Here is a 288,358-nt window from a genome sequence, read left to right on the forward strand (position 1 = left end):
CATTAAGGATCATCTTCGTATTAGTCATTATAACCATTTCAATATTTGCTGTTCTGATTGAATATGAGTTTCCAACAATGAAAGAAACACTGTGCTGATTCCAGCTTGCAAGTAAGTTTTAACTAACACTTCACTACAAGTGTCACAGAATATCTGCAATATTGTTTCACTGAAAGACCTCTGTGGTGAAAGCATCTTGAAGCTATTATTAGGAACATTTGTATTTGAGACATTTCTCACATTTCAGTATATGCCATAATGAATGGGTATCATTTTCCTACAATGAAAGAACACTGTGCTAAATAGAGCTCACAGATCGCTATCTAGGAACGTTTTTACATAAGACTTATCAAACATTTTACAATAGTCGTGACAGACTATACATAACATTCAGTCACTGAAAGAAAACTGTGGAGAAACAATCTCGCTTGTATATATTTAGAAACTTCTTCATGTTCACCATTTCAAGCATTTCCATATAAGACATACTGAATGAATATCACTTTGAGACAATGATATAATGTGCTGAAGCCAGATTGCAGGCAGCTGTTTAGGAACCTTTTCATAAGAGACTTATCATACATTTCACTACAAAGTATCTATTACATCCATTCAGTGAAAGAACACTATTGTGAAGCCAGATTGCTGGTAGCTAATTAGGAACATCTTGATATAAGGCTTTTCTAATATTTCAGTTTATGCCAAACAGAATGACTATCATTTTCTTAAAATGAAATAACACTGTGTTGAACTCATCTTGCAGGAAGCCATTTAGGGTTTCTTCATACAAAACACCAAACATGTCACTACTGCTCTGACAGAATCTCTGTAAGATTCCTTCACTGAGGAACACACTCTGGTGAAACCAGATTGCTCATAAGTTTTTAGGAATATCTTTATATGAGGCTATTCAAACACATCATATGCTGTACAGAATGATTATCACTTCCATTAAATTAAACAACATTGTGATGCAACCAGCTGGCACATGCTATTTATGAACATTTTGTGTGTGTCTTATCAAACGTTTCTCTGCAGCCACAATGTGATAATTATTACATTCATTCAATGAAATACTGTGTTGAAAAAGCCTGCTTGTGGCTGTTTAGAAACATCTTCATGTAAGTGTTCATGCAAGCCTTAGCAAACATTTCACTACAGGCATGACAGAATATCTATAACATTCAATGTCTGTAAGAACACTGTTGGGAAACCATTTTGCTTGTAGCTACTTAGGGACATCTTCATAAAACTTATCCAGCATTTCACTACGGGTGTGATAGACTATCTATAACATCCATTCACTGAAAGAACATTGTCTGGAAAACACCTAGCAAGTAGCTCTTAAGGAACATCTTCACATATGACATTTCAAACATTTCAGTATATGCCACAAGAAACGGCTATCACTTTCTTACAATGAAAGAGCATTGTGCTTAATCAAGCCAACAGGTAGCTGTTTAGGGATATTTTCACATAAATCATATCAAACATTTGACTACAGATGTGACAATGTCTATAACATTTGTTATCTGAAAGAAAATTATGCAAAAACCATCTTCTTTTCACTGTTTAGGAACATCTGCACATAGTACACTTCAAATACTTAAGTATATTCCACACAGAGCGACTATCATTTTCACAAAATGAAAGAACACATGCTGAATCCAGTTTATGGGTAGCTGTTTAGGAACATCATATATCAAATATTTCACCACAGATGTGACAATATCTAGAACATTCATTCACTGAAAGGACACTGTGAAGAAACCATCTTGCTTGTTAGCTGTTTAAGAATATAAATAAAAGGCTCTTCAAACATGTCACTTTATGCCATACAGAATGGCTATCATCTCCATAGCCAGAAAAGAATACTGTGATGAACCCAGCTTGCAAGTAATTGTTTATTAATATTTTGCTCAAGTCTTATCAGACATTTGCCTACAGTCATGACAGGATATCTTTAATGTCTATTCAATGTAATAACACTGTATTTAAAAGAATTTCCTTGTAGCTGTTTAGAAACATCTTCATGTAAGACTTATTAAGCATTCCTTTGCAGGAATGACAGAATCTCTAAACATTCACTCATTGAATGAACACAGGGATGAAAGCAGTTTTCTTGTAACTGTTGAGGAACATCTTCATATAAAGCTTTTCAAGCATTTCAGTATATGGCATACAGCATGGCCATACCCTTCTTACAAGGAAAGAAGGTTGTGTTTAATAGCTTTCAGGTAGATTATTAGGAGTATTTTTATGTAAGACCTATTGAACATTTAACTACAGGCATGACAGAATATCTATTACATCCATTCAATGAAAGAACACTATGGTGAAAGTGGCTTGGTTTGACTGTTAAGGAAGATCTTCATTTAAGTCCTTTTCAGCATTTCTGTATATGCCATACTAAACGGCTGTCACTATCTTATGATGAAATTATTCTGTCCTGAACACATCTTGTTGGATTCTATTTAGGAACATCTTCATATAAGACCTCTCTAACATTTAAGCATATGCCATACAGAATGGCTCTCACTTACTTACAGTTAAAGGACACTGTGCTAAACCCGGCTTGCTGGCGGCTGTTTGAAACCTCTTCATATAAGACTTATTAAACATTTCACTACAGGCATGACAGACTAGCTATAACACTCGTTCACTGAAAGAACACTGTGGTGAAGCCAGATTACTTCTGGCGCCTTGGGAATGTCTTCGTATAAGGCTCTTCAAACACTTCATTATGCCTACAGAATGGCTATCGCTTCCATATCCAGAAAGAACGTTCTGATGAAACCAGTGGCTCTTTATGAGCATTTCATTTATGTCTTATCAAACGTTTCTCTACAGCCGCAACATGATATCCATAACATTCATTCAAGGAAACCACACTATGTTGAAAAAGCTTGCTTGTAGCTGTTCAGGAACACTCTCACCTAAGACATCAAATAGTTCTCTTGAGGCATGACAGAATACGTATAACATTCATTTTCTGAATGAACACTGTGGTGAAAACACCTTGCTTGCAGCTGTTTAGGGGAATCTTCAAATAAGTCCTATCAAACATTTCACTACGGGCATGATGGAATATCTATAACATTCACTCATTGAAAGAATGCTGTGGTGAAACCAACTTCCTTGTAGCTTTTAAGGAACATCTTCATGTAAGTCTTTTCTAGCATTTCAGTATGAGCCATAGAGAACAGCTATACTTTCTGAAAATGAAAAAACATTGTACCTAACTCAGCTTTCAGGTAGACTTATAGTAACATTTTCATGTAAGATTTATTGAAAATTTCACAACATGTGCGACAGGATATCTATTACATTAATTCAATGAAAGATCACTATTGTGAAACCAGCTTGCTTGTATCTCTTTAGAAATACACTCATATAAGTCTTTTCTGACATTTCAGTGTATGCCATACAAAGTAACTATCACTCTATTACAATGAAAAGTCAGTGTGCTGATCCCAGCTTGCAGGTAGCTGTAGGAACATTTTCATATATGATATAAAACATTTCACTACAGCTATAGGAGACTATATATAAAGTTTATTAAATGAAAGAACACTGTGGTGTAACCAGATTGCTTGTAGCTATTTAGGAGTATCTTCATACAAGTCTTTTCAAACATTTCAGTGTATTCCATCCAGAATGGTTATCACTTCCATAAAATGAAAGAACGATGTTAAGAACCCAGCTGGAAAGTTGTCTTTTAGAAATATCTTTTTATAAGTCTTAACAAATATTGCGCTATGGTCATGACAGAATGATTTTAATATTCACTCAAGGAAAGAAGGATGAGCTGAACCCTTGTTTCCTAGTATCTGTTTAGGAAGAACTTCTTAAAATACTTAAAAAATTACACTACAGACTTGAAAAATATCCATAAGATTCAGACACTAAAGGAACTCTGGTGAAACAAATGTGCTTACAGCTGTTTAGGGGCATATTCACCTAAGACAGTTCAAACATTTCAGCATATGCCCTACAGATGACCTATCAATTACTAACAATGTGAGAAGACTGTTCTAAGCCCAGTTTGCGGGTAGCTGTTTAGGAACATGTTCATATAAGACTTAACAAACATTTCATTGCATGTGGGACAGAATATATATAGCATTTGTTCACTGAGAGAAAACTGTGGAGAAACCATCTTACTTGCAGCCATTAAGGATCATCTTCGTATTAGTCATTATAACCATTTCAATATTTGCTGTTCTGATTGAATATGAGTTTCCAACAATGAAAGAAACACTGTGCTGATTCCAGCTTGCAAGTAAGTTTTAACTAACACTTCACTACAAGTGTCACAGAATATCTGCAATATTGTTTCACTGAAAGACCTCTGTGGTGAAAGCATCTTGAAGCTATTATTAGGAACATTTGTATTTGAGACATTTCTCACATTTCAGTATATGCCATAATGAATGGGTATCATTTTCCTACAATGAAAGAACACTGTGCTAAATAGAGCTCACAGATCGCTATCTAGGAACGTTTTTACATAAGACTTATCAAACATTTTACAATAGTCGTGACAGACTATACATAACATTCAGTCACTGAAAGAAAACTGTGGAGAAACAATCTTGCTTGTATATATTTAGAAACTTCTTCATGTTCACCATTTCAAGCATTTCCATATAAGACATACTGAATGAATATCACTTTGAGACAATGATATAATGTGCTGAAGCCAGATTGCAGGCAGCTGTTTAGGAACCTTTTCCTAAGAGACTTATCATACATTTCACTACAAAGTATCTATTACATCCATTCAGTGAAAGAACACTATTGTGAAGCCAGATTGCTGGTAGCTAATTAGGAACATCTTGATATAAGGCTTTTCTAATATTTCAGTTTATGCCAAACAGAATGACTATCATTTTCTTAAAATGAAATAACACTGTGTTGAACTCATCTTGCAGGAAGCCATTTAGGGTTTCTTCATACAAAACACCAAACATGTCACTACTGCTCTGACAGAATCTCTGTAAGATTCCTTCACTGAGGAACACACTCTGGTGAAACCAGATTGCTCATAAGTTTTTAGGAATATCTTTATATGAGGCTATTCAAACACATCATATGCTGTACAGAATGATTATCACTTCCATTAAATTAAACAACATTGTGATGCAACCAGCTGGCACATGCTATTTATGAACATTTTGTGTGTGTCTTATCAAACGTTTCTCTGCAGCCACAATGTGATAATTATTACATTCATTCAATGAAATACTGTGTTGAAAAAGCCTGCTTGTGGCTGTTTAGAAACATCTTCATGTAAGTGTTCATGCAAGCCTTAGCAAACATTTCACTACAGGCATGACAGAATATCTATAACATTCAATGTCTGTAAGAACACTGTTGGGAAACCATTTTGCTTGTAGCTACTTAGGGACATCTTCATAAAACTTATCCAGCATTTCACTACGGGTGTGATAGACTATCTATAACATCCATTCACTGAAAGAACATTGTCTGGAAAACACCTAGCAAGTAGCTCTTAAGGAACATCTTCACATATGACATTTCAAACATTTCAGTATATGCCACAAGAAACGGCTATCACTTTCTTACAATGAAAGAGCATTGTGCTTAATCAAGCCAACAGGTAGCTGTTTAGGGATATTTTCACATAAATCATATCAAACATTTGACTACAGATGTGACAATGTCTATAACATTTGTTATCTGAAAGAAAATTATGCAAAAACCATCTTCTTTTCACTGTTTAGGAACATCTGCACATAGTACACTTCAAATACTTAAGTATATTCCACACAGAGCGACTATCATTTTCACAAAATGAAAGAACACATGCTGAATCCAGTTTATGGGTAGCTGTTTAGGAACATCATATATCAAATATTTCACCACAGATGTGACAATATCTAGAACATTCATTCACTGAAAGGACACTGTGAAGAAACCATCTTGCTTGTTAGCTGTTTAAGAATATAAATAAAAGGCTCTTCAAACATATCACTTTATGCCATACAGAATGGCTATCATCTCCATAGCCAGAAAAGAATACTGTGATGAACCCAGCTTGCAAGTAATTGTTTATTAATATTTTGCTCAAGTCTTATCAGACATTTGCCTACAGTCATGACAGGATATCTTTAATGTCTATTCAATGTAATAACACTGTATTTAAAAGAATTTCCTTGTAGCTGTTTAGAAACATCTTCATGTAAGACTTATTAAACATTCCTTTGCAGGAATGACAGAATCTCTAAACATTCACTCATTGAATGACCACAGGGATGAAAGCAGTTTTCTTGTAACTGTTGAGGAACATCTTCATATAAAGCTTTTCAAGCATTTCAGTATATGGCATACAGCATGGCCATACCCTTCTTACAAGGAAAGAAGGTTGTGTTTAATAGCTTTCAGGTAGATTATTAGGAGTATTTTTATGTAAGACCTATTGAACATTTAACTACAGGCATGACAGAATATCTATTACATCCATTCAATGAAAGAACACTATGGTGAAAGTGGCTTGGTTTGACTGTTAAGGAAGATCTTCATTTAAGTCCTTTTCAGCATTTCTGTATATGCCATACTAAACGGCTGTCACTATCTTATGATGAAATTATTCTGTCCTGAACACATCTTGTTGGATTCTATTTAGGAACATCTTCATATAAGACCTCTCTAACATTTAAGCATATGCCATACAGAATGGCTCTCACTTACTTACAGTTAAAGGACACTGTGCTAAACCCGGCTTGCTGGCGGCTGTTTGAAACCTCTTCATATAAGACTTATTAAACATTTCACTACAGGCATGACAGACTAGCTATAACACTCGTTCACTGAAAGAACACTGTGGTGAAGCCAGATTACTTCTGGCGCCTTGGGAATGTCTTCGTATGAGGCTCTTCAAACACTTCATTATGCCTACAGAATGGCTATCGCTTCCATATCCAGAAAGAACGTTCTGATGAAACCAGTGGCTCTTTATGAGCATTTCATTTATGTCTTATCAAACGTTTCTCTACAGCCGCAACATGATATCCATAACATTCATTCAAGGAAACCACACTATGTTGAAAAAGCTTGCTTGTAGCTGTTCAGGAACACTCTCACATAAGACATCAAATAGTTCTCTTGAGGCATGACAGAATACGTATAACATTCATTTTCTGAATGAACACTGTGGTGAAAACACCTTGCTTGCAGCTGTTTAGGGGAATCTTCAAATAAGTCCTATCAAACATTTCACTACAGGCATGATGGAATATCTATAACATTCACTCATTGAAAGAATGCTGTGGTGAAACCAACTTCCTTGTAGCTTTTAAGGAACATCTTCATGTAAGTCTTTTCTAGCATTTCAGTATGAGCCATAGAGAACAGCTATACTTTCTTAAAATGAAAAAACATTGTACCTAACTCAGCTTTCAGGTAGACTTATAGTAACATTTTCATGTAAGATTTATTGAAAATTTCACAACATGTGCGACAGGATATCTATTACATTAATTCAATGAAAGATCACTATTGTGAAACCAGCTTGCTTGTATCTCTTTAGAAATACACTCATATAAGTCTTTTCTGACATTTCAGTGTATGCCATACAAAGTAACTATCACTTAATTACAATGAAAAGTCAGTGTGCTGATCCCAGCTTGCAGGTAGCTGTAGGAACCTTTTCATATATGATATAAAACATTTCACTACAGCTATAGGAGACTATATATAAAGTTTATTAAATGAAAGAACACTGTGGTGTAACCAGATTGCTTGTAGCTATTTAGGAGTATCTTCATACAAGTCTTTTCAAACATTTCAGTGTATTCCATCCAGAATGGTTATCACTTCCATAAAATGAAAGAACGATGTTAAGAACCCAGCTGGAAAGTTGTCTTTTAGAAATATCTTTTTATAAGTCTTAACAAATATTGCGCTATGGTCATGACAGAATGATTTTAATATTCACTCAAGGAAAGAAGGATGAGCTGAACCCTTGTTTCCTAGTATCTGTTTAGGAAGAACTTCATAAAATACTTAAAAAATTACACTACAGACTTGAAAAATATCCATAAGATTCAGACACTAAAGGAACTCTGGTGAAACAAATGTGCTTACAGCTGTTTAGGGGCATATTCACCTAAGACAGTTCAAACATTTCAGCATATGCCCTACAGATGACCTATCAATTACTAACAATGTGAGAAGACTGTTCTAAGCCCAGTTTGCGGGTAGCTGTTTAGGAACATGTTCATATAAGACTTAACAAACATTTCATTGCATGTGGGACAGAATATATATAGCATTTGTTCACTGAGAGAAAACTGTGGTGAAACCATCTTACTTGCAGCCATTAAGGATCATCTTCGTATTAGTCATTATAACCATTTCAATATTTGCTGTTCTGATTGAATATGAGTTTCCAACAATGAAAGAAACACTGTGCTGAATCCAGCTTGCAAGTAAGTTTTAACTAACACTTCACTACAAGTGTCACAGAATATCTGCAATATTGTTTCACTGAAAGACCTCTGTGGTGAAAGCATCTTGAAGCTATTATTAGGAACATTTGTATTTGAGACATTTCTCACATTTCAGTATATGCCATAATGAATGGGTATCATTTTCCTACAATGAAAGAACACTGTGCTAAATAGAGCTCACAGATCGCTATCTAGGAACGTTTTTACATAAGACTTATCAAACATTTTACAATAGTCGTGACAGACTATACATAACATTCAGTCACTGAAAGAAAACTGTGGAGAAACAATCTTGCTTGTATATATTTAGAAACTTCTTCATGTTCACCATTTCAAGCATTTCCATATAAGACATACTGAAAGAATATCACTTTGAGACAATGATATAATGTGCTGAAGCCAGATTGCAGGCAGCTGTTTAGGAACCTTTTCATAAGAGACTTATCATACATTTCACTACAAAGTATCTATTACATCCATTCAGTGAAAGAACACTATTGTGAAGCCAGATTGCTGGTAGCTAATTAGGAACATCTTGATATAAGGCTTTTCTAATATTTCAGTTTATGCCAAACAGAATGACTATCATTTTCTTAAAATGAAATAACACTGTGTTGAACTCATCTTGCAGGAAGCCATTTAGGGTTTCTTCATACAAAACACCAAACATGTCACTACTGCTCTGACAGAATCTCTGTAAGATTCCTTCACTGAGGAACACACTCTGGTGAAACCAGATTGCTCATAAGTTTTTAGGAATATCTTTATATGAGGCTATTCAAACACATCATATGCTGTACAGAATGATTATCACTTCCATTAAATTAAACAACATTGTGATGCAACCAGCTGGCACATGCTATTTATGAACATTTTGTGTGTGTCTTATCAAACGTTTCTCTGCAGCCACAATGTGATAATTATTACATTCATTCAATGAAATACTGTGTTGAAAAAGCCTGCTTGTGGCTGTTTAGAAACATCTTCATGTAAGTGTTCATGCAAGCCTTAGCAAACATTTCACTACAGGCATGACAGAATATCTATAACATTCAATGTCTGTAAGAACACTGTTGTGAAACCATTTTGCTTGTAGCTACTTAGGGACATCTTCATAAAACTTATCCAGCATTTCACTACGGGTGTGATAGACTATCTATAACATCCATTCACTGAAAGAACATTGTCTGGAAAACACCTAGCAAGTAGCTCTTAAGGAACATCTTCACATATGACATTTCAAACATTTCAGTATATGCCACAAGAAACGGCTATCACTTTCTTACAATGAAAGAGCATTGTGCTTAATCAAGCCAACAGGTAGCTGTTTAGGGATATTTTCACATAAATCATATCAAACATTTGACTACAGATGTGACAATGTCTATAACATTTGTTATCTGAAAGAAAATTATGCAAAAACCATCTTCTTTTCACTGTTTAGGAACATCTGCACATAGTACACTTCAAATACTTAAGTATATTCCACACAGAGCGACTATCATTTTCACAAAATGAAAGAACACATGCTGAATCCAGTTTATGGGTAGCTGTTTAGGAACATCATATATCAAATATTTCACCACAGATGTGACAATATCTAGAACATTCATTCACTGAAAGGACACTGTGAAGAAACCATCTTGCTTGTTAGCTGTTTAAGAATATAAATAAAAGGCTCTTCAAACATATCACTTTATGCCATACAGAATGGCTATCATCTCCATAGCCAGAAAAGAATACTGTGATGAACCCAGCTTGCAAGTAATTGTTTATTAATATTTTGCTCAAGTCTTATCAGACATTTGCCTACAGTCATGACAGGATATCTTTAATGTTTATTCAATGTAATAACACTATATTTAAAAAAATTTCCTTGTAGCTGTTTAGAAACATCTTCATGTAAGACTTATTAAACATTCCTTTGCAGGAATGACAGAATCTCTAAACATTCACTCATTGAATGAACACAGGGATGAAAGCAGTTTTCTTGTAACTGTTGAGGAGCATCTTCATATAAAGCTTTTCAAGCATTTCAGTATATGGCATACAGCATGGCCATACCCTTCTTACAAGGAAAGAAGGTTGTGTTTAATAGCTTTCAGGTAGATTATTAGGAGTATTTTTATATAAGACCTATTGAACATTTAACTACAGGCATGACAGAATATCCATTACATCCATCCAATGAAAGAACACTATGGTGAAAGTGGCTTGGTTTTACTGTTAAGGAAGATCTTCATTGAAGTCCTTTTCAGCATTTCTGTATATGCCATACTAAACGGCTGTCACTATCTTATGATGAAATTATTCTGTCCTGAACACATCTTGTTGGATTCTATTTAGGAACATCTTCATATAAGACCTCTCTAACATTTAAGTATATGCCATACAGAATGGCTCTCACTTACTTACAGTTAAAGGACACTGTGCTAAACCCGGCTTGCTGGCGGCTGTTTGAAACCTCTTCATATAAGACTTATTAAACATTTCACTACAGGCATGACAGACTAGCTATAACACTCGTTCACTGAAAGAACACTGTGGTGAAGCCAGATTACTTCTGGCGCCTTGGGAATGTCTTCGTATAAGGCTCTTCAAACACTTCATTATGCCTACAGAATGGCTATCACTTCCATATCCAGAAAGAACGTTCTGATGAAACCAGTGGCTCTTTATGAGCATTTCATTTATGTCTTATCAAACGTTTCTCTACAGCCGCAACATGATATCCATAACATTCATTCAAGGAAACCACACTATGTTGAAAAAGCTTGCTTGTAGCTGTTCAGGAACACTCTCACATAAGACATCAAATAGTTCTCTTGAGGCATGACAGAATACGTATAACATTCATTTTCTGAATGAACACTGTGGTGAAAACACCTTGCTTGCAGCTGTTTAGGGGAATCTTCAAATAAGTCCTATCAAACATTTCACTACGGGCATGATGGAATATCTATAACATTCACACATTGAAAGAATGCTGTGGTGAAACCAACTTCCTTGTAGCCTTTAAGGAACATCTTCATGTAAGTCTTTTCTAGCATTTCAGTATGAGCCATAGAGAACAGCTATACTTTCTTAAAATGAAAAAACATTGTACTTAACTCAGCTTTCAGGTAGACTTATAGTAACATTCTCATGTAAGATTTATTGAAAATTTCACAACATGTGCGACAGAATATCTATTACATTAATTCAATGAAAGATCACTATTGTGAAACCAGCTTGCTTGTATCTCTTTAGAAATACACTCATATAAGTCTTTTCTGACATTTCAGTGTATGCCATACAAAGTAACTATCACTTTATTACAATGAAAAGTCAGTGTGCTGATCCCAGCTTGCAGGTAGCTGTAGGAACATTTTCATATGTGATATAAAACATTTCACTACAGCTATAGGAGAATATATATAAAGTTTATTAAATGAAAGAACACTGTGGTGTAACCAGATTGCTTGTAGCTATTTAGGAGTATCTTCATACAAGTCTTTTCAAACATTTCGGTGTATTCCATCCAGAATGGTTATCACTTCCATAAAATGAAAGAACGATGTTAAGAACCCAGCTGGAAAGTTGTTTTTTAGAAATATCTTTTTATAAGTCTTAACAAATATTGCGCTATGGTCATGACAGAATAATTTTAATATTCACTCAAGGAAAGAAGGATGAGCTGAACCCTTGTTTCCTAGTATCTGTTTAGGAAGAACTTCATAAAATACTTAAAAAATTACACTACAGACTTGAAAAATATCCATAAGATTCAGACACTAAAGGAACTCTGGTGAAACAAATGTGCTTACAGCTGTTTAGGGGCATATTCACCTAAGACAGTTCAAACATTTCAGCATATGCCCTACAGATGACCTATCAATTACTAACAATGTGAGAACACTGTTCTAAGCCCAGTTTGCGGGTAGCTGTTTAGGAACATGTTCATATAAGACTTAACAAACATTTCATTGCATGTGGGACAGAATATATATAGCATTTGTTCACTGAGAGAAAACTGTGGTGAAACCATCTTACTTGCAGCCATTAAGGATCATCTTCATATTAGTCATTATAACCATTTCAATATTTGCTGTTCTGATTGAATATGAGTTTCCAACAATGAAAGAAACACTGTGCTGAATCCAGCTTGCAAGTAAGTTTTAACTAACACTTCACTACAAGTGTCACAGAATATCTGCAATATTGTTTCACTGAAAGAACTCTGTGGTGAAAGCATCTTGAAGCTATTATTAGGAACATTTGTATTTGAGACATTTCTCACATTTCAGTATATGCCATAATGAATGGGTATCATTTTCCTACAATGAAAGAACACTGTGCTAAATAGAGCTCACAGATCGCTATCTAGGAACGTTTTTACATAAGACTTATCAAACATTTTACAATAGTCGTGACAGACTATACATAACATTCAGTCACTGAAAGAAAACTGTGGAGAAACAATCTTGCTTGTATATATTTAGAAACTTCTTCATGTTCACCATTTCAAGCATTTCCATATAAGACATACTGAATGAATATCACTTTGAGACAATGATATAATGTGCTGAAGCCAGATTGCAGGCAGCTGTTTAGGAACCTTTTCCTAAGAGACTTATCATACATTTCACTACAAAGTATCTATTACATCCATTCAATGAAAGAACACTATTGTGAAGCCAGATTGCTGGTAGCTAATTAGGAACATCTTGATATAAGGCTTTTCTAATATTTCAGTTTATGCCAAACAGAATGACTATCATTTTCTTAAAATGAAATAACACTGTGTTGAACTCATCTTGCAGGAAGCCATTTAGGATTTCTTCATACAAAACACCAAACATGTCACTACTGCTCTGACAGAATCTCTGTAAGATTCCTTCACTGAGGAACACACTCTGGTGAAACCAGATTGCTCATAAGTTTTTAGGAATATCTTTATATAAGGCTATTCAAACACATCATATGCTATACAGAATGATTATCACTTCCATTAAATTAAACAACATTGTGATGCAACCAGCTGGCACATGCTATTTATGAACATTTTGTGTGTGTCTTATCAAACGTTTCTCTGCAGCCACAATGTGATAATTATTACATTCATTCAATGAAATACTGTGTTGAAAAAGCTTGCTTGTGGCTGTTGAGAAACATCTTCATGTAAGTGTTCATGCAAGTCTTATCAAACATTTCACTACAGGCATGACAGAATATCTATAGCATGCAATGTCTGTAAGAACACTGTTGTGAAACCATTTTGCTTGTAGCTACTTAGGGACATCTTCATAAAACTTATCCAGCATTTCACTACGGGTGTGATAGACTATCTATAACATCCATTCACTGAAAGAACATTGTCTGGAAAACACCTAGCAAGTAGCTCTTAAGGAACATCTTCACATATGACATTTCAAACATTTCAGTATATGCCACATGGAACGGCTATCACTTTCTTACAATGAAAGAGCATTGTGCTTAATCAAGCCAACAGGTAGCTGTTTAGGGATATTTTTCACATAAATCATATCAAACATTTGACTACAGGTGTGACAATGTCTATAACATTTGTTATCTGAAAGAAAATTATGCAAAAACCATCTTCTTTTCACTGTTTAGGAACATCTGCACATAGTACACTTCAAATACTTAAGTATATTCCACACAGAGCGACTATCATTTTCACAAAATGAAAGAACACATGCTGAATCCAGTTTATAGGTAGCTGTTTAGGAACATCATATATCAAATATTTCACCACAGATGTGACAATATCTAGAACATTCATTCACTGAAAGAACACTGTGAAGAAACCATCTTGCTTGTTAGCTGTTTAAGAATATAAATAAAAGGCTCTTCAAACATATCACTTTATGCCATACAGAATGGCTATCATCTCCATAGCCAGAAAAGAATACTGTGATGAACCCAGCTTGCAAGTAATTGTTTATTAATATTTTGCTCAAGTCTTATCAGACATTTGCCTACAGTCATGACAGGATATCTTTAATGTTTATTCAATGTAATAACACTATATTTAAAAAAATTTCCTTGTAGCTGTTTAGAAACATCTTCATGTAAGACTTATTAAACATTCCTTTGCAGGAATGACAGAATCTCTAAACATTCACTCATTGAATGAACACAGGGATGAAAGCAGTTTTCTTGTAACTGTTGAGGAGCATCTTCATATAAAGCTTTTCAAGCATTTCAGTATATGGCATACAGCATGGCCATACCCTTCTTACAAGGAAAGAAGGTTGTGTTTAATAGCTTTCAGGTAGATTATTAGGAGTATTTTTATATAAGACCTATTGAACATTTAACTACAGGCATGACAGAATATCCATTACATCCATTCAATGAAAGAACACTATGGTGAAAGTGGCTTGGTTTTACTGTTAAGGAAGATCTTCATTGAAGTCCTTTTCAGCATTTCTGTATATGCCATACTAAACGGCTGTCACTATCTTATGATGAAATTATTCTGTCCTGAACACATCTTGTTGGATTCTATTTAGGAACATCTTCATATAAGACCTCTCTAACATTTAAGTATATGCCATACAGAATGGCTCTCACTTACTTACAGTTAAAGGACACTGTGCTAAACCCGGCTTGCTGGCGGCTGTTTGAAACCTCTTCATATAAGACTTATTAAACATTTCACTACAGGCATGACAGACTAGCTATAACACTCGTTCACTGAAAGAACACTGTGGTGAAGCCAGATTACTTCTGGCGCCTTGGGAATGTCTTCGTATAAGGCTCTTCAAACACTTCATTATGCCTACAGAATGGCTATCACTTCCATATCCAGAAAGAACGTTCTGATGAAACCAGTGGCTCTTTATGAGCATTTCATTTATGTCTTATCAAACGTTTCTCTGCAGCCGCAACATGATATCCATAACATTCATTCAAGGAAACCACACTATGTTGAAAAAGCTTGCTTGTAGCTGTTCAGGAACACTCTCACATAAGACATCAAATAGTTCTCTTGAGGCATGACAGAATACGTATAACATTCATTTTCTGAATGAACACTGTGGTGAAAACACCTTGCTTGCAGCTGTTTAGGGGAATCTTCAAATAAGTCCTATCAAACATTTCACTACGGGCATGATGGAATATCTATAACATTCACACATTGAAAGAATGCTGTGGTGAAACCAACTTCCTTGTAGCCTTTAAGGAACATCTTCATGTAAGTCTTTTCTAGCATTTCAGTATGAGCCATAGAGAACAGCTATACTTTCTTAAAATGAAAAAACATTGTACTTAACTCAGCTTTCAGGTAGACTTATAGTAACATTCTCATGTAAGATTTATTGAAAATTTCACAACATGTGCGACAGGATATCTATTACATTAATTCAATGAAAGATCACTATTGTGAAACCAGCTTGCTTGTATCTCTTTAGAAATACACTCATATAAGTCTTTTCTGACATTTCAGTGTATGCCATACAAAGTAACTATCACTTTATTACAATGAAAAGTCAGTGTGCTGATCCCAGCTTGCAGGTAGCTGTAGGAACCTTTTCATATATGATATAAAACATTTCACTACAGCTATAGGAGACTATATATAAAGTTTATTAAATGAAAGAACACTGTGGTGTAACCAGATTGCTTGTAGCTATTTAGGAGTATCTTCATACAAGTCTTTTCAAACATTTCGGTGTATTCCATCCAGAATGGTTATCACTTCCATAAAATGAAAGAACGATGTTAAGAACCCAGCTGGAAAGTTGTTTTTTAGAAATATCTTTTTATAAGTCTTAACAAATATTGCGCTATGGTCATGACAGAATAATTTTAATATTCACTCAAGGAAAGAAGGATGAGCTGAACCCTTGTTTCCTAGTATCTGTTTAGGAAGAACTTCATAAAATACTTAAAAAATTACACTACAGACTTGAAAAATATCCATAAGATTCAGACACTAAAGGAACTCTGGTGAAACAAATGTGCTTACAGCTGTTTAGGGGCATATTCACCTAAGACAGTTCAAACATTTCAGCATATGCCCTACAGATGACCTATCAATTACTAACAATGTGAGAACACTGTTCTAAGCCCAGTTTGCGGGTAGCTGTTTAGGAACATGTTCATATAAACTTAACAAACATTTCATTGCATGTGGGACAGAATATATATAGCATTTGTTCACTGAGAGAAAACTGTGGTGAAACCATCTTACTTGCAGCCATTAAGGATCATCTTCATATTAGTCATTATAACCATTTCAATATTTGCTGTTCTGATTGAATATGAGTTTCCAACAATGAAAGAAACACTGTGCTGAATCCAGCTTGCAAGTAAGTTTTAACTAACACTTCACTACAAGTGTCACAGAATATCTGCAATATTGTTTCACTGAAAGAACTCTGTGGTGAAAGCATCTTGAAGCTATTATTAGGAACATTTGTATTTGAGACATTTCTCACATTTCAGTATATGCCATAATGAATGGGTATCATTTTCCTACAATGAAAGAACACTGTGCTAAATAGAGCTCACAGATCGCTATCTAGGAACGTTTTTACATAAGACTTATCAAACATTTTACAATAGTCGTGACAGACTATACATAACATTCAGTCACTGAAAGAAAACTGTGGAGAAACAATCTTGCTTGTATATATTTAGAAACTTCTTCATGTTCACCATTTCAAGCATTTCCATATAAGACATACTGAATGAATATCACTTTGAGACAATGATATAATGTGCTGAAGCCAGATTGCAGGCAGCTGTTTAGGAACCTTTTCCTAAGAGACTTATCATACATTTCACTACAAAGTATCTATTACATCCATTCAGTGAAAGAACACTATTGTGAAGCCAGATTGCTGGTAGCTAATTAGGAACATCTTGATATAAGGCTTTTCTAATATTTCAGTTTATGCCAAACAGAATGACTATCATTTTCTTAAAATGAAATAACACTGTGTTGAACTCATCTTGCAGGAAGCCATTTAGGGTTTCTTCATACAAAACACCAAACATGTCACTACTGCTCTGACAGAATCTCTGTAAGATTCCTTCACTGAGGAACACACTCTGGTGAAACCAGATTGCTCATAAGTTTTTAGGAATATCTTTATATAAGGCTATTCAAACACATCATATGCTATACAGAATGACTATCACTTTCATTAAATTAAACAACATTGTGATGCAACCAGCTGGCACATGCTATTTATGAACATTTTGTGTGTGTCTTATCAAACGTTTCTCTGCAGCCACAATGTGATAATTATTACATTCATTCAATGAAATACTGTGTTCAAAAAGCTTGCTTGTGGCTGTTGAGAAACATCTTCATGTAAGTGTTCATGCAAGTCTTATCAAACATTTCACTACAGGCATGACAGAATATCTATAGCATGCAATGTCTGTAAGAACACTGTTGTGAAACCATTTTGCTTGTAGCTACTTAGGGACATCTTCATAAAACTTATCCAGCATTTCACTACGGGTGTGATAGACTATCTATAACATCCATTCACTGAAAGAACATTGTCTGGAAAACACCTAGCAAGTAGCTCTTAAGGAACATCTTCACATATGACATTTCAAACATTTCAGTATATGCCACATGGAACGGCTATCACTTTCTTACAATGAAAGAGCATTGTGCTTAATCAAGCCAACAGGTAGCTGTTTAGGGATATTTTTCACATAAATCATATCAAACATTTGACTACAGGTGTGACAATGTCTATAACATTTGTTATCTGAAAGAAAATTATGCAAAAACCATCTTCTTTTCACTGTTTAGGAACATCTGCACATAGTACACTTCAAATACTTAAGTATATTCCACACAGAGCGACTATCATTTTCACAAAATGAAAGAACACATGCTGAATCCAGTTTATAGGTAGCTGTTTAGGAACATCATATATCAAATATTTCACCACAGATGTGACAATATCTAGAACATTCATTCACTGAAAGAACACTGTGAAGAAACCATCTTGCTTGTTAGCTGTTTAAGAATATAAATAAAAGGCTCTTCAAACATATCACTTTATGCCATACAGAATGGCTATCATCTCCATAGCCAGAAAAGAATACTGTGATGAACCCAGCTTGCAAGTAATTGTTTATTAATATTTTGCTCAAGTCTTATCAGACATTTGCCTACAGTCATGACAGGATATCTTTAATGTTTATTCAATGTAATAACACTATATTTAAAAAAATTTCCTTGTAGCTGTTTAGAAACATCTTCATGTAAGACTTATTAAACATTCCTTTGCAGGAATGACAGAATCTCTAAACATTCACTCATTGAATGAACACAGGGATGAAAGCAGTTTTCTTGTAACTGTTGAGGAGCATCTTCATATAAAGCTTTTCAAGCATTTCAGTATATGGCATACAGCATGGCCATACCCTTCTTACAAGGAAAGAAGGTTGTGTTTAATAGCTTTCAGGTAGATTATTAGGAGTATTTTTATGTAAGACCTATTGAACATTTAACTACAGGCATGACAGAATATCCATTACATCCATTCAATGAAAGAACACTATGGTGAAAGTGGCTTGGTTTTACTGTTAAGGAAGATCTTCATTGAAGTCCTTTTCAGCATTTCTGTATATGCCATACTAAACGGCTGTCACTATCTTATGATGAAATTATTCTGTCCTGAACACATCTTGTTGGATTCTATTTAGGAACATCTTCATATAAGACCTCTCTAACATTTAAGTATATGCCATACAGAATGGCTCTCACTTACTTACAGTTAAAGGACACTGTGCTAAACCCGGCTTGCTGGCGGCTGTTTGAAACCTCTTCATATAAGACTTATTAAACATTTCACTACAGGCATGACAGACTAGCTATAACACTCGTTCACTGAAAGAACACTGTGGTGAAGCCAGATTACTTCTGGCGCCTTGGGAATGTCTTCGTATAAGGCTCTTCAAACACTTCATTATGCCTACAGAATGGCTATCACTTCCATATCCAGAAAGAACGTTCTGATGAAACCAGTGGCTCTTTATGAGCATTTCATTTATGTCTTATCAAACGTTTCTCTGCAGCCGCAACATGATATCCATAACATTCATTCAAGGAAACCACACTATGTTGAAAAAGCTTGCTTGTAGCTGTTCAGGAACACTCTCACATAAGACATCAAATAGTTCTCTTGAGGCATGACAGAATACGTATAACATTCATTTTCTGAATGAACACTGTGGTGAAAACACCTTGCTTGCAGCTGTTTAGGGGAATCTTCAAATAAGTCCTATCAAACATTTCACTACGGGCATGATGGAATATCTATAACATTCACACATTGAAAGAATGCTGTGGTGAAACCAACTTCCTTGTAGCCTTTAAGGAACATCTTCATGTAAGTCTTTTCTAGCATTTCAGTATGAGCCATAGAGAACAGCTATACTTTCTTAAAATGAAAAAACATTGTACTTAACTCAGCTTTCAGGTAGACTTATAGTAACATTCTCATGTAAGATTTATTGAAAATTTCACAACATGTGCGACAGAATATCTATTACATTAATTCAATGAAAGATCACTATTGTGAAACCAGCTTGCTTGTATCTCTTTAGAAATACACTCATATAAGTCTTTTCTGACATTTCAGTGTATGCCATACAAAGTAACTATCACTTTATTACAATGAAAAGTCAGTGTGCTGATCCCAGCTTGCAGGTAGCTGTAGGAACATTTTCATATGTGATATAAAACATTTCACTACAGCTATAGGAGAATATATATAAAGTTTATTAAATGAAAGAACACTGTGGTGTAACCAGATTGCTTGTAGCTATTTAGGAGTATCTTCATACAAGTCTTTTCAAACATTTCGGTGTATTCCATCCAGAATGGTTATCACTTCCATAAAATGAAAGAACGATGTTAAGAACCCAGCTGGAAAGTTGTTTTTTAGAAATATCTTTTTATAAGTCTTAACAAATATTGCGCTATGGTCATGACAGAATAATTTTAATATTCACTCAAGGAAAGAAGGATGAGCTGAACCCTTGTTTCCTAGTATCTGTTTAGGAAGAACTTCATAAAATACTTAAAAAATTACACTACAGACTTGAAAAATATCCATAAGATTCAGACACTAAAGGAACTCTGGTGAAACAAATGTGCTTACAGCTGTTTAGGGGCATATTCACCTAAGACAGTTCAAACATTTCAGCATATGCCCTACAGATGACCTATCAATTACTAACAATGTGAGAACACTGTTCTAAGCCCAGTTTGCGGGTAGCTGTTTAGGAACATGTTCATATAAGACTTAACAAACATTTCATTGCATGCGGGACAGAATATATATAGCATTTGTTCACTGAGAGAAAACTGTGGTGAAACCATCTTACTTGCAGCCATTAAGGATCATCTTCATATTAGTCATTATAACCATTTCAATATTTGCTGTTCTGATTGAATATGAGTTTCCAACAATGAAAGAAACACTGTGCTGAATCCAGCTTGCAAGTAAGTTTTAACTAACACTTCACTACAAGTGTCACAGAATATCTGCAATATTGTTTCACTGAAAGAACTCTGTGGTGAAAGCATCTTGAAGCTATTATTAGGAACATTTGTATTTGAGACATTTCTCACATTTCAGTATATGCCATAATGAATGGGTATCATTTTCCTACAATGAAAGAACACTGTGCTAAATAGAGCTCACAGATCGCTATCTAGGAACGTTTTTACATAAGACTTATCAAACATTTTACAATAGTCGTGACAGACTATACATAACATTCAGTCACTGAAAGAAAACTGTGGAGAAACAATCTTGCTTGTATATATTTAGAAACTTCTTCATGTTCACCATTTCAAGCATTTCCATATAAGACATACTGAATGAATATCACTTTGAGACAATGATATAATGTGCTGAAGCCAGATTGCAGGCAGCTGTTTAGGAACCTTTTCCTAAGAGACTTATCATACATTTCACTACAAAGTATCTATTACATCCATTCAATGAAAGAACACTATTGTGAAGCCAGATTGCTGGTAGCTAATTAGGAACATCTTGATATAAGGCTTTTCTAATATTTCAGTTTATGCCAAACAGAATGACTATCATTTTCTTAAAATGAAATAACACTGTGTTGAACTCATCTTGCAGGAAGCCATTTAGGATTTCTTCATACAAAACACCAAACATGTCACTACTGCTCTGACAGAATCTCTGTAAGATTCCTTCACTGAGGAACACACTCTGGTGAAACCAGATTGCTCATAAGTTTTTAGGAATATCTTTATATAAGGCTATTCAAACACATCATATGCTATACAGAATGATTATCACTTCCATTAAATTAAACAACATTGTGATGCAACCAGCTGGCACATGCTATTTATGAACATTTTGTGTGTGTCTTATCAAACGTTTCTCTGCAGCCACAATGTGATAATTATTACATTCATTCAATGAAATACTGTGTTGAAAAAGCTTGCTTGTGGCTGTTGAGAAACATCTTCATGTAAGTGTTCATGCAAGTCTTATCAAACATTTCACTACAGGCATGACAGAATATCTATAGCATGCAATGTCTGTAAGAACACTGTTGTGAAACCATTTTGCTTGTAGCTACTTAGGGACATCTTCATAAAACTTATCCAGCATTTCACTACGGGTGTGATAGACTATCTATAACATCCATTCACTGAAAGAACATTGTCTGGAAAACACCTAGCAAGTAGCTCTTAAGGAACATCTTCACATATGACATTTCAAACATTTCAGTATATGCCACATGGAACGGCTATCACTTTCTTACAATGAAAGAGCATTGTGCTTAATCAAGCCAACAGGTAGCTGTTTAGGGATATTTTTCACATAAATCATATCAAACATTTGACTACAGGTGTGACAATGTCTATAACATTTGTTATCTGAAAGAAAATTATGCAAAAACCATCTTCTTTTCACTGTTTAGGAACATCTGCACATAGTACACTTCAAATACTTAAGTATATTCCACACAGAGCGACTATCATTTTCACAAAATGAAAGAACACATGCTGAATCCAGTTTATAGGTAGCTGTTTAGGAACATCATATATCAAATATTTCACCACAGATGTGACAATATCTAGAACATTCATTCACTGAAAGAACACTGTGAAGAAACCATCTTGCTTGTTAGCTGTTTAAGAATATAAATAAAAGGCTCTTCAAACATATCACTTTATGCCATACAGAATGGCTATCATCTCCATAGCCAGAAAAGAATACTGTGATGAACCCAGCTTGCAAGTAATTGTTTATTAATATTTTGCTCAAGTCTTATCAGACATTTGCCTACAGTCATGACAGGATATCTTTAATGTTTATTCAATGTAATAACACTATATTTAAAAAAATTTCCTTGTAGCTGTTTAGAAACATCTTCATGTAAGACTTATTAAACATTCCTTTGCAGGAATGACAGAATCTCTAAACATTCACTCATTGAATGAACACAGGGATGAAAGCAGTTTTCTTGTAACTGTTGAGGAGCATCTTCATATAAAGCTTTTCAAGCATTTCAGTATATGGCATACAGCATGGCCATACCCTTCTTACAAGGAAAGAAGGTTGTGTTTAATAGCTTTCAGGTAGATTATTAGGAGTATTTTTATATAAGACCTATTGAACATTTAACTACAGGCATGACAGAATATCCATTACATCCATTCAATGAAAGAACACTATGGTGAAAGTGGCTTGGTTTTACTGTTAAGGAAGATCTTCATTGAAGTCCTTTTCAGCATTTCTGTATATGCCATACTAAACGGCTGTCACTATCTTATGATGAAATTATTCTGTCCTGAACACATCTTGTTGGATTCTATTTAGGAACATCTTCATATAAGACCTCTCTAACATTTAAGTATATGCCATACAGAATGGCTCTCACTTACTTACAGTTAAAGGACACTGTGCTAAACCCGGCTTGCTGGCGGCTGTTTGAAACCTCTTCATATAAGACTTATTAAACATTTCACTACAGGCATGACAGACTAGCTATAACACTCGTTCACTGAAAGAACACTGTGGTGAAGCCAGATTACTTCTGGCGCCTTGGGAATGTCTTCGTATAAGGCTCTTCAAACACTTCATTATGCCTACAGAATGGCTATCACTTCCATATCCAGAAAGAACGTTCTGATGAAACCAGTGGCTCTTTATGAGCATTTCATTTATGTCTTATCAAACGTTTCTCTGCAGCCGCAACATGATATCCATAACATTCATTCAAGGAAACCACACTATGTTGAAAAAGCTTGCTTGTAGCTGTTCAGGAACACTCTCACATAAGACATCAAATAGTTCTCTTGAGGCATGACAGAATACGTATAACATTCATTTTCTGAATGAACACTGTGGTGAAAACACCTTGCTTGCAGCTGTTTAGGGGAATCTTCAAATAAGTCCTATCAAACATTTCACTACGGGCATGATGGAATATCTATAACATTCACACATTGAAAGAATGCTGTGGTGAAACCAACTTCCTTGTAGCCTTTAAGGAACATCTTCATGTAAGTCTTTTCTAGCATTTCAGTATGAGCCATAGAGAACAGCTATACTTTCTTAAAATGAAAAAACATTGTACTTAACTCAGCTTTCAGGTAGACTTATAGTAACATTCTCATGTAAGATTTATTGAAAATTTCACAACATGTGCGACAGAATATCTATTACATTAATTCAATGAAAGATCACTATTGTGAAACCAGCTTGCTTGTATCTCTTTAGAAATACACTCATATAAGTCTTTTCTGACATTTCAGTGTATGCCATACAAAGTAACTATCACTTTATTACAATGAAAAGTCAGTGTGCTGATCCCAGCTTGCAGGTAGCTGTAGGAACATTTTCATATATGATATAAAACATTTCACTACAGCTATAGGAGAATATATATAAAGTTTATTAAATGAAAGAACACTGTGGTGTAACCAGATTGCTTGTAGCTATTTAGGAGTATCTTCATACAAGTCTTTTCAAACATTTCGGTGTATTCCATCCAGAATGGTTATCACTTCCATAAAATGAAAGAACGATGTTAAGAACCCAGCTGGAAAGTTGTCTTTTAGAAATATCTTTTTATAAGTCTTAACAAATATTGCGCTATGGTCATGACAGAATGATTTTAATATTCACTCAAGGAAAGAAGGATGAGCTGAACCCTTGTTTCCTAGTATCTGTTTAGGAAGAACTTCATAAAATACTTAAAAAATTACACTACAGACTTGAAAAATATCCATAAGATTCAGACACTAAAGGAACTCTGGTGAAACAAATGTGCTTACAGCTGTTTAGGGGCATATTCACCTAAGACATTTCAAACATTTCAGTATATGCCCTACAGATGACCTATCAATTACTAACAATGTGAGAACACTGTTCTAAGCCCAGTTTGCGGGTAGCTGTTTAGGAACATGTTCATATAAGACTTAACAAACATTTCATTGCATGTGGGACAGAATATATATAGCATTTGTTCACTGAGAGAAAACTGTGGTGAAACCATCTTACTTGCAGCCATTAAGGATCATCTTCATATTAGTCATTATAACCATTTCAATATTTGCTGTTCTGATTGAATATGAGTTTCAAACAATGAAAGAAGCACTGTGTTGAATCCAGCTTGCAAGTAAGTTTTAACTAACACTTCACTACAAGTGTCACAGAATATCTGCAATATTGTTTCACTGAAAGACCTCTGTGGTGAAAGCATCTTGAAGCTATTATTAGGAACATTTGTATTTGAGACATTTCTCACATTTCAGTATATGCCATAATGAATGGGTATCATTTTCCTACAATGAAAGAACACTGTGCTAAATAGAGCTCACAGATAGCTATCTAGGAACGTTTTTACATAAGACTTATCAAACATTTTACAATAGTCGTGACAGACTATACATAACATTCAGTCACTGAAAGAAAACTGTGGAGAAACAATCTTGCTTGTATATATTTAGAAACTTCTTCATGTTCACCATTTCAAGCATTTCCATATAAGACATACTGAATGAATATCACTTTGAGACAATGATATAATGTGCTGAAGCCAGATTGCAGGCAGCTGTTTAGGAACCTTTTCCTAAGAGACTTATCATACATTTCACTACAAAGTATCTATTACATCCATTCAATGAAAGAACACTATTGTGAAGCCAGATTGCTGGTAGCTAATTAGGAACATCTTGATATAAGGCTTTTCTAATATTTCAGTTTATGCCAAACAGAATGACTATCATTTTCTTAAAATGAAATAACACTGTGTTGAACTCATCTTGCAGGAAGCCATTTAGGGTTTCTTCATACAAAACACCAAACATGTCACTACTGCTCTGACAGAATCTCTGTAAGATTCCTTCACTGAGGAACACACTCTGGTGAAACCAGATTGCTCATAAGTTTTTAGGAATATCTTTATATGAGGCTATTCAAACACATCATATGCTGTACAGAATGATTATCACTTCCATTAAATTAAACAACATTGTGATGCAACCAGCTGGCACATGCTATTTATGAACATTTTGTGTGTGTCTTATCAAACGTTTCTCTGCAGCCACAATGTGATAATTATTACATTCATTCAATGAAATACTGTGTTGAAAAAGCTTGCTTGTGGCTGTTGAGAAACATCTTCATGTAAGTGTTCATGCAAGTCTTATCAAACATTTCACTACAGGCATGACAGAATATCTATAACATGCAATGTCTGTAAGAACACTGTTGTGAAACCATTTTGCTTGTAGCTACTTAGGGACATCTTCATAAAACTTATCCAGCATTTCACTACGGGTGTGATAGACTATCTATAACATTCATTCACTGAAAGAACATTGTCTTGAAAACACCTAGCAAGTAGCTCTTAAGGAACATCTTCACATATGACATTTCAAACATTTCAGTATATGCCACATGGAACGGCTATCACTTTCTTACAATGAAAGAGCATTGTGCTTAATCAAGCCAACAGGTAGCTGTTTAGGGATATTTTTCACATAAATCATATCAAACATTTGACTACAGGTGTGACAATGTCTATAACATTTGTTATCTGAAAGAAAATTATGCAAAAACCATCTTCTTTTCACTGTTTAGGAACATCTGCACATAGTACACTTCAAATACTTAAGTATATTCCACACAGAGCGACTATCATTTTCACAAAATGAAAGAACACATGCTGAATCCAGTTTATAGGTAGCTGTTTAGGAACATCATATATCAAATATTTCACCACAGATGTGACAATATCTAGAACATTCATTCACTGAAAGAACACTGTGAAGAAACCATCTTGCTTGTTAGCTGTTTAAGAATATAAATAAAAGGCTCTTCAAACATATCACTTTATGCCATACAGAATGGCTATCATCTCCATAGCCAGAAAAGAATACTGTGATGAACCCAGCTTGCAAGTAATTGTTTATTAATATTTTGCTCAAGTCTTATCAGACATTTGCCTACAGTCATGACAGGATATCTTTAATGTTTATTCAATGTAATAACACTATATTTAAAAAAATTTCCTTGTAGCTGTTTAGAAACATCTTCATGTAAGACTTATTAAACATTCCTTTGCAGGAATGACAGAATCTCTAAACATTCACTCATTGAATGAACACAGGGATGAAAGCAGTTTTCTTGTAACTGGTGAGGAACACCTTCATATAAAGCTATCTGAAGGGCTATCACTTTATTAAAATGAAAGAGCACTGTGCTTGACCCAGCTTATGGGTAGCTGTTTAGGGACATCTTCATAAAAGACTTATCAAGCACTTCACTACAAACGTGACAGAATATCTATAACATTCATTCATTGAAAGAACACAGTGGCTTTAACACTTGTCCCAAAACAGCAGAATACACATTCTTCTCAAGTGCACATAGAACATTGTCAAGGATAGACCATATGTGGGAAAATAAAGCAAATCTCAAGAAATTTAAGAAGACTGAAATCATATCAAGCATCTTTTCCAACCACAATGCTATGAAACTAGAAATCACCTACAAGAAAAAGGCTGGGACAGTCACAAGTAAGTGGAGACTAAACAACATGCTATTTAACCATTGGATCAATGAAGAAATCAAAAGAGAAATTAAAAAATACCAATAGACAAATGAAAATGAAAATAAAACATACCAACTCTAATGGGATGAAGGAAGAGCAGTTCTAAAAGGGACATATATAGCAATACAGGCCTACCTCAAGAAATTTTAAACAACTCAAATAAGTAACCTTCAACCACATCTAGAAGAACTAGGAGAAGAAGGACAAACAAAGCTCAAGAAAGCAGGAGATAAATAATAAAAATTAGACCAGAAATAAGTGAAATAAATAAACAGTAGAAAGTATAAATGAAACTGAGTTGGTTCTTTGAGAAGATAAACAAAATAGACAAACTTTAGTCAGACTCACTAAGGAAAAAATAAATAAGGGTCAAATAACATTAGAAACGAAAAAGGAGAAGTTACAATGGCTACCACAGAAATACAAGGAATTATAAGAGTATGCTATGAAAAAACTAGTGTGCCAGCAAATTGGACAACCTAGATGAAATGGATAAATTCTTAGACTCATACCACCTCCCAGAACAAAATCAAGAAGAAATAGAGAATCTGAATAGACCAATCACAAGGAAAGGGATTGAAACAGTAATAAAAAAAAAAAAACCTCCCAGGGCCAGCCCCATGGCCTAGTGGTTAAGTTTGGCCCAGCTTTGGTTCCAGGGTGCAGACCTACACCACTAAACCACTCATTGGCAGCCATACTCTCGTGGTGAACCACATGCAAAATAAAGGAAGATTGGCACTAATGTTAGTTCAGGGCAATTCTTCCTCATGAAAACAAGTCCTCCCATAAAACAAAAGGCCAAGGCCAGATGGCTTCTTTGGAGAATTTGACTAGACAATCAAGTAAGGTTTAATACCTATCCATAGCAAGCTTTTCCAAAAAGTTAAAGAAGACAGAACACTCCCTAACTCATTCTATGAGGTCAACATTACCATGATACCAAAACCAGAAAAGGACAACACAAATAAGGAAAATTACAGGCCAATATCACTCATTAACGTTGAGGCAAAAATCCTCAACAAAATATTGATGAACTGAATATAGCAATACATTAAAAGGACCATACATCATGATCAGGTGGGACTTATATCAGGGATGCAGGGATGGTTCAACATCCTCAAATCAATCAGTGTGATACATCATATTAACAAAATAAGGAATAAAAATTACATGATCACCTCAACAGATGCAAAATAGCATTTGACAAGACCCAACTTCCATTTACAACAAAAACTCTCAAGAAAATGCGCATAGAAGGAAAGCACCTCAACATAATAAAGGCCATATATGACAAACCTACAGCCAACATCATACTCAATGGGGAAAAAACTGAAAGCCATCCCTCTGAGAAGAGGAACAAGACACAGATGCCCATTCTTCCCACTTCTATTCGAGATAGTACTAGAGGTTTTGGCCAGAGCAATTAGGAAAGAAAAAGAAATAAAAGGTATCCAAATTGGAAAGGAAGAAGTGAAACTCTCATTGTTTGTGGATGACAAGTTTCTATATATAGAAAACCCTAAAGAATCATTCAGAAAACTATTAGAACTAATCAATAACTACAGCAAAGTTGCAGGGTACAAAACCAACTTTCAAAAATCAGTTACATTTCTATACTCTAACAACTAACTGGCAGAGAGAAGTAAAGAATAAAATCCTATTTACAATCACAACGAAAAGAAAAAGTATCTAGGAATAAATTTAACTAAAGAGATGAAAGATCTATACACTGAAAACTATATGGCATTATTCAAAAACATCAAAGAGGACTTAAAGAAATGGAAAGAAATTCCATGCTTATGGATTGGAAGAGTAAACATAATTAAAATGTCCATATTACTTAAAGCAATTACAGATTCAATGCAATCCTAATCAGAACTGCAATGACATTCTTCATGGAAACAGAACAGAGGATCCTAAAATTTATATGTAAAAACAAAAGACCCTGAATAGACAAAGGAATCCTGAGAAAAAGGTCAAAGATGGAGGCATCACAATCGCCGACCTCAATGCTATAGTAATCAAAGCAACATGGTACTGGCACACAAGCAGACACAGAGATCAAAGGAACAGAATTGGAAGCCCAGAAGCAAAACTACATATCAACACAAAGCTAATATTCAACAAAGGAGCCAAGAACATACAATGGAGAAAGCAAAGTCTCTTCAATAAATGGTCTTGGTAAAACTGGACAGCCACATGCAAAAGAATGAAATTAGACCACTGTCTTGCACCATACTGAAAAATTAACTCCAAGTGGATTAAAGACTTGAATGTTAGACCTGAAACCGTACAACTGCTGGAAGAAAATGTAGGCTGTACACTCTTTGACATCAGTCTTAGCAGCATTTTCTTGAATTTCATGTCTACTCAGACAAGGGAAACAAAAGGAAAAACTAACAAATGGAACAACATCAGACTAAAATACTTCTGTAAGGCAAAGGAAATTATGAACAAAATTAAAAGACAGCCCACCAAAAGGGAGGAAATATTTGTAAATCATATATCCAACATGGTACTAATTTCCAAAATATATAAAGAACTCATTCAACTCAACAACAGAAAGATCAAACAATCCTATCAAAAAATGGGCAGAGGATATGAACAGATATTTTTCCAAAGAAGATATACAGATAGCCAACAGGCACATGAAAAGATGTTCAACATCACTAATTATCAGGGAAATGCAAATCAAGACTACAATAAGATACTGCCTTACACCAGTCAGAATGGCTAAAATTACCAAGACAAAGCATAACAAATGTTAGAGAGGATGTGGAGAAAAGGGAACTCTCATACACTGCTGGTGGCAATGCAAACTGGCTCAGCCACTAAGGAAAAGAGTGTAGAGATTTCTCAAACAATTAAAAATACGAATGCCATACAATCCAGATATCCCATTGCTGGGTACTTATCAAACAACTTTAAATCAACAACTCATAGAGATTTGTGTATCCCTATATATTCATTGCAGCATTATTCACAATATCCAAGACAAGGAAGCAATCCATATGCCCACCAACTGGTGAATGGATAAAGAGGACATGGAGTACATATATAAAATGGAATACTGCTCATCCATAAAAAAATCAATATCATTTCATTTGCAACAACATGTATGGTCCTAGATGGTATTACATTAAGCAAAATAAGCCAGACAGAGAAGGCAAAAACCATATGATTTCTCTCATTTGTGGAAGATAAACAAACATATGGATAAAGAGAACAGAGTAGCGGTTACCAGAGACAAAAGGCACTGTGGGGAGGGTGAAAGGGATAAAGGGCCACATATGTATGGTGATGGATAAAAATAAGACTTTGGTGGTGAACACGATGCAGTCTACAGAAACTGATCAACGATAATATACACCCAAAATTACACAATGTTATAAACCATTATAACCCAAATATAATAATTTTAAAAAATACTATTTGTTAAACTAAAACGCAATAAATTTACCTTATTTCAAAAAAAAAGAGAACACTATGATGAAACAAGCTTTTGTAGCTCTTTATGAACATTTGCATATAAGACATCAAAAATTTCCCTACTGATCTGACAGAATATAACACTCATTCAGTGAAAGAACACTGTGGTGAACCATCTCATTTGCAGCTGTTTAGGAACATCTTCAAATAAGTCATTTCAAACTTTTCAGGCTGTGCCATACATAAAAGCTATCACTTTTTCTTTAAAATGAAAGAACACTGTTCTGAACCTAGCTTGCCAGTACCTATTCACAAACTTCTTTAAAAACTTATTAAACATTTCACTACAAGAATGACAGAATTACATATAACATTCATTAAATGAAAGAACACTATTGTGAAGCCAGCTTGCTTGTACCTCTTTAGGAACGTCTTCATATAACACTTAAACATTTCCCTACAGACATGACAGAATATCAGTAACATTCATTCACTCACAGAACACGGTGGTGATACTGGCTGGTTTGTACCTGTTAAGGAAAATCTTCATTTAAGTCTTTCAAGCTTTTCAGTATATGTTGTACAGAATGACTATCATTCTCTTGCAATGAAAGAACACCGTGCTGACACCAGAATATCTACAACATTCATTCACTGAAACAACATTGTAGTGAAACTTTCTTATAGTTGTTTATGAACATGTTCATACAAGACATTTCAAACAAATGTATATGCTGTACAGAACGGCTATCAAATTCTTACTGTGGAAGAACACTATTCTGAACCAAGGTAGCAGGTAGCTATTTATGATCATCTTTATATGACTTAGCAAACATTTCACTAGAGACATAACAGATGATCTATAACCTTCTTTCACTGAGAGAACACTATAGTGAAACCATCTTGCCTGTAGCTGTTTAGGAATATCTTCCTATAAAACATTTCAGACTTTTCAGTATAAGCCTCACAGAAAGACTATCGCATTCTTACAGTGTAAGTACACTGTGGTTAAGCCAGTTTGCTTGCTGCTCTTCAGGAACATCTTAATAAAACACAACAAATAATTGACTACAGGCATGAAAGAATATCTAACATCCATTCACTGAAATGACACTGGTCAAATCATGTTGATTGTAGCTGTTTAGAAACATCTTCTTATAAGACATTTCAAACATTTCTGCATATGCCTTACAAAATAGTTATCATTTTCTTCCAATGAAAAAACACATTGGTGAACCATCTTGCTTGGAGCTGTACAAGAAGTTCTTCATAGAAGATAGCTCACACATTTCAGTATATTCCCTGCAGAATAGATGTTACTTTCTTACCTTGATTGTACACTCTGGCTGACAAATCTTAAGTAGATGTGTAAGAAAATCTTCATATAAGATGTATGAAACATTTCACATAGGCAGCACAGAATATTTACAACATTCATTCATTGAAAGAGCATGCTGTTTAACTGTCTTTGTTGTAGCTATTTCAGAATATCTTCATATAAGACTTACCAACATTTCACTAAAGGTGTGAGAGAATTTCTATAACATTTATTCAATGAAATAACACTGTGGTTAAACCATCCTACTCATGGCTGTTTAGGAACATCTTCTTAGGAGACAATTCAAATATTTCAGTATAAGCCTTACAGAATGCCTATCACTTTGTAGGAATGAAAGAACACTGCAGTGAAAACATCTTGCTAGAGGCTGCTTAGGGTCATCTTCATATAAGAAGTTTCATACATTTCAATAGCTGCCTTTCAGAACGGTTATCATTTTCTTAGAATGAAAGATCATTGTGGTGAAACCATCATGCTCATAGCTGTTTACGTACGTTTTCATATAAGACTTATCAAACATTTCAATCTATGCATGAATGAATATCTGTAACATTCATTCACTAAAATAATACTTTGATGAAACCATCCTGCTTGTAGCTGTGTAGGAAGGAACACTTTATTGTGAGGCAATTCGAATATTTCAGTATATGCCTTATAGAATGACTATCATTTTCTTACAATGAAAGAACAGTCGTGAAAATATCTTGCTTGAAGTTGCTTAGGAACATTTTCATACAAGACATTTCAGTACATTCCTTACACATCAGCTATCACTTTCTTACAATGAAAGAACACTACAATTAAACCACCTTGCTTTTATCTGGTCGGAACATCTTCATACAAGATCTGTCAAACATTTCACTATAGGTGGGACAGAATATCTATTACATTGATTCATTGAAAGAATACTCTGGTTAAACTGTATAGCTTGTAGCTGTTTAGGAACATATTCCTATAAGACATTTAAATCATTTCAGTATATGCTTTAAAAAATGGCTATTACTTTCTTAAACTGAAAAAACACTGTGTGAAACCATTTTGCTTGTAGTTGTTTAGAAACATCTTCATAAAAGACACTTCAAACAGTTATTATTGCCTTACAGAATGGCTATCACTTTCTTACACTGAAAGAACACTCTGGTTAAACCATCTTGCTTGTGACTGTTTAGGAACATTTTCATATGAAATCACTACAGACATGAGGGAATATCTATAACATTCATTCACTGAAAGAATATTGTGATTAAATGATCTTGTTTGGAGCCGTTTATGAACATGTTCATATGACATAAAACATTTCATTACAGAACTGAGAAAATATCTACAGCATACATTCACTGAAAGTACACATTTTAAACCATCTTCCTTGTAGGTCTTTAGGAAAATCTTCATACAAGACATCAAACATTTTACTACAGGCATGAGAGAATATCAATAACATTCATTCACTGAAAGAACACTGTGGTTAAACTATTCTCGTAGCTGTTTGGGAACATCTTCTCATAAGACAGTTCAAACAATTCCATATATGCCTACAGAACAACTATCACTCTCTTACAGTAAAGCAACACTGTGGCAAAACAATATAGCTTGTAACTGTTTAAGGAAATCTTAATATAAGACATTTTGAACCCATCAGTAAATGCCTTACATACAGGTATCATTTTTTTTTACAATGAAATAACTTCTCAGTTAAACAGTCTTGTTTATGGCTGTTCAGGAAAAAAATCATATGACTTATCAAACATGTCACTACAATTATGAGAGAATATCTGTAACATTCATTCACTGAAAGATCATTGTGGCTAAACAATATTGCTTGTAGCTGTTTAGGAACATCTTAAGAGAAATTTCAAATATTTCAGTATATGACTACAGAACAGCTATTACTTTTGTAAATGAAAGGATGCTGTGATGAAACCAATTTCTGGTAGCTTCTTAGAAACATCTTTATAGAGGACAGCGTCAAGATGGTGACATAGGAGGACTCTGAATTCACCTCCTCCCATGGACAGAATAAATTTACAACTACTCTTGGAACAATTATTATTAAGAGAGAACAGAAAACTGGCTAAAAAGAATCCTGACAATAAGGGACAGTTCTGATTGAGGTGGAAGATACAGAAATCCACTTCTGGAGAGAAAAAAGCAACCTTTGAGCTGCAATGCTTCATGGCAGGCTGGGAGTAACCTTAAACTATGAAGGCTTCTCTGGAGGAGTCAGGGATCTGAGTGGGAGAGCATTACCAAAATAAGCAACTTTTGGTCTCAGTACAACCGAGACAAGTCTTATAATACTTGCCTTTCTGGCTATTAACTACAACAGGGAATACCCTGAGAAAAGTTATTGGATATAAGGGTAAAAAAAAGCCCGCTCTTAAAGGGCCCACACATAAATTCATCCATTTCAGAAAGCAATCTAAAATCATGAGAAAGAAAGGTACACAGTCCTTTGGTGAAAAGATACAAAGAGACTCAACTGATATGCTCTAGGTGCATCTCAATGAGAGGCAAGACCTTTCCAGGGACTTAAGATTGGTGGCAGCCATTATTGTGACCTAGTGCAGGCATGCTTACACAGATGCTGTCAGACAATATTGGAGTACCTTCCCTGGCCTGTTAGACCATGGGAATGCCACACCCACTAGAGTACTAATTTAATCCAGCTCAGCCAGGGTGGGCAGCCCACCCTAGGGACTGGCCCCAGCCAACAGCAAGCCCTTGGGCAACTTGTGGGCCAATATAGGTGGAGTGCCTGAAACCTATGTAACTGGGCAAGTGGGTCTGCCTCAGTAGGGTAGGGTGTACATGAGTGGTGGGCCTGCATTGGTGGAGTGTGTGGCACCTCTGCAGTGGGTGACTGGGTCCAATTCAGTTTTTCAGGTCACATACATGGGGCAAGAAGGTGTTCATGGAGCGTGTAGCCCTGAAGGGGGTGGAGCCTGACAGCTGCAGCAGACTTGTGCTTGTCAAAAAACCACATAGGGGACTTGCCCCACTTCTCAATCTTGAAACAATTAGGTACTCCCATGCCTGGGGCTGGGCCCACTCAGCAGTAACAATGAGAGAGCTGACAACAGCCTCCTAGGCCAGAGGCCTACAACAAGTGTAATCCCCTGAGTCTAGCAACCAATAATGCTGGAGGTCTACTCACTTAACAGAAAAACTGCAACAGGAATGTGCTATTAGAACTTGCATCCAACTATGCTGGGGCTCCCCATGCCTGATAAAGTGGCTGAAAGGATGATAGCAGCCACACACAGCTGAGCATAACAACCAGCAAGCTATGGGGACAGCCTAGCCTCCTTGGGTACCTGCAGCAAGAGCAACACTGCCATAAAATAAGGACACGTAAACCACAAAGGGAAAAACCCTGGAACATCGGGAACTGGTGATTAAAGGAAAGCACACTACTGGACCTCATAGGGAATCTTGTACACAAGGCCACGTCTCCAAACTGGGAGATGTAGCTGATGTAACTAATACATAGATATAAGCACAGAGAAGGAGGAAAATGAGGAGACAAAGGAATATGTTCCAAGTAAAGGAACAGAACAAAACCCCAGAAAAAGAACTAAATTGAACAGAAATAAACAATCTACCTGACAAAGAGTTCAAAAAAATAGTCATAAAGATGCTCATTGGTCTCAGGAGAAGAATGGATGAACTCAGTGAGAACTTCAACAAAGAAGTGGAAAATACAAAAAAGAACAAATCAGAAATTAAGAATACAATACTGGAAATGAAAAATTCTCTACAGGGTCTCAATAGCAAAGTATATGATATGAAGAATGGATTAGCAAGCTGGATGAAAGACTAGAGGAAATAACCCAGCCTGAACAAACAAAAGAAAAAAGAATTTAAAAGAATGAAGACAGTATAAGAGACAACTGGGACAACATCAAGAACAGTAATATCTGTGTTATAGGAGTCCCAGTGAGAAGAGAGAGAAAAAAGGGCAGAGAATCTATTTGAAGAAATAATGGCTGAAAACTTTTCTAACCTAAGGAAGGAAGCAGACATCCAGGTACAGGAATCACAGACAGCACAAAACAAGATAAATCCAAAGAGGCCCACACCAAGACACATTATAATTAAAATGTATACTATTAAAGATACAGAGAGAATTTTAAAAGTCACAAGAGAAAGACAACAAGTTACATACAAAGGAAACTCCATACTTCTATCAGCTGGCTTCTCAGCAGAAAACTTACAGGCTACAAAGGAGCAGCACGGTATATTTAAAATGCTGAAAGGAAAACACCTACGGCCAAGAATACTCTCCCTAGCAAGGTTATCATTCAGAATAGAAGGAGAGATAAAGACTTCCCCAAACAAGCAAAAGCAAATAATTTAACTCCAAGAAACCAGCTTTACAAGAAATGCAAAAGGGACTTATTTAAGTGAGAAAGAGAAGAACACAAATAAGAATAAGAAAATTATCAAAAAAGAAGACAATAAAATCACCAGTAAAGGCAACTATATGGTAAATGTAGCAGATAACCACCTATGAAGATAATACGAAGGTCAAAATACAACAGTACAAAAGTTATCTATTTCCATGACAAGAGGGTAATGGATACACATACATACAAAAAGAGGTTAGATAAAGGGGTGGAGTAAAAGAGTAGAGCTTTTAGCAAATGTCAAACTAAAGAGATCATCAACTTAATATAAACTGATATATACATAGGTTATTATCTATGAACCTCATGGCAATCACAAACCAGAAACCTATAACAAATATAGAAAAAATTAAGAGAAAGGAACCCAAACATAATACTAAACAAAGCCATCAAACCACAAGGGAAGAAGAAAGGGACGGAGAAGAACTACTAAAACACCCATAAAAATAACAAAATGGCAATAAGTACATTCTTATCAATAGATACAATAAATGTCAATGAGCTAAATGCTACAATCAAAGACATAGGGTGGCTGATTGGATAAAAAAACAAGACCTATATATATGCTGCACACAAGAGACACACTTCAGACCTAAAGACACTCACAAACTGAAAGTGAGGGATGGAAAAAGATACTCCATGCAAATTGCAATGAAAAGAAAGCTGGGGTAGCAATACTTATCTCAGACAAAAGAGACTTTAAAACAAAAACTGTAACAAGATACAAAGAAGGGCACTACATGATAATAAGGGGAACAATCCAACAAGAAGATACAGTACTTGTAAATATCTATGCACCTAATATAGGAGGACCTAAATATAAAAGTGATTATTAACAGACCTAAAAGGAGAAATAGACAGCAACACAATAATAATAGGAGACTTTAACACTCCACTTTCACCAATGGATAGATCATCCAAACAGTAAATCAATAAGGAAATATTGGCCTTCAATAATAAATTAGACCAGCTGGACATAGTAGATATATACCAAACATTGCATCCAACAACCTCAGAATACACATTTTTTTCAAGAGGACATGGAACATTCTCCAGGATAGATGGCATATGAGGCCACAAAAAAGTCTCTATAAATTTAAGAACATTGAAATAAACCAAGCATATTTTCTGACTACAATGGTATGAAACTAGAAGTCAACTATAAGAAGAAAATTGGAAAAACCACAAATATGTGGAGATCAAACAAAATGCTACTAAACAACGATTGGGTCAATGGATAAATCAACGGAGAAATTAAAAAAATACCTGGAGACAAAGGAAAATGAAAATACAACATGCCAAAATTTATGGAACATAGCAAAAGTGATTCTAAGAGTAAAGTTTGTAGCAATATAGGCCTACCTCAACAAACAAGAAAAATCTCAAATAAACAATCTAACAGTGCACCCAATGGAACTGGAAAAAGAGGAACAAACAGGGCCCGAAATCAGTAGAAAGAAGGATATAATGAAAAGAGCAAAAATAATTGAAATAGAGTCTAAAAAAATAGAAAAAATCAATGAAATCAGGAGCCATTCTTTCAAAAGATAAATAAATTTGATAAAACTTTAGCTAGGCTTACCAAGAAAATAAGAGAGAGTGCGCAAATAAATCAGAAATGAAAGTAAAATCAGAAACGAAAGAAGAGAAATTGCAACAGACCTAAAAAATACAAAAGATTATAAGAGAATACTATGAAAAGCTGTATATCAACAAATCGAATAAGCTAGAAAAAAATAAATTCTTAGAATCATGAAAGCTTCCAAAACTGAATCAAGAATAAATAGAGAAATTGAATAGACCAGTCACAAGTAAGGAAATTGAAACAGTAATGAAAAACATACCCCAAAATAAAAATCCAGGACCAGATGGCTTCCATGGTGAATGCCAGCAAACATTCAGATAAGAAATGGTGCCTATCCAGATCAAACTCTTACAAAAAATTGAAGAGGAGGCAAAGCTTCCTAACTCATTCCACAAAATCAACCTTACCTTGAAACCAAAGCCAAACAAGGAAGACACAAAACAGAAAATTACAGGCCAATATCACTGATGAGCATCAATGCAAAAATCCTTAACAAAATACTAGCAAATCAAATACAAAAATATGAAAAATATCATGCACCATGACAATTGGAAGTAATTCCAGTGATGCAGGGATGGTTTAACATCTGTAAATCAGAGTGATACACCACATTAACAAAATGAAGAAGAAAAATCACATAGTCATCTTAACAGATGTAGAGAAATCCCTTGACAAGATAGAGCATACATTTATGATTTTAAAAAACTCTGAATAAAATGGGTATAGAAAGAAAGTAGTTCAACATCATAAAGGCCATATATGACAAACCCACAGCTAATAATCTCAATGATGAAAAACTGAAATCTATCCATCTAAAACAGGAACCAGACAAGGGTGTCTTATTCCATCACTCTTATTTAACGCAGTATTGGAAGTCCTACCAGATCAATGGCAAGACAAAAAATAAATGGGATCAAAATTGGAAAGTAAGAAGTGAAACCGCCACTTTTTGCAGATGACATGATTTTATATATAGAAAACCCCAAAGGATCCACAAAAGATTTTAGAAATAGTAAATGAATATGGTAAAGTTACAGGATACAAAATCAACCTACAAAAATGAATTGCTTTTCTATACACTAAGAATTGATTAGTAGAAACAGAAATTAAGAATATAATCCCATTTACAATTGCAACAGAAAGAGTACAATACCTAGGAATAAACTTAACCAAAAAGGTGAAAGACCTACACTGAAACCTGTAAAACATTATTAAAAGAAATAGAAGAAGACACAAAGACATAGAAAGATATTTCATGTTCTTGGATTGGAATAATTTATATAGTTAAAATGTCCAGACTTTCTAAAGCAATCTACAGATTCACTGCAATCCTTATCAAACTTCCAATGACATTTTTCACAAAGCAAAGAATCTTAAAATTTATATGGAATAATAAAAGACCCCAAATAGCCAAAGGAATCCTGAGAAAAAAGAACAAAGCTGGAGGTATCATACTCTCTGACTTCAAGATATACTCCAAACCTACAGTAATCAAAACAGCATGGTACTGGCACAAAACCAGACTCACAGATCAATGTAACAGAATTGAAAGCCCCAAGTAAAACCACACATCTATGGACAGCTAATTTTCAACGAGGGAGCCAAGAATGTAAAATGGAGAAAGGAAAGTCTCTTCAATAAGTGGTGTTGGGAAAACTGGACAGCAACATGGAAAAGAATGGAAGTAGACCATTATCTTACACCACACGCAAAAATTAACTCAAAATGGATTATAGACTTGAACATAAGACCTGAAACTACAAAACTTCTAGAAGAAAACCTAAGCAGTTCACTATTAGATGTTGGTCTTAGCAGCATATTTTCAAGTACCAGATCTGACTGGGCAAGGGAAACAATAGAAAAAATAAATGCATGGGACTACATCAAGCTAAAAAGCTTCTGCACAGAAAAGAAAATCAACAAAAATAAGACAACCTAACAATTGGGAGAAGATATTTGCAAACCGTATATCTGATAAAGGGTTAATATCCAAAATATATAGAGTACTCCTACATCTCAACAACGAAAAACTAACAACCCAATTAAAAAATGGTCAGGGGCCAGCCCTGTGGCACAGTGGTTGAGTTCACACATTCCACTTCTGTGTCACTAATTATGAGGGAAATGCAAATCAAAATTCCAGTGAGATACTACCTCACACCCATCAGAATGGCTATAATTAACAAGTCTTGGAGAGGATGTGGGGAAAATGGAACTCTCATACACTACTGGTGGGAATACAAACCAGTGCAGTCACTATGAAGAACAGTATGGACATTCCTCAGAAACTTAAGAATAGAACTTCCGTACAATCCAGCTATTCCACTGATGGGTATTTATCCAAAGGACATAAAAACATGAATGAATAAAGATATATGCACCCTATGTTCACTTCAGCATTATTCACAATAGCCAAGACTCGAAAAAACACTTAGTGACCATCAAGGGATGAATAGATAAAGAAGATGTGGTCTACGTACACAATGGAATACTACCCAGCCATAAAAAAGGGTGAAATATGGTGATTTGTGACAACATGGATGTGCCTTGAGGGTATTATACTAAGTGAAATAAGTCAGAGGGAGAAAGTGAAATACCATATGATCTCACTCATTAATAGAAGATAAAAACAACAACAAAGTAACATAGAGACAGAGATTGCATTGATGGTTACCAGAGGGTGAAGGGAGGGAGGAAGGTGAAAGGGATGATTAGGCACACGTGTATCATGGTGGATTGTAGGCAGTCTTTGGGTTATGAGCATGATGTAATCTACACAGAAATTCAAATATAGGGTTGCACAACCGAAGTTTATATAATGTTATAGACCAATGTTACCACAGTAAAAAACAAAGATAAACCAAAATTGAATAAATAAATAAAAAGAAACTTCTTTATATGAGAATTATCAACATTTCACTACAGCAGTGAGAGAATATAACATTCATTCACTGAAACAACACGGGTTAAACCATGTTGCTTGCATTTGTTTTAAAAATATCTTCTTAAAACACATTTTTAAAACTTCAATATATGCTTTGTGGAATGGCTATCATGTTTTCACAATGAAGGAACACTATGGTGAAACCACGTTGCTCAAAGTTGTTTAAGAACAACTTCACATAAGTAATTTCAAACATTTCTTTACAGGCCTGAGGGAATATCTGTAATATTCATTCACTGAAAGAACAATGTGATTAATCCATCCTCCTTGTAGCTGTTCAGGAGCAACTTCTTATGAGACAATTCAAACACGTCAGTGTAGTCTGGAAAAAAGGCTATCAGCTTCTTACAATAAAAGAACACTGTGGTGGAATCATCTTGCTTGAAGCTGTTTACCAACATGTTCATATAAGATACTTCAAAATTTCAGTATACGCCTTTCAGAACAGCCTTCATTTTCTTAGATTGAAAGGAAACTTTGGTGAAACCTTGTTGCTTGTAGCTCTTTAGGAACATTTTCATATAAGACTTATCACACATTTCAACATATGCATGAGAGAATATCTATAACATTCATTAACTGAAAAAACACTGTGGCTAAGACTTCCTGTTTGTAGTCATTTGGGAACATTTTCTTAGAGACAACTCAAACATTGCATTACATGCCTTATAGAATGACTGTTACTTTCGTACAATGAAAGATCACTGTCATGAAAACATCTTGCTTTAAGTTGCTTAGTAACATTTTTATTTAAGACATTTCAAATATTTCAGTGTAGACCTTACAGAGTGGTTGTCACTTTCTCAAAATGAAAGAACACTGTGGAGAAACCATCTTGCTTGTAGCCGTTTAAACACATCTTTATATGACTTATCAAACTTTTCACTACAGATGTGAGAGAGTGTAACATTCATTCACCCAAAAAATACTGTGATTAAACAACATTGCTGGGAGCTGTTTAGGAACATATTCTAATAAAACATTTCAAATATTTCCGTGTATGTGGTACAGAATGGCTGTCACTTTCTTACAATGAAAGAACACTGTGATGAATCTGTCTTGATTGTTGCTGTTTAGGAATATCTTCACTTAAGGCATTTAAAACACTGAGTAAACGCCTTACAGAGCAGGTTTCCATTTCTTACAATGAAAGAACACTGTGGTTAAACCATCTTGCACATAGCTGTTTAGGAACATCTTCATATAGGACTTATCAAACACTTCACTATAGGCAGGGTGGAATATCTGTAAAATTCCTTCACTGAAAGATAAAACTTTGGTTAAACCATCTTGCTTGCAGCTGTTTAGGAACAGCTCCCTATAAGACCTATCAAACTTTTCATTACAGGTATTAGAGAATATATATAACACTCATTTACATAAAGAGCCTTGTGTTTAAAAAACATCTTCTTGTAGCTTTTTAGGAAGCTCTTTGTGTAAGCATTATGAAATATTTCAGTGCATTTGTGAGAAAATGTCATAACACTCTCACTGAAAGAACACTATGGTTAAACCATCTTGCTTGGAGCTGTTTAGGAACATCTTCATATAAGAGTTGCAAAACATTTCAATACAGGATTGAGAGAATATCTGTAACATTCTTTCACCGAAAGTACATGTGTTTAAACAATTTTCATTGTAGGTGTTTAGGAACATCTTTGTACAAGACTTTTAAAACATTTTACTACATGCATGATAGAATATCAATAACATTCATTCAATGCTAGAACACGGTGGTTAAACCATGCTACTTGTAGTTTTAGGAACATCTCATAAAACATTTCAAACATTTCTGTATGTGCCTTATAGAACACCTAACACTTTCTTACATTGAAGAAACACTGTGGTTAAACCAGGTTTATTTTAGCCGTTTGGGAACATCTTCTTATAAGACATTTTTTAAATTTCAGAATATATCTACTGAATGGATCTTTCTTTCATGAATGTTAGAACACTGTGGTGAAACCATCTTACTTGTAACTGCTGAAAAACATCTTCATATAAGACATCAAACATTTCACTACAGATGTGAGAGAATGTAACATTCATTCACTAAGAGAACACTGTGGTTAAACAATGTTGCCGGTACTGTTTAGGAACATATTCTAATAAGACATTTCAAATATTTCAGGATATGCCTTACAGAACGGATATCACTTTCTTACAATGAAGGAACAGTGTGGTGGCTCAATATTGCTTGTAAGTGTTTAGGGACATCATAATATAAGATATTTCAAACATTTCAGTAAATGCTTTACAAAGCCCCTGTCAGTTTCTTACAATGAAAGAACGCCAAGGTTAAACCATCTTGCTTGTAGCTGTTTAGGAATATTTCCATTGTAAGACTTATCAAACATTGCACTATAGGCATGAGACCATATCTATAACATCCATTCACTGACATAGTACTTTGATTAAACCATCATGCTTGTAGCTGTTTAGAAACATCTTCTTATAAGACAATTCAAACACAGCAATTTATGCCTTATTGAACGACTATCACCTTCTTACAAAGAAGGAACACTGTTGTGAAAACATCTTGCTGGAAGCTGCTGAGGAAAGTCTTCATATGAGACATTTCAAACATTTAAGTATATGCCTTGCAGAGTGGCTGCCACTTTCTTACAATGAAAGAACACTGTGGCAAACCACCTTGCTTGTAGCTGTTTAGGAACATCTTCTGATAAGACATTTTTATCATTTCAGTATCTGACTTACAAAAAGGTATAACTTTTCTTTTGCTTTTACTGTACTTTTTAAAACTGAGGTTATATTAGTTTATAACATTTAAATTTCAGGTGTACATCTGTATATTTTGATTTTGTGTATATTACTTCATGTTCACCACTCAAAGATGAATTACTATCCATCAGCATACACACATGCCCAGTGATCTCTTCCTCCCTCCACCCTTCCCCTCTGATAACCAACAATCTAATCTCTGTATCTGTGTTTGGTTGATGTTGCTATTGTTGTTTTTATCTTCTATTTATAAGCAAGGTCATATGGTGTTGGACTTTCTCCCTGTGACTTATTTCACTTAGCATAATACCTTAAAGGTCCATCCATGTTGTCACAAATGGCCACATTTTATCATTTTTTATGGCTCCATAGTATTCTACTGTGTATCTATACCACATCTTCTATATCCATACGTCCCTTGATGGGCACTTAGGGTGTTTCCAAGTCTTGGATATTGTGAATAATGCTGCAATGAACATAGGGTGCATCTATCTTTACACATTCATGTTTTCCTATTCTTTGGATAAATATCCAGCAGTGGAATAGCTGGATCATATGGTACTTCTATTCTTAATTTTTTGAGGAATCTCCATACTGTTTTCCATAGTCACTACACCAGCTTGCATTTCCATCAGCAATGTAGGATACTTCCCTTTACCTACATCTTCTCCAAGACTTGTCATTTCTTCTCTTGTTAATTATAGCCATTCTGATGGACATGAAGTGATATTTCATTGTAGTTTTGATTTGCATTTCCCTAATAATTACTAATGTTGAACAACTTTTCATGTTCCTGTTGGCCATCTGGATATCTTCTTTGGAAAACTGTCTTTTCAGATTTTCTCCCATTTTTTAATTGGGATGTTAGTTTTTTTGTTGTTGAGATGTATGAGTTCATTGGATATTTTGGATATTAACCCCTTATCAGATATATGGTTTATAAATGTCTTCTCCCAGTTGTTAGGTTGTGTTTTTGTTTTGTTGATGGTTTCCATTGCTGTGGAGAAGCTTTTTAGTTTTATTTGGTCCCATTTGTTTATTGTTTCTAGTGTTTCCCTTGCCTTGTCATACATGGTTCTTGAAATTTACTGATAAGACCAAAGTCTAAGAGCATACTGCTTATGTTTTCTTCTAGAAGTCTTATGATTCCAGTCTTACAGTCAAGTCTTTAATCCACTTTGAGTTAATTTTTGTGTATGGGGTAAGATAATGGTCTAGTTTTATTCTTTTCATGTGGCTGCCCAGTTTTCCCAACACCATTTATTGAAGAAACTTTCCTTTCTCCATGGTGTGTTCTCTGCTCCGTTGTCAAAAATTCACTGTTCATAGATGAGCGGTTTTATTTCTGGGCTTTCAATTCTGTTCCATTGATCTGTGTGTCTGTTTTTGTGACAGTGCCATGCAGTTTTGATTACTAAGGCTTTGTAGTGTATTCTTAAATCAGGGAGTGTGATGTATCAAGCTTTGTTGTTTTTCTTAGGATTCCCTTGGCTATTCAGGGCCTTTTGTTGTTCCATTTAAATTTTATGACTCTTTGCTCTATTTCTGTGAAAAATGTCATTGTAACTTTGATAAGGATTGCATTGAATCTGTAGATTGCTTTAGGAAGTACGGACATTTTAACTATGTTAATTTTTCCAGTTCAAGAGTGTGAAATATCTTTCCATGTCTTTGTGCTTTCTATTTCTTTTGACAAAATTTTACAATTTTCAGTGTACTGGTCTTTCACCTTTTTGGTCAAGTTTATTCCTACGTATTGCATTCTTTCTGTTGCAATTGTAAATAATATTGTATGCTTAATTTCTCTTTCTACTACTTTGTTGTCACTGTATAGAAATGCAACTGATTTTTGTATGTTGATATTGTATCCTGCAAATTGACTGTATTCATTTACTATTTCTGGAAATTTTTGTTGAATTCTTTAGAGTTTTCTATATATAAAATGATGTCATCTGCAAATAGTCATAGTTTCACTTCTTTTCCAATTTGGATTCTTTTTCTTTCTTTTTCTTGACTGATTGCTCCACGTAGGACTGCCAAGGCTATATTAAATAAGAGTGGTGAAAGTGGGCATCCTTATCTGGTTCCTGTTCTTAGATGGATAGTTTTCAGTTTTTCTCCATTGAGAATGATATTAGCCGTGGGTTTGCCATTTATGGCCTTTTTATGTTGACTTGCTTTCCTTCTATACCTATTTTATTCTGAGTTTTTATCATAAATGGATGCTGTATCTTGTTAAATGCTCCCTCTGCATCTATTGAGATGATCATGTGATTTTTGTCTTCCTTTTGTTAATGTGGTGTTTCACTTTGATTGATTTGCAAATGTTGAACCATTTCTGCATTCCTGGAATAAATCCCACTTGATCATTGTGTATGACCTTTTTAATGTATTGTTACATTCAATTTGCTAGTATTTTGTTGAGGATTTTTGCATCAATGTTCATCAGTGATATTGGCCTGTAATTTTCTTTTTTTGTGTTGTTCTTGTCTGGTTTTGGTAGTAAGGTAACGTTGGCCTTGTAGAATGAGTTAAGAAGATTCTCGTCCTCTTATTTTTTGAAAGAGCTGGAAATTGATAGGTATTATGTCTTCTTTTAATGTTTGGTAGAATTCACCAGGGAAGCCATGTATTCCTGGACTTTCATTTTCTGGGAGGTTTTTGATTACAGTTTCCATCCCTTACAGGTGGTTGGTCTATTCAAATTTTCCATTTCTGCTTGATTCAGTTTTGAAACGTTGTATGATTTTAAGAAGTTATCTATTATTTCTAGTTTATCCAATTTATTGGTGTATAGCTTTTCATATACTCATAATCTTTTATATTTCTGAGGTTTTCATTGTAATTTTCTCCTCTTTCATGTCTGATTTTATTTATTTGAGCATTCTCTCTTATTTTTATGATGATTCTGACTAAGGATTTGTCCATTTTGTTTACCTTTTCAAAGAACCAGCTCTTATTTTCATTGATTCTTTTCTATTGTTCTTTAGCCTTTATTTTATTTGTTTCTGCTCTTATTTTTATTATTTACTTCCTTCTACTGCTTTTGGGCTTTACTTGTTCTTCTTTTTCCAGTCCTGTTATGTGCACTGTTAGATTTTTTGAGATTTTTCTTGTTTGTTTAGGTAGGCTTGCATTGCTATAAACTTCCCTCTTAGAACCACTTTTGCTGTATCCCATAAATTTTGGCAAGTTGTATTTTCATTTTTATTTGTCTCCAGGTATTTTTCTATTTCTCCTTTGATCATATCATTATTCAGTAGCATTTTGGTTAATCTCCACATTTTTGTGGTTTTTCCAATTTTCTTCCTGTAGTTGATTTCTAGGTTCATACCATTGTGGTCAGAAAGGATGCTTGGTATTATTTCAATCTTCTTAAATTTATTCAAACATTTTATGGCCTAAGATGTGATCTATACTGGAGAAAGTTCTATGTCCATTTGAAAAGAATGTGGGTTCTGTGGGTTTTGGATAGAATGTTCCATATATACCTACTAAGTCCATCTGGTTTAATGTTTCATTTAAGGCCAAAGTTTCATGATTGATTTTCTGTTTGGATGATCTATCCTTTGATGTAGGCGGAGTATTAAAGTCCTTTAAAATTATTTCGTTGTTGTCTATTTCTCCTTATTTATGCTAATAATTACTTTATATATTTAGGTGCTCTTATGTTGGATGCATAGACATTTACCTGTGTTGTATCCTCTTGTTGGATTGTTCCCTTTATCATTACATAGTGCCCTTCTTTGTCTCTTGTTACAGTTTTTGTTTTAAAGTCTCTTTTGTCTGAGATAAGTATTGCTACCCCAGCTTTCTTTTCATTGCAATTTGCATGGAGTATCTTTTTCCATCCCTCACTTTCAGTTTATGAGTGTCTTTAGGTCTGAAGTGTGTCTCTTGTGTGCAGCATATATATAGGTCTTGTTTTTTATCCAATCAGCCACCCTATGTCTTTGATGGTAGCATTTAGTCTATTGACATTTAAAGTACCTATTTATAAGTATGTACTTATTGCCATTGTGTTACTTTTTTTCTGGGTGTTTTAGTTATTCTCTGTTCCGCTCTTCTTCTCTTGCTCTCTTCCCTTATGGTTTGATGGATTTATTTAGTATTATGTTGGCTTCCTTTCTCTAAATTTTTTGTGTATTTATTATAGGTTTCTGGTTTGTGATTACCATGAGGTTCATATATAATAATATATGTATATATAGCCATCTATATAATGTTGATGGTCTCTTAAGTTTGACCTCTTGCTAAAAGCTCTACTTTTTACTCCCTTTCTCCCACATTCTATATTTTTGCTATCATATTTAACCCCTTTTTTGTGCATGTGTATCTGTTATCCTCTTATCATGGAAATAATTTTAGCAATCTTGTCTTTTGACCTTCATGTTCACTTCATAGGTGGTTGATCTGCTACCTGTATTGTATATATGCCTTTAACAATGATTTTCTTGTTTGGTTTTGTTGATAAATTTTTTATTCCTATCTGTGGTTTTTGTCTTTTCCACTTAAATAAGTCCCTTTAGCATTTCTTGTAAGACTGGCTTATTGATATTAAACTCGTTTAGTTTTGGCTTGTCTGGAAAACTGTTTATCTCTCCCTCCATTCTGAATGATAACCTTGTCAGGTAGAGTATTCTTGTGTAGGCTTTTTCCTTTAAGCACTTTAAATAAATCACATCACTCCCTTCTAGCCTGTAAGGTTTCTACTGAGAAGTCAGTGGATAGACTTACGGGATTTCCTTTCTATGTAACTTATTGCCTTTCTCTTGCAGCTTTTAGGATTTTCTCTTTGTCTTTAGTTCTTGTCATTTTGATTATCATTTGTCTTGGTGTGGTCCTCTTTGGGTTCTTCTTGTTTGGTGCTCTCTGTGTTTCCTGTCTCTGGATGTCTGTTTCCTTCCTTAGGTAGGAGGGTTCAGCAATTATTTCTTTGAATGGCTTCTCTACCTCTTTGTCTCTCTTCTTCTCCTTCTGAGACACCTAATAAAGAAGTTATTGCACTTGATGTTGTCCCAGATGTCCCTTAGACTGTCCTCATTCTTTTTATTTTTTCTGTTCAGCTTGGGTGATTTCCTCTGGTCTTTCACCCAGCTCACTGATCTGTTCTTTTGTATCATCTATTCTGCTATTGATATCCTCTAGTGAATTTTTCCTTTCCTTTATTTTATTCTTTAGTTCTAGTTGGTTCTTTCTTATATTTTCCAATACTTTGTTCAATTTTTCACTATGTTCATCTATTCCTCTTCCAAGATTAGTGAGCATCCTTATCATGATTAGTTTGTACTTTTTATCAAGTAAGTTATTTGTCTCTGTTTCATTTAGTTCTTTTTCAGAGGATTTGCCCTGTTCCATATTTGGAAGATATTCTTTTGTCTCCTTATTTTGCCTATTTCTCTGTGCTTATATCTATGTTTTAGGTATATCTGCTATGTCTCCCAATCTTAGAGAATGGGCTTTATGTAAGAGATTCCTTATGAAACCAAGAAACATGCTTCCCTGTCATTACCTATTCCAGTGTTCCAAATGTGTCCCCTGTGTGGGCTGTGTGTGTCCTGTTGTGGCAGGGTGGCTCTTACTGCAGGTGTATGGGAAGGCTACTCTGTCCATGGCTAGCTGGTTGTAAGGCTCAGCTGCATGTGACTTCTATGGTCCCTTCAGTCACTTTATTGGGCAGGGGATACCAGCATTGTTGGCTGAAAAGTCTAATATGACAATCCTCCTGCAGTTTTTCTGTTAAATAAGGAGGTATCCAGCATGGCTGGTTGCTAGGCTTAGGGACTCACACTTGCTGTAGGCATCTACCCTGCAAGGCTGTTGTCAGCTCTCTCAGGAGAGTAGCTGGGTGGCACTGGTCCCTGGTGTGGCAGCAAACAATTGTTTCAGGCATTGGAGGTGGGGCAGATCCCCTATGTGGTTATTTGAAAAGCACAAGTTTGCTGCAGCTGACAAGCCCCACCACCCTTGGGCCCATCCAACCCATCCACACAGTCCTGCCCTGAGTGCACACCCACCACACTGATGTGGACCCACTTACCCTGCTGCAGAGTCCCCACACACTCAGACACCCCAGGCCCACCCCTCATGCACTCTCTGTCCCATGAAGGCAGACCCATCCTCCCCACTGCAGTGAGACCACACATCCCACATATGCAGGCCCACAAGGGCTTGCTGGTCATGGGGCTCACCCCTAGGGAGGGCTACCTGCCCTGAGTGAGCTGGATTAAAACAGTGCTCTAGTGGTCAGGGAAAACTCCTAACATGCCAGTAACTCCAATGATGTCTGCCAGTATCTGTGTTAGTATGCCTATTATAGGTCACAATCATGGCTGCTGCCAATGTCTCAGTTCCTGTGGAGGTGGTCCCAGCTGCCTCCTTCTTCCTTGAGATGCACCCAGGGCCTATCATGTGAGTCTCTTTGCACCAAAGAGCTGAGCATCTTTCTTTCTGGTGATTTTGTGTTACTTTATGAAATGAGTAAATTTTTCATGGGCTTGTTAGGAGCAGGATTTTCTTTCTCTTATGTTCCATAGCTCTTCAAGGGGTATTCATCATTGTTTTTAAGAGACAGCAAAGCCAGATACTATGACTTTCATCTCGGTGGTGCTGAGTTCAAAAGCTACTTATTGTGGCTTAGCTCTCTGTGCTCAGATACCCTCTCCTCAAGGGAAAGCTTTGGACCTTAAGATTGCAATTGACTGTGAAGCACCATGGCCAGAATGTGTTGTTTTCTTCCCCAGAAAGATATTTCTTGATCGTTCACCTTAGTTAGCACTGTCCCTTGTTGTAGGGGTTCTTTTTATCCAGTTTCCAGTCGTCAAGTGTACTTGTGCCAAGGGTAACTGTAAATTTATTTGGCTCATGGGAGGAGGTGAATTCAGAGTCCTGCTATGCCACCATTGTCTCAGCATTCCCCTGATAAGTCATATATGAAGATTTTTCTAAATATTTACCTTCGAGCTGGGTTCAGCACAGAGTAATTTCATTGTAAGAAAGTGTGTTCTGTAAGGCATAACATGAAATGTTTGAAAAGTCTTATAAGAAGGTGTTCCTAAACAGCTACAAGCAAGAAGGTTTAACCACAGTGTTCTCTCAGTGAATGAAAGATATAGATAACCATCACACCTGTAGTAAAATCGTTGCTAGCTCTTATATGAAGATGTTCTTAAACACCTAGAAGCAAGATGGTTTAACCAGTGTTCTTTCAGTGAATGAGTGTTACAGTTATTCAGTCACACCTGTAGTGAAATGTTTATCATCTTATATGAAGATGTTCCTAAACAGCTACCACGATATGTTCTGCAGCGTTCTTTCCTTGTAAGAAGGTGACAGCCATTCTCCACAACATATACAGAAATACTTGAAAAGTCATCCAAGATGTTCCTAAAGAGCCACAATCAAGATGGTTTAACCACAGTGTTATTTCAGTTAATGAATGTTATAGACATTCTATCCTGCCTGTGGTGAAATTTTTGATGGCTTACACGAAGGTGTTTCTAAACAGATACCTTCAAGCTGGGGTCAGTCAGTGTTCTTTCATTGTAAGAAATGATAGCCATTCTGTAAGATCTAACCAGAAATGTTTGAAATGTCTCATAATAACATGTTCCTAAGAATCTATAAGCAACGTGCTTTAACCACAGTATTGCATCAGTGAAAAATGTTATATATATATTGTCATACCTGTAGTGAAATGTTTGATAAACCTTATGCAAGGATCTTCCTAAACTGCTAACTAGCAAGATCGTTTAACCAATGGATATTTTCAGTGAATAAACATTCTAGGTATTCTGTAATTCCTATGGAGAAATACTTGATAAGTTGTATATGAGGATTTTCCTCAATAGCTATCTACAAGTTGGATTCAACACAGTGTTAATTCCATGTAAGAAATTGATAGCCTTTCCTTAAGACCTAATCTGAAATGTTTCTAACATCTTCTATGAAGGTTCTCCTAAACAGCTACAAGCAAGATGGTTAACCTCTGTGATTTTTCAGTTAATGAATATTATAGATAATCTATCCCACCAGTAGTAAAAAGTATGTTATGTTCTATGAAGATATTTCTAAAGAGCTACCTTTTAGCTTCATTCAGCACAGTGTTCTTTCATTCTAAGAAAGTGATAGGCATTCTCTAAGGCCTAACCTGAAATATTTGAAAAGTCTTTCAAGAATATATTCCTCAGCATCTACAAGTAAGATCATTTAGGCACAATATTCTTGCAGTGATTGAATGTTATAGATATTCCCTCATTCCTGTAGTGAAATGTTTTATGTGAAGATGTTTCAAAACAGTTACAAGTAAGAATGTTTAACTACTGTGTTCTTTCAGTGAAAGAATGTTACTTATCTTATGTATTATCTTATGCTTGATGTGAAATATTTGATAAGTCTTATAAGAAGATGTTCCTAAACAGCTACCTGCAAGCCGGCATTCAGTGCAGTTTATTTGCCTGTAAGAAAGATCATTCTGTATGCCCCATGTAACAAAAGCTTGAAATTTCTTGTAAGAAAATGTACCTAAAGAACTACAAACAAGATGGTTCTGCACAGTGTTATTTCAGTGAATGAAAGTTATAGATATTCCTTCATGCTTGTAGTGAAGTTTACTATGTCTTATATGAACATTGCCTAAATAGCTACCAGCAAGATGGTATCATCAGAGTGTTCATTCATTGAAAGAAAGTGAAGCCATTCTGTTTAGCATATACTGAAATGTTTGAAAAGCCCATATGAAGATGTTCCAAAAGCACCAAGGAAAATGGTTTAAACAAGGTGTCTTTTCAGTGAATGAATGTTATAGATATTTTTTCACATGTACTGAAATGTCTGATAGGTCTTATAGGAAGATGTTCCTAAATACCTACAAGAAAGATGGTTTAACCACAGTCTTCTTTCACTGAATGAATGATATAGATACTCTATCCTGCCAATAGTGAAATGTTTGTTAAGTCTTATATAAAGATTTTTTTTTTGAGGAAGATTAGCAGTGAACTAACTACTGCCAACCCTCCTCTTTTTGCTGAGGAAGACAGGCCCTAAGCTAACATCTGTGCCCATATTCCTCCACCTTATGTGTGGGACACCTACCACAGCATGGTTTTCCAAGTGGTGCCGTGTCCACAATTGAGATCCAAACCTGTGAACCCCAGGCTGCTGAGATGTGGAACGTGTGCATTTAACCACTGCACCACCGGGCCGGCCCCTATGAAGATGTTTCTAAACAGCTACAAGTAAGATGGTTTAACAGATTTCTTTCCCTGAATGAAAGTTAAAATATTCTCTCCTGCCAGTAGTGAAATCTTTGATAAGTCATAAATTAAGACATTCCTAAGCAGCTACATGCAAGATGGTTGAAGTACAGTGTTCTTACAGTGAATGAATATTATATTCTGTCATGCGTGTAATGAAATTTTTGATAAGTCTTAAACGAAGATATTCTTAAACAACTACCTGAAAGCGGAATTCAGCACAGTGTGTTTCCCTGTAAGAAAGTGATAACTGTCCTGTACAGCATTTACTGAATGTTGGAAATGTCTTGTAAGAAAATGTACTTAAAAGGGCTACAAGCAAGATGGTGTAACCAACATATTATTTCTGTGAATGAATGTTATAAGTATTCTGATCTGCCTATAGTGGAATGTTTGATAAGCCTTATAAGAAGATGATTCTGGACAACTTACCTTCAACCTGGGTCAGCACAGTGTTCATTCATTGTAAGAAATTGATAGCTGTTCTCTAAGGCGTAAACTTAAATGTTTGAAATGTCTTATAAGAAGATGATCCTAAAGAGCTACAAGCAAGATGTTTAAACAGTGTTCTTTCAGTGAATGAAAGTTATAGATATTCCCTCACATTTGTAGTAAAATGTTTGATAAGTTTTATGTGAAGAAGTTCCTAAATAGATACCAGCAAGCTGGGTTCATCACAGAGTTCTTTCATTGTAAGAAAGTGATAGCCTTTAAGGCCTAACCTGAAAAGTTTGAAATGTCTTATAAGATGTTCCTAAACAGGTATAAGGAATATGGTCTCACCATAGTGTTCTTTCAGTGAGTGAATGTAATAGTCTGTCACATCTGTAGTGAAATATTTGATAAGTTTTATAAGATGTCCCTAAATGTCTACATGCAAACTGGGTTCAGCAGAATGTAGTTCCTATAAAGAAAGTAATAGCATCATGAATGGCATATGCTGAAATGTGTAAAATGTCTTGTAAGAAAATGTACCTAAAGAGCTCCAAGCAAGATGGTTTAACCACAGTGTTATTTCAGTGAATGAATGTTATAGATATTCTGTCCTACCTGCAGTGAAATGTATGATGAGTCTTATGTGAAGACGTTTCTAAACAGCTACATTCAAGCTGGGATCAGCACCTTGTTCTTTAACGTAAGAAAGTGATCAGTTTTCCCAAAGCCCTAACCTAAAACTCTTGAAAAGCCTTATAAGAAGATGTTCCTAAACAGCTACAAGTAAGATGCTCTAACCACAGTGTTCTTTCAGTGAATGGAAGGTGCAGATATTTCCTCACAGCTGTAGTAAAATATTTGATAAATCCCCTATAAAAGTGTTCTTAAACAGCTATGTGCAAGCTGGTTCAGCAAGCTGTTCTTTGCTCATAAGAAAATAATGGCCATTCTGTTCAGCATATACACAAATGATTGAAAAATCTTGTATGAAAATGTTCCTTAAGAGCTACAACATAGAGAGTTGGACTACAGTGTTATTTCAGTGCTTGAATATTATAGATATTCTATCACGGTTGTGGTGAAATATTTGAAAATCTTACATGAAGATTTTTCTAAACAACTACCTTCAAGCTGGATTTTCATAGTGTACTTTCATTGTACAAAAGTGATAGGCATTATCTAAGGCATAACCTGATATTTTTGAAAGGTCTTACAGGAAGATGTTCCTAAGCAGCAACAAGCAAGATGGTTTCAACACGTCTTCTTTCAGTGAATGATAGTTACAAATATTCCCTCAGGCCTGTGGTGAAATGTGTTTGATAAGCCTCACATGAAGCTGTTCCTAAAGAGCTACAAACTGGATGGTTATCTACAGTGTTCTGTCAGTGAATGATGTTACAGAAACTCAGTGACACTTGTAGTGAAATGTTTCTTATGTCTTACATGAAGATGTTCCTAAGCAGCCACCTGCAAGCTTGGTTCAGCACATGCTCTTTCCTTGTAAGAATATGATAGCCATTCTGTACAGCATATACTGAAATCTTTGAAAATCTTATAGGAGGATGTTTCTACAGCTACAAGTAAGATTGTTTAACTACAGTGTTCCTTTAGAAAGTAAATTTATAGACATTCTCTCCAGCCTGCAGTGAAAAGTTTGATAAATGTTGTATGAGGCTGTTTCTAAATGACTACCATCAAGCTAGGTTCAGCACAGTGATCATTTATTGTAAGAGTGTGATAGGTGTTCCATAAAGCATAACTTGAAATGTTTGAAAGGTCTTAAAAGATGTTCCTAAATAGCTACAATCAAGACAGTTTAACAGCAGTGTTATTGCAGTGAATGTATGTTATAGATATTCTGTTACAACTGTAGTGAATTCTTTGATTAAGTCTTATATGAAGGTGTTTCTAAGTAGCTAGCTTCAGGTGGGTTCAGAACAGTGTTCTTTCATTGTAATGAAGTCATAGTCATTTTATAAGGTATAATCTGAAATAATTCAAAAATCTTATAAGAAGATGTCTTATAGAGCTGTAAGCAAGAAGGTTTAACCAAAGTATTCTTTCAGTGAATGAAAGTTATAGATATTCACTCATGCAATAGTGAACTTTTTGATGTCTTATATGAAGATTTACTAAACAGATGCAAGAAAAATGCTTTAAGCACCATGCTCTTTCAGTGAATGAAAGTTATACATATTCTGACATGCCCATAGTGAAAAGTTTGATAAGTCTCACATGAAGATGTTCCTAAACAACTATGTGCACTCTGGGTCAGCACAGTGTTTTCCTTGCAATAAAGTGAAAGTCATTCTATAAGGCATATGCTGAAATATTTGAAATATCTTCTAATAAAATGTACCTAAACTGCTACAAGCACATTGGTTTAGCCACAGTGTTGTTTCAGTCAAAGATTATTATAGATATTCTCTCACACCAATAGTGAAATGTTTGATAATTCTCATATGGTGTTCCTAAAGAGCTACAATCAAGATCGTTTAACACAGTGTACTTTCACTGTAAGAAAGTGACAGATGTCTTTAGGGCATATAAGGAAATGTTTGAAATGTTTTGTATTAAAATGTTCCTAAACATCTACAAGCAAGATGGTTCACCACAGTGTTCTTTCACTGTAAGAAAATTACAGTCATTATGTAAGACATATACTGAAATGTTTGAAATGTCTTACATGAAAATGTTCCTAAATAGCTTCAAACAACATGGTTTAACCACAGTGTTCTTTCTCTGAATGAATGTTATACACATTATGTCAAACATTTCAGGTTAGGCCTTACAGAACAGCTATCAATTTCTTACAATGAAAGAGCATTGTGCTGAAAGCAGCTTGAAGGTAGCTGTTTACAAATGGTTACGCATAAGAGTTAGCAAACATTTCACAACAAGCAGGACAGAATATATTTAAAGTTCATTTAATGAAACAATAATATGGTTGAAATATCTTTTTTTAGATCTTTAGGAACATCTTATATTAAGACTTTTCAAACTTTTCAGTAGATGCCATACAGAATGGCTATCACTTTCTTACAACAAAAGAACACTTGGGTGAAACTATGTTGCTTGTAGGTGTTTAGGAACGTCATCAGAGAAGGCTTACATACAGTTCAGTACACCCCTTACAGAATGAATGTCACTTTCTCACAATTAAAGGATGCTGTGAATAAATGACCTTGTAGCTGTTTAGTAACATCATGATGTAACACTTAAACAGTTCACTATTGGTGTGAAGGAATATCTATAACTTTCATTCACTTAAAGAACACTGGAGTTAAAAAATTTTGTAACTGCTTAGGAAAATCTTATAAGAATTCTGAAAGATTTCGGTTATGCTTTGCAGAACCCTATCAATTTCTTGCAATGAAAGAACACCATTCTGAATCCATTTTAAACGTAGCTATTTAGAATCATCTTCATATAAGACTGTTCAACATTTCATTACAGGGGTAACACAGTTTCTATAAAATTAATTCATTGAAATAACAGCATAATTAAACCATCTTGCTTGTAGCTGTTTATGGATGTTTTCTTACAAGACCTCTCAAACATTTCACTACAGGCATCAGGGAATATCTATAACATTCATTCTCTGAAATAACACTGTGGGTAAACCATCTTGCTTGTGCTGTTTAGGAACATCTTACAAGATATTTCAAACATTTCAGCTTAGACCTTACAAAATGCTGATCACTTTTATACATTGAAAGAATACTGTGCTTAAGCCATCTTGAATTTAGCTGTTTAGGAACATCTTCACATAAGACTTATCAACAACTCACTGCATGTGTGAAAGAATATTTATTACATTCATACACTGAACCAAGACTGTGGTTAAACCATCTTGCTTGTAGTACTCTGGGATGATCTTTTTATGACTTTGTAAACATTCCAGTATATGCCATACAAACAGCTATCACTGTCTCACAGGGAAAGTACGCTATTGTGAGCCCAGTCTGCACATAACTTTTTAGGAATATACAAATGCAAGTTAAAAAACATGTCACTACAGGCATGACAGAACACTTACAATGTTCATTCACTGAAAGAACATTGTGTTTAAATTGTCTTGCTTGTATTTGTTTAGGAATATTTTCTTATAAGACTTTTCAAACATTTCAGCTTATACCTTACAGAATGCCTCTCTTTCTTACAATGAAAGAACACTGTACTGAACCAGGCTTGAAGACAGCTGTTTAGAAACATCTTCATATAACTCTTAATGAACATTTCACTACAGGCAGGACAGACTATCTTAACATTCAATGATGAAATAACACTCTGGTTAAGCCATTTTGCTTGGAGCTCTTTAGGAACATCTTCATATATGACTTTTCAAACTTTTGACTATATGCCAAACAGAATGGCTAACAAGTCCTGACAAGGAAAGAACACTGTGCTGAACCAAGCTTTCAGGTAGCTGTTTAGAAATATCTTGATATAATACTAACAAACATATCAATAAAGCTGTGGAAGAATATTTATAGTGTTCATTCACTGGAAGAACACTGTAGTTAAGCCATCTTGCTTGTAGCTTTCTGGGAAAATCTTTGTATAAAACATTTCAGACATTTTAGCTTAGGCCTGACAGACTGCCTATAACTCCCTTATAATCAAAGAACACTGTTATGAACCCAGCTTGCAGATACCTGTAAAGGAACATTCACATATAAGAGCTAACAAACAAGTCACTCCCTGCATGACAGAATATCCATAACATTCTTTCACTGAAAGAACACTGTAGTAAACCATCTTACTTCTAGCTCTTCTGAAACATCTTCTAATATGAGTTTCAAACATCTCAGTATATTCTGAACACAATGGCTATCACTTTCTTACAAGGAAAGAAACACTGTGTTGAACCTAGCTTGCACATAGCTGTTTAGGAACATTATCAAAGATTTCATTACAGGTGGGACAGATATCTATAACGTTCATTCTGTGAAATCACACTGTGGTTAAACCAACTTGTTTGCAGCTGTTTAGAAACATCTTCCTCTATGGGTTTCCAAACAATTTAGAATATGCTGCACAGGATGGTATCACATTCTTACAATGAAAGAACACTGTGGTGAACCCAGCTTGCAGGTAGCTATTCAGGAACATGTTCATATCAGGCTTAACAAACATATCAGTACAGGTATGACAGAGTGTCTATAACATTCATTCACTGGAAGAACACTGCAGTTAAACCATCTTGCCTGTAGATCACTAGGAACAGCTTCTTATAAGATTTTCAGACATTTCAGTATATGTTATGCAGAATGACTATTACTTTATCACAAGGAAAGATCACTTTTCTAAACCCAGCTTGCAAGTAATTGTTTAGGAAAATCTTCATATAAGACAACAAACATCACAACCAGTGTGACAGAATATCTATAATGTTCATTCAGGGTAATAAGCCAGTGGTTAATCCATCTCGGTTGTAGCTGTTTAGGAACATCTTCTTACAAGACTTTTCAAGCATTTTAGCTAAGGCCTCACAGAACACTGATCATCTTCTTACAAAGAAAGAATATTGTGCTGTACCTAACTTTCAGGAACATCTTCTGATAAAGGTTTTCAAAGATTTTATTATATGGTTTAAAGAATGGTGATGACGTCCTTATAATGAAATAACACTGTGGTGAACTAAGCTTTCAGGTAGCTATTTAAGAACATCCTCATATAAGCCTTACAAAACATACCACTCCAGTTGTGACGTAATGTCTATAACGTTCAATCAAGGAAAGAAAACTGTGGTTAATCTGTCTTGCTTACAGCCATTTAGGAACGTCTTCATATAAGACAGATCAAACATTTCACTAAAAGCATGAGGGAATATCTATGAATTTCATTCACTTAAAGAACACAGGGGATAAAGAATCTTGCTTGTAGTTCTTTAGGAACATCTTCTATAAGACTTTTCAGCAGATGGCGTCAAGATGGTGGCATGGGCAGACTCTGAACTCACCTCCTCCCATGGACAGAATGAATTTACAACTACTCTTTGAACAACTACCCCTAAGAAAGAACTGAAAACTGGATAAAAAGAACCACCACAACAAGGGATGGTGCTGATGGCAGTGGAAGAGGCAGAAATTCCTTTCTAGAGAGGAAAAAAGCCATCTTATAGCCACGATTATTCGTGGCTAGCTGGACACAACCTTAAGGTACAAAGCCTTCCATACAGGAGTGGTGGATCTGAGCAAGGGAGCATTACCACAATAAACAGCTTTTGTACTCGGCACAACTGAGGCAAGTGTCCTAATACCTGGAATACTTTTGTTGGCTATTAACTAAAATGAGGAGTATCCCCAGAAACACTATCAGACACAAGGGGAGAAAAAGAGCCCATGCACCAATTCACCCTCTTCAGAAAGCTACCTAAAATCAGCAGAAGGAAGGTACACTATCCTTTGGTGAAAAGAGACTCACCTGATAGACTCTGGGAGCATCTCAATGAGAGGCAAGACCCCTGCAGGGACTTAGACATTGGTGGTAACCATTATTCTGGTCTACTTCAGGTGTGTTGAGACAGACACTGGCAGATACCATTGGAGTTCTTCCTCTGGCCTGTTAGTGCAGGAGTCTGCCCCCCCTACCCCCACCAGACCACCAATTTAGTCCAGCTTAACCAGGGCAGGCAGCCTGCAAAGAGCAAGAACTTAGACAACTTGTGGGTCCACATAGGTGGGGTGACTGATACAGATGCTACCAGGTGAGTGGATCTGCCTCTGTGGGGCAGGATGTGTATGAGGGGAAGGCCTGCATTTGTGGAGCATGTGGGGATTCTGCAGTGGGGCAATTGAGTCCACTTGAGTGAATCTGGACACACACTTAGGGCAGGACTCTGTTGACACGGTGTGTGGCCCTGTGGGTGGTGAGGACTGTCAGCTGCAGCAGACTTGTGCTTCTCAAACAGCCACATAGGGGATTGGCCCCATCTTCCAAGGCCTGAAAAACTGGGCGCTCCAATACCTGTGCTAGGCCCACTCACCTACAACCCTGAGACAGCTGACAACAGCCTTGCCGGCAGCAGGCCTGCAGCAATTGTAAGGTATTGAGCCTAGCAACCAGCCATACTCACTTAGAAAAACTGAAACAGGAATGTGCTATTAGTCCTTGCAGCCAACTATGCTGGAGCTTCCCATGCCTGATAAAGCGACTGAAAGGACCATAACAGCTAAATGCAGCTAAGCATTACAACCAGCATGCCAGGGGGACAGCCTACACTCCCTGGGCACCTGTAGCAAGAGCAACCCTGCTATAACAGAAGGACATATGTAGCCCACACAGAGACATCCAGAAAGAGTTGGAACTGGTGATGAGAGGGAAGCAAACTGCTGGGCCTCATAGGGAATCTTGTACATAAGTCCATCTCTCCAAGATTGGGAGGTGTAGCTGACATACCTAATACATAGATATAAGCACAGAGAAATAGGCAAAATGAGGAGACAAAGGAATATGTTCCATGTAAGGGAACAGGACAAAACCTCAGAAAAAGAACTAAATGAAACAGAGAAAAACAATCTAAGTGAAAAAGAGTTCAAGCAAAGAGTAATAAGATGTTCAGATGCTCACTGAGCTTGGGAGAACAATGGATGGATTTAGTGAGAACTTCAACAAGAATTGGCAAATATGAAAAAGAAGAAATCATAAATTAAAAATGCAACACTGGAAATGAAAAATTCACTTGTGGGACTCAAAAGCAGAGTAAATAATACAGAAGAATGGATCAGCTGGATGAAAGACTAGAAGAAATCACCCAAGCAGAACAGATAAAAGAAAAAAGAATTAAAAATAATAAGCACATTATAAGGGACCTCTGGAACAAGACCAAGTGCTCTTACATCTGTGCTACAGGTGTCCCAGAAGAAGAATATGGAGACAAAGGGGAAGAGAATCTATTTGAAGAAATAATACCTGAAAACTTTCCTAACCTAAGGAAGGAAGCAGACATCCAGGTACAGAGAGCACCAAACAAGATAAACCCAAAGAGGCCCACACCAAGACACATTATACTTAAAATGTCCTCTAATTAAACATAACGAGAGAATCCTAAAAGCCACAAGAGAAAGGCAACAAGTTATGTACAAAGGAAACCACATAAGGTTGCCTGCTGACTATTCACCAGAAGCTTTGCAGGCTAGAAGGGAATAGAGTGATATATTTAAAGTGCTGTAAGGAAAACACCTACAGCCAAGACTACTCTCCCTAGCAAGGTTATCATTAGGATGGAAGGAGAGATAAAGTGTTCCCCAGACAATCAAAAATTAAGGGAGTTTATCACCAAGAAACCAGATTTACAAGAAATGCTAATGGAACTTAAGTGGAAAACAAAAGACCATAAGTAGGAATAGGAAAATTATCCAAAAAAGCAGTAAAATCACTGGTAAAGGCAAATATACAAGAAAGATCAACCACCTATGAAGCTAATATGGTCAAAAGACAAAAATACTAAAATTATCTATTTCCACGATAAGAGGGCAATGGATATACAGGAACAAAAAAGAGGTTAGATATGATATCAAAAACATAAAATGTGGAAGGAGAGGAGTAAAGGAGTAGAGCTTAGCAACAGATCAAACTTAAAAGACTATCAACTTAATATAGGTTGTTACATACATAGGTTATTTTATATGAACCACATGGTAATCACAAAACAGAAACTAATAATAAATACAAAAAAAATAAGAGAAAGGAACCCCAACATAATAAAAAAAAAAAGAAAGCCATCAAACCACAGAGAACAGAGCAAGAGAAGAAGAAAGGAACAGATTAGAACTACTAAAACACCCGGGAAAAATTAACAAAATGGCAATAAACACATTCTTACCAAGAGCTACTATAAATGTCAATGGAGTAAATGCTCCACTCAAAAAGCATAGGGTGGCCAATTGGATAAAAAACAAGACCCATATATATGCTGCATACAACAGACATACTTCAGACCTAAAGACACTCACAAACTGAAAGTGAAGGGATGGAAAAAGATACTCCATGCAAATGGCAAATGAAACAAAGCTGGGGTAGCAATAGTTATCTCAGAAAAAAGAAACTAAAACAAAAACTGTAACAGGAGACAAAGAAAGGCACTACATGATGATAAAGGGAACAATGCAACAAGAGGATATAACACATAAATATATCTGCAACCAACATGGGAGAACCTCCATATATAAAGCAGTTAATAAAAGACATAAAATGAGAAATAGCAACACAATAATAATAGGGGACTTGAACACACTACTTACACCAATGGATAGATCACCCAAACAGAAGATCAATAAGGAAACAGTGATCTTAAATGACACATTAGACCAATGGATTTAGTAGATATATACAGAACATTCCATCCAAAAACTGCAGAATACACATTCTTTTCAAATGCACATTGGACATTCTCCATAATATATCACATATTAGGCCACAAAACAAGTTTCAATAAACTTAAGAAGATTGAAATAATACCAAGCATCTCTTCTGACTACAACAGTATGAAACTAGAAATCAACTAAAGGGAGAAAATTGGAAAAGCCACAAAAATGTGGAGATTAAACAAAATGCTACTGAATAACGATTGAGTCCATGAAGAAATCAAAGGAGAAATCAAAAAGTACTTGACAAATGAAAATGAAAATACGACATGTCAAAATTTATGGGATACATCAAAAGTGGTTCTAAGAGGGAAGTTTATAGCAATATAGGCTTACCTCAACAAACAAGAAAATCTCAAATAAACAATCTAACAGTGCATCTAACAGCCCTGGAAAGAGAAGAACAAAGATCAAAATCAGTAGAAGGAAAGATATAACAAAAATAAGAGGAGAAATAAATGAAATAGAGTCTTAAAAATGGGGGGGGAATCAATGAAACTAAGATCTAGTTTTTTGAAAACAAAATTGACAAACCTTTAGCTAGACTCACCAAGAAAAAAAGAGAGAAAACTTAAACTCAGAAATGAAAGAGGAGAAATTACAATGGATACATCACAAATACAAGATTGTAAGAGAATACTACAGAAAGCTATATGCCAACAAATTGAATGTTCTAGAAAAAATGGATAAATTCTTAGAATCGTGAAACCTTACAAAACTTAATCAAGAAGAAATAGAGAATTCGAATAGACCAATCACCAATAAGGAGATGGAAACAAATCAAAAAAGTCCCCCAAAATGAATTCCAGGACTAGGCATCTTCCCTGGTGAATTCTACCAAACATTCAAAGAGACACAATACCTATCCTTCTCAAACTCTTCCAAAAAATTGAAGAGGAGGGGAGGCTTCCTAATTCATTCTATGAAGCCAACATTACCCCGATACCAAAACCAGGCAAGGACAACACAAAAAAAGAAAATGATAGGGCAATATCACTGATGAACATCAATGCAAAAATTCTTAACAAAATACTTTCAAATCGAATACAACAATACATTAAAAATATACACTGTGATCAAGTGGGACTTATTTCAGGGATGCAGGGATGGTTCAACATCGGCAAATGCATCAACGTGATACACCACATTAACAGAATGAAGAATAAACTCTCATGATTATCTCAATAGATGAGGAGAAAATATTTGAAAGATACAGCATCCATTTACAATAAAAACCTTGAATAAAATGGGTATAGAAAGAACCTCAATATAATAAAGGCCATATATGACAAACCCACAGCTAATATCATTCCCAATGGTGAATAACTGAAAGCTATCCCTCTAAGAACAGGAGTTAGACAAGGATGCCCACTTTCACCACTCTTACTTAACATAATTTGGAAGTTCTAGCCAGAGCAATCAAGCAAGAAAAGGAAATAAAAGTGATCCATATTGGAAAGGAAGAAGTAAAACTGTCACTATTTGCAGATGATATGATTTTATATAAAGAAAACCCTAAAGAATCCACCAAAACGCTTTAGAAATAATAAATGGGAAAATAGTAAAGTTGAAGGGTAAAAAATCAACATAAAAATCAGTTGTGTTTCTATACACTAACAATGAAGTAGCAGAAAGAGAAATTAAGAAAACAATCCCATTTACAATTCCAACAAAAAGAATAAACTACCTAGGAATAAATTTAACTAAACAAATGAAAGACCTATACACTGAAAATTGTAAAACATTGTCAAAAGAAATAGAAGAAGACACTAAGAAATGGAAAGATATTCCGTGCTCTTGGAATGGGAAAATTTAACATAGATAAAATATCTATACTCCCTAAAGCAATCTACAGATACAATGTAATCTCTATCAAAGTTCCAAAGACATTTTTCACTGAAATAGAAACAAGAATCCTAAAATATATATGGAACAACAAAAGACATCGAATAGCCAAAGGATTCCTGAGAAAAAAGAACAAAGCTGGAGGTGTCACACTCCCTGATTTCAAATTATACTACAAAGCCATAGTAACCAAAACAGTATGGTACTGGCACAAAAACAGACACACGGATCAATGGAACAGAATTGAGAGCCCAGAAGTAAACCCACACATTTATGCACAGCTAGTACTCCATGCACAAAAATCAACTCAAAATGGATTAAAGTCTTGAATGTAAGACCCAAAACCATGAAGCTTCTAGAAGAAAACATGGGCAGTACGCTCTTTGACATCGGTCTGAGCAGCATATTTTCAAGTCCCATGCCTGACCGGGCAAGGGGAACAAAAGAAAAAATGAACAAATGGGACTACATCAAACTAAAAAGCTTCTGCACAGCAAAGGAAACCATCAACAAAACGAAAAGACAACCTAACAATTGGGAGAAGATATTTGCAAACCATATATCAGATAAGGGGTTAATATCCAAAATATACAAAGAACTCATACAGCTCAACAAAAAAAAACCCCCAACAATCCAATTAGAAAATGGGCAAAAGATCTGAACAGAGATTTCTCCAAAGAAGATATACCAATGGCCAACAGGCATATGAAAAGATGCTCAACATCATAAGCTATCAGGGAAATGCAAATCAAAACTACAATGAGGTATCACCTCACTCCAGTCAGAATGGCTATAATTAACAAGACAGGAAACAACAAATGTTGGAGAGGATGTGGAGAGAAGGGAACACTTGTTCACTGCTGGTGGCAGTGCAAACTGGTGCAGCCACTATGGAAAGCAGTATGGAGTATCCTCAGAAAATTAAGGATAGATCTCCCATATGATCCAGCTATTCCACTGCTGGGTATTTATCCAAAGAACTTGAAAACACAGAAGCATAAAGATACTTGCACCCCTATGTTCACTGCGGCATTGTACACAATCTCCAAGACTTGGAAGCAACCTAGGTGCCCATCAAGGGATGAATGGATAAAGAAGGTGTGGTATATATACACGATGGACTACTACTCAGCCATAAGAAATGACGAAATCCAGCCATTTGTGACAACATGGATGGGCCTTGAGGGTATTATGCTGAGTGAAATAAGTCAGAGGGAGAAAGTCAAATACCATATGATCTCACTAAGTAGAAGATAAAAACGACAAAAAAAAAAAAAAACATCGCATTGGAGATTGGACTGGTGGTTACCATTTGGGAAAGGGGGGAGGGCAAAAGGGGTGATTAGGGTCACATGTGAGGGGATGCACTATAATTAGTGTTCGGGTGGTGAACATGATGTAATGTATACAGAATTCGAAAAATGATGTACATCTGAAAAAATAAAAATTAAAAAAAATTAAAAATTAAAAAAACAAAAATAAATTTAAAAAAAAATTTAATTGTTAAAATGGTAAATTTTATATTATGTATTCCTTACCACAATTAAAAGTTTTAAAAAAATAACCAAATAAGCAAAGATGCAACCTTTATACTTCCAAGTGGTTTATGTTCCTTCTTGCCCCCAAACATGATGTGTCTCTCATTCATCCACCTTAAATCACACTGATTCTGCATCAAAGGAAAGGAGGCATGGATCAAGATTGTGAGAATGATGCTTTCCTCCTACTAAAGCAGAGGCCCTGATGAGCTTTGCAGCATGTGGAGCAGAGCTTGAAAATCTTCACTGAGAGGTTGTTCAGGTCACAAATGGTCCTCTGCTGATAGATATGGATTCAGAAAGATTGTCTTTTCCTGAAAATGTGGTTGACAAGAGTTGATGTAAAATGCTTGAGGTTTCTACAGAGAGCTAGTGTGGTTGGTCAAATGGACAAGATGGCTCTTCAGGTAGCTGGCCCTGCTGCTTCAGAAAAGTGTCTCAGTGTGTCCAGGCAGCTGAAGCATCCCATCATAGGTTTCCCATTCAGCAATCACAGACTGGAATGACTCATTCCAACGCTGCATAAAGAGAGATATGTCTCACGGACCCAGATCATGCAACTGTCACTGAGGACTGTCAGGGTCATGCTGAGGGGAGTCTTGGAAGGACAGAGCTGCCATGCCAGTGTGCTCATGCTCCCAATATTTTCCTTGATATGGGGGCTAGAGAGGAGGGTGAGTAGGTGAAGGATGCCCCTCACTGTTGGTCCTGTTGACAAGTCACTCATAAGTGTCTGAGGAAGGTGAGAGTTCCATCCTCCCTTCACAGCCTGAGAGGGCTGGACCACCATGGCCTCCAGTTACTGGCCCACATGGCCCCCAGAAAAAATCCAAGGAACAAAAGATGTGTGAAGTGGATAAAGAGTCAGTACAGGTGATTGTTTGCTGATGAAATATTTGAGCATAGGAAAGTGATGAGAGCTGCCTGGGGCAGTGTGCAGGTTGCTTTGTTCCAGCTGAACAGCCAGATAAGGTCTCCTACTTGGGGTCTTTCTGCCAGGAAATTCACAGCTTCACTTCTACTCTGCCCTGGGTGCTGAGCTCTTTGGTTCTGAAACCATATCTAGGACGGATAAAGGGAGATACGGATATCAGAGCATTCAGCTCTATCTTTCCTGAATACAGGAGAGGTAGAGGGCCATGCATGTTGGCCTAATCTCAGGGGGGATTCTATCTATACCTTTCTTCTGCTCTTTGAAAACTAGGTACAAATTCAGGGTAACTACTGAGACCTGTGTAGGAGTGGATCCCACATTTATTGGCTGGAATTATGGGCCTTTCACACTCTGCCCAGGAACTCTCTTTCTCTTCATTTCCTGGAAATCTATACCTTAATATCAATCACCTTATGAGTTCTAGGGCAAATATTTAGATATGCACCTCTTCTTTCCTACCCAGAATACTCCAAGTCCTCAAGTATATATGCATTCCTCGGAACCTTTCGTCTGTTTGCTAATGGCTGCAACCCAAATGGAAATCACCTAATCTGGCTCAGAGGTTATCCCTGGTTCAGTCATGGGTTGAAATTCATGCCTCTAGTCCATGTGTATAGTTGATGTGTATACAAGCACATCTATTATGGATGGAGGTCATGACAAAGGTAGCCACTGAATACAGATGGAAAAGAAAAATGGATCTAGAATCAGCCCAGGCTGGATCAGGAAAGGAGCTCTCCTGACCAGCTTGAGTTTCATAGATAAGAACACAGGGCTTCTGAATGCATGTTCAATTAGAATCCTAGGTTCTTTGATCCAAATGAGAGTTTCCATCTTGATTTACCCAAGCACCTGCTTCATAATTCACAAACATTTAACATACATGAAACCACTATCCTCATGACTTATGTAGAACAGTAGTTGTCCAGTAGGGGTCATTGTGCACCCATCCCCACCCCAGGTCATTGGCAATGACCCTAGATGCTTACAATTAGGAGAGGGGTGGGGTCAGGGCCTCTACTGGTGTCTAGTGCCTAGGGATCCAGGATGCTGATGAACATCCTCCCACACACAGGAAAGCCCTCACAACAGAGAACTAATTAGCCAAACATGATACTACTGCCGGGGTTTGGAAGCCCTGCCACAGAGTATGTTCTCAAAATAAGTATCAACTTTCACTTTTTTCCACTTTTTGTCCTACTATTGGTTCTAAATGCATATGCTCCTGCCAATTTGATTTGAAAATATGTCCTTTTTCCAGACTCAAACTCACAATGTCAGGTGTTTCCCATTATATATTTTTACGCTAGATCACTGGGATAACCCCAAATAGCCCTCATTTCTTCATCAACATCTCAGGGGGCATACCACTTCCAGAGAGGACAAAATTGTGTGCCACAGACAACTTATCCGAATTCTGGGTTCTGGAATGTCTGTTTGTCTAGCTAGTTCTTCCCTGGTGCTGATACCAGGAAATCAATTCCTCTCAAAGGCTTGAACAAGTTGGTGATCCAGTGATGGATGTCTCCTTTTGTCTGGCTTCTTTTGGTAAGCATTGTAAAGGAAAACTCGAGAAGAAAAAAGGGTTTTTAGGCGATCTTTCACATTTAACCTCAAAACAGAGATTTCTAAATATCATTCTGACAACCTTCACTCCCTCTTATTTCCCCGAGGAATTCATCAACAACTCTTGGCCCTTGGATAAAACCCCTGAGGTGACAGAAGAGCAGGACACTGCACTGCTTAGCAACAGCAGAAACAAAGTCCAAAGGCTTTCTTGCTAAGAACCTGCCTTTCCCAGCAAACAGTGGGATGATGTTTATATCTTTGACACTAGGATGCCCCAACCATACTATTATTTTTTCCTGTTCTGTGCAGTTGTTTGCAGAAAATTTGGGCACAACATGCAGAGTTGTTTATCCTCTCAAGGAGATCTATTACTGAACTGTATTTGGACTGCTGACTTCTTACCATGAGTCCTAAGATGAGGCTTATCCCATCCTTGGGTTTGATAGTCTCCTAAGGAGCATTCAGATCTCAGCCATCTCTATCTAAGCTGTGGTTTTCAAACCAAATCTAAGTGGGAAAAAGAAGGTGTGAGTCATGTAACTCAGTCTATATCACTCCAAACATTGATCCAATTGAACAACGCTGGTTTGGCATCTGCTGGTGGAGTATTATCCATAAGAGAAAGGCAACGTATTATTCTAGGAATGTTATTATCTCAAATATTAGCAAGAAGTTCAGGACAGCACTTGATCCACACTCAAATTAGCATGTCTTCTATGACCATTCTCATAGTATCCAAAGTAAATTTCCCTCGTTCAAAACACTGCTATGTCTCCTCAAAGAAATCCCTCTCGCTGTCTCTGTCTATCTCTCTCTCTCTCTCTCTGACAGCCAAATCTCTCTGACAGGTGTTTCCACATGAATCACTTTCATTACCAGAGTTTGAGTAAATACTGTCTTCCCTATCCAGAACAGATACATAGAGAGATAAGAAAAATTTCTTCTTTTCAGCATCCTCCAAGACTGAGGTCATTCTAGCCAATTGTTAACCTGAGACTACATAATGCATACAAAACCCTGAACTCATTTATCTCTAAAAAGACATTTTTACTTATCTTCATCAGTTTAAATACTGCTTCACCTGGTATAATTATATACATCTATCTCTTTAATGATTAGGAGAAATTCATCACAACAGCAGTTGTTTCATTTTTACATCAACAATTTTATTCAAAATAATTCAATACAGAACTTTACTTCCAACACTCTTTTGTGTATGAATCACACTTCAGACATTAACTAAAGATTAGCCTATGAATTGGCAATTTCCATGAATTCTTACTCCACAGTTTTCTCTAAATTATATGTTATTGTTTTGCTGTATTTAATCCAATAACTAAAGGCACCATATCATTATCATACTCATCCAATTCTGTACTATATTCTGTAAATCTCAAAATTTGCTTTCATTATCTCCTATGCAGAAAGCCTGAGCCAGTACATCATCCTTCCCCCATCAGTGAATACACACAACCAATATTTCCACTGTTAGTAAAAGTTATAAACAGAATTCTGTATTTGTGTTATTTTTCCATTATACAACAGGAAAAATTTCTTGGCAAAATACCTGATATAAGAGAATTGCTCAAAAACGTTTAGCCTAGCTTTTCTTGTTACTTTGATTCTGAGAGAGAATGAAATAGAAATTAATGCCAACCGTTATTCTAGGTTCTAGAATGTCAATTTCTTTGGTCAGTTGTTCCCTGGTAGCTATTCCAGGATAAGCGTTCTGTTCAAACCATGATTGGAGGATATCCTTTTCACTGTGGTTCAAAACAATCCTCCTTTGCTGGGCTCTCTTTGTAGTGAGCCTGATGAAAACAAAAAAGGGATAGGGAGCATGAAGGATTGTGGTGGGAGCACATAGTTTTTGTTTATTCCAGGTTGAAAGTCTGTACATTCAATGATGACTATATATTTTTACTTTAGGGACACAGATTAAGCCATGCTACTATGGACACAAATAGGTATAAATATATATTTTAGAAAGGATGATAATCAATGATCGAAGTATACAAAGCAAGAGTTTACAGAACATCCATGACATTACATGCAAAGAAAATAGGAAGGAACAGAACCTAGGAAAATTCCTGAAACTAAATGAAACAATATCATGAAAAAATTAAAAGTTTGAATAAAATCATAGAAGTTGGTACAGTGGAATAAATGACATATTTTGATAAAATTAAATATATAATGTCAGGAATTCCTTGTGTTTTGTCCAACTAAAATGTTAACTTTAACACTTCAGGTAAACAACTCATGTGTGGTACCCCTGGTTGCCATCTTAAACTTGAAATTACAGTAACACTTTTCAAAAGACACCGTCCTTGGATCCAGTTTATCACTGGGTCTCCTCCAAAAACATATCCCTCCAATCATGGTGATAATTTAAACTTTCATAAACTCTGGAAAATAAATTAGGCTTTTGTTATTATAAAAGAAAACAGTGAAGAGGTTGATGGGAACTTATCACTTGAAATGCTGATCAAATCCATATTGGGAGAGTCACCTAGCTTTCACAGAGACTGCTGGCCAATTTAGCAAATCCCAGAGACACAGGATTTATCAAGACCTAGGGTGGCCCACCTATTTCTTAAATATCTTTCTATTTAATCATTTCATTAAATATTTAATGCCTTTACAAAGGATTTCAAAGCAATCAGATTAAGAGGATGTGAAAGTAAAGATTACAGTAGGTAATTTTGCATCTATCATAATGCCTTTCCAAATATGACTTTGGTTCTGTGCTCTCTAGTTTATACATATATAAACATGTTGTTCTTTACTATGTTCAAGTTCTCTTGTTTCTTAATTATCTTGGCTTGGCCATTTTATTTTATGTTGGATAGGCTTTTTTTTTGTGAGGAAGATTGGCCGTGAGCTAACATCTGTTGCCAACCTTCCTCTTTTTGCTTGAGGAAGATTATCCCTGAACTAAGGTCTGTGCCAATCTCCCTCTATTTTGTATGTTGGATGCCACCACAGCATGGCTTGATGAGCAGTGTATAGGTCCGTGCCTGCAATCCAAAACTGCGAACCGCAGACTGCTAAAGCAGAGCACGTGAACTTAACTGCTACACCACCAGGCCAGGCCCTGGAGAGGCCTTGTAATTTGTGCAGCGTTCATGCATTCTCCACAGATTTTTTTGATCAGATCTTTTCTATTGAAAGCAGGTGTGTCATTTTTCAGCTGAGAACATTTTCAGTGAGAGACAGACAATGCCCCAAAGAGGTCAGGGTGTGGTTCTGAGAGGCAACTTTATCCACCATTCAAGAACTTTACAATGCTTTTTGCTAAATATTTTCAATGAGAAAGAAGTATTTGCTTATTTTGCAACTGCAATTCAAATATTTATTATAGAGTATAATGTAGAAAGAAATGAATAAACCTTTGTGCAAATGTTTGCTCCCCAATTCTTTCTTTCCATCTATCTGTCTTTGTCTAGGCGATTATAAAACTCAGTTTGACTTTCAAAAATTGCAGAATGGACATACTGATAGGCAGACAATCTTCATGGGACTTTTCCTTGGGGTGTACCTCAAAAACTGTGTTGGTTTCTCCTATTCTTGAGGAAATGAAAGGAATATTCTGTTCATTCTGTAACTATCTCCCATCTCTTACTACAATAGTAATTGCCACTCAGTGTAGTTTCTGCCATGTCAACCACTGTTGTGATGGGCTACCAAGGACTTGAAGTGAATTAAGATATAGGATCCAGATGAAGCACTTGTAAGGAGATAAAAATACCTGTGGTATTTCCTATAGGAATTCATTTTGACCACATCTTATCTGAGACAAGTAATAACACACTTTAAGAGGTTTAATACTCTTTTCACCCAAAAACTTTGCATACAGCTACCAGCCATCTGACCTCCACCCATGCCCCAGCCAAGAGAGGTATCAAAGGTACAGTTTGGCTCCTGCCTGCCTGGAACACATAAAGGCTTTTAAGGAGAGGCCCCTCAGTGACTGGGGACTATCTGAATCCCCACAGCAGTCTCCCCTCTGTAGCTGGCCAGTTGCCTGACACTCTTTTCTTCTTCAACCTTGGTTCTCCACTGGAGCTGGTTGGGGAGCAACAGGACTGCACCTGACTCCCTGGGAAACTCTTCAGGGGTACAAAGTCCTTTGTTTAGGGCCAGCCACAAATTCCTGACTCCTGACTTGCACAAAGTACAAACTGGCCAGGCCAAGGAATGAGTCCCAACTCTCCAGCAAGAAACAGCACTTGGACCTTCTTCAGAGCCTAAGATCTGACCTAGACTGCTAGTGAGTGAATCCCAACTCCCATTTCCAGGTGCTAAATCCTGCTCCAGAGGCAAAGGGGAGGCTTTTTGCACCTGAGGATTCCTCTCCGCTTTAACAGATGTTCCCCTGGAGGAGACTGTCAACTGATGGGAATGGACCAGACCTGACAGAGGCCTTCATGGGCAAGGTGACAAGATGTAATCCACTGCACAGGTCTGCATCCTGAGGCTTCTCTGGGCTGGCCTGGCCGGGTCTTTCCAAACCTCTGCCAAAGAAAGAAAGAATAAAAAGTACAAATATAAATTGTAAAATGCAATATACATTACTACATATGCTCCAGGCACATCAGTTAAGAGGATATTTCCAATGACTTTATAGCAATAAATTTGAGAACAGAGATGAAATGGACATATTCTTGGAAAAGTTCAACTTGGCAAAAATGACTCAAGGAGAAATGGTTGTCCTATGATCATTTAAAATATGGAATTAGTAGTCAAAAATCTTCCCATAAAGAAAACATCAGACTCAGACGGATTGACTAGAAAATTCATTTAATGAAGGAATAAGTTTTTACACAAGATTTTAGAGAATAGTGAGAGAGGTAGCAAACCTAATTCATTCCAAGGCTGGTTTAACATGATCCAGACCCCTAAAGATAGTGCTAGTAAAGAAAATGATTAGAGGCCCACTCCTTTGTGAACATAGATGCTATGATTGTAATCAAAATATTGGAAACTACAACCCAAAAATACATAAGAAGGATACATCATGACGTAGTTGGGTTATTCCAAAAACACGACATTCTTTGATATAAGAAAAATCTATTTAAATCACCACAGGAACAAGTTACAAGAGAAAAAAAATTATATAATTGCAATTAATGAAAAAACATTTAAGTGCTTCAAAATCCATAGAGAGGGAAGAAATAAAGAAACTGAACAAATTAGAAATAAGTGGACTCCTTTTGCAGAAATTGATAATATGCAGTATAGTAAATGCCACATACTAAATATGAAACTGGGAAATACTGACAACGATGTCACCTCTCACTCTGCTGATTCAATGTATTACTGCAGTTTTCAGCCAACACAGTAAAAGGAAAATAGAATAAGGATTGTATAGAAATACAGGTGCCATTACTGGCAGATGAGGTAATTGTGTACATATGAAATAATGTAGCATTCAGATGCTCAACTGGGTACTCTCAGATCTTGTGACATCTGCTTTATGCACATCCACAGGAGACTTGGTCACAACACTCTGGGTTCCCAGGCAGCAGCTCTCAGGTAAGGGGGATGGTGGGGGCTGCACACCTGACCCAGCACAGGATCCTCCTGGGGCTCTTCAAAGGGCAACAGCTGGGCCTGCATCTCCACTGAAGTTCTTGCCTTAAGTGGGGAAAACTTGGGTGGCCTCAACAAAGGGACTGCCTTTTAGATGTATGGAGACCTGGCTGACGTTTGGATGTCTCTCACAGTAGGGCTTCAGTGAGGCTGCTGCAGGACATATGGCTACTGCGGTGGCTCCATGGTGTAGGAACATTGCAGTAGCAGCCTCATAGGCCTCTCATCCAAAGGCTGCTGCAGTGGGGTCCTTCGGATTCTTGTTGGCTATCTCCCCTCTGAGGGGCAGACAATATCTGAAACAGGTACTGTGCAAGGGCCTCTTTCTTCTGAAGCACAAATTGCTTTGAATTTGGCAACTGCTGTTTGCTGGTTGTCTTGCTATGTTTGTGTTTGTTGGTTTTGTGCTCCATCCTCTAGCCCAGCCCTAGAGGGCACTATAAGCTGTATGATCAGGGGCTAAAACACTGGTGGACACTGCTGCCCAACCAGAAGGGATCAACAGCTCATGGAGCTTTCCTCAAGACAGTGTTTATGTTCAGGCTCTGGAGAGGTGTTCGCCTTGATCTGCTGTGTGGATTACTATTGAATGTTATATGGTTATTATTTCCTGTGGCCACAATCTCGATCCCAGCAGTGGACCTTTGCAGACCCCTCATCCCAAAGATGCTGCATTTCAGAATGGGATTCCTCGGCAGCTCCTTGACGCATACCTTGCCCAAGAGGCATTGGCCGAGACTTGACCACCATTTGTAGAGGTGTATGCTGCAGCTGAGAACACAGGGGCTCTCCATTAGTTTGAGAAAACCCCCTCTGCTCTTGTGATGGAAGGGAAGGCACCTGCTGCCCTAAATCCCCACAACTCAGGTGCATTAGATACTGAGCCTGGAAGAGCAGATTCTCTTGATAATCCTGAAGCTGTTGAGGCTGCTGTAAAGGACATCTGCAACCATTAGCCTGCTGTCCTTGAAATAGTGAGTGATGACAATGGGCCTTCTTCTCCTGTTGCTGTTGCCTCTCTCCCTGCACAGTAGAAATATGGTGCAGAATGAAGGGCCTTGCATGCTGGCTTTCTTCTTTCTCAGGCCCATCCCTCTAAAAATACTGCACAGAAGATGTAGGAGGATGAAAAAAGAGTGCTGATTTGTAGCTGGAAAATGGATAGGCAGGACAAAGTTTACTTCTCGTATCACCTTGATACTCCAAAGTACAGCTTGGTTCCTTTACAATGCCTGGGACCATAGTGTCGCCTGGGCCATCCTGTTGACTGGGAATTTCCTGTGTCTCTAGAGAAGAATAGCCAGCTCTCCCCAGTACAGCCTCCTCAGTAGAAGAGAAGTTGTGCTCAGTGGTGTAGTTGGGAGATTCTGCCTGAGTATCCTGGAGGCTTAAACATGAACGACCTTGAACAGGGAATTCATGTAGTTTCCAAATAGCAAACATTCTGTGTCTCTCTCTGGGTGGCAGTCGGGCTCTTTTATTCTGGAACCAGTTCTAAAGAGAAAAAAAGAGTAGTGTTTTATCAAATTGACTTATCTGGTTATATTCCTCAGTATATTTCCATAATGTAGGAGAGAATTTTGTAGTTAAGCCTAGTCTCAGCATTATCACTGACTTTCCTCCTGACCTTGTACTCAAAAATAAAGGCAATCTTCCCTGGGGCTACACGTGTGATTATGGAAGTCATACTGTACACAATTCCAAAACTCCAACCACCTTCAAAGTCTTCACTGGCCCTTCTGTACATTCAAACCTACATTAAACCATTACTCAAGCTGCTGCATAAGAATGAATTCATGGCTCAATGTATTCTAAATCATGTTCTTAAATTCATTGTTTTCAAACGTTATACATAAGCAAGAGTTTAAGTCATAACTTTACTGTATTGTATATGTGTCTCTAAGCATTTCATTTTAACACCTCTAGTCTCCATTGTTCATCCTCCCTAAAATGAGGATAATTATACATGCCAACCCATAATCCCCAGGACATTGGGTGAGCTGGAAATGATAAAATGCTTTTGTAGACAATCCATCCTAATAAGCCAGGGTTGCTGTAGACAGTTAGAGTCATGCAGCCTAAGCAACAGTACCTGGGGGCCTTTTGCCATCTGCTCACTCCTGGAACTGCCCTCTGGCTCCCAGTTCAGAATAGCTTTAGGCCATTAGTATTACTAAAGCTAAACGGATCTCTGATCCCCTCATGATGATTGTTTAAAGCAAAATTCTGACTGCGCACAGTGACCCTGACACCTCCAAACACACTTTCTCATTTTTTCCTCACAACTCCACAACATAGATAATTTTACAGAAAGCTGAGTTACAAGAGTCAATTTGTCAGAGATTATAGGGCCAGTTCGAATGTTGATTTCACGAAGACCCAACCAGAAAACAAGTGCTCACTTTCCCTAGTCTAACAGCCTGCCCTGATCCTCCCCCAACTGTGTTTGCTTCCTGATCACATCATGGACACTCTCTCTAAGCACATGCAGCTCAATTCAGTGCAAGGCAATTTGAATGGCCATATCTGTGAACTTCATGTTATAAAACTATCCCTGTGACATGTTTGGAGGATTAAAAAAAAAAGACTAAAAAACAGTTTGAACTTGAGAAACCCAGTGGTCATGAATCCAGAAATGTAAAGAAAATACAGTATAAAAATGTTTTAAGTATTTGACCAGTCTCTATTGTTTCCTGGCTGTTACCTTTTTTAGAGTTTCTACTTAGTTATATGAAATCATTAACTTGTATTTTTCTTGAAATGTTTCCAACTCATGAAACTCTTATAATATGATGACATAATTACTTACATAGTATTTGCCTATACTTTTATCCTCCAAAGCTACTCTTGCATTCCCTTTCTTATTTCCACCAAGATAATTTCCTCCTATTGTCAAACAAACAACCAATAAATTCAAAGATCTATGGAAATTACAGGACAAAGAGAAATAAGAAAATCTTCCTAATTGTGTGTATGGCACAAAAAGTACAGCTCTAATAAAATTTCATGGAGCTATTATCAATCATTTCTAAAAACAATCATATGAGAGATTCCCTGGACAAAATTTGGTTCACACAGCAAATGGTTATGAAGCACCTGCTATAGCTGTGATGTATTGTGCCAAGTGATGGGACACTATTGAGCCAAGTCCTTTCTCTTGCACTTCAGACTTGGATATTCAACTATTTACTTACTATTTCCACTTGGAGGTTTAATTGGCATACTGAACTTATTATGTCCAAAGTAAAGCTCCTAATGCCTCTAGCATAAAACCACTCTATTCCAGGCCTCCCTATCTTAAAGGCAACTCTAATCTTCCACTTGCTTAGGCCAAAATTTTGGATCCCTCTTTATTGGATATACAGTGAGAAGATGCAAAGACCTCTCAGCAAACTATTGGCTCTACCTTCAAAATAATAGTTCTCTAGGTGCCAGCCCAGTGGTGCAGCAGTTAAATCCACACATTCTGCTTTGTTGGCCTGGGATCCACTGGTTCAGATCCTGGGTGTGGACCTATGCACTGCTTGTCAAGCCATGCTGTGGCAGGCGTCCCACATATAAAGTAGAGGAAGATGGGCACCGATGTTAGCTCAGGGTCAATCTTCCTCAGCAAAAAGAGGAGGATTGGTGGCAGATGTTAGCTCAAGGCTAATCTTCCTCAAAAGTAATAATAATAATAATAGTTCTTTATACTTCTACAGTCAGCAACCTAATCCAAACCATCATTGTCCTTATCCTAGATAATTACAACAGAATCTTAACTGGTCTCTGCTTCCAAACTTGATCCACAATAGTCTATTTTCCATAAAACACATACATAACATATTCATGCCCACACTGACATAAATAAGAAAAGTGACCAGATGTCAACACTTTGTTCTGTGTGATGAAATACTATGAAACTTTTTCAGAATTCTTTACATTTTATATTTGTCAATAAAAGATATATGAATGCAAAGCTTTGAATATTTCATTTACATCAATTATATATACTTGACAACGCAGTTGTTTGGCCAGTTCTTTTCGAGTGGTAAAATCAGGGTAAGGAGTCTCTTCAAATGTCTGATTAAGAATATACAATTCATCTGTAGTAAATTTATGTTGTTGTTTTCCCTTTCCTCCTCTCCATTTTGTTCCTTTAACTTCCTTATGACCATCTTCTTCGACTGGAGATCCTGAAAAATATATAAATGGAAAGGGAAATGCATTGAGGAATAATGATAGTATCTAGAAAAAGAAAAGACTGTTCACTGACTAACCATTCATAAAAGATTTTTAAAAAGTGGAACCCCACCTCACACCTATTTACAATAATAAGATTACTAATAGGTTAAAGGCCTATCTTTAAAATTATGAGGAGAAAATGAGATTTATGACCTCTAAGGTAGGGAATCAACTCAACAGCACTAGCAACAAGGGTAGGGAAGGATTTCTTTAGTTTAATAAGAAGTCACACATTATAAAAGAAAAGGCTGATGAAAAAATGCTCAGCCTCATTAGTAATTGAAGAAATACAAATAAACCAGCTCACACCCATCTGGTAACCAACTTAAATGTATGGGACTAGAGTAGGGAAGAACGATAAAGAAAATAGGAAATCAGAAGCAGGGTTGGTATAAGTATAAGTTCTTAGAACCACCTTGGAAGTAATTTTATTATATACAATCAAATTGAAAATGCACATATCCTTCAACACAGCAATCAAAGGACACTTGAAAACAGTAGGAAGGTTTTGTAGTGAGGTTACAAGAATGGTAAAAACAAGAACAAAACAAAAAAACAAGGTTTAACTATACACTGTCTATGAGAGACTCATTTTGGACCTAAGGACACATATAGGCCAAAGAGTGAAAAGATGGAAGAAGACATCCCATGCAAATAGTAACCAAAAGAAAGCACAGGTGGCTATACTAACATCAGGCAAAATATACTTCAAGTCACAACTGTTATGAGACTAAGACATTATATAATGACAAAAGGATCAATTTACCAAAGAGATACAATAATTTTAAGTATGACAGACCAAACCTCAGACCTCTCAAATATATGAAGCCAACATTGACAAAATTGAAGGTAGAAATAGTGAACAACATAATAATAGTAGGAACATCAATGCCCCACTTTCTATGATGGATAAAACAACCAAACAGAAGATCAATAAGGAAATAGAGGACTTGAACAAAAGTATAGACTAATTAGACATACCAGACATATACAGAACACCCCACCTAAATGAAGAATATACATTCTTCTCAAGTGCACATGAAACATTTTCTAGAAGAGACCATACATTAGGCCACAAAAGCAGTCTTAAAAAATTCAATATTGAAATCACACAAAGTATATTTCCAATTACAGTGGAATGAAATTAGAAATTAATAGCCAAAAGGAAGCTGAAAATCTACCCATCTGTAGAAATCAATCAACATACCCTAGAACAATCAATGGGTCAAACAAGTCACCATGGAAATTAGAAAATACCTTATGACAAGTGAAAATAAAAAACATAACACCAAAACTTATGGGATGCAGTGAAAGCAGTGCTAAGAGAGAATTTTTTAGCTGTAAGTGAGTACGTTAAAAAATATATCAAATCAACAACCTAACCTTAGACCTCAAGTGATTAGAAAAAGAACAAACTAAATCCAAATAGAAGACAGAAGGATATAATAAAGATTAAAGATTTTTAAAAATGGAGAATAAAGGGGCCGGCCCCATGTCCCAAGTGGTTAAGTTTGAGTGCTCTGCTTTGGCAGCCAAGGGTTTTGCCAGTTCAGATCCTGGGGGTGGACATGGCACCACTTGTCAGGCCATGCTGAGGTGGCATCCCACATGCCACAACTAGAAGGACCCACAACTAAAAATACACAACTATGTACTGGGGGGCTTTGGGGAGAAAAAGGAAAAATAAAATTTTTTTAAAAAGTAGAGAATAGAAAAAAACTGAAAAGATCAACAAAACTAGCAGTTGGTTTTTCTAAAGGATCAACAAAATAGATAGATCCTTGTCTACATTAACTAAGAAAGATTCAAATAAAAATCAGAAATGGGAGCATCACACCTAATACCATGGAAATAAAAATGAGTACAAGAGAATACTACGAACAATTGTGAAACCAAGAATGAAAAAGTTAAAAAATCTCCCCTAGAGCAGAAAACTTTGAGATAAGCTTTGCTAACTCCAGCTTTGCATAATCAACTATTGTTTAAAACTAACCAGATTTTGATGTCCCTCCTTAGTAAAGGAAGGAGCTGTCTTTCCCAGGAACTCAAGACCCAGATGTCAAGATTCAGCTTCATAAGGCCAAATGTAGGCTGAAGATGAAAACTAAACAGAAAAGTCCAGTCAAGGGAAAAGAAATTCAGTCTTCAAGGCCAAATGCAGGCTGATGAGAAGGTACCAACCAGCAATGCATTATGCTCCCGCTACCCCTACTTAACACTCCAGCACATGCTCTCCCTTTCCTACCTAAAACCCCAGATAAAAACCCCTCCCTTTTTCCCTTTAAGGAGGTGAATCTGAGTTCTAACTCCCATGTCCTTGTCTGACTGCCTTTCAATAGTAAACCTCTTTCCTTGCCACAAGCCTGACATTTCGCTTATTGTGCCTACAATGCATCAGGTAAATGAACCTGCATTTGTGTTTCATAACAACTGTATACCAACATATTTGATAACCTAGAAGAAATGGAAAAATTTCTGGAAACACTCAATCTACCAAGACTAAATCATGCAGAAAAAGAAAATCTGAACAGACTAATAACAAGACTGACTCAGTAATCAAAAACCTCCCAGTAAAGAAAAGCCTAGGACAAGATGGCTTCACTGGAGAATTCTACCAAACATTTTGAGAAAAATTAATGCCAATCCTTCTCAAATACTTCCAAAACATTGAAGAGAAGAGAATACTTCCAAACTCATTTTATGAGTTTTACCCTCCATTATCCTGATAACAAAGGTAGACAAAAATATCATAAGAAAACTACAGAACAATATCTCTGATAAATATTGATGCAAAAATCCTTAACAAAATACTAGCAAACCAAATTCAACAGCACATTAAAGTGTTTATACATCATGACCAAGTGGGATTTATACCTGAAATGCAAGGATGGTTTAACATACAAAAATTTCAATGTAACATACCATATTAACAAAAAGCACAAAAACCATATTATCATCTTAATTGATGCAGAAAAAGCACTTGACAATTTTCAACACCCATTCAGGATAAAAACACTCAACAAACTAGGAACAGAAAGAAAGTACCTCAACATAATAAAAGCCATTTTTGAAAGACCCACAGCAAATATAATACTCAGTGGTGAAAGACTGAAAGCCATTCCCAAAGCACTTGCTTGGAGGACTTCACATCCTACAGGCACTGTGATTGAGCCATCATTGCTTTGGAGTCTCTCTGTTGAAGATTTTTGCCTCGAGACAGAGATGGTGATGGGAGCAGTGGACTCCTGGGTCCACCATACATAGTTCAGGAGCCTCTGACAAATGAGTCACATATTATTCATTGAGCACAACACCAAAAGATATAAGACACAGTTGGAGCAGACCACAGAGCCTTCTCTCCTCAGTTAAGGTTCTTCTAAAAAAAAAAATCAAAGCCAGAACACTGATATTTTGTGATATTTACCTTCTCAAAGAACAAGATTGTCAAGTCTCTTTCATACCCCAAGCTTGGAAAGTTCCAAGTTATTTTGAATTGCACAGAATATCAAATCATTTGGGAACCAGGGGGGAAAAAATCCCAGGACCACTTCAGCAATTCTTCCAGGATAGCTCTTTAGGTTTGGGAAGGTTTTTTTTTAACTTTTTACCCTGTTAACTTTTAAACATGCATGAAAAGTAAGAGAGAAGAGAGGAATGAACCTGATGATCCTATCACTGACTCAAATAAATGGCACTACATAGCCAGTCTTATTTCATCCACTCACCTCCTTGACACCCCTTCCCATTACTCTGAAGTGAATCCCAGACATACTGTTTCACCCAAAACTACTTCAATATATATCTCTAAAATATAAGAAATATTTTTTATAATGAGTTCCATATTGTTGGATATTTATTTAGGTTTGTTCTCATTTCTCTTTTTTATTCCAGTTTTATTGAGATACAATTGACAAGATATCCCTTTTAATGTAATCAAAACTTCATTTTCAAATACCTGAGCCTCTCAGAAAGTCCTAGCACCCAATTCCACTGTTCGGCAACCACAAACAATTACATCAGTGACATGAGCTGTCCTCAGCCTACAAACCTGCACTTTTAAAAAATGAAAGCTCAATCCCTCGGAAAGCACTAGTACATAAGGTAGGTTGCCTCTCACCAAAGAAACTCACCGTTGGAAGACATGTTGAATCTCTAGTCCAGGGTCTTTTGGAGTGACAAAGTGATGAGCTCTGGAGCAGCAATAATATACCCCTGAGGTGCCCACCCTAGACACACCTTAGACACAGCCCTAGACATGGCTCCACCCTAGGTGGGGCTCCACCCCAGATACACCCTTGGATCACCTTACCTAATCCACCTCTTCAAAACCTGGCTTCCATTCATTGAGCACCAACTGAATCCAATTTTCTTATTTATCTTTGTAATACCCTGACAAAGTAGGTACTATTTTACCCCCACTTAGACTTAGAGGACACCAGGGACAGAGAGATTTAGACCATAGAGGAAGCCTCTGACCCAGACAGTCTGATCTCTGACCTCATGCTTGTCACTACCATCCTATTATGTTATAGACTGCAGGATGTGTGAGTATGGAAGGCTTGTCAGGCTCACAGAGGATCCACATTGCTTGATATATCATTCGACTAAGGAATACTGAGATTGGGAGCAGAAGAGACCAGAGACTAATATTGAATAAGGATTATAGACATTAGATCATTTGCTAATTCATCTTATCCTTGAAACAGTCCTTGAGATAACCAAACCCTCCATTTTACAGATGAGGAAATTGCAGGCCATTGGAGTTTTCTTCACAATTCTAGGACTTTTTACCTTCCCAAATGTGTGGGAGAAGGTTTTTATATACTCCAGATCTGAAAAACATAACACATGCTTGACAGTTCTTTCATATTAATTCATCTGAATTCAGAGGGATCCACATGTGCCCCTTTCTATTTAAAAAAATTGCTACAAATTTATGTGACAAACCCAACGAATTGATCTCTCACACATTATATTACTTAAGTCTTGCAATAGCCCTACGTGGATATATATTACTCATACCTGTGATACATATGAGGACACTGAAGCCCAGAGAGATGAGCTAAATTGCCTGAGGTCAAACTCTAAGAAGAGGAAAATGCCTAGAGGAACATAAAGCAGGTGGAAGTAAGGTTTAATTAGGCATGTTAATGGCAGAGGTGCAGGCAGAGGGAAAGCCCGTGTTTCTGACTTGATTTCAACAGAGATCACACCTTACCAACAAATGAAGATAAAGCACAAGGAAGAGACTTGGTGGGCAGATGAAATCATGGGAGGTCATGTTAATGAGTTATGACTGTAGATTGGTCCTCTGCTGTCTGCTTGGGGTCAGAGGCACTGATAGCCAAGCCAGTGCATTTGGGCAGTACCAGGTGCTCTGAGGTAGTTGAGGGGAATATTTTGGGAGCTGGAAGTGTTGGAGGAGTTTGGAGGCTAAGAGAGCAGAGCAAACCAAGATAAGGTTGGACCTAAACTGATTTCTCTGCTTTTTTTTTTCTTCCCAGTAATTCAAAGTTCAAATCAGCTATTCTTGGCTTTATTTTTTCTCTCAGTACCTTGAATTCACACTAGGTGGTGACCTTTCCTGTGCCTCCTCCATCAAGCTGCTTCCAAAATACATTCTGCCAGACACGTTCACTTCCTTGCTTCAGGTTCTTTCCCTAACTCCAGTCAGTCTTGCCTCTGGTCCCATTCCATCATTTAGATGTCACTGACAAAGGTCAACAAATCAGCCTCTAAATTGCCTAATCGTATAGTTAAACTTCCTCCCTAAGGCATCAAACATCGTTGGCCAATCCTTTTTTTCTTGAAAACTCTCTTACTTCAGATTCTTTATATTGATAAATAAATGGCAAGCAATAGGATATTGGAGTATATGAGGAAGCCATTTGGTGCAAAACTAATTTGGCCTAACCTTGTTTTTTCCCAAAAGGGCCTGAGGTGGCCATTGAGCATACATTGTATATCTGCTTTAAGCATCGGCTATGTCCCAAAGACAAGAAAAAATGCCCTTGAGATAAAGATGCACCTCCTGGTGCATTGGCATTTCCTTAAGGATAAGCATCTCTCCCTAGACTAGGAATTGATTGCTGCACCCACTTGTCACCACCCAGCTCAAGACAACACACCTGCTACTTTCTGTGTCCACCAGTCATGACAGGGCAATCTCATCACTATTGTAAAAGGGGCATTTCAATCATATTGATGTGGATTAAGGCTGCCCCAGCTAGAGAAGCCCAAGGTGACCTGGCCTACATGCCAAACTATACGACCCAGTGGACTTTTTTTATGGTATGAATTAGGACCGCCCCAGGGAGCGAAGCCCAGGGCATCCTCACCTACATGCCGATCTGTATGGCCAGATTCGTATCTAAAGTTATATGACCGCACAATAACCAGACCCCATCTGCACTGAAATCATTTAATGACTTTTTACATCATCTTTTCTTTTCTCCAGTAAAAATAAGTCCCGTACCCATGCCTTAGAAAATTAGCCCTAACCCTCAACTCGGGGCAGCAGCAGGAGCTCTGACCGCCCATGGGTCCTGTCCCCACGCACCAGCTCTGCCTGCCCATGGGTCCTGTCCCCATGCCAGCGGGGGCAGCAGCAGCTGCTCTGCCTGCCCATGGGCCCTGTCCCCATGCCAGCGGGGGCAGCAGAAGCGGTGGCAGCAGAAGCTCTGACTGCCCATGGGTCCTGTCCCCATGCTATTCCACACTATTCTCTAAATAAAAGAGCACTACTGCCAGATCTTGAGAGTCTAAGAAATCTTTCTTTCGACTCCTCAGCTCACCGACCCCGCATCAATATTGATGAGGATTTTTAGGCTGCTTAATTTTAAAACAGTTTATGATGAGGATTTTTAGGCTGGTTACTTTTAAAACTACAGATAAGAAGCAGGCTCCGAGGAGTGGAATTTGTTTGCCCTTTGATCAGAGACAATTGCATTTGTGAAGGAAATCTCCATGCCTCCCTCTCTGCGCCAGGAGGAAGGGGGGATGGCTTTATCTCTGGAAACCCTTAATGGGGAAGGCAAGAACTTAAGTTGTTTACTGTCTGGCAACCTCATGTAACTAACCCCCCACCCCAAAATCCTCCTTTGTCTTTAGCTGAAGATAATATTTGAGCGGTGACTTCTGCCATTTACTCAATCCGGTTTGATTCTTATCTAAAAGTTGTGGGGCCGCCCCATGGCCGGACCCTACCGGCACTGGTACCATTTTAACTTTTTTTTCCTTTGTCTTGTAAAGAGATGACTCACATACCTATGCCTTAAATTTAGCCCTAACCCTCAACTCGGGGCAGCAGCAGCAGCAGGAGCTCTGACTGCCCGTGGGTCCTGTCCCCACGCACCAGCTCTGCCTGCCCATGGGCTCTGTCCCCATGCCAGCAGGGGCAGCAGAAGCGGCAGCAGCAGGAGCTCTGACTGCCCATGGGTCCTGTCCCCATGCTATTCCACACTATTCTCTAAATAAAAGAGCACTACTGCCAGATCTTGAGAGTCTAAGAAATCTTTCTTTCGACTCCTCGGCTCACCGACCCCGCATCAAATATGACACATATTTTCTGGTGGTACACAACCACTCTGTGCACCCCTACTTCTGTGGAGTGCGCCATTCCTTTGTGGAAGGACTCTCCTGGGCTATATGGCCCTCAAATTCTGGCTCATAATAAACTCACCCCAATTTTGATTTATAGATTGGTTACGGATTATTTGCATCAACAATATTAAGCTTGGCTTCAAGGAATATCCACTTGAGTCCTTTATGCTTTTTAAAAATACCTCATAACGTGAGAGCCCAACATAGACCAGGTCCTGTGTATTGAGCCCTGTGACACAGCTGTGCAAAAGCACAAATGCAGTCTCTGCTCTCAGAGAAGCAACATTAGAGTGAACTTTTAGAAGTACTTAACTCCCAATTGTCACCTGCAAGGAAAAGCCAGAACTTACTAGAATGCCTAATAAGGAGTTTCATGACCTGGCCACTACTTCCCTTTCAGCCTCGCCTTTGAGACTCTGTGACTTCCTGCAAACTCTTAGCTCCAACAGGCTAGGCCACTTCCAGGTACTGAGATACTCTCCGCCCTCCTGGCCTGTACATCTTGACAAATAAAAATGGCAAGTAATAGGATATATTGGAGTATATGAGGAAGCCATTTGGTATAAACCTAATTCACCCTGATTTCTTTTTTTTCCTCCAAAAGGGCCTGACTGGCTATTGAGCACGCATTGCATATCTGCTTAGACATTTCCTATGGCCAGAACAAAGGCCCTTGAGATAAAGATGCAACTTCCCCCCACATTAGCATTTTTCCTTAGGCTAGGAACTGATTGCTGCACTCACCTCCCAGCTCACCTGTGACCACCCAGCTGGAGACAACAGACTGCCACCTGCTGTGTTCACCGAGACAGAAGACCTACCTGCTATTTCCATCAATCGCTGTGCCAACAGAGCAGTCTCGCGACTATTGTAAAAGGGACATTCCAATCATATGTGAAACATTCTCTTTGAGGGTATATAATGACCCTGTATACCCCCCCCCAACTCTTTGGAGTGATCTGTTCCTTTGTGGAAAGACTCTCCCGGGTTATAATCCTCAGATTTAAGCTCAGAATAAACTCACCCAAATTTTCATCTATAGATTGGTTATGGATTATTTTCGTCGACAATCTGCTTCAGGTGCTGCAAAGAAAAGTCCCAGGTGACATTAGAAGAAAATACTTTAACCAAAAGCAAGTTGATCAACATGGCAATTTGATTAAAATAATCATCTGGTTAAAAAGAAAAAGGCAGCAATAACAACAAGTGATTTAAGAATTTGGTGCTCTGTAGAGTAATTTTGTTTTCCTTAAGTGTTTTCCTATGGGTTTTTCCCTGCCTGCAGAATTTGGGGATGTTTCCTCTACTTTTTGCATCCAGTGAATTTTTAATTCATTTTCCCCATTGTTTTTGTGATGTTAAAATTTAAACCATAAATGCACAAAAATGTGGTTAGTCCTCAGTTTGCCTACTGCAAAAATATAACATTTGCCTTCTACACAGATGTTGGAAACAGAATATTTCGTTCATTCACTTATTAAATAAATATTTCTGAGCCCCTCCTGTGTGCCACAATTGTTCTATTTAGCGATTAGCAATAATGTGTTTGTTATACCAAAGTTTGGGTCATTTTTTCATTGTTTTTATTTAAACAAAGCCTTTGGCTTCACCTTTAAGTGATACTTTTCTTTTTGTTTTTCAATGTACATGCTCAAAGGGAAATTATTCAGCATTGTGGACAGATTTTTGGGACCTCTCTCCGTAGTATAATAGGTAAATCTAGCAAGAAAATTTCATGGGCTTTAAGTCAGTACAATAACGTCTGTGCTGCACTGTGAAACAGCTGTGCAGGCCATCTTCAGCCTGTGTTAAAATGACCTTGCAACCCCACACCTCATGACTGAAGATGCCAGCTGGACAGATCCACATCAGGAAAAGAGAAAGGGGTACCTCACTCTCACATCTCCCAGCTGCATCTTAGAGATTGAGGGAATAATTAATGACCCTGGTCCTTGCCTCCCTCCCCACATAGATAATGTCAGTATCTCTGAACTTGTTTGATATATAATCAAGAAATTCTTGTTTATGTTACCTTTATTATATAATCTAGAGAAAAGCCGCGATGTGCTCTATCCCTTTTGTTAAGATATGTGAACTCTAGCTGTAAGGGGTTTTTTTCCTCTTCCCTGCATGTACACTGTTTGTGAAAGAGACATAAACTGCACTTAATCTCATACCCCTCAGAGCAGTTCCATCAGAGCACTCTCTTGAACAGTTTTCCTGGGGTCTGAACTCCTCATGCTGATTATTGAATAAACTCCTTCTCTAATATCACCTAGACTCTTTATTTCAGGCAACAGTAGTTTCACTTCCTTCCATCCCTTACCCTATGCTGAAATGTTGGTTATTCATGAGGAGAAGTTGATCTCTGTCAAACTGTATGCAATGTGCTACAGTATTCCAAGAGGAAGAGTAAAATTATTCACACAGGCTTAAGGATGCCTGGGAGGGTTAACCACAAGGCCACAAGCCTAGTGGAAGTAAACTGAGAACAGGCCAAATGTCCTGATGGGGTTCAAAGCAGGCTGCCCCAGCATATGCCACTCTGTTATGCAGATTATTTTGAGCTGAAGACAATAAAGATTCAGAAGACTCAGGAAGAACATTTCACCTTCCCCCAAACTGCCTAAAAGGATTTAACATAGAAGGCCTGATCCAGGAAGCAGCTAATACCATGAGATAACTATAGTATAAGGGAAAATAGGTGTGATAAGAAAGGCACCAATAAGCTCATCTTATCAAAATTCTGTCTCTTGGGCCACATTCTCTATAGGGGGCCCAGCAAACAGATGTCTAACAAACATTTGCTTTCCATTTCCATGTGAATTGTCTTCCTCCCCTTTGAAGTCCCAAACGGATACCCCCAACATCCTCCTTTGCCTTTAGCTGAAGATGATATTTAAGGTGACACCTTTGGCCATTCTGGCAAGTTGTTCAGTTTTCCTGGGTTTCTCCCATGTACACGTTATTAAACTTTGTTTTACTTCCTCCTGCTAACCTGCCTTTTTAATGTTTTTTAAAAGATTTTATTTTTCCTTTTTCTCCCCAAAGCCCCCTGGTACATAGTTGTATACTTCTAGCTGTGGGTCTTTCTAGTTGTGGCATGTGGGACGCCACCTCAGCATGGCTTTATGAGCAGTGCCACGTCCACATCTAGGATCTGAACCAGAAAACCCTGGACCACCCCAACAGAGCACGCAAACTTAACCACTTGGACAGGGGGCCGGCCCCCTGCCTTTTAAATTTTTTGACCAGCCATAAGAACCAGAGGGAAATGGGTATGGGGGAATTCTCCCTAACCCCCTACAGGCTCTATGGGGACCCCCAAACTGTTACTGGCTACAAACATAGGTTCTTTACCCGCCACACAAGAGGGGACAAATAAAAACTGGAATGCCAGGCTTATGGCAAGGAAAGGATTCTATTTTGGGTGACGTCAAGCTGGGAGTTGAGACTGAGCCCTCAAATTCATCTTGTTTCATCTCATCGCCCCAAAAGATCAGAGGCAAGGGGTTTTTAAAGGTTGCAAGGAATGTGTCTGCTTGTGGGTGGGGGGAGTCAGTGGCCTTGCTGGTTGGAGCTTTCTCACCAGCCTGCATTCAGCCTCAGGAAGCTGTTTGCAGGGAGGAGAAAGAGATGATAAGGAATGCAGGTGGCTGTCCTTGGTTGTCTGCCTCAATCAGTGATGGCGGATTCTGGTGCCAGGAAGCCAGGGAGTAAGCAGGGAATAAGTGCTTTGCTTTTAACCCCATATATGCTTGGTTTAATGTAGGGAAACTGATATCAGGGCCAGTATCAAAACTAGCCCTAGAAGTCAACACCTGGATTTGTGGGAGGAAAATAAAAGTCTAAAGCCATATGTAATCCTAACTAGTACAATACGCTATCTGAAAACTTGGCTCAGAAATCCTTAAAAATTCCAAAGTTCAACAAAACAGGAAATGACATGTTAAAAGATTCACAAAATATCAATATAAACAGAAAAGTTACTCCATGACCAAAAGTAAACATGCCTGACAAAGCTATATAACATACCTATTGAAGTATTAAAGCTACACTCCACAAATCTGGTGAATTTGGCAAACTGACAATTCAAATTCGCTTTGAGCACTTTGGGTTTTGTTGAGATGATTTTATGTAAATTGCCCATTCAATGAATTGTATTTTCTCAAACTGAATTTTATCCATTTGCTTGCCTCCTCCTCCCATATCACAGCACTCAGTTCATGGAAGTATAAACAATAGTAAGAACAACAGCTAACATTTATTGAAGATTTACTTTATGCCACTTCTAAACTAACCATTTCCCAAATACACATAATAAATCAGTGTCCTATAGGCCAAAATCCTGCACAAAATCTGATTATCATCATCATCATCAACCATCATCATTATTTGAATTTGAAGATTTTTAGGCAGGACAAACCCACCTTGGTTTCCCCAGAGTTTCACCACACCAAATTGGATCATCCCTATCCCTTTCATTCATTTGTTAATTTAATGCCCTGAGGACATTTCTGTTTGCAACCCATGAATGTAGGATCTCATACCTTAAGGTCAAATGGTCAGTTGTATTAAAATATTAAGTTATGCTGCCTCTAGTAAATCCCTATTGATTTGCCTGTCATCAGAACTACACTGTACCCAACCTGAAGCCTGGACTGTATTTGTCTTATTCACAGCTGTATCTCCAGGACCTAGCACTGCACCTGACACTAAATGAGTCCTCAGAAGGACTGACTGAATATTTGAGTGAATGACATAACCTTTTCTCCATTCACATTATACTTTGTCAACCTTTCATCTTTCCTAGTTTCCCTGATTCCAATTTAACTCCATCCAACGTACACCAGACATTTTCCCCTCACTGATTAAAAAAATAAAATTGGGGGGCCAGCCCCATGGCGTAGTGATTAAGTTCACTATGCTACACTTCTGCATGCCAGGTTCGCAGGATCCCCAGTGCAGACCTACACCACTTGTCAGGCATGCTGTGGCGGCAACCCACGTACAAAATAGAGGAAGGCCGGCACAGATGTTAACTCAGGGCTAATCTTCCTTGAGCAAAAAAAAAGAAAAAAAAAGTTTTTACTGACTTACCTTGGCTAAGGGATCAAATCAAAACTACTTAGTTTGATACCTAACGACATTCATGATCAGGACCCTACCCACCTTGTGAGCCTCAACTCCCTTCACTCAACTTCACAATGTTCCCACATTGTTCCTTCTTGCAACAACAAATTGCTCTTAATTCTCTGGACACAATGCTGTATCCAAATTCCCATAAATTTGTTTAGATTGCTCTCCCTTCCTCACTCCCCCATGATCCTGGAAAACTGGGTTGCTATATTAGCACATGCCCATCCTACACTACAGCCATCTCATCAGAAATCCCCTAGGGGTACTATTATCTCTGGACGTCATGATACTGCATTATTGGTATACTTGTGTTGGGGGAGGGTAGAGTTTAAAATATTTTTTCCCAAATAGATAACGAATCATCATAAAATAATTTAATGAATAGTTCATTCTTTCTTCCTTAATTTGAAATGCTACCTTTATCATAAATGCTTGTGTATATGTCAGATCTCTGGAGTATCATTTTCCACTGATTTATTTGATTTACATATCAAATATCAAATGTTTTTAATTATTATAGCTCTTTATAGTGTGTCTCAATACCTGGTAGACCAAGCTTATAGGAAAAAACTATCTTTTTTTGCTTTATTTTGCACATCCCAAATTATCATTAAGGTTGAACGTCTTTTCATGTTTCTTGGCCATTCAAGTCTTCTCTTTAACAGATGTCCAATTCATATCCTTCACTCATTTGCCTATTATATACATTGAAGAATTTCTTCTTCCAGGTCCTTCAATGTTACTTATGGTGCCTTTCATAAGAACAAAGTTTTTAATTTAGATGCAGTTAAATTTTTTTCTTGCCCTCTATGGCTTTTCATTTTCATATCTTGCTAAATAGTTTCTTTCCCCTCTCTCAAAGGTTGTAAAACTCTTCTCCCATATTTTCTTCATTGTTTTCAATGTTTAGGTCATTAATCCATCCAGAGGGGAAAGAAAGAGATAAAGTGTAAAAGGGTAAGAGATTTCTTTGCCAACCCAGAGGGGATGGCAATATAGGATACAGAATTTAGTTGGGGGGCCAGCCCCATGGCTGAGTGGTTAAGTTCATGTGCTCCACTTCGATGGCCCAGGGTTTCAACAGTTCAGATCCTGGGCATGGACCTAGCACCACTCATCAAGCCATGCTGAGGCAGCATCCCACACAGCAGAACCAGAAGCACCCACAACAAGAATATACAACTATGTACTGGGAGGACTTTGGGGAGGAAAAAAAGAAGACGCAACAGATGTTAGCTCAGGTGCCAATCTTTAAAAAGAAAACAAAAGAATTTAGCCACCTCTGGCATGTGTGGAGAGGGTAACTTAGGTAGAAGAGAGGAAACCCCTCCGAATTTCCAGTTGATTGTGAGTTCCTTGTGGATTGACATAAACTACTCATATCTGAGTAAAGATCTTCTGGTACCTTCTGAATTCCTTATATGTGCATGACAGCCTAACCATAAAAGAGAAATACTGAAAAATAGTCTAAAATTAGAGAAATTCTTGAAAAGTTCTGTTAAAGGCTTAATCAGCAGTGTACTTGAGGAGAGTTACCCTGTCATTTGTAGGACAAATTCGATAAACGGATTGCATGTGGGTTGTTGAAGTGGTAGAACATAGGAAGGAATGACCCAGGGAGGCAACAGAAATTAAACCACAGTTTAATTCAGAGGATGAGATATCATGTTAATCAATAGAACACTTGACAGCAGACTAGATATGAGGGCAGCCCAAGGGGGGAATCTGGGTACCTGGAAGAAGGAAGATGCTATTAAAATAAATAGGGGAGCCTTGGTGAGGACTGACTTGGTGGATAACAACAGTGGACTTGTCTTTGAGGTGTGGTGCCATACTTAGTGAAAGTTACCAGCAGGAAACTGAGAGAGGCTAAGGCTGGAGAGATTGTTTTAAAGTTATCCAGATGGAGGTGAAATTGAATCTCAAAGATACTATAAACACAGAGAGAAGACAATAGGGAAAACCTGTATCTAGGGGACAGGTAAAAGGAAAGCTGAGAAAACAGGTATTCAGAGAGGGAGAACCAAGAGGGTGATATGATGAAGAAAGATTACGACTAAGACAAGCTGTTTAGCACTGGTAACCCTGATAGTGACAGGCACTGTGGTTTACCTGGGAAAGGATTTTGTCACATATTCTGGAATTCATTAAGACATAACCGAATACACTCATGTAAAAAACAAGGAAACAGAACCTTAGCTGTTTCCATGTCAACTGAAGAAGTTCTGGAAATGTGCCACACCTCATATAGCATGGTCCTTAAGAGGACCAGAGCATTCGGCTACCACTGGCTTCCAATATTCCTACCCACTTGCAGGACTTTAGGCACCTCTCTGTGCTGTCTCCTCTTCTTTCAAATGAAGGACAATAGTCTACTGCATAGAGTTGTTTAACAGTACTTTAAACAATGTCTTGAACGTAGTAAGCACTCAATAAATATGAGCTATTGTTTTCACTCACTTTTAAGGTCCCAGCGAAATGGTCTTCCTCTCATGAAGTCTGAGAACACGCTTCTGTCTGATATGTCTCCCACTGCGCACTGATGACACAGTGCTTAGCACAGGCTCGGCACACACGTCGAAGGCTCAGTAATATTAATAATAACCAAAACTTATAAAGCACTAGGGGCCAAACACTTTTGTGAGTGTAATACACGCATAACTCATTTAATCGACCCAAAGCCCCGGGGTAGAGAAATCAAGGCACAGACAAAAAGTTAATGGCAGAGCCAGGACTTAACCCGGGTGTCTATCCCACAGCCCCTGTTCATAACTGCTGTGCCCTAGGGTTCGATACTTCACTAATGAAGAAGCATGGCATGATTTCTCACCGAGCATGGCAGAGCTGAAGTTCAAAAATTAGACTCATGGTTATTAGAGGCGGAAAGCACCATCTATTCCAACATCTTTTTCTTAAACCCAGGAAAGTGACACTGAGAGAGGGGTCTCCCCTGCAAGATGACCAGGGCACCAGACCAGAGCTCTGCAAGATTCGCTCCCCAAGGTTCCGAATCCTTAGACCTTCACCCTCCCGGAGGTCCTGCCTCCAACCTCCAGCGGAGCAGTGTGCCCCGGCAGCGCCTTCCGGGGATGTGCTGCAACGATGGGGAAGGCCGCCGGCGACGAGGCGTACTTCCAGAGGAGCAGTCTGTTCTGGCTCACCGTCATCACCCTCTCCTTTGGCTATTACACCGTAAGGGCAACGGCCTAGCGTAAGATCCGCGCCTGCGGGCGAGGAGAGTCTGCGCAGGCACATTCCGGCTCTCAGGCGCTTTGAGCCAAGTGAAAGGGGTGCAGGCCGACAAGAAGACGCAGGCGCACTCCTCTGCCCCTGCCCGTCGCCGGGGCTCGAGGTCCTGAGAAACCGGCTATTCAGGCTTTCCCTCTATGGGGGCGGGGACGGCTTCCCACCCCATGACTCAGCGTCTAGCTCTTTCAAGATGGTGGTGGCGAAGTCAGAGGGCAGCAGAGCTGCTACGGCCTATTTCCGTACGTGCAGAGCCTTGCCCTCGCTGGTCACGGTCGTGGGGCTGGGATATTTTGCGGTGAGGTATAGGGCGGGACGGGGCATCTATTTTGGCCTGCCAGGCCCTCGTACAGCGGGGGGGAGGGGGACGGGGAAGTTGTGGAAGGGAGGTCTTGCGCTTGCCTGCCCGGTGGTTGCCTAGGTTACTGGCGTAAGCGGAAGTTAGGTTGGCTCTTTGGACGGTTTCTGCTTTAAGAGTGTTCATGCCTTTGCGTCCTCGCACATCCACGGTTGCTAGACTAAACTGAGTGTGAGGAGAGCTGACGGAGGGGGAATCCAAGTTGGCAGACTCCCGTAGGCCTGCCAAGTCAGGATAGGGCTTCCGACGCAGAATGCTTGAGGCAGTTAGAATTGCTTGGAAAATGGGAATAGACCTAAGGGATGGGTAGGATAGTTGTTAAGAAGGGATAGAAAGGATAAAAATGTATGGCATAGATATGGAATCAAGAAGACTGAGGATCTCTACTAGAAGAGGAGGGACTTTTGTCTTGAGTTCCTTTAAAGGATAATGGGATAGATGCCTGGAAAAGTAGGTTGTGGACTAAGTTGGTATAATTTTGAAGGAAGGCAAAGCTATTTGGATATTGCTCAGGAGATTGTGGTGATTGGGGATTAGAAGTGTGTTTGTCCATGTGTGTGGTGATGAATTGAAATTAGTCTTTGGGTGGTGAACATGATGTAAGCTACACAGAAATCGAAATATATGACGATGTACGCTTGAAATTTATATAATGTTATAAATCAGTGTTACTGCAATAAAAAAAGAAAAGGAAAAAAGTAAAAGAAGTGTGTTTGTCGTGTCCACAGTGTTGATTATTGACGAATCTGACCACCTTTGTCCTGATTTCCCCATACGTAAAATGGAGGTATTGAACTGAAAACTCTTGAAGGTGCATTTCTGTTCTGTGATTCTGCATCTCTGACTAGTTAGAATACAGATGGAGGAAAGCTTTGGGGACTTCAAATTGGGATATTTTGGAACTGGCAGGTGCTGCTCCTTCTAGTCCCCTTGCTTTTGGAGGATGCAGTGATTTTTCATGCTTTATTTATATTTTGGATGTGTAACAACATGATAGGAGAGGCAGTACTGCTCCTGGCTGAGATCTGAATGGGACAATAAATTTTGGGCCTGTTGGCACATAATTGTTCTCAGAAAAGCCTAAGCTGGCAGAGATTACAACACAGAGACTGAGGGAAAGCTGATGAGATTACAAAAAGCTTATGTGATTAAGTAGTTGCTATTAGCACTTCACAAACCTGATCTCACTTATTTTCCAACTTTGTGCAGGATCATTCCCAATTTTAGAGATAGAAAAAGTGAAAGAAGAGAAAGGGATTTTAAATTAAACTGGGGTTTCGGGGGCCGGCCCGGTGGCATAGTGGTTAAGTTAGTGCCCTCCACTTGGCAGCCTAGAAGTTCTCTGGCCCAGATCCCAGGCGAGGACCTACACACCACTCATCAGCGATGCTGTGGCAGCATACCATATACAAAGTAGAGGACGATTGGCATGGATGTTAGCTCAGTGCCAGTCTTCCTCAAGCACAAAGGAAGATTGACGACAGATTTGAACTCAGGGCCAATCTTCCTCACCAAAAAAACCCACAGGCGTTTGGCTCAAGGCATGGTTTCTGCAGTAAAAAAGCTAGCCAGGGCACATAAACTCTTAAAATGTGTTAATAAACTGTATAAAATAATGTTTTTGGTGGAGTTCATTAAGAAGTCATCCAACTTGGACATTGAGTCTGATAACCATATAGTTTCCTGAGCATAAATCTCCCACTAGAATAGTGTTTAGAAAATATAAGTAGAGAGTGGAAGCCCAGGTGACTTAATTCAGAGTTTCTTTGGTCTATAGTTGTTCTTGTGGAATCAGAATTATTTCCTAGCCTCTCTCAAAAGGGAACATTTGCTGATTTAAGTGACCTAATAGGTATTGTGTGCCTCTGGTTCTTTTTCAGTGGGTTGTCTTCTGGCCTCAGAGTATTCCTTATCAGAACCTAGGGCCCCTGGGCCCCTTCACTCAGTACTTGGTGGACCATCATCACGCCCTCCTGCGTAATGGGTAAGGACAGCTGCGGAAATGGGGTGTGGACACTGCAGCTCCGGTCTCACTGTACGCCAGGAAGGCCTGCAGTTGCCTTTAGATATTTAAGAGTAGTGCTAGTTCACGTTAAAGCACCTTTCTTTTTGAGGTTTCTGTGATAACCATCACCTTAAACTAGGCTGACTTTTGTTTCAGGTATTGGCTTGCCTGGCTGATTCACGTGGGAGAGTCCTTGTGTGCCGTGGTATTATGCAAGTAAGTGTTTTTAATAGGTCTTTGTCGCTTTTCTCTTGGTATCTAAGTTGAGAGTAGCCACATTTAAATAATTCATGCATTTGTAGGCTGAGAGCACTCTCAGGGTAGAGTTGAATCCCCACACCTAATACTGAGCCTAGCTTAGAGGGAGTATTCAGTAAACATTTAATTAATGAATTCATTTCATTTGTGTTAGCTAATCAATTATTTCATTACTTAATTTGATGATTTTTGTATTTTTTTTAAAATTCTCTGTATAGCCCCAACTAGAACAAAAGATTAGGAGGCTACCTTCTAGTTTGAAGAGGGGCTAAATTATTGACTTAGGCTGATGATGCCCCATTCTAGTTTCACAACAGAATCACCTGACGAGCTTTTTCAAAATGCTTATGTCTACATATCTGGTTTCCAGACCCAGAGATCCTAACCTGGTAGGCCTGACTTCGGGCATGAGAATTTGTTATTTTTTCAAGCTTCGCAGATAATTCTGGGTTGCAATGCAAGTTAAAAGCCCCTTGACTAAACCCTACTCAACAGATGTCAGTGTAAGTCAATACTATGTGACAGTAATAGAAAAGATTCTCTTTACATTTGTACTTATGTAAGCATATACAGAAAGTATAATGTAATGAAAGAGATGGCTATAGTAATGCCAGACTGCTTTGCAGTTAACTTTGTTTCTGGTCAAGATTAACTGCCACCTGTGTTATTGTTGTATTACCTCTAAAAGTGGAAAATAAGATACTTTATTACCACTACTTTTTAATAATAGAAATAATATTTATTGGGTGCACCCTATGCCAGACACCACTAAGTGCTTTAAATAGATTATCTTCTGGTTTATTAAACAAGCTGGAGTTTTTGGGAGAGGAGCAGAAAGAGACTTTATTTTTTCTCACTCCTCTCCAAGTAAACTCATTCTGTGGATTATTTTCTGCCTCCCTCCCAGCCCTGCATGAAATCAGAAGCAGCACTATAGATTTTCCAGTCACTATCTGATATTATCCAGTGTAGTACAGTCTATTTATTAAAACTATAAACTTTTATCTAATTCAAAATAGCTCTTCTCATCCAGCTGGGGATCAAGAGCCTGTTGTGGGGAAAACAGTGTAGTTAGTGCCTTCTCTTATTCCACCTTTTTGCCATATTCACTAGCAACAGCTGCTTGTGCCCCTTGGGCTGGTAGGAGCAGTTAGGGGAAACAGGGCACAGTGTGCCTTGTGATCAGCAGTGAGGTGCTGTGGATGTTGCATACCCAGTGTTGGCTCTTTCTCTCCAGAGGGTCCCTGGTGGATCTTTGAAAAACCACCCATCACTGGGGATCTCCTTTGTGCAGTTCCCACGACGATTCCTTCAGGTGCCTCCTCCAGCATGCCAGTCACAGTTTCCTCTCAGGAACTATGATTAGGGGGGAATTTCCCTTTTATTGAGAATTTTTCTGCCGTTCAGTTAGGTCTTTAGGCCCACCCGTTGCCAGCGCCCTTCCACAAGATCTGTATGGCTCACGATAATAGCTTCCTTATCCCTCCAGTGGGATAAAATCTGCAAGTGCATGCGGTTCCCAGTGCATGCACTTTAATTGCCTACCAGCCTTTAATCTTTTGAATCAAATATAAATCCCTTCCCCCAAATTGCAGGGGACTTGTGTCAAGCTCTCCAGTTGGTTCTATTGAAGCTGTTCTTTGGGCTTGATTTGTGATAGGAAATGCCACAGCACTAGCACCTCTTTCCACTGGCCTCTTCAGCCTCTCGGTGAAACCTCAGCTTGGAGGTGTGTGGTCCAGCCACACTGACACTGTCCACTGACAGTGTTGGAGTACTTGACACCTATTTTGTCGTTGGCATTTGAAACCTGTAATGAAAACAGAAAGAATCAAATTTAACATCCTGCCATGCCGTTCTTTGAAAGGTGGAGGGAGAACAGGCATAGAGAGGTTAGGTCACCACTATTTTGTTCATGAAATCATTTGTTTATGGTCTAACATGTTGCAGTGTATCATTGGTCACTATAAATCAGAATAAATATTCCTTCTGAATAATGAATTAATGAGCAAGTGTAAGTGAATGAATCAATATATGAAGACATGCAGGACATTTGTGTAGGACAGTTGGTGAATTCCTTTTAACCAGAGATAAGATTGGACTCTATGTTCTACTTTATAGACACCATAATATGTGTACATATAAATATAAACTCTTCCATAACTTTTTTCTTGTGTCGTACATGCCTATTTTTCCATGTCTAGACCTATAAATTTACTTTATTCATTTTATTAGTGCATAGTATTCTATTCTATGTATATGCCTTAATGTATTTAACAAATCTCCCTCATGATGGACTTTTAAGTCTCTGGTTTTTTTACTGTTATAAATAGTACTGCATAAACATAAATGTCTCATACATCCCGGCCCACTTTGGTATATCATTTTTTTATTGTTTGGTGGTAGAATGTATGAATATAGTCGATTTTTATCTGTTGACCTTACACCCAGTGACCTTGCTAAATTCGCTTATTAATTATAATAGTTCATCTATAGATTCTTTTTAATTTTCTAGGTACACAATTGTGTCCAGAAGTAAAGACAGTTTTATTTCTTCTTTTCAATTTTATATACCTTTTATTCCTGTTTCTTCCCTTATTGCCCTGCCCACTACCTCCAGCACAGTGTTGACCAGAAGTGGTGATAGTAGGCATCCTTGCCTTGTTCCTGATCAAAGGGAAAGCTTTCAACATTTTGCATCATGTTTTTTCTAGAATTATGTAGATTTCTTCTATCAGAATGAAGACGTTCTATTCCATTTCTATGTTTGCTGAGAACTTGTGTTAAGAATGGATGTGGAAATTTATCAAATGCTTCTTCTGCTTTTATTAAGATGATCATGTGATTTTTCCCCTTTAATCTGTTAGTGTGGAAAATTATATCATTTTTACATAGATTGTTTTTAAATTTTGTTTTAAATTAAAATTCATCCACATGAGACTTAATTATATACAAATGAGACTGTAGCAAGCCATTTACTTCTTTTGGGATATTTTCTTTTAAGCTTTGTTTTAAGCCGTTTGGTTTGAATGACTGTATAAACAGGTGTTTATTATTACTATGTGCCAGGCCCTTTACTAAGCACTTTGTGTATATTATCTTATAAATCATCTCAAAACTTTGGTGAGATAAATACATTATTCCTGTTTTTCAGACAAGGAAACTGATTCTGAGAGAGAGTGAGTGACTTGCCCAAGGTCACAGCTGGTAATTGGCCAGTTACATCTGGTCTATCTTCAAAACACTTGCTCTGAAGCCATATCAGTGCTTTTTGACCCTATCCCCTCATCAGAATCACGTGGGAAGCAGTTCTATAACACCATGCCCTAGGCAGTAGCCAGACTGCTTCTCAGGGAAGAGTGAGTGTACCCTCCTAAATGCACAAGAAAAATGAAAATAAATGAACTAAGTATTCAAGTTAAGAAGCTGGAGGAAAATGGCAAAATAAACCCAGTGAAAGTCGGTAGAAGGAATAAGTTTTTTAAAAAATAGAAGATAATAACTCCTATGAAACCACAACATTAAAATTCTGGTGGTTAAACTTTTCTTTTTCTTTTTTTAGGTCTAAAGGCATCACAGATGGTCGAGCTCAACTACTCTGGTTCTTACAGACGTTCCTCTTTGGGATAGCATCTCTCTCCATCTTGATTGCTTACAGACCAAAACACCAAAAACAAACTTAAAGAAGATATCCAAAAGCTTTCTCTTCCCTTTGATATTCAACCCCACCTTTTTTAAGGGGTGCTGTGTTTTTCTCAAACTTTCTACTTTCTAGAAAGTTAAGACCCTCTAGTTATTCATTATTCTTTCATACATTCTGGTTGAGCTTGAGCAGATAATAGGAAAAGACTTTAACTTTCCAATTCTGCAGACTGACCTGTTTGGCAGAGGACTTCTAGCTACCTTCTTGAGGTCCTTGGCTGTGTTGGTGCTCTCCCTATCGTCTGGTTTAAGCCAGGCACTAAATTTGCCTGTTGGCATACCTTTGCTCCCACCTTCTGATTAAAACACCTTACCCTTACCAGCACCATCTTTGTTCTCCTTTTGCACAATCTTTTCCACCTTTCTGGAACAAGATAGAGTGATACTTCCACAACACATCAATTCCACATGCTTTACTAGGCACCTGTGAATCAAGATCTTATTCTTGCAAACTTCTATTTCTCACACAACCAAGAAAGATAAGGAAAATAAACAAGTGCCTGGAATGGGGCAGGCTGAGCGATTACATAGAGGCAAAGAGGACCTGCTGAGAACCAGGAGGAGAGGACTGGGGAATGCCTTCCTGATCCTTCCAGCCAGAAGTGATCCTGGCCGCCACATGGCCCCACGGAGACAGTGCTCTGTAGTGTGCAGGGGTCTAATGGCCACCACTAGATTGCTCCTTCAAGTCAGGACCACATCTTAGACAGCTTTATTTTTCTTTTAGCACCTGTCCCGTTGCCTTGCACACAGGTATTCTGTCAGTGTTTATTGAACAAAGGAGGGAAACTCTGATTTCACTTTCCACTTGTTGAGTATCATTCCAATTTGTGTGTGAAAAGTTTAGAACCCATTCAGTGCACCCTCAAAGAAAAGCACAGGACTGCTTTTGACTGTAGTCTCACCATTCTGTGGGTCCCCTGATAGGAAACCTGTGTCTTTCGCACTTTCCTATTCTGGGTCACTTTCTCCAGGCTCTCTAGATGTCTCCCTCCAGCTCTGGCTTACTCAAATACAAACATTCCTTTTCTAAAGATTCTAGCCCATGGCTTATCCAGCTAGTTACTACTACTCCTATTCACCTGGTTGTACCTTATGACTGACTGGTAGGGGCAGGAGGGTCATTGACTGTGTCCCCTGACCCTGGTAGAATGACTCTGTCACCTCTAGAAGCCATTAGGGCTTCTTTCCTGGAGGACTACCTTCTTGTTCTCTAGGCACTAGACCTTATTTTCCTTCCATGATACAGTAGGGCATATTATTTGTTTTAAGCAAGCATTTGTCAGAAACAGCCCTTTCCTCCAAAGAAAGGCCCCAAGTAAAAGCACAACAACAAAAGATTACGGACTAATGAATTGTTTCTGGTGGAGATCAATTTCTGCAAATTAATGTCGGTCTTTCCCTCTGTTTCTCTTATGATTAAGGCGTTGCTTTTTGGTAAAGAAAAAGATTTTTGATCATAGAGTTAAACATCATGGAACTCCAACCCAGATTTTTTAGAAGCAATGGTCCTCTTCAAAGAGAAATAATGAGGATAATATTAATGGTGCCAGAAACAATATGGCAGATTAGTGAGCGAAATGGACTAACTTGAATAAAATGCTGTGAATTTCTTCAGAAATGTTTCTCCAATCAAATGCTTTTTTTGTATGTCAGGTTTGATAGATTGTCACATGCTTGATTGTACTTTTTCTCAAATAGGCTCTATTATGGAACTGTTTGTACAGTTCAGGGATTTTTTTTCACTGGTAAGAAATACAGATGCCCTAGTTGTAGGGCATATGTTCCTCATTATGTTTACAGAGACGCCCATAGCGCATTTGACTCCTCCATGCACTGAGTCATGGGTGGACGTGAGTGTCTCCTTTCATTGTAGGATTGTCCTCTTGTTTTATGTTTCACTCAGCATTTGATACAGTCTACACACCAAGTGAGAGTAGTATTCTTTTTTTAAGTGCCAAAAGTATAAAATCCTCTAATCCTGTTTGGAGTATTATGGCTTAGAGCAAAAAAGGATCTTAGTGAGCAAATGGTGCAGGTCATTCATTTTATAGACCCATAAACTGCATCCCATCAAGGTGAGGTAACAACACCACACAAAAATAATTGAGTGTCCTGTTCTCCCCTGCCTCAGCAGAGGAGCTTAGAAGTAAGTCTGTGAAGCAAAAAATAAACAGAAAAATGGTGACATCTTGGCTTTGTGTTGCAGTCATAGTAGTGACATGGGAGAAACATCTTTATGTTGAATTTGGATGAGAAAAGGCCAGAGGCTCTTGGTGGAAGCAACTATGGAGGGCAAACAAACTAAACTTTTCTTACCCACCCCCTACCCCGACCCCGAAATATCAAAAGCATGTATAGTTTTGGTAGGACAAAAAAGAAAGAACCAATTAGGAAAAAAAAAAAAAGAGAGAATGACCTCACAACCTAGTAACAGGATAGATTTATAAACTATTTCCTGCATTCAACATGTTATGACTTCATGCAATCCAATATAAACATTTTATAAGTCATGGTTTTAAAACAAGTCTTGAGTTTAAGAGGTTATACTCCAGATGTGTAAAGAGGTTCTTTGGCAAAACAACTTGCTATCTGAGAGCCCTTATGTGTTTACATATAGGCTCTGAAAACAGAGAAGTTAGAGAACCTGCCATTGAGGTTAGAGAACAGAGTGCAATCTCATTGTTATCTTTGCATGGGCCCTTGCTGGAGCCTTGTTAATTAAAGCTCTTAGTTTAGCAACCTGGCTTGTAAATATTTATCCTTCCCTTTCTTATCAGCACAGACCAAAAAATGCTAGTAGGACAGCTGAGTAACATATTGTTAAGTCTTTGAGACCCTTCTCTCTACAAGACTCCTTGACCACATCAAATTGGAAATCTTGGTTTCCCTTTCATCAAGGTTGGACAATGAGAGTGTATAATTATCATTTCACATTTCTCTTTATGAAGAGGAGATCTATACTGATTTCACAGTGGACATTTGAAAGTCCTATTTTAAATACTGTGTTTGCAATTTCTATCAACAAACATTTAAGATGGCTCCTAACCTTTTGTAATAGGTTTGAGTATACCCATTGCCTCATTTCTGTTTGTAGTAAGTCATAAAGTTGGATTAGGGAAAATACCTTTGGCATACTAATACTGTTCAGGGAAATAATCGTGAAAGAACTTTTACTTTTCTCTTGTACCAACACGTTGCACAGGATGTTGCTAGTAAATAAAAATTACTCAATAAAAATTGCCACTCTTGACATTGCTGTAAATGAAAGAGAAATGGCATCTATAGTATAAAGCAGTGAAGTGTTCCTTAAACCTCAAGCATGTAGGGCCCACTCATAACTTTAGTCATGTCTACACTGCACCTGAATTCACTTTTTAAAAAACCTTCCTAAGCAAGAATAACTGAAATGCCAGGCTTGGTTTGTTCGTTATATATTCCTCTAATACATATGAGAAGAGAATAAAGCATAATTATTACCTAAAATCACCATGCATACTAATGATATGTTCAGCACGCTACTAGTAATTAGAAAGTATCACAGTACTCACTGAGACTGAAGTGCGGAGTTTAACCTGGCTCTAACTACAGGATTTTTGTCACCGTCCTGGACCTCAGTTTAAACTCATCATTAAAAAGAATATAAGTAATTTTACATTGTGGCTGGGGTAAAAATAGAATGGTAAATTTAAATGAAATCATCTAGGTAAAGCAACTTTTTACACTATAACGCATTAAACAAGAGTATAGTTTTATTGGAAGGCTGGCTGAGGATGCATCCTGCACTTCTTAAACTTGACCATGCAAATGCATCACGTGAGATCTTGTGAAAGTGCAGATTCTGATTCAGTGAGTGTAGAGCATGTCCAAGTTTTCACATGTCTAGTAGGCTCCCTGGTCGTGTTAAAGCTGCTGATCTGCAGATCACTTTGAATAGCAAGATTTTTAGAGAAAATTTAGAACTAGAAATAAAACAATTCAACTCTGATTTCATGAGGCTTTGGGTTGATTTCTATGCATGCCAACATGTTTTTGTAAGAAAAACAGCTAAACACCCTCACTGGGAGCTCAGCACTTGGAGTCCTGACATAATCAGCAAAGAGCACTGTTGCAGTGCTAAAAATGCTGATGAAATTAGCCAATTGGCATGTCTGCATACTCCCCCTCCTTGAGGATAAAAGTTTGGAATTGAGGCCTTTTGAAAATAAAAAACCCAATACTTTTCAAACATTTTGTTCTAGACACTGACATAAAATATGCAAAACCCACAACAATTCTGTGAGGTAACAGTTATGCCCATTTTATAGTTGAAGACCCTGAGGGGATCTCTGCTCAGATGGCTCACTAGCTCAGGCCACTGACTGCGTCTTCCAAGATCAACCCTGAAAAAACAGTCAACGCACAAGAGAAGCATGGATTCCTAAAACCGAGGAAAAATTAGGGAATCTCCCCTAGACAAGACTACTAGAATTGGTGTGGAGTGGGGAGGGGTGGCCATGGCCTTGGGCAGCAGGGAGAACTAGCTTGGAGGAGAACTTTTTACCTTCCGTTTCTGTCTCTCCCTCAAGTTGCCTTAAGACAGACAGTCATCTCTCTCCAACCCTTCAGCACAGAAGTAGGTAATAACAGTGCCCATGGCAGTGTCTGTCAATATTAGCAACACAAAACCCTCACTGGGAGACAGGGGAAAGTTCATGAAAATAGACACAGGCATTCACTCCACCATGCTCCCAACCAAATCACCAGGATTGTGGATTATGTTGTTATTTCTTCCTAAAGGTTTAAAAGAGAAAATCTCAGGCAGAAGACTGGTGGAATGGCGTCAGTTTTCATGAAGGGTTCTGTGGTTCCTGGATTCTCATCTTTAAATCTCTGATTCCAATATATAGTTAAGGCCAATTCTAATTGGCTTTAACCCTCCCCCAATGCATAGTAGCAGGCATGCTAGTTGATGCCTGAAGGGAAAATGAGCTCACAAACCAAATAACCAGATAGCTAAGGATGACACATATACACCGAGCCACACATACCATCTGAAACAAAAGCTCTGGAACAGAAAGACCTGGAATCTAAAGATGTTCTTTAAGTAGGAGACAAGGCATTATTAAAAGAAGATATTAGCAACATGAAATAAGAACAAGAAATCATAAAAAAGAAGTAAGTGAAAATATTAGACATGAAAAATAAAATAGTTGAAATAAAAACATCTAATAAGTGAAAACAGAGTAAGTGAAATAGAATGAATATAGTTGAAGAAAGAATTTGTGGACACAAGATTGTGGAAGTCTCACAGTAGGAAAACACAAAAAATATAAAATATGAAAGAAAAGCTTAGAAATGTGGATGATAAATATAGAAATACCAATGCCTGGGCAATAGTTCCAAATGTAGAGAAAAGTAAAAATGCAGCAGAGAAGATATTTGAGGAAATAGTGGAGATAAATTTCCCCTAAATAACCTTATTCGAAAGGGCTCATAAAGGGGCAGAGAACAGAGATCAGGAAAAATCCATTCCTAGGAATAACAATAAAATTTGAGAATAATGACAAAGAGAAAAGTCTAAAAGCTTCCAGAGAGAAAGAGCAGATCACCTCCAAAGAAATGACAATGAGATGGATATCAAACAGCTACATTGGATGCTAGAAGACAGTGGAATAGTAGTTTAAAAATATTGAGGAAAAATAACTTTGTAGAATTTTATATTCAGCCAAATTATCGTTCAAATAGGAGAAAGTCATAGAAAATTCCCTGTATCCAAGGGCACAGAATGTTTGCCACACAAAGACCCACATTGAAAGCACCTTTGAATGAAGTCCTTAAATAATGAAAAAAGTCAGGCAGTGCTGCAAGAGATATGGGGGAGGAAAGGGGAGAGAGTCATGAAAGAAAAATAAAAGGAGATAATGTTTTCAAAATAACCCCAAATTTAAATTATATATGTTCTAGAAAATTTCCATGATAGCATGTGTGTGTGCATGTGTGTATGGGGGAGGGAGGCAGTAGGATGAGTTAACTGGGCATGAGGGTAAGTTGAAACTGACAAGTAGAAATGGCAAGCAATAGGATATATTGGAATATATGAGGAAGTCATTTGGTGTAAACCTAATTCGGCCTGACTTTGAGTTTCCAAAAAGGCCTGACATGGCGATTGAGCATGCATCGTATATCTGCTTTAAACATTTCCTATGGCAAGAACAAACGGCCTTAAGATAAAGGTGCAACTTCCCCCCACATTGGCATTTCCTTAAGGACAAGCATCTTTCCTTAGGCTAGGAACTGACTGCTGCGCCTGCCTGTGACCATCCAGCTTATCTGTGACCACCCAGCTCGAGACAACAGACCTGCCACCCTGCTGTGTCCATCAATCACTGTGCTGACTGAGCAGTCTCACAACTATTGTAAAAGGGACATTTCAGTCATATGTGAAACATCCTCTTTGGGGGTATATAACCACTCTGCACACCCCACTTCACGGTCCTCACATTTTAGCTCAGAATAAACTCTCTCCCAAATTTTCATTTATAGATTGGTTATGGATTATTTTCATCCACTAAACAGTTGCCACCTTAGGAGGAAATATAGATACTAATAAATTTTAAAAAGCAATCAGGATGAACAAACATGAAGTGATGAATTAGGTGTGTGAAAGATGACGTGAGTGGAGCCATATTAAAACAGAGCCAGAGCAGCCATTGCAGAGGAATTGCCTTGCAACACTTGTTTTCTTTATCTTCCAAACTGGACCAAACCACCAACATTCCAAGAAGTGAGTAAGGACAAGAATATCCTGTTTGTAAGGACTGATGAAACTGGATTTTGCTGATCACCAATCATTAACCAAACAAGTCTGGCCTTTTGCCTGATGATCATACCGCAAGCCAATCTCTGAAGTACAAAGCTAGCCTTACCTTATCTAGCACAAATGAACTCTTCTTTAATACAGCTCCTCTCATCCTCCCTTTTCCCCATAAAAACCCTAAGCCCCTCTCCTGTAATTAGGACAGTATTTGGGTTTCTACCCGAATCTGTGCTCCTTGAATTGCAATTCTTTGATCCCAAAATAAACATCTCACTGCCTCTCATTTCGGCTCTTTATTTTTAGGTTAACAGGCGCAACTGCCAAAAGAACAAAAATAGGATGTGTAATTGTTTTTATTTGAAAATTTTCAAACATTCAGAAAAGTCACAGAGAAGAGGTTAGAGGACATCCACATACCCTTCACCTCCCAGGTTCACCAGTTAACATTTTGCCACATTTGCCTTATCACTCTCTTTTTCTCTCTCCCTATATAACTTTTTCTTTTTTCCCCCAAATCATTTGAGAGCAGTTGCTGGCACCATGACACTTCATCTTCAGTGTGCATCTCCTAAGAACACAGGTGTTGTGTTACACAACCCCCACATAAGTATTACACTCAGGACATTTAACATTATCTTATACAGTTCAGATTCAAATTTCTCCCATTGTGCTGATAATGTCTTTAGAAGCCTTTGGACTGCAGTAGTGGGGAAGTCCAGGATCCCATCCAGGATCACACACAGCATTTAGTGATCAAGTCTCTTTGGTTTCCTTTAATCTAGAAGGGTTCCCTTGCCTTTTTTGTTTTGGTTTTTACCTTTAATTACTGACATTTTTTAAAAGCCCAGGCCATTTATGTTGCAGAATGGCCCTCAATTTTGTCTGCTTCCTCATGATCAGACTGAAGTTAAACACACTAGTAGGAGTAGAGCCAGATGACGCTATGTCCTTTTCAGTGCATCACATCAAGAGCCACGATGTTTGTCCCATTATTAATGATCCTAAATTTCATCACTTGGTAAGCTGGTGTTCAACAGTTTTCTCCACTTTAAAGGTATCTCCTGAGGCCGGCCCCGGGGCCCAGTGGTTAAGTTCGCGAGCTCCGCTGCAGGCAGCCCAGTGTTTCGTCAGTTCGAATCCTGGGCGCAGACATGGCGCCGCTCCTCGAGCCACTCTGAGGCAGCGTCCCACGTGCCACAAACTAGAAGGACCCACAACTAAGAAGATACAACTATATACCGGGGAGCTTTGGGGAGAAAAAGGAAAAAAAAAGGATATTAAAAAAAATATTACAGATATCTCCCCTCCCTTTGAATTAATAAGAGATCCGAGGAGTTATACTACAATACCACATGACCACATGTTCCCCACCAATTGTTGAAGCATCCATTGATGATTCTTGTCTCAAACAATTTTTACCACGATGTTTGTAAACTGGTGATTTTCCTATTTCTATCACTTCTTCTACATTTATCAGTTGGCATTTTTCTGCATAGAAGAGTTTTCTTCCTTCTCCTATTTTCATTTATTGGTTTGTTTAGTATTGGAGGTATCATTATGAACTTATGAATTCTTTTTTATTCAATGTGTTATAAATTGTTTCTAAGTTCATTTATTTTGCTGCTAAAATTTGGCCAGTGGGAGCCCCTTCAAGGTGATTTCTGCGTTCTTTTGAAATGCTCTCATCAGTTTTTTAGTATTTTCAACAAGCTGTCATTTTTCTATGCTAGGCCTAGAATCAGCCTATTCTCCAAGCAGTTTGGCTTTCTTGCATTGAAGAAAGGTGTTTAGAAACCAAGATCTGGTTTGTTTCTTGCTGCCAAGGGTGTCCTTGCTTTAGAACCATTCAGTGGACAGAGCTAAGGACATAGATTTTTTTTTTTTAATCATGAATTCATACTGATACCTTGTAATTCCAATTCTTTGCAACAGGGTTTTTCCTTTCCTTGTGTCTCCTCCCACAAGGAGAACTCTAGTTCAAATATCAATGTATTTACTTAATCACTCAGTCCTACAACACACACAAAATAGTTTTAGAATAGCTGACTTGTCAGCCAATATTCCTACGAAGAACAAACTTTCTTGGCAGTCCTTTTGATCCGTACAATGTATGTCATAGGAGTTATATTTTTGCCTCCTTGTGAATATGCCATAGTTGCTGTTCAGTTAGGTTTTAAGTTCATTTGCTAATTTGTATTCAATTTTCGGGTTTCCTTTTTCCCCATCCTTGTTAATGTTCTTATGTTCTTTAATATATAAGACATCAATAGGGTTCAAAAGGCAAAACTATATAAGAAGTATAATTGAAGAAGTCTCATTCCCTCCTCTATCTCTTCCAGCCCAATCCTACCCACTCTCTATAGGTAACTGTAGGAGGAAAAGCTAAAAATAAAATCTCTTGCCAACCCAGAAATCCTTTCCACAAATGGAGAAAAGAAAGAAAGCAGTTTTATTTAATAAGCACTAAACCAGACTATGATGTGCCTCCCAGACAATCTTCTAACAAGATTGCAAAGACAGAAAGAAATCTCACCCTTCTAGATAGGCAAGCAGATAAGATCCATTACATACATGTTCTCAAGATAAACGATAACTAGTTTTCACGTAAGGGGACATGACAGCACCAGTTGCTGTACATTTTTTCATAGTTCTTCCTAAATTCACCTAGTAAGTAGGGTGACCATCTGTATTACCTTCATCCTAAGGAAGGATAAAATTTCTCTCTCTAATGACAAGCAGGTAGCTACAGCTTGGTGCAAGGCAGTAGGCTCAATTCTCACGGTGTCAAGGTGATAGGGCCACTGTCTCCCTGGATATTTACATTTCTAAGCAATAGCTCCCAAGCCTTTAAGAAAACATTCCTGGGTGGTAACATCATCAAGAGGCTTATTTAGCTTTTACATAAGGTTTATATACATATCAAAGAGATGGGGAAAGGACTCATAAATATAGTTTACTCATAAATACAGTCATAAATACAATTACATTGTTATATATTATATATTTATTATATTATACATTCATAAATGCAATTACATGTTATATATATAGTTACATATTGTATATTTACTATATTAATTATACACTCATAAATACAGTTTCTCAAGGAAATGCTCCAAGAAAAGAGAAAGAGGAAAAGATCTCCTTCCCTTTGGGCAAGAGGGAAAATTCAATCTTATTTTTATTTACGCTTATGTAACAAATATCATTAATTCCCAGTTTATCATTTCTGTGTGTAATTTTTCGAATAAAAGTAAAGACATATAAATATTATTATTTCACTCTTTTCCTAGGTGTCAAGTCTTGTAATAGATGCCCACCATGGAGTACATTCCCCAGACAAAATGGGCAAAAGTTCTTTCACAACACACCTGCTGTGCTATTTCAGGTGCCTTGGGGCCAGCCCCATGACCAAGTGATTAAGTTTGTGTGCCCCACTTCAGCTGCCCCAGGTTTTACTGGTTCGGATCCTGGGCACAGACATGGCACTGCTTATCAAGCCATGCTGAGGTGGCGTCCCACCTAGCAGAGCCAGAAGGACCTACAACTAGAATATACAACAATGTACTTGGGGGCTCTAGGGCAAAGAAGAAGAAAAAAAGAAGATTGGCACCAGATGTTAGCTCAGGTGCCAATCTTCAAAAAAAAATAAAAAATATATATTTCAGGTGCCCATCTCTGGGATAGTGGTATATCACGTTAAGAACAAAAGTTTGAAGAACTTCCCACTTTCTAACTCTCTAGAGGCCTCTAAAAATCTCTGTGAACTGGAATTATTCACCCTGATACAACCTCAGAAACCCTGAGTTGAATTAATTTACCTTACCTTTCCTGTTACTGGAAGATGAAATCACCCAAAAAAGACAAGATCTGATAAAGACAAAGCTCCCTAAGAGGGAATCTTGCAAGAAGTTTACTTCCAGAGGGAAAAGTAACAGCATAGCAACCCTCTGAGAGAACTGATAAATAACAAGCCGCAATTCAATCTTTTGTTGTTATTGTCGTAGTTTCCATTTAAGAGCAAAAAGGCAGCAGGATGTAGTAGAACAAGGTCCTGGCCTTTTGAGTGACACTGTGTTCAAATTGTTACCCACTGCTTACTAGCTCCATCACCTTGGGTAAATGTCATCATCTCTTTGAGTCTCAGCAACTACTCTCCTCTTGTTTTGTTTGCTTCCTTTTATCCCCCTTCCACTACAGTCCCCCCTCCCAGGCAACAATTCCAATGTGTTTGCTGTGCATGTATTCTTGCACAATGTACATTGTTGTTTTTGTGAGCATGTATTTTTAATTTACATGAATAATATTTTGATATATATGACTTAAAGACCCAATCATGTTGCAATATGTCAATTGCTACTAAACTTTGGCATCTTGAAAAGGATTCCAAGGACAGTGTGAGTTTGGTAACTTAATCTGATTTTCATTTAATTCTTGACAATTTGCCAACAAGAGCTGAGTTGTCCACATTCCATGCTGCTCCCTTGGAGGGGGAAAAACATCTGTCTCTAAGACAGCATGAGAGCCAACTGGAACCCACGAGGTTTATGAACAAGACAGATAACAATAGAAAAAGAAAGTCCAGGCTGGCCAACTAGCATAGCTAATCTTGGACACCTCCACAAATCTATCTTAATTTTGCTCTACTTAGCCAGAATTGCATCAAACTACACAGGATATGAGATGAAACCATGTTCGTGGTTCACTTGTAATCAGAATGCTGGAAGGGACTGCAGAAATCTTAAGATAAACACCCCACACACATACACACCTCTTTACACTGGGAGAAACTGAGCACCTACAAATGAACGTAACCACCAATGTCACACAGCCAGTGTGGTGGCAGACCTAGGTCCCCACCTCCTCAATATTTCACCAAGCTCCCTCTCAGTAGTGTTGCACAAAACATCCAAAGTAATGTTCTCCACAGCATGCTTCACCTCCCAAATATCTTGTAAATATTATCCAAGAATGATGCATTAAGAGTAAGAATAGTTTCCATCGTTGTTAGCTGCCATAAGCCCCTACATCCAGTTCATGTTGCTGGCACCTGCCTTTGACACTGTATCCATAGCAATGCACAAATATTGTAAACACTCTGCAGACTAGGGGTTTTTTTGCCAGGGTTAATCGTGAAGCAATAATACGTTGCACATGTACACAGAATTGGGGTATTTACAGCATTTATGAAGCTTTAACATCTGCACAGCCAGTTTGCCAGGCTTATGTTGTGGGTATTACAAAGTATTTCCTAGGAAACTGAAAATAAATATATTATGAAATTTCAATTTTCAACATGTCAGTAGTGTTGTACTGGCATCCTGTCACACCTGTTGCAAAACACACTGTTGGCCAGAGGCAGGAACTCCTTATGAAATCCCATTACATCCTCTGAATCTGCAGGAATCCCACAGAATGACTTCTATGTTAATGAAAAGAACAAACCTTAACTGAATACTCACTGTGTGCCAGGCATTATGATTAGAGCCTTGCTTGCATCTTTTCATTTAATCCTCACCTTAACCCCTAGGAGGTGGGCACTGCCATTCTATTTTCCCAATTTAAAAATTGAGGCCTAATGAAATTAAGTAGCTTGTTAACAATCAGAGCTAGTGAGTGGTAGAACCAGGAATCAAACCTGTATCCCTGTGACTCTAAAGCCTGTGTTTGTAACGTGTATTCATGGCCTATTGGTTGTAAATTACAGATGTGACCATAGTATAAAATCATTCCCTGGATTCAATATATTCACAGTGAAATACATTGCTCTGTGAAATAGGTATTTAAAACAGACTCCACCATCTAATTCCCTTTATAGAAATTATTCCATTTCTACTTCAAGCAAGGGATTCATTTGAAATGCCTCTTTGAAATGGCATCTATTAAGAAAAGACATTTCCATTTGAACACGAGTCTGAGCAAGGACTGTCCAGAGCAGCCCCCTCTGAAGCCACTGAGGAACTGTGCAGCAGAGACTCAGGCCAGGAAAAGATCCCAGTGATGCCTTCTGATTTCTCACCACAACTAGTTAATTCAAGAGCCATTTGCAACAATATGGATGGACCTTGAGGGTATTATGTTAAGCAAAATAAGCCAGACAGAGAAAGACGAATACTGCATGAATTCACTCACATGTGGAAGATAAACACACACACGGACAAGGAGAACAGATTAGTGGTTACCAGACAGGAAGGGAGTGGGTGGAGGGTGAAGGGGTACGGGGGCTCATATGTATGGTGATGGATAAAACCCAGACTATCCGTGGTAAACACAGTGCAATCTATACAGAAACTGACATACAATAATGTATACCTGAAATTTGCATAATGTTATAAGCCAATATGACCTCAATAAAATAACTTTTTTCAAAAAAGGAGGAGGGGCCAGCTCAGGAACACAGAGCTGGCCATGCTGCCCTCTCTGTGAGGCATCATCCAAGGTCGTGTCAGCAGCACAGAGGGCTTCTGGGGGTGGGCAGGGCCAGGCCCCTCTCCTGAGCATGTACATATGCCATTCTTCCATAGTCACTGTGGGGAAGAGAGTTCCAAGCAATTCAGCTGTAACTCTTTCTCCAGACTAGGTGGAGCGGGTTAGTAAACGGATATCAGCCTTCAGGGGGCCTGTGAGCCTGAGACCAGGCATCTTCAAGCGGGGTCAAGGTGGAGGTTAAGGGGCCACTGGGATTAGAGAAGGCTGGGCTGAGCCCAGGAGCAGAGTAGAGTTGAATCAGCCCTGTGACTGTGGGGTGGAGGAGGAGGATTGTCTTACAGAATGTAGCAAGGAGAATTTGGCCTTCATCACTTAGAAGTTCTAAAATGGAGGTTCTCATCATGGGTTCCACGGATGGGTCAGTGAACCTTCAATATTGTCTGGGATTAGGACTGGCCAGGTGGCATAGTGGTTAAGTTTGGCACTCCACTTTGGTAGCCCGTGGTTCGCAGGTTTGGATCCTGGGTGTGGACCTACACACCACTCATCAAACCATGCTGTGGCCATGTCCCACATACAAAATAGAGGAAGATGGACGCAGATGTTAGCTCAGGGACCATCTTCCTCACCAAAAAAAAAAAAAAGTGTGTGTGTGTGTGTGTGTGTATATATATATATATATATTTTTATATATATATATATATTTTTATATATATATAATCTGTGATCCAAAGAGGCCCCGCAAACAGACAGCCTGGGGCCTCCAGGAACTGTTCTTTGGGGAGTGTGGGGGGCGTTGGTGGATGCAGTACCAAGGCTCTCAGATGCATTAAGGAAAATGGACTTAGTGAGCAAGAGCAGAAGGCAAAAGAGGGTAGCAGCTGCCACTTAACTAGCCATGCAATCTTGAGCAAATCATTCCACCTCTTGAACTTGGGTTTCCTCATGAGGCAGTTACACTTGATGATTTATAAGTTTCCAGCTTTAAAATTCCAAAAAATTCCAGAAGCACTATCTACTAGTGATAGACAATTTACTGGGAGAAGTAGTGAGTTCCCTGTCACTGGAAGTGGGACGCCTGCCACAGCATGGCTTGCCAAGTGGTGCCATATCTGCACCCGGGATCCGAACTGGTGAACCCCGGGCCACTGAGAAGCGGAACGTACGCACTTCACCGCTGTGCCACCGGGCCAGCCCCTACAAACTACATTTATACCTGTGTCAGAAACACGCAAACCCACTCCCCCATTTAAGCTTTACAACATACAAATTTCTCAATATATTTTAAGTTTTTAAGAAATAAAATCTGCAGACTGGTAGGAACACTTTAGAATTCTCCATTCATCTACCCTGTAGTCCTAGGGAATTAAGTTAAAAGCAAAATTGTTCCAGGGCAAAGATACTTGCATAGGCCTTTTTTTTCTTTGTTTCTTTGTTCCTTCTTAGTCAAGTTCAGTGGTTTTCAAATTTGTGCTGCAACATGCTCAATTTAATTGTGATTTGAACGGTGTCCAAGGACTATGTAACTTTAGGCCATACTCAGGGCTCAAGGCACAGTCTGGAGCATGTTCACACTTAAGAGCAAGCTTTGGAGTCCAGGGTGACCTCGGGCAGGTTTCTTATCCATTCTCAAACCCTTTTCTAAAATGGAAGTGATGACAGGGGCTCCTTCACAGAAAACGTTTGAAAGGGGAATTCGTGACCCCTGGGCCTCTCCACCCTGCTCTCTGGCACCCACTACACTTCTCACTTCACCCTCAGCTGTAGTTAGAACTAGTCATCAGCATCATCTCCCATTGGCATCGTGGTCACCTTCACATTCAGGGACTGTGCCTTGTGCTGCAAAGCTGAGTCCCAAAGCCCTGTTCACTTTCTCACTGGACCAGGGACACTCAGAGTTTAGGAGGCAGTGCCAAGCCCCTCCTGCTCCTTATGATCAGTACATTTTCTATGCGTCTCCCCAGCTGGGCCTCCTCTGCTCACCTATTCTCCCTCTAAGTCCTGCTTCCTCATCGGCTCCCCTCTCCACTTCATTGCTGCTAACCTACTGCCTAAACCTGGGCAAGGCCCTTTCTGTGGGCCTCAATTTCCTTTTCTGGACAAAGATGAGCTTGGCTGCAACAAGAATTACTGTTACTGCTATCACAAATGTATCCTGTGCTTGCTGTGAAACACCAAATAGTTCAACAATGAGAAATGTCTAACATGAAGTTCCCCATTATCCCAGTACCCTCACTCTCAACCTAACCCTTGTGTAGAAAAGCAATTACACTTTAGCAGTTGAATGTGCACTTTTCTAGATATCGGCTATATATATAAAAATAGGTATGAATGAAAGAGTGTATAATATACATGCATACATACTCATAGACATACTTTTGTTTATGAATGGGATTGTATTACACTCTTCTGCAACTTGCTTCCTTTATTCAATGATAAGTCTAGCAAGTAATTTCCTGCTGGTATACATAGATATAGTTCATTCATTTTAACATCTGCTTAGTATACCACATACCATTTTTATACACTTGTTTCATTATGTATGGAGTAGATTCTTGGAAGGGAAATTGCAAAGTCAAAGGGCATCACATTGAAAATTATTGTAGACATTGGCAAATGGCCCTCCACAAAGGCTGTACAAACTTACATTCCTACCAACAGTATATGAGACTTAGATCATGGAAAGGTGGAGCAGTCAGGAGAACCAAATTTGAGGTGATAGGTCAGTAGTAGAGCCTGAAAGGAGGAACCTCAGCCCAGAGGACTGGGAGAAAGTCTACTTCTGCAGGCTGAGGATGGGCAGAATAGAGAGCACCCCAGGGTCGCTCACAGTGACATAGTATTGGTTACTTAAGAACCCAAGGTGGGAGGACGCTTCATGCTATTGGGAAGAGAGAACCAGGACCTTTACCTCAATTCTATCACAGGAGGATCACAGCCCTTTGGTTCTTAATCTCTTTGGGATTATGGACCTCTTTTAGGATTTGATAATCCTAAATCCCTGAGTGTGCACACATACTCACACAAATGCACCTGCAATTTTGCGTATAATTTTGAAGAGCTAACTGAAAATCTCAGAGTATTAGACATCATGTACAAAGCCTGGACTAGCCTTCTGAAGGATGAGATACCATGTAGTCATTCTATTCCTCCCAAACAAGGCCATCAAAAGGCTACTAGTCCTAGCTATCCCATCAGCCGATCAGGTTCATAAGTGAGTCCACCTGAGATCAGAGGAGACCAACAGAAAAACCACCCAGCTGAGCCCAGCACAAACTGATAACTTGCAGAATCATGCACTAAATAATAGCTTGTGGTTTAAAACCTTTAGGGGCAGGGCCGGCCAGAGGAGGCAAGCTGTCCCAGGCCACAGTCACCCGCCCCTCTGCTCGCTGCAGCCCTGCGCTCCCACCATGCCCTCCTGGTGCTGCAAGGCGCTGATGGGGAGTCATCTCCATCTGCTCAGGGGGCTGGTTTGGCAGGCAGTGGGCACTGCGGCATCAGGGATGGAGAACGGCACATCACCATCTTTGGGGAAGTCAGCAATTGCTCCTGTGAATCGGATCCAAGTAACGACTTCTGATAATTGTGTGGTAATTTTCTCAAAAATATCTCATTCTTACTGTACAATGGCAAAAAAACTTTTCCATTACACAAATGTTAATTATAAAGTGGTAGAATTGGACATACTTGAATATGGAAGCCAGTTTCAAGATGTTCTTTACAAAATGACTGGTGAAAGAACTGTGCCAAGAATATTTGTCAATGTAACTTTTATTGGAGTTGCAACTGACACTGATAAGCTCCGCAAAGAAGGGAAATTGTGTCCACTAGTTCATCAGTGTTCTTTCTTTTAAAAAAGTAAGAAGAATTTTAGTGTTGTAGATTCTCATAACTTTGCTAGTAAAATGTCAGTTATTTAAAGTGATAATGTCTTTTAAATGTTTGAGGATGTTTTCAATATGTGAATTATCTTCATGAAAAAGTTGTAGAAATAATGAACAATAAATCACTGTAGAAACCTCAAAAAAAAAAAAGCATTAAGTTTGGGGACGGTTTATTATACAGGAAAAGCTAACTGATACAATCTCCATGAAGAAAACTTGGAAATGCTATTGGGGGACACCAAAGAAGACTTGAACAAGTGGAAAGACATACCATGCTCTTGGACAAGAAGAATCAAGATCATGGAGATAGCAATTTTCTCTAAGTTATTTTATAAATTAAATAAGCTACAAATGAAATACTTTTATAATCAAATGAGCTGATTCTAAAGTTCATATAGATAAATAAAGTCAAGAAGAACCAGGAAAAAAATCAAAAACAGAAGAAGAGGAACTATACCAATCAGATATTACAGCATATTATAAAGCTTCAGTAATGAAAAGAGGATAGAACTGGTCATGAATAACCAACATAACAAATAAACAGAATAGATAGTCCAGAAAAAGACCTAAATATATGGAGGAATTTTGTATGGTTCCTAAGCAAATTTTAAAATCAGTATAGGAAAAAAAAGTTGTGTAATTAATGTTTCTGGGGAAACTAGATAGTCATCTGGAAAAATATAGAATTGGTATGAGTCACATTTACCTCAAGATTCAAATGTAGCCCTTTAGGCTCTCTGAGTAGCACCATGGCAATCAGCAAGAACAAGCACTTTAAGAAAGGTACCAAAAAGGGAGCCAAGAAGAAAGTGGTTGATCCAATTTTTAAGAAAGATTTGTATGATGTGAAAGCACCAGCTATGTTCATATGAGAAATAGTGGGGGCCCAGCCTGAGGGTGCAACCATTCACATGTGCCACTTCAGTGGCCCAGGGTTTGCCAGTTTGGATCCCAGGTGCACACCTAGCACTGCTTGGCAAGCCATGCTGTGGCAGGCGGCCCACATATAAAGTAGAGGAAGATGGCCACAGATGTTAGCTCAGGGCCAGTCTTCCTCAGCAAAAAGAGGAGGATTGGTGGCAGATGTTAGCTCAGGGCTAATAGTCCTTTAAAAATATACATAAAATATATATATATAAAATAAAATATATATAAATAAATAATAAACAAATATAAAAATATATTTTAAAATATATATATAAGAAATATTAGGAAAACTAGTCATGAGAACTCAAGGGACCAAAATCACACCTGACGGCCTCAAGGGTTGTGTGTTTGAAGTGAGCCCTGTTGATCTGCAGAATGATCAAGTTGCACTTAGAAAATTCAAGCTAATAACTGAGGATGTTCAGGGCAAAAACTGTCTATCTAATTTCCATGGTGTGGATCTTACTTATGACAGAATGTGCTCTATGGTCAAAAAACGGCAGACCATGATTGAAGCTCTCTTGTTGATATCAAGACTACCAATGGTTATTTGCCTCGTCTTCTCTGTGTTGGTTTTACTAAAAAACACAACAATCAGATTCAGTAGACCTCTTATGCTCAGCACCAACAGGCGTGCCAAATCTGGAAGAAGATGATGGAAGTCATGACCCAAGAGGTACAGACAGATGACTTGAAAGAAGTAGTCAGTAAACTGATTCCAGACAGCATTGGAAAGACACAGAAAAGGCTTGCCAATCTATTTATCCACTCCATGATGTCTTAGTTGGAAAAGTAAAAATGCTGAAGAAGCCCAAGTTTGAACTGGGAAAAGTCATGGAGTTTCATGGAGAAGGTTGTGGAAAAGCTAGTGGGGATGAGACAGGTGCTAAAGATGAATGCAAGCCACCAGCCCAAGAATCTGTTTAAAATTCAGACTTTTAATGGTGATAAATAAAAAATCCTATTTGTGGAGAAAAAAAGATTCAAATGTTAAAAACCCTGAAAACATGAAGTATTAGAAAAAAATGGGTATATATACTTTTAAACCTTGTAGTAGGAAAGGTTTGTCTACAACATAAAACACAAATGTCATTAAAAAAGTATTAACAGAAATGCTGGTAAATTTTACTACAAAAAATTTAAAATTTATGTTAATAAAAAAATTTATGTTAAAACAATTGTAAGAAGACTGAAAAGACAATCATGAAACTGGAATAAATATATGCAACTCATATCGCAGACAAAAGTGAAGTTCTCTAATATATAAAGAACTTCCACAATTCAATAAGAAAAAGCCTAATAACACAATAGAAAAAAGAGTAAATGATATGAACATCTAGGTCGCAGAAAAGGAAATATAAATAGTTTTTGATATTTTAAAAGATATTAAACCTCACTCATATTAAAAGAAATGCAAATTAAAACAGTACTCAGAGAACAATTTTCCACCTATCATGTTGAGAAAAATATTCAACTTTTCTAACACACTTGGAGCTTGTGTGAGGAAAAAGGCATTTTTATACACTGCTGATGAGTGTATATTAAACCACCTCTATAAGGCAACTTGTCATTATCAATCAAAATGTAAATGCACATAACCTTTGACCTAGGAATAAAGATATATTCTGATGCATGGAAGTAATGTATGGACAAGATTTTTCATTGCAGCATTATTTGCCATAGCATATAATAAAATTTTATGCAGCTTTAAAAGAAACTGCATGAGGAAGTTCTTTTATGTACTGATATGGAAAGATCTCTAAAATACAAGTAGAAACAAATGAGGAGTACAAATGCTAATATTTGTGATAGAACAGGAGGTGTATGTGTGTGTATATATATCCACATTTATTTGCTTATATGTGAATAAAATAACTCTTGAAACTTGCACATTAATTATTTGTATGATAGGAGTATACATTTTAATTCTACTTTGGTATGCTTTTTCCTAAACTTATGCATGTTTACTGATCAAATAGGCTAGCAGTACTTTTACATATTGTTTAAATTTATAAATGCAAATTTGTTTTAACAAAGTTGAACTGTTATGCTGATGAATTTTATTTCAAAAGTTAATACATTTTGTCGTTTATCAGCTTGAAGATATTTTCCAGGATCTTTAAGTAACTTAAGAGCTTGGACTGATTAATTTAATTGATGGATATTCACTGGGTACTTAATTTTTTTTTTTTGAGATTAGCACCTGAGCTAACAACTGTTGCCAGTCTTCTGGGGTTTTTCTTCTTCTTCTTCTTCTTCTCCCCAAAGCCCCCCAGTACATAGTTGTTATTCTAGTGGTAGGTCCTTGTGGTTGTATTATGTGGGACGCCACCTCAGCATGGCCTGTTGAGCTATGCCATGTCTGCACCTAGGATCTGACTGGCAAAACCCTGGGCTGCCAAAGTGGACCGTGCAAACTTAAACACTCAGCCACAGCACCAGCCCCTGGATAATTTCTAAGCAAAGTGGAATACTGAAACATGCATACCGAGCATAATTTAACTTTATATACTTTTGCTCCTTTTTTTACGTCTACAGAGAGCCTATATCTCTGGGTCTGTTAATGAACATGTTCATTTTTGTCAAAGAAGTTTTACTATACAGGACACATATAGCTGCAGAAATTTGTGAACTCTGCTAGTCTGCTAAAATGCTAATGGGTGGACAGTTCACAGTCACAAGCATCCATCCTCTGGTTTCTCTGTGAAATAGAGAATTAAATCATGTTTATTTTATAATCACTATTTATAAATCACTTAACACATGTTTATTTTATATCTGTTTGACAGTCATGATTTTATCTTTTTTTTAATGTACCTTTTAATAGCACACAGGACAGAAGCCCTATTCATTATAATTCTTCACAAAAATGGAAGCCTTAGAGTTAATTCTTGCCCTTAATCTTAGATGAGAAAACCTGGAAGGCAGTAACTGGAAGATCAGAGATGGTGTTAACCTTCAACAACCCTAATCTTATCCCTCCTACTCACCCTTCTAGTCGAGTGGGCCTAAATAATCTTTTCCCACCCTACACCACCAGGTGGGGCTGGATCAAGGGTCCTAGCCCTGGAAGGCTAATACCAAACACGCATAGTCTGGAAGGAACCAGGAGGGTGAGGGGGCCAGATTAGATTATTGAAGGTTAATACCAGTTTACATGATCTTTCAATTAGGATTAAGGGAAAGAATTAAATTCTAATGCCTAAGGTTTAGTGGTGGGTCCTGTTGTATTCAGTTAATGGGTTGCTGCAGCCGCTGAGGGGAAATGAAGATAACATGAAGTTTAGAGCTAGGAGATAGAGATTTTTTTTAAACTTTTTATTGAAGTATAACATGTATACATCTTAAGAATTGAGCACACCTGTGTAACCAGCGCCCAGATCAAATTGCAGAACATTACCAGCATCTGAGAAGCCCCCTCATTTTTCTCAGTCACCACCCACCCGCAGCACACACAAAAGTCACTCAATACTGAGTTCTCACAACATGGATTAATTTTGCCTGTGTTTGTACTTCATATAAATTGAATCACACAGATTTTTTTTGCGAAAATTTCTTTCATTAATTGTATTTTTCCAAGATTCATCCATATTGTTGCATCTAGTGGTAGATCCATTCATTATCTAGTCTGCTGTCAATACGAATTTGGGTAGTTTCCATTTTAGGACTATTATGATAGTACAGCTGTGAACATTCCTGTCCATATCTTCTTATGCCATGCATTTCTCTTAAGTATATACCTGGGAGTGGAATTGCTAGGTCATATTTATTTCTATATCTATCAGTTTGTATATATATATAAAAAACGATGAATTCATGCTGATACCGCTGATTCCAATCTAAGACAACAGGGCTCATTTTACCCTCTCCCCTTTCCTCATTTGCAATTCCTTTCTTCAACAGTGAGAAATGTAGCTCCCATTAAATATAATATATTTTCTTATTTGCACAATCCTAGAATGCCCATAAAAAGAACTGCTAACCCATATTCCCCAGCTCTGTCTGCTGACAGGGCTTAGAAGCAATGACGCCTCAGTGCAATGAACACACTCAGCACCCAGATCTTCATTTCTAGATGTCATTCTCCAAGAAAAGGAACCAGGGTTCCTTGGAGAAATGACTGAGTCTAGGGAGGGGGCAATGAAAATACAAGATGAGCCTGAAACATCTTGTGGTGTCAGAAAGTAAGGAAGTGCTCAAAATAGAATGGGAGTATTTCAAAAGGACGCAGGAGCCAACTTGAAGATGCTCCTAATGACTATATGTGGGACAATTTGAGCAACAAAACAAAAAATGTTAGTAATGGATTATAATCTGTAGAATAAAATAAATATCAATGAGTTAATACTGGAATAAATAACTGAATAAATAAATAGGGAAGGTACAGCTCATCCTTACAACTGAATTTCAATTAATAAATGGAGAAGGAATTATGCAAATAGAAATCACCTTTGGAAAATCAAAGGTAATACATATTGCAGACAAGAATCATCAGTGAATGCTAGAATTAGGTAGTTGAAAGTAATGATAAAAAGATTTGTATAGTCTCAAAGTATCTCCCCAAACAATACTTATTAATTACAAAAAGGAAAGCAGTAATTTTATAGCGGAGAACCCTAGCAGACATCATCTTTACCACATCATCTTTCAAAGTGAACATCACCAGTAATGAGACACAGCAATATCACATGTGCCTTCTGATATGATGCACTGGGAACGACACAACATCACTTTTGTGGGATGCTCACCAAAAATGGATAACTTCAACCTCATCATGAGAAAACATCAGACAAATACAAGTTGAGGGACACTCTACAAAAATAATTGGCCAGTACTCTTCAAAACTGTCAAGGTCACGAAAGACAAAAATAATTGGCCTGGACTCTTAAAAACTGTCAAAGTTATGAGAGAAAAAAAAAAGACTGAGGAGTTGTTCTACATTAAAGAGTCCTTAAAGAGACATGACAATTGAACGCAGTGTGGGATCCTGGATTACATCCTGGACCAGAAAAAGAACATTAGTGGGAGAACTGGCCATATCTGAATAAAGTCTGTAGATTCTTTAACAGTAGTATATTAATGCTAATTTCCTGACTTCGATAATTCTCCTGTAGTTATGTAAGATGTTATACTTGGGGAAGCTGGTAAAGAGTATTCAAGAACTTGCTGTATTATTTTTGTAAGTCTAAAATTACTTCAAAGAAAAAAGATTTTTAAAAAAGAAGAAGGGGGTGGGGCATGATTGTGTCGTGCTTCAGCCAAAAACCCTGCAAGCACCTCTGCCTACGGCTTAAAGACTGACTCTCCTGAGAGTGGCCTTCAAGGCCCTCAATAACCTGGCCAAACATTCCCCCAGAGCTATTGCCCTTCACTCTCCTATCACCCGCCCACACCCCACCAATCTCCACAGCACGCAGTACACACTGCTTAGAAAAACCCTACTCACGTTCAAAGACCTCCTGCACAGGACCTTGACTCTGCACCCGCTTCAGGAAGCAGAGGGAGCTTCTGGCTCTTCCTGGGTCAGCAGCTGACTTTCCTGACTCCCTGGAAATCTTGAACTCCCTCTAAGGGCCTCTGCAGGCCAGTCAGGCATTGCTGACACCCTTTCTACCCTCAGGAAACTCGCAACCTGCAAATGAATAAGAAAGGAAACAATAGTGACAGGCTCAGGAAAGCTCAAGGAGGCAGGTCAGAGAAAGGCAAGGGAATTCACATCTTCTGCTGTGAAGTAGGTGTTCTTCTTACTCCCTCTTTGCTAGTGAGGGAACTGAAGCTCAGAGAGGTGACCCGCCTAAGGCTACACAACCAGTAAGGTAGAGCCAGGTTTGAACTCAATTTCCTGCTCCCCCCGCTGAGGAATTCAACTCTCAAATGCTTTGAATAGTCAGCCAAGCAGGGTCCTCAGACAGCTTACATTTTACCCCAACTCCAACCTCAAGGAGCAAAATGAGATCTTCCTAGAGAACACTGCAGACAAAGTTCTCAAAGAGCTGAGGGACATGCCAACTGACTCCCTACCCACCAAGCCCACAGAGGATCCTGGAATCACGGATGAACTTGTTCTCAGGAAATGTCAATGGCTTTTACAATGAACTAAATTGACATGAGCTATGTGAATCTGTGCAAAAATATCCCAAAGCTGAGCAGGTGGGATACCTTGCTAGACACCATTTGGCCGGCTTCCTCCACATTTAAATGTGGATTCATCACTTCAAAAGACACTGGTTGGGAAACTGCTATTGCAAAGCTCTGGGTGAACCAGCAAACCCACCTGGTAGAGCGGCAGCGGCGATTAACTGAGCGACAGAGCGTGCTTGACACCAAGTCAGAAGCAACGAATATTGGCTATTAGGACTACAATTATTGATATTATAATTGTTCATATCAAACCTCTACCCTCCCCACACACTTCACTTCTCCCTGTACCCAGCAGGTTTTCCCATCTTCCTATATCTCCCTCCCTACCGGGGAGAATTCGGGACTGCATGCAAGACAGGGAGTATATTTTATTTTTTTAAAAGAAAGCACTTCTTAAATTTCAACTTGTCAAGACCCCTGCCCCACTCAGCTTTCCATCTCCCAACAGAGACCTCCATACCCACACCCCACTGCTTCACTTTCTCTTACCATAACTTACGTGGCCCGGGGCTAGTGGTCCCCCTCCATCTCTGTGGAGAGGAGGTGACCCGGCCCACCCAGCATGGTCTTGCCTGTGCCAAGACAAGAAGAAAAGGAGGCTTTGTGTGGCTCTGACCCCTCTGGCTACTGAGGCCCTTCCAGTTAGGCTGTCACTCTTCCCTGATCTCTACCCCTAAAGAGACGGCCAGCCCCTATTTCTTGTTTCCCTTGGCCCCTTGCCTTAGGCCTGGGCTAGGAAAGCAAGACTCCCCACCATTTGTCCCCTCAGCACAGCTAGGGTGGGAGGCCGGTGTGCATCCTGTAGCATTGCCTGTGGAGGCACAGGCACTCTGGAGGCAAATCTCCACATTTCTGAATGGCATCTGTGTGACCTTGGATCACCTCCTAACTTCACCGAGCCTCACACTGTGTTCACTGTGGATCTTGATGTTACCTGCCAGAGCATTAGATGAAAGAGAAGCTCTGCACATTTCGGTGCTTCATTTATGAGGTGGTTATGGGTGGTCTCCCCCTAGCCGCTCTGAGGACTTGCCACTCTGAGCCCCCAAATACCCCCTTTGCCCTCTTCTCACCTTCACCTCCCTCCAGATTCCCTCACCATCTAGTTACACCTCTGGGGCCTGAGAGTCAAGAGGTCTGATAATGCAAGAGTACGGATTTCAGAAGAACATCTACCTGGTTTTCAAGCTGAGATTCGCCACCCTCTGACCTTGATCAAATACATCTTATTTGACAAATGAGATAAGGATACCTACCAGATAGGTTTATTGACGCAAGGATTAAATGAACAACACGTATATGGCCTTAGCACAATACCAGTTTCAAAGAAGTGTAGCAGTAATAATACATAACAGTGTTTATTGTCATTAGTCCCAGCTGGCTGCCAACTTGCTTAGAGGCCTGGCATATGGTTGGCATATTTCCTAGTTCCTGACAATGACACCAGTTTCTCTTATTTTTAATTTCATGGGTCATTTTTAGAGAATGTTGAAAGGAGGACATTAGCAAACTGGGTCCTTATTAACATCTGGAAGTTTTCCTTTACCTGTTTGGGCTGGCTTCTATTGGTATGAGGAAATAAATTGATTTCCAAACACTTATCCTAAATCCAGCCAATTTATGGAGTAATTCAAGTAGTTCTTCTAGTTCTAAGATTTCCTAAGAAAGCAATTTAATCTTCTACTGATAACCATAATTTGTCTCCTTCCCCATAACTCTTCATTTGTGCTTTATTGCATTGATCAGATCATGGATAATGAACAATTGTGATGGTATCATCTTTACTTCATTCCTGGCTTAATGAAGAATGCCTCTCTCTTTTCTCCTGTATGTACATGTGAACTATTTGTTTAAGATAAAGGTAATTATATTGTTAAGGAAACCTCCCTTTATTTCCTTTATTTCTAACTCTTAGAGTTTGTTGTTTTTAAGCAGGTACGGCTGCTTAATTTCATCAGTATTTATTCAAATAAGGTTATTTTATTTTTGTTCTTTGACCTTATGACAGACATGATGGCTAAAGACTTTTCTGGAACTCCACTTGGGAATGAATAGCTAACCAATAATTTATTTTATGTTCAAATTACTGGATAAAGAATGGACTATGCAACAAGGAGCATTAGAATATTTAGACGTCCACTGGGGGAAAAATTTTGTTTGAACTTTTCCTCTCAATCCCATAAAAAATTCTAGATGGATTAGAGATTATACCATTAAAAAAACTTAAAACTATTTGAAGAAAATATTGGAAAATATTTTTATGGCCTTGATGTGAGAAATCATAAGCAGTGTGTAAAATCTAGAAGCCATAAAAGAAGACATTGAGAGATTTTGCTACCCAAACATCCAAAACTTTTGTACGATGAAAGACACCACAAAGAAAATTAAAGACAATGGAAAAATGAAAGAAAACATTGCCAACATATACAACAAGCATTGGATTACTAATCAGAATATGTAAAGAAAAGAGGAAAAAATATTTGAGTAAAGCTCAACTTCACTCATAATAAATAGCGTGTAAATAAAAACAAGAAAGTAACATTTTTCCTCATCAAATTGTCAAAATTTTAAAAGATAAACACCCAGTGTTGGGGAATGTACATGGCTGCTAGATCTACAACTTCAGGTCTCCCACTCCAGAAGCATTTTATGTAAATAGCACCCCTGCAGGACAACATGGACTACAATGTGATGGGTGTGTCTTGGAGCAGTGCTCTGAGTGCCAGGCCCCTCCTAGGGATTTAGTGAGGTTTTTGTCTACCCAGCAAAACATAAAAGGCTCTCTGACTCAATGATTCCTCTTCCAGGAATCTAGTCTTTCAGAAATACATGAGTATGTAATATGTATATAAAGATATATGCAAAAGGATGTTCATTAAAGCATGCTTTATATTGGAGAAGACAGGAAACAAACTATATGTCCATCAATAGGGGATTGTCTGGACAAATAATGGTGCACACATTCATGAGATATTTTGGAACTCTTAAAAAGAACCAGATGGATTTAAGTGTATTAGCATAGAATGATCTTGGAGATTTGATGTTATGACTGTGATAAGCATTAATGTGAAAGCAAATCCCAAAAATATCTATTATTCAATCCCAGGTATATACAATTGTGTCTGAATACGTATTAGATAGATAGGGCATGCATAGACAAGGAACTGGAAGAGTCCACCAAGCTGAGGGGACTAGACTGGAATCACTGGGCAGGAGGAGTTAGTGATAGGGAGGAGTTTCATGTTTTACTCTGTTTGCTGTATTACTTTGTGACTCTACCACAATATGAAAGTATTGCATATGTGTTGTGTTTATTGCAAATTCAAAATATTAGGTGGCCTGCTCATTCTGAGCTTCAAGAATCCCTGTGGGTCTGGCTATTCTTTGACAACTTCCCACCTGGGTAAACTACCAAGGACTGTCCTACTACCCAGTGTGAGAAATTCTTTTTTTATTATTATTTTATAGAGGTCGCATTGGCTTATAACATTGTGTAAATTTCAAGAGTACATAACTATATTTCAGTTTCTGTATAGACTGCATTATATTCACCACCAATAGTCTAGTTTTTATCCATCATCACACATGTGTACCCCTTTATCCCTTTCGCCCTCCCCCCTCCTCCTTCCCCTCTGGTAACCACTAATCTGTTCTCCTTATCTATGCGTTTGTTTATCTTCCACATATGAGTGAAATCATTTGGTATTTGTCTTTCTCTGTCTGGCTTATTTTGCTTAGCATAATACCCTCAAGGTCCACCCATGTTGTTGCAAATGGCACAATTTTGTCTTATTTATGGCTGAGTACTACTCCATTGTGTATATATACCACATCTTATTTATCCATTCGTCCATTGATGGGCACTTGGGTTGCTACCACATCTTGGCTATTGTGAAAAATGCTGTGATGAACATAGGGATGCTTGGCATTCCTGAAATAAACACTTTTTCTGAGCTAGCTCATCTGGGCATCCTAATCTCAATGAGAGCTTTTTAAAAATTTAGATCCAACTTTCTGCCCAAGATCTGCTGACTCAGAACCGGAATTTCTGTGCCCAAGGCTATTACCTGGAGGAGGAAGTGAGAATTTAGGATTACTGGATAGTGTGGTGACTGTACTGGACAATTGCATAGTCACAGTGAGGAACAGAGAAGGCAGAGGGGCAGCCTTAATCTGCCAGGACTCCAGTTAACCTAATGGGGACCCTTGATGGATAAAGACATGCTCGTGGGTTTGCTGGTGAAGACGCTCTGCTTACAGCCAGGTGAGGCACTCAGGCTCTGCAGCACAGACGTCGGGGCTGCAGCTCTTGCTTTTTCTTTTCACTAAAACTTAACTTTTTTTACACTTGTTGGGTGGGGTGTCCCATGGGTGAGGATTCGACTATTGTATTCTAAACTGGAAGGAGGTGGGGACGATTTGAAGTTCACTGAAAAACCCACCCAGCTCTTCTTCTGATCTTGCTTAGAATGGAAAATACAACCTGGCTCTCAGGGACCTAGTATATATTATTATCTAAGGGCTGGTCTGCAGAGACAGCAAAACTGGATTCAAATCCTGACTCCACATTATACCAGCTGTGTGACTATTGGCAACGTTCTTAACATCCCTGAGCCTCAATTTCTTGATCTGCAAAATGGATGTAATGATGTGCCCCTCATGGAGTTGCAGTGAAGATCAGAGAAGTGGTGTATGTAGAAGTAAGTCCATCACAGCTTAGCTACTGTTTATTAATATTATGGTGGCTAATAGACTGTGAGCTCCTGGAGGGCAGACATATGTGAACATGAGAATTATTTCCTTTCCTCCCACCTGCAGAGGTTACCTAACAACTATCTAGTACAGAGATTAAGTATTTGCTGAACACTCTGATTCTGATTCTGATTTAGTTAGGGCCTGGGCCTTTCATTGCCTTTGAGCCATTTTAGAAGTCGGCAAACTGTAATAGCAATGCAACATAATTCTTGTCTATAGATATGCAGATAATTCCTGTTATAGGTTCAATTAATTCTCCTCCCTCCCTGTGTGGAAGAAGCCAGTTTTACCTCCTTTTGCACATTCGTGTCAATATTCCAGCTCTGTCTGTTTGTAGGACTGGTTGTCACCTCTTACTGATTCCCTCATTAATGGTGAGTTAAAATCTTCAGCACATGCTCGTTTTATATCTGAATGAAAGTCATGATTTTACCTTTTTTTTGTAAAGTATCTTTTAACATTACTATTACTCCTTTAGCAAAATAATAAGTTTCTATAGAAGGCAGACACCACTTTTGAGTCTACTGCTCAGGGCCAGGCGCTGTCACAGGCGGACAGAGAGAAAAGCTTCCATGCTCCAAGCAGTCAGTGTTCAGATCCTGTGCCACAGCTGTCGGTGACACAGAGGAAGGCGCTTCTCTCTAAGCTTCAGTCTGCCCATCTATGAAACGGGCTCACAACCAGTACCTGGGCCCCGGGACCCATCGCCTAGAACCCACTCCCTCACCCCTCTCTCTCCCCTTCTGCGCCCCCATCCCGGGAGGCGCGGGGAACTCAGAGGGCGGCTCCCTCCTGTGCAGGCGCCCAGGCTAACACGTTGGCCCCTCCGCCTGCGGGGTGTTTAGGCTCGGCGCTGCCCGCACGTTGCGGAGGGGGCCTCTGGAGGGGGCGGGTTCGCTCAAGCCAGAAAGCCGGGAGCCGCCCAGGAATTTTGGCTAGGACTGAGAGCATTTCCTCCTGGGCGGGCCCGGCGCGATCCTGGGGAGAGCAGCTGGGGGCAGACGCTGCGCTGCGCTCGGCTGGGCCGGCACCATGCGGTCCCTGCTCTGCGCGCTGGCCGGGCTCGCCCTGCTCCGCGCCGCGGGCGCCTTTGTCGGTGAGTGGGACCCGGGTGCCGGGTGAGGGCGAGGGCGAGGGCGAGGGCGAGGGTAGGGGAGAGCTGCGCCGAGCGAGGTAGGATGAGCAAGAGAGATGAAGGGAGGGAGGGTGGAGAGGGGAGAAGATGGAAACAGAGCCAGATGGAGAGAAAGCTGGAGAAAGGGATGCAGAGAGGGGGAGAGAGAGAGAGAGAGAAAGAGAAAACAGAAAAAGAAAGAGAAAAAGGCAGATGGGCAGAGAGAGTTAGAGAGAAAGGAGAAAGAGAAGAATAAAGAGAGAAAGGGAGAGGCTGAGAGAAAGAGACTTTGGAAGTAAACAGATGGGTATGAACTATGAAGGAGGAAAGATAGAAAAAGGAGTTTGAGAAGCAAAAGGTACAACCAGGAAAGAAATAGAGGAACTAACCTGGCAAGAAAAAGAAGGGAAGGTGAGGAGAGAGAAGGAGGATATTGAGGAAAAGAGAAAGATTTGAGAGAGACTTAAAGAGAGAGAGTGGAGAAACCCGATGCCCAAGGAGAGAGAGGAAGGGACAAGGATCACAGGGTGGGAGGTCAAGTCTACAGGGTGGGGCAGCCCCCCAGGCCAGCTTCATCCAGAAGGCCTGCAGAGGCGTCCAGGCCTGGTTTTACTGGGCATTGCCAGGGAAGCTACCCAGGCCTGGCCTAGCACAGCCAGCCAGTCAGGAACCAGGCAGGCGGGCCCAGGAGAAAGGCCACTGGGTCACCTGCCAGGAGGCCTAGGGGGGTTCTGCTGTCTGGGGGAGGAGGCAAGTCTCCAGGCTTCCGGAGAGCTTCCCTGAGCCCCTGAGTTGCCTTGGGTGGGTGCGTGGGAACAGGGTACAGGAGAGAGAGGTCCTCTGGGTGCTCCCCTGGCTGGGATCCTTGCCTTGCACTCTCTTCCCTCCCTTCTGCTGACAGCAGTCTTAGTGCTGCCCCTTCACAGGTGAGGCTCAGACAGGATGGCTGCAGATGTACTTACGGTACACACAAGTGCTCATTCCACCCCCACCCCCAAGACTCTGCACAGCACTTTAGAGTTTACAAGCCACATTCCCATTTACCCAGCATCTCGTGCAGGCCCCAGCCAGAGACCACTGGTGCTCATCCCAACTGTGCAGGCGAGAGGAAGGCTGAGGTCTCCCCAAGCATCCAGGCCTTCTGCCCTCTCAGTCAGCTCCTTGCCCCCAGCCAGGCTGCCCCCCATCAACCTGGAGTCACCCAGCTGAAGTGTCTATGTTAAGATGGAGCCCCCCTCACCTGTGCCCAGTCCCTTTTGGGGCACAGTGAACTGTGGGAGTAAGCTCTCAGGGAAAGGATTGAGGCCAGTGCTGAGCGACCTTGGATGTCACTTCACTTCTCTGAGGCTGTTTCGTCCTCTGTAAGTTGGGGAGAATAATACTCACCCCACAGGGCTGACTTCAAGGATTGGATGAGAAGGAAAGGGCCCAGCATGGAACACGTCTCAACACATAGCCTCCTTCTCTTGTCCCCTCAGACAGCTCCACTGATCTCTCTGACTCTCAGTTTCTCCACGTGTTAGGGAGGACCAACAACCACTTCCTCACAGCCTGTGAAGAGTAGCTGGGATGATGCCCAGCACAGATCCAGGCCCATAGAGCATGAGCTTCCCTTTTGCTCCCTCTCCCTTACCCTCCTCCTAGAGTCCCCAGCTCCAGGAGCTGAGGGGACAAAGCTTCATCTGTGCTCCCCTAGAGGGAGGAGCTGGCTGCTACCCACAAGTGGCTCTTCGTGGCCCCGTGGCCACAGATGGTATATACACTTTAATTTAAAACTGTTTTTAAACATTTTCTTTCTGATTATGCTTGCTCATTGCTACACATTAAGAAAAAAAAGAGGAAGTATAAACATACTAATGTAATTTCACATTGAGGTCACAGATTTTTGTGTATAACCTTTCAGACTTCAGATAATATACCGTTGTTTTTCTTAAATTTTGATTATGAAATCTTTTGGATAGAAGAGCAGAATAGTATAATGAAGCCCCATGTACCTATCACCCCTCTTCAAAAAGGGTCTATTCATCTACAATTCCCACCCTCCCTCCTCTCCCTCAGATTGTTTTAGAGGAAATTCCAGGCATCATATATTTTCATCTATAAATATTTCCTTATGTATCTCTAAAAGATAAATAATCTTTTAATAAGCATAACTGCAGTACCATTATCACACCCTAAAAATGAACAATAATTCCTTAGCATTATCAAATGTGCAATCAGAGTTCAAGTATCCCTGATTGTGTCATATGTTTTTATATTTGGTTTGTTTGATCCAAATAAGGTGCGTGCATTGCTTTTGTTTGATATGTCTAAGTTTCTTTTAATATGTAAGTTCTCTTTTCCCCTTTTTTAAAAAAAATTTATTTGTTGAAGAAACTGGGTAATTTGTCCTGTAAAGTTTTCCACAATTAGATTTGAGCTGATTACATCCCCTAGGTGACATTTAAATGTTCTTCTCTCCCCTGTATTGCTTATAGATCTAGAAGCTTGATCTAATTCCAGTTAGATTTTTTTTTTTGCAAGAATGGTCTTTATTGCTTTAATTCGCATTTCTTTGATTATTCCTTAAGTTAGACTTTTCCTTCAAATGCATATTGGTCATTTCTACTAATCTGTGCAAATTGTCTTAGACATTTTAATTTTGGTATTGGGATTTTTCATATTGATTTGCAAAAGCTCTTTATGTATTGCATGAAGCAAACTGTTTTGTGTTACTTGTACAGACTTTTTTTTAAGTTAAGGCTTCAGCTAAGTCCCTTTCCTATTTTGCTGTCAGAGGGATCTGAAGGCCTAGAGCCTTGTCCTTTTAACCAGTGTAACCATTCTCACCCATGCCTTGGGGCCCATCAGGGAAGCTCTCACTGTCCACTGCTGCTGCAAGTCCCCGTGGACGTCTGTCCTGTATTGGAATTCTGTTTTTTTGCTTTGGGTGAAAGGGGAAGATGCTGAAGGGCTGTGATGAGGATCACAGCATTTCTGTTTACAAAAATGGATGTTGTGGGGAATGAACCACCCAAAGATAATTTGACCCAAGGCACACTATTTGGGTTCTTATAGGGCCTCCAGACAGCTGCAAAGGTGTCATGTGTGCAGGTCCCCTTTGCCCATACCTGTCCAGATCCTTATTTACAGAGCAGGCAGCTGAGACCCCAAGATGGGAAGCCCTTAACTTATACAAGTTCACATGATTGCCAGGACACAGTATAGACAGTGTCTAGCAGGTATATTTAAATTCTGTCCCCACCACCTCCTACCTGTGAAATCTTGGGCATGTTACTCAATCTCTTTGATCTTTGGTTTTCTAATCTGTAAAAAAGGAGGTACTGAGCTCACGGATCAAATTAAATGAGATCATGTCAGCACGCAACAAAAAGCCTAGCATGTAATTAGTGATCACAAATCAAAAGTAACTTTGAATATAGAGTATGGTTGTGCCTATTCTCAAGGTGAAGAAACCAAGGATCCAGCAAGTGGGATTGGCTTGTAACAGAGCCCAGAAAGCCAGGTCAGCACTCAGCCCTTTGTGCACTTGTTGCAGGAGCCCCTGCCAAGCGTCCCTTGGATCCCTGCACGGGATTAGTCCTAGAGCAGACACTTCCCCATCTTGGGGAGACCTGATCACAGTGATCTAGCAAGGAGCACTGGCTCCATGTGGAGAGTCGGCGCCCTGGGGGCTTTCACTGCCTTGCTCAGTCTTCAGCTCACCTGGTAAATGCTTTCCATGGTGTTTGCACATCACTTGGCAATTCCAAGGCATCTTCAAGGGTAGGATCCCCTTTGATCAGCACAGCAGTCCCTCAAGGTAGACAGGGCAGAGCAGGTCCCTCACAGACGAGGAAGCTGAGTGAGAGGCAGAGAGCACAGTCAGTAAGCAGTGGAGTTGGGACTGCGTCTCCCACTCCCAGTCTTGTGTTCTTTCACAGCACGTGGAGAGAGGTTTATCCTGGATGGCTGTTTAGACCTTCTCAGTATTGTGGAATTTTGGAGTGTTCTAGTAGTACATTTTAACCCAGTGGATTAAAAAAACAGTATTCCAAGATAGAAGGAATCTGGATTCTATACAGACTCAAGGAGCTGCCTGCCAGCCCTGACCACCAGCCAGTCTACCTCTGAACCAATACATGAGAAAGAAATAAAAAACGTCTGTAATCGAGGGGAGTTCTTTGTACAACTGTCTGGTTTGTATCCTAAGCAAAATACTAACTTAACCAGATACTGAATGTATTGGAAGGACATTGGTAAGCTCTCAGACTGGTCAGCTGGGCTCAAATCCACATCTGGAAAATGACGCGAGACTGAGGGAGATAGGACTTGTCTCTAACAGAATGGAACAAAACGAAACAAAAATGTGCCTCAGAATCTGAGCTCTCTCTTTGGGGGCTCGAGGGTCTCTCTCCTGTTTCAGCCAGAGCATTTCCACAGATTGGAGTTCTTCATATAATTGTTTAAAAATAGTATTCTTCTAGTTAAAAAAACAAAAAACAAAAAAAAAACCACTGATAGTTTTGAATAAATCATAAATTTTAATACAAATATTGAATGTGGTAAAGTTTATTATTCTCTTATATTGAATGTGGTCAAATATAATTAACCCCAAAGTGACAATTGTTCCTGGTGGAATAGATTATATCTTTGATGATTCAGGAGGCACAGCAGCATGCCTCAGGGTCACCACCGAGAAAGTATTTGTCATCATCCAGCATGGCAGAAATCATTTGAGTTGTAGGCACCTTCTTAGTGTTTGAGTCCCAAATACAAAAGGTCTTCTATGCCTATGAGTGGGAGGGGGCCGTACTTCCCACCTCTGAGGACCAGGACGCAGTGGCCATGTCTCTTTAACTAGAGAAGTTATCCCAGCACCTCCACCTGGGCCTCTGGGCTCTAGCACCTCTACCTGGGCCTCTGGCTTCCACCAGTAGCCTGCTCTCCCTAGTGCACAATGTTCCACCCATGGCTGCCATCCAGGGTGCACACAGGCCCTGAACGGGAGGCAGGCCAGGGAAAACAACCCAGCATCCAAGAAAGTCCATTTCCCAACTGGCCAGGGCACGGAGGGTGGGAGCAAAGGAAGGAAGGAACACAGAAACCACAGCTTTGGCTGCTCAAGGTTGGTCATGGTAATCCTTCAGCTTTCCCCACTCCTACTATTGTTTGAGCTTTCCAAAAGTCCCATAAAGCAGGCATTAGTGTGTGTGTGTGTGTGTGTGTGTGTGTGTGACACCCAGGTCTTGCCTTGCTGGAGCTTCTGCCCTAAGAAGAAACTTGTCTTTGACTCATCCCAGTTCTGTCCTTGCAGCTAATTTTTGAGGCCTCTCAGTAGGCTTTGAAAGATAGCAGAATCGTGAACTACATGTGGGTGGCAGTGTCTCGAGCCTACCCCACCCTGTATTACAGAGGAGGCAGCAGAGCCTCAGGGAGAAGGAAGTTTCCACAGGCCTCCACCAATTAGTGGCCAAGCCAGGCTGAGAACAGTGTCTCCAGTGTATTTTCTGCCGTCATGAGTTGAGGTCAATGCCATGAGGATATGTGTAGGGGAGGGAGCAGCAGTGCAGGATGGTTGTGGGGTCCCTGGTCCTGCCCCCAGCTTTCTCTCTCAGATGAGCTTGTCAGGAGGACTGGATGAGCTCATGGACAGTTGTGCAGTGGAGCGCAGGGCACAGTTCTGTCCAGATGTAAAGGATTAGTGCTGTGTGATGTGGAGCGCAACCTCAGCCCAGACTTTTCCCTGGAGGGGTTTTGGAGCCAAGTTAGACCTCATCGAAGAATGTAGAGAACATGATGTTTTGGGCCAATGGAGAGGAGCAGATTCATGTCATTCGTGACTTACAAAGCTGGCAGATCCCCACTTGGCCGGCAAGGTCACATTGCTTGCTCTTGGCCTAAGCTGGGGGAGCTTTGAGGGGAAAAGCGTAGTTTAGAGAGGGTAGTGAGGCTCAGGGGAAAAGTTTGGCCAAAGGCCCCTGGGCGGAGCCTGCAAAGGGTATGTGTGAACACAGATCCATGTTGAGACAGACCCCCATCTTCTCAGACAGCCCTCCCTGTGAGTGAGAACAACTCTTCCTGCCTTCTCCATCTTTCCTCTCCAGGCTGAGCACCCCTGTTCTTTCAGCTGAGAGAAATGAGTCAAAATTTGGAGTCCCTTCACCATGGCACCTCTACACCTGCTCCTGTCTGTCAAAGGCCTTCTCACAATGTATGGCCCAGAATGGAGCACAGCCCTCCAAGTGGGGTCTCTCAGATCACCACCCTCCCTTGTCCTGAACATTTTATATCAATGCATGCAGCCCATGATGACTTCCGCTTTTTGCTAACAATCCTATCAGACAACTGGCTTTTGTTATAGATATTTCAAACCATATATACAAAGATAGAGAGAATAATGATTCCATGTCCCCCATTACCCAATTTTAACAATTACCAATCTTGGCCAATCTTATTTGCTCTATGTACCTACCCATGCCTCCTCCCACTCCCAGGCCTGGATTATTTTGAAGTAAATCCAGGACATCATAGCGTTTCATCTGTAAATATTTTAGTATAGATCTCTAAAAGACTCCCTTTTAAAAAAAAAACCAAAGTGCCATTATAATGTCCCCTTCCTTCCCCAAAGTCAACAAGAAGCCCATTGTCTTTTGAAGAGGCTTTTCTAAGTTCAGTGGAGGGAAATAATGAAAAGGAGAATGTAAAAAAACAAATTGTTCTCCACAAAAGATGCTTAGAGTGGAAGGAAGTTTTGTCCCTGCTCTTGGTTCTCACCCCTGAGTGGAAGAGCTAGGATCTAGAGAATTGCAGGCCAGGGGGACTCTGGCAGAGTTCCAGAAGGCCAGATTGCTCAAGTGAAGTCAGGAGAAGGCCAGGGTGCTTGGGGTCCAGTCATTTACTGATTGTGTGACCTTGGGCAAGTTACTCAACCTCTCAGAGTGACACATCATCACCAGCAAAATGGATCACCATCTCTGTCCTTACCTTAAGACCTGCCACCCTTCTGGGCAACTTTATATGTCACTTTGAGCAAACCAACCAATACCAAGGCCTTACAGTTACAAGAATTTTGCATCTAGAAAGATTGAACCCAATAAGTCTTACCTCCATTCTGCTTCAGATGTCCGCATCCATGGCTACAATCTTGATACTGTCACTATGAGGTTGCTCCATCTCGAAAAGCTAAAACTGCAGTATCCATTACCACTGTTCCTTCTGTTACCTCCATCATCTCATCACTTCTCCCAACTTAGTGGCCCTCCAATTGGCCTCCTTTCCTTCCTTATCCAAGCTAAGCTCCAGAGCTCATCCCCTTAAACCATTGCTGGTCAAATCAATGCTTTTGTGCTCTTACCCTCCACCACACTCATCCTGCAGACTCTCAGGTTTTAGCTCCATCCAGCCATCTGTCTTTGCTGCTCTACACCCAGCCTGCGAAGCTGCTAGGGGAGGAATAGCACTTCCAAAGTTCCTCACTGATGTCAGGTCATCCCGCACAGTCCTATACTGCCTCCTGTTCCCTTCATCCCCTTTTGGAGCCATCTTTTTATTCAAGCCCCCAACCCAGTGGTGTGCTGATAAACTGGCTCTAAAAAAAAAGAAAAAGACACTTGCCAGTTTTTATGGTGTAAATGCTCTCACCAAGACTCCCATTTTAGTGGCTGTATTTAACAACCCACGCACAGAATTTCTGAAAATTTAACAACTAGCTCTCCTCCTTCCTAACTCTCCATGAATTTTCAGCAGATGAAGCCCCTCTTACTTTACAGAGTGAATAGAGGCCATCAGGTGGGAAGTCACTCAACTTTTTGGACCTTAGAGATCTTGGAGCAGAACTTTTTTACCCATTTTTGCTGCATTCTCTCTCTCTTCCTTCCATGTTTTTCCTATACCCCCACCATCATTTCTGGATTCCTTGGCCTCTCATCCCTTCAGGAAATGCATTCCTTCAGTTCTCCAGTCTTCTTCCTGTTCCTCAGGCTATAAGCATGGTTGTGTTTCTTCACTGCTTAAAAAACCAGAAATGACAACAATAAACACTTGTGTGGACCTTGTGATGTGAGCTCCCTTGTTTCACAGCCAAGCTTCATGAAAACATTTTCCTTCTCATCCCACTGCAGTCTAAACTTTGCTTTCTTCCACAACTCCACTAAAAGTGCTGGGGTAGAATTTAGCAGTGACTTTGCTGTTGCTATGTTTTTTGGTCCTTATCTTTCTAGACCTCCCTGCTGCTTTAGGCCGCGTTGGCTGCTTCATCCTCTGTAAAGCTCTTTGCTTCTCTTTGTTTCTGAGACAGCATCCTCCTTCCAAGATTCTTGGAGGTTCTTCAAGGTTCCAGCCAACTCTGATGCCCTGCCAGCATCTCAGAGCCACCAACTCTGAAACCTGAGTTCGGGACCAGGGCTCTAAGACTTCTGGTATGAGGGTTGGTGGTGCCAGGAAGAACCAGGGAAGAACCAACGTAGGGAGAAAAATGATGAGTCAAGAGTTGAACAGGTTGAACTTCAGATTCTCTGCTTACCAGCTGTGTGACTTTGGACATATCATTTCATCCCTCTGTGAATCGATTTCCTTACATGTAAATTGGGGATAATAATAGGCTGTTGTAGAGGTTGACTGAGTTAACACATTTGTTTAGCCCACTATGTGGTACATAGTAAGCACTCATCAAATGTCGATAGTACTAACTGGTCACCAATGTCAATGCTTCTACTAGAATATTTCCTTACTCTCTATTCCTCCTGCTACTGCTTCCTTTCGTCACTTCTTACTTTATTACTGCAGTAACTTTCCTTCTTCAAAGACAAATCCCTCCAATTCACTCCCTGTATTTTAAAAACTCATATATGACTATGTCATTCTTCTGTTAAAATAACCCCCAAAACCAGCATCATGATTGGTTTATTAGGGCCTTTGGCTTCATTTCTAAGACCCACCTCTCCAGTCTCATCTCCCACCCACCCTGTACTTTGCAGCCACTCCAAACTCCCTGAGGGTTTATACACTGAGCCATGCTATTTCATGCCTCCCTATCTTTGCACATGCCATTCTCCCTGGCTGAGACCTTTCCTCCCTTCCTTACCTTACCCAGTTCAGGCAGCAGCTCCTTGAGGAAGCCCACCTGGGTCTCCAGGTGACCATGGCCATAGAGATAAGGGAGTGATTAGGGGAGCCCCACACTCACACCCTGACCCACACTGAGCCTTCCTTTGCTTCTCTTTGTGATGTTTTCAGGACCCACCTCACTTGAGCCCAGTGCTTTACAGGAGTCTCCAGTGTTACAGGGAAACTGAGGGCCCCACAGTGACAAGACTTGTTTTCCCACAGCTGCGGAACCCCTCATCCCCTCCCACGGAGACCTAGCTTGGAGCCCCAGGTGTGACAGACACCTGGCTGTCCACAGCCGTTTACACGTCATAGAGGAGGTAATAAGGGTGACCGGGGAGGACATGCAGCTTTAGGACCACCTGCCAGGCTTCAGGCTTTATAGGGCTGAGGCCAACCTTCCTTTGGAAAATCGGGGAAATCTAGGCCAATCCTGCTTTCTGGCCACCATGTTAACCATCTCCCTGCCCTACCTCGGTTGTTAAGCTGACCAGCCACCAACAGAGCTGCCTCTTCTGGGGCTCTTGCTCATACCAAGCCAGAGATCTCCACACAATTACTGGAGAAGTGGAAATTCATTCCCTTAGTGTTGTTATATCGCCACGGTTTGTAACCTGTGGTCCCCAAACTTGTGCGGGTGAAAATTCCAGTTTATTTCATAAAACTTTAACTGAAATTTAGCATTCCCATTCATTCTAAATGCAGACAACAAACCGTAGTAGTAATTACAGCACCGTGACTTTGTCATTGATAGAAATCAGGTAATTTCTTCCAATTATAGTTTTTATGAATATCTCAACATATCATTCATTCTCATAAGTATGTCAAAATTATGGTGGCTGTTAGATCTGATGCTAGATCATGTTATGTAGTGAGTTAAATTTTTTACCTCAAAAATTTAATTTTGGGATAAAAACTAGACTACTGGTGGTGAACACGATAGTCTATACAGAAACTGAAATATCATAATGTACACCTGAAAGTTACACAATTACAAGCCACTATGACCTCAATAAAATAACTTTTAAATATTTTAACTTTTAATATTTGAATAATACTTTGATGCAATGGCTGTTCTTATAAATCCTATATTTTATTTTTTCAGTTAAAGCATTTTCTGAGAAGGGGTCTGTAGGTTTCATCAGACTGCTAATGGGGTTCATTCACAAAAAAAGTTAAGAACCCCGAATAAAGAAAATTTCCAAATCCCAAACCTGTCATTTGGCAGGGTTGCTACCTGGGGGCAGGGCAACAAAAGGAATGTTAGCTCGCAGTGACAAAGTCCTGAAAGGGAAAAGGGGATCTCAGACTCGCTCCAGGCCAAACCTCTAAAACTGCAGAGTGCCAGAGTGACCTTAGAGAGAGAGCTCCTAGGATTTTTGTCATCGGGGGAACTGGAAGGTAGGTAGGGGCAAAACCTGAATGAGGAGGTCCCAGGTTGCCTGTCACTCAGTTCTGTCCCCACTGCACCCCAGTGGTCCTCCAGGTGCTCCTTAGGATGTGGCTGATTAAGCAGGACTTGGCACCACTCTTGTCCTCCACTCACCCTGCCCCTCCCCCACCCCCACCCGGCTCCCATCTCTCCTTGCTCTAGATGGTGGAGAAGACGGTGGAGCACCTGGAGGCAGAAGTGAAAGGCCTGCTGGGTCAGCTGGAGGAGCTGGCCTGGAACCTGCCCCCAGGACCCTTCAACCTGACCCCTGACCTCTTTGGAGAGGGTGAGCAGCTCAGGTAGCAGAGACTATAGCGTCTGGGGCTGGGCAAGCAGGATAGGGATGGCTGATCCACCACACAGGTGTAGCCCTGACAAGCTAGGAGCGGCTCCAGCTCCACCTGGGACAGAAGTGGGAAAGCATCCACCTCACCTCACCCTAAGTGTTCTCTGCCCCTACCCCCACCCTGGGGGTTGCCACAGCCACAGCTCGGGGCTCCTGGAAGAGCTGGCCCCATTCACCTGAGGGCCACTCTCAGCATCACCCTGACACAGAGCAGCTGTGTCCTCTGCTGGCCCTTTTCATGCCTCAAACCTCCTTGGCTCCTTTCATCTCCCTTCCAAGGAACCAATTCTGTGGCAGCATAACACCCTCTCAGGGAAGACTGGCATCCTCTGATCAGGCAGTGGAGGGATTGCCACCCTGCTCCCTCCTGGAGCCCTGTGTTTCCTGGAACAGGAGTTCCCTGGGGACTGGGAGGGGCAGTAAGGAAGCCTTCAGCACCCTCTGCTTGCCCACTCCAAGGCTACTCCCTTTCTTTCAGATCCCTCCTGGGCACGGGAGGCGGAGGAGCCCGGCAGCTGACGTGATGTACCTGTCAGACAGCTTTCTTCTGAGAACAGAGCCGTGCATTCTGGCCTTCCTTCCTCAGCTTTGTGCACAATAAAAGCTACTTCTTTGGTCCCCTCTGTGTCTCTGTCAGTGACCTCTATAGCTACAGCCCCTTCTCCATCTACTTTCATGCCCTTAGGCCCACATTCACCTGCAGGCTCAGACCTGGGAGCCCCTGGTGAGTCTGTGCTTCTGCTCTCCTTATTTATAGGAGCTGATGGGGCACAGAGATAAGGCCAAGAATCCTGCTCAAAACATGGCCACAGATGAACAGCAGTGGCATCACCTGGGAGCTTATCAGAAATGCAGAATTCGGGACACACCTTGGCCTCCTGAATCAAAATCTACTTTTTAATGAGATCCCCAGAGGATTCATGGGCACATTAAAGTTTTTTTAAAAAAATTTCTATGTAAAATTCACATAATATAAAATCCAAAATTTTAACCATTTTAAACTACAAATTCAGTCACTTCAAAATGTTGTGCAATCACTACTCTCTAATTCCAGAACATTATCATCATCCCCAAAAGAAACCCTGTACCTATTAAGCAGGTATTTCCCATTCCCTCTCCCACCATCCTTTGGAAACCAGTAGTATTTCTGTCTCTATGGACTTGCCTATTCTGGACATTTCATATAAATTGAATTATACAATATGTGGTCTTTTGTGTCTGACTCTTTTTTCACTTAGCATAGAGTTTTCAAGGTTCTCTCATGTTGTAATGTGTATCAGTACTCTGTTCCCTTTTATGGCTGAATGATATTCCATTGTATAGATGAACCACATTTTATTCACCTATTCAATTGATGGACATTTGAGTTGTTTGCACTTTTTGGATATTATGAATAATACTGCTATGAACATTTGCATATAAGCTTTTGTGTGGATATACGTTTTCATTTCTCTTGGGTCTATAACTAGGGCTGGAATTGCTGAGTCAACTGATAACTGTGTCTAAGTTTTGGAGGAACCACCAGACTGTTTTTGCACAGCAGCTGTACCACTTTACAGTCCCACCAGCAATGAACACACAGGGTTTCAGTTTTTCCACATCCTCACCAACATCAGTCTTTTTGATTATAGCCATCATACTAGGTGTGAAGTCATATCTCATTGTGGCTTTAAGTTGCATTTACCTAATGACTAGCGATGCTGAGCATCTTTTCATGTGTTTGTTGGCCATTTGTATATATTTGTTGGAGAAATGTCTGTTCAAGTCTTTTGCGCATTTTTAAAATTGGGTTCTTTTTCTTGGTGAATTGTAAGAGTTCTTTATGTATCATGGATATTAGGCTTCTATCAGAGGATTTGCAAATATTTTCTCTCATTCTGTGGGTTGTGTCTTTACTTTCTTGATAATGTCTTTTGAAACACAGAAGTTTTAATTTTGATGAAGTCCTTTGATGAAGAATTTATCTATTTTTTGTTGTTGCTTGTGCTTTTGGTAGCATATCTAAGAATCCATTGCCAAATCCAAGGTGATAACTATTCCTATGTTTTCTTCTAAGATTTTACTAGTTTTAGCTCTTACATTTAGTTCTTTGATCTATTTTGAGTTAATTTTTGTATATGATGTGAGGTAAGGATCCAACTTTATCCCTTAGTTTGTGGAGATCCAGCTGTCCCTGCACTATTTGTTGAAGAGAAAATTATTTCCCAATTGAATGGTCCTGGCACCCTTGTCAAAAGTCAGTTGAGCATAGATGTTTAGGTTTACTTCTCAATTTTATTCCATGGGTCTATATGTCTGTCTTTATACCAGTATCACAGTTTGAATTACTGTAGCTTTGTTTGTAGTTTTGAAGTAAAGAAGTTTGGGTTCCCTGACTTTTTTGTCTTTTTCTAAGACTCTTTTGGCTATTTGGGGACCAGTCCCTTGCAATTCCATGTGAATTTTAGAATCAGCTTGTCTATACCTGCAAAAAGACAGTTGGAATTTTGATAGGGACTGGATTGAATCTGCAGATCAATTTGCAGAGTACTGCCATCTCAACAATACTAAGTCTTCCAATCCATGAGCAGAAGGTATTTTGTATTTTTCAGTGTATAGGTCTTACACCACCTTGGTTAAATTTATCCTTAAGTATTTTATTCTTTTTGATATTATTATAAATGGGATTGTTTTCTTAATTTCATTTTCAGATTGTTCATTGCTAGTGTATAAATATACAACTGATTTTTGTATGTTGATCATGTATCCCCTCCTGCAACTCTGCTGAATTCATTTATTAGCTCTAATAGTTTTTGTGTGGATATTTTAGAATTTTCTATATGTAAGATAATGTCATCTGTGAATAGAAAGAGTTTTAATCCTTACTTTCCAAGTTGAATGCTTTTCTTTCTTTTTCTTTCCTAACTGCCCTGGCTAGAACTTCCAATACAATGTTGAATAGCAGTGGCAAGAGCAGACATCTTTGTCTTGTTCCTGATACTGGGGGAAAGCTTTTATCCTTCCCCATTAAGTATGTCAGCTGTGGCATTTCATAGATGCCCTTTATTTCAGATTGATAAATTTCCCTTCTAAATTTCTTAGGAATTTTTTTTTTTTAATCATGGAAGAGAGTTGGGCTTTCTCAAATGCTTTTTCTGCATCAATTGAGATGATTATTAGGTTTTTATCCCCCTTTATTCAATTAATAGTGTGTATTATAGTGATTGATTTTCATGTATCAAATAATCCTTGTATTCCTTTGATAAATCCCACTTGATCATGGTGAATAATCCTTTTAACATGCTGCTAGATTCAGTTTGCTAGTATTTCACTGGGGATTTTTGCACTTTTTTCGTGATGTCTTTGTCTGGCTTTGGTATCAAGGTAACACTGGTGTCATAAAATGAGTTAGGAAATGTTCTTCCTCAATTTGGGGGGAAGCGTTTAAGGATTGGTGTTACTTCTTTAAATGTTTGATAGATTCACCAGTGAAGCCTTCTGGTACGGGTTTTTCTTTGTTGAGAATTTTTTGATTATTGATGTAATCTTATTATAGGTCTATTGAGATTTTCTATTTCTTCTTGAATCAGATGTGGGAATTTGTGTTTCTAGGAATTTTCCCATTTCATCTGGGTTATCTAATATGTTGGCTACAATTGTTAACAGTATTTTCTTATAATCTTTTATTTCCAGAAGATTGTTAGTAATGCCCCCACTTTCATTTCTGATTTTAGTAATTGAGTCTCCTCCCTCTCTCCATCTTCCTGTCAATCTAGCTAAAGGTTTGTCAATTTTGTTGATCTTTTTCAAAGAACCATTTTCTTGTTTTATTGATTCTATTGTTTTTCTATTCTCTATTTTGTTTATCTGCCCTCTAATCTTTATTTTCCTTCCTTCTTGTTGCTTTGAGTTTAGTTTGTTCTTCTTTTTCTAATTCCTTAAAGTGGAAGCTTAGGTTATTGATTTGAGATTTTCTTTCTTTTTCGATGTAGGCATTTACAGCTATAAATTTCCTTCTGAGCACTGTTTTCACTGCATCCCATGTTTTAGTATGTTGTACTTCCATTTTCATTAATCTCAAAGTATTTTCTAATTTCTCTTGTGCTATCTTCTTTAACCCATTGGATTCTGTGTTTTGGTTTTTTTTAAGTATGTTGTTTACTTTCCACATATCTGTAGAATTTCCAGATTTCCTCCTGTTACCCATTTCTAATTCCATTGTGGTAATAGAAAATACAATGTATGGTTTCAGTCTTCTAAAATCTATTTAGATTGTTTTGTGGTCTATCTGGAGAATTTTCCTTGTGCACTTGAGAAGAATGTGTATTGCTGTTGTTGGGTAGACTGTTCCATAGACGTCTCTCACGCCTAGTCGGTTTACAGTGTTGTTCAAGTTCTTTCCTTGTTTATCTTTTGTTTAATTGTTCTATCCAATAGGGAAAGTGGGGTGTTGAAGTCTCCATTTTTGTTGAACTTTTTCTCCCTTCAATTCTGTCAGCTTTTGTTTGAAACTTTCTGGGGCTTTAGGTGTATATGTTTTTAATTGTTATATCTTGATGGATTAACCCTTTTATCAGGATATAATGTCCTTTGCCTCTCAATCTCTGCCTGTTAATTGGAGAGTTTATTCCACTTATATTTAAGGTAATTACTAATAAGTAAAGACTTGTACTGTTTTGCAATTTGTTTTCTATGTCATTTATTTCTATAAATAAATTCCTCCATTATTGCCATATTTTGTGTTAGATAGATGTTTTCAAGTATACTGTTTTGATTCCCTTGTTTCTTTTACTGTTTTATTTTCTGGGATTATAGTAACACCTTAATTTATAACAATCCAATTTGAATTAATAGGACGCTTCAACAGTATATAAAAACATTTTTCCTATATAGCTCCATCATTGGCCTTTATGTTGTTATTGTCACAAATTATATCTTTATACATTTTGTGCTTATCAACATAGAGTTACAATTATTGTTTGGTGTAGTTGTCTTTTATCAAATAGGAAAAAGAGCTACAAACCAAAAAACACACTAATATTGATGTTTATATTTACCTATGTAATTATCTTTACCAATGTTTTTTACTTCTTCCTCTGTATTTGAGTTACTGTCCAGTATCCTTTCATTTCAGCTTGAAGGACTTTCTTTAGCATTTCTCATAGGGCAGGTCTACTAGCAACAAACCATCTCAGCTTTTGTTCACTGAGGAATACCTCAATTTCTCCTTCATTTTTGAAGACTATTTTGCCAGATATAGGATCCTTGGTTGACTTTTTTTTCTTTCAGCACACTGAATACACCACCCCACTGCCTTCTGGCCTCCATGGTTTCTGACAAGAAATCAAATGTTAATCTTATAGAAGGTCCAGTGAATGTGACGAGTTGGTTCTCTATTGCTGCTTTCAGGATTCCCTCTTTATCTTTTGACCGTTTGGTTATAATGTGTCTCGGTGTGGATCTTTTTATATTATAGTTCACTGAGCTTCTTGGATGTCTAGATTAATGTCTTTCATCAAATTTGGTAAGTTTTCAGCCATTGTTTCTTCATATAATTCTACTTTCTCTCTTCTCTCCTGTGACTCCTATCATGCATATGTTGGTACAGTTGATGGTGCCTGACAGGTCTCCTAGGCTCCGTTAATTTTTTTCTTTTTGCTCCTCAGAATGGGAAATTTCAATTGACCTATTTTGAAGTTTGCCAATTCTTTCTTCTGCCTTCTCAAATCCACTCTTAAACCCCTCCAGTGAATTTTTCATTTGTTATTGTACTTTTCAACTCCAGGATTTCGATTTGGTTCCTTTTCTAATTTCTCTTTATTGATATTCTCTATTTGATGAGACATCACTCTCCTGGTTTCCTTTAGTTCTTTGAGCTTTTTAAAGACAGTTGATTTAAAGTCTTTGTTTGGTAACTCCAATATCTGATCTTTCCTCAGTTTGTATTAACAGATTTCTTGTTTTCCTGTGTATGGATCAAACTTCCTTCTTTGCATGGTTCATAACTTTTGTTGAAAACTGGGCATTTTGACATTATAATGTGACAACTCCAGAAATCAGATTCTTCCCTTCCCCAGAATTTGTTGTAGTTTTAGTGACTTCTAAAGTTGGTATTCTTTGTTAAGGGTGGCCATTGAAGTCTCTGTTCAGTTAGGTAAGTGGTCACTAATGATTCAACAAATTTCCTTAAACTCCTGGAACCAAAAAACCCCCCAAAAATCTCTTTGGTCTTTGCAGATGTGTTGTGTGTGTTGGGCACATCTACTGACAATGAGCCAGGCAGCCTGTGACTCTGCCTTAACTTCCTGTTTGTGCAGAACCTGAAGGTCAGCCACAGGCAAGAGCTTAGGGCTTTCTCAAGGCTTTTCTGAAAAGCATCCACCCAGCCCTGAACATGTGTGTGAGAACCAGGACCAGGATGAACACAGGTGGTCCTCAAGTGTGTAGACCAGGGATCTTAAAGGCTTGCAGGGGCCAAATAGGTAACATGTGCTTGGTGGAAGACAATAGGGAGTGGTGGGGCCTGTGGCAAAATGGAGAGCACACGTCTAAAGGGGACAGCTGCAATCTGGCTCCAGCAGCAACTGCTGTGCAGGAATGCTGGGCCAGTGTTGCCAGAATTTCTGGGTTTTCAAGAGAAACCAGAATTCCAGGTTTTTTAAAATACAAAATCTCTCAATGTTTAAATGTTGACAACAAATCCAAATGTCTAAAAAGACTCTTTGGAGACCAAAGTAAATGCATGTACAGGTTAAATACTGCCTGCTGGACAGCAGTTTGAAACCTATGGTATAGACAACAGGGCAAAGTAATATCACAATACATTTACAGTCACATTAGAGCAGGTTGAATCTAGGCCCTGGCACAGCTCAGGAGGCCTGCCAGTAGCAGCCTGAGTTCATGGCAAGTTGTGCAATGCCAAGCAGTGCATCCCACCATGCAGTTCCCACCTGATGCCCAAGGACAAGGGGTCTGCCCCAGGGGAGGAGCACCTCAGCCAAGCATGCTGGGTCTTGGTCAAGAGGCTCCAGGCATGGAAACTAGGGCAGAGCTGAAGTGATGAGCAGGGCCTGTTATCGATTCCAGTGCCCACATCAGCCTCCTCTGGTGAGGAAGGCAGGTCTAGGTAGGCCAGGTTGGTGTCTAGCTCATGGCTGCTGTATGCCCCTTGCATCATCTCCTCCTCTATGTTCAGGTAGCAGTGAGGAGTCCAGCAGTACCCACAAGCAGATGTCTACTTTGGAGACAAGCCACTCCCTAGGGCCCTGCCAGGGCTCAGCAGGCTTGATCTCAACCCTAGTCTCTAGAGTCTCACCTTTCTAAACTTTCAACACTGCAGATCACAAAAGGAGTGAGTGGAGACCCCTGACCAGCAAGGCAAGCTCTGGGCTTCTGGACGTGAGATAGTGATTTCTAGAAATGCTTCCCCTTTTGGACTCACCCCCTCCTACCACCACCAAGCAAGAGACAAAAGGCTGGGTGGGGACCACACCCAGGAGCACCCTTTCAGACTGAAGGGTCCCTGAGGGAAGGCACTGGTCTTGTGCCTCTCTGAGTTGTCCCCTCTCTCCTCTCTGGCCCCTGGCCATAAGGCCTATCCCAGGAGTCATGCACACCCCCTCTCGCCCATGCCTTTCCTTCAGGACCTGGGTGAAGAGCCACCCTCTTCCTACCTCACCCTCACTGGACTTCAGTGTGCCTACATCTGACTAAATCCCCACACCTTTTCAGTGTCTGGGCCTCCAGAATGGATTTCAGAAACTTCCCTTCTCAGGTCCAAACAACCAGGTCCCTGTAAATTACTTATGCTCAGGGTTTCCTGAGCACAAATTTCTATTTAAAGTCATATAAATTTTCACCAGCTAATAAGCCTGGAGCTACAGGGCAGAATCACGAAGCAGAAAGAAACAAGCTGGCACCAGGGAAACATTTCCAGAACATTCCAGAGCCGGCTGACTTTAATTTAGAAACAGCTTTTGGCTATTGACATTCAGGTTTAAGGCACATTCCAAATTATAAGAAGCCCTGTCAATGGCAGGGAGCTGCCCTTATTCTTGTGGTTTTGCATGGAAGAAGGAACAGATGACTTTCTGGCTTTTTTTCTTTTCTTTTCTAAAAAGGAATGAGTTTGGCAATAACAAAGCTCATAACACATTCTCACCAGATGCAAAGATTACCCTTAAAAGGTGCTCCCTTTTACTCCTCAGTGAGGACATGGTGTCCCCCCACCCGACCTCTCTCACTCAAAATATGTATGCAGGAAAGAGTCTTGTATGCATCTGTCTGGCAATGACTATAAAAAAAAATGCCTCCAAATAAACATATAAAAACTACATGACTAAAACAAAGCCAAGAGTCTCAGCCACAGGCAAAGGAGAATGATTGCGTGAGTCAGGAAACAAAATGTCTACTTGAGAAGAGAGAAGCAAGAGGCTGTGAGGGGTGAGGAGGAAAGAGATCCTGCGGGAGCTGGAGATCAAGCACGTTATACGGAACAGGAGGAGCACGAGGAGGACAGGGCCAGGGCTCTGTGGACAGTCTGCAGTGGAACACCTGAGGGGCTATTTTGAGGATTTGTTAGAAACAGATGGACATTCCTTTGGCCTTTTCCCGGCACTGCCCTTGCCAGCAGGTGGACAGAAGTGAACCACCAGTCACCGCTCAGTCGTTGCCACCACAGATCTTCAGCAAAATCTTCCGGTAATCCCCTGAAGTGTCTCCCTGGTCACAGAAACAAGGAAGACATCAGTTAAGGGTGGCAGAGCTAGTTCTGGCCTCCTGGGTCTGGATTTCCTTCTGCCTCAAGTGCTCTGACAGAGAGGTAGGCCCATCCCAAGGAAATCCCCCAGCATGCTGGGTGAGGGGCTCACAAACTCAGCGTCACAGCTGGCACAGACCTTGGATAGTGCAATTCAGCCTCCCCAACCCTCTGTAAAAAATAGAAGGCTGCACTCACCCCAAGGACTAAAGTTAGAATTTGAAAAATAAAACCAAAAACATATTTAAACAGCCAAAAAAAACCCCTCCCCAGGGCTAACTAACAGTGGTCTTTTCACAGCGCACTGTTGTCGCACTAAATTGGGACTATACCGTAATGTAGTATTATGTCCCGCGCTGGGAATGTAATCTATTGTGAGACGACCTTCCAGCGGAGGGTGCTGTTATTATTTAGGTATCCAAGCTCACACTGATCTCTCCTCCATCTGAGCCCATCGCACTTTAGAAGCACGGCCCACGCTTAGAAAATTTCTAATCATTTCCTTCCTTGAGGGCAAGTCCATGAGTTCTTCAAGATGCCCACACAGAAGACACTTTGTGAATAATTACTAACTCTCTGCTATCAACAGCATCATTTTATAGCCAGGGAAATGGAGATTGGCTTCTCTCAATGATACGTCCAACATCAAACACTAGTGAGTCTGAAATCAGGACCTGGTCATGGTGCCTACAGTTTCCAGGTTCATGTGAGTTCAGAATGTAACTTTCAGACCACCCAGACTGGAATAAATTTTGTCAGACTGGCTCTGGCAGACAGTGATAAAAGAATGGCTAGTGTTTATGAGACACTTATTGTCACACAATATGCTTTACCTGGACTGCCTTGTTCAAGACTCACAATACTCCTTGGGGGAGCTATTAGCAACCTCGTCTTATGGAGGATGAAACTGGGGTTCAGGAAGGTTTAAAGAAGCTGTTTGAGAGCACTCAGTGAGCAAGCAGAAAAGCCAGAACTGGGCTATGAGCAGGTGACCCCAGAGCCGTCGCCTCTGACTGCCTCTCTATACTGCCTCCATCACAAAGCTCAGTGAAGGAAGCAGTTATCAGTGAGCCAGAGCTGCATTCTAGGGAGTGCTGGGACCCGAGTCTCACTGACAGATCCCAGAATCACAGGGTGGCTGGGACTCTGAAGGCCAGGCCCCAAGGTAGGAGAAGTCCTGCATATTCTCTGATGCAGATGTTTAGAATCTCCTTCCCCACCCATTTCCTGAGCAATGAATGTGCTGCATGCTAGGGATGTAGGGTGGGGGTGACAGCAGGGTCAAGACCCCTCCTGCCCTCCGGAGCTTACAATCTGTTCGGGAGCAACCAGATGAACCAGTGAAAACTGGAGAGCAAGGACAAGGCCCATAAACAAGACGCCCATATGGGGCAGAGACCAAGCCCATGGGAGTTCTGAGGAGGGAGATGTCAAGGAGACAGTGGAGGTGGCCAGGGAGGTCCACAGGCAAGTGGGACACCAAGAGGCAGCCCAGTCAGCCCCGAGAAGGCCCATACCGAGATGTCGTGGAACAATGACTTGCCATACAGCCGCTTATATTCCATTCTGATGTCCAGAAGGTCAATCTCGCTGCGAGACACCATGATGCGAATCAGGGTCCGGTCCTTTGTTCCTGCTCCCTGAAGAGAGTCCGCCCAAGGGCATGAGCAATGGGCCTCCTCACCATCCCACTGTCCCACCTTCCCCAGGCACTCTGGCCCCCTCTCCACCCATGGGCTCTCTGTCTCCTTGGCTGAGGGGTGGCTCAGCCCATGCCTTCTATGCTGAGCCTTTGGTCCCTGAGACACCCCCACCCAGACCCTGCACATGAGATTTACATACCCTCATGGCCCTGTTGAGCCTTTCAGCAAAGAAGGCTGGGGTATTCTTGAGACATTTCACTAGAAGAGAAAAACAGAATAACTCGATCTGCAGTAAACTCAGTCCAAGTGGGCATAGAGTACACGAGTATCCTCTTAGGAAGTCAGATGTCAAGCACATCACTGCATCCATCTTCTTCTCCCCCATTCTCCAGGTTCAATTATCCATGGTCTTGCTCTATCTCTTTGGAATAGAAATATCCAGAGCCTGGACCAACCCAACCTCTTTCTTGGCAACTCACACGGTAAAAGTTGCTGTGTGGGGAGAAACGTGGACAGTGATGAGGCCCGTGTGTTGCTCAGATGGGAGAGGTGAGCTGGAGACGCAGAGACCCTCATGGAGAAAGGACGGCCAGGAGGAACAAAAGTCTCCCTAGACTTTTTAGGCCACGACACAAACAGTGAGGGACACGCAGAGAAATGAGGAGGATTTTCCCAAATGGGTATAAACCCTCCTGGGGGGCAGGACCTGGCCCATCAGGCCCTGCCTCATAGGGCAGGGCTCAGGCACAGCAAGAAGCCCACCATCATCCTGGGAACTATGCCAGCTCTCCTCAGCAAGGGCCTGTTTTGCTGTTGCAAGGAAAAATCTTTCCATGTGTTTCCATCACAAACATCTGACAACTGCCTGCAGCAATGTATTTTTAGAGGAAACTTGGGAGGATATGAGTCATCTTCCTCCAGGAGAGCAGCTGGTTGCTGGCCCACTAATAACCACACTGCAGCTCCCTTCCCCAGAGCTGCGCCTGAAATATAAACAAGACGCCTCCAGGACAGTTAGGGTACAACTGCACAGGAATCCAGGCAGCACTTTGATTTGCCACCATTTGGGCATGCTAGATTTAGCTATCTTGGATCCTGTGTTTCTTTCACTGCACCACCCTCAACGAGAGGTTGGGTGAGCACCCTGAAAATTACAATACACACCAGTCTCCGGTGGGCAGGCAGGTAGGCAAGGCAAGCCCAAGACACCTACCCACTGCCAGCATGCCCTGCTCCAGGTCCCCAGACATCTCCCGGCAGATGCTCTTCTCAATATCTCAGCCTGTCATTCGCTGATACTCGTTGAAAACTAGTGGGAAGACAGAAGGGACCAGTTATAGACTGAATTCTGTCCCCCCAAAATTCATATGGTGAAATCCTAACTCCTAGTATCTCAGAATGTAACTGTACTTGGAGATAAAGTCTTTAAAGAATTAAGTTAAAATGGGACCCTTAGTGTGGCCCAATCTGACTGGTGTCCTTTTAAGAAGAGATCTGGACACACAGGGAAACGCCAGGGATGTGCACACAGAGGAAAGACCATGTGGGGACATGGCAAGAAGGTGGCCATCTGCAAGCCAGGGAGAGAGGCTTCAGAAGAAACCAAACCTGCTGACACCTTGACCTTGGACTTCCAGCCTCAAGAACTGTGAGAAAATAAATTTCTGTCATTTAAGTCACCTGGTCTGTGGTACTTCATTATGACAGGTAGAGGAAATTAATACAGGACACACAGTGAGGAGACTTCTGCCCCTTCCTCTCTTCCACTTTGCTCCCAGCACCCTGGATAGCCCTATTGACCATACCTTCCCAGCTCTCAATCAGCCAGATGCTTCACCCCCAAGTCGAGTGCACTCCCCTCGAGCTTGTTCATGCGGTCCCGTCCCCTCACCAGGACTGCCCTCACCAGGCTGCTTACCCCATCACACCATAATCCCCTGTTCAGGACCCCTACACACCGATAGCCTGCCCTCTCTTCTCAAATCCCCTACACTTCCAGTCCATGCCATTCCTTCTCCGTTGTCCATGTATCAGCCTTGTCTTTCCCAATCTGACTGAGCTATTGCCCACCCAGCACCCCCAGCTCACCCTAGGACAAGCTGAGCACCACAGGAAGTGGACTGCAGGTTCCTAGAGAGGCAGGCGGCACAATGAGACCTGGGTCCTAACGTTAGCTCTGACCCTGGATATAAATCCTTCTCTAGCCTGGGTCTCAGTTTCTGTCAGTGTTCTCCAAACTTCTGTCATCTGTATATCAGTGTCACGACTTCTGCTATATCTTTATCTGTCTTCATTACTTACTATTTGCTTCAGATCAGCTCCTCTTTTCTCCTAAGTCATAATGTTTGTGAAACCATGGATTTGATGTGCTACTTATATAAGTCTATACTCATTAAAATAAATAATGATTAAAATGAAAATACATTCACTCACGTTCCATCACAGTGTAGTGTAAATGTTAAAAAGCGTGCTGTGGAGCCAGACAGGTGGAGTTGAAACCTGAGCTCGGCCACATTACCAGCTAGATGACCTAATTTCCTGCCCCTGCCCTGGGCCTGCTTTCTCATCCACAGAATGGGAGAACAGCAGCACCTGTCTGCGTGTATGTATTACAAGACCTCGTGCACACACAGAGCAGGTGCCTAGGCTTTCACCTGAGCCACCCACCCTCCCACATTTCTAAGTGTGGTCAGCATTCTCCGTCCTCGCCTGCCTCACACATTAGCTGTTCTGACACTGTTGGCCTCCAGGACTTCCCTTTCTCTGAGTGTTCCTTCTTAAGTCTCCTGCAACGGCCAGGGCCCTGTCCTCTGACTGCTGGTCTCCTCCTGAGAGGACCTCATGCAGTCCCAGAGCCTCAAACACACCTTCAACCCACTCACAGCTTCCAAACCACCATCTCTAGCCTGACCTCTCCTGATCTCCAGACTCATAAACCCAGTTGCCTACCTCATATCTCCAGCCTGAGGCTCCCAATTTCCTTCCCTCCTAAAGCCTGCTCCATCCACAGCTTCCCAATCTCAGTTGAGGGCCACCTCATTCTTCCACCGGCTCAGCGGGAAGGAATCCTTGTGTCCTCCTCAACCCTTCTTTCTCTCATACTCCATGTCCAATTCATCAGCGAACAGGGCCAGAATCCTACCCTTCTCACCACCTGCCCTTGCCACCTGGTGCTAGCCACCATCATTTCTCCACTGGATTACTGCAGCCGCCTCCTAACTGGTTTGCTGTGCTGCCATTGACCCCTTCACTCTTCTCAACACAACAGCCAGTGAACTTGCAAAATCTAAGTCAAATCACATTGTTCCTCCACTCAGAGCCCTCAACGGCTTTCGGTTTTACTCAGGATAAACAATTAGTCCCAACAACTGTCAGCAGGGCCTCCTCCCATCCCTGACCTCACCTCCTACTACTCTCATTCACTCCATCTGCTCCAGCTACACCGACTGCCTTAACCGGTGCTCAGTCACGCTGGGAGCCCCCTGCTCAGGGCCTTTGCACCTGCAACTACTTCATGTTTTTAAAAGAAATGTCATTACCTCGGTGGACTTCCCCAAGCACCCGCCAATCCTCCATCATTCCCTATCCCTGTTTCCAACTTTATTATTTTCTCTAAAGGATTTACCATCTGGTAGGAATTTTATTTTTGTTTACTGCCCATGTCCCCAAACAAGAAGGTGATCCCCATGAGAGCAGGGATGATGTAGTGCTGTTTCCTACAGTCTCCACACCTACTGCAAGACCTGGCACACGGCAGGAGCTCAATTTGTTGAATGAATGAGTTAATAAACGTTAGTCTTATTGTTATGCTCATTTTTTATGCCACATTTTGGATTAGATGCTCTTGCGCTCTCTCAATCCTAACATTCCACATTCTAGCATGTAAAGATACCAGCCAAGAAGGCTCCCAGTTTCCCTTGCCTCTTCCTTTGCTTTCCTCCAGAACTCGATGCTTGCAGAAACTCGGGAAACCTACTGATAACATCTTTTAAATCACCACCAGGGGCTCTTTTAAGGAAGTGAAAGCCCCATGCAGAGCATAACTGCCAAGTGTTCCTGCAAGCTCTGTTTCCCACAATAATTCATCTGCCCTCATATACCTGGCCCCAGGGAGGCCCAGACTGCCTTACCTGCCACTAGGTGGGCCCGGCTCTGGGAGCACAGAACTGCATTGAACTTGGACTCATCTGTTCCCAAGCGGTTCTCCCCAGCTGCATATAGCTCCTGGACAGACAGAGGGGAAGATGGGCATGCGATACAGGCCTCGACCCAGACACAAGGCCCATGTCACCTGGGAGACCTGGGCAGAGTCTCCGGGCCCTGGAGGCCAAGAGGGAAAGGAAATGGGAGCAGCACCTCGGCTGTGCTCCATTCACTGTGCCAAACTAGACACCATCCGCACTCCCTCACTGGGCAACACAGAGGGTTCTGAGGCTGGGGGGACTCAGGACCAGGAGAACCAAGACCCATTGGGGCCCAGACAAGGAACAGCTTTAACCCAAACAAGGGAGCAGCAGCACAGAGGAAAATGTGAATGAGACGCCTGGGCTTGAGTCCTAGCTCTGCTACCAACTTGCCAGGGGACTCTAGACAGGCCCCTCTAAGCCTCAGTTTCTCATCTCTAAAAGGCAAAAGCTGGATTAGATTTGGGGGTCACAAACCTGAAAGCCCAAGGGGGCCAGCTGGGTAACTTAAATGAGGGAAACAGGCCAGCTATAAGGCCAGGGAGTGGTAGGGACCAAAGCTAGCCACACAGAAGGGCAACTGATTTCTCAGCATCAGCTGAGAACAATGATGGAGGAATGCAGGCTCACAGCTGTCAGATCCATTTCTCATGAGAAGCCAGAAATCCAGATTTCTATGTGAAATTCCCCAATCTTTAAAAAGCAGCTTTCCTATCTAAAAGGAACACGTGAGACAATAACTATCACAATAATTGAAAGATCAGAGTGACAGATGTGGGATTTCATGGGTTAGGCACTTTCCCTGTGTTTCATTGCATATACCATTACATCAGCAAATGGGCAGAATCTGCACTTGCCTATTAAGCTTTTGAAAGTTTCAGCCCAAATGGCTCTAAAGTGCTTTCCAGGCCTCAGATAGCAGCTCTTGATGGAAAGGCTCTGATAGGTGAGAGCAGAAGATGGCCATTGGGGGCACAGATCAAGGAGAGGCCGAGCAGGTCCAAACCAAGAAGGCAGAGCAGTAGGCAGGAGACCTTGAAACTGAGGCAACTTCTGCCTCAGCTAGGAAACGGCCTCTATAAGAAATAGGAAAAGCAACACTGGAGCACGAGCCAGAGCCTGGGAGCTTGGGGACTGTCCAGCCCTGAGTTCACAAATGAAAATGGATGTCTCAGGCCAGGGAGATGTTAACTGAGGCAGACCCTGCAGGAGGGGTCTGGGACCAGGGGTCTGTGTGCTGCCTGGGCAGAGAGAACAGAGCCAGGAGTTGGGTGCTTGTCCAGGCTCTGCCTCCAGACTTCCCTGGGCACAATGCTCAACCTTTCTAGCCTCAGTTTCCTCATCTGGAAAGGAAATGGACCAGACCAGAAGAGTAGCTCTCTTCCAGCCCTGACACAGGGCACTCCACAGAGGTCCTCTTCGCCCTGATAGAAAGCAAAGATAAGGAGACCACTGGCGGTGCCTGGTGAATGCCCTGCCACAGGTGGCAGGAGTAATGAAGGGGGAGAGAGAAGTATGGCCAGCTCCCTCCCACCAGGAAGCCATGGCTCTCTCCAGCCAGAACCACTATGGTCTGAATTCATTAGTGGCAAACCCAAACTCCTCTAAAGAGGCACTCAGATGCCTGGACAAAGAGAGGAAATGGCAGGACACTTTTCATCTTTTGTCTGCAATTCACACAAGGCTGGGGACAAGGGCAGAATTCTAAGGCTACACAACTAATGGGACAGGTGGTTTCTAGGCTCAAACCTTCAAAAGTTTAACAGGCAAGTATGAATTCTGCCCATTTGCAAACATAATGGTATATATAAGCAAACCCAAGGAAAGTACCAAGTCACGTGAAATCTCACATCTATAACTATGATTCACCAAGGACTGTAATATTTATTATCTCCCACATAAGGGAACCTCTTATTGGTGGGGAACTATAACCTAGAGTGGTTGGGTAACCTGTTCAAGGCCACATGGTTGATAAGTGGCAGGGACTGTATGAAACGCACAGCATCTGGATACTCCTTATCTGTTGCTCTTTCCATCCCAGAACTCCTCCCTTGTGAAGCAAGAAAGTAGAGGACATCCCCACCCCCCGGCTTAGGAAGCCAGGTGGCGTACCTAGCCTGGCCATCACACTCACCTGGACATCTCTCTGGACAAGCAACATGTCCACATTTGTGCTTTCATCCCGGTTTTCCTGAAAGGAAGCAGCTGTATGGTCAAGCCCACTCCGTGGAGTTGCACACCCCTACCTCCCCATCCCTGTTCCTCACTGCTCCAAGATCCACGCCTCTCTGAGCCCCAAGCTCTATTGTGGGAAAGGTACCTGAGAGAGAGAGATAAGCAGCCGCTGAAAGTGCCCTGATGTGTCACTTCGAATGGCTTCCTCCAGGGTCTTTTTGAATTCTGAAAGGGAGACACAGGGAAGGTCCAGCTTGCAGCCACATGAATGAAGCTGCCCACTGTACATAGTCAACAGTGGGCAGTGGCAAAAGAAGGGCATGGGAGTCCTGGGCATGAAGAGACAGGCAGCCCACACAGCATCCTGGGACATATAGTTAGAGATCCAGGAGGGGCTATGACCTCCAGGCTGACCTGGCCTCTGGCCAGTCTTGGCCCAAACCACACTCAAGATATTTTCCCCAGCTCTCCCTTACCTTAGTCACCTGGCCTGTGTGTAAACAGCAGGCAAGGTTGGGTCCTGGATCAAAGTCCAGTGCTTGATGAGTGGCAGATGAAGAGATAAGAAGGCCAGGAGAATAGAGACCCTGGGAGAGGGTGTGGCCGAGGCCCAGAAAGCACAGGAATCAGCGGAGGGCAGAAGGCCCTGGGGGCCAGTCTGACCTGTTTTGTAGGCTCTGCTCAATTCCCGGATGTGTTCGTTGCTACGGGAGGCGAGGATCTCAATCAGGCAGGCCTCATCGGTGCCAGCCCCCTGTAGTGGCCGAGAACACAACAAGCCACAAGCTTATAATAGCTCCCTCACTGGTGCCCAGGAAAGAGAGCAGGCGCTATGCTGCTGCCCCATCCCCCAAGGCACAAGCCCCAGCAACAGAAGCCCCAAACACAGGGACACCCCCAGAGGGCTGCTGCCACCTGGGTCTGCAGCAGCCAAGCTCTCTCCACAGGCCCAGGCAAGTTCCAGATAATGACAGCAACATGGTGATGAGCAGAGACTACAGGATCATCCCCATTCCACCCACCAGGAAACTGAGAACCAGAAAGGTATAGTGACTTGTCCAAGGCCACACAGTAAATGGTGGGTTGAGATGTGGACCCATATCTGTTTTATTCTAAGTTCAGCCTATGAATGAGATGAGAAAAACTGAGAAACTGGGTTTAACACAAGAGAGCAGACATGTGAACAAACTAGAGTCCTAGAGTGAACTGTGGAGCATCTGGAGACATCCAGGAAAAGGTAGCAACAATGAGGATGCAGAGACGACCATGTCAGGGACAGTGAGAAGGTGGAGGACAAGGTCAGCAGCCAGGCTTCTATGTTGGTTTGAATCTCGGCTCTGCCGCTTACTAGTTGTATGACCTTAGGCACGTTACTTAAGCTCTCTGTGCCTCAGGTTCCTTGTCAATAAATGGCAGTGATCCTAGCACCTACCTCACAGGGAAGTCATGCAGATTAAATGCGTTACATACGTAAAGCACTTAGAACAGTGCCTGTCACACAGGAAGCACAACAGAGGGTTAGCTATTTTTTTGATTACTGCTACCATTAGATTACTTAGGGTTTACAAAGAGCTTCCATTAGCCACCTTGCTCAGTGTTCACACGTTCCCATTTTACAGATGCTCAAGGATACATAGGTAGTTCGTGACAGCTGCCCCTGTGATTCACCTAGGGCTATAATATTTATTATCTCTCATATATAAGTGAACCTCTTATTGGTGGGAAACTGGAGCCTAGAGTGGTGGGGTGACTTGCTCAAGGCCACACAGTTGATAAGCAACAGGGACTGTATGTTGTTTCCAGCACTCCACAACCACCACCACCTCATGAAGCTGGCTGGGGGTTGGGGCTGGGCAGAGGGCTGGGGGCCACTGCTGGGGTCCCAGGCCATTGCCCTCCCCAAATGCCTCCTGACCTCCTCCCTAGAAGAAAGCACGTAGGTGTGTTTTAGTGGTGTCACAGTGTGCCCACCTATCAGGCCTCAAAGAAAAGGTGGATTCTTTTGGAGCATCTGTTCGATTCACAAGAATTTCCCCTTCTGTGGGAGCTGCCCTCTCCCCATCCGGTGGATACCTGCTGTGGGTCTTGGGAGGCATGAGACTCTCCAGAATGGTCATAATCTGCCCTTGGTCATAACCAGCTGGACTGGGGGAGATAGTGAACCCAAACTAAGCCAATCAGAATCTGCCCCCTGTTTGGAATTTGGAATGAGGGGACAGTGATCTCTTCTGTGGCTGGATCCCTGAAAGGTAAATGGAGAGGGGTCAACAGGGATCCTCTGCCAAGCAGACATAAAAAAAGCAGCAAAGAAGTAGATGAAGAATGAACTGGACACTCAAGAAGAAGCAGAGACAAGAGGCAAACCCTGCCTGGGTCCCATCCCTCTCCACACCAGGCTGCTAGTCTTTATCCCCATAACTGATTCTCCATCTTTGTTCTGCCTACACTACTCAAGAGTGTTTCTGTTATTTGCCAATAACAGAGCCCTAATGAATGAGGATGACATCACCCATGCCTCATACCCCTCTTCTTTTCACTGCACCACTAGCTTCCTCTACAACCCCAGCCTCCACTATGTTTTTAAGATGGAGAGAAACTTAGATGCTCCCTGATGCTGAATGACACCTCATCTGCCTCTTGGGGAAGTCACCAGAAGTTCCCCTTTCTGTAGCACTTAGACTCCAACCCAAAAGGGTCCAGAAGCCACAGTGACAACAGTAGCTAATGAGCAGGCTAAGACACATCATGCCATCCAGGCCTTCTCCTGGGCTGTGTCTACACATGTGAACACAAACACACACACATTACACACCTTGATGGCTTCCTTTATCTCATAAATGTCAAAGAGGATCGGGGTCTTCATCAGAGCCAAGATTGTCTTCTCAAAGTTTCCTGACAGTTCAGATTTCAGATCTTTGATCAAATCCTGATTGGATATGCAAACAAACAAAAAACCCTACTTTGAGAATCCACAGAAGGTGATTAATAGGGACAATATCCCAGATCCGAGGACCCGCAGCATCAACAGAAAAGCCAAACCCAAGGCCCCAGCCCAGACCTGCAGAATCGGAGCCTGCATTTGAACCAGATTCCAGGGGATCTAGGGCACATTAAAGTTGGAGATACTCTGGGCTAGAACACTTGCCTATTCAATATCTACTGTTTTCACCTTTCTAAGATTCAAAAGTTCAAAATACAACCACCTTGCCTTTTCCTTCAAAGCTCTTCTATCAGCTAAACTTCCTGAGGTGGTGGTGAAGAGGGCAGGGAGAGCAGCCTGGGTTCCAGGAGGAGACACACCAGGTGGGAGTGGAGAGGAAATGACTTGCCCCTGGTCTCAGTGAGTCATGGCAGACGCAGGGCTAGAACTCGGATCTCTGGGCACCTCTCATCAAACCTCAAGTATCCTATGGACTGTGAGATTTCTCCCTCAGAGCATCCTTCACCTCTAGAAGACACCGTCAGCTGAGAGGCCACTGGCCAGGTGGACAGCAGGAAATACCCTAATACACCTCATGGTCCATTCCAGGAGATGGAAGCCCCCCTCGGCCAAGGAAAAGCAAGAGTGAGTAGGGCTGGCTGGAGACTATGCCTTGATTTGCGAGGGACCACTCCCCTACCCACAAAACACATATACACACAGACTCACCTTTCCATAAGCTGTCTTGAAGGACAAGAGGATCTGCTGTCGCTGCTTATTGGAACGACTCCCCAGGCAGTCAATGATGGCCTGCTCATCAGTCCCTGGAGGAAGAAGAGGTGGGAGTGGGCAGGGCCGGGGGTCGTGGGCATGCTCTGCAGCTGGAGACTTCCCTAGTCTGGGTCCTCCAATTCTCCTGGGCCTCTCAACTATACCCCCATATCCACCTTCTCTTTCACCACCCCTGGTGCCAGGCTGCCTCCACGCAGCAGCCCCAGCCCACAGAGCCATGTGTAACTACTTGGGGAATCAAAGGGCAGTTAGCATTTGAGCCACCCAGGGTCTCTCACCAAAGCCTTTCATAGCCTTCCGCAGGACCTCAGCATCTCGCAAGGGGTCAAAGGCAGGAGCATCTGTGATGGTGCCTCGGTTTCCAAACTGCTCAGACAAACAGACTTAGGTGAGATGCTGCATCCCCCAGATGTGAGATTGCCCTACCCCAGACTCTGGGAATGGCCTTTTCTCTAAAAGTTGGGGTACCAGAAGGAGCCCGCAAGCAACAGTGCAGAGGACTCTACATGGAGTTGGACTAACGTAACCATTATCTGTCCTCGTGTCCTGGTACTGAAGCTTCTGCTTGGCTCTCTTGGCTAGGAGCCCACCTCTAGCTGAGTCCTGACGCTGAAAAACCTGCCCAATGCCCAGGTCCTCCAGGGCTTGACCTGGGTTCCTGATGAAGGGGAGGCCTTGGAAACAAGGGGCACTGGCCTCTCTCAGTGCCTCACCACCACAGCACATGAGAGCACATATCAGGGTCCTTGTAACAGGGCCTGGCTAGTCCATGGAGCACCTTTGTGTGAATTAGAAAAAAGTGCTCCCTCTAGGGGAATGAAGGTGCCCGACCTTCACAATGGTACATGTAGCCCGACTACCTCTTAGACTAGCACTGGTTCCCTGGCACTGTTTTCTAAATTCTGTGACCTGTGTTCCTGCCGGACTTCCTCCTGACACCAACAGCTGCACTCCCCAGCATACCTGAATTTTCCTGCCTAAACTGTGTCCTGGTGGATTATCTTCTGTGGCTAGTACAAACTGGTTATAACACAGTTAAGGAGATAAGCTCAGAGGAAAGATAAGGCAGAAGGCAGGGAGGGAGACAGCAAGCAGGGCAGGGGTGGGAGAATGTGTGGGGGTAGAGGCAGGAAGGAGAGGGGATCCTCTGTCTAAAAATAGTAGTCAAACACATACCACTAGCCTTGGGCTTGGCTGTTTGGCCACATAACCATGACAATGAATTCTAGGCTCTGCAAACATGAATTGCTCTTCAAAATGAGCCAAGAGCAGCTCTGAAAGAACTGCCAACAATCTTCCCTACCCAAAGGAGGTTTGAAGAATCCTCTAAAACAAGCCTGGAAAGGCACATCCAAGGGACTAAAGACTAAGAGCCGTTGGGCATAAAGCCTGGAGACCAGTGGCCCAAACAGTTCTTACAAAACACAGAGCCCAGGCAGCAAATAACACAGGAGGAATGAAGGGTACCCTGGGACGTTCAGACCCAACTTGCACACAGAACATCTAATCAAACTGGGAGAAACCAGGCAGCTCCCTGAGGTCTTCAGAAATACAAACCAGGGGTGAGGAGTCTTTGAGAAAGTGACAGTCTGTTAAAACAAGAGGTTATAGCCGAAGGACTTAGCTCTCCCTTGTACCCTCCCTGGCCTTGCTGATAGAGGATGCTGAGCCACACGTCTCAGGCCTTTGGGGCCCAGGCTAGACTGAGGGTAGGGCAGGGCTGGCACTTACCTGGGCTGGGGACACAGCAGGGGTGACAGTCCCGGACCCTGAGTATCCTGGATAACTTGGCATGGGCTGCTGCTGCTGCCCAGGAGGTGGCATTGGTGGCTGTCCAGGGTAGGTCATCGGTGGCTGCCCAGGGTAGGCCCCTGGGGGCTGCTGCCCAGGGAGCGGCATGGGATGGCCTGGCACAGGAGCCCCTGGATATGGCAGATATGAAGGCATCCCGGAGGGTGGGTTTCCTCCAGGGGGCGGGTACATTCCATATGGAGGCTGCTGGGTGGAAGGGGGTTGCCCAAAACCCCCAGGGGGCACCGGAGGGTAACCACCCCCAGGGGCCCCAGGGTACAGGTTGGGCATGTTGGCTCCTCCGAATGTCCCAGACATGTTGGCTGCCTGAAAGTCCACAAAGCAGAGCCTAAGATTAATGGCCCCTGCTGAGAGAGCCACACTCTGCCATCTGCCCTTCCCTGCCTTGAGCCCTGCAGTGGGCTCTCAGGAGCCACAACCAGAGCTGGAGCAGAGTCTGAGCACCAGTGGCTTCTCAGCAAGGCCCACCTTGACACTGTTCCACATCCCTTCCACCTGTACTGCTGATCTCCTGACTTGCTCTAACACCACACCATTTAATATGGCTACTACCTGTCTCCTCCCAGTGGATAAGTACTCAAGGCTGAGACTTTCATTTGTTTTATCCACATATCCCCAGTGCCTAAAACAGATCTGAACAAATCAGACTATGCACTGATTGCACTGTTTACATAAAGCATACATTTGTTTTCAGATTACAAAATACACTATTTTAAAAGCAAATCAACAAATAAAAGTAGTATGCCTGTCCATGCTACCAGGCACCCGCTCCCAGTCCCAACCAGAATAGCCATCCATACAGACATGCACAGGCATGTGAACATGCATGTACACAGCACATGCACACACATACACATTCTCACCTCCTAATCCTATGCTGAGCTCATACAGAAGGTGCTCAATATATATTTCATGGAGGCATCACCCCTACCCAATCCTCCAGGGCTGAAAGGGACCTGAGAGACCACGCAGCCAAGGCATTCCCCTTGCCCTCATTTTACAGGTGGGAAACGTCAAGATGCAGAGAGGGATAGCAAGCAGGTGAGAGTCCCTGATGAAAACTCTTCTGTCCTAAGATGCAGCTCAATACACTCAGCACCCACAGGTCACACACACACAGACACCTCTGATGCCATGGAAGCTAGCAGCCTCTAGCCATGCAAGTGTGGCCCCAGCGGCAGCCCCAGCAGGAGGGCTGGACTCACCAGTCCTGAGAGGTAGTCCTGGTTGAACTGCCCTGTGTAGTTGGCCACATTATCCAGCCCAATGGGAGGCATGTTGGGCAGGGGGTAGCCAGCACCTCCCCAGGCACCACCACCTGAAAGCAACACCAAGCCCTTTAGCTCCTTGTTGGCCCTCCAACAAGGAAAGGCAGAGCATCAAGCTCCCAGGGGTTCAGAAGGGGAGACTACCCAGGGAGGGCCTTGGGGATGGTGCTACAGACCATACAGAAAACACTCAGTCAAGAAAGTCTAACCCAATCCCACTGCCAGCGGAAGAGAAGAGGGAACCTTCTCCTCCTTCCGGGGAGGAAGGTGAGGTTCAGCAAACACCCCCACGACCCTCTGTGGGGTATTAAGGAGTAGGAGGCCAGGGACAGGCTCTGCTTTTAGGAGCCTAGGGGCTCACCACAGAGAGGGAGCGCAGACACAAGAACAGGACAGTGTCATTTTAGGACACTGTACTGAGCCCATGACAGTGGGGAGCTCAAGGAGCACCAAGAAACCAGAGGCAAAAGCATGGCAGGGGGCAGGTCCTGCCAAGTTGGCTGTTTGCTTTTAGGAGTCTGTAAGAGGCAGGGAGAAGTAGAATGAGAGGATGGATGGAGATGGGGCTGAGTCACATGTCCTTGTGAGGGGACAGCAGTGAAAAGCCCCAGTTCTGAAACCAGCAAGACAGGGGTATGTGCCCCGGGGCGATGCCCTCAAACCCTCTGGTTCAGTTTCCTCAGCTGACAAGTGGGGATAATAGCTAGCATTTGCCTCAAATTGTTGTGATGAGGACTGAGAGAGCTAATGCCTGTGCAGGGCATAGCTGGGTGCCCAGTGAGTGTTCCTATGTTACAGTTGTCACTGTGACAAGCAGTATGGCAGTGAGCATCATCATGTGAGCTGCTTGCCTATGGGATGCATTCCTGTCCATGGCAGTGAAAAGGCCCAGGGGACCTCGAGTTTGGCTTTTCAGCTCCAGGACTCCGGGACAGTCAGGACAGAGCCTCCTAGGAACCACCTGCCTGCTCCCTGTCTTGCTGCTCAGAGGTAGAATAGCTGTGCTGACAGAGGTGGCAGTGGTAGGACACAGATGGTACGATTCCTACTAGAGAGGGGACTGAGGCTAGTGCTGGCAAATCTGGGCCCGGGCTTGTTCAGAGGGAAATGTCCCAGCTCAACCCCTGATACACCCTGTCACAGTGGCGGAGCTGCACCTCCCCGCTCCACCTGTTCTTCACCTGTTGAATGGAAGGGCGGATCCAAATGGCCTGCAGGGCCATCAGTGCTCAGACTCAAGGACCTCAGTTCTAGGGAAAAGAATGTGCCCAGTGGTCTCATGGGGTGAGGGGTAGCACAGCTCAAGCAACCTCAGGATGACCTGGAATGGTATCTCTTCTCCCCCTTGTCCCAGGAGCCCTCATTATTTCCTTTCCTACTGTGGGGATCAAATCTCATTTCAGGAACCCAGGAGGGGAAAGGGCCAGAGAAGATGCCTTCTAAGTGTGAAGAGAAGCATTGTGGCTGGGGCCGGGATCCAATCGCCTGACCAGCTGGTGCAGCCTCACTACTATTGGCCCACAGCTTCTTGCAGCCTCAGCAGGAACATCTGACTCTTAGCAACTGCCCCCACTTCCTCCCCTCGGCAGGGAGAACCCTGCCACTGCAAAACCATGCACCTTGAGCACAGGGTAGCAGAAGTGACAAAGGGCAATTGTCACCTAACAATGCTTCGGAGGACACCGTGCCAGAGGCTTTACCTGGCTATCTCATTAGTATCCGGGACAGCCCAGGGAGGGAGAGATCCTTGAAGCCATTTGCAAAGGAGAAAACTGAGTCTCAGAGAAGGGAAGCCATTTGCCCACTGCTATCAGCTAGTAAGGCAAGAGACCAGGTCCTGGCCTGGTTCTAGACTTCCAGAAGCAGCTTGAAACTCAGGCCTCTCCTGGCCTCAGCATCCATGCTCTTCTCCAGTCCCAACCTGGCTGTGCTGTGGGAGCATGACAGGAGTGAGGAAATGACTGGAAAGCCCTACTCCTCCTCTACTCTCTACTGCTGGACACTAAGCAGAGAAGGCATTCCCACTCCGGCCCGCCCCAAACCCTCTTACCTGGTGCAGCTGGAGGATAGCCACCTGTGGGCGGGGGAAAGCCAGGGTAGCTCATGGTTAGATCTGAAAAGGAAGAGGAAAGCACGCTCAGGCTTCGCCAGGAGCTCCCACCAGCCTTACTGGCGGCTTCTTTGTAGAACAGCAACACCCACAAACCGGTGCCCCTCTTGTATCAGGTGTGACCTGTGGCAACCCAATTTATCCTCTACCTGCTGGGGCCTTCAGCTAGAAATGGCAACCAAGGTGGGCTCATCTTCAGGGTCAGGCTCACGCCCACACCCCACTATAGGATTCACCACCCACCAGCTGGTGGGTTTCCTTGAAAACCCCTTTCACCCAAGCTTCATTCCCACCGCTGCTGACAAAGGATGCTGTGTTTGTGTGGAGCTGTTCTCCAACTTCAGAAGATAGCCTCATGCTCAGGGGTCCAGGTCTGTTTGGTTTTATCTTCCAGTGTCCATATCACCCTCCATCGAACAGGGAAAGCCAGAGTCCATCTCCCTGTGCCCAACCTATAGACTCCAAGCTATCCAGAGCAGCCTCCAAACTGGATCTGCCCCAAGCTACACTTTTCATTCTCCAACCTCTGGTTCACCGGGCAAGGGAACCTGGTACAGTATGGAGAATCATTACTCCTAGAAGCAAGAAGAGACCTCAGGAGGGTTCATCTGATCTAGGATCCGGAATCATGGCAAGTGAGGCAGTACCATCCCATTTCTACAGATGAACCAGCTGGAGCTCAGAAAGGGTAAGTGACCTGCAGATCACAAGTAAGGGAAGAAGAAAGGCCTGGAACCCCGGGCTCTTGCCTGCTGGTGCTGAGTGGGATACCTGCTCTAACACACTCCCTCTGTATACAAATCCTTCTGCCGTGCCCCATGCCAATTAAACTGCCCAGGACAGCCACAGATCTGCCATGACACCAGTCACTCAGAGACTGTCATGCCACCTGCCTACTCTTGCTAATCAGTGGCTGCTGCAGTTTGCAGAGCCATCCAGTGATAGGTGAGGATATGTGAGGAAACCTGTAGGCCCCCTTAACAATCATACCTGCTGGCCCCAGGTGAGCTGCTCCTCCTTGCATGCTGGGCCCCAACCCAGATTAGACCCATTGCTTCCCACACTGCACTGCACTAAAACCACCTGGAGGGCTTGTTAAACACAATAGTGGGCTCTACCTGCAGAGTCTGAGTCAGCAGATACAAAATTTGCATTTCTAACAAGTTCCCAGGTGATGCTGCTGGTCTAGGGACTCCACTTTGGGAACCACTGCTCTAAAGGCTGCTCTCCACCTACAAGATTCTAGTGGCCCTTCACAGCCACATTCGAGAACTGGGCATGTTGTTTTCAAGAAAGCTGAAGGATTTCCTTAAAGTGGCGCTGGTCCCCACAGGGTAGGCCTAGTTCTCAGCCCTATGGGTGTGGTAATTCGTTTTGGTCAGTGGGTCCAGAGGTGACTATAGGCAAAGCAATATGAGGCCAGATGATGGGCAAGTAACCTTGGAGAAAGCTAGAATTGGCTACCTGCGGTGTGTGCCAAAGCCCCTTCCCCTTGCCCATTGCAGTGAGGTGGTTGAGCTCCCCAGTGGTGCTGCCCTTGTCTGACTCATCTCCCTGTGGCTGGGTGAGCCGTCAGCACAAAGCCCTCCCAGGTCCTGCCCTCAGCCTGACTCTCCTACCAGAACCCTCAGACCTCGCTGATGAAGAAAGAGCCTGGAGATTTAAAGGATGGATGGGCCAGGAACCTTCCGATGGGAGAAAGAGGCACTCCCCTGCAAAGGAACAGGGTGTGCGACAGTTGTTTTCCTACATCTGTCTCTGGAGACCACCACTGCACAGAAGCTTTGGTCACCAAAGCCCCTCCACCCACCCACTTCTCGTCTCCTCCCAGAGCAATGAGGCCAAAAGGCCTATCCACAGCCAGGTGGGGAAAAAACAAAACCAAACAAAAGCTGGGTACCATCCTGTTCGATGCACCAAAATAAATTTCAGCCAGACCAAAGATTTAAACATAAGAAGTGGTCCCAAACCGCAAAAACATAAAATTAAAGTTCTGCATAAGAAATAAATAAGGAAAACAACTTAAAAAGAAATGACAAATTTAGGAAAAATGTTTTATGATAAAAAGATCAAAAACTACTAGAGAAACTTAAATGATGGGAACAGGTAATTACAGAAAAGGAAGTGAAGCTGTTTACCCTCACTAATACACTGAGAATTGCCAGTCAAAAACACAGACATCAAAATTAAAAATGACACTCTTTGACCCAGAAACTCTACTTCTGGAAATGTTTCCCAGACACACACCTGTGTGAAATGACATACACACATGAATTTTACTGCAGCATTAGCTGTTACAACCACCACCACCCCCTACATATCCACCTGTAAGAGGCTGGTTAAATAAATAACAACAGATCCATACAATGGGTACTCTGAAGCTGTTTTCAGAATTAGCCAGCTCTACATACAGGGACAGGAAATGATCCCCATTATTAATCAAGGTGCAATACTAAGCTGACTTAAAAAAATAAAACAAACACAAACTTAGTGGGGGGTGTGTGTGTGTGTGTATATATATATATATATATATATATATACACAGAACCACAGAATCATCCTGGAATAAACAAGAAACTGGGTAAACTGGTTGCCTAGGGAGGAGAAACCTGGGGACAGAAATGAAGCTTACTGTTTATATTTGCATTTTTTGCCACATACATGTATTGCCTGTTAAAAAACAACTTTAAAAAAGGCCCAATTCAGGTGGGGATTTCTGGGCTCACTTGAGGCCATGGCTGTCCTTCTAAGGTTTGAACAACTCACACAGGCTCATTCAGTCCAAGGCAGCGGGCTCTGGGTCTGGGGTTAGCATTGTTACATAAACATACCATGGACTCAGAAATGGAGGCACTGCTAGTATTCCCCGCCCCAGACAGGACCACAGGCCAGCCTCTGCGGCTCACAGGGCAATGGCACTGATTCCCAGGAGCGCTTCACAGAGTTCTCAGCAAGAGTCAAAATCAGTCTCCTGGTGACTCTGGTTTAGCTCTGCCCTGAGTGCCCCACAGGCCGGGACTAATCCCATGTCCAAAGAGCAGTCCTTCATCCCTGGGTCTTCCCCTCTCCCCAAGAGACCACCTCCAGTCTTCCCCTCTCCTGAAAAAAGTCTCATTTTTTTCCACCAGTTCCTGCCTGAAATAGTTTTCAGCCTGCAGCCCACTCCCTTTCTCTTTCTCTGAAAGCTATCTTCAGAACCAAAGGCCCCAGGTGTGGTCTAAAGAGTGCAGGACCAGGTGAAGGGCAGGACCATCAGCCCACTTCTCCCCATGGGTGTGGCTCCCAGCCCCTCTGGCTTGGTAACTCTTGGGTGTTCAGGACAATGAAGACCTGATGCGGATCCTTGTTAAATTTCTCCCTTAAGTTCTGCCCGTTACTCCAGCCTACTGAGATCTCCTGAGATTCTGACTGACATCAAACATCTTTGTGCGCCCTCTCAGCTTTGTTTTATATCTACCAATTTGGTAAGCGTGACATGCGTTCTTCTAAGTAACTGATACAGAAAGGGCCAACGACAGACACACCCCAGCTCGACAACAGCGGGTACAGGCACTCAACCAGCTATCTGGCCACCTAACTCCACCACGACCCAGCGCACATTTCCCCATCTTGTTCACAACAGTATAAAGAGGGCCTCCTCCAAATTAGGATTCTAACACATCTCCCATGCCCAGAGCCCTGCAGTTCATTTGCCTAATAATCCCCAGGAGAAAAGCAAATGCAGCCAAATAACCTGGGGCAACCTTGGGATGCACCATGTTGGCTCCAAGTGCCTACCCAACCCACCCACATCCTAGGGGACTTCAGACATTGCATACAACTCTTTAACTTGCAACAGCTACATTCTTCCCCCCTTTTCAGAAAATTCAGGAATCTGCTGGGCAATTAGACTTTTGGTGATGTAGTCTCTACAGAAGTCAAAATATAATGATGTACACTTGAAATTTATTATAAACCAACGTTACTTCAATTAAAAAAAAAAATCTCATCATCCAGTCTTTGGGGAACTTTGGCCTCCACTTTTTCTCAAAAGAGGCCACCATCAGGGCCTGTTGTCTTTGGCAAGCCATTCCCAGCTAGGACAGGAGCTCCAGCAGGCTCCCAGGTGCCCCTCACCTTCCCCTCACAGCCTGTCCAACCCTCACTCTCCAGGACAGAAGGGGACACAGCGAGTTTCAATCCAGCAGATCTGCTTTCTCTCTGGCCTCCATGGTATCACACACGCACCGACCAATGCCTTTCTCCTACTTCTGTCCTTTAGCAAAGAAAAAGGGTGCCTGCATGGGAATGCGTCACACTGCTAATGCGATTCTGACAGGCTGGGAGATATCCCTGTTCTATGCTGGCTCTGGTCACGGCACTGCCACGGGGACTCAATAGTGAGAGCCTCCCGCACACAGCAGGCAGCTGGCCTCCTCAGGGATTACTCCAATTCTTAGAAACTAGCCTCCAGGGAACTTCCAGCCTCTGGTCCTACCTCTCTCAGGGCACACTGCAGCAAAAATAGCACCCTTCCTCACTAGGACCATCTACCAGCAGCTGTGTACCCAATTTCATCCAGCTGTGGCCCTCTCTGGCTAAACTGGTGATTCTCAAACTTCAACCTGCAAAACAATCACCTGCTGGGCTCGTTAAAGCGAGACTGCTGGGTCCCTCCCCTACAGCCTCTGAATCAGTAGATTTGAGATAGGCCCCCAAACCTGCATTTCCAACACACTTCCAGGTGATGCTGATGCTGCCTGACTGTGGACCACACTTTGGCTAGCACTGCTTCATCATGCATGAGAATCACCTAGAGGGTGCGCTCAGAATGCTGAGGCCTGGGCTCCAACCACTCTGGGCCCTTCAACCTGGGATGAGCCCAGGAATCTGAAATTAAAACAAGCGCCCCATCCCCATACCCAGCAATTCTGATGGAACTGATTCTGTGCTCCACACTCTAGGAAACACCTTTCCCTTCAAGGTACTTGGATACTTTCTACTTATACTGTCTAGCCTTTCTTCCCAGCAGAGCGCTGAGGACAAGCACCAAAACCTGGGCATCCCAGGATCCCATCAGAACCAAGCCTCAGAATGCTGGGGGAATGCTGAAATAATACAGCAGGTACACAGCAGGCTTCTCAGGGACTGTAAAAGGGCCTGTCCCCTAAAGCTGTGTATACGTACACCAGAATACCATTACATCACAAGGGCTCCACAAGGGCACTGGCCAGAGTCCCCAAACAGAAGAATCTAGAAATGCTGTGTAGAGAAAAGAGGCAAAATCCCTCAGAACAAGAAGAATCTCACTCACCCCAGCCAGCTACCCCTCTACCATAATGGAGAGCCTTGTTTCCCCACCCCAACAATGGGAGATAGAGATACAGGCTGGGCCACACACTATGCGCATCTTCTGGTGTCCTGCCTGACTTCCAGGGGCACAGAAGAAAAAGAAGGGATGGTGAAACTGGCAGTTAGCCATTGATGATTAAGTAGTTAGTAACTAAAGTTTTTTTTTTCTTTTTTGCAATTACTATTATAGCTTTCAGTTGTTCATCCACCCATTGTTAACCATGCTGTTTAGGACACACGCTATCTGACTCCCACTAGGTTCCTATAGATAACATCTCCCTGGAGCCTGGGTCACCATGGTAACGGGTGTGTGAGCTGTTTGACAAGAATTAGAACTCCTTGTCCACTTCAGGGCGTTTGAGACCACCAACCCATCAACTGGGCCTGCACAGATGTCTAATAAGTGACCTTTTAACATCAAGAGGCTAAAACCCCCACCCCCAGATCATGCTAACAACACCATTTTGTGAACATAGGTCCTATGAAGAGGCATGAAGTTTGACTACACTTGCGCAGATCATCAATTACCTCACCTCTCCTCACCTCCAAACACATCTCCACATTTCAGACCATCTTGTCCCTCTACCCCATAAATATCCCTGAGTCCCCATTTCCAGGGAGGTGGATTTGAGACTTGTTCTCCCCTTTCCTCACTTGGCTGCCTTGTGATTAAACTCTCTTTCTGCTGTAATCTTATCGTCTCCGTGCTTGGCTTTCTGGGCAATGGGCAAAAACGAACCTGGTTCAGTAACAATGGGTGGCGGCAGTGCCTTGCCTTGGCACAAGGATACAGAAGTGTCCTCCCCAGAGGACCAGCACAGAGCTCAGGTGGGATGGAGCTTGCAGCAAGCTAACGCTGGGAGGAGGCAGAGGCCTGAAAGCATCATCCTGCAGTGAGAGCTCCCACCCCTTAGAGCCTGGCAGCAAACCACGCAGGCCTGGACTAGACTGGATGCTTTCACAGGGTGACCCCTCCAGTGGCCTTCCCCAGCCTGCAGGCTGGACAATTCATTTGTGTGTTCATTTTTTTAATATTAAATCCTCAATCTGTTTTTATGCAAAAATTCAGAGTTTAAATCATGCAGCTCAGACAGTCCCTGCTGATGTATTTTTTAAAATAAAAGGAAGAGAAGACAAGCCACAGACTGGGAAAAATGTTTACAAAATACACATCTGACAAAGAATTGTTATCCAAAATATCAAAAGAACTCTTAAAAACAACAGTAAGAAAACACACAACCCAATTAAAAAATGGGCAAAAGGAGGCCAGCCCCGCGGCCGAGTGGTTAAGTTCACATGTGCTCCGCTTCAGCACACAAGGGTTTCACCGGTTCAGATCCTGGGCGTGGACAGGGCTGCTCTCAGGCCACGCTGAGGTGGCATCCCACATAGCACAACCAGAAGACCTACAACTCGAATATACAACTAGGTACTGGGGCTGGGGAGAAGAAGAAGAAGGGGGAAAAAAGAGTATATTGGCAATAGATGTTAGCTCAGGTGCCAATCTTAAAAAAAGATTTAAAATAAAAAAAAAAAGGGCAAAAGACCTGAACAGATATATGAAAAGACACTCGACACTATACAACATTAGGGAATTGCAAATTAAAATAACAATGAGATACCACTACACACCTATTAGAAGGGCCAAAATCCAAACCACTGACACCACCAAATACTGGGAAAGATGTGGAGCAACAGGAACTCTCATTCACTGCTGGTGGAAATGCAAAAAGGTACATTTTGTCACTTTGGAAGACAGTCTGAAGTTTCCTACAAAATTAAACATATTCTTACCATATGATCCAGCATTAGTACTCCCTGTTATTTACCCAAATGAGTTCAAAACTTATGTGCACACAAAAACCTGCACACAGATGTTTACAGAAGCTTTATTCATAATTGATAAAACTTGGAAGCAACCAAGATGTCCTTTCAGTAGGTGGATGGATAAATAAACTGTGGTACATCCAGACAATGGAATATTATTCAGTAGTAAAAGAAATGAGTGATCAAGCCATGAAAAGACTTGGGGGAAACTTAAACACATATTACTAAGTGAAAGAAACCAATCTGAAAGGCTACATCCTGTATGATTCCAACTAATATGACATTCTGGAAAAGGCAAAACTATGGAGACAGTAAGTTACCAGGAGTTAGGGAGATGGGCGGGATGAAAGGGCAGAGCACAGAAGAAATTTTAAGGCAGTGAAGCTATTCTATATGGTACTAAAATAGTGGGCACATTAGTCAAAACCCACAGAATGTACAAGGCCAAGAGTGAACCCTAATGTAAACTATGGACTTTGAGTGATAATGATGTGTCAATATAGGTTCATCAACTGAAACAGACGTACCACTGGTGGGGGATGTTGATGGTGTGGCAGGCTCTGCATGGGTGGGGGCAGGGGGTGTATGGAAATCACGTTCCACTCAGTTTGGCTGTGAACCTACAACTGCTCTAAAAAATAAATTACATTTAAAAATAAAAATAAAAGGAATACAAGCACATTGTAGAGAAATTTAAATAGAACAGAAAGGCACAAAATAAAAAGGAAAAGTCACTTTCCCCTTTAAGCCCCTACCGAAGGTCACCGCTGAGCAGTTTCTAATGTATAATTCAAAACCAAAAAAAAAAAAAAACACATAAATGTATATGCATATATGTATCTATATAGTTTGCTCATATACATATGTATAACTTTTTTAAAACAAGAAAGATTTGCTTGTCGGCAAACTCTCCTCACTCCAGTACAAAACTCAGTTTGGGTGGGCTCAGGAGTAATGAATTATCTACATTCCTACCTGGTGCACCTCCTGGCGCTGCTGGGGAGATGAGGAGTTAGTCAGCCCTCAGCTAGTCCAAGAAGCTCCCGGCCTCCATAACACCATCCTGGGAGTGCTGGGCACATTCCTCCCCGGGTCACTGCGCTGGACAACAGGAGGCAACGACCCAGAGCAGGATAAAAATGGGGCCTGAGGCAATACAGAAACGTCTACTTAAGGTAGTCCAGTTCCAAGAATCTCAAATGGAAAAGGATCCCAACCAGTGACCTGAAGCCAGGCCCTCACTTCCTCAACCTCCCTACGCCATGTGCATGACAGGGGGCTTCACCCCTCAGGACTCTTCCTTCCTCTTGGATTTTAGGACTCCTGAAGGGGATACCTCTTTAGATTTTCACCCCAATCCTAGATTTACGGACACCCAAGATGCCACACTGGAAGCGATCTTGAAGATTCTCTAGCTTCCAACCACCTTGCTTTTGGACCTAAAATACATCAGGGACATGGCTTACTCAAGTCACAAATGTATAGGGAAAGGGTCCATGGTAGAACTTAGTCTGCTGAGAGCAGAGCTTGCCTGCCTTCCCCTAACAGTGCCATTGTGCAAACCTGTGACCATTTTAAACCAGGGCTAGGCTGGTTTGTTTGGTGGTCCCAGCTGGTGCTGCCATTGGTGACTTACTTTAAGACTCCTCCAAGGACAGAAGGAAGACAGTGCAGTAACTGTGCTCTGAACCAGGTCAGCCAAGACCATTCCTCATGGCAAGGAGGTTCCAGAAACCCTCAGGTACCTTGGCTCACGCCAATTCCTTCTCCCCATCCTGTGGGGAGGGTACAAGAGAAGCGAGGCACAGCCCCAGCTCTGCTACATACAGTCATTCAAAGTCTTGCTCAGGCCTAACCTGACCCTCCATGTCCAGCTCAGCCTTGCGAAGCACAAACAGGAAGCATGATGTACAGTGCTTCCCGAACCGTGTTCTTGGACACCATCTTAACATTGTGCAAGTTGAGAATTTATCAGGTACCCAGTTAAAAAAAAGAGAGAGAAAGATTGGTTGTCCAAAAGCGTTGGAAAATGCTGCCTGCTATATCCCCTTCCAGGAAAGTGCCAATTCATGATAGCGTAATAAAGGTCCTGAGAAGTCCTATAACAAAAGAGCCTGCTTAACTTTATGCCCAAATTTCCAAAACTCATTAGGCAAAAATAATATTAGTTAACATTTATTGAATACTTATTATGTACTAGGCACTGTTAAGTGCTTTACATGAAAGTTAACTTTACGACAACTCATTAAGACAAATACTAAGATTATGATCCCCATATTAGAGATAAGGAAACCAAGGTATGGAGAGATTATGTAACCTGCCCAAGGTTACAGCTAGTAAATGACTGAGCCAGGATTCAAACCCAGAGAGCCAGGCTCCAAAGCCCAGGACTTTTAACCCCTCTGCTGTACTTCCTCACAGAGCCTGCTGGCCCCAGAAACTAGGATTTCAAAGACGGAAAGTAGAAATACCTGTTTCACCACGATCCCAGGTACTTCATTAAAGGCAGCATAGGGTGTTGGGAAGAACAAACTCTGAAGCCAAACTACCAAGTTCAAATCCAGTTCTGTTCTCTACTAGGTGCGTGATCTTGGGCAGGCTACTTAACTGTTCTGGGCCTCAGTTTGCCACATCTATAAAATGCAGATACTAATAGTTTAATATCAAATATGTTCTCATTATATCATTTAACTTCTCATTATATCAGTTTCCCCAATATAAAATAGCAAAGAGGATTAGAGGGTCCCAGAGGACCCTGGGCCATTTGATAATACTCAGGATGAGAAACGTTGGGGCAGGGAGGGGGTGGGATAGGGGAGTAACAGGAGAGGTGGGGAGAGTCAGGACAGTGTGAATGGCAGGGGAGGGGAGGAGTGGAGCAAAGTGTGCTGGTTCCTTCTCCGAAACCAAGCCCAGCCCTGTAGCAGCAAGTCCTGGGAACGGCTGTGTTGGCTTTTCCAATCTCCCCAAGGAGAAACCACCAACAGGAAATTGGCAATGTTTTCTTTCCATCCCCTCTATAAGCCAGGTGCCCAGGGGCTTGGTTCAAGCACCAGGAATGCTGGGGGGAGGGGGGTGTAAAGACAAGAAGCTGACAGTAGGGGGAGGATGAGGGGGGAGCAACTTTGAAAAGGCCTCTTGGAGAGAAAACCTGCCTGGGAGGAGGGACCTGTGCCTTGGTCTGCACAAAGCCCATCCCTGCAAACAGCCAGCAGTCTGCTGTCAGTACTTCTACTCTGTGCCCCTGCCAGGACAGAAACCATCTCTCTCCTCTCGGGACCTTTCCAGACTAGGTCCTTGGAACCGAGAAGGGGAGGGAGGCAGGAGGGACTATTTAAAGGTACCGGGAGCACACACAGATTGGCAGGTGAGACCTCTCTACCAACTCCTCCACAGCACAGCTCTCTGGCAAACCTGGGTCCTTCCTGTTCATGGGAACAGTCCCCTTTGAGACCTGCCCACACCAAATGGGCTTCCAGGTAAGCCAACACTTAGTCAAATGCCAACCCCAACTCAGGATTTCTGAGGAGTGGAAAGCAGGCCACAGAGGGGGAAGGTGAACCCAGATATGGTGTCATTATCTGGCGACACCCAGGCCCAGAACATGAAGGGGCTCAGGCCATGGTCCTCGTAGGTGCCAAAGTTCTTGTGACAGACACAGTAGCAGCGACAGAAAAAGTCCCCTACCCAAGTCCTAAGTCCAAGGTGTGGTCCGGACCTAAGGAAATACTCCATCCCCCCGGAAAAATAGGGAAATTGTGGGTTGTGTTTCTAAGTACAGTTCAGGCTGGAGAGACACATCTGTGTCTTTGTTTCACCACTTTCACATGGGGGAAGCTGCTCCCAATTACACCACCTAATCAGAAGGGGCTCCTCCCAGGACCAGCCTGAGAAACAAAGTAGGAGGGACCAGCAGATGTCAATCAAGCACAAGTCCCAGAGGCATCTGAGCCCTCCAGGCTGTCTCCCCTCAACCCCCGCTTAGCTCTCAAGGCTCTCCATTTCCTGCAGAATCCAACCCAAGCACCGTTTCCCCAGGATCACCTTGGCCCACAGGGGTGCAGCAGTTACTGACTGCACAACGTGACCCTTCAGTGCTCAGCTGGAAGGGAACTTGGGGAGCTCCTTCTCTGAACTCTTCCCACGTCTGGATGGGAAAAGGTGAGAGTGGCTCATCCCAGGTCACACAGCCTAAGCATCACTGACACTGGGTCTGATAACATCCATCCCCAGATTCTCTACAGGCCCTTTACCACCCCAAATTACTCTCGCCCACACCCTATGCCAGTTCCCCCATCTTCACACAACCCACCCTCCCTCCACTAAGAGCCACAAACATCACAGGATGGTCACAAGAGACTTCTCCGTTCTGCTGAATGAATTTTTACCCATGGTCCACACAGCTCTGACATCATCTTCCAACACAGCTGCTAGGAACAGGGTTTGGAGTCCAATGACAATGATTCCAATTCTAGCTCTACCGCTTTCAGGCTATGTGACCTTGGGCATGTCACTTGACGTCCTTCTGTAAAACTGGGAAAAATACATCCACCTTACTATGCGGCTGTGAGGATCTGATGCACTGATATATACATATATAGCTATCCACCACGTAGTTTATTAGCATATAGGAGGTGCTAGGTTAATTTTAACTTACTCCCTAAGAAGTATTAGCCTGGGAGCTAGGATCTGGGTCCTAATTCCACCATACCTTCACTAGACAATTTAACCTCTCTGAACTTCTAAGCTGTCTGCAAAGATATGATCTGCCCACCTACCTTGGAGTTACTGTGAGGACTAAATGACGTAAGATCAGGAAAGACCTCTGTAAAGTGTGGGCAGTTCTCTTCACTCTGTGACCAACTCACCCAATGTCATTCTCTCCCGAGTGGCCAAACAGGACAAGCTCTGACGTTTAGAGAGGGGAAAAAGGGTCGTCAAAGATCCTAGACATACACCCAAACTTGTTCAGTCTCTACCAGATGTCAGCCCACACACTGAGTGCCATACCTAACCAATTGTTATGGTCACAGGGTACCTCAGGACAATGTGGGGAAGGGGAAGAGCAGAGAGGGGAGGGTTTTTCAAAGCCTGAGATGAAGGCACCATCAGGTAGGTCCTTCAAAACCATCCTAGACAGTCCACACCCTGATCCCTGAGAACCTATGAAAATGTTATCTTCCATGGCAAAAGGGACTTTGCAGATGTGATTAAGGTTACCAACTTCTCGATTATCCAGGTGGACCCAATCTAATTACATGAGTCCTTTCCTGAGCAGAGAGCATTTCCTGCCTGTGTTAAGGATGAAAAGAAAGAATAAGGAGAAATAAGGATGAAAAGAAAGAAATAAGAAGCATGAGAGGGTTTCCATCCATGGAGGAAGGGGGCCATGAGCCAAGGAATGTAATGGCCTCCAGAGGCTGAAAAAGACAAGCAAACAGATTCTCCTCTAGAGCCTCCAGAAAAGATATAACCCTGCCAATAAACACCATGAGACCCATGAGACAAAACTGTAAGATAGAAAAGTCATGTGGTCAAACGGTACAGCCGCTGTGGCAAACAGTAGCAGAAGTTCCTCAAAAAATTTAACATCTGATCCAGCAATTCCACTTCTGGCTATATACCCAAAAGAACTGAAAGCAGGCACTCAAACATATTTGTACACCAATGTTCACAACAGTTTTATTCACAAGAGCCAAAAGGTAGAAACAAACCAAATGTCCATCAACAGAAAAATGGATAAACAAAGTGTGGTATAAACATAAAGGAATATTATTTGGCCTGAAAATGGAAGGAAATCCTGTCACATGCTATACCATGGAGGAACCTTGAGGACATTATGAAAGTGAAACAAGCCAGTCACAAAAAGATACATACTATATGATTCTACTTATGTGAGGTACTCAGAGTAGTCAAATTCAGGGACAGAAGTAGAACTGTGGGGGCCGGCCCCGAGGCTGAGTGGTTAAGTGTGCACATTCTGCTTCGGCGGCCCGGGGTTCGCCGGTTCCCGGGTGTGGACATGGCACCACTTGGCAAGCCATGCTGTGGTAGGCATCCCACATATAAAGTGGAGGAAGATGGGCACGGATGTTAGCTCAGGGCCAGTCTTCCTGAGCAAAAAGAGGAGGATTGGCAGCAGATGTTAGCTCAGGGCTGATCTTCCTCAAAAAATAAATAAATAAATAAAAATTTTAAAAAGATATTAAAAAAAAAAAGTAGAACTACGGCTGCCAGGGGCTAGAAGAAGGGGGGACGGGAGTGTTATTGTTTAATAGGGGCAGAGTTTCAGTCTGGAAAGATGAAAAAGTTCTAGAGATGGATGGTGGTGATGGTTGCACAATAATGTGAATGTACTTAACACCACTGAACTGTATACCTTTTAAAAATGACTAAAATGGTAAATTTTATGTTATGTATACTTTACCACCAAAAAAATTGTGTTGTTTTACGTCACTAAGATTATGGTCTTTTATGGCAACAATAGAAAACTAATACATACAGTGACCATTGCTTCTGTCTTTCCCTCCAGATCCTCCCATGATATTCTCTTCAAAAAGGCCTCTGCTTTCTTTAAACAAGAGATCTGTGCACAAGTATACCTAACTCAGCAAACTTTCTTTGACAAAGAAAGCAATAAACCACCAAGATCACAAAAAGACCATTAACCAAGAAAGGAGGGACCAGGTGCTCACCTTTCCTGCATGTCTAGAAATAAGAGCTCAATAAAGCTTTGCTCACTTGTATTATCAGTCAACATGAGTCACCTGTGTGGCCAGGCCAGCCCCACCTAGCCAGCAATGCAAATACTCCAATGGGGGGAGGTTCAGCAGTGTGATCTGCATGGGCGGGGCAATCACACCCAGTCAGCCAGGATCACACAACTGAGATGCCAGAGGTCACTCAGCCCTAGAGATGACTCAGTTCATTCCCACCCACCCCACCTCAGCTCTCATTTCACAAGTGGGGAAACTGACAACCAGAAAGGAGGAAGTGACATGCCAAGGTGACACAGCAAGATCCTAACAGGAATGGCCCAGGACCCCCACCTCCTGCCCCTAAGCCAAGAGCTCACTGTCCAGAAGACAGGATGCCAGCCAATCGCTGGGTTTTTACCAGCATCTAAGGGGGGAGGTCCAGGTTTTGTGGAGCTTATGCAGTTTTAGAGACCTTCTTCAAGAAAAAGAATACACAATATCTCTTTTTTTGCAAATTTTACAATACTGTATGACTTTGTGAGTTCATTGCTAGGGCCCCTCCTAGAGCTTTGGAAGGGCCACTGGGGCATGAGGGGGATGGCTGAAGCTGAGAATGAAATTTCATTAGATTCACAGTAATTCCACTTCTGGGCTCAGAGAGGCACTCAGCGCTGGGCTAGACTCCCCAGGGACAGAAGGGGAAAAGAAGTCCTGGCCTGCACCAGGCTTTCCCTCTAGACGGGGCGATAAACACAAAGAGCAGTCACAGGAAAATACCCACGCCACGTTGAAGAGCCATTCCCCCAGCAAGAATAGAGATGAAGGCTGAGAATCAAGACGTCTGCTCTTTGGGAACTGAGAGGAAGGGTGGGAGGGGTGTCTAGAAAGCTGGCTTCTCTCTGACGGACCTTGGCAAACCTAAGGCTCTCCTGGGCATCTCCCTCCCTCACCTACAAAACAAGTGAACCTGTGAGGGATCTGTGGTTGTCGACTTGTGCTGCCCAGAACCTGGGGCTCTGGGAAGATTTTGTAGTTGACGAACATTCATTTCTTTGTAGGGAGGGGGTAGGTCTGAAAAGAGACTCTCACCTGATTTAAATTTTTTTTAAATGGAAAAATAAGAGATCTGGCAACATGTCCATTTCCATATGGTAGCACACAGCTAGGGCTACAGGAGCTGTCCCCTTCAGCCAGGTGTGCCTGCATCAGCTGCCCACTGTCCCCACTGGGCTGTCCCTGCAGACAGCTGCACTTGTAATCAGAGAAACCAATGTCATCCAGGGCCCTGCTGGTTAAGATGCGATGAGCCATCTCACCTCCATATGAAAGTCACTAACAGATCCTCTCTCACAGTAAATTGGGGGAAGTGGGGTGGCAGATAAAACTAAATAAAGATCTAAAGGCATCAGGGAGAGCCCTGGGCTCTACTAGGGAGACCCTGATACACCACCGCCAAGTTCTTGGAAAGGCTCAGTCCCTTCAGACCCAGAAGACCTGAGAGAGTATCTATTCCAGCTCCATATGGCTGAGGTACCCCTGCCTTACCTAGAAGCCCCTGGAAACCTCTCCTGCAACTACCCATGGCTGCTCTTCTAATGGTGACAAAGGCCCCAGCCAGCCTTGTACAGCTGGAAGCTGAAAAGAAATCCCTACCAGAGCCTATAGATCACATTAGCGGAGAAGATTCTCTCAGATCTCCACTATGGGCTGACCCCTGTGCAGGAGGGAGCCTAAGCTCAGCTAAAGGGCCGTGGGCCAAGAGTTACACTGTGCCATGGCAAGAAAATGGAAGGTTCCCACAGATACATATGTGATGGAAAGAACTGCAGGAAATGCATGTCCGAAGCTCAGCCAAGCCATTATCTCAGCACTTTCCATCTTCATGACTTCTGCTCAGATAGTCCCTCTACCTGGTCTGTCTTCCTTGTCTCCTTTACCCCTTCCTTAAGCCTATGTCAATCCTGGCCTTCCTTTAGGACAGATGGAGCCCTAAATCCTTCAGGAAGCCCACCCTGATCTCCTCACCCACATTATCGCTCTTCCTGGAATTTATCAGCACTTGACCTAAAATGTTTCCTATGTCCTCTAGTGTTCTAATAATACTCCCCTTTTCCCAGTACCTATAATAGGTACATATATTACCTCATTAACCTTCACAGTGTTCCTCCAAGGTAGGTATTATCACCTCAAGGGAACTAGGGTTCAGAGATGATTCTTGACAAGCAAGCGTCACACACCCAACCAGTGCTAGAGCCAGGATTACTTTTTCCTAGGCCTCTCAGTGACAGAGTCCGTGCCCAGGCCATAGGACAGCACTCTCCACCTCCTGCCAGCAGCTAGCACAGGGCTGGGCACAGTGAGGTCCTTGACACACACCAACAGGACACCAGTGGACCCTGATTGATCTCTTCCACCCTGGGTGGCACCTGTTCCAACGACCTCTTTGATCAGGGCTTCTGGGACACGGGCTCCAGGAATTCTAGGGGTAGAGAAGACACATGGAAGACATTCCCCTTTCTCCCTCCCACAGCAAGGCAGGACCTCAAGTGACTTGGGAGGGTGTATGAACATCCCTCACTCTGCTGGGAAGGTGTACATGGCCCTCCCCTCTGCAGGCACTGCAGAGCCCTAGTGCCCTGCCTTCATGGGGCTCTGCCTCACCTCTGAGGTATGGGTCATGAGTGCCAGTAGGCCACAGAAGCAAGCCACAGAGCCTAGGGCAGCATTCCACCAACCCTGACCATATTTTTCCCAGACTGAACAAAAAGCCTAAGGAACGTACTGTTAAACATTCAACTCCCTAGCTACGCGCCATGAATTAAGAATAGCTGGAGCCTATGTCAATCCTTAGCCAGGCAGTGGCTCAGACCCTGCCTCCAAGGGCTGGCACCGGAGCAAAGAAGGCTGGGAGAGTGGCAAGGGGGCAGTGTCCAGGCCTCACCAAGGGGCTGAACTTGAGCCAAGCTGGGTCTGAAAGACACGTCTTAGAAATAAAGTCAATTCCCAGTGCACTGGCATTTGGATCACATAGAAATCCTAGAACGTCAGAAACAGAAGGGGCCTTCATGAGATCATTTGGTTCAACTGGCTTATTTTACTGAGGTGGGAGCCGAGGCCCAGAGAGCAGAAGGGGCCTGCCTGAGGTCTCAGGATCAGCTGGGGGCAGGACACACACTAGAACCATGTTTCTCAGTTTCCAGGCTGATACACCACGGCGCATGATGGCTCCCCTCCAGCCAGCACACCTCAGGGCTCCAATCCACCTTCCTGGGCTGGAGAATGCAGCTTGGGAAATGCAAAGGCTACCCTGGGAAAGAGAGAGTGACACAGTGACTCTGCTGCCTCCCAAATAAAGTCCCATATAATCAAGCCACACAGAAAGCATCATCTGCTCCAGGGAGGCCTCTGTAAAGTTGCTTCTCTCCAGCTTCACCTCCCTGTGAGTTAACAACAGCAGAGAGTAGGGGTCGGCAGACACTTGTTCTGATCTCTCTAGGGTATCAGGAGATGCACGGACCAACAGCCCCAGCTCAGTTCAGGGTTCAAATGCCCTTTGCCCCCAAACTCTCCTGGAAAGTCACTTGTGTGTAATACCTTAAAGTGAGGAAGTCAAGCTGGGAGGAAGAAGCACAGCCAGATACTCTCCAACCTGAAGGTGAGTCTTGGAGGGGCCAACCTAACCCCATAGGGCCTGTAAGATCAGGAGGTGGCTCCAAGTGGCAGAGCGCACAGCTGCCAGACGTGACTATCGGGAACAACCTGGAAGCTGCTGACTCTCAGAACACAAGCTTGCCTCTTATTCACCAGCCCACAGGATCGAAGCTGCCACGCTTCCACTGCCTGCTGGCTGGCCACTGTTGTGACATACCATTGCCACTTCCTAACTGAGGAATACTGGCTTAACCAATGGCAAGACTGATAAGCACAGCACTGGTTCCAAATTAAGGAGAGCAGTGGGTGGTGTTCCAGAAATGTCTGGTTATCCCCCTCAACCATCTGCCCCCTCTTGCTTCCCTAACAGCCTGGCACATGGCGACCCCAAATAAGGGCTATATTTCCGAGCCTCCCTGGGAGCTAGGCAGGGCCATGCCATGAAAGTCAGCTGTCCTGGGCCACACAGGGTAGGGAAGCACTTAGAGCAGCACTACCCAAAGTGTGGTGCCCAGACTGGTGGCTTCAGCACTGTGTGGGCACCTGTCAGAAATGAGAATTCACAAACCTCACCACAGACCTCATACATGCTCAAGTTTGAAAACTCCAGCCCTGGAGAATGCTGGAAGCAACTCTACCCAAGGAGACTGGTGCCTAGACAACTTCACGGAACAGACACTTACTAACCCTGAACTCCAGTTTCTCAAGAGAGAGCGAGCAGCTCTTCTCCTAATTCATGACCAAATCTGAATCCTAATGCAGGTAGGGTGGGGAAGAAAGATGATGAAAAACTTAACCAAGATAGCAGAAGTCAGGAAAGAAAGAACAACCAAATATATAACAAATAATAAATAGGAAACAAGATGCAGGGCCGGCCCAGTGGCCAAGTGGTTAAGTTTGTGTGCACCACTTCAGCACAGCAGGGTTCACTGGTTCGGATCCTGGGCGCCAACCTAGCACCACTCATCTGGCCATGCTGTGGCGGCATCCCACAGAGAACTACAATGACTTACAACTAGGATATGCCACTACGTGCTGGGGCTTTGGGAAGAAAAAAAAAAGGGAAGAAGACTGGCAACAGATCTTAGCTCAGGGTCAATCTTCCTCACCAAAAAAAATAGAAAAGAAAAAAGAAAATAAGATGCAAGGAATAAAATCCACACAAGCTGGGAGGCAAACAGTCTGAATTCTCTAGCAAAGACAGAAACTACCAAATCTGTTTTGTTGTTATCATTGCGTTCTGCCATCTTCCCCCTAAACCCCAAGTCATGTGCTGATTACAAGATAGACATTTTTTTTTTTCTGAGGAAGACTGTCCCTGAGCTAACATCTGTACCAGTCTTCCTCTATATGGGATGCCACCACAGCATGGCTTGATGAGCAGTGTATAGGTCTGCCTCCAGTATCCGAACCTGTGAACCCCAGGTCACTGAAGCAGAGGATGCAAACTAAGCCACTATGCCACTGGGCTGGCCCCAATTTTTTTTTTTTTACGAGAGAAAGAAAGGTTAAAAATTAAGGGTTGGCATATAACCCAGCTATCTCACTATTGGATATTTACCCAAAGAACTGGAAATCAACAATTCAAAGAGACTTATGCACCCCTATGTTCATTGCAGCATTATCCACGATAGCCAAGACATGGAAGCAACCCGAGTGCCCATCGACAGATGACTGGATAAAGAAGATGTGGTATATACATGCAATGGAATACAACTCAGCTATGAAAAAAGACAAAATCATCCCATTCGCAACCACATGGATGAACCTTGAGGGCATCATGTAAAGTGAAATAAACCAGACAGAGAAAGACAAACACTGTATGATTTCACTCATATGTGGAATATAAACAAACTTACGGACAAAGAGACTAGTGGTTACCAGGGGAAGGGGGTGGAGGGTAGGCACTAAGGGGTGAAGGGGCATACTTATATGGTGTATGACAAACAATAATGTACAACTGAAATCTCACTATGTTATAAGCTATTATGACCACAATAAAAAAATGAAGAAAAAAAATTTATGTCAACTGGAACCCCAAAAAGATAAAAATAAAATAAAATAAGGGTTGGGTAAAGACATATTAGGTAAAGACAAAGAAAAACAAGAAGTGAAAATATTAATATTAAAAATATTTTGAAGACTTTTCAACAATCCTGCCTCAGTAGGCTGAGAGTTTTTTCCAGCCATTTGCCTTTATCTGGAAATAGGACTTAGAAAACCACTCACTAGGATTTCATGGTACAACAAGGCTTAGCCATTCCAGTCCCCTGAAATAGTTTATGCGACTTAAAATGCAAGCATAGAACAGAGCATAAGACGGGCCCAGTCTTCATACGGCCCTGAAACATTTTTGTGTACTATTTTGTCATATCCCTTGGGGAACAGAGAAAGTCCTTCCTGTGGCCTCAAAAGGGGAAGGAAATGTGTAACAGCAAGTCAGAGCTGTCTATCTCGGACCTACAGGAAGGAGGCAGGAACTGCCAAGGGAGAGAAGCAGTACCCAGGCCTATCCCTGGGGTTTGCAGGCAAATCTCATTTTACCCATCCCTTCTAAAAATCTGGCTATCATGGGGACCATGGGACCACAGGCCATCCACACTGCTAACTTCTCAGGGTGCAATGGGAATAGGAGGATGACTGGTTGAGGAAACAGAAGCAAATACCCCCTCAATGTGGTCCTCCACCAGCATCACCCAATCTTTCTCCTCACCTTCAAAACCGACATTTTCAAAGCTTGTCTACACTCAGTCTCCCCAGATCCTCACCTCTTGCTACTCCTCCACCCATTCATTCCCACCTGGCTTCTGCTCCCATCATCCCACCAAAACAGCCACAACTTAAGGTGTTGAATCTCCTCCACATCACTTCCTGTGGCAGCAATGGCCTCTGCTGACCAATGCCTCCTACTGAAGCAGACTCACCCTGGCTTCTGTGATATGACACAGTCCTGGTTTTCCTTCCCCCTTCTGGCTCCTTTATAGGCTCATCTTCCTTTACTCAGCTGTTCTAGGTGAGTTCCTCAATCTCACCATGCCCTTGACATCAAACACAACCTAGACAAAAATATCTCTCTAGCCTATATCCCTCCTGAGTCCCAGACCCACCTGTCTACTTGGTATCTCAAACGCACCATGTCCAGAACAGAATTCATGATCTACCCCAGCCTGCAGACCTGGTTCTCATCCAGTGTCCGATGTCTCAGGGGAATCCAGGACAACCTAGGGAGGATGGGAGTGGCCTCTGCTTTTGTGCACACAGCACAGGGCTAGGCAAACAGTGGGTATGCTGAGTTCAACAGAAATATGCCTTGTCACCCACTTCCTAAAAAAAGCTGTGACCTTTTAGGTGGACACAACAAGCTCACATCTGCTATCATGAGTCCCCCCAGATACACACCACTTTCCCTCAAAGATGCCACTCCCCAGGCTTAATCTGCCATACTCCCTCTGCCTCCCTGTTAGCAGCCTTGGAGGTCGTCCTCTTCACCCTCCCTCAGACTGCTCTCATCTCACTGCCCTCCAAGCCAGCCTCAACCCATGCTCCAGGTGTAAGAGGCTGGCAGCACCTGACTTCCCTCTCAATTTCAAGAGTGAGTCCTCCCTTTTCCACTAAGGCAACAGGACCTTCAGGAGCACAAGCACACCACTGTGTGACATCAGACCTTTATGTCATGGAGTACAGGGTCAGGATCAGTTGGCCTAACTCGGTATGGTTTCACTGATTATTAGAAAGTTCCACTACTTTCAACAACTCCTTTTAAAAATGCAAATTCCTAACAAGGAAACTTCAGTTTCTTCATTTTCCCTAAGAGCTTTCCTATCTAGGCATCACTCAAATTTCTGGTGTTCTAGGGGCAATGGGGTCAGAAGGTGTTGTAGAGAAAAATGCAGAAAACCCTAAGCCTGTTTGCTTGTCTGTGATTGTGAAGCACACCCACACACAGACTCTCCCGACTGCCCCCATGGGACCAAGTGCCAGGAACAGGCTTTCGGGTGGGGGGGTGGCAGGAGGAGGCAGCGAAGAGAGATGACCACAGCATCTCCCACTGATCTTGGCCTTCTAGCAAAAGCAATCGAAATGGACCCTATCGATCATCCTCAACCTGGCTACATAAAGGAATCAAAAGGGACTCCAACTTGGCCTCTCGACCAGTGTCTACCCTCAGCTCTCAGTCTGGAATAGTTTCTATCTCACTCTCCTCACCGTTTTTTGTTTTGTTTTGTGTTTTTTTTTTGCCTATCTAAACCGAGCCTTCAAGGTCTAATATTTTACCAATAGAGAAATCTTACTCCCCTGGCCTGCCACTGTCACTCAACCAACATCTTCTGAGCACCTACATGAGGCAGGCACCTCGATGGCTCCCATAAGGGCTGTGATTAATAGGCAAAAATGGGGAAAGCAGGGCATTCCACCATGAGCTAAGACAGAGAGACAGGTTAGGAGAGGAGTGGCTCAACTCAGATGGATCTTCAGTTGCATGAAGGGAGTGACAGCTATTATTATTATCATTATATTACTATCGCTGACACTCACAGATCATTAGTTACACACCAGGCCCAGCTGTAAGCTTTACGTCTAATCTGGGTGACATCTACCTGGAACACACAGGTATAGTGTACCAGTCACCACCTGTTCTGACTGTTCTGTAGTGCCTGAGCTGTAAAGTCCTTAAATATAGTAACTCACTGAATCCTCACAATAACCCCAGGAGGCAGGTATTATTAGTACCCGTAGTTTAAAGATGAGGAAACCAAGGCACAGATACTGGTAAGAGACGAGATTAAGGAGGGATGCAGGAGCCCAAGGTAGTGAGCACCCAATGCCAGGGCAACAAACTGCCCTAGCACCTCAGCTGGCCTCTCTTGTCGGGGAACCCCTTGTAGCACAGAGAATGCCTTGAGGGAAGAGGCCATGTTAATCCTCCCAGAATCCCCAACAATGGACTGAAGCAAGGAAGGAATGAAGATCATAATCAGGCCAGTCAGGAGTGAGCAAAGTAGCATGCCCTGCCTGTCCAGCTCCTGGACTCAGCCTGACCCTGCCCTGCAAGCTTCTGTTCCTGTTGTGTGGGCAGGGCAGGGGCTCACCCCTCACGGAGCCACTCCATGCCCAGGTCAGGGCAGCAGGGAGCAAAGGAAGGCTGCGGGGCGACAGCAGAGTGGCTGGCTACCATGGATTTCTAGGGTCTGTCCTAAAACACCCAGTCTCCATAGACAGGTCACTCATCAGAGGGGCGGGGACAGAAACGTCTAGGGCAGACTGCTGCCAGCTTAGGCTAGCACTAGCTAGCTTAACTCCTCTCCAGTCTCTAGATGACGAACTTCACAACTCTCCTTTAAGCCAATAGACGGGTTTCTACCTTTTTAAGCCCTCAGAGGGCTGGGCTGAGCCGAGGGAGAGATAAAAGTCCAAGAATCCTTCCCTGAAAATGTAGTTTAAGATTGGAGAAGAGGGAAAGGCAGAGACGGTAAACACAGGTGAACACAGCACCTGGATGGATCCCACGTTCTCTCAAATAAGGTGCCTTACAAACTCCAGCACTAGCAGCTCCCAGGAATTTGTGTCCTTCCAGTTCCGGAGGAAAGTTCCTGAAGGCAGCCTCCTCTACTCTCTCCTCAGCACAAGTCTTTCCCAGAAGGGCACACATACTCTCGAGAACTCAGCTGGGTCAGAGGGCCCTGGGCCACCGGCCATCCCCCACACCAGCCAGTCGCCTTCTGGTCGCTTGTTCACCCAGTCCCAAGCAGGCCTAGGCCGCACAGGACAATCCCATGGCCCTACACACCAGGGTCCGGCCTGTGCACCGCCCACCCCACAGGGAGGGCACCCCCCGCCGCTTGTCTAGCTGAGCAGGCAGGCCGCGGCAGCCTGTCCGGGACCAGCTCTACACCCGTCCCCGCCCCCATGCTGTGCAACCAGGAAGCCGCAGGGCCAGGCCGGGAGGGGGCGCGGGGCTGTCCGGGCCTCATCTGCGGGGGTCGCGGCACACAGCCGCCGCCCCGTCCTGTGCCCCCGGGCAGCTGGGGACCCTCACTCACCGGGCCACTGGACAACGGGGCGGGGGACGGCGTGGGACGAACGGGGATGTGGGCAGCAGCCGCTCTCTCCGCGGGCGTTCGGGGTGCGGCGCCTTGGCTCAGCCTCAAGCTCCGTCCCACTCCCGCTCTCCAGGGGCACTTGGGACACTCCGGACTCCCGGACGCCGCAGCCGTCTGGGCGGGGCTGGAGGAGAAGCCCGCTGTGGGGAAAACTGAGCGGGCGCGGCCGCTCTAAGCGCCCCGGGGCGGGGCGGGGGCGTGGTCTGGGTGCGGCCCCGCCCCCAGGTGAGAGCCCAGGCCAGTGGGTGGGGACCAGCCTCCAAGAGGCGGGGGAAGGAAGCCGTAGGCCTTCCGGCTCCCGAACTGAGGAGGGCACAGCCAGGGTTTGGAGGTCGGCGTGGAGCTTCTACTATCCTCCACCTCCCTCGACGGATCCCGCCCTACACCGCACTAGCGGGGAGGGAATTCCCCAAGCCCTTTCCATCTTCCCGATGTGCCATTGTTAGTGACTCTCTTTAAGGTAAAGAAAACTTTCTGCATTAAGAAGGTCACACACAGTATGCAAATAGGGGTGGGGGTGGGGAGAGTAGAGAAGCCTGACACACTGCCTCAGCCACGTGATCAAGGTCAACGTCAAGTGATCAACCAGCAGTGATAGTATGTACTCCGTTCTGGTCTTCCTCCCAAGAATACATAATTCTAGTCTAATCGTAATAAAAACATGAGAGAAATCCCAGTTGAGGGATATTCTACAAAATACCTGACCAGTACTCCTCAAAACTGTCACGGTCATCAAAAACAGGGAAAATTTGAGACAAGTACTGTCACAGCCAAGAGAAGCCTAAGAAGATATAAAAACTAAATGTAATGTGGTATCCTGGTAAAAATACATTAGGTAAAGACTAAGGAAATCTGAATAAAGTCTGGATATTGGCTAATAATGCATCAATATTGGCTCATTCATTGTAGCAAAACCACCATGCTAATATGTTAATAACAGAACAGAATAACACAGTGTTTGTGAGAACTCTGTATTCGCAATTTTTCTGTAAAATCTAAAACTGTTCTAAAAAAAGTTTTTTTTAAAAAAAAGGTCATGCACTTAAGATATAAATATATGGTAATTATAAAAGATTTTTTAAAAACTGAGATTGACTCTTCACTTCCCCAACCCACTTTTCGGTGTGCCCTACCGGATCTTTCTCTTTACAATACAGTCTTTGTGTGTTGTGTATAGTATATTCACGTAGATGTATTGTTTATGTTGGGGAAGTGGGAGAATTCCCCTCACTCTTTCCCTTAAGGTTCTTATGACCGGTCAAATAATTAAAAAGGCAGGTTAGCAGGAGGAAATCAAACAAAGTTTAATAACATGTATATATGGGAGAAACTCAGGAAAGAGTGAGTAACTCAGCCATCTGGCTGAGGCTACCTGTTTAAATATCCTCATCCATAGACAAGGAGGATGTTGGGAGTAGTGATTTGGGATTTCAGAGGAGAGGAAGACAATTTACATGGAGATGGAAATGGAAATGTTTGTCAGACAGCTTTTGCTGGGCCAAAAAATGGGTTTGTTGGTGTCTTTCCATCAACACCTATTTAACATTATACTATAGCTATCATATGGTATGAGCTCCTTCTTGGAACAGGGCTTCTATGTTAAATTCTTTAGGCAGTTTGGGGGAAGGTTGAATGTTCTTCCTAAGTGTTTCTGAGCCTTTATTGTCTTCAGCTCAAAATAATCCACACACATCAGAGTGGAACATCTTGAGGCAGCCTGCCCTGAACCCCATTAGTTACAAAACAGTGGTGCAATTATTTTTCTGCAATGTAATTTTTTTACTCGTATCTTGGAGAGCCTTTCCATGCAAGCACACCTGGATCAACTTGGTTCTTCCTAACGAATGCACAGTATGCACCATCCTGCGGGGCACCATTCTTTATTACCTAGTTCCTTACTGAAGAACAGTAGGTAGTTGCCTATTTGGGGCTGTTACAAATAAGGCTGCTGGTCCTATTTGCATTTTAACAGGAAATGAAGTGGGAAGGACTGGCAGCTCTAAGCTGAAAAGGAGGCTCTGGCCTCAGCTCTGCCCATGCAGGGGTGTGGGTACCTGACAGAAGCCGTGCCTGGGACAGACTGGCCACTGCCCCACTACAACGCTGGGGACCCAGTCATCTTCTGGCCTCTCCAACATACCCCCTCCCTCAAGTCCTGGCTCTTTTTCCGGCCTGGACTGCATTTTTTGGACATGAATGGATGGGCGAGGGTGAGACTCAGGCTAAAGGTTCCAGAGTGACTCCGAGGAAACGCTCACTGGAGCAGAAGAGGAGCGGAGGGTATGAGGCACCAGGAGACTCCCAGGAATCATTATTACTCTGGTGGGGGCGCCGCAGCAATGCAGTAGCAGGCGGGACTCGGGGCGTGGGCGTGAAGTCTCCAACCTAGCCGCGGCCTTCCAAGGGGAGCTTCTCTTTCCCTCGCTATCTCTGGGCAGGGGGATTCGTCCTGGAAGGTCACCTGGCGCCGACCCAGCCTCCCCTGCCTGGACACTCTGCGCCAGAGCCCCTGGCCCAGAAAAGGCGAGCTTCTTTGAATGGCTCACTTTTCTCCTAGCTGAGAAAGTGCTTCTTTAAATACCACATTAAAAAATAATAAGTCATTTAGGATGGAATTCCTTCTGTATGTAGCACACACTTTCATGCCTCAGAACTGAACTCTTCAAGTCCAGAATGGTGAATAGCTACCACTGTGCTCACCTTTTCATGATTTTCACCCATTTGTTTTCAACAAACCTGTGTTGATCCCCACCGCGGGGGAAGCACTGTGTGGGGGAAAGGACGCTAGATTTGGTGTTCAAACACCTGGGTTCTAGTTCCGATTCTGACATTTGGAAGTGATGCATTCTCCCAGACTTGGTTTTCTCGCCTATACAATATTCAAAATTATCTATAAAAATCTGTAAAATAACCCCTGCTTCATTGCTTCTCAGGACTGATAGAAACATCAAATGAAGAAAGTGCTTTATGAAAAGGTCACATTCCACGGAGCTCTGAGTAGTGTTACTGCACAGAATTGGAGTTCTCTGCGTGGTGTTGCATAAACAAGCCGATTGATTGTGGCGCCAGCCTTGGGGGAGAGTCAGCTTTGATTCTGCGAGATGGATCTGCAGGGAGACAGGGAGCGTGTGCCCTAAGAGCTGTCTCCCTGATTCAGGATTTGGGGCAAAATGTAAGGGGTTAGGGAGAATAGGCTGGCACGTGGAAGTGCTCCTGGGACAGGCTTTGATTGGTGGGCTTCAAGTATTTATGGTAAGGTTTTAAACATTTATGACAGGCCTCTAAACATTTATGACGGGGCACTAAACATTTTTGGTGAGGTGGAGGAGGATCTCAGGCCAGTCCGACTCCTCACCCTTTCCAGGTAGGATAGGTTTCCTTTTTCTCGATTTCTTGTCGGTTTCTGACTTGCTCCTCGAACTTTGGAAGGCCTGCTACATTCTCTCTAGACACTGGTTTCTGCCCTGTAAGATTATCCTGGGTTTTACCTCTTACATTTTATGTAGATGGCCAAGTGGGTGGACGTTCCCCAGAGAAAGTCCTGGACTCCCTCCCAAGTTGAAGTTGCCCGGGCAGTCCTCTGATGCGCAGTGATCGTGCCATCTCCTAGCACTCTGCTGATTCCACCTTGGCAGGTCCCATGTTTTCCTTCCTTCTTCCTCTGGGGAAGTGTACCAGATGCGTTCATGGATTGTAAAAGCCTCACGGTTCTTTTTCTGGTGCGTGTTGATAAGGTGACCTCACCATTGCTACTTAGTTTATGATCCCTGTCCGCACCGTACCATGAAATCTGTATGTCCTAACACTGCCAATGTGATCTGCACCCGTGATGTGAAACAGTGAGGCCTGGGCCGGCCAAGCGGAACGTGGGCACTTACCCGCTCCGCCACAGGGCCGGCCCTGAATTGGACTTTTGGACCAACCTTTTGCCTGAGCTTGGGAACACGTGGGCCTCTTTGGATTATTCGTGAAGGAGATTAGTAGTAACGTCCTGGACGGTAACCTTTTCCGTGGGTGCATGGGTTTAGCAGGCAGCATGTTCTGTGGGTAGTACTCCTCTTCATCTATTTGGAAGGGTCTACCTTTCTGTAGCATCAGTACGCATTTTGAGGTGATTTTCCAGCCTTGGAAGTTCACCCTCTCTAATCTCTTTCAGCCCCAAAGCTTTATGCCGTCATTCTGGACCCCATTTTGGATTTTTTTTGCTTTTAGGTGAATTTATTGCCGCAACCCTGCATTAGAACATCCTATATCTTTCCGATTTGCATCCTCATCGATGTAGACTTCCGTGTAGCTTACATCATCTTCCCCTGCGTAAGCCTAATAGCAGGCCCTCACCACACACTTGTGCCTCATCATCTGTTTCACCCTCTCACACCTGCCCGCTTTGTCTCTGGGAACCCCCAATCAAATGTCCCGTGCCACCTGTTCCTGACCGCTTGTTTTTCCTTCTCCTCTTAAGTGAGGTCCTACGGTACTTGCCTTGCTCCCTGGGGCTTGTTTCACTTCCCTAAAACCCTCACAGCCATTCTGGTGGTCACAAGTGGCTGGATTGCATCCTTGGTTCCGGCTGACTGGTATGCCATTGCGTGGCTATAGCCCATCTTCCTTCTGCACTCGTCCCTTGCTGGGCTCCAGGGAGGCTTCCAAGTCTTGGGTAGTGGGAGCGACGCTGTGGTGAACTCAGCGGTGCACATGTCTTTAGGCAGGAGTGTTTCCGAGTTCTTTGGATCAACACGCCGCAGAGGAATAGCTGGATCATATGGGACATGGATTCTTAAAGTTCTGAGGCAGTTCCACACCGCTTGGCGTAGTGGCTGCACCGGTCTGCACTCCCACCAACGGTGCAGGAGGCTTCCCTTCTCTCCACCTCCTCTCTGACACTTGTGGCTTCCTGTCTGCTTCCTTATAGCCATTCTGACCACAGTGAGCTGCTGTGCCCTTGCAGTTTGCATTTGCATTGGCCTGAGACTTCATGACGGTGAACAAGTGTTCATGCACCCGTTGGCCCTCTTTCGATCTTCTTGGCAGAAATCTGTTTCCATCTTCTGCCCAGGTTTTCATTGGCTTGTTGTTTTTTTTTTTCTTGTGGGGACGTGCGAGTTGATTGCATCTTTGGGCTTTTCACCCCTTGTCCGATGTGTGGTTTGCAAACATCCTCCCCCAGTCGTTGTGCTATCTTTGCATTCAGTCGATGGTTTCCTTCACTGGGCAGAAGCGTCCGCATTTGACGTGGTCCCGTTGGTTTCTTGTTGACTTGGTTGCCCTGGCCCAGCCGGACTTGCTTCTTCCAAACAGGCGGCTCAGACCGATGGCAAAGAGCACTCTGCCTAGGTCTTCTGCTACAAGGTTCACGGTTTCAAGTCTGCCATTCAAGGCTTTGATCCATTTCAGGTGGTGTGTGTGCCAGGTGTAACATCATGGTGTACTGTCGTTGTGTTCCAGGTGGCTGTGCAGGCTTCCCAGCACCGTTTATGGTAGAGACTCTCCTTTCTCCGCTGTCTCCTCTTGGCTCCCTGGTCGAAAATGGGCTGTCCATGTACGTTTGAGTTGGGCTCTGGGTTCTCGATTCTGTTGCATGGGTCTGTGTGCCTGTTTTGGGGCCCAGACTGTGCCGTCTCGGTACCTAGTGCTTCGTCCCATAGGTTGAAATCGGAAAGTGTGCCACGTCCTGCTTGTTTCGTTTTCCTGAGGATTCCTTTGCCTAGTCAGGGTCTCTTGTTGCTGGCTAGAAGCTTTAGGATTCCCTCTTCTGTCTCTGTGGGAAACATTGCTGCAACTTTGACTGGGATTGCATGGAATCCAGAGATTCCTTGCTCCGGTAGGGACGTTTCCAGTGTGTTGCTGCTTCCACTCCTAGATCCTGGAATCTCCTTCTTTCTCCTTGTGTCTTCTTGAATTTCTTTCCCCCAACGTTTGTTAGTTTTCCATTGCCATGGCTTTCACCTGTTTTGCTAAGTTTCTTCATAGAGATCTCATCCTTCTCACTGGCATGCAGTTGTTCACTTTTTCTTTTCAGCTTCAGTTTCTCTATGCTTTGCAACTTTGAATCGGTTTTGCTCTGGCAGAAGTGCATCGCTGAGCTCACATCTGCTGGCAATGCTCCTGTATTTGCTGTGGAAGTCTGGCCCTGGCTAACGTCCCTTCCCATCTGCCTCTACACTACCTCGGACGCCTGCCCCAGAATGCCTGAAGCAGTGGTGAGCAGGCCCACCCGAGGGTCCACCCGGCCCACCCCGGGCCACCGACCCAGAAGGTGCGGACCTCACCGCTGCACCACCGGCCGGCCCCTTTCATGTTCCGTTGGCAACCTGCAGTTGAGGGCAATGGGACTTGAATATGCTACTTGAGCCCAACTCTGGCACTGTGTAGATGAGGCCAGGTTGTTTTTCGGGTCCACTGCGATGTCAGAGGATTGGTCATAATCGTGTCTCTGCTGTCCCGGCAAGCTTCACGGACACACGGTTTCCTGGCCCGCTTGGAGCAGTCTCATAGCTCACCCTTCCCACTTAGCCCAGCCTTGACCTTCGCTGCCGTCTTTTGGCTTGTGAATTTCTCTGCCTTTCAAACGTTCCAGCAGAGTCTGTCTAAAGACGGACATCATCTTTCATTGTGGATTATCCAGGGGTGATTTCTGTTCGCCTTCCATTTTCTGGGACCTTTGTCTCTTTTCCATAGGAGAATCGTCATGGTATTTCTCAGCTATCCCCCTTAGACATGCTTATCAGTCCGTTCCCCTTCATTCCAAGTGATTCATTTTGCATTTCTGGAATCACCGTATGTTCTCTAGGCCGAGGTGTGAGTGCTTTCGTGACTCTTGGTTGTTGTCTTTGAATTTGCACCGGTCACTTGAAGGAGTCTTTGCTGTCCTAGCCTGGGTCAAACTAAGCACTGGGAACACGTCGTCATCTGGGTTGGTTTGACATCCTGAGGTCAGAAACTCCAAACTCGAGGTGGTCCTGGCATCCCCCTTCACGGACACAATGTTTCCAAGACAAATTAGACGAATCTGATGAATCCCTCTCTCCAGGAAAGATATTTTTCTGTCTCCTTTCCGGATTTGGGAAGTTTCGAACTTCACCCCTGATCCTGGGACGTTCCCCCAGGTGCCGTCTAGATACGGGCTTACTTTATTTCTATAGGCTGTGCCATTTGTTTGCCTTACATCCTCAGCCCTGGCCTGTTTATTTTTCTTGAAACAGAATTGTAATGTTCTCATTTTCAGCCCACTTCCTTACATGTGGTGTCAAAACACATAATCAATAATCCTTCTACGGCAAGAGGTAGGGGGAGAGAATTTCGATGGAGGCAAACTGAGCACACTAGCCTGGGCGGGCAGCCTTCACGAAGGAACGAAGCCCTGTGGAAAAGGGTGCTTTTCAGCACCCTTGTAGAGCACTTCCAAACAAAGAGACGTAGCCCAAGCGTGACGGGGCTCCATTCCTTCAAGGCTTCCAAGACATCTCTTGGGACACATTAGCATGTACCCGGTGGGCCCCCGTGACGCCAGAGCTATGGAAAGTGAGACTGATCTGCAAAGAATGCCAGGGGCCTAGGAAAGGAGGCATCGAGTCTTCTCTTCAACGTCCTCAAGCCCTCATTCTTGACTTTGGCTTATGCTTAAGGCAGAAGGACCACGTAGGTCTGATAAGGCCCAAGTCCGGCCTCTTGCTTCCAATCAAGTTGCAAGCTTGAATCAGCATGGCCTCCCCATAGACTTGAATAGATGACAACGTTCTCCTCTCGGGGCTTGTCCCTCTATTCTCGCTTCTTGCCAAGGATCCCTTTCTTACCCCTCGAATCAGCGTCTGTTTTATGTCTTCCAGTTTCTGTGTCCGCTTTCTGTTTCTCAAAGCTGTTTCTGGGTATCCCTCCCTGTAATAGCCTAGCCTAGGCCAATCCTCGGTCTGTAACCGTGCGGCCATCTTGGCGGACATGATCCTCGTGATGTCATAAACAACCTCAAAATTCGAAGTTGTCCTGACAACCTGCGTGCACACAGAGTTTCAGAGCCATCTCAGGCCAGTCCGACTCCTCACCCTTTCCTGGTAGGATAGTTTTCCTTTTTCTCGATTTCTTGTCGGTTTCTGTCTTGCTCCTCGAACTTTGGAAGGCCTGCTACATTCTCTCTAGACACTGGTTTCTGTCCTGTAAGATTATCCTGGGTTTTACCTCTTACATTTTATGTAGATGGCCAAGTGGGTGGACGTTCCCCAGAGAAAGTCCTGGACTCCCTCCCAAGTTGAAGTTGCCCGGGCAGTCCTCTGATGCGCAGTGATCGTGCCATCTCCTAGCACTCTGCCGATTCCACCTTGGCAGGTCCCATGTTTTCCTTCCTTCTTCCTCTGGGGAAGTGTACCAGATGCGTTCATGGATTGTAAAAGCCTCACGGTTCTTTTTCTGGTGCGTATTGATAAGGTGACCTCACCATTGCTACTTAGTTTATGATCCCTGTCCGCACCGTACCATGAAATCTGTATGTCCTAACACTGCCAATGTGATCTGCACCCGTGATGTGAAACAGTGAGGCCTGGGCCGGCCAAGCGGAACGTGGGCACTTACCCGCTCCGCCACAGGGCCGGCCCTGAATTGGACTTTTGGACCAACCTTTTGCCTGAGCTTGGGAACACGTGGGCCTCTTTGGATTATTCGTGAAGGAGATTAGTAGTAACGTCCTGGACGGTAACCTTTTCCGTGGGTGCATGGGTTTAGCAGGCAGCATGTTCTGTGGGTAGTACTCCTCTTCATCTATTTGGAAGGGTCTACCTTTCTGTAGCATCAGTACGCATTTTGAGGTGATTTTCCAGCCTTGGAAGTTCACCCTCTCTAATCTCTTTCAGCCCCAAAGCTTTATGCCGTCATTCTGGACCCCATTTTGGATTTTTTTTGCTTTTAGGTGAATTTATTGCCGCAACCCTGCATTAGAACATCCTATATCTTTCCGATTTGCATCCTCATCGATGTAGACTTCCGTGTAGCTTACATCATCTTCCCCTGCGTAAGCCTAATAGCAGGCCCTCACCACACACTTGTGCCTCATCATCTGTTTCACCCTCTCACACCTCCCCGCTTTGTCTCTGGGAACCCCCAATCAAATGTCCCGTGCCACCTGTTCCTGACCGCTTGTTTTTCCTTCTCCTCTTAAGTGAGGTCCTACGGTACTTGCCTTGCTCCCTGGGGCTTGTTTCACTTCCCTAAAACCCTCACAGCCATTCTGGTGGTCACAAGTGGCTGGATTGCATCCTTGGTTCCGGCTGACTGGTATGCCATTGCGTGGCTATAGCCCATCTTCCTTCTGCACTCGTCCCTTGCTGGGCTCCAGGGAGGCTTCCAAGTCTTGGGTAGTGGGAGCGACGCTGTGGTGAACTCAGCGGTGCACATGTCTTTAGGCAGGAGTGTTTCCGAGTTCTTTGGATCAACACGCCGCAGAGGAATAGCTGGATCATATGGGACATGGATTCTTAAAGTTCTGAGGCAGTTCCACACCGCTTGGCGTAGTGGCTGCACCGGTCTGCACTCCCACCAACGGTGCAGGAGGCTTCCCTTCTCTCCACCTCCTCTCTGACACTTGTGGCTTCCTTATAGACATTCTGACCACAGTGAGCTGCTGTGCCCTTGCAGTTTGCATTTGCATTGGCCTGAGACTTCATGACGGTGAACAAGTGTTCATGCACCCGTTGGCCCTCTTTCGATCTTCTTGGCAGAAATCTCTGTTTCCATCTTCTGCCCAGGTTTTCATTGGCTTGTTGTTTTTTTTTTCTTGTGGGGACGTGCGAGTTGATTGCATCTTTGGGCTTTTCACCCCTTGTCCGATGTGTGGTTTGCAAACATCCTCCCCCAGTCGTTGTGCTATCTTTGCATTCAGTCGATGGTTTCCTTCACTGGGCAGAAGCGTCCGCATTTGACGTGGTCCCGTTGGTTTCTTGTTGACTTGGTTGCCCTGGCCCAGCCGGACTTGCTTCTTCCAAACAGGCGGCTCAGACCGATGGCAAAGAGCACTCTGCCTAGGTCTTCTGCTACAAGGTTCACGGTTTCAAGTCTGCCATTCAAGGCTTTGATCCATTTCAGGTGGTGTGTGTGCCAGGTGTAACATCATGGTGTACTGTCGTTGTGTTCCAGGTGGCTGTGCAGGCTTCCCAGCACCGTTTATGGTAGAGACTCTCCTTTCTCCGCTGTCTCCTCTTGGCTCCCTGGTCGAAAATGGGCTGTCCATGTACGTTTGAGTTGGGCTCTGGGTTCTCGATTCTGTTGCATGGGTCTGTGTGCCTGTTTTGGGGCCCAGACTGTGCCGTCTCGGTACCTAGTGCTTCGTCCCATAGGTTGAAATCGGAAAGTGTGCCACGTCCTGCTTTTTTCGTTTTCCTGAGGATTCCTTTGCCTAGTCAGGGTCTCTTGTTGCTGGCTAGAAGCTTTAGGATGCCCTCTTCTGTCTCTGTGGGAAACATTGCTGCAACTTTGACTGGGATTGCATGGAATCCAGAGATTCCTTGCTCCGGTAGGGACGTTTCCAGTGTGTTGCTGCTTCCACTCCTAGATCCTGGAATCTCCTTCTTTCTCCTTGTGTCTTCTTGAATTTCTTTCCCCCAACGTTTGTTAGTTTTCCATTGCCATGGCTTTCACCTGTTTTGCTAAGTTTCTTCATAGAGATCTCATCCTTCCCACTGGCATGCAGTTGTTCACTTTTTCTTTTCAGCTTCAGTTTCTCTATGCTTTGCAACTTTGAATCGGTTTTGCTCTGGCAGAAGTGCATCGCTGAGCTCACATCTGCTGGCAATGCTCCTGTATTTGCTGTGGAAGTCTGGCCCTGGCTAACGTCCCTTCCCATCTGCCTCTACACTACCTCGGACGCCTGCCCCAGAATGCCTGAAGCAGTGGTGAGCAGGCTCACCCGAGGGTCCACCCGGCCCACGCCGGGCCACCGACCCAGAAGGTGCGGACCTCACCGCTGCACCACCGGCCGGCCCCTTTCATGTTCCGTTGGCAACCTGCAGTTGAGGGCAATGGGACTTGAATATGCTACTTGAGCCCAACTCTGGCACTGTGTAGATGAGGCCAGGTTGTTTTTCGGGTCCACTGCGATGTCAGAGGATTGGTCATAATCGTGTCTCTGCTGTCCCGGCAAGCTTCACGGACACACGGTTTCCTGGCCCGCTTGGAGCAGTCTCATAGCTCACCCTTCCCACTTAGCCCAGCCTTGACCTTCGCTGCCGTCTTTTGGCTTGTGAATTTCTCTGCCTTTCAAACGTTCCAGCAGAGTCTGTCTAAAGACGGACATCATCTTTCATTGTGGATTATCCAGGGGTGATTTCTGTTCGCCTTCCATTTTCTGGGACCTTTGTCTCTTTTCCATAGGAGAATCGTCATGGTATTTCTCAGCTATCCCCCTTAGACATGCTTATCAGTCCGTTCCCCTTCATTCCAAGTGATTCATTTTGCATTTCTGGAATCACCGTATGTTCTCTAGGCCGAGGTGTGAGTGCTTTCGTGACTCTTGGTTGTTGTCTTTGAATTTGCACCGGTCACTTGAAGGAGTCTTTGCTGTCCTAGCCTGGGTCAAACTAAGCACTGGGAACACGTCGTCATCTGGGTTGGTTTGCCATCCTGAGGTCACAAACTCCAAACTCGAGGTGGTCCTGGCATCCCCCTTCACGGACACAATATTTCCAAGACAAATTAGACGAATCTGATGAATCCCTCTCTCCAGGAAAGATATTTTTCTGTCTCCTTTCCGGATTTGGGAAGTTTCAAACTTCACCCCTGATCCTGGAACGTTCCCCCAGGTGCCGTCTAGATACGGGCGTACTTTATTTCTATCGGCTGTGCCATTTGTTTGCCTTACATCCTCAGCCCTGGCCTGTTTAATTTTCTTGAAACAGAATTGTAATGTTCTCATTTTCAGCCCACTTCCTTACATGTGGTGTCAAAACACATAATCAATAATCCTTCTACGGCAAGAGGTAGGGGGAGAGAATTTCGATGGAGGCAAACTGAGCACACTAGCCTGGGAGGGCAGCCTTCACGAAGGAACGAAGCCCTGTGGAAAAGGGTGCTTTTCAGCACCCTTGTAGAGCACTTCCAAACAAAGAGACGTAGCCCAAGCGTGACGGGGCTCCATTCCTTCAAGGCTTCCAAGACATCTCTTGGGACACATTAGCATGTACCCGGTGGGCCCCCGTGACGCCAGAGCTATGGAAAGTGAGACTGATCTGCAAAGAATGCCAGGGGCCTAGGAAAGGAGGCATCGAGTCTTCTCTTCAACGTCCTCAAGCCCTCATTCTTGACTTTGGCTTATGCTTAAGGCAGAAGGACCACGTAGGTCTGATAAGGCCCAAGTCCGGCCTCTTGCTTCCAATCAAGTTGCAAGCTTGAATCAGCATGGCCTCCCCATAGACTTGAATAGATGACAACGTTCTCCTCTCGGGGCTTGTCCCTCTATTCTCGCTTTTTGCCAAGGATCCCTTTCTTACCCCTCGAATCAGCGTCTGTTTTATGTCTTCCAGTTTCTGTGTCCGCTTTCTGTTTCTCAAAGCTGTTTCTGGGTATCCCTCCCTGTAATAGCCTAGCCTAGGCCAATCCTCGGTCTGTAACCGTGCGGCCATCTTGGCGGACATGATCCTCGTGATGTCATAAACAACCTCAAAATTCGAAGTTGTCCTGACAACCTGCGTGCACACAGAGTTTCAGAGCCATCTCAGGCCAGTCCGACTCCTCACCCTTTCCTGGTAGGATAGTTTTCCTTTTTCTCGATTTCTTGTCGGTTTCTGTCTTGCTCCTCGAACTTTGGAAGGCCTGCTACATTCTCTCTAGACACTGGTTTCTGTCCTGTAAGATTATCCTGGGTTTTACCTCTTACATTTTATGTAGATGGCCAAGTGGGTGGACGTTCCCCAGAGAAAGTCCTGGACTCCCTCCCAAGTTGAAGTTGCCCGGGCAGTCCTCTGATGCGCAGTGATCGTGCCATCTCCTAGCACTCTGCCGATTCCACCTTGGCAGGTCCCATGTTTTCCTTCCTTCTTCCTCTGGGGAAGTGTACCAGATGCGTTCATGGATTGTAAAAGCCTCACGGTTCTTTTTCTGGTGCGTATTGATAAGGTGACCTCACCATTTCTACTTAGTTTATGATCCCTGTCCGCACCGTACCATGAAATCTGTATGTCCTAACACTGCCAATGTGATCTGCACCCGTGATGTGAAACAGTGAGGCCTGGGCCGGCCAAGCGGAACGTGGGCACTTACCCGCTCCGCCACAGGGCCGGCCCTGAATTGGACGTTTGGACCAACCTTTTGCCTGAGCTTGGGAACACGTGGGCCTGTTTGCATTATTCGTGAAGGTGATTGGTAGTAACGTCCTGGACGGTAACCTTTTCCGTTGGTGCATGGGTTTAGCAGGCAGCATGTTCTGTGGGTAGTATTCCTCTTCATCTATTTGGAAGGGTCTACCTTTCTGTAGCATCAGTACGCATTTTGAGGTGATTTTCCAGCCTTGGAAGTTCACCCTCTCTAATCTCTTTCAGCCCCAAAGATTTATGCCGTCATTCTGGACCCCATTTTGGATTTTTTTTGCTTTTAGGTGAATTTATTGCCGCAACCCTGCATTAGAACATCCTATATCTTTCCGATTTGCATCCTCATCGATGTAGACTTCCGTGTAGCTTACATCATCTTCCCCTGCGTAAGCCTAATAGCAGGCCCTCACCACACACTTGTGCCTCATCATCTGTTTCACCCTCTCACACCTCCCCGCTTTGTCTCTGGGAACCCCCAATCAAATGTCCCGTGCCACCTGTTCCTGACCGCTTGTTTTTCCTTCTCCTCTTAAGTGAGGTCCTACGGTACTTGCCTTGCTCCCTGGGGCTTGTTTCACTTCCCTAAAACCCTCACAGCCATTCTGGTGGTCACAAGTGGCTGGATTGCATCCTTGGTTCCGGCTGACTGGTATGCCATTGCGTGGCTATAGCCCATCTTCCTTCTGCACTCGTCCCTTGCTGGGCTCCAGGGAGGCTTCCAAGTCTTGGGTAGTGGGAGCGACGCTGTGGTGAACTCAGCGGTGCACATGTCTTTAGGCAGGAGTGTTTCCGAGTTCTTTGGATCAACACGCCGCAGAGGAATAGCTGGATCATATGGGACATGGATTCTTAAAGTTCTGAGGCAGTTCCACACCGCTTGGCGTAGTGGCTGCACCGGTCTGCACTCCCACCAACGGTGCAGGAGGCTTCCCTTCTCTCCACCTCCTCTCTGACACTTGTGGCTTCCTGTCTGCTTCCTTATAGCCATTCTGACCACAGTGAGCTGCTGTGCCCTTGCAGTTTGCATTTGCATTGGCCTGAGACTTCATGACGGTGAACAAGTGTTCATGCACCCGTTGGCCCTCTTTCGATCTTCTTGGCAGAAATCTCTGTTTCCATCTTCTGCCCAGGTTTTCATTGGCTTGTTGTTTTTTTTTTTCTTGTGGGGACGTGCGAGTTGATTGCATCTTTGGGCTTTTCACCCCTTGTCCGATGTGTGGTTTGCAAACATCCTCCCCCAGTCGTTGTGCTATCTTTGCATTCAGTCGATGGTTTCCTTCACTGGGCAGAAGCGTCCGCATTTGACGTGGTCCCGTTGGTTTCTTGTTGACTTGGTTGCCCTGGCCCAGCCGGACTTGCTTCTTCCAAACAGGCGGCTCAGACCGATGGCAAAGAGCACTCTGCCTAGGTCTTCTGCTACAAGGTTCACGGTTTCAAGTCTGCCATTCAAGGCTTTGATCCATTTCAGGTGGTGTGTGTGCCAGGTGTAACATCATGGTGTACTGTCGTTGTGTTCCAGGTGGCTGTGCAGGCTTCCCAGCACCGTTTATGGTAGAGACTCTCCTTTCTCCGCTGTCTCCTCTTGGCTCCCTGGTCGAAAATGGGCTGTCCATGTACGTTTGAGTTGGGCTCTGGGTTCTCGATTCTGTTGCATGGGTCTGTGTGCCTGTTTTGGGGCCCAGACTGTGCCGTCTCGGTACCTAGTGCTTCGTCCTATATGTTGAAATCGGAAAGTGTGCCACGTCCTGCTTTTTTCGTTTTCCTGAGGATTCCTTTGCCTAGTCAGGGTCTCTTGTTGCTGGCTAGAAGCTTTAGGATGCCCTCTTCTGTCTCTGTGGGAAACATTGCTGCAACTTTGACTGGGATTGCATGGAATCCAGAGATTCCTTGCTCCGGTAGGGACGTTTCCAGTGTGTTGCTGCTTCCACTCCTAGATCCTGGAATCTCCTTCTTTCTCCTTGTGTCTTCTTGAATTTCTTTCCCCCAACGTTTGTTAGTTTTCCATTGCCATGGCTTTCACCTGTTTTGCTAAGTTTCTTCATAGAGATCTCATCCTTCTCACTGGCATGCAGTTGTTCACTTTTTCTTTTCAGCTTCAGTTTCTCTATGCTTTGCAACTTTGAATCGGTTTTGCTCTGGCAGAAGTGCATCGCTGAGCTCACATCTGCTGGCAATGCTCCTGTATTTGCTGTGGAAGTCTGGCCCTGGCTAACGTCCCTTCCCATCTGCCTCTACACTACCTCGGACGCCTGCCCCAGAATGCCTGAAGCAGTGGTGAGCAGGCTCACCCGAGGGTCCACCCGGCCCACGCCGGGCCACCGACCCAGAAGGTGCGGACCTCACCGCTGCACCACCGGCCGGCCCCTTTCATGTTCCGTTGGCAACCTGCAGTTGAGGGCAATGGGACTTGAATATGCTACTTGAGCCCAACTCTGGCACTGTGTAGATGAGGCCAGGTTGTTTTTCGGGTCCACTGCGATGTCAGAGGATTGGTCATAATCGTGTCTCTGCTGTCCCGGCAAGCTTCACGGACACACGGTTTCCTGCCCCGCTTGGAGCAGTCTCATAGCTCACCCTTCCCACTTAGCCCAGCCTTGACCTTCGCTGCCGTCTTTTGGCTTGTGAATTTCTCTGCCTTTCAAACGTTCCAGCAGAGTCTGTCTAAAGACGGACATCATCTTTCATTGTGGATTATCCAGGGGTGATTTCTGTTCGCCTTCCATTTTCTGGGACCTTTGTCTCTTTTCCATAGGAGAATCGTCATGGTATTTCTCAGCTATCCCCCTTAGACATGCTTATCAGTCCGTTCCCCTTCATTCCAAGTGATTCATTTTGCATTTCTGGAATCACTGTATGTTCTCTAGGCCGAGGTGTGAGTGCTTTCGTGACTCTTGGTTGTTGTCTTTGAATTTGCACCGGTCACTTGAAGGAGTCTTTGCTGTCCTAGCCTGGGTCAAACTAAGCACTGGGAACACGTCGTCATCTGGGTTGGTTTGCCATCCTGAGGTCACAAACTCCAAACTCGAGGTGGTCCTGGCATCCCCCTTCACGGACACAATGTTTCCAAGACAAATTAGACGAATCTGATGAATCCCTCTCTCCAGGAAAGATATTTTTCTGTCTCCTTTCCGGATTTGGGAAGTTTCGAACTTCACCCCTGATCCTGGGACGTTCCCCCAGGTGCCGTCTAGATACGGGCTTACTTTATTTCTATAGGCTGTGCCATTTGTTTGCCTTACATCCTCAGCCCTGGCCTGTTTATTTTTCTTGAAACAGAATTGTAATGTTCTCATTTTCAGCCCACTTCCTTACATGTGGTGTCAAAACACATAATCAATAATCCTTCTACGGCAAGAGGTAGGGGGAGAGAATTTCGATGGAGGCAAACTGAGCACACTAGCCTGGGCGGGCAGCCTTCACGAAGGAACGAAGCCCTGTGGAAAAGGGTGCTTTGCAGCACCCTTGTAGAGCACTTCCAAACAAAGAGACATAGCCCAAGCGTGACGGGGCTCCATTCCTTCAAGGCTTCCAAGACATCTCTTGGGACACATTAGCATGTACCCGGTGGGCCCCCGTGACGCCAGAGCTATGGAAAGTGAGACTGATCTGCAAAGAATGCCAGGGGCCTAGGAAAGGAGGCATCGAGTCTTCTCTTCAACGTCCTCAAGCCCTCATTCTTGACTTTGGCTTATGCTTAAGGCAGAAGGACCACGTAGGTCTGATAAGGCCCAAGTCCGGCCTCTTGCTTCCAATCAAGTTGCAAGCTTGAATCAGCATGGCCTCCCCATAGACTTGAATAGATGACAACGTTCTCCTCTCGGGGCTTGTCCCTCTATTCTCGCTTCTTGCCAAGGATCCCTTTCTTACCCCTCGAATCAGCGTCTGTTTTATGTCTTCCAGTTTCTGTGTCCGCTTTCTGTTTCTCAAAGCTGTTTCTGGGTATCCCTCCCTGTAATAGCCTAGCCTAGGCCAATCCTCGGTCTGTAACCGTGCGGCCATCTTGGCGGACATGATCCTCGTGATGTCATAAACAACCTCAAAATTCGAAGTTGTCCTGACAACCTGCGTGCACACAGAGTTTCAGAGCCATCTCAGGCCAGTCCGACTCCTCACCCTTTCCTGGTAGGATAGCTTTCCTTTTTCTCGATTTCTTGTCGGTTTCTGTCTTGCTCCTCGAACTTTGGAAGGCCTGCTACATTCTCTCTAGACACTGGTTTCTGTCCTGTAAGATTATCCTGGGTTTTACCTCTTACATTTTATGTAGATGGCCAAGTGGGTGGACGTTCCCCAGAGAAAGTCCTGGACTCCCTCCCAAGTTGAAGTTGCCCGGGCAGTCCTCTGATGCGCAGTGATCGTGCCATCTCCTAGCACTCTGCCGATTCCACCTTGGCAGGTCCCATGTTTTCCTTCCTTCTTCCTCTGGGGAAGTGTACCAGATGCGTTCATGGATTGTAAAAGCCTCACGGTTCTTTTTCTGGTGCGTATTGATAAGGTGACCTCACCATTGCTACTTAGTTTATGATCCCTGTCCGCACCGTACCATGAAATCTGTATGTCCTAACACTGCCAATGTGATCTGCACCCGTGATGTGAAACAGTGAGGCCTGGGCCGGCCAAGCGGAACGTGGGCACTTACCCGCTCCGCCACAGGGCCGGCCCTGAATTGGACTTTTGGACCAACCTTTTGCCTGAGCTTGGGAACACGTGGGCCTGTTTGCATTATTCGTGAAGGTGATTAGTAGTAACGTCCTGGACGGTAACCTTTTCCGTTGGTGCATGGGTTTAGCAGGCAGCATGTTCTGTGGGTAGTATTCCTCTTCATCTATTTGGAAGGGTCTACCTTTCTGTAGCATCAGTACGCATTTTGAGGTGATTTTCCAGCCTTGGAAGTTCACCCTCTCTAATCTCTTTCAGCCCCAAAGCTTTATGCCGTCATTCTGGACCCCATTTTGGATTTTTTTTGCTTTTAGGTGAATTTATTGCCGCAACCCTGCATTAGAACATCCTATATCTTTCCGATTTGCATCCTCATCGATGTAGACTTCCGTGTAGCTTACATCATCTTCCCCTGCGTAAGCCTAATAGCAGGCCCTCACCACACACTTGTGCCTCATCATCTGTTTCACCCTCTCACACCTGCCCGCTTTGTCTCTGGGAACCCCCAATCAAATGTCCCGTGCCACCTGTTCCTGACCGCTTGTTTTTCCTTCTCCTCTTAAGTGAGGTCCTACGGTACTTGCCTTGCTCCCTGGGGCTTTTTTCACTTCCCTAAAACCCTCACAGCCATTCTGGTGGTCACAAGTGGCTGGATTGCATCCTTGGTTCCGGCTGACTGGTATGCCATTGCGTGGCTATAGCCCATCTTCCTTCTGCACTCGTCCCTTGCTGGGCTCCAGGGAGGCTTCCAAGTCTTGGGTAGTGGGAGCGACGCTGTGGTGAACTCAGCGGTGCACATGTCTTTAGGCAGGAGTGTTTCCGAGTTCTTTGGATCAACACGCCGCAGAGGAATAGCTGGATCATATGGGACATGGATTCTTAAAGTTCTGAGGCAGTTCCACACCGCTTGGCGTAGTGGCTGCACCGGTCTGCACTCCCACCAACGGTGCAGGAGGCTTCCCTTCTCTCCACCTCCTCTCTGACACTTGTGGCTTCCTGTCTGCTTCCTTATAGCCATTCTGACCACAGTGAGCTGCTGTGCCCTTGCAGTTTGCATTTGCATTGGCCTGAGACTTCATGACGGTGAACAAGTGTTCATGCACCCGTTGGCCCTCTTTCGATCTTCTTGGCAGAAATCTCTGTTTCCATCTTCTGCCCAGGTTTTCATTGGCTTGTTGTTTTTTTTTTTCTTGTGGGGACGTGCGAGTTGATTGCATCTTTGGGCTTTTCACCCCTTGTCCGATGTGTGGTTTGCAAACATCCTCCCCCAGTCGTTGTGCTATCTTTGCATTCAGTCGATGGTTTCCTTCACTGGGCAGAAGCGTCCGCATTTGACGTGGTCCCGTTGGTTTCTTGTTGACTTGGTTGCCCTGGCCCAGCCGGACTTGCTTCTTCCAAACAGGCGGCTCAGACCGATGGCAAAGAGCACTCTGCCTAGGTCTTCTGCTACAAGGTTCACGGTTTCAAGTCTGCCATTCAAGGCTTTGATCCATTTCAGGTGGTGTGTGTGCCAGGTGTAACATCATGGTGTACTGTCGTTGTGTTCCAGGTGGCTGTGCAGGCTTCCCAGCACCGTTTATGGTAGAGACTCTCCTTTCTCCGCTGTCTCCTCTTGGCTCCCTGGTCGAAAATGGGCTGTCCATGTACGTTTGAGTTGGGCTCTGGGTTCTCGATTCTGTTGCATGGGTCTGTGTGCCTGTTTTGGGGCCCAGACTGTGCCGTCTCGGTACCTAGTGCTTCGTCCTATAGGTTGAAATCGGAAAGTGTGCCACGTCCTGCTTTTTTCGTTTTCCTGAGGATTCCTTTGCCTAGTCAGGGTCTCTTGTTGCTGGCTAGAAGCTTTAGGATGCCCTCTTCTGTCTCTGTGGGAAACATTGCTGCAACTTTGACTGGGATTGCATGGAATCCAGAGATTCCTTGCTCCGGTAGGGACGTTTCCAGTGTGTTGCTGCTTCCACTCCTAGATCCTGGAATCTCCTTCTTTCTCCTTGTGTCTTCTTGAATTTCTTTCCCCCAACGTTTGTTAGTTTTCCATTGCCATGGCTTTCACCTGTTTTGCTAAGTTTCTTCATAGAGATCTCATCCTTCCCACTGGCATGCAGTTGTTCACTTTTTCTTTTCAGCTTCAGTTTCTCTATGCTTTGCAACTTTGAATCGGTTTTGCTCTGGCAGAAGTGCATCGCTGAGCTCACATCTGCTGGCAATGCTCCTGTATTTGCTGTGGAAGTCTGGCCCTGGCTAACGTCCCTTCCCATCTGCCTCTACACTACCTCGGACGCCTGCCCCAGAATGCCTGAAGCAGTGGTGAGCAGGCTCACCCGAGGGTCCACCCGGCCCACGCCGGGCCACCGACCCAGAAGGTGCGGACCTCACCGCTGCACCACCGGCCGGCCCCTTTCATGTTCCGTTGGCAACCTGCAGTTGAGGGCAATGGGACTTGAATATGCTACTTGAGCCCAACTCTGGCACTGTGTAGATGAGGCCAGGTTGTTTTTCGGGTCCACTGCGATGTCAGAGGATTGGTCATAATCGTGTCTCTGCTGTCCCGGCAAGCTTCACGGACACACGGTTTCCTGGCCCGCTTGGAGCAGTCTCATAGCTCACCCTTCCCACTTAGCCCAGCCTTGACCTTCGCTGCCGTCTTTTGGCTTGTGAATTTCTCTGCCTTTCAAACGTTCCAGCAGAGTCTGTCTAAAGACGGACATCATCTTTCATTGTGGATTATCCAGGGGTGATTTCTGTTCGCCTTCCATTTTCTGGGACCTTTGTCTCTTTTCCATAGGAGAATCGTCATGGTATTTCTCAGCTATCCCCCTTAGACATGCTTATCAGTCCGTTCCCCTTCATTCCAAGTGATTCATTTTGCATTTCTGGAATCACTGTATGTTCTCTAGGCCGAGGTGTGAGTGCTTTCGTGACTCTTGGTTGTTGTCTTTGAATTTGCACCGGTCACTTGAAGGAGTCTTTGCTGTCCTAGCCTGGGTCAAACTAAGCACTGGGAACACGTCGTCATCTGGGTTGGTTTGCCATCCTGACGTCACAAACTCCAAACTCGAGGTGGTCCTGGCATCCCCCTTCACGGACACAATGTTTCCAAGACAAATTAGACGAATCTGATGAATCCCTCTCTCCAGGAAAGATATTTTTCTGTCTCCTTTCCGGATTTGGGAAGTTTCGAACTTCACCCCTGATCCTGGGACGTTCCCCCAGGTGCCGTCTAGATACGGGCTTACTTTATTTCTATAGGCTGTGCCATTTGTTTGCCTTACATCCTCAGCCCTGGCCTGTTTATTTTTCTTGAAACAGAATTGTAATGTTCTCATTTTCAGCCCACTTCCTTACATGTGGTGTCAAAACACATAATCAATAATCCTTCTACGGCAAGAGGTAGGGGGAGAGAATTTCGATGGAGGCAAACTGAGCACACTAGCCTGGGCGGGCAGCCTTCACGAAGGAACGAAGCCCTGTGGAAAAGGGTGCTTTGCAGCACCCTTGTAGAGCACTTCCAAACAAAGAGACATAGCCCAAGCGTGACGGGGCTCCATTCCTTCAAGGCTTCCAAGACATCTCTTGGGACACATTAGCATGTACCCGGTGGGCCCCCGTGACGCCAGAGCTATGGAAAGTGAGACTGATCTGCAAAGAATGCCAGGGGCCTAGGAAAGGAGGCATCGAGTCTTCTCTTCAACGTCCTCAAGCCCTCATTCTTGACTTTGGCTTATGCTTAAGGCAGAAGGACCACGTAGGTCTGATAAGGCCCAAGTCCGGCCTCTTGCTTCCAATCAAGTTGCAAGCTTGAATCAGCATGGCCTCCCCATAGACTTGAATAGATGACAACGTTCTCCTCTCGGGGCTTGTCCCTCTATTCTCGCTTCTTGCCAAGGATCCCTTTCTTACCCCTCGAATCAGCGTCTGTTTTATGTCTTCCAGTTTCTGTGTCCGCTTTCTGTTTCTCAAAGCTGTTTCTGGGTATCCCTCCCTGTAATAGCCTAGCCTAGGCCAATCCTCGGTCTGTAACCGTGCGGCCATCTTGGCGGACAGGATCCTCGTGATGTCATAAACAACCTCAAAATTCGAAGTTGTCCTGACAACCTGCGTGCACACAGAGTTTCAGAGCCATCTCAGGCCAGTCCGACTCCTCACCCTTTCCTGGTAGGATAGCTTTCCTTTTTCTCGATTTCTTGTCGGTTTCTGTCTTGCTCCTCGAACTTTGGAAGGCCTGCTACATTCTCTCTAGACACTGGTTTCTGTCCTGTAAGATTATCCTGGGTTTTACCTCTTACATTTTATGTAGATGGCCAAGTGGGTGGACGTTCCCCAGAGAAAGTCCTGGACTCCCTCCCAAGTTGAAGTTGCCCGGGCAGTCCTCTGATGCGCAGTGATCGTGCCATCTCCTAGCACTCTGCCGATTCCACCTTGGCAGGTCCCATGTTTTCCTTCCTTCTTCCTCTGGGGAAGTGTACCAGATGCGTTCATGGATTGTAAAAGCCTCACGGTTCTTTTTCTGGTGCGTATTGATAAGGTTGACCTCACCATTGCTACTTAGTTTATGATCCCTGTCCGCACCGTACCATGAAATCTGTATGTCCTAACACTGCCAATGTGATCTGCACCGTGATGTGAAACAGTGAGGCCTGGGCCGGCCAAGCGGAACGTGGGCACTTACCCGCTCCGCCACAGGGCCGGCCCTGAATTGGACTTTTGGACCAACCTTTTGCCTGAGCTTGGGAACACGTGGGCCTGTTTGCATTATTCGTGAAGGTGATTAGTAGTAACGTCCTGGACGGTAACCTTTTCCGTTGGTGCATGGGTTTAGCAGGCAGCATGTTCTGTGGGTAGTATTCCTCTTCATCTATTTGGAAGGGTCTACCTTTCTGTAGCATCAGTACGCATTTTGAGGTGATTTTCCAGCCTTGGAAGTTCACCCTCTCTAATCTCTTTCAGCCCCAAAGCTTTATGCCGTCATTCTGGACCCCATTTTGGATTTTTTTTGCTTTTAGGTGAATTTATTGCCGCAACCCTGCATTAGAACATCCTATATCTTTCCGATTTGCATCCTCATCGATGTAGACTTCCGTGTAGCTTACATCATCTTCCCCTGCGTAAGCCTAATAGCAGGCCCTCACCACACACTTGTGCCTCATCATCTGTTTCACCCTCTCACACCTGCCCGCTTTGTCTCTGGGAACCCCCAATCAAATGTCCCGTGCCACCTGTTCCTGACCGCTTGTTTTTCCTTCTCCTCTTAAGTGAGGTCCTACGGTACTTGCCTTGCTCCCTGGGGCTTTTTTCACTTCCCTAAAACCCTCACAGCCATTCTGGTGGTCACAAGTGGCTGGATTGCATCCTTGGTTCCGGCTGACTGGTATGCCATTGCGTGGCTATAGCCCATCTTCCTTCTGCACTCGTCCCTTGCTGGGCTCCAGGGAGGCTTCCAAGTCTTGGGTAGTGGGAGCGACGCTGTGGTGAACTCAGCGGTGCACATGTCTTTAGGCAGGAGTGTTTCCGAGTTCTTTGGATCAACACGCCGCAGAGGAATAGCTGGATCATATGGGACATGGATTCTTAAAGTTCTGAGGCAGTTCCACACCGCTTGGCGTAGTGGCTGCACCGGTCTGCACTCCCACCAACGGTGCAGGAGGCTTCCCTTCTCTCCACCTCCTCTCTGACACTTGTGGCTTCCTGTCTGCTTCCTTATAGCCATTCTGACCACAGTGAGCTGCTGTGCCCTTGCAGTTTGCATTTGCATTGGCCTGAGACTTCATGACGGTGAACAAGTGTTCATGCACCCGTTGGCCCTCTTTCGATCTTCTTGGCAGAAATCTCTGTTTCCATCTTCTGCCCAGGTTTTCATTGGCTTGTTGTTTTTTTTTTTCTTGTGGGGACGTGCGAGTTGATTGCATCTTTGGGCTTTTCACCCCTTGTCCGATGTGTGGTTTGCAAACATCCTCCCCCAGTCGTTGTGCTATCTTTGCATTCAGTCGATGGTTTCCTTCACTGGGCAGAAGCGTCCGCATTTGACGTGGTCCCGTTGGTTTCTTGTTGACTTGGTTGCCCTGGCCCAGCCGGACTTGCTTCTTCCAAACAGGCGGCTCAGACCGATGGCAAAGAGCACTCTGCCTAGGTCTTCTGCTACAAGGTTCACGGTTTCAAGTCTGCCATTCAAGGCTTTGATCCATTTCAGGTGGTGTGTGTGCCAGGTGTAACATCATGGTGTACTGTCGTTGTGTTCCAGGTGGCTGTGCAGGCTTCCCAGCACCGTTTATGGTAGAGACTCTCCTTTCTCCGCTGTCTCCTCTTGGCTCCCTGGTCGAAAATGGGCTGTCCATGTACGTTTGAGTTGGGCTCTGGGTTCTCGATTCTGTTGCATGGGTCTGTGTGCCTGTTTTGGGGCCCAGACTGTGCCGTCTCGGTACCTAGTGCTTCGTCCTATAGGTTGAAATCGGAAAGTGTGCCACGTCCTGCTTTTTTCGTTTTCCTGAGGATTCCTTTGCCTAGTCAGGGTCTCTTGTTGCTGGCTAGAAGCTTTAGGATGCCCTCTTCTGTCTCTGTGGGAAACATTGCTGCAACTTTGACTGGGATTGCATGGAATCCAGAGATTCCTTGCTCCGGTAGGGACGTTTCCAGTGTGTTGCTGCTTCCACTCCTAGATCCTGGAATCTCCTTCTTTCTCCTTGTGTCTTCTTGAATTTCTTTCCCCCAACGTTTGTTAGTTTTCCATTGCCATGGCTTTCACCTGTTTTGCTAAGTTTCTTCATAGAGATCTCATCCTTCCCACTGGCATGCAGTTGTTCACTTTTTCTTTTCAGCTTCAGTTTCTCTATGCTTTGCAACTTTGAATCGGTTTTGCTCTGGCAGAAGTGCATCGCTGAGCTCACATCTGCTGGCAATGCTCCTGTATTTGCTGTGGAAGTCTGGCCCTGGCTAACGTCCCTTCCCATCTGCCTCTACACTACCTCGGACGCCTGCCCCAGAATGCCTGAAGCAGTGGTGAGCAGGCTCACCCGAGGGTCCACCCGGCCCACGCCGGGCCACCGACCCAGAAGGTGCGGACCTCACCGCTGCACCACCGGCCGGCCCCTTTCATGTTCCGTTGGCAACCTGCAGTTGAGGGCAATGGGACTTGAATATGCTACTTGAGCCCAACTCTGGCACTGTGTAGATGAGGCCAGGTTGTTTTTCGGGTCCACTGCGATGTCAGAGGATTGGTCATAATCGTGTCTCTGCTGTCCCGGCAAGCTTCACGGACACACGGTTTCCTGCCCCGCTTGGAGCAGTCTCATAGCTCACCCTTCCCACTTAGCCCAGCCTTGACCTTCGCTGCCGTCTTTTGGCTTGTGAATTTCTCTGCCTTTCAAACGTTCCAGCAGAGTCTGTCTAAAGACGGACATCATCTTTCATTGTGGATTATCCAGGGGTGATTTCTGTTCGCCTTCCATTTTCTGGGACCTTTGTCTCTTTTCCATAGGAGAATCGTCATGGTATTTCTCAGCTATCCCCCTTAGACATGCTTATCAGTCCGTTCCCCTTCATTCCAAGTGATTCATTTTGCATTTCTGGAATCACTGTATGTTCTCTAGGCCGAGGTGTGAGTGCTTTCGTGACTCTTGGTTGTTGTCTTTGAATTTGCACCGGTCACTTGAAGGAGTCTTTGCTGTCCTAGCCTGGGTCAAACTAAGCACTGGGAACACGTCGTCATCTGGGTTGGTTTGCCATCCTGAGGTCACAAACTCCAAACTCGAGGTGGTCCTGGCATCCCCCTTCACGGACACAATGTTTCCAAGACAAATTAGACGAATCTGATGAATCCCTCTCTCCAGGAAAGATATTTTTCTGTCTCCTTTCCGGATTTGGGAAGTTTCGAACTTCACCCCTGATCCTGGGACGTTCCCCCAGGTGCCGTCTAGATACGGGCTTACTTTATTTCTATAGGCTGTGCCATTTGTTTGCCTTACATCCTCAGCCCTGGCCTGTTTATTTTTCTTGAAACAGAATTGTAATGTTCTCATTTTCAGCCCACTTCCTTACATGTGGTGTCAAAACACATAATCAATAATCCTTCTACGGCAAGAGGTAGGGGGAGAGAATTTCGATGGAGGCAAACTGAGCACACTAGCCTGGGCGGGCAGCCTTCACGAAGGAACGAAGCCCTGTGGAAAAGGGTGCTTTGCAGCACCCTTGTAGAGCACTTCCAAACAAAGAGACATAGCCCAAGCGTGACGGGGCTCCATTCCTTCAAGGCTTCCAAGACATCTCTTGGGACACATTAGCATGTACCCGGTGGGCCCCCGTGACGCCAGAGCTATGGAAAGTGAGACTGATCTGCAAAGAATGCCAGGGGCCTAGGAAAGGAGGCATCGAGTCTTCTCTTCAACGTCCTCAAGCCCTCATTCTTGACTTTGGCTTATGCTTAAGGCAGAAGGACCACGTAGGTCTGATAAGGCCCAAGTCCGGCCTCTTGCTTCCAATCAAGTTGCAAGCTTGAATCAGCATGGCCTCCCCATAGACTTGAATAGATGACAACGTTCTCCTCTCGGGGCTTGTCCCTCTATTCTCGCTTCTTGCCAAGGATCCCTTTCTTACCCCTCGAATCAGCGTCTGTTTTATGTCTTCCAGTTTCTGTGTCCGCTTTCTGTTTCTCAAAGCTGTTTCTGGGTATCCCTCCCTGTAATAGCCTAGCCTAGGCCAATCCTCGGTCTGTAACCGTGCGGCCATCTTGGCGGACAGGATCCTCGTGATGTCATAAACAACCTCAAAATTCGAAGTTGTCCTGACAACCTGCGTGCACACAGAGTTTCAGAGCCATCTCAGGCCAGTCCGACTCCTCACCCTTTCCTGGTAGGATAGCTTTCCTTTTTCTCGATTTCTTGTCGGTTTCTGTCTTGCTCCTCGAACTTTGGAAGGCCTGCTACATTCTCTCTAGACACTGGTTTCTGTCCTGTAAGATTATCCTGGGTTTTACCTCTTACATTTTATGTAGATGGCCAAGTGGGTGGACGTTCCCCAGAGAAAGTCCTGGACTCCCTCCCAAGTTGAAGTTGCCCGGGCAGTCCTCTGATGCGCAGTGATCGTGCCATCTCCTAGCACTCTGCCGATTCCACCTTGGCAGGTCCCATGTTTTCCTTCCTTCTTCCTCTGGGGAAGTGTACCAGATGCGTTCATGGATTGTAAAAGCCTCACGGTTCTTTTTCTGGTGCGTATTGATAAGGTTGACCTCACCATTGCTACTTAGTTTATGATCCCTGTCCGCACCGTACCATGAAATCTGTATGTCCTAACACTGCCAATGTGATCTGCACCGTGATGTGAAACAGTGAGGCCTGGGCCGGCCAAGCGGAACGTGGGCACTTACCCGCTCCGCCACAGGGCCGGCCCTGAATTGGACTTTTGGACCAACCTTTTGCCTGAGCTTGGGAACACGTGGGCCTGTTTGCATTATTCGTGAAGGTGATTAGTAGTAACGTCCTGGACGGTAACCTTTTCCGTTGGTGCATGGGTTTAGCAGGCAGCATGTTCTGTGGGTAGTATTCCTCTTCATCTATTTGGAAGGGTCTACCTTTCTGTAGCATCAGTACGCATTTTGAGGTGATTTTCCAGCCTTGGAAGTTCACCCTCTCTAATCTCTTTCAGCCCCAAAGCTTTATGCCGTCATTCTGGACCCCATTTTGGATTTTTTTTGCTTTTAGGTGAATTTATTGCCGCAACCCTGCATTAGAACATCCTATATCTTTCCGATTTGCATCCTCATCGATGTAGACTTCCGTGTAGCTTACATCATCTTCCCCTGCGTAAGCCTAATAGCAGGCCCTCACCACACACTTGTGCCTCATCATCTGTTTCACCCTCTCACACCTGCCCGCTTTGTCTCTGGGAACCCCCAATCAAATGTCCCGTGCCACCTGTTCCTGACCGCTTGTTTTTCCTTCTCCTCTTAAGTGAGGTCCTACGGTACTTGCCTTGCTCCCTGGGGCTTGTTTCACTTCCCTAAAACCCTCACAGCCATTCTGGTGGTCACAAGTGGCTGGATTGCATCCTTGGTTCCGGCTGACTGGTATGCCATTGCGTGGCTATAGCCCATCTTCCTTCTGCACTCGTCCCTTGCTGGGCTCCAGGGAGGCTTCCAAGTCTTGGGTAGTGGGAGCGACGCTGTGGTGAACTCAGCGGTGCACATGTCTTTAGGCAGGAGTGTTTCCGAGTTCTTTGGATCAACACGCCGCAGAGGAATAGCTGGATCATATGGGACATGGATTCTTAAAGTTCTGAGGCAGTTCCACACCGCTTGGCGTAGTGGCTGCACCGGTCTGCACTCCCACCAACGGTGCAGGAGGCTTCCCTTCTCTCCACCTCCTCTCTGACACTTGTGGCTTCCTGTCTGCTTCCTTATAGCCATTCTGACCACAGTGAGCTGCTGTGCCCTTGCAGTTTGCATTTGCATTGGCCTGAGACTTCATGACGGTGAACAAGTGTTCATGCACCCGTTGGCCCTCTTTCGATCTTCTTGGCAGAAATCTCTGTTTCCATCTTCTGCCCAGGTTTTCATTGGCTTGTTGTTTTTTTTTTTCTTGTGGGGACGTGCGAGTTGATTGCATCTTTGGGCTTTTCACCCCTTGTCCGATGTGTGGTTTGCAAACATCCTCCCCCAGTCGTTGTGCTATCTTTGCATTCAGTCGATGGTTTCCTTCACTGGGCAGAAGCGTCCGCATTTGACGTGGTCCCGTTGGTTTCTTGTTGACTTGGTTGCCCTGGCCCAGCCGGACTTGCTTCTTCCAAACAGGCGGCTCAGACCGATGGCAAAGAGCACTCTGCCTAGGTCTTCTGCTACAAGGTTCACGGTTTCAAGTCTGCCATTCAAGGCTTTGATCCATTTCAGGTGGTGTGTGTGCCAGGTGTAACATCATGGTGTACTGTCGTTGTGTTCCAGGTGGCTGTGCAGGCTTCCCAGCACCGTTTATGGTAGAGACTCTCCTTTCTCCGCTGTCTCCTCTTGGCTCCCTGGTCGAAAATGGGCTGTCCATGTACGTTTGAGTTGGGCTCTGGGTTCTCGATTCTGTTGCATGGGTCTGTGTGCCTGTTTTGGGGCCCAGACTGTGCCGTCTCGGTACCTAGTGCTTCGTCCTATAGGTTGAAATCGGAAAGTGTGCCACGTCCTGCTTTTTTCGTTTTCCTGAGGATTCCTTTGCCTAGTCAGGGTCTCTTGTTGCTGGCTAGAAGCTTTAGGATGCCCTCTTCTGTCTCTGTGGGAAACATTGCTGCAACTTTGACTGGGATTGCATGGAATCCAGAGATTCCTTGCTCCGGTAGGGACGTTTCCAGTGTGTTGCTGCTTCCACTCCTAGATCCTGGAATCTCCTTCTTTCTCCTTGTGTCTTCTTGAATTTCTTTCCCCCAACGTTTGTTAGTTTTCCATTGCCATGGCTTTCACCTGTTTTGCTAAGTTTCTTCATAGAGATCTCATCCTTCCCACTGGCATGCAGTTGTTCACTTTTTCTTTTCAGCTTCAGTTTCTCTATGCTTTGCAACTTTGAATCGGTTTTGCTCTGGCAGAAGTGCATCGCTGAGCTCACATCTGCTGGCAATGCTCCTGTATTTGCTGTGGAAGTCTGGCCCTGGCTAACGTCCCTTCCCATCTGCCTCTACACTACCTCGGACGCCTGCCCCAGAATGCCTGAAGCAGTGGTGAGCAGGCTCACCCGAGGGTCCACCCGGCCCACGCCGGGCCACCGACCCAGAAGGTGCGGACCTCACCGCTGCACCACCGGCCGGCCCCTTTCATGTTCCGTTGGCAACCTGCAGTTGAGGGCAATGGGACTTGAATATGCTACTTGAGCCCAACTCTGGCACTGTGTAGATGAGGCCAGGTTGTTTTTCGGGTCCACTGCGATGTCAGAGGATTGGTCATAATCGTGTCTCTGCTGTCCCGGCAAGCTTCACGGACACACGGTTTCCTGGCCCGCTTGGAGCAGTCTCATAGCTCACCCTTCCCACTTAGCCCAGCCTTGACCTTCGCTGCCGTCTTTTGGCTTGTGAATTTCTCTGCCTTTCAAACGTTCCAGCAGAGTCTGTCTAAAGACGGACATCATCTTTCATTGTGGATTATCCAGGGGTGATTTCTGTTCGCCTTCCATTTTCTGGGACCTTTGTCTCTTTTCCATAGGAGAATCGTCATGGTATTTCTCAGCTATCCCCCTTAGACATGCTTATCAGTCCGTTCCCCTTCATTCCAAGTGATTCATTTTGCATTTCTGGAATCACTGTATGTTCTCTAGGCCGAGGTGTGAGTGCTTTCGTGACTCTTGGTTGTTGTCTTTGAATTTGCACCGGTCACTTGAAGGAGTCTTTGCTGTCCTAGCCTGGGTCAAACTAAGCACTGGGAACACGTCGTCATCTGGGTTGGTTTGCCATCCTGAGGTCACAAACTCCAAACTCGAGGTGGTCCTGGCATCCCCCTTCACGGACACAATGTTTCCAAGACAAATTAGACGAATCTGATGAATCCCTCTCTCCAGGAAAGATATTTTTCTGTCTCCTTTCCGGATTTGGGAAGTTTCGAACTTCACCCCTGATCCTGGGACGTTCCCCCAGGTGCCGTCTAGATACGGGCTTACTTTATTTCTATAGGCTGTGCCATTTGTTTGCCTTACATCCTCAGCCCTGGCCTGTTTATTTTTCTTGAAACAGAATTGTAATGTTCTCATTTTCAGCCCACTTCCTTACATGTGGTGTCAAAACACATAATCAATAATCCTTCTACGGCAAGAGGTAGGGGGAGAGAATTTCGATGGAGGCAAACTGAGCACACTAGCCTGGGCGGGCAGCCTTCACGAAGGAACGAAGCCCTGTGGAAAAGGGTGCTTTGCAGCACCCTTGTAGAGCACTTCCAAACAAAGAGACATAGCCCAAGCGTGACGGGGCTCCATTCCTTCAAGGCTTCCAAGACATCTCTTGGGACACATTAGCATGTACCCGGTGGGCCCCCGTGACGCCAGAGCTATGGAAAGTGAGACTGATCTGCAAAGAATGCCAGGGGCCTAGGAAAGGAGGCATCGAGTCTTCTCTTCAACGTCCTCAAGCCCTCATTCTTGACTTTGGCTTATGCTTAAGGCAGAAGGACCACGTAGGTCTGATAAGGCCCAAGTCCGGCCTCTTGCTTCCAATCAAGTTGCAAGCTTGAATCAGCATGGCCTCCCCATAGACTTGAATAGATGACAACGTTCTCCTCTCGGGGCTTGTCCCTCTATTCTCGCTTCTTGCCAAGGATCCCTTTCTTACCCCTCGAATCAGCGTCTGTTTTATGTCTTCCAGTTTCTGTGTCCGCTTTCTGTTTCTCAAAGCTGTTTCTGGGTATCCCTCCCTGTAATAGCCTAGCCTAGGCCAATCCTCGGTCTGTAACCGTGCGGCCATCTTGGCGGACATGATCCTCGTGATGTCATAAACAACCTCAAAATTCGAAGTTGTCCTGACAACCTGCGTGCACACAGAGTTTCAGAGCCATCTCAGGCCAGTCCGACTCCTCACCCTTTCCTGGTAGGATAGCTTTCCTTTTTCTCGATTTCTTGTCGGTTTCTGTCTTGCTCCTCGAACTTTGGAAGGCCTGCTACATTCTCTCTAGACACTGGTTTCTGTCCTGTAAGATTATCCTGGGTTTTACCTCTTACATTTTATGTAGATGGCCAAGTGGGTGGACGTTCCCCAGAGAAAGTCCTGGACTCCCTCCCAAGTTGAAGTTGCCCGGGCAGTCCTCTGATGCGCAGTGATCGTGCCATCTCCTAGCACTCTGCCGATTCCACCTTGGCAGGTCCCATGTTTTCCTTCCTTCTTCCTCTGGGGAAGTGTACCAGATGCGTTCATGGATTGTAAAAGCCTCACGGTTCTTTTTCTGGTGCGTATTGATAAGGTTGACCTCACCATTGCTACTTAGTTTATGATCCCTGTCCGCACCGTACCATGAAATCTGTATGTCCTAACACTGCCAATGTGATCTGCACCGTGATGTGAAACAGTGAGGCCTGGGCCGGCCAAGCGGAACGTGGGCACTTACCCGCTCCGCCACAGGGCCGGCCCTGAATTGGACTTTTGGACCAACCTTTTGCCTGAGCTTGGGAACACGTGGGCCTGTTTGCATTATTCGTGAAGGTGATTAGTAGTAACGTCCTGGACGGTAACCTTTTCCGTTGGTGCATGGGTTTAGCAGGCAGCATGTTCTGTGGGTAGTATTCCTCTTCATCTATTTGGAAGGGTCTACCTTTCTGTAGCATCAGTACGCATTTTGAGGTGATTTTCCAGCCTTGGAAGTTCACCCTCTCTAATCTCTTTCAGCCCCAAAGCTTTATGCCGTCATTCTGGACCCCATTTTGGATTTTTTTTGCTTTTAGGTGAATTTATTGCCGCAACCCTGCATTAGAACATCCTATATCTTTCCGATTTGCATCCTCATCGATGTAGACTTCCGTGTAGCTTACATCATCTTCCCCTGCGTAAGCCTAATAGCAGGCCCTCACCACACACTTGTGCCTCATCATCTGTTTCACCCTCTCACACCTGCCCGCTTTGTCTCTGGGAACCCCCAATCAAATGTCCCGTGCCACCTGTTCCTGACCGCTTGTTTTTCCTTCTCCTCTTAAGTGAGGTCCTACGGTACTTGCCTTGCTCCCTGGGGCTTGTTTCACTTCCCTAAAACCCTCACAGCCATTCTGGTGGTCACAAGTGGCTGGATTGCATCCTTGGTTCCGGCTGACTGGTATGCCATTGCGTGGCTATAGCCCATCTTCCTTCTGCACTCGTCCCTTGCTGGGCTCCAGGGAGGCTTCCAAGTCTTGGGTAGTGGGAGCGACGCTGTGGTGAACTCAGCGGTGCACATGTCTTTAGGCAGGAGTGTTTCCGAGTTCTTTGGATCAACACGCCGCAGAGGAATAGCTGGATCATATGGGACATGGATTCTTAAAGTTCTGAGGCAGTTCCACACCGCTTGGCGTAGTGGCTGCACCGGTCTGCACTCCCACCAACGGTGCAGGAGGCTTCCCTTCTCTCCACCTCCTCTCTGACACTTGTGGCTTCCTGTCTGCTTCCTTATAGCCATTCTGACCACAGTGAGCTGCTGTGCCCTTGCAGTTTGCATTTGCATTGGCCTGAGACTTCATGACGGTGAACAAGTGTTCATGCACCCGTTGGCCCTCTTTCGATCTTCTTGGCAGAAATCTCTGTTTCCATCTTCTGCCCAGGTTTTCATTGGCTTGTTGTTTTTTTTTTTCTTGTGGGGACGTGCGAGTTGATTGCATCTTTGGGCTTTTCACCCCTTGTCCGATGTGTGGTTTGCAAACATCCTCCCCCAGTCGTTGTGCTATCTTTGCATTCAGTCGATGGTTTCCTTCACTGGGCAGAAGCGTCCGCATTTGACGTGGTCCCGTTGGTTTCTTGTTGACTTGGTTGCCCTGGCCCAGCCGGACTTGCTTCTTCCAAACAGGCGGCTCAGACCGATGGCAAAGAGCACTCTGCCTAGGTCTTCTGCTACAAGGTTCACGGTTTCAAGTCTGCCATTCAAGGCTTTGATCCATTTCAGGTGGTGTGTGTGCCAGGTGTAACATCATGGTGTACTGTCGTTGTGTTCCAGGTGGCTGTGCAGGCTTCCCAGCACCGTTTATGGTAGAGACTCTCCTTTCTCCGCTGTCTCCTCTTGGCTCCCTGGTCGAAAATGGGCTGTCCATGTACGTTTGAGTTGGGCTCTGGGTTCTCGATTCTGTTGCATGGGTCTGTGTGCCTGTTTTGGGGCCCAGACTGTGCCGTCTCGGTACCTAGTGCTTCGTCCTATAGGTTGAAATCGGAAAGTGTGCCACGTCCTGCTTTTTTCGTTTTCCTGAGGATTCCTTTGCCTAGTCAGGGTCTCTTGTTGCTGGCTAGAAGCTTTAGGATGCCCTCTTCTGTCTCTGTGGGAAACATTGCTGCAACTTTGACTGGGATTGCATGGAATCCAGAGATTCCTTGCTCCGGTAGGGACGTTTCCAGTGTGTTGCTGCTTCCACTCCTAGATCCTGGAATCTCCTTCTTTCTCCTTGTGTCTTCTTGAATTTCTTTCCCCCAACGTTTGTTAGTTTTCCATTGCCATGGCTTTCACCTGTTTTGCTAAGTTTCTTCATAGAGATCTCATCCTTCCCACTGGCATGCAGTTGTTCACTTTTTCTTTTCAGCTTCAGTTTCTCTATGCTTTGCAACTTTGAATCGGTTTTGCTCTGGCAGAAGTGCATCGCTGAGCTCACATCTGCTGGCAATGCTCCTGTATTTGCTGTGGAAGTCTGGCCCTGGCTAACGTCCCTTCCCATCTGCCTCTACACTACCTCGGACGCCTGCCCCAGAATGCCTGAAGCAGTGGTGAGCAGGCTCACCCGAGGGTCCACCCGGCCCACGCCGGGCCACCGACCCAGAAGGTGCGGACCTCACCGCTGCACCACCGGCCGGCCCCTTTCATGTTCCGTTGGCAACCTGCAGTTGAGGGCAATGGGACTTGAATATGCTACTTGAGCCCAACTCTGGCACTGTGTAGATGAGGCCAGGTTGTTTTTCGGGTCCACTGCGATGTCAGAGGATTGGTCATAATCGTGTCTCTGCTGTCCCGGCAAGCTTCACGGACACACGGTTTCCTGGCCCGCTTGGAGCAGTCTCATAGCTCACCCTTCCCACTTAGCCCAGCCTTGACCTTCGCTGCCGTCTTTTGGCTTGTGAATTTCTCTGCCTTTCAAACGTTCCAGCAGAGTCTGTCTAAAGACGGACATCATCTTTCATTGTGGATTATCCAGGGGTGATTTCTGTTCGCCTTCCATTTTCTGGGACCTTTGTCTCTTTTCCATAGGAGAATCGTCATGGTATTTCTCAGCTATCCCCCTTAGACATGCTTATCAGTCCGTTCCCCTTCATTCCAAGTGATTCATTTTGCATTTCTGGAATCACTGTATGTTCTCTAGGCCGAGGTGTGAGTGCTTTCGTGACTCTTGGTTGTTGTCTTTGAATTTGCACCGGTCACTTGAAGGAGTCTTTGCTGTCCTAGCCTGGGTCAAACTAAGCACTGGGAACACGTCGTCATCTGGGTTGGTTTGCCATCCTGAGGTCACAAACTCCAAACTCGAGGTGGTCCTGGCATCCCCCTTCACGGACACAATGTTTCCAAGACAAATTAGACGAATCTGATGAATCCCTCTCTCCAGGAAAGATATTTTTCTGTCTCCTTTCCGGATTTGGGAAGTTTCGAACTTCACCCCTGATCCTGGGACGTTCCCCCAGGTGCCGTCTAGATACGGGCTTACTTTATTTCTATAGGCTGTGCCATTTGTTTGCCTTACATCCTCAGCCCTGGCCTGTTTATTTTTCTTGAAACAGAATTGTAATGTTCTCATTTTCAGCCCACTTCCTTACATGTGGTGTCAAAACACATAATCAATAATCCTTCTACGGCAAGAGGTAGGGGGAGAGAATTTCGATGGAGGCAAACTGAGCACACTAGCCTGGGCGGGCAGCCTTCACGAAGGAACGAAGCCCTGTGGAAAAGGGTGCTTTGCAGCACCCTTGTAGAGCACTTCCAAACAAAGAGACATAGCCCAAGCGTGACGGGGCTCCATTCCTTCAAGGCTTCCAAGACATCTCTTGGGACACATTAGCATGTACCCGGTGGGCCCCCGTGACGCCAGAGCTATGGAAAGTGAGACTGATCTGCAAAGAATGCCAGGGGCCTAGGAAAGGAGGCATCGAGTCTTCTCTTCAACGTCCTCAAGCCCTCATTCTTGACTTTGGCTTATGCTTAAGGCAGAAGGACCACGTAGGTCTGATAAGGCCCAAGTCCGGCCTCTTGCTTCCAATCAAGTTGCAAGCTTGAATCAGCATGGCCTCCCCATAGACTTGAATAGATGACAACGTTCTCCTCTCGGGGCTTGTCCCTCTATTCTCGCTTCTTGCCAAGGATCCCTTTCTTACCCCTCGAATCAGCGTCTGTTTTATGTCTTCCAGTTTCTGTGTCCGCTTTCTGTTTCTCAAAGCTGTTTCTGGGTATCCCTCCCTGTAATAGCCTAGCCTAGGCCAATCCTCGGTCTGTAACCGTGCGGCCATCTTGGCGGACAGGATCCTCGTGATGTCATAAACAACCTCAAAATTCGAAGTTGTCCTGACAACCTGCGTGCACACAGAGTTTCAGAGCCATCTCAGGCCAGTCCGACTCCTCACCCTTTCCTGGTAGGATAGTTTTCCTTTTTCTCGATTTCTTGTCGGTTTCTGTCTTGCTCCTCGAACTTTGGAAGGCCTGCTACATTCTCTCTAGACACTGGTTTCTGTCCTGTAAGATTATCCTGGGTTTTACCTCTTACATTTTATGTAGATGGCCAAGTGGGTGGACGTTCCCCAGAGAAAGTCCTGGACTCCCTCCCAAGTTGAAGTTGCCCGGGCAGTCCTCTGATGCGCAGTGATCGTGCCATCTCCTAGCACTCTGCCGATTCCACCTTGGCAGGTCCCATGTTTTCCTTCCTTCTTCCTCTGGGGAAGTGTACCAGATGCGTTCATGGATTGTAAAAGCCTCACGGTTCTTTTTCTGGTGCGTATTGATAAGGTTGACCTCACCATTGCTACTTAGTTTATGATCCCTGTCCGCACCGTACCATGAAATCTGTATGTCCTAACACTGCCAATGTGATCTGCACCGTGATGTGAAACAGTGAGGCCTGGGCCGGCCAAGCGGAACGTGGGCACTTACCCGCTCCGCCACAGGGCCGGCCCTGAATTGGACTTTTGGACCAACCTTTTGCCTGAGCTTGGGAACACGTGGGCCTGTTTGCATTATTCGTGAAGGTGATTAGTAGTAACGTCCTGGACGGTAACCTTTTCCGTTGGTGCATGGGTTTAGCAGGCAGCATGTTCTGTGGGTAGTATTCCTCTTCATCTATTTGGAAGGGTCTACCTTTCTGTAGCATCAGTACGCATTTTGAGGTGATTTTCCAGCCTTGGAAGTTCACCCTCTCTAATCTCTTTCAGCCCCAAAGCTTTATGCCGTCATTCTGGACCCCATTTTGGATTTTTTTTGCTTTTAGGTGAATTTATTGCCGCAACCCTGCATTAGAACATCCTATATCTTTCCGATTTGCATCCTCATCGATGTAGACTTCCGTGTAGCTTACATCATCTTCCCCTGCGTAAGCCTAATAGCAGGCCCTCACCACACACTTGTGCCTCATCATCTGTTTCACCCTCTCACACCTCCCCGCTTTGTCTCTGGGAACCCCCAATCAAATGTCCCGTGCCACCTGTTCCTGACCGCTTGTTTTTCCTTCTCCTCTTAAGTGAGGTCCTACGGTACTTGCCTTGCTCCCTGGGGCTTGTTTCACTTCCCTAAAACCCTCACAGCCATTCTGGTGGTCACAAGTGGCTGGATTGCATCCTTGGTTCCGGCTGACTGGTATGCCATTGCGTGGCTATAGCCCATCTTCCTTCTGCACTCGTCCCTTGCTGGGCTCCAGGGAGGCTTCCAAGTCTTGGGTAGTGGGAGCGACGCTGTGGTGAACTCAGCGGTGCACATGTCTTTAGGCAGGAGTGTTTCCGAGTTCTTTGGATCAACACGCCGCAGAGGAATAGCTGGATCATATGGGACATGGATTCTTAAAGTTCTGAGGCAGTTCCACACCGCTTGGCGTAGTGGCTGCACCGGTCTGCACTCCCACCAACGGTGCAGGAGGCTTCCCTTCTCTCCACCTCCTCTCTGACACTTGTGGCTTCCTGTCTGCTTCCTTATAGCCATTCTGACCACAGTGAGCTGCTGTGCCCTTGCAGTTTGCATTTGCATTGGCCTGAGACTTCATGACGGTGAACAAGTGTTCATGCACCCGTTGGCCCTCTTTCGATCTTCTTGGCAGAAATCTCTGTTTCCATCTTCTGCCCAGGTTTTCATTGGCTTGTTGTTTTTTTTTTTCTTGTGGGGACGTGCGAGTTGATTGCATCTTTGGGCTTTTCACCCCTTGTCCGATGTGTGGTTTGCAAACATCCTCCCCCAGTCGTTGTGCTATCTTTGCATTCAGTCGATGGTTTCCTTCACTGGGCAGAAGCGTCCGCATTTGACGTGGTCCCGTTGGTTTCTTGTTGACTTGGTTGCCCTGGCCCAGCCGGACTTGCTTCTTCCAAACAGGCGGCTCAGACCGATGGCAAAGAGCACTCTGCCTAGGTCTTCTGCTACAAGGTTCACGGTTTCAAGTCTGCCATTCAAGGCTTTGATCCATTTCAGGTGGTGTGTGTGCCAGGTGTAACATCATGGTGTACTGTCGTTGTGTTCCAGGTGGCTGTGCAGGCTTCCCAGCACCGTTTATGGTAGAGACTCTCCTTTCTCCGCTGTCTCCTCTTGGCTCCCTGGTCGAAAATGGGCTGTCCATGTACGTTTGAGTTGGGCTCTGGGTTCTCGATTCTGTTGCATGGGTCTGTGTGCCTGTTTTGGGGCCCAGACTGTGCCGTCTCGGTACCTAGTGCTTCGTCCTATATGTTGAAATCGGAAAGTGTGCCACGTCCTGCTTTTTTCGTTTTCCTGAGGATTCCTTTGCCTAGTCAGGGTCTCTTGTTGCTGGCTAGAAGCTTTAGGATGCCCTCTTCTGTCTCTGTGGGAAACATTGCTGCAACTTTGACTGGGATTGCATGGAATCCAGAGATTCCTTGCTCCGGTAGGGACGTTTCCAGTGTGTTGCTGCTTCCACTCCTAGATCCTGGAATCTCCTTCTTTCTCCTTGTGTCTTCTTGAATTTCTTTCCCCCAACGTTTGTTAGTTTTCCATTGCCATGGCTTTCACCTGTTTTGCTAAGTTTCTTCATAGAGATCTCATCCTTCCCACTGGCATGCAGTTGTTCACTTTTTCTTTTCAGCTTCAGTTTCTCTATGCTTTGCAACTTTGAATCGGTTTTGCTCTGGCAGAAGTGCATCGCTGAGCTCACATCTGCTGGCAATGCTCCTGTATTTGCTGTGGAAGTCTGGCCCTGGCTAACGTCCCTTCCCATCTGCCTCTACACTACCTCGGACGCCTGCCCCAGAATGCCTGAAGCAGTGGTGAGCAGGCTCACCCGAGGGTCCACCCGGCCCACGCCGGGCCACGGACCCAGAAGGTGCGGACCTCACCGCTGCACCACCGGCCGGCCCCTTTCATGTTCCGTTGGCAACCTGCAGTTGAGGGCAATGGGACTTGAATATGCTACTTGAGCCCAACTCTGGCACTGTGTAGATGAGGCCAGGTTGTTTTTCGGGTCCACTGCGATGTCAGAGGATTGGTCATAATCGTGTCTCTGCTGTCCCGGCAAGCTTCACGGACACACGGTTTCCTGGCCCGCTTGGAGCAGTCTCATAGCTCACCCTTCCCACTTAGCCCAGCCTTGACCTTCGCTGCCGTCTTTTGGCTTGTGAATTTCTCTGCCTTTCAAACGTTCCAGCAGAGTCTGTCTAAAGACGGACATCATCTTTCATTGTGGATTATCCAGGGGTGATTTCTGTTCGCCTTCCATTTTCTGGGACCTTTGTCTCTTTTCCATAGGAGAATCGTCATGGTATTTCTCAGCTATCCCCCTTAGACATGCTTATCAGTCCGTTCCCCTTCATTCCAAGTGATTCATTTTGCATTTCTGGAATCACTGTATGTTCTCTAGGCCGAGGTGTGAGTGCTTTCGTGACTCTTGGTTGTTGTCTTTGAATTTGCACCGGTCACTTGAAGGAGTCTTTGCTGTCCTAGCCTGGGTCAAACTAAGCACTGGGAACACGTCGTCATCTGGGTTGGTTTGCCATCCTGAGGTCACAAACTCCAAACTCGAGGTGGTCCTGGCATCCCCCTTCACGGACACAATGTTTCCAAGACAAATTAGACGAATCTGATGAATCCCTCTCTCCAGGAAAGATATTTTTCTGTCTCCTTTCCGGATTTGGGAAGTTTCGAACTTCACCCCTGATCCTGGGACGTTCCCCCAGGTGCCGTCTAGATACGGGCTTACTTTATTTCTATAGGCTGTGCCATTTGTTTGCCTTACATCCTCAGCCCTGGCCTGTTTATTTTTCTTGAAACAGAATTGTAATGTTCTCATTTTCAGCCCACTTCCTTACATGTGGTGTCAAAACACATAATCAATAATCCTTCTACGGCAAGAGGTAGGGGGAGAGAATTTCGATGGAGGCAAACTGAGCACACTAGCCTGGGCGGGCAGCCTTCACGAAGGAACGAAGCCCTGTGGAAAAGGGTGCTTTGCAGCACCCTTGTAGAGCACTTCCAAACAAAGAGACATAGCCCAAGCGTGACGGGGTTCCATTCCTTCAAGGCTTCCAAGACATCTCTTGGGACACATTAGCATGTACCCGGTGGGCCCCCGTGACGCCAGAGCTATGGAAAGTGAGACTGATCTGCAAAGAATGCCAGGGGCCTAGGAAAGGAGGCATCGAGTCTTCTCTTCAACGTCCTCAAGCCCTCATTCTTGACTTTGGCTTATGCTTAAGGCAGAAGGACCACGTAGGTCTGATAAGGCCCAAGTCCGGCCTCTTGCTTCCAATCAAGTTGCAAGCTTGAATCAGCATGGCCTCCCCATAGACTTGAATAGATGACAACGTTCTCCTCTCGGGGCTTGTCCCTCTATTCTCGCTTCTTGCCAAGGATCCCTTTCTTACCCCTCGAATCAGCGTCTGTTTTATGTCTTCCAGTTTCTGTGTCCGCTTTCTGTTTCTCAAAGCTGTTTCTGGGTATCCCTCCCTGTAATAGCCTAGCCTAGGCCAATCCTCGGTCTGTAACCGTGCGGCCATCTTGGCGGACATGATCCTCGTGATGTCATAAACAACCTCAAAATTCGAAGTTGTCCTGACAACCTGCGTGCACACAGAGTTTCAGAGCCATCTCAGGCCAGTCCGACTCCTCACCCTTTCCTGGTAGGATAGTTTTCCTTTTTCTCGATTTCTTGTCGGTTTCTGTCTTGCTCCTCGAACTTTGGAAGGCCTGCTACATTCTCTCTAGACACTGGTTTCTGTCCTGTAAGATTATCCTGGGTTTTACCTCTTACATTTTATGTAGATGGCCAAGTGGGTGGACGTTCCCCAGAGAAAGTCCTGGACTCCCTCCCAAGTTGAAGTTGCCCGGGCAGTCCTCTGATGCGCAGTGATCGTGCCATCTCCTAGCACTCTGCCGATTCCACCTTGGCAGGTCCCATGTTTTCCTTCCTTCTTCCTCTGGGGAAGTGTACCAGATGCGTTCATGGATTGTAAAAGCCTCACGGTTCTTTTTCTGGTGCGTATTGATAAGGTTGACCTCACCATGGCTACTTAGTTTATGATCCCTGTCCGCACCGTACCATGAAATCTGTATGTCCTAACACTGCCAATGTGATCTGCACCGTGATGTGAAACAGTGAGGCCTGGGCCGGCCAAGCGGAACGTGGGCACTTACCCGCTCCGCCACAGGGCCGGCCCTGAATTGGACTTTTGGACCAACCTTTTGCCTGAGCTTGGGAACACGTGGGCCTGTTTGCATTATTCGTGAAGGTGATTAGTAGTAACGTCCTGGACGGTAACCTTTTCCGTTGGTGCATGGGTTTAGCAGGCAGCATGTTCTGTGGGTAGTATTCCTCTTCATCTATTTGGAAGGGTCTACCTTTCTGTAGCATCAGTACGCATTTTGAGGTGATTTTCCAGCCTTGGAAGTTCACCCTCTCTAATCTCTTTCAGCCCCAAAGCTTTATGCCGTCATTCTGGACCCCATTTTGGATTTTTTTTGCTTTTAGGTGAATTTATTGCCGCAACCCTGCATTAGAACATCCTATATCTTTCCGATTTGCATCCTCATCGATGTAGACTTCCGTGTAGCTTACATCATCTTCCCCTGCGTAAGCCTAATAGCAGGCCCTCACCACACACTTGTGCCTCATCATCTGTTTCACCCTCTCACACCTCCCCGCTTTGTCTCTGGGAACCCCCAATCAAATGTCCCGTGCCACCTGTTCCTGACCGCTTGTTTTTCCTTCTCCTCTTAAGTGAGGTCCTACGGTACTTGCCTTGCTCCCTGGGGCTTGTTTCACTTCCCTAAAACCCTCACAGCCATTCTGGTGGTCACAAGTGGCTGGATTGCATCCTTGGTTCCGGCTGACTGGTATGCCATTGCGTGGCTATAGCCCATCTTCCTTCTGCACTCGTCCCTTGCTGGGCTCCAGGGAGGCTTCCAAGTCTTGGGTAGTGGGAGCGACGCTGTGGTGAACTCAGCGGTGCACATGTCTTTAGGCAGGAGTGTTTCCGAGTTCTTTGGATCAACACGCCGCAGAGGAATAGCTGGATCATATGGGACATGGATTCTTAAAGTTCTGAGGCAGTTCCACACCGCTTGGCGTAGTGGCTGCACCGGTCTGCACTCCCACCAACGGTGCAGGAGGCTTCCCTTCTCTCCACCTCCTCTCTGACACTTGTGGCTTCCTGTCTGCTTCCTTATAGCCATTCTGACCACAGTGAGCTGCTGTGCCCTTGCAGTTTGCATTTGCATTGGCCTGAGACTTCATGACGGTGAACAAGTGTTCATGCACCCGTTGGCCCTCTTTCGATCTTCTTGGCAGAAATCTCTGTTTCCATCTTCTGCCCAGGTTTTCATTGGCTTGTTGTTTTTTTTTTTCTTGTGGGGACGTGCGAGTTGATTGCATCTTTGGGCTTTTCACCCCTTGTCCGATGTGTGGTTTGCAAACATCCTCCCCCAGTCGTTGTGCTATCTTTGCATTCAGTCGATGGTTTCCTTCACTGGGCAGAAGCGTCCGCATTTGACGTGGTCCCGTTGGTTTCTTGTTGACTTGGTTGCCCTGGCCCAGCCGGACTTGCTTCTTCCAAACAGGCGGCTCAGACCGATGGCAAAGAGCACTCTGCCTAGGTCTTCTGCTACAAGGTTCACGGTTTCAAGTCTGCCATTCAAGGCTTTGATCCATTTCAGGTGGTGTGTGTGCCAGGTGTAACATCATGGTGTACTGTCGTTGTGTTCCAGGTGGCTGTGCAGGCTTCCCAGCACCGTTTATGGTAGAGACTCTCCTTTCTCCGCTGTCTCCTCTTGGCTCCCTGGTCGAAAATGGGCTGTCCATGTACGTTTGAGTTGGGCTCTGGGTTCTCGATTCTGTTGCATGGGTCTGTGTGCCTGTTTTGGGGCCCAGACTGTGCCGTCTCGGTACCTAGTGCTTCGTCCTATAGGTTGAAATCGGAAAGTGTGCCACGTCCTGCTTTTTTCGTTTTCCTGAGGATTCCTTTGCCTAGTCAGGGTCTCTTGTTGCTGGCTAGAAGCTTTAGGATGCCCTCTTCTGTCTCTGTGGGAAACATTGCTGCAACTTTGACTGGGATTGCATGGAATCCAGAGATTCCTTGCTCCGGTAGGGACGTTTCCAGTGTGTTGCTGCTTCCACTCCTAGATCCTGGAATCTCCTTCTTTCTCCTTGTGTCTTCTTGAATTTCTTTCCCCCAACGTTTGTTAGTTTTCCATTGCCATGGCTTTCACCTGTTTTGCTAAGTTTCTTCATAGAGATCTCATCCTTCTCACTGGCATGCAGTTGTTCACTTTTTCTTTTCAGCTTCAGTTTCTCTATGCTTTGCAACTTTGAATCGGTTTTGCTCTGGCAGAAGTGCATCGCTGAGCTCACATCTGCTGGCAATGCTCCTGTATTTGCTGTGGAAGTCTGGCCCTGGCTAACGTCCCTTCCCATCTGCCTCTACACTACCTCGGACGCCTGCCCCAGAATGCCTGAAGCAGTGGTGAGCAGGCCCACCCGAGGGTCCACCCGGCCCACCCCGGGCCACCGACCCAGAAGGTGCGGACCTCACCGCTGCACCACCGGCCGGCCCCTTTCATGTTCCGTTGGCAACCTGCAGTTGAGGGCAATGGGACTTGAATATGCTACTTGAGCCCAACTCTGGCACTGTGTAGATGAGGCCAGGTTGTTTTTCGGGTCCACTGCGATGTCAGAGGATTGGTCATAATCGTGTCTCTGCTGTCCCGGCAAGCTCCACGGACACACGGTTTCCTGGCCCGCTCGGAGCAGTCTCAAAACTCACCCTTCCCACTTAGCCCAGCCTTGACCTTCGCTGCCGTCTTTTGGCTTGTGAATTTCTCTGCCTTTCAAACGTTCCAGCAGAGTCTGTCTAAAGACGGACATCATCTTTCATTGTGGATTATCCAGGGGTGATTTCTGTTCGCCTTCCATTTTCTGGGACCTTTGTCTCTTTTCCATAGGAGAATCGTCATGGTATTTCTCAGCTATCCCCCTTAGACATGCTTATCAGTCCGTTCCCCTTCATTCCAAGTGATTCATTTTGCATTTCTGGAATCACTGTATGTTCTCTAGGCCGAGGTGTGAGTGCTTTCGTGACTCTTGGTTGTTGTCTTTGAATTTGCACCGGTCACTTGAAGGAGTCTTTGCTGTCCTAGCCTGGGTCAAACTAAGCACTGGGAACACGTCGTCATCTGGGTTGGTTTGCCATCCTGAGGTCACAAACTCCAAACTCGAGGTGGTCCTGGCATCCCCCTTCACGGACACAATGTTTCCAAGACAAATTAGACGAATCTGATGAATCCCTCTCTCCAGGAAAGATATTTTTCTGTCTCCTTTCCGGATTTGGGAAGTTTCGAACTTCACCCCTGATCCTGGGACGTTCCCCCAGGTGCCGTCTAGATACGGGCTTACTTTATTTCTATAGGCTGTGCCATTTGTTTGCCTTACATCCTCAGCCCTGGCCTGTTTATTTTTCTTGAAACAGAATTGTAATGTTCTCATTTTCAGCCCACTTCCTTACATGTGGTGTCAAAACACATAATCAATAATCCTTCTACGGCAAGAGGTAGGGGGAGAGAATTTCGATGGAGGCAAACTGAGCACACTAGCCTGGGCGGGCAGCCTTCACGAAGGAACGAAGCCCTGTGGAAAAGGGTGCTTTTCAGCACCCTTGTAGAGCACTTCCAAACAAAGAGACGTAGCCCAAGCGTGACGGGGCTCCATTCCTTCAAGGCTTCCAAGACATCTCTTGGGACACATTAGCATGTACCCGGTGGGCCCCCGTGACGCCAGAGCTATGGAAAGTGAGACTGATCTGCAAAGAATGCCAGGGGCCTAGGAAAGGAGGCATCGAGTCTTCTCTTCAACGTCCTCAAGCCCTCATTCTTGACTTTGGCTTATGCTTAAGGCAGAAGGACCACGTAGGTCTGATAAGGCCCAAGTCCGGCCTCTTGCTTCCAATCAAGTTGCAAACTTGAATCAGCATGGCCTCCCCATAGACTTGAATAGATGACAACGTTCTCCTCTCGGGGCTTGTCCCTCTATTCTCGCTTCTTGCCAAGGATCCCTTTCTTACCCCTCGAATCAGCGTCTGTTTTATGTCTTCCAGTTTCTGTGTCCGCTTTCTGTTTCTCAAAGCTGTTTCTGGGTATCCCTCCCTGTAATAGCCTAGCCTAGGCCAATCCTCGGTCTGTAACCGTGCGGCCATCTTGGCGGACAGGATCCTCGTGATGTCATAAACAACCTCAAAATTCGAAGTTGTCCTGACAACCTGCGTGCACACAGAGTTTCAGAGCCATCTCAGGCCAGTCCGACTCCTCACCCTTTCCTGGTAGGATAGTTTTCCTTTTTCTCGATTTCTTGTCGGTTTCTGTCTTGCTCCTCGAACTTTGGAAGGCCTGCTACATTCTCTCTAGACACTGGTTTCTGTCCTGTAAGATTATCCTGGGTTTTACCTCTTACATTTTATGTAGATGGCCAAGTGGGTGGACGTTCCCCAGAGAAAGTCCTGGACTCCCTCCCAAGTTGAAGTTGCCCGGGCAGTCCTCTGATGCGCAGTGATCGTGCCATCTCCTAGCACTCTGCCGATTCCACCTTGGCAGGTCCCATGTTTTCCTTCCTTCTTCCTCTGGGGAAGTGTACCAGATGCGTTCATGGATTGTAAAAGCCTCACGGTTCTTTTTCTGGTGCGTATTGATAAGGTGACCTCACCATTGCTACTTAGTTTATGATCCCTGTCCGCACCGTACCATGAAATCTGTATGTCCTAACACTGCCAATGTGATCTGCACCCGTGATGTGAAACAGTGAGGCCTGGGCCGGCCAAGCGGAACGTGGGCACTTACCCGCTCCGCCACAGGGCCGGCCCTGAATTGGACTTTTGGACCAACCTTTTGCCTGAGCTTGGGAACACGTGGGCCTGTTTGCATTATTCGTGAAGGTGATTAGTAGTAACGTCCTGGACGGTAACCTTTTCCGTTGGTGCATGGGTTTAGCAGGCAGCATGTTCTGTGGGTAGTATTCCTCTTCATCTATTTGGAAGGGTCTACCTTTCTGTAGCATCAGTACGCATTTTGAGGTGATTTTCCAGCCTTGGAAGTTCACCCTCTCTAATCTCTTTCAGCCCCAAAGCTTTATGCCGTCATTCTGGACCCCATTTTGGATTTTTTTTGCTTTTAGGTGAATTTATTGCCGCAACCCTGCATTAGAACATCCTATATCTTTCCGATTTGCATCCTCATCGATGTAGACTTCCGTGTAGCTTACATCATCTTCCCCTGCGTAAGCCTAATAGCAGGCCCTCACCACACACTTGTGCCTCATCATCTGTTTCACCCTCTCACACCTCCCCGCTTTGTCTCTGGGAACCCCCAATCAAATGTCCCGTGCCACCTGTTCCTGACCGCTTGTTTTTCCTTCTCCTCTTAAGTGAGGTCCTACGGTACTTGCCTTGCTCCCTGGGGCTTGTTTCACTTCCCTAAAACCCTCACAGCCATTCTGGTGGTCACAAGTGGCTGGATTGCATCCTTGGTTCCGGCTGACTGGTATGCCATTGCGTGGCTATAGCCCATCTTCCTTCTGCACTCGTCCCTTGCTGGGCTCCAGGGAGGCTTCCAAGTCTTGGGTAGTGGGAGCGACGCTGTGGTGAACTCAGCGGTGCACATGTCTTTAGGCAGGAGTGTTTCCGAGTTCTTTGGATCAACACGCCGCAGAGGAATAGCTGGATCATATGGGACATGGATTCTTAAAGTTCTGAGGCAGTTCCACACCGCTTGGCGTAGTGGCTGCACCGGTCTGCACTCCCACCAACGGTGCAGGAGGCTTCCCTTCTCTCCACCTCCTCTCTGACACTTGTGGCTTCCTGTCTGCTTCCTTATAGCCATTCTGACCACAGTGAGCTGCTGTGCCCTTGCAGTTTGCATTTGCATTGGCCTGAGACTTCATGACGGTGAACAAGTGTTCATGCACCCGTTGGCCCTCTTTCGATCTTCTTGGCAGAAATCTCTGTTTCCATCTTCTGCCCAGGTTTTCATTGGCTTGTTGTTTTTTTTTTTCTTGTGGGGACGTGCGAGTTGATTGCATCTTTGGGCTTTTCACCCCTTGTCCGATGTGTGGTTTGCAAACATCCTCCCCCAGTCGTTGTGCTATCTTTGCATTCAGTCGATGGTTTCCTTCACTGGGCAGAAGCGTCCGCATTTGACGTGGTCCCGTTGGTTTCTTGTTGACTTGGTTGCCCTGGCCCAGCCGGACTTGCTTCTTCCAAACAGGCGGCTCAGACCGATGGCAAAGAGCACTCTGCCTAGGTCTTCTGCTACAAGGTTCACGGTTTCAAGTCTGCCATTCAAGGCTTTGATCCATTTCAGGTGGTGTGTGTGCCAGGTGTAACATCATGGTGTACTGTCGTTGTGTTCCAGGTGGCTGTGCAGGCTTCCCAGCACCGTTTATGGTAGAGACTCTCCTTTCTCCGCTGTCTCCTCTTGGCTCCCTGGTCGAAAATGGGCTGTCCATGTACGTTTGAGTTGGGCTCTGGGTTCTCGATTCTGTTGCATGGGTCTGTGTGCCTGTTTTGGGGCCCAGACTGTGCCGTCTCGGTACCTAGTGCTTCGTCCCATAGGTTGAAATCGGAAAGTGTGCCACGTCCTGCTTGTTTCGTTTTCCTGAGGATTCCTTTGCCTAGTCAGGGTCTCTTGTTGCTGGCTAGAATCTTTAGGATTCCCTCTTCTGTCTCTGTGGGAAACATTGCTGCAACTTTGACTGGGATTGCATGGAATCCAGAGATTCCTTGCTCCGGTAGGGACGTTTCCAGTGTGTTGCTGCTTCCACTCCTAGATCCTGGAATCTCCTTCTTTCTCCTTGTGTCTTCTTGAATTTCTTTCCCCCAACGTTTGTTAGTTTTCCATTGCCATGGCTTTCACCTGTTTTGCTAAGTTTCTTCATAGAGATCTCATCCTTCTCACTGGCATGCAGTTGTTCACTTTTTCTTTTCAGCTTCAGTTTCTCTATGCTTTGCAACTTTGAATCGGTTTTGCTCTGGCAGAAGTGCATCGCTGAGCTCACATCTGCTGGCAATGCTCCTGTATTTGCTGTGGAAGTCTGGCCCTGGCTAACGTCCCTTCCCATCTGCCTCTACACTACCTCGGACGCCTGCCCCAGAATGCCTGAAGCAGTGGTGAGCAGGCCCACCCGAGGGTCCACCCGGCCCACCCCGGGCCACCGACCCAGAAGGTGCGGACCTCACCGCTGCACCACCGGCCGGCCCCTTTCATGTTCCGTTGGCAACCTGCAGTTGAGGGCAATGGGACTTGAATATGCTACTTGAGCCCAACTCTGGCACTGTGTAGATGAGGCCAGGTTGTTTTTCGGTTCCACTGCGATGTCAGAGGATTGGTCATAATCGTGTCTCTGCTGTCCCGGCAAGCTTCACGGACACACGGTTTCCTGGCCCGCTTGGAGCAGTCTCATAGCTCACCCTTCCCACTTAGCCCAGCCTTGACCTTCGCTGCCGTCTTTTGGCTTGTGAATTTCTCTGCCTTTCAAACGTTCCAGCAGAGTCTGTCTAAAGACGGACATCATCTTTCATTGTGGATTATCCAGGGGTGATTTCTGTTCGCCTTCCATTTTCTGGGACCTTTGTCTCTTTTCCATAGGAGAATCGTCATGGTATTTCTCAGCTATCCCCCTTAGACATGCTTATCAGTCCGTTCCCCTTCATTCCAAGTGATTCATTTTGCATTTCTGGAATCACTGTATGTTCTCTAGGCCGAGGTGTGAGTGCTTTCGTGACTCTTGGTTGTTGTCTTTGAATTTGCACCGGTCACTTGAAGGAGTCTTTGCTGTCCTAGCCTGGGTCAAACTAAGCACTGGGAACACGTCGTCATCTGGGTTGGTTTGACATCCTGAGGTCAGAAACTCCAAACTCGAGGTGGTCCTGGCATCCCCCTTCACGGACACAATGTTTCCAAGACAAATTAGACGAATCTGATGAATCCCTCTCTCCAGGAAAGATATTTTTCTGTCTCCTTTCCGGATTTGGGAAGTTTCGAACTTCACCCCTGATCCTGGGACGTTCCCCCAGGTGCCGTCTAGATACGGGCTTACTTTATTTCTATAGGCTGTGCCATTTGTTTGCCTTACATCCTCAGCCCTGGCCTGTTTATTTTTCTTGAAACAGAATTGTAATGTTCTCATTTTCAGCCCACTTCCTTACATGTGGTGTCAAAACACATAATCAATAATCCTTCTACGGCAAGAGGTAGGGGGAGAGAATTTCGATGGAGGCAAACTGAGCACACTAGCCTGGGCGGGCAGCCTTCACGAAGGAACGAAGCCCTGTGGAAAAGGGTGCTTTTCAGCACCCTTGTAGAGCACTTCCAAACAAAGAGACGTAGCCCAAGCGTGACGGGGCTCCATTCCTTCAAGGCTTCCAAGACATCTCTTGGGACACATTAGCATGTACCCGGTGGGCCCCCGTGACGCCAGAGCTATGGAAAGTGAGACTGATCTGCAAAGAATGCCAGGGGCCTAGGAAAGGAGGCATCGAGTCTTCTCTTCAACGTCCTCAAGCCCTCATTCTTGACTTTGGCTTATGCTTAAGGCAGAAGGACCACGTAGGTCTGATAAGGCCCAAGTCCGGCCTCTTGCTTCCAATCAAGTTGCAAGCTTGAATCAGCATGGCCTCCCCATAGACTTGAATAGATGACAACGTTCTCCTCTCGGGGCTTGTCCCTCTATTCTCGCTTCTTGCCAAGGATCCCTTTCTTACCCCTCGAATCAGCGTCTGTTTTATGTCTTCCAGTTTCTGTGTCCGCTTTCTGTTTCTCAAAGCTGTTTCTGGGTATCCCTCCCTGTAATAGCCTAGCCTAGGCCAATCCTCGGTCTGTAACCGTGTGGCCATCTTGGCGGACAGGATCCTCGTGATGTCATAAACAACCTCAAAATTCGAAGTTGTCCTGACAACCTGCGTGCACACAGAGTTTCAGAGCCATCTCAGGCCAGTCCGACTCCTCACCCTTTCCTGGTAGGATAGTTTTCCTTTTTCTCGATTTCTTGTCGGTTTCTGTCTTGCTCCTCGAACTTTGGAAGGCCTGCTACATTCTCTCTAGACACTGGTTTCTGTCCTGTAAGATTATCCTGGGTTTTACCTCTTACATTTTATGTAGATGGCCAAGTGGGTGGACGTTCCCCAGAGAAAGTCCTGGACTCCCTCCCAAGTTGAAGTTGCCCGGGCAGTCCTCTGATGCGCAGTGATCGTGCCATCTCCTAGCACTCTGCCGATTCCACCTTGGCAGGTCCCATGTTTTCCTTCCTTCTTCCTCTGGGGAAGTGTACCAGATGCGTTCATGGATTGTAAAAGCCTCACGGTTCTTTTTCTGGTGCGTATTGATAAGGTGACCTCACCATTGCTACTTAGTTTATGATCCCTGTCCGCACCGTACCATGAAATCTGTATGTCCTAACACTGCCAATGTGATCTGCACCCGTGATGTGAAACAGTGAGGCCTGGGCCGGCCAAGCGGAACGTGGGCACTTACCCGCTCCGCCACAGGGCCGGCCCTGAATTGGACTTTTGGACCAACCTTTTGCCTGAGCTTGGGAACACGTGGGCCTCTTTGGATTATTCGTGAAGGAGATTAGTAGTAACGTCCTGGACGGTAACCTTTTCCGTGGGTGCATGGGTTTAGCAGGCAGCATGTTCTGTGGGTAGTACTCCTCTTCATCTATTTGGAAGGGTCTACCTTTCTGTAGCATCAGTACGCATTTTGAGGTGATTTTCCAGCCTTGGAAGTTCACCCTCTCTAATCTCTTTCAGCCCCAAAGCTTTATGCCGTCATTCTGGACCCCATTTTGGATTTTTTTTGCTTTTAGGTGAATTTATTGCCGCAACCCTGCATTAGAACATCCTATATCTTTCCGATTTGCATCCTCATCGATGTAGACTTCCGTGTAGCTTACATCATCTTCCCCTGCGTAAGCCTAATAGCAGGCCCTCACCACACACTTGTGCCTCATCATCTGTTTCACCCTCTCACACCTCCCCGCTTTGTCTCTGGGAACCCCCAATCAAATGTCCCGTGCCACCTGTTCCTGACCGCTTGTTTTTCCTTCTCCTCTTAAGTGAGGTCCTACGGTACTTGCCTTGCTCCCTGGGGCTTGTTTCACTTCCCTAAAACCCTCACAGCCATTCTGGTGGTCACAAGTGGCTGGATTGCATCCTTGGTTCCGGCTGACTGGTATGCCATTGCGTGGCTATAGCCCATCTTCCTTCTGCACTCGTCCCTTGCTGGGCTCCAGGGAGGCTTCCAAGTCTTGGGTAGTGGGAGCGACGCTGTGGTGAACTCAGCGGTGCACATGTCTTTAGGCAGGAGTGTTTCCGAGTTCTTTGGATCAACACGCCGCAGAGGAATAGCTGGATCATATGGGACATGGATTCTTAAAGTTCTGAGGCAGTTCCACACCGCTTGGCGTAGTGGCTGCACCGGTCTGCACTCCCACCAACGGTGCAGGAGGCTTCCCTTCTCTCCACCTCCTCTCTGACACTTGTGGCTTCCTTATAGCCATTCTGACCACAGTGAGCTGCTGTGCCCTTGCAGTTTGCATTTGCATTGGCCTGAGACTTCATGACGGTGAACAAGTGTTCATGCACCCGTTGGCCCTCTTTCGATCTTCTTGGCAGAAATCTCTGTTTCCATCTTCTGCCCAGGTTTTCATTGGCTTGTTGTTTTTTTTTTCTTGTGGGGACGTGCGAGTTGATTGCATCTTTGGGCTTTTCACCCCTTGTCCGATGTGTGGTTTGCAAACATCCTCCCCCAGTCGTTGTGCTATCTTTGCATTCAGTCGATGGTTTCCTTCACTGGGCAGAAGCGTCCGCATTTGACGTGGTCCCGTTGGTTTCTTGTTGACTTGGTTGCCCTGGCCCAGCCGGACTTGCTTCTTCCAAACAGGCGGCTCAGACCGATGGCAAAGAGCACTCTGCCTAGGTCTTCTGCTACAAGGTTCACGGTTTCAAGTCTGCCATTCAAGGCTTTGATCCATTTCAGGTGGTGTGTGTGCCAGGTGTAACATCATGGTGTACTGTCGTTGTGTTCCAGGTGGCTGTGCAGGCTTCCCAGCACCGTTTATGGTAGAGACTCTCCTTTCTCCGCTGTCTCCTCTTGGCTCCCTGGTCGAAAATGGGCTGTCCATGTACGTTTGAGTTGGGCTCTGGGTTCTCGATTCTGTTGCATGGGTCTGTGTGCCTGTTTTGGGGCCCAGACTGTGCCGTCTCGGTACCTAGTGCTTCGTCCCATAGGTTGAAATCGGAAAGTGTGCCACGTCCTGCTTGTTTCGTTTTCCTGAGGATTCCTTTGCCTAGTCAGGGTCTCTTGTTGCTGGCTAGAATCTTTAGGATTCCCTCTTCTGTCTCTGTGGGAAACATTGCTGCAACTTTGACTGGGATTGCATGGAATCCAGAGATTCCTTGCTCCGGTAGGGACGTTTCCAGTGTGTTGCTGCTTCCACTCCTAGATCCTGGAATCTCCTTCTTTCTCCTTGTGTCTTCTTGAATTTCTTTCCCCCAACGTTTGTTAGTTTTCCATTGCCATGGCTTTCACCTGTTTTGCTAAGTTTCTTCATAGAGATCTCATCCTTCTCACTGGCATGCAGTTGTTCACTTTTTCTTTTCAGCTTCAGTTTCTCTATGCTTTGCAACTTTGAATCGGTTTTGCTCTGGCAGAAGTGCATCGCTGAGCTCACATCTGCTGGCAATGCTCCTGTATTTGCTGTGGAAGTCTGGCCCTGGCTAACGTCCCTTCCCATCTGCCTCTACACTACCTCGGACGCCTGCCCCAGAATGCCTGAAGCAGTGGTGAGCAGGCCCACCCGAGGGTCCACCCGGCCCACCCCGGGCCACCGACCCAGAAGGTGCGGACCTCACCGCTGCACCACCGGCCGGCCCCTTTCATGTTCCGTTGGCAACCTGCAGTTGAGGGCAATGGGACTTGAATATGCTACTTGAGCCCAACTCTGGCACTGTGTAGATGAGGCCAGGTTGTTTTTCGGGTCCACTGCGATGTCAGAGGATTGGTCATAATCGTGTCTCTGCTGTCCCGGCAAGCTTCACGGACACACGGTTTCCTGGCCCGCTTGGAGCAGTCTCATAGCTCACCCTTCCCACTTAGCCCAGCCTTGACCTTCGCTGCCGTCTTTTGGCTTGTGAATTTCTCTGCCTTTCAAACGTTCCAGCAGAGTCTGTCTAAAGACGGACATCATCTTTCATTGTGGATTATCCAGGGGTGATTTCTGTTCGCCTTCCATTTTCTGGGACCTTTGTCTCTTTTCCATAGGAGAATCGTCATGGTATTTCTCAGCTATCCCCCTTAGACATGCTTATCAGTCCGTTCCCCTTCATTCCAAGTGATTCATTTTGCATTTCTGGAATCACCGTATGTTCTCTAGGCCGAGGTGTGAGTGCTTTCGTGACTCTTGGTTGTTGTCTTTGAATTTGCACCGGTCACTTGAAGGAGTCTTTGCTGTCCTAGCCTGGGTCAAACTAAGCACTGGGAACACGTCGTCATCTGGGTTGGTTTGACATCCTGAGGTCAGAAACTCCAAACTCGAGGTGGTCCTGGCATCCCCCTTCACGGACACAATGTTTCCAAGACAAATTAGACGAATCTGATGAATCCCTCTCTCCAGGAAAGATATTTTTCTGTCTCCTTTCCGGATTTGGGAAGTTTCGAACTTCACCCCTGATCCTGGGACGTTCCCCCAGGTGCCGTCTAGATACGGGCTTACTTTATTTCTATAGGCTGTGCCATTTGTTTGCCTTACATCCTCAGCCCTGGCCTGTTTATTTTTCTTGAAACAGAATTGTAATGTTCTCATTTTCAGCCCACTTCCTTACATGTGGTGTCAAAACACATAATCAATAATCCTTCTACGGCAAGAGGTAGGGGGAGAGAATTTCGATGGAGGCAAACTGAGCACACTAGCCTGGGCGGGCAGCCTTCACGAAGGAACGAAGCCCTGTGGAAAAGGGTGCTTTGCAGCACCCTTGTAGAGCACTTCCAAACAAAGAGACGTAGCCCAAGCGTGACGGGGCTCCATTCCTTCAAGGCTTCCAAGACATCTCTTGGGACACATTAGCATGTACCCGGTGGGCCCCCGTGACGCCAGAGCTATGGAAAGTGAGACTGATCTGCAAAGAATGCCAGGGGCCTAGGAAAGGAGGCATCGAGTCTTCTCTTCAACGTCCTCAAGCCCTCATTCTTGACTTTGGCTTATGCTTAAGGCAGAAGGACCACGTAGGTCTGATAAGGCCCAAGTCCGGCCTCTTGCTTCCAATCAAGTTGCAAGCTTGAATCAGCATGGCCTCCCCATAGACTTGAATAGATGACAACGTTCTCCTCTCGGGGCTTGTCCCTCTATTCTCGCTTCTTGCCAAGGATCCCTTTCTTACCCCTCGAATCAGCGTCTGTTTTATGTCTTCCAGTTTCTGTGTCCGCTTTCTGTTTCTCAAAGCTGTTTCTGGGTATCCCTCCCTGTAATAGCCTAGCCTAGGCCAATCCTCGGTCTGTAACCGTGCGGCCATCTTGGCGGACAGGATCCTCGTGATGTCATAAACAACCTCAAAATTCGAAGTTGTCCTGACAACCTGCGTGCACACAGAGTTTCAGAGCCATCTCAGGCCAGTCCGACTCCTCACCCTTTCCTGGTAGGATAGTTTTCCTTTTTCTCGATTTCTTGTCGGTTTCTGTCTTGCTCCTCGAACTTTGGAAGGCCTGCTACATTCTCTCTAGACACTGGTTTCTGTCCTGTAAGATTATCCTGGGTTTTACCTCTTACATTTTATGTAGATGGCCAAGTGGGTGGACGTTCCCCAGAGAAAGTCCTGGACTCCCTCCCAAGTTGAAGTTGCCCGGGCAGTCCTTTGATGCGCAGTGATCGTGCCATCTCCTAGCACTCTGCCGATTCCACCTTGGCAGGTCCCATGTTTTCCTTCCTTCTTCCTCTGGGGAAGTGTACCAGATGCGTTCATGGATTGTAAAAGCCTCACGGTTCTTTTTCTGGTGCGTATTGATAAGGTTGACCTCACCATTGCTACTTAGTTTATGATCCCTGTCCGCACCGTACCATGAAATCTGTATGTCCTAACACTGCCAATGTGATCTGCACCGTGATGTGAAACAGTGAGGCCTGGGCCGGCCAAGCGGAACGTGGGCACTTACCCGCTCCGCCACAGGGCCGGCCCTGAATTGGACTTTTGGACCAACCTTTTGCCTGAGCTTGGGAACACGTGGGCCTGTTTGCATTATTCGTGAAGGTGATTAGTAGTAACGTCCTGGACGGTAACCTTTTCCGTTGGTGCATGGGTTTAGCAGGCAGCATGTTCTGTGGGTAGTATTCCTCTTCATCTATTTGGAAGGGTCTACCTTTCTGTAGCATCAGTACGCATTTTGAGGTGATTTTCCAGCCTTGGAAGTTCACCCTCTCTAATCTCTTTCAGCCCCAAAGCTTTATGCCGTCATTCTGGACCCCATTTTGGATTTTTTTTGCTTTTAGGTGAATTTATTGCCGCAACCCTGCATTAGAACATCCTATATCTTTCCGATTTGCATCCTCATCGATGTAGACTTCCGTGTAGCTTACATCATCTTCCCCTGCGTAAGCCTAATAGCAGGCCCTCACCACACACTTGTGCCTCATCATCTGTTTCACCCTCTCACACCTCCCCGCTTTGTCTCTGGGAACCCCCAATCAAATGTCCCGTGCCACCTGTTCCTGACCGCTTGTTTTTCCTTCTCCTCTTAAGTGAGGTCCTACGGTACTTGCCTTGCTCCCTGGGGCTTGTTTCACTTCCCTAAAACCCTCACAGCCATTCTGGTGGTCACAAGTGGCTGGATTGCATCCTTGGTTCCGGCTGACTGGTATGCCATTGCGTGGCTATAGCCCATCTTCCTTCTGCACTCGTCCCTTGCTGGGCTCCAGGGAGGCTTCCAAGTCTTGGGTAGTGGGAGCGACGCTGTGGTGAACTCAGCGGTGCACATGTCTTTAGGCAGGAGTGTTTCCGAGTTCTTTGGATCAACACGCCGCAGAGGAATAGCTGGATCATATGGGACATGGATTCTTAAAGTTCTGAGGCAGTTCCACACCGCTTGGCGTAGTGGCTGCACCGGTCTGCACTCCCACCAACGGTGCAGGAGGCTTCCCTTCTCTCCACCTCCTCTCTGACACTTGTGGCTTCCTGTCTGCTTCCTTATAGCCATTCTGACCACAGTGAGCTGCTGTGCCCTTGCAGTTTGCATTTGCATTGGCCTGAGACTTCATGACGGTGAACAAGTGTTCATGCACCCGTTGGCCCTCTTTCGATCTTCTTGGCAGAAATCTCTGTTTCCATCTTCTGCCCAGGTTTTCATTGGCTTGTTGTTTTTTTTTTTCTTGTGGGGACGTGCGAGTTGATTGCATCTTTGGGCTTTTCACCCCTTGTCCGATGTGTGGTTTGCAAACATCCTCCCCCAGTCGTTGTGCTATCTTTGCATTCAGTCGATGGTTTCCTTCACTGGGCAGAAGCGTCCGCATTTGACGTGGTCCCGTTGGTTTCTTGTTGACTTGGTTGCCCTGGCCCAGCCGGACTTGCTTCTTCCAAACAGGCGGCTCAGACCGATGGCAAAGAGCACTCTGCCTAGGTCTTCTGCTACAAGGTTCACGGTTTCAAGTCTGCCATTCAAGGCTTTGATCCATTTCAGGTGGTGTGTGTGCCAGGTGTAACATCATGGTGTACTGTCGTTGTGTTCCAGGTGGCTGTGCAGGCTTCCCAGCACCGTTTATGGTAGAGACTCTCCTTTCTCCGCTGTCTCCTCTTGGCTCCCTGGTCGAAAATGGGCTGTCCATGTACGTTTGAGTTGGGCTCTGGGTTCTCGATTCTGTTGCATGGGTCTGTGTGCCTGTTTTGGGGCCCAGACTGTGCCGTCTCGGTACCTAGTGCTTCGTCCTATAGGTTGAAATCGGAAAGTGTGCCACGTCCTGCTTTTTTCGTTTTCCTGAGGATTCCTTTGCCTAGTCAGGGTCTCTTGTTGCTGGCTAGAAGCTTTAGGATGCCCTCTTCTGTCTCTGTGGGAAACATTGCTGCAACTTTGACTGGGATTGCATGGAATCCAGAGATTCCTTGCTCCGGTAGGGACGTTTCCAGTGTGTTGCTGCTTCCACTCCTAGATCCTGGAATCTCCTTCTTTCTCCTTGTGTCTTCTTGAATTTCTTTCCCCCAACGTTTGTTAGTTTTCCATTGCCATGGCTTTCACCTGTTTTGCTAAGTTTCTTCATAGAGATCTCATCCTTCTCACTGGCATGCAGTTGTTCACTTTTTCTTTTCAGCTTCAGTTTCTCTATGCTTTGCAACTTTGAATCGGTTTTGCTCTGGCAGAAGTGCATCGCTGAGCTCACATCTGCTGGCAATGCTCCTGTATTTGCTGTGGAAGTCTGGCCCTGGCTAACGTCCCTTCCCATCTGCCTCTACACTACCTCGGACGCCTGCCCCAGAATGCCTGAAGCAGTGGTGAGCAGGCCCACCCGAGGGTCCACCCGGCCCACCCCGGGCCACCGACCCAGAAGGTGCGGACCTCACCGCTGCACCACCGGCCGGCCCCTTTCATGTTCCGTTGGCAACCTGCAGTTGAGGGCAATGGGACTTGAATATGCTACTTGAGCCCAACTCTGGCACTGTGTAGATGAGGCCAGGTTGTTTTTCGGGTCCACTGCGATGTCAGAGGATTGGTCATAATCGTGTCTCTGCTGTCCCGGCAAGCTCCACGGACACACGGTTTCCTGGCCCGCTCGGAGCAGTCTCAAAACTCACCCTTCCCACTTAGCCCAGCCTTGACCTTCGCTGCCGTCTTTTGGCTTGTGAATTTCTCTGCCTTTCAAACGTTCCAGCAGAGTCTGTCTAAAGACGGACATCATCTTTCATTGTGGATTATCCAGGGGTGATTTCTGTTCGCCTTCCATTTTCTGGGACCTTTGTCTCTTTTCCATAGGAGAATCGTCATGGTATTTCTCAGCTATCCCCCTTAGACATGCTTATCAGTCCGTTCCCCTTCATTCCAAGTGATTCATTTTGCATTTCTGGAATCACCGTATGTTCTCTAGGCCGAGGTGTGAGTGCTTTCGTGACTCTTGGTTGTTGTCTTTGAATTTGCACCGGTCACTTGAAGGAGTCTTTGCTGTCCTAGCCTGGGTCAAACTAAGCACTGGGAACACGTCGTCATCTGGGTTGGTTTGCCATCCTGAGGTCACAAACTCCAAACTCGAGGTGGTCCTGGCATCCCCCTTCACGGACACAATGTTTCCAAGACAAATTAGACGAATCTGATGAATCCCTCTCTCCAGGAAAGATATTTTTCTGTCTCCTTTCCGGATTTGGGAAGTTTCAAACTTCACCCCTGATCCTGGAACGTTCCCCCAGGTGCCGTCTAGATACGGGCTTACTTTATTTCTATAGGCTGTGCCATTTGTTTGCCTTACATCCTCAGCCCTGGCCTGTTTATTTTTCTTGAAACAGAATTGTAATGTTCTCATTTTCAGCCCACTTCCTTACATGTGGTGTCAAAACACATAATCAATAATCCTTCTACGGCAAGAGGTAGGGGGAGAGAATTTCGATGGAGGCAAACTGAGCACACTAGCCTGGGCGGGCAGCCTTCACGAAGGAACGAAGCCCTGTGGAAAAGGGTGCTTTTCAGCACCCTTGTAGAGCACTTCCAAACAAAGAGACGTAGCCCAAGCGTGACGGGGCTCCATTCCTTCAAGGCTTCCAAGACATCTCTTGGGACACATTAGCATGTACCCGGTGGGCCCCCGTGACGCCAGAGCTATGGAAAGTGAGACTGATCTGCAAAGAATGCCAGGGGCCTAGGAAAGGAGGCATCGAGTCTTCTCTTCAACGTCCTCAAGCCCTCATTCTTGACTTTGGCTTATGCTTAAGGCAGAAGGACCACGTAGGTCTGATAAGGCCCAAGTCCGGCCTCTTGCTTCCAATCAAGTTGCAAGCTTGAATCAGCATGGCCTCCCCATAGACTTGAATAGATGACAACGTTCTCCTCTCGGGGCTTGTCCCTCTATTCTCGCTTCTTGCCAAGGATCCCTTTCTTACCCCTCGAATCAGCGTCTGTTTTATGTCTTCCAGTTTCTGTGTCCGCTTTCTGTTTCTCAAAGCTGTTTCTGGGTATCCCTCCCTGTAATAGCCTAGCCTAGGCCAATCCTCGGTCTGTAACCGTGCGGCCATCTTGGCGGACATGATCCTCGTGATGTCATAAACAACCTCAAAATTCGAAGTTGTCCTGACAACCTGCGTGCACACAGAGTTTCAGAGCCATCTCAGGCCAGTCCGACTCCTCACCCTTTCCTGGTAGGATAGTTTTCCTTTTTCTCGATTTCTTGTCGGTTTCTGTCTTGCTCCTCGAACTTTGGAAGGCCTGCTACATTCTCTCTAGACACTGGTTTCTGTCCTGTAAGATTATCCTGGGTTTTACCTCTTACATTTTATGTAGATGGCCAAGTGGGTGGACGTTCCCCAGAGAAAGTCCTGGACTCCCTCCCAAGTTGAAGTTGCCCGGGCAGTCCTCTGATGCGCAGTGATCGTGCCATCTCCTAGCACTCTGCCGATTCCACCTTGGCAGGTCCCATGTTTTCCTTCCTTCTTCCTCTGGGGAAGTGTACCAGATGCGTTCATGGATTGTAAAAGCCTCACGGTTCTTTTTCTGGTGCGTATTGATAAGGTGACCTCACCATTGCTACTTAGTTTATGATCCCTGTCCGCACCGTACCATGAAATCTGTATGTCCTAACACTGCCAATGTGATCTGCACCCGTGATGTGAAACAGTGAGGCCTGGGCCGGCCAAGCGGAACGTGGGCACTTACCCGCTCCGCCACAGGGCCGGCCCTGAATTGGACTTTTGGACCAACCTTTTGCCTGAGCTTGGGAACACGTGGGCCTGTTTGCATTATTCGTGAAGGTGATTAGTAGTAACGTCCTGGACGGTAACCTTTTCCGTTGGTGCATGGGTTTAGCAGGCAGCATGTTCTGTGGGTAGTATTCCTCTTCATCTATTTGGAAGGGTCTACCTTTCTGTAGCATCAGTACGCATTTTGAGGTGATTTTCCAGCCTTGGAAGTTCACCCTCTCTAATCTCTTTCAGCCCCAAAGCTTTATGCCGTCATTCTGGACCCCATTTTGGATTTTTTTTGCTTTTAGGTGAATTTATTGCCGCAACCCTGCATTAGAACATCCTATATCTTTCCGATTTGCATCCTCATCGATGTAGACTTCCGTGTAGCTTACATCATCTTCCCCTGCGTAAGCCTAATAGCAGGCCCTCACCACACACTTGTGCCTCATCATCTGTTTCACCCTCTCACACCTCCCCGCTTTGTCTCTGGGAACCCCCAATCAAATGTCCCGTGCCACCTGTTCCTGACCGCTTGTTTTTCCTTCTCCTCTTAAGTGAGGTCCTACGGTACTTGCCTTGCTCCCTGGGGCTTGTTTCACTTCCCTAAAACCCTCACAGCCATTCTGGTGGTCACAAGTGGCTGGATTGCATCCTTGGTTCCGGCTGACTGGTATGCCATTGCGTGGCTATAGCCCATCTTCCTTCTGCACTCGTCCCTTGCTGGGCTCCAGGGAGGCTTCCAAGTCTTGGGTAGTGGGAGCGACGCTGTGGTGAACTCAGCGGTGCACATGTCTTTAGGCAGGAGTGTTTCCGAGTTCTTTGGATCAACACGCCGCAGAGGAATAGCTGGATCATATGGGACATGGATTCTTAAAGTTCTGAGGCAGTTCCACACCGCTTGGCGTAGTGGCTGCACCGGTCTGCACTCCCACCAACGGTGCAGGAGGCTTCCCTTCTCTCCACCTCCTCTCTGACACTTGTGGCTTCCTGTCTGCTTCCTTATAGCCATTCTGACCACAGTGAGCTGCTGTGCCCTTGCAGTTTGCATTTGCATTGGCCTGAGACTTCATGACGGTGAACAAGTGTTCATGCACCCGTTGGCCCTCTTTCGATCTTCTTGGCAGAAATCTCTGTTTCCATCTTCTGCCCAGGTTTTCATTGGCTTGTTGTTTTTTTTTTTCTTGTGGGGACGTGCGAGTTGATTGCATCTTTGGGCTTTTCACCCCTTGTCCGATGTGTGGTTTGCAAACATCCTCCCCCAGTCGTTGTGCTATCTTTGCATTCAGTCGATGGTTTCCTTCACTGGGCAGAAGCGTCCGCATTTGACGTGGTCCCGTTGGTTTCTTGTTGACTTGGTTGCCCTGGCCCAGCCGGACTTGCTTCTTCCAAACAGGCGGCTCAGACCGATGGCAAAGAGCACTCTGCCTAGGTCTTCTGCTACAAGGTTCACGGTTTCAAGTCTGCCATTCAAGGCTTTGATCCATTTCAGGTGGTGTGTGTGCCAGGTGTAACATCATGGTGTACTGTCGTTGTGTTCCAGGTGGCTGTGCAGGCTTCCCAGCACCGTTTATGGTAGAGACTCTCCTTTCTCCGCTGTCTCCTCTTGGCTCCCTGGTCGAAAATGGGCTGTCCATGTACGTTTGAGTTGGGCTCTGGGTTCTCGATTCTGTTGCATGGGTCTGTGTGCCTGTTTTGGGGCCCAGACTGTGCCGTCTCGGTACCTAGTGCTTCGTCCCATAGGTTGAAATCGGAAAGTGTGCCACGTCCTGCTTGTTTCGTTTTCCTGAGGATTCCTTTGCCTAGTCAGGGTCTCTTGTTGCTGGCTAGAATCTTTAGGATTCCCTCTTCTGTCTCTGTGGGAAACATTGCTGCAACTTTGACTGGGATTGCATGGAATCCAGAGATTCCTTGCTCCGGTAGGGACGTTTCCAGTGTGTTGCTGCTTCCACTCCTAGATCCTGGAATCTCCTTCTTTCTCCTTGTGTCTTCTTGAATTTCTTTCCCCCAACGTTTGTTAGTTTTCCATTGCCATGGCTTTCACCTGTTTTGCTAAGTTTCTTCATAGAGATCTCATCCTTCTCACTGGCATGCAGTTGTTCACTTTTTCTTTTCAGCTTCAGTTTCTCTATGCTTTGCAACTTTGAATCGGTTTTGCTCTGGCAGAAGTGCATCGCTGAGCTCACATCTGCTGGCAATGCTCCTGTATTTGCTGTGGAAGTCTGGCCCTGGCTAACGTCCCTTCCCATCTGCCTCTACACTACCTCGGACGCCTGCCCCAGAATGCCTGAAGCAGTGGTGAGCAGGCCCACCCGAGGGTCCACCCGGCCCACCCCGGGCCACCGACCCAGAAGGTGCGGACCTCACCGCTGCACCACCGGCCGGCCCCTTTCATGTTCCGTTGGCAACCTGCAGTTGAGGGCAATGGGACTTGAATATGCTACTTGAGCCCAACTCTGGCACTGTGTAGATGAGGCCAGGTTGTTTTTCGGTTCCACTGCGATGTCAGAGGATTGGTCATAATCGTGTCTCTGCTGTCCCGGCAAGCTTCACGGACACACGGTTTCCTGGCCCGCTTGGAGCAGTCTCATAGCTCACCCTTCCCACTTAGCCCAGCCTTGACCTTCGCTGCCGTCTTTTGGCTTGTGAATTTCTCTGCCTTTCAAACGTTCCAGCAGAGTCTGTCTAAAGACGGACATCATCTTTCATTGTGGATTATCCAGGGGTGATTTCTGTTCGCCTTCCATTTTCTGGGACCTTTGTCTCTTTTCCATAGGAGAATCGTCATGGTATTTCTCAGCTATCCCCCTTAGACATGCTTATCAGTCCGTTCCCCTTCATTCCAAGTGATTCATTTTGCATTTCTGGAATCACTGTATGTTCTCTAGGCCGAGGTGTGAGTGCTTTCGTGACTCTTGGTTGTTGTCTTTGAATTTGCACCGGTCACTTGAAGGAGTCTTTGCTGTCCTAGCCTGGGTCAAACTAAGCACTGGGAACACGTCGTCATCTGGGTTGGTTTGACATCCTGAGGTCAGAAACTCCAAACTCGAGGTGGTCCTGGCATCCCCCTTCACGGACACAATGTTTCCAAGACAAATTAGACGAATCTGATGAATCCCTCTCTCCAGGAAAGATATTTTTCTGTCTCCTTTCCGGATTTGGGAAGTTTCGAACTTCACCCCTGATCCTGGGACGTTCCCCCAGGTGCCGTCTAGATACGGGCTTACTTTATTTCTATAGGCTGTGCCATTTGTTTGCCTTACATCCTCAGCCCTGGCCTGTTTATTTTTCTTGAAACAGAATTGTAATGTTCTCATTTTCAGCCCACTTCCTTACATGTGGTGTCAAAACACATAATCAATAATCCTTCTACGGCAAGAGGTAGGGGGAGAGAATTTCGATGGAGGCAAACTGAGCACACTAGCCTGGGCGGGCAGCCTTCACGAAGGAACGAAGCCCTGTGGAAAAGGGTGCTTTTCAGCACCCTTGTAGAGCACTTCCAAACAAAGAGACGTAGCCCAAGCGTGACGGGGCTCCATTCCTTCAAGGCTTCCAAGACATCTCTTGGGACACATTAGCATGTACCCGGTGGGCCCCCGTGACGCCAGAGCTATGGAAAGTGAGACTGATCTGCAAAGAATGCCAGGGGCCTAGGAAAGGAGGCATCGAGTCTTCTCTTCAACGTCCTCAAGCCCTCATTCTTGACTTTGGCTTATGCTTAAGGCAGAAGGACCACGTAGGTCTGATAAGGCCCAAGTCCGGCCTCTTGCTTCCAATCAAGTTGCAAGCTTGAATCAGCATGGCCTCCCCATAGACTTGAATAGATGACAACGTTCTCCTCTTGGGGCTTGTCCCTCTATTCTCGCTTCTTGCCAAGGATCCCTTTCTTACCCCTCGAATCAGCGTCTGTTTTATGTCTTCCAGTTTCTGTGTCCGCTTTCTGTTTCTCAAAGCTGTTTCTGGGTATCCCTCCCTGTAATAGCCTAGCCTAGGCCAATCCTCGGTCTGTAACCGTGTGGCCATCTTGGCGGACAGGATCCTCGTGATGTCATAAACAACCTCAAAATTCGAAGTTGTCCTGACAACCTGCGTGCACACAGAGTTTCAGAGCCATCTCAGGCCAGTCCGACTCCTCACCCTTTCCTGGTAGGATAGTTTTCCTTTTTCTCGATTTCTTGTCGGTTTCTGTCTTGCTCCTCGAACTTTGGAAGGCCTGCTACATTCTCTCTAGACACTGGTTTCTGTCCTGTAAGATTATCCTGGGTTTTACCTCTTACATTTTATGTAGATGGCCAAGTGGGTGGACGTTCCCCAGAGAAAGTCCTGGACTCCCTCCCAAGTTGAAGTTGCCCGGGCAGTCCTCTGATGCGCAGTGATCGTGCCATCTCCTAGCACTCTGCCGATTCCACCTTGGCAGGTCCCATGTTTTCCTTCCTTCTTCCTCTGGGGAAGTGTACCAGATGCGTTCATGGATTGTAAAAGCCTCACGGTTCTTTTTCTGGTGCGTATTGATAAGGTGACCTCACCATTGCTACTTAGTTTATGATCCCTGTCCGCACCGTACCATGAAATCTGTATGTCCTAACACTGCCAATGTGATCTGCACCCGTGATGTGAAACAGTGAGGCCTGGGCCGGCCAAGCGGAACGTGGGCACTTACCCGCTCCGCCACAGGGCCGGCCCTGAATTGGACTTTTGGACCAACCTTTTGCCTGAGCTTGGGAACACGTGGGCCTCTTTGGATTATTCGTGAAGGAGATTAGTAGTAACGTCCTGGACGGTAACCTTTTCCGTGGGTGCATGGGTTTAGCAGGCAGCATGTTCTGTGGGTAGTACTCCTCTTCATCTATTTGGAAGGGTCTACCTTTCTGTAGCATCAGTACGCATTTTGAGGTGATTTTCCAGCCTTGGAAGTTCACCCTCTCTAATCTCTTTCAGCCCCAAAGCTTTATGCCGTCATTCTGGACCCCATTTTGGATTTTTTTTGCTTTTAGGTGAATTTATTGCCGCAACCCTGCATTAGAACATCCTATATCTTTCCGATTTGCATCCTCATCGATGTAGACTTCCGTGTAGCTTACATCATCTTCCCCTGCGTAAGCCTAATAGCAGGCCCTCACCACACACTTGTGCCTCATCATCTGTTTCACCCTCTCACACCTCCCCGCTTTGTCTCTGGGAACCCCCAATCAAATGTCCCGTGCCACCTGTTCCTGACCGCTTGTTTTTCCTTCTCCTCTTAAGTGAGGTCCTACGGTACTTGCCTTGCTCCCTGGGGCTTGTTTCACTTCCCTAAAACCCTCACAGCCATTCTGGTGGTCACAAGTGGCTGGATTGCATCCTTGGTTCCGGCTGACTGGTATGCCATTGCGTGGCTATAGCCCATCTTCCTTCTGCACTCGTCCCTTGCTGGGCTCCAGGGAGGCTTCCAAGTCTTGGGTAGTGGGAGCGACGCTGTGGTGAACTCAGCGGTGCACATGTCTTTAGGCAGGAGTGTTTCCGAGTTCTTTGGATCAACACGCCGCAGAGGAATAGCTGGATCATATGGGACATGGATTCTTAAAGTTCTGAGGCAGTTCCACACCGCTTGGCGTAGTGGCTGCACCGGTCTGCACTCCCACCAACGGTGCAGGAGGCTTCCCTTCTCTCCACCTCCTCTCTGACACTTGTGGCTTCCTTATAGCCATTCTGACCACAGTGAGCTGCTGTGCCCTTGCAGTTTGCATTTGCATTGGCCTGAGACTTCATGACGGTGAACAAGTGTTCATGCACCCGTTGGCCCTCTTTCGATCTTCTTGGCAGAAATCTCTGTTTCCATCTTCTGCCCAGGTTTTCATTGGCTTGTTGTTTTTTTTTTCTTGTGGGGACGTGCGAGTTGATTGCATCTTTGGGCTTTTCACCCCTTGTCCGATGTGTGGTTTGCAAACATCCTCCCCCAGTCGTTGTGCTATCTTTGCATTCAGTCGATGGTTTCCTTCACTGGGCAGAAGCGTCCGCATTTGACGTGGTCCCGTTGGTTTCTTGTTGACTTGGTTGCCCTGGCCCAGCCGGACTTGCTTCTTCCAAACAGGCGGCTCAGACCGATGGCAAAGAGCACTCTGCCTAGGTCTTCTGCTACAAGGTTCACGGTTTCAAGTCTGCCATTCAAGGCTTTGATCCATTTCAGGTGGTGTGTGTGCCAGGTGTAACATCATGGTGTACTGTCGTTGTGTTCCAGGTGGCTGTGCAGGCTTCCCAGCACCGTTTATGGTAGAGACTCTCCTTTCTCCGCTGTCTCCTCTTGGCTCCCTGGTCGAAAATGGGCTGTCCATGTACGTTTGAGTTGGGCTCTGGGTTCTCGATTCTGTTGCATGGGTCTGTGTGCCTGTTTTGGGGCCCAGACTGTGCCGTCTCGGTACCTAGTGCTTCGTCCCATAGGTTGAAATCGGAAAGTGTGCCACGTCCTGCTTGTTTCGTTTTCCTGAGGATTCCTTTGCCTAGTCAGGGTCTCTTGTTGCTGGCTAGAATCTTTAGGATTCCCTCTTCTGTCTCTGTGGGAAACATTGCTGCAACTTTGACTGGGATTGCATGGAATCCAGAGATTCCTTGCTCCGGTAGGGACGTTTCCAGTGTGTTGCTGCTTCCACTCCTAGATCCTGGAATCTCCTTCTTTCTCCTTGTGTCTTCTTGAATTTCTTTCCCCCAACGTTTGTTAGTTTTCCATTGCCATGGCTTTCACCTGTTTTGCTAAGTTTCTTCATAGAGATCTCATCCTTCTCACTGGCATGCAGTTGTTCACTTTTTCTTTTCAGCTTCAGTTTCTCTATGCTTTGCAACTTTGAATCGGTTTTGCTCTGGCAGAAGTGCATCGCTGAGCTCACATCTGCTGGCAATGCTCCTGTATTTGCTGTGGAAGTCTGGCCCTGGCTAACGTCCCTTCCCATCTGCCTCTACACTACCTCGGACGCCTGCCCCAGAATGCCTGAAGCAGTGGTGAGCAGGCCCACCCGAGGGTCCACCCGGCCCACCCCGGGCCACCGACCCAGAAGGTGCGGACCTCACCGCTGCACCACCGGCCGGCCCCTTTCATGTTCCGTTGGCAACCTGCAGTTGAGGGCAATGGGACTTGAATATGCTACTTGAGCCCAACTCTGGCACTGTGTAGATGAGGCCAGGTTGTTTTTCGGGTCCACTGCGATGTCAGAGGATTGGTCATAATCGTGTCTCTGCTGTCCCGGCAAGCTTCACGGACACACGGTTTCCTGGCCCGCTTGGAGCAGTCTCATAGCTCACCCTTCCCACTTAGCCCAGCCTTGACCTTCGCTGCCGTCTTTTGGCTTGTGAATTTCTCTGCCTTTCAAACGTTCCAGCAGAGTCTGTCTAAAGACGGACATCATCTTTCATTGTGGATTATCCAGGGGTGATTTCTGTTCGCCTTCCATTTTCTGGGACCTTTGTCTCTTTTCCATAGGAGAATCGTCATGGTATTTCTCAGCTATCCCCCTTAGACATGCTTATCAGTCCGTTCCCCTTCATTCCAAGTGATTCATTTTGCATTTCTGGAATCACCGTATGTTCTCTAGGCCGAGGTGTGAGTGCTTTCGTGACTCTTGGTTGTTGTCTTTGAATTTGCACCGGTCACTTGAAGGAGTCTTTGCTGTCCTAGCCTGGGTCAAACTAAGCACTGGGAACACGTCGTCATCTGGGTTGGTTTGACATCCTGAGGTCAGAAACTCCAAACTCGAGGTGGTCCTGGCATCCCCCTTCACGGACACAATGTTTCCAAGACAAATTAGACGAATCTGATGAATCCCTCTCTCCAGGAAAGATATTTTTCTGTCTCCTTTCCGGATTTGGGAAGTTTCGAACTTCACCCCTGATCCTGGGACGTTCCCCCAGGTGCCGTCTAGATACGGGCTTACTTTATTTCTATAGGCTGTGCCATTTGTTTGCCTTACATCCTCAGCCCTGGCCTGTTTATTTTTCTTGAAACAGAATTGTAATGTTCTCATTTTCAGCCCACTTCCTTACATGTGGTGTCAAAACACATAATCAATAATCCTTCTACGGCAAGAGGTAGGGGGAGAGAATTTCGATGGAGGCAAACTGAGCACACTAGCCTGGGCGGGCAGCCTTCACGAAGGAACGAAGCCCTGTGGAAAAGGGTGCTTTTCAGCACCCTTGTAGAGCACTTCCAAACAAAGAGACGTAGCCCAAGCGTGACGGGGCTCCATTCCTTCAAGGCTTCCAAGACATCTCTTGGGACACATTAGCATGTACCCGGTGGGCCCCCGTGACGCCAGAGCTATGGAAAGTGAGACTGATCTGCAAAGAATGCCAGGGGCCTAGGAAAGGAGGCATCGAGTCTTCTCTTCAACGTCCTCAAGCCCTCATTCTTGACTTTGGCTTATGCTTAAGGCAGAAGGACCACGTAGGTCTGATAAGGCCCAAGTCCGGCCTCTTGCTTCCAATCAAGTTGCAAGCTTGAATCAGCATGGCCTCCCCATAGACTTGAATAGATGACAACGTTCTCCTCTCGGGGCTTGTCCCTCTATTCTCGCTTCTTGCCAAGGATCCCTTTCTTACCCCTCGAATCAGCGTCTGTTTTATGTCTTCCAGTTTCTGTGTCCGCTTTCTGTTTCTCAAAGCTGTTTCTGGGTATCCCTCCCTGTAATAGCCTAGCCTAGGCCAATCCTCGGTCTGTAACCGTGCGGCCATCTTGGCGGACAGGATCCTCGTGATGTCATAAACAACCTCAAAATTCGAAGTTGTCCTGACAACCTGCGTGCACACAGAGTTTCAGAGCCATCTCAGGCCAGTCCGACTCCTCACCCTTTCCTGGTAGGATAGTTTTCCTTTTTCTCGATTTCTTGTCGGTTTCTGTCTTGCTCCTCGAACTTTGGAAGGCCTGCTACATTCTCTCTAGACACTGGTTTCTGTCCTGTAAGATTATCCTGGGTTTTACCTCTTACATTTTATGTAGATGGCCAAGTGGGTGGACGTTCCCCAGAGAAAGTCCTGGACTCCCTCCCAAGTTGAAGTTGCCCGGGCAGTCCTCTGATGCGCAGTGATCGTGCCATCTCCTAGCACTCTGCCGATTCCACCTTGGCAGGTCCCATGTTTTCCTTCCTTCTTCCTCTGGGGAAGTGTACCAGATGCGTTCATGGATTGTAAAAGCCTCACGGTTCTTTTTCTGGTGCGTATTGATAAGGTGACCTCACCATTGCTACTTAGTTTATGATCCCTGTCCGCACCGTACCATGAAATCTGTATGTCCTAACACTGCCAATGTGATCTGCACCCGTGATGTGAAACAGTGAGGCCTGGGCCGGCCAAGCGGAACGTGGGCACTTACCCGCTCCGCCACAGGGCCGGCCCTGAATTGGACTTTTGGACCAACCTTTTGCCTGAGCTTGGGAACACGTGGGCCTCTTTGGATTATTCGTGAAGGAGATTAGTAGTAACGTCCTGGACGGTAACCTTTTCCGTGGGTGCATGGGTTTAGCAGGCAGCATGTTCTGTGGGTAGTACTCCTCTTCATCTATTTGGAAGGGTCTACCTTTCTGTAGCATCAGTACGCATTTTGAGGTGATTTTCCAGCCTTGGAAGTTCACCCTCTCTAATCTCTTTCAGCCCCAAAGCTTTATGCCGTCATTCTGGACCCCATTTTGGATTTTTTTTGCTTTTAGGTGAATTTATTGCCGCAACCCTGCATTAGAACATCCTATATCTTTCCGATTTGCATCCTCATCGATGTAGACTTCCGTGTAGCTTACATCATCTTCCCCTGCGTAAGCCTAATAGCAGGCCCTCACCACACACTTGTGCCTCATCATCTGTTTCACCCTCTCACACCTCCCCGCTTTGTCTCTGGGAACCCCCAATCAAATGTCCCGTGCCACCTGTTCCTGACCGCTTGTTTTTCCTTCTCCTCTTAAGTGAGGTCCTACGGTACTTGCCTTGCTCCCTGGGGCTTGTTTCACTTCCCTAAAACCCTCACAGCCATTCTGGTGGTCACAAGTGGCTGGATTGCATCCTTGGTTCCGGCTGACTGGTATGCCATTGCGTGGCTATAGCCCATCTTCCTTCTGCACTCGTCCCTTGCTGGGCTCCAGGGAGGCTTCCAAGTCTTGGGTAGTGGGAGCGACGCTGTGGTGAACTCAGCGGTGCACATGTCTTTAGGCAGGAGTGTTTCCGAGTTCTTTGGATCAACACGCCGCAGAGGAATAGCTGGATCATATGGGACATGGATTCTTAAAGTTCTGAGGCAGTTCCACACCGCTTGGCGTAGTGGCTGCACCGGTCTGCACTCCCACCAACGGTGCAGGAGGCTTCCCTTCTCTCCACCTCCTCTCTGACACTTGTGGCTTCCTTATAGCCATTCTGACCACAGTGAGCTGCTGTGCCCTTGCAGTTTGCATTTGCATTGGCCTGAGACTTCATGACGGTGAACAAGTGTTCATGCACCCGTTGGCCCTCTTTCGATCTTCTTGGCAGAAATCTCTGTTTCCATCTTCTGCCCAGGTTTTCATTGGCTTGTTGTTTTTTTTTTCTTGTGGGGACGTGCGAGTTGATTGCATCTTTGGGCTTTTCACCCCTTGTCCGATGTGTGGTTTGCAAACATCCTCCCCCAGTCGTTGTGCTATCTTTGCATTCAGTCGATGGTTTCCTTCACTGGGCAGAAGCGTCCGCATTTGACGTGGTCCCGTTGGTTTCTTGTTGACTTGGTTGCCCTGGCCCAGCCGGACTTGCTTCTTCCAAACAGGCGGCTCAGACCGATGGCAAAGAGCACTCTGCCTAGGTCTTCTGCTACAAGGTTCACGGTTTCAAGTCTGCCATTCAAGGCTTTGATCCATTTCAGGTGGTGTGTGTGCCAGGTGTAACATCATGGTGTACTGTCGTTGTGTTCCAGGTGGCTGTGCAGGCTTCCCAGCACCGTTTATGGTAGAGACTCTCCTTTCTCCGCTGTCTCCTCTTGGCTCCCTGGTCGAAAATGGGCTGTCCATGTACGTTTGAGTTGGGCTCTGGGTTCTCGATTCTGTTGCATGGGTCTGTGTGCCTGTTTTGGGGCCCAGACTGTGCCGTCTCGGTACCTAGTGCTTCGTCCTATATGTTGAAATCGGAAAGTGTGCCACGTCCTGCTTTTTTCGTTTTCCTGAGGATTCCTTTGCCTAGTCAGGGTCTCTTGTTGCTGGCTAGAAGCTTTAGGATGCCCTCTTCTGTCTCTGTGGGAAACATTGCTGCAACTTTGACTGGGATTGCATGGAATCCAGAGATTCCTTGCTCCGGTAGGGACGTTTCCAGTGTGTTGCTGCTTCCACTCCTAGATCCTGGAATCTCCTTCTTTCTCCTTGTGTCTTCTTGAATTTCTTTCCCCCAACGTTTGTTAGTTTTCCATTGCCATGGCTTTCACCTGTTTTGCTAAGTTTCTTCATAGAGATCTCATCCTTCTCACTGGCATGCAGTTGTTCACTTTTTCTTTTCAGCTTCAGTTTCTCTATGCTTTGCAACTTTGAATCGGTTTTGCTCTGGCAGAAGTGCATCGCTGAGCTCACATCTGCTGGCAATGCTCCTGTATTTGCTGTGGAAGTCTGGCCCTGTCTAACGTCCCTTCCCATCTGCCTCTACACTACCTCGGACGCCTGCCCCAGAATGCCTGAAGCAGTGGTGAGCAGGCCCACCCGAGGGTCCACCCGGCCCACCCCGGGCCACCGACCCAGAAGGTGCGGACCTCACCGCTGCACCACCGGCCGGCCCCTTTCATGTTCCGTTGGCAACCTGCAGTTGAGGGCAATGGGACTTGAATATGCTACTTGAGCCCAACTCTGGCACTGTGTAGATGAGGCCAGGTTGTTTTTCGGGTCCACTGCGATGTCAGAGGATTGGTCATAATCGTGTCTCTGCTGTCCCGGCAAGCTTCACGGACACACAGTTTCCTGGCCCGCTTGGAGCAGTCTCATAGCTCACCCTTCCCACTTAGCCCAGCCTTGACCTTCGCTGCCGTCTTTTGGCTTGTGAATTTCTCTGCCTTTCAAACGTTCCAGCAGAGTCTGTCTAAAGACGGACATCATCTTTCATTGTGGATTATCCAGGGGTGATTTCTGTTCGCCTTCCATTTTCTGGGACCTTTGTCTCTTTTCCATAGGAGAATCGTCATGGTATTTCTCAGCTATCCCCCTTAGACATGCTTATCAGTCCGTTCCCCTTCATTCCAAGTGATTCATTTTGCATTTCTGGAATCACCGTATGTTCTCTAGGCCGAGGTGTGAGTGCTTTCGTGACTCTTGGTTGTTGTCTTTGAATTTGCACCGGTCACTTGAAGGAGTCTTTGCTGTCCTAGCCTGGGTCAAACTAAGCACTGGGAACACGTGGTCATCTGGGTTGGTTTGACATCCTGAGGTCAGAAACTCCAAACTCGAGGTGGTCCTGGCATCCCCCTTCACGGACACAATGTTTCCAAGACAAATTAGACGAATCTGATGAATCCCTCTCTCCAGGAAAGATATTTTTCTGTCTCCTTTCCTGATTTGGGAAGTTTCGAACTTCACCACTGATCCTGGGACGTTCCCCCAGGTGCCGTCTAGATACGGGCTTACTTTATTTCTATAGGCTGTGCCATTTGTTTGCCTTACATCCTCAGCCCTGGCCTGTTTATTTTTCTTGAAACAGAATTGTAATGTTCTCATTTTCAGCCCACTTCCTTACATGTGGTGTCAAAACACATAATCAATAATCCTTCTACGGCAAGAGGTAGGGGGAGAGAATTTCGATGGAGGCAAACTGAGCACACTAGCCTGGGCGGGCAGCCTTCACGAAGGAACGAAGCCCTGTGGAAAAGGGTGCTTTTCAGCACCCTTGTAGAGCACTTCCAAACAAAGAGACGTAGCCCAAGCGTGACGGGGCTCCATTCCTTCAAGGCTTCCAAGACATCTCTTGGGACACATTAGCATGTACCCGGTGGGCCCCCGTGACGCCAGAGCTATGGAAAGTGAGACTGATCTGCAAAGAATGCCAGGGGCCTAGGAAAGGAGGCATCGAGTCTTCTCTTCAACGTCCTCAAGCCCTCATTCTTGACTTTGGCTTATGCTTAAGGCAGAAGGACCACGTAGGTCTGATAAGGCCCAAGTCCGGCCTCTTGCTTCCAATCAAGTTGCAAGCTTGAATCAGCATGGCCTCCCCATAGACTTGAATAGATGACAACGTTCTCCTCTCGGGGCTTGTCCCTCTATTCTCGCTTCTTGCCAAGGATCCCTTTCTTACCCCTCGAATCAGCGTCTGTTTTATGTCTTCCAGTTTCTGTGTCCGCTTTCTGTTTCTCAAAGCTGTTTCTGGGTATCCCTCCCTGTAATAGCCTAGCCTAGGCCAATCCTCGGTCTGTAACCGTGCGGCCATCTTGGCGGACATGATCCTCGTGATGTCATAAACAACCTCAAAATTCGAAGTTGTCCTGACAACCTGCGTGCACACAGATTTTCAGAGCCATCTCAGGCCAGTCCGACTCCTCACCCTTTCCTGGTAGGATACTTTTCCTTTTTCTTGATTTCTTGTCGGTTTCTGTCTTGCTCCTCGAACTTTGGAAGGCCTGCTACATTCTCTCTAGACACTGGTTTCTGTCCTGTAAGATTATCCTGGGTTTTACCTCTTACATTTTATGTAGATGGCCAAGTGGGTGGACGTTCCCCAGAGAAAGTCCTGGACTCCCTCCCAAGTTGAAGTTGCCCGGGCAGTCCTCTGATGCGCAGTGATCGTGCCATCTCCTAGCACTCTGCCGATTCCACCTTGGCAGGTCCCATGTTTTCCTTCCTTCTTCCTCTGGGGAAGTGTACCAGATGCGTTCATGGATTGTAAAAGCCTCACGGTTCTTTTTCTGGTGCGTATTGATAAGGTGACCTCACCATTGCTACTTAGTTTATGATCCCTGTCCGCACCGTACCATGAAATCTGTATGTCCTAACACTGCCAATGTGATCTGCACCCGTGATGTGAAACAGTGAGGCCTGGGCCGGCCAAGCGGAACGTGGGCACTTACCCGCTCCGCCACAGGGCCGGCCCTGAATTGGACGTTTGGACCAACCTTTTGCCTGAGCTTGGGAACACGTGGGCCTCTTTGGATTATTCGTGAAGGAGATTAGTAGTAACGTCCTGGACGGTAACCTTTTCCGTGGGTGCATGGGTTTAGCAGGCAGCATGTTCTGTGGGTAGTACTCCTCTTCATCTATTTGGAAGGGTCTACCTTTCTGTAGCATCAGTACGCATTTTGAGGTGATTTTCCAGCCTTGGAAGTTCACCCTCTCTAATCTCTTTCAGCCCGAAAGCTTTATGCCGTCATTCTGGACCCCATTTTGGATTTTTTTTGCTTTTAGTTGAATTTATTGCCGCAACCCTGCATTAGAACATCCTATATCTTTCCGATTTGCATCCTCATCGATGTAGACTTCCGTGTAGCTTACATCATCTTCCCCTGCGTAAGCCTAATAGCAGGCCCTCACCACACACTTGTGCCTCATCATCTGTTTCACCCTCTCACACCTCCCCGCTTTGTCTCTGGGAACCCCCAATCAAATGTCCCGTGCCACCTGTTCCTGACCGCTTGTTTTTCCTTCTCCTCTTAAGTGAGGTCCTACGGTACTTGCCTTGCTCCCTGGGGCTTGTTTCACTTCCCTAAAACCCTCACAGCCATTCTGGTGGTCACAAGTGGCTGGATTGCATCCTTGGTTCCGGCTGACTGGTATGCCATTGCGTGGCTATAGCCCATCTTCCTTCTGCACTCGTCCCTTGCTGGGCTCCAGGGAGGCTTCCAAGTCTTGGGTAGTGGGAGCGACGCTGTGGTGAACTCAGCGGTGCACATGTCTTTAGGCAGGAGTGTTTCCGAGTTCTTTGGATCAACACGCCGCAGAGGAATAGCTGGATCATATGGGACATGGATTCTTAAAGTTCTGAGGCAGTTCCACACCGCTTGGCGTAGTGGCTGCACCGGTCTGCACTCCCACCAACGGTGCAGGAGGCTTCCCTTCTCTCCACCTCCTCTCTGACACTTGTGGCTTCCTGTCTGCTTCCTTATAGCCATTCTGACCACAGTGAGCTGCTGTGCCCTTGCAGTTTGCATTTGCATTGGCCTGAGACTTCATGACGGTGAACAAGTGTTCATGCACCCGTTGGCCCTCTTTCGATCTTCTTGGCAGAAATCTCTGTTTCCATCTTCTGCCCAGGTTTTCATTGGCTTGTTGTTGTTTTTTTTCTTGTGGGGACGTGCGAGTTGATTGCATCTTTGGGCTTTTCACCCCTTGTCCGATGTGTGGTTTGCAAACATCCTCCCCCAGTCGTTGTGCTATCTTTGCATTCAGTCGATGGTTTCCTTCACTGGGCAGAAGCGTCCGCATTTGACGTGGTCCCGTTGGTTTCTTGTTGACTTGGTTGCCCTGGCCCAGCCGGACTTGCTTCTTCCAAACAGGCGGCTCAGACCGATGGCAAAGAGCACTCTGCCTAGGTCTTCTGCTACAAGGTTCACGGTTTCAAGTCTGCCATTCAAGGCTTTGATCCATTTCAGGTGGTGTGTGTGCCAGGTGTAACATCATGGTGTACTGTCGTTGTGTTCCAGGTGGCTGTGCAGGCTTCCCAGCACCGTTTATGGTAGAGACTCTCCTTTCTCCGCTGTCTCCTCTTGGCTCCCTGGTCGAAAATGGGCTGTCCATGTACGTTTGAGTTGGGCTCTGGGTTCTCGATTCTGTTGCATGGGTCTGTGTGCCTGTTTTGGGGCCCAGACTGTGCCGTCTCGGTACCTAGTGCTTCGTCCTATATGTTGAAATCGGAAAGTGTGCCACGTCCTGCTTTTTTCGTTTTCCTGAGGATTCCTTTGCCTAGTCAGGGTCTCTTGTTGCTGGCTAGAAGCTTTAGGATGCCCTCTTCTGTCTCTGTGGGAAACATTGCTGCAACTTTGACTGGGATTGCATGGAATCCAGAGATTCCTTGCTCCGGTAGGGACGTTTCCAGTGTGTTGCTGCTTCCACTCCTAGATCCTGGAATCTCCTTCTTTCTCCTTGTGTCTTCTTGAATTTCTTTCCCCCAACGTTTGTTAGTTTTCCATTGCCATGGCTTTCACCTGTTTTGCTAAGTTTCTTCATAGAGATCTCATCCTTCCCACTGGCATGCAGTTGTTCACTTTTTCTTTTCAGCTTCAGTTTCTCTATGCTTTGCAACTTTGAATCGGTTTTGCTCTGGCAGAAGTGCATCGCTGAGCTCACATCTGCTGGCAATGCTCCTGTATTTGCTGTGGAAGTCTGGCCCTGGCTAACGTCCCTTCCCATCTGCCTCTACACTACCTCGGACGCCTGCCCCAGAATGCCTGAAGCAGTGGTGAGCAGGCTCACCCGAGGGTCCACCCGGCCCACGCCGGGCCACCGACCCAGAAGGTGCGGACCTCACCGCTGCACCACCGGCCGGCCCCTTTCATGTTCCGTTGGCAACCTGCAGTTGAGGGCAATGGGACTTGAATATGCTACTTGAGCCCAACTCTGGCACTGTGTAGATGAGGCCAGGTTGTTTTTCGGGTCCACTGCGATGTCAGAGGATTGGTCATAATCGTGTCTCTGCTGTCCCGGCAAGCTTCACGGACACACGGTTTCCTGGCCCGCTTGGAGCAGTCTCATAGCTCACCCTTCCCACTTAGCCCAGCCTTGACCTTCGCTGCCGTCTTTTGGCTTGTGAATTTCTCTGCCTTTCAAACGTTCCAGCAGAGTCTGTCTAAAGACGGACATCATCTTTCATTGTGGATTATCCAGGGGTGATTTCTGTTCGCCTTCCATTTTCTGGGACCTTTGTCTCTTTTCCATAGGAGAATCGTCATGGTATTTCTCAGCTATCCCCCTTAGACATGCTTATCAGTCCGTTCCCCTTCATTCCAAGTGATTCATTTTGCATTTCTGGAATCACCGTATGTTCTCTAGGCCGAGGTGTGAGTGCTTTCGTGACTCTTGGTTGTTGTCTTTGAATTTGCACCGGTCACTTGAAGGAGTCTTTGCTGTCCTAGCCTGGGTCAAACTAAGCACTGGGAACACGTCGTCATCTGGGTTGGTTTGCCATCCTGAGGTCACAAACTCCAAACTCGAGGTGGTCCTGGCATCCCCCTTCACGGACACAATGTTTCCAAGACAAATTAGACGAATCTGATGAATCCCTCTCTCCAGGAAAGATATTTTTCTGTCTCCTTTCCGGATTTGGGAAGTTTCGAACTTCACCCCTGATCCTGGGACGTTCCCCCAGGTGCCGTCTAGATACGGGCTTACTTTATTTCTATAGGCTGTGCCATTTGTTTGCCTTACATCCTCAGCCCTGGCCTGTTTATTTTTCTTGAAACAGAATTGTAATGTTCTCATTTTCAGCCCACTTCCTTACATGTGGTGTCAAAACACATAATCAATAATCCTTCTACGGCAAGAGGTAGGGGGAGAGAATTTCGATGGAGGCAAACTGAGCACACTAGCCTGGGCGGGCAGCCTTCACGAAGGAACGAAGCCCTGTGGAAAAGGGTGCTTTTCAGCACCCTTGTAGAGCACTTCCAAACAAAGAGACATAGCCCAAGCGTGACGGGGCTCCATTCCTTCAAGGCTTCCAAGACATCTCTTGGGACACATTAGCATGTACCCGGTGGGCCCCCGTGACGCCAGAGCTATGGAAAGTGAGACTGATCTGCAAAGAATGCCAGGGGCCTAGGAAAGGAGGCATCGAGTCTTCTCTTCAACGTCCTCAAGCCCTCATTCTTGACTTTGGCTTATGCTTAAGGCAGAAGGACCACGTAGGTCTGATAAGGCCCAAGTCCGGCCTCTTGCTTCCAATCAAGTTGCAAGCTTGAATCAGCATGGCCTCCCCATAGACTTGAATAGATGACAACGTTCTCCTCTCGGGGCTTGTCCCTCTATTCTCGCTTCTTGCCAAGGATCCCTTTCTTACCCCTCGAATCAGCGTCTGTTTTATGTCTTCCAGTTTCTGTGTCCGCTTTCTGTTTCTCAAAGCTGTTTCTGGGTATCCCTCCCTGTAATAGCCTAGCCTAGGCCAATCCTCGGTCTGTAACCGTGCGGCCATCTTGGCGGACAGGATCCTCGTGATGTCATAAACAACCTCAAAATTCGAAGTTGTCCTGACAACCTGCGTGCACACAGAGTTTCAGAGCCATCTCAGGCCAGTCCGACTCCTCACCCTTTCCTGGTAGGATAGTTTTCCTTTTTCTCGATTTCTTGTCGGTTTCTGTCTTGCTCCTCGAACTTTGGAAGGCCTGCTACATTCTCTCTAGACACTGGTTTCTGTCCTGTAAGATTATCCTGGGTTTTACCTCTTACATTTTATGTAGATGGCCAAGTGGGTGGACGTTCCCCAGAGAAAGTCCTGGACTCCCTCCCAAGTTGAAGTTGCCCGGGCAGTCCTCTGATGCGCAGTGATCGTGCCATCTCCTAGCACTCTGCCGATTCCACCTTGGCAGGTCCCATGTTTTCCTTCCTTCTTCCTCTGGGGAAGTGTACCAGATGCGTTCATGGATTGTAAAAGCCTCACGGTTCTTTTTCTGGTGCGTATTGATAAGGTGACCTCACCATTGCTACTTAGTTTATGATCCCTGTCCGCACCGTACCATGAAATCTGTATGTCCTAACACTGCCAATGTGATCTGCACCCGTGATGTGAAACAGTGAGGCCTGGGCCGGCCAAGCGGAACGTGGGCACTTACCCGCTCCGCCACAGGGCCGGCCCTGAATTGGACTTTTGGACCAACCTTTTGCCTGAGCTTGGGAACACGTGGGCCTGTTTGCATTATTCGTGAAGGTGATTGGTAGTAACGTCCTGGACGGTAACCTTTTCCATTGGTGCATGGGTTTAGCAGGCAGCATGTTCTGTGGGTAGTATTCCTCTTCATCTATTTGGAAGGGTCTACCTTTCTGTAGCATCAGTACGCATTTTGAGGTGATTTTCCAGCCTTGGAAGTTCACCCTCTCTAATCTCTTTCAGCCCCAAAGATTTATGCCGTCATTCTGGACCCCATTTTGGATTTTTTTTGCTTTTAGGTGAATTTATTGCCGCAACCCTGCATTAGAACATCCTATATCTTTCCGATTTGCATCCTCATCGATGTAGACTTCCGTGTAGCTTACATCATCTTCCCCTGCGTAAGCCTAATAGCAGGCCCTCACCACACACTTGTGCCTCATCATCTGTTTCACCCTCTCACACCTCCCCGCTTTGTCTCTGGGAACCCCCAATCAAATGTCCCGTGCCACCTGTTCCTGACCGCTTGTTTTTCCTTCTCCTCTTAAGTGAGGTCCTACGGTACTTGCCTTGCTCCCTGGGGCTTGTTTCACTTCCCTAAAACCCTCACAGCCATTCTGGTGGTCACAAGTGGCTGGATTGCATCCTTGGTTCCGGCTGACTGGTATGCCATTGCGTGGCTATAGCCCATCTTCCTTCTGCACTCGTCCCTTGCTGGGCTCCAGGGAGGCTTCCAAGTCTTGGGTAGTGGGAGCGACGCTGTGGTGAACTCAGCGGTGCACATGTCTTTAGGCAGGAGTGTTTCCGAGTTCTTTGGATCAACACGCCGCAGAGGAATAGCTGGATCATATGGGACATGGATTCTTAAAGTTCTGAGGCAGTTCCACACCGCTTGGCGTAGTGGCTGCACCGGTCTGCACTCCCACCAACGGTGCAGGAGGCTTCCCTTCTCTCCACCTCCTCTCTGACACTTGTGGCTTCCTTATAGCCATTCTGACCACAGTGAGCTGCTGTGCCCTTGCAGTTTGCATTTGCATTGGCCTGAGACTTCATGACGGTGAACAAGTGTTCATGCACCCGTTGGCCCTCTTTCGATCTTCTTGGCAGAAATCTCTGTTTCCATCTTCTGCCCAGGTTTTCATTGGCTTGTTGTTTTTTTTTTCTTGTGGGGACGTGCGAGTTGATTGCATCTTTGGGCTTTTCACCCCTTGTCCGATGTGTGGTTTGCAAACATCCTCCCCCAGTCGTTGTGCTATCTTTGCATTCAGTCGATGGTTTCCTTCACTGGGCAGAAGCGTCCGCATTTGACGTGGTCCCGTTGGTTTCTTGTTGACTTGGTTGCCCTGGCCCAGCCGGACTTGCTTCTTCCAAACAGGCGGCTCAGACCGATGGCAAAGAGCACTCTGCCTAGGTCTTCTGCTACAAGGTTCACGGTTTCAAGTCTGCCATTCAAGGCTTTGATCCATTTCAGGTGGTGTGTGTGCCAGGTGTAACATCATGGTGTACTGTCGTTGTGTTCCAGGTGGCTGTGCAGGCTTCCCAGCACCGTTTATGGTAGAGACTCTCCTTTCTCCGCTGTCTCCTCTTGGCTCCCTGGTCGAAAATGGGCTGTCCATGTACGTTTGAGTTGGGCTCTGGGTTCTCGATTCTGTTGCATGGGTCTGTGTGCCTGTTTTGGGGCCCAGACTGTGCCGTCTCGGTACCTAGTGCTTCGTCCCATAGGTTGAAATCGGAAAGTGTGCCACGTCCTGCTTGTTTCGTTTTCCTGAGGATTCCTTTGCCTAGTCAGGGTCTCTTGTTGCTGGCTAGAATCTTTAGGATTCCCTCTTCTGTCTCTGTGGGAAACATTGCTGCAACTTTGACTGGGATTGCATGGAATCCAGAGATTCCTTGCTCCGGTAGGGACGTTTCCAGTGTGTTGCTGCTTCCACTCCTAGATCCTGGAATCTCCTTCTTTCTCCTTGTGTCTTCTTGAATTTCTTTCCCCCAACGTTTGTTAGTTTTCCATTGCCATGGCTTTCACCTGTTTTGCTAAGTTTCTTCATAGAGATCTCATCCTTCTCACTGGCATGCAGTTGTTCACTTTTTCTTTTCAGCTTCAGTTTCTCTATGCTTTGCAACTTTGAATCGGTTTTGCTCTGGCAGAAGTGCATCGCTGAGCTCACATCTGCTGGCAATGCTCCTGTATTTGCTGTGGAAGTCTGGCCCTGGCTAACGTCCCTTCCCATCTGCCTCTACACTACCTCGGACGCCTGCCCCAGAATGCCTGAAGCAGTGGTGAGCAGGCCCACCCGAGGGTCCACCCGGCCCACCCCGGGCCACCGACCCAGAAGGTGCGGACCTCACCGCTGCACCACCGGCCGGCCCCTTTCATGTTCCGTTGGCAACCTGCAGTTGAGGGCAATGGGACTTGAATATGCTACTTGAGCCCAACTCTGGCACTGTGTAGATGAGGCCAGGTTGTTTTTCGGGTCCACTGCGATGTCAGAGGATTGGTCATAATCGTGTCTCTGCTGTCCCGGCAAGCTTCACGGACACACGGTTTCCTGGCCCGCTTGGAGCAGTCTCATAACTCACCCTTCCCACTTAGCCCAGCCTTGACCTTCGCTGCCGTCTTTTGGCTTCTGAATTTCTCTGCCTTTCAAACGTTCCAGCAGAGTCTGTCTAAAGACGGACATCATCTTTCATTGTGGATTATCCAGGTGTGATTTCTGTTCGCCTTCCATTTTCTGGGACCTTTGTCTCTTTTCCATAGGAGAATCGTCATGGTATTTCTCAGCTATCCCCCTTAGACATGCTTATCAGTCCGTTCCCCTTCATTCCAAGTGATTCATTTTGCATTTCTGGAATCACCGTATGTTCTCTAGGCCGAGGTGTGAGTGCTTTCGTGACTCTTGGTTGTTGTCTTTGAATTTGCACCGGTCACTTGAAGGAGTCTTTGCTGTCCTGGCCTGGGTCAAACTAAGCACTGGGAACACGTGGTCGTCTGGGTTGGTTTGACATCCTGAGGTCAGAAACTCCAAACTCGAGGTGTTCCTGGCATCCCCCTTCACGGACACAATGTTTCCAAGACAAATTAGACGAATCTGATGAATCCCTCTCTCCAGGAAAGATATTTTTCTGTCTCCTTTCCGGATTTGGGAAGTTTCGAACTTCACCCCTGATCCTGGAACGTTCCCCCAGGTGCCGTCTAGATACGGGCTTCCTTTATTTCTATAGGCTGTGCCATTTGTTTGCCTTACATCCTCAGCCCTGGCCTGTTTATTTTTCTTGAAACAGAATTGTAATGTTCTCATTTTCAGCCCACTTCCTTACATGTGGTGTCAAAACACATAATCCATAATCCTTCTACGGCAAGAGGTAGGGGGAGAGAATTTCGATGGAGGCAAACTGAGCACACTAGCCTGGGCGGGCAGCCTTCACGAAGGAACGAAGCCCTGTGGAAAAGGGTGCTTTTCAGCACCCTTGTAGAGCACTTCCAAACAAAGAGACGTAGCCCAAGCGTGACGGGGCTCCATTCCTTCAAGGCTTCCAAGACATCTCTTGGGACACATTAGCATGTACCCGGTGGGCCCCCGTGACGCCAGAGCTATGGAAAGTGAGACTGATCTGCAAAGAATGCCAGGGGCCTAGGAAAGGAGGCATCGAGTCTTCTCTTCAACGTCCTCAAGCCCTCATTCTTGACTTTGGCTTATGCTTAAGGCAGAAGGACCACGTAGGTCTGATAAGGCCCAAGTCCGGCCTCTTGCTTCCAATCAAGTTGCAAGCTTGAATCAGCATGGCCTCCCCATAGACTTGAATAGATGACAACGTTCTCCTCTCGGGGCTTGTCCCTCTATTCTCGCTTCTTGCCAAGGATCCCTTTCTTACCCCTCGAATCAGCGTCTGTTTTATGTCTTCCAGTTTCTGTGTCCGCTTTCTGTTTCTCAAAGCTGTTTCTGGGTATCCCTCCCTGTAATAGCCTAGCCTAGGCCAATCCTCGGTCTGTAACCGTGCGGCCATCTTGGCGGACAGGATCCTCGTGATGTCATAAACACCCTCAAAATTCGAAGTTGTCCTGACAACCTGCGTGCACACAGAGTTTCAGAGCCATCTCAGGCCAGTCCGACTCCTCACCCTTTCCTGGTAGGATAGTTTTCCTTTTTCTCGATTTCTTGTCGGTTTCTGTCTTGCTCCTCGAACTTTGGAAGGCCTGCTACATTCTCTCTAGACACTGGTTTCTGTCCTGTAAGATTATCCTGGGTTTTACCTCTTACATTTTATGTAGATGGCCAAGTGGGTGGACGTTCCCCAGAGAAAGTCCTGGACTCCCTCCCAAGTTGAAGTTGCCCGGGCAGTCCTCTGATGCGCAGTGATCGTGCCATCTCCTAGCACTCTGCCGATTCCACCTTGGCAGGTCCCATGTTTTCCTTCCTTCTTCCTCTGGGGAAGTGTACCAGATGCGTTCATGGATTGTAAAAGCCTCACGGTTCTTTTTCTGGTGCGTATTGATAAGGTGACCTCACCATTGCTACTTAGTTTATGATCCCTGTCCGCACCGTACCATGAAATCTGTATGTCCTAACACTGCCAATGTGATCTGCACCCGTGATGTGAAACAGTGAGGCCTGGGCCGGCCAAGCGGAACGTGGGCACTTACCCGCTCCGCCACAGGGCCGGCCCTGAATTGGACTTTTGGACCAACCTTTTGCCTGAGCTTGGGAACACGTGGGCCTCTTTGGATTATTCGTGAAGGAGATTAGTAGTAACGTCCTGGACGGTAACCTTTTCCGTGGGTGCATGGGTTTAGCAGGCAGCATGTTCTGTGGGTAGTACTCCTCTTCATCTATTTGGAAGGGTCTACCTTTCTGTAGCATCAGTACGCATTTTGAGGTGATTTTCCAGCCTTGGAAGTTCACCCTCTCTAATCTCTTTCAGCCCCAAAGCTTTATGCCGTCATTCTGGACCCCATTTTGGATTTTTTTTGCTTTTAGGTGAATTTATTGCCGCAACCCTGCATTAGAACATCCTATATCTTTCCGATTTGCATCCTCATCGATGTAGACTTCCGTGTAGCTTACATCATCTTCCCCTGCGTAAGCCTAATAGCAGGCCCTCACCACACACTTGTGCCTCATCATCTGTTTCACCCTCTCACACCTGCCCGCTTTGTCTCTGGGAACCCCCAATCAAATGTCCCGTGCCACCTGTTCCTGACCGCTTGTTTTTCCTTCTCCTCTTAAGTGAGGTCCTACGGTACTTGCCTTGCTCCCTGGGGCTTGTTTCACTTCCCTAAAACCCTCACAGCCATTCTGGTGGTCACAAGTGGCTGGATTGCATCCTTGGTTCCGGCTGACTGGTATGCCATTGCGTGGCTATAGCCCATCTTCCTTCTGCACTCGTCCCTTGCTGGGCTCCAGGGAGGCTTCCAAGTCTTGGGTAGTGGGAGCGACGCTGTGGTGAACTCAGCGGTGCACATGTCTTTAGGCAGGAGTGTTTCCGAGTTCTTTGGATCAACACGCCGCAGAGGAATAGCTGGATCATATGGGACATGGATTCTTAAAGTTCTGAGGCAGTTCCACACCGCTTGGCGTAGTGGCTGCACCGGTCTGCACTCCCACCAACGGTGCAGGAGGCTTCCCTTCTCTCCACCTCCTCTCTGACACTTGTGGCTTCCTTATAGCCATTCTGACCACAGTGAGCTGCTGTGCCCTTGCAGTTTGCATTTGCATTGGCCTGAGACTTCATGACGGTGAACAAGTGTTCATGCACCCGTTGGCCCTCTTTCGATCTTCTTGGCAGAAATCTCTGTTTCCATCTTCTGCCCAGGTTTTCATTGGCTTGTTGTTTTTTTTTTCTTGTGGGGACGTGCGAGTTGATTGCATCTTTGGGCTTTTCACCCCTTGTCCGATGTGTGGTTTGCAAACATCCTCCCCCAGTCGTTGTGCTATCTTTGCATTCAGTCGATGGTTTCCTTCACTGGGCAGAAGCGTCCGCATTTGACGTGGTCCCGTTGGTTTCTTGTTGACTTGGTTGCCCTGGCCCAGCCGGACTTGCTTCTTCCAAACAGGCGGCTCAGACCGATGGCAAAGAGCACTCTGCCTAGGTCTTCTGCTACAAGGTTCACGGTTTCAAGTCTGCCATTCAAGGCTTTGATCCATTTCAGGTGGTGTGTGTGCCAGGTGTAACATCATGGTGTACTGTCGTTGTGTTCCAGGTGGCTGTGCAGGCTTCCCAGCACCGTTTATGGTAGAGACTCTCCTTTCTCCGCTGTCTCCTCTTGGCTCCCTGGTCGAAAATGGGCTGTCCATGTACGTTTGAGTTGGGCTCTGGGTTCTCGATTCTGTTGCATGGGTCTGTGTGCCTGTTTTGGGGCCCAGACTGTGCCGTCTCGGTACCTAGTGCTTCGTCCCATAGGTTGAAATCGGAAAGTGTGCCACGTCCTGCTTTTTTCGTTTTCCTGAGGATTCCTTTGCCTAGTCAGGGTCTCTTGTTGCTGGCTAGAATCTTTAGGATTCCCTCTTCTGTCTCTGTGGGAAACATTGCTGCAACTTTGACTGGGATTGCATGGAATCCAGAGATTCCTTGCTCCGGTAGGGACGTTTCCAGTGTGTTGCTGCTTCCACTCCTAGATCCTGGAATCTCCTTCTTTCTCCTTGTGTCTTCTTGAATTTCTTTCCCCCAACGTTTGTTAGTTTTCCATTGCCATGGCTTTCACCTGTTTTGCTAAGTTTCTTCATAGAGATCTCATCCTTCTCACTGGCATGCAGTTGTTCACTTTTTCTTTTCAGCTTCAGTTTCTCTATGCTTTGCAACTTTGAATCGGTTTTGCTCTGGCAGAAGTGCATCGCTGAGCTCACATCTGCTGGCAATGCTCCTGTATTTGCTGTGGAAGTCTGGCCCTGGCTAACGTCCCTTCCCATCTGCCTCTACACTACCTCGGACGCCTGCCCCAGAATGCCTGAAGCAGTGGTGAGCAGGCCCACCCGAGGGTCCACCCGGCCCACCCCGGGCCACCGACCCAGAAGGTGCGGACCTCACCGCTGCACCACCGGCCGGCCCCTTTCATGTTCCGTTGGCAACCTGCAGTTGAGGGCAATGGGACTTGAATATGCTACTTGAGCCCAACTCTGGCACTGTGTAGATGAGGCCAGGTTGTTTTTCGGGTCCACTGCGATGTCAGAGGATTGGTCATAATCGTGTCTCTGCTGTCCCGGCAAGCTTCACGGACACACGGTTTCCTGGCCCGCTTGGAGCAGTCTCATAGCTCACCCTTCCCACTTAGCCCAGCCTTGACCTTCGCTGCCGTCTTTTGGCTTGTGAATTTCTCTGCCTTTCAAACGTTCCAGCAGAGTCTGTCTAAAGACGGACATCATCTTTCATTGTGGATTATCCAGGGGTGATTTCTGTTCGCCTTCCATTTTCTGGGACCTTTGTCTCTTTTCCATAGGAGAATCGTCATGGTATTTCTCAGCTATCCCCCTTAGACATGCTTATCAGTCCGTTCCCCTTCATTCCAAGTGATTCATTTTGCATTTCTGGAATCACCGTATGTTCTCTAGGCCGAGGTGTGAGTGCTTTCGTGACTCTTGGTTGTTGTCTTTGAATTTGCACCGGTCACTTGAAGGAGTCTTTGCTGTCCTAGCCTGGGTCAAACTAAGCACTGGGAACACGTCGTCATCTGGGTTGGTTTGACATCCTGAGGTCAGAAACTCCAAACTCGAGGTGGTCCTGGCATCCCCCTTCACGGACACAATGTTTCCAAGACAAATTAGACGAATCTGATGAATCCCTCTCTCCAGGAAAGATATTTTTCTGTCTCCTTTCCGGATTTGGGAAGTTTCGAACTTCACCCCTGATCCTGGGACGTTCCCCCAGGTGCCGTCTAGATACGGGCTTACTTTATTTCTATAGGCTGTGCCATTTGTTTGCCTTACATCCTCAGCCCTGGCCTGTTTATTTTTCTTGAAACAGAATTGTAATGTTCTCATTTTCAGCCCACTTCCTTACATGTGGTGTCAAAACACATAATCAATAATCCTTCTACGGCAAGAGGTAGGGGGAGAGAATTTCGATGGAGGCAAACTGAGCACACTAGCCTGGGCGGGCAGCCTTCACGAAGGAACGAAGCCCTGTGGAGAAGGGTGCTTTTCAGCACCCTTGTAGAGCACTTCCAAACAAAGAGACGTAGCCCAAGCGTGACGGGGCTCCATTCCTTCAAGGCTTCCAAGACATCTCTTGGGACACATTAGCATGTACCCGGTGGGCCCCCGTGACGCCAGAGCTATGGAAAGTGAGACTGATCTGCAAAGAATGCCAGGGGCCTAGGAAAGGAGGCATCGAGTCTTCTCTTCAACGTCCTCAAGCCCTCATTCTTGACTTTGGCTTATGCTTAAGGCAGAAGGACCACGTAGGTCTGATAAGGCCCAAGTCCGGCCTCTTGCTTCCAATCAAGTTGCAAGCTTGAATCAGCATGGCCTCCCCATAGACTTGAATAGATGACAACGTTCTCCTCTCGGGGCTTGTCCCTCTATTCTCGCTTCTTGCCAAGGATCCCTTTCTTACCCCTCGAATCAGCGTCTGTTTTATGTCTTCCAGTTTCTGTGTCCGCTTTCTGTTTCTCAAAGCTGTTTCTGGGTATCCCTCCCTGTAATAGCCTAGCCTAGGCCAATCCTCGGTCTGTAACCGTGCGGCCATCTTGGCGGACAGGATCCTCGTGATGTCATAAACAACCTCAAAATTCGAAGTTGTCCTGACAACCTGCGTGCACACAGAGTTTCAGAGCCATCTCAGGCCAGTCCGACTCCTCACCCTTTCCTGGTAGGATAGCTTTCCTTTTTCTCGATTTCTTGTCGGTTTCTGTCTTGCTCCTCGAACTTTGGAAGGCCTGCTACATTCTCTCTAGACACTGGTTTCTGTCCTGTAAGATTATCCTGGGTTTTACCTCTTACATTTTATGTAGATGGCCAAGTGGGTGGACGTTCCCCAGAGAAAGTCCTGGACTCCCTCCCAAGTTGAAGTTGCCCGGGCAGTCCTCTGATGCGCAGTGATCGTGCCATCTCCTAGCACTCTGCCGATTCCACCTTGGCAGGTCCCATGTTTTCCTTCCTTCTTCCTCTGGGGAAGTGTACCAGATGCGTTCATGGATTGTAAAAGCCTCACGGTTCTTTTTCTGGTGCGTATTGATAAGGTGACCTCACCATTGCTACTTAGTTTATGATCCCTGTCCGCACCGTACCATGAAATCTGTATGTCCTAACACTGCCAATGTGATCTGCACCCGTGATGTGAAACAGTGAGGCCTGGGCCGGCCAAGCGGAACGTGGGCACTTACCCGCTCCGCCACAGGGCCGGCCCTGAATTGGACTTTTGGACCAACCTTTTGCCTGAGCTTGGGAACACGTGGGCCTCTTTGGATTATTCGTGAAGGAGATTAGTAGTAACGTCCTGGACGGTAACCTTTTCCGTGGGTGCATGGGTTTAGCAGGCAGCATGTTCTGTGGGTAGTACTCCTCTTCATCTATTTGGAAGGGTCTACCTTTCTGTAGCATCAGTACGCATTTTGAGGTGATTTTCCAGCCTTGGAAGTTCACCCTCTCTAATCTCTTTCAGCCCCAAAGCTTTATGCCGTCATTCTGGACCCCATTTTGGATTTTTTTTGCTTTTAGGTGAATTTATTGCCGCAACCCTGCATTAGAACATCCTATATCTTTCCGATTTGCATCCTCATCGATGTAGACTTCCGTGTAGCTTACATCATCTTCCCCTGCGTAAGCCTAATAGCAGGCCCTCACCACACACTTGTGCCTCATCATCTGTTTCACCCTCTCACACCTCCCCGCTTTGTCTCTGGGAACCCCCAATCAAATGTCCCGTGCCACCTGTTCCTGACCGCTTGTTTTTCCTTCTCCTCTTAAGTGAGGTCCTACGGTACTTGCCTTGCTCCCTGGGGCTTGTTTCACTTCCCTAAAACCCTCACAGCCATTCTGGTGGTCACAAGTGGCTGGATTGCATCCTTGGTTCCGGCTGACTGGTATGCCATTGCGTGGCTATAGCCCATCTTCCTTCTGCACTCGTCCCTTGCTGGGCTCCAGGGAGGCTTCCAAGTCTTGGGTAGTGGGAGCGACGCTGTGGTGAACTCAGCGGTGCACATGTCTTTAGGCAGGAGTGTTTCCGAGTTCTTTGGATCAACACGCCGCAGAGGAATAGCTGGATCATATGGGACATGGATTCTTAAAGTTCTGAGGCAGTTCCACACCGCTTGGCGTAGTGGCTGCACCGGTCTGCACTCCCACCAACGGTGCAGGAGGCTTCCCTTCTCTCCACCTCCTCTCTGACACTTGTGGCTTCCTGTCTGCTTCCTTATAGCCATTCTGACCACAGTGAGCTGCTGTGCCCTTGCAGTTTGCATTTGCATTGGCCTGAGACTTCATGACGGTGAACAAGTGTTCATGCACCCGTTGGCCCTCTTTCGATCTTCTTGGCAGAAATCTCTGTTTCCATCTTCTGCCCAGGTTTTCATTGGCTTGTTGTTGTTTTTTTTCTTGTGGGGACGTGCGAGTTGATTGCATCTTTGGGCTTTTCACCCCTTGTCCGATGTGTGGTTTGCAAACATCCTCCCCCAGTCGTTGTGCTATCTTTGCATTCAGTCGATGGTTTCCTTCACTGGGCAGAAGCGTCCGCATTTGACGTGGTCCCGTTGGTTTCTTGTTGACTTGGTTGCCCTGGCCCAGCCGGACTTGCTTCTTCCAAACAGGCGGCTCAGACCGATGGCAAAGAGCACTCTGCCTAGGTCTTCTGCTACAAGGTTCACGGTTTCAAGTCTGCCATTCAAGGCTTTGATCCATTTCAGGTGGTGTGTGTGCCAGGTGTAACATCATGGTGTACTGTCGTTGTGTTCCAGGTGGCTGTGCAGGCTTCCCAGCACCGTTTATGGTAGAGACTCTCCTTTCTCCGCTGTCTCCTCTTGGCTCCCTGGTCGAAAATGGGCTGTCCATGTACGTTTGAGTTGGGCTCTGGGTTCTCGATTCTGTTGCATGGGTCTGTGTGCCTGTTTTGGGGCCCAGACTGTGCCGTCTCGGTACCTAGTGCTTCGTCCCATAGGTTGAAATCGGAAAGTGTGCCACGTCCTGCTTTTTTCGTTTTCCTGAGGATTCCTTTGCCTAGTCAGGGTCTCTTGTTGCTGGCTAGAAGCTTTAGGATGCCCTCTTCTGTCTCTGTGGGAAACATTGCTGCAACTTTGACTGGGATTGCATGGAATCCAGAGATTCCTTGCTCCGGTAGGGACGTTTCCAGTGTGTTGCTGCTTCCACTCCTAGATCCTGGAATCTCCTTCTTTCTCCTTGTGTCTTCTTGAATTTCTTTCCCCCAACGTTTGTTAGTTTTCCATTGCCATGGCTTTCACCTGTTTTGCTAAGTTTCTTCATAGAGATCTCATCCTTCTCACTGGCATGCAGTTGTTCACTTTTTCTTTTCAGCTTCAGTTTCTCTATGCTTTGCAACTTTGAATCGGTTTTGCTCTGGCAGAAGTGCATCGCTGAGCTCACATCTGCTGGCAATGCTCCTGTATTTGCTGTGGAAGTCTGGCCCTGGCTAACGTCCCTTCCCATCTGCCTCTACACTACCTCGGACGCCTGCCCCAGAATGCCTGAAGCAGTGGTGAGCAGGCCCACCCGAGGGTCCACCCGGCCCACCCCGGGCCACCGACCCAGAAGGTGCGGACCTCACCGCTGCACCACCGGCCGGCCCCTTTCATGTTCCGTTGGCAACCTGCAGTTGAGGGCAATGGGACTTGAATATGCTACTTGAGCCCAACTCTGGCACTGTGTAGATGAGGCCAGGTTGTTTTTCGGGTCCACTGCGATGTCAGAGGATTGGTCATAATCGTGTCTCTGCTGTCCCGGCAAGCTTCACGGACACACGGTTTCCTGGCCCGCTTGGAGCAGTCTCATAGCTCACCCTTCCCACTTAGCCCAGCCTTGACCTTCGCTGCCGTCTTTTGGCTTGTGAATTTCTCTGCCTTTCAAACGTTCCAGCAGAGTCTGTCTAAAGACGGACATCATCTTTCATTGTGGATTATCCAGGGGTGATTTCTGTTCGCCTTCCATTTTCTGGGACCTTTGTCTCTTTTCCATAGGAGAATCGTCATGGTATTTCTCAGCTATCCCCCTTAGACATGCTTATCAGTCCGTTCCCCTTCATTCCAAGTGATTCATTTTGCATTTCTGGAATCACCGTATGTTCTCTAGGCCGAGGTGTGAGTGCTTTCGTGACTCTTGGTTGTTGTCTTTGAATTTGCACCGGTCACTTGAAGGAGTCTTTGCTGTCCTAGCCTGGGTCAAACTAAGCACTGGGAACACGTCGTCATCTGGGTTGGTTTGACATCCTGAGGTCAGAAACTCCAAACTCGAGGTGGTCCTGGCATCCCCCTTCACGGACACAATGTTTCCAAGACAAATTAGACGAATCTGATGAATCCCTCTCTCCAGGAAAGATATTTTTCTGTCTCCTTTCCGGATTTGGGAAGTTTCGAACTTCACCCCTGATCCTGGGACGTTCCCCCAGGTGCCGTCTAGATACGGGCTTACTTTATTTCTATAGGCTGTGCCATTTGTTTGCCTTACATCCTCAGCCCTGGCCTGTTTATTTTTCTTGAAACAGAATTGTAATGTTCTCATTTTCAGCCCACTTCCTTACATGTGGTGTCAAAACACATAATCAATAATCCTTCTACGGCAAGAGGTAGGGGGAGAGAATTTCGATGGAGGCAAACTGAGCACACTAGCCTGGGCGGGCAGCCTTCACGAAGGAACGAAGCCCTGTGGAAAAGGGTGCTTTTCAGCACCCTTGTAGAGCACTTCCAAACAAAGAGACGTAGCCCAAGCGTGACGGGGCTCCATTCCTTCAAGGCTTCCAAGACATCTCTTGGGACACATTAGCATGTACCCGGTGGGCCCCCGTGACGCCAGAGCTATGGAAAGTGAGACTGATCTGCAAAGAATGCCAGGGGCCTAGGAAAGGAGGCATCGAGTCTTCTCTTCAACGTCCTCAAGCCCTCATTCTTGACTTTGGCTTATGCTTAAGGCAGAAGGACCACGTAGGTCTGATAAGGCCCAAGTCCGGCCTCTTGCTTCCAATCAAGTTGCAAGCTTGAATCAGCATGGCCTCCCCATAGACTTGAATAGATGACAACGTTCTCCTCTCGGGGCTTGTCCCTCTATTCTCGCTTCTTGCCAAGGATCCCTTTCTTACCCCTCGAATCAGCGTCTGTTTTATGTCTTCCAGTTTCTGTGTCCGCTTTCTGTTTCTCAAAGCTGTTTCTGGGTATCCCTCCCTGTAATAGCCTAGCCTAGGCCAATCCTCGGTCTGTAACCGTGCGGCCATCTTGGCGGACAGGATCCTCGTGATGTCATAAACAACCTCAAAATTCGAAGTTGTCCTGACAACCTGCGTGCACACAGAGTTTCAGAGCCATCTCAGGCCAGTCCGACTCCTCACCCTTTCCTGGTAGGATAGCTTTCCTTTTTCTCGATTTCTTGTCGGTTTCTGTCTTGCTCCTCGAACTTTGGAAGGCCTGCTACATTCTCTCTAGACACTGGTTTCTGTCCTGTAAGATTATCCTGGGTTTTACCTCTTACATTTTATGTAGATGGCCAAGTGGGTGGACGTTCCCCAGAGAAAGTCCTGGACTCCCTCCCAAGTTGAAGTTGCCCGGGCAGTCCTCTGATGCGCAGTGATCGTGCCATCTCCTAGCACTCTGCCGATTCCACCTTGGCAGGTCCCATGTTTTCCTTCCTTCTTCCTCTGGGGAAGTGTACCAGATGCGTTCATGGATTGTAAAAGCCTCACGGTTCTTTTTCTGGTGCGTATTGATAAGGTGACCTCACCATTGCTACTTAGTTTATGATCCCTGTCCGCACCGTACCATGAAATCTGTATGTCCTAACACTGCCAATGTGATCTGCACCCGTGATGTGAAACAGTGAGGCCTGGGCCGGCCAAGCGGAACGTGGGCACTTACCCGCTCCGCCACAGGGCCGGCCCTGAATTGGACTTTTGGACCAACCTTTTGCCTGAGCTTGGGAACACGTGGGCCTCTTTGGATTATTCGTGAAGGAGATTAGTAGTAACGTCCTGGACGGTAACCTTTTCCGTGGGTGCATGGGTTTAGCAGGCAGCATGTTCTGTGGGTAGTACTCCTCTTCATCTATTTGGAAGGGTCTACCTTTCTGTAGCATCAGTACGCATTTTGAGGTGATTTTCCAGCCTTGGAAGTTCACCCTCTCTAATCTCTTTCAGCCCCAAAGCTTTATGCCGTCATTCTGGACCCCATTTTGGATTTTTTTTGCTTTTAGGTGAATTTATTGCCGCAACCCTGCATTAGAACATCCTATATCTTTCCGATTTGCATCCTCATCGATGTAGACTTCCGTGTAGCTTACATCATCTTCCCCTGCGTAAGCCTAATAGCAGGCCCTCACCACACACTTGTGCCTCATCATCTGTTTCACCCTCTCACACCTCCCCGCTTTGTCTCTGGGAACCCCCAATCAAATGTCCCGTGCCACCTGTTCCTGACCGCTTGTTTTTCCTTCTCCTCTTAAGTGAGGTCCTACGGTACTTGCCTTGCTCCCTGGGGCTTGTTTCACTTCCCTAAAACCCTCACAGCCATTCTGGTGGTCACAAGTGGCTGGATTGCATCCTTGGTTCCGGCTGACTGGTATGCCATTGCGTGGCTATAGCCCATCTTCCTTCTGCACTCGTCCCTTGCTGGGCTCCAGGGAGGCTTCCAAGTCTTGGGTAGTGGGAGCGACGCTGTGGTGAACTCAGCGGTGCACATGTCTTTAGGCAGGAGTGTTTCCGAGTTCTTTGGATCAACACGCCGCAGAGGAATAGCTGGATCATATGGGACATGGATTCTTAAAGTTCTGAGGCAGTTCCACACCGCTTGGCGTAGTGGCTGCACCGGTCTGCACTCCCACCAACGGTGCAGGAGGCTTCCCTTCTCTCCACCTCCTCTCTGACACTTGTGGCTTCCTTATAGCCATTGTGACCACAGTGAGCTGCTGTGCCCTTGCAGTTTGCATTTGCATTGGCCTGAGACTTCATGACGGTGAACAAGTGTTCATGCACCCGTTGGCCCTCTTTCGATCTTCTTGGCAGAAATCTCTGTTTCCATCTTCTGCCCAGGTTTTCATTGGCTTGTTGTTGTTTTTTTTCTTGTGGGGACGTGCGAGTTGATTGCATCTTTGGGCTTTTCACCCCTTGTCCGATGTGTGGTTTGCAAACATCCTCCCCCAGTCGTTGTGCTATCTTTGCATTCAGTCGATGGTTTCCTTCACTGGGCAGAAGCGTCCGCATTTGACGTGGTCCCGTTGGTTTCTTGTTGACTTGGTTGCCCTGGCCCAGCCGGACTTGCTTCTTCCAAACAGGCGGCTCAGACCGATGGCAAAGAGCACTCTGCCTAGGTCTTCTGCTACAAGGTTCACGGTTTCAAGTCTGCCATTCAAGGCTTTGATCCATTTCAGGTGGTGTGTGTGCCAGGTGTAACATCATGGTGTACTGTCGTTGTGTTCCAGGTGGCTGTGCAGGCTTCCCAGCACCGTTTATGGTAGAGACTCTCCTTTCTCCGCTGTCTCCTCTTGGCTCCCTGGTCGAAAATGGGCTGTCCATGTACGTTTGAGTTGGGCTCTGGGTTCTCGATTCTGTTGCATGGGTCTGTGTGCCTGTTTTGGGGCCCAGACTGTGCCGTCTCGGTACCTAGTGCTTCGTCCCATAGGTTGAAATCGGAAAGTGTGCCACGTCCTGCTTGTTTCGTTTTCCTGAGGATTCCTTTGCCTAGTCAGGGTCTCTTGTTGCTGGCTAGAAGCTTTAGGATGCCCTCTTCTGTCTCTGTGGGAAACATTGCTGCAACTTTGACTGGGATTGCATGGAATCCAGAGATTCCTTGCTCCGGTAGGGACGTTTCCAGTGTGTTGCTGCTTCCACTCCTAGATCCTGGAATCTCCTTCTTTCTCCTTGTGTCTTCTTGAATTTCTTTCCCCCAACGTTTGTTAGTTTTCCATTGCCATGGCTTTCACCTGTTTTGCTAAGTTTCTTCATAGAGATCTCATCCTTCCCACTGGCATGCAGTTGTTCACTTTTTCTTTTCAGCTTCAGTTTCTCTATGCTTTGCAACTTTGAATCGGTTTTGCTCTGGCAGAAGTGCATCGCTGAGCTCACATCTGCTGGCAATGCTCCTGTATTTGCTGTGGAAGTCTGGCCCTGGCTAACGTCCCTTCCCATCTGCCTCTACACTACCTCGGACGCCTGCCCCAGAATGCCTGAAGCAGTGGTGAGCAGGCCCACCCGAGGGTCCACCCGGCCCACCCCGGGCCACCGACCCAGAAGGTGCGGACCTCACCGCTGCACCACCGGCCGGCCCCTTTCATGTTCCGTTGGCAACCTGCAGTTGAGGGCAATGGGACTTGAATATGCTACTTGAGCCCAACTCTGGCACTGTGTAGATGAGGCCAGGTTGTTTTTCGGGTCCACTGCGATGTCAGAGGATTGGTCATAATCGTGTCTCTGCTGTCCCGGCAAGCTCCACGGACACACGGTTTCCTGGCCCGCTCGGAGCAGTCTCAAAACTCACCCTTCCCACTTAGCCCAGCCTTGACCTTCGCTGCCGTCTTTTGGCTTGTGAATTTCTCTGCCTTTCAAACGTTCCAGCAGAGTCTGTCTAAAGACGGACATCATCTTTCATTGTGGATTATCCAGGGGTGATTTCTGTTCGCCTTCCATTTTCTGGGACCTTTGTCTCTTTTCCATAGGAGAATCGTCATGGTATTTCTCAGCTATCCCCCTTAGACATGCTTATCAGTCCGTTCCCCTTCATTCCAAGTGATTCATTTTGCATTTCTGGAATCACCGTATGTTCTCTAGGCCGAGGTGTGAGTGCTTTCGTGACTCTTGGTTGTTGTCTTTGAATTTGCACCGGTCACTTGAAGGAGTCTTTGCTGTCCTAGCCTGGGTCAAACTAAGCACTGGGAACACGTCGTCATCTGGGTTGGTTTGACATCCTGAGGTCAGAAACTCCAAACTCGAGGTGGTCCTGGCATCCCCCTTCACGGACACAATGTTTCCAAGACAAATTAGACGAATCTGATGAATCCCTCTCTCCAGGAAAGATATTTTTCTGTCTCCTTTCCGGATTTGGGAAGTTTCGAACTTCACCCCTGATCCTGGGACGTTCCCCCAGGTGCCGTCTAGATACGGGCTTACTTTATTTCTATAGGCTGTGCCATTTGTTTGCCTTACATCCTCAGCCCTGGCCTGTTTATTTTTCTTGAAACAGAATTGTAATGTTCTCATTTTCAGCCCACTTCCTTACATGTGGTGTCAAAACACATAATCAATAATCCTTCTACGGCAAGAGGTAGGGGGAGAGAATTTCGATGGAGGCAAACTGAGCACACTAGCCTGGGCGGGCAGCCTTCACGAAGGAACGAAGCCCTGTGGAGAAGGGTGCTTTTCAGCACCCTTGTAGAGCACTTCCAAACAAAGAGACGTAGCCCAAGCGTGACGGGGCTCCATTCCTTCAAGGCTTCCAAGACATCTCTTGGGACACATTAGCATGTACCCGGTGGGCCCCCGTGACGCCAGAGCTATGGAAAGTGAGACTGATCTGCAAAGAATGCCAGGGGCCTAGGAAAGGAGGCATCGAGTCTTCTCTTCAACGTCCTCAAGCCCTCATTCTTGACTTTGGCTTATGCTTAAGGCAGAAGGACCACGTAGGTCTGATAAGGCCCAAGTCCGGCCTCTTGCTTCCAATCAAGTTGCAAGCTTGAATCAGCATGGCCTCCCCATAGACTTGAATAGATGACAACGTTCTCCTCTCGGGGCTTGTCCCTCTATTCTCGCTTCTTGCCAAGGATCCCTTTCTTACCCCTCGAATCAGCGTCTGTTTTATGTCTTCCAGTTTCTGTGTCCGCTTTCTGTTTCTCAAAGCTGTTTCTGGGTATCCCTCCCTGTAATAGCCTAGCCTAGGCCAATCCTCGGTCTGTAACCGTGCGGCCATCTTGGCGGACAGGATCCTCGTGATGTCATAAACAACCTCAAAATTCGAAGTTGTCCTGACAACCTGCGTGCACACAGAGTTTCAGAGCCATCTCAGGCCAGTCCGACTCCTCACCCTTTCCTGGTAGGATAGCTTTCCTTTTTCTCGATTTCTTGTCGGTTTCTGTCTTGCTCCTCGAACTTTGGAAGGCCTGCTACATTCTCTCTAGACACTGG

At 44.2% G+C, this 288,358-nt stretch overlaps 3 protein-coding genes, 2 long non-coding RNA genes and 1 pseudogene across 12 annotated transcripts; 3 read left to right on the forward strand and 3 right to left on the reverse strand.

The window, feature by feature from the left end:
• Positions 1–70,140: 70,140 nt before the first annotated feature.
• LOC139041416 (uncharacterized) lies at positions 70,141–94,131 on the reverse strand. Its single transcript, XR_011496508.1, has 4 exons — positions 93,993–94,131; positions 87,418–87,476; positions 78,546–78,742; positions 70,141–76,061 (listed from the first exon to the last, which is right to left on the reverse strand). It is a non-coding gene; the product is annotated as an uncharacterized lncRNA (long non-coding RNA).
• Positions 94,132–94,591: 460 nt separating this feature from the next.
• LOC139041414 (transmembrane protein 254-like) lies at positions 94,592–102,452 on the forward strand. Of its 3 annotated transcripts, none has more exons than XM_070493139.1 (4): positions 94,592–94,724; positions 97,017–97,120; positions 97,298–97,357; positions 100,962–102,452. In XM_070493139.1, the coding sequence occupies exons 1-4, from the start codon at positions 94,635–94,637 to the stop codon at positions 101,080–101,082; spliced, it is 375 nt and encodes a 124-aa protein (XP_070349240.1). In that variant the 5' UTR covers positions 94,592–94,634; the 3' UTR covers positions 101,083–102,452. The 3 variants fall into 3 exon arrangements, with proteins under 3 accessions (XP_070349240.1, XP_070349242.1, XP_070349239.1); XM_070493141.1 differs by lacking the exon at positions 94,592–94,724 and adding an exon at positions 94,882–95,020; XM_070493138.1 differs by lacking the exon at positions 94,592–94,724 and adding an exon at positions 94,944–95,076.
• Positions 97,364–140,363, reverse strand: LOC139041415 (uncharacterized). Of its 2 annotated transcripts, none has more exons than XR_011496506.1 (3): positions 134,859–140,363; positions 124,590–124,775; positions 97,364–99,209 (listed from the first exon to the last, which is right to left on the reverse strand). It is a non-coding gene; the product is annotated as an uncharacterized lncRNA (long non-coding RNA). The 2 variants fall into 2 exon arrangements; XR_011496507.1 differs by lacking the exon at positions 97,364–99,209 and adding an exon at positions 108,236–109,146.
• Positions 118,966–121,844, forward strand: LOC139041370 (small ribosomal subunit protein eS1-like; annotated as a pseudogene).
• On the forward strand, positions 130,847–143,221 carry LOC139039774 (placenta-specific protein 9-like). 2 transcript variants are annotated; one of them, XM_070493143.1, is made up of 4 exons: positions 130,847–131,135; positions 140,463–140,560; positions 141,835–141,958; positions 142,497–143,221. In XM_070493143.1, the coding sequence occupies exons 1-4, from the start codon at positions 131,072–131,074 to the stop codon at positions 142,535–142,537; spliced, it is 327 nt and encodes a 108-aa protein (XP_070349244.1). In that variant the 5' UTR covers positions 130,847–131,071; the 3' UTR covers positions 142,538–143,221. The 2 variants fall into 2 exon arrangements, with proteins under 2 accessions (XP_070349244.1, XP_070349243.1); XM_070493142.1 differs by having other exon boundaries at positions 130,873–131,135; positions 141,835–141,971.
• Positions 143,222–149,937: 6,716 nt separating this feature from the next.
• LOC106828609 (annexin A11) lies at positions 149,938–191,445 on the reverse strand. 4 transcript variants are annotated; one of them, XM_070493137.1, is made up of 14 exons: positions 191,208–191,445; positions 167,600–167,662; positions 165,487–165,599; positions 164,201–164,587; positions 162,748–162,835; positions 162,407–162,501; positions 161,570–161,683; positions 159,421–159,511; positions 158,903–158,982; positions 158,717–158,773; positions 156,529–156,622; positions 152,598–152,656; positions 152,273–152,395; positions 149,938–150,718 (listed from the first exon to the last, which is right to left on the reverse strand). In XM_070493137.1, exons 2-14 carry the CDS (start codon positions 167,652–167,654, stop codon positions 150,659–150,661), a joined length of 1,416 nt encoding a protein of 471 aa, XP_070349238.1. In that variant the 5' UTR covers positions 167,655–167,662; positions 191,208–191,445; the 3' UTR covers positions 149,938–150,658. The 4 variants fall into 4 exon arrangements, 2 of the variants coding, with proteins under 2 accessions (XP_070349238.1, XP_070349237.1); XM_070493136.1 differs by lacking the exon at positions 191,208–191,445 and adding an exon at positions 174,623–174,710; XR_011496504.1 differs by lacking the exons at positions 149,938–150,718; positions 191,208–191,445 and adding exons at positions 153,612–153,707; positions 174,623–174,710 and having other exon boundaries at positions 152,317–152,395.
• Between the last annotated feature and the right edge of the window lie 96,913 nt (positions 191,446–288,358).

The sequence above is a fragment of the Equus asinus genome, chromosome 21, assembly GCF_041296235.1.
Source record: "Equus asinus isolate D_3611 breed Donkey chromosome 21, EquAss-T2T_v2, whole genome shotgun sequence".
Lineage (NCBI taxonomy): Eukaryota > Metazoa > Chordata > Mammalia > Perissodactyla > Equidae > Equus > Equus asinus.

Coding starts and splice junctions, on each gene's coding strand:
- LOC139041414 (XM_070493138.1), top strand. CDS start 94,972: ATGGTGGTGGCGAAGTCAGAGGGCAGCAGAGCTGCTACGGCCTATTTC. Junction 95,077..97,016: donor TGGGGCTGGGATATTTTGCG/GTGAGGTATAGG, acceptor GTTCTTTTTCAG/TGGGTTGTCTTCTGGCCTCA. Junction 97,121..97,297: donor CACGCCCTCCTGCGTAATGG/GTAAGGACAGCT, acceptor CTTTTGTTTCAG/GTATTGGCTTGCCTGGCTGA.
- LOC139039774 (XM_070493142.1), top strand. CDS start 131,072: ATGCGGTCCCTGCTCTGCGCGCTGGCCGGGCTCGCCCTGCTCCGCGCC. Junction 131,136..140,462: donor CGCCGCGGGCGCCTTTGTCG/GTGAGTGGGACC, acceptor GTTTTCCCACAG/CTGCGGAACCCCTCATCCCC. Junction 140,561..141,834: donor GTTTACACGTCATAGAGGAG/GTAATAAGGGTG, acceptor TCCTTGCTCTAG/ATGGTGGAGAAGACGGTGGA.
- LOC106828609 (XM_070493136.1), bottom strand. CDS start 174,698: ATGAGAGTTCCTGTTGCTCCACATCTTTCCCAGTATTTGGTGGTGTCA. Junction 152,396..152,597: donor GGCTCAACAGGGCCATGAGG/GTATGTAAATCT, acceptor GACTCTCTTCAG/GGAGCAGGAACAAAGGACCG. Junction 150,719..152,272: donor CATTGTTCCACGACATCTCG/GTATGGGCCTTC, acceptor TTCTGTGACCAG/GGAGACACTTCAGGGGATTA.